The sequence below is a fragment of the Protomyctophum bolini genome, assembly GCF_963924005.1.
Source record: "Protomyctophum bolini genome assembly, chromosome: 20".
NCBI lineage: Eukaryota > Metazoa > Chordata > Actinopteri > Myctophiformes > Myctophidae > Protomyctophum > Protomyctophum bolini.
The window spans coordinates 27,819,005-28,092,723 of NC_137881.1; the positions used below are offsets into that span (position 1 = coordinate 27,819,005).

At 43.4% G+C, this 273,719-nt stretch overlaps 17 protein-coding genes and 3 long non-coding RNA genes across 23 annotated transcripts in view; 9 read left to right on the plus strand and 11 right to left on the minus strand.

The window, feature by feature from the left end:
* Positions 1-8,785, minus strand: part of svep1 (sushi, von Willebrand factor type A, EGF and pentraxin domain containing 1) — a 127,131-nt gene extending 118,346 nt beyond the window's left edge. Inside the window, exon 1 of the mRNA XM_080792310.1 lies at positions 7,310-8,785. Coding sequence (XP_080648436.1) covers positions 7,310-7,903 — 594 coding nt within the window. The 5' untranslated portion in view covers positions 7,904-8,785. The remainder of the gene's footprint in view (positions 1-7,309) is intronic.
* A 10,154-nt stretch (positions 8,786-18,939) lies between these two features.
* Positions 18,940-26,157, minus strand: LOC308335294 (ubiquitin carboxyl-terminal hydrolase 9X-like; the record flags this gene model as incomplete). Its single annotated transcript, XM_080792311.1, has 1 exon — positions 18,940-26,157. One exon carries the CDS (start codon positions 26,155-26,157, stop codon positions 18,940-18,942), a length of 7,218 nt encoding a protein of 2,405 aa, XP_080648437.1.
* A 7,050-nt stretch (positions 26,158-33,207) lies between these two features.
* Positions 33,208-35,708, minus strand: LOC308335071 (dihydrolipoyllysine-residue acetyltransferase component of pyruvate dehydrogenase complex, mitochondrial-like). The gene is made up of 2 exons (XM_080792031.1): positions 35,571-35,708; positions 33,208-35,474 (listed from the first exon to the last, which is right to left on the minus strand). Exon 2 carries the CDS (start codon positions 35,116-35,118, stop codon positions 33,229-33,231), a length of 1,890 nt encoding a protein of 629 aa, XP_080648157.1. The 5' UTR covers positions 35,119-35,474; positions 35,571-35,708; the 3' UTR covers positions 33,208-33,228.
* A 10,244-nt stretch (positions 35,709-45,952) lies between these two features.
* Positions 45,953-82,228, plus strand: slc7a8a (solute carrier family 7 member 8a). Its single transcript, XM_080792855.1, has 11 exons — positions 45,953-46,866; positions 55,934-56,138; positions 60,647-60,798; positions 71,162-71,287; positions 73,662-73,815; positions 74,854-74,977; positions 75,953-76,056; positions 77,155-77,251; positions 78,159-78,308; positions 78,945-79,122; positions 79,392-82,228. The coding sequence occupies exons 1-11, from the start codon at positions 46,722-46,724 to the stop codon at positions 79,544-79,546; spliced, it is 1,590 nt and encodes a 529-aa protein (XP_080648981.1). The 5' UTR covers positions 45,953-46,721; the 3' UTR covers positions 79,547-82,228.
* Positions 82,229-82,302: 74 nt separating this feature from the next.
* On the minus strand, positions 82,303-85,137 carry nedd8 (NEDD8 ubiquitin like modifier). Its single transcript, XM_080791836.1, has 4 exons — positions 84,947-85,137; positions 84,380-84,427; positions 84,207-84,289; positions 82,303-83,617 (listed from the first exon to the last, which is right to left on the minus strand). Exons 1-4 carry the CDS (start codon positions 84,962-84,964, stop codon positions 83,488-83,490), a joined length of 279 nt encoding a protein of 92 aa, XP_080647962.1. The 5' UTR covers positions 84,965-85,137; the 3' UTR covers positions 82,303-83,487.
* A 364-nt stretch (positions 85,138-85,501) lies between these two features.
* On the plus strand, positions 85,502-91,948 carry gmpr2 (guanosine monophosphate reductase 2). The gene is made up of 10 exons (XM_080792112.1): positions 85,502-85,573; positions 86,330-86,449; positions 86,709-86,828; positions 87,245-87,328; positions 87,480-87,653; positions 87,881-87,962; positions 88,072-88,178; positions 89,052-89,094; positions 89,237-89,396; positions 90,019-91,948. The coding sequence occupies exons 2-10, from the start codon at positions 86,363-86,365 to the stop codon at positions 90,209-90,211; spliced, it is 1,050 nt and encodes a 349-aa protein (XP_080648238.1). The 5' UTR covers positions 85,502-85,573; positions 86,330-86,362; the 3' UTR covers positions 90,212-91,948.
* A 4,432-nt stretch (positions 91,949-96,380) lies between these two features.
* cideb (cell death inducing DFFA like effector b) lies at positions 96,381-100,669 on the minus strand (the record flags this gene model as incomplete). The annotated part of the gene is made up of 5 exons (XM_080792555.1): positions 100,610-100,669; positions 99,197-99,311; positions 98,718-98,876; positions 97,322-97,521; positions 96,381-96,522 (listed from the first exon to the last, which is right to left on the minus strand). The coding sequence occupies exons 1-5, from the start codon at positions 100,633-100,635 to the stop codon at positions 96,381-96,383; spliced, it is 642 nt and encodes a 213-aa protein (XP_080648681.1). The 5' UTR covers positions 100,636-100,669.
* A 1,912-nt stretch (positions 100,670-102,581) lies between these two features.
* Positions 102,582-109,140, plus strand: tinf2 (TERF1 (TRF1)-interacting nuclear factor 2). Its single transcript, XM_080792659.1, has 10 exons — positions 102,582-102,806; positions 103,493-103,695; positions 103,929-104,042; positions 104,199-104,294; positions 104,611-104,721; positions 105,204-105,327; positions 106,189-107,071; positions 107,893-107,954; positions 108,857-108,918; positions 109,000-109,140. Exons 1-10 carry the CDS (start codon positions 102,776-102,778, stop codon positions 109,123-109,125), a joined length of 1,812 nt encoding a protein of 603 aa, XP_080648785.1. The 5' UTR covers positions 102,582-102,775; the 3' UTR covers positions 109,126-109,140.
* Positions 109,141-110,834: 1,694 nt separating this feature from the next.
* dhrs4 (dehydrogenase/reductase (SDR family) member 4) lies at positions 110,835-113,377 on the minus strand. Its single transcript, XM_080792660.1, has 9 exons — positions 113,245-113,377; positions 112,674-112,789; positions 112,127-112,304; positions 111,869-111,970; positions 111,649-111,719; positions 111,492-111,543; positions 111,231-111,365; positions 111,080-111,135; positions 110,835-110,972 (listed from the first exon to the last, which is right to left on the minus strand). Exons 2-9 carry the CDS (start codon positions 112,784-112,786, stop codon positions 110,858-110,860), a joined length of 822 nt encoding a protein of 273 aa, XP_080648786.1. The 5' UTR covers positions 112,787-112,789; positions 113,245-113,377; the 3' UTR covers positions 110,835-110,857.
* A 328-nt stretch (positions 113,378-113,705) lies between these two features.
* Positions 113,706-125,715, plus strand: efs (embryonal Fyn-associated substrate). 2 transcript variants are annotated; one of them, XM_080792657.1, is made up of 8 exons: positions 113,706-113,855; positions 114,308-114,572; positions 115,326-116,606; positions 116,990-117,106; positions 119,494-120,486; positions 121,209-121,283; positions 122,627-122,884; positions 123,652-125,715. In XM_080792657.1, exons 2-8 carry the CDS (start codon positions 114,561-114,563, stop codon positions 123,832-123,834), a joined length of 2,919 nt encoding a protein of 972 aa, XP_080648783.1. In that variant the 5' UTR covers positions 113,706-113,855; positions 114,308-114,560; the 3' UTR covers positions 123,835-125,715. The 2 variants fall into 2 exon arrangements, with proteins under 2 accessions (XP_080648783.1, XP_080648784.1); XM_080792658.1 differs by having other exon boundaries at positions 113,732-113,855; positions 114,358-114,572.
* Positions 125,716-126,685: 970 nt separating this feature from the next.
* On the plus strand, positions 126,686-155,252 carry acin1b (apoptotic chromatin condensation inducer 1b). Of its 2 annotated transcripts, none has more exons than XM_080791967.1 (17): positions 126,686-126,836; positions 129,122-129,187; positions 129,917-130,028; positions 132,052-132,107; positions 132,487-134,355; positions 134,668-134,744; positions 140,233-140,356; positions 144,966-145,011; positions 146,137-146,306; positions 147,361-147,519; positions 147,644-147,824; positions 148,409-148,557; positions 148,765-148,872; positions 149,782-149,889; positions 151,014-151,392; positions 151,855-151,952; positions 153,308-155,252. In XM_080791967.1, exons 1-17 carry the CDS (start codon positions 126,702-126,704, stop codon positions 153,740-153,742), a joined length of 4,272 nt encoding a protein of 1,423 aa, XP_080648093.1. In that variant the 5' UTR covers positions 126,686-126,701; the 3' UTR covers positions 153,743-155,252. The 2 variants fall into 2 exon arrangements, with proteins under 2 accessions (XP_080648093.1, XP_080648094.1); XM_080791968.1 differs by having other exon boundaries at positions 146,140-146,306.
* Positions 155,253-156,706: 1,454 nt separating this feature from the next.
* Positions 156,707-169,306, minus strand: ajuba (ajuba LIM protein). The gene is made up of 10 exons (XM_080792675.1): positions 169,234-169,306; positions 168,191-168,883; positions 165,652-167,745; positions 163,141-163,242; positions 162,381-162,448; positions 162,199-162,261; positions 160,860-160,990; positions 160,360-160,411; positions 159,477-159,545; positions 156,707-157,438 (listed from the first exon to the last, which is right to left on the minus strand). Exons 3-10 carry the CDS (start codon positions 167,198-167,200, stop codon positions 157,304-157,306), a joined length of 2,169 nt encoding a protein of 722 aa, XP_080648801.1. The 5' UTR covers positions 167,201-167,745; positions 168,191-168,883; positions 169,234-169,306; the 3' UTR covers positions 156,707-157,303.
* A 1,272-nt stretch (positions 169,307-170,578) lies between these two features.
* Positions 170,579-175,049, plus strand: mrpl52 (mitochondrial ribosomal protein L52). The gene is made up of 5 exons (XM_080792686.1): positions 170,579-170,688; positions 171,779-171,848; positions 171,970-172,037; positions 173,274-173,338; positions 174,746-175,049. Exons 1-5 carry the CDS (start codon positions 170,658-170,660, stop codon positions 174,884-174,886), a joined length of 375 nt encoding a protein of 124 aa, XP_080648812.1. The 5' UTR covers positions 170,579-170,657; the 3' UTR covers positions 174,887-175,049.
* Positions 175,050-180,801: 5,752 nt separating this feature from the next.
* On the minus strand, positions 180,802-206,112 carry mmp14a (matrix metallopeptidase 14a (membrane-inserted)). Its single transcript, XM_080792491.1, has 10 exons — positions 205,626-206,112; positions 189,899-190,047; positions 189,334-189,456; positions 187,736-188,043; positions 186,918-187,079; positions 186,324-186,463; positions 185,916-186,054; positions 185,603-185,753; positions 183,968-184,083; positions 180,802-183,284 (listed from the first exon to the last, which is right to left on the minus strand). The coding sequence occupies exons 1-10, from the start codon at positions 205,725-205,727 to the stop codon at positions 182,962-182,964; spliced, it is 1,713 nt and encodes a 570-aa protein (XP_080648617.1). The 5' UTR covers positions 205,728-206,112; the 3' UTR covers positions 180,802-182,961.
* Positions 206,113-206,993: 881 nt separating this feature from the next.
* lrp10 (low density lipoprotein receptor-related protein 10) lies at positions 206,994-221,678 on the plus strand. Its single transcript, XM_080792884.1, has 10 exons — positions 206,994-207,114; positions 207,693-207,901; positions 208,098-208,133; positions 209,684-209,828; positions 210,540-210,733; positions 211,215-211,843; positions 215,402-215,835; positions 217,788-217,982; positions 218,733-218,862; positions 219,446-221,678. The coding sequence occupies exons 2-10, from the start codon at positions 207,856-207,858 to the stop codon at positions 220,130-220,132; spliced, it is 2,496 nt and encodes an 831-aa protein (XP_080649010.1). The 5' UTR covers positions 206,994-207,114; positions 207,693-207,855; the 3' UTR covers positions 220,133-221,678.
* Positions 221,679-225,719: 4,041 nt separating this feature from the next.
* On the minus strand, positions 225,720-235,670 carry LOC308335569 (uncharacterized protein). 2 transcript variants are annotated; one of them, XM_080792643.1, is made up of 4 exons: positions 235,431-235,670; positions 234,911-235,011; positions 232,664-232,834; positions 225,720-226,206 (listed from the first exon to the last, which is right to left on the minus strand). In XM_080792643.1, exons 1-4 carry the CDS (start codon positions 235,516-235,518, stop codon positions 225,727-225,729), a joined length of 840 nt encoding a protein of 279 aa, XP_080648769.1. In that variant the 5' UTR covers positions 235,519-235,670; the 3' UTR covers positions 225,720-225,726. The 2 variants fall into 2 exon arrangements, with proteins under 2 accessions (XP_080648769.1, XP_080648770.1); XM_080792644.1 differs by lacking the exon at positions 225,720-226,206 and adding an exon at positions 232,016-232,503 and having other exon boundaries at positions 235,431-235,633.
* Positions 235,671-239,710: 4,040 nt separating this feature from the next.
* On the minus strand, positions 239,711-240,740 carry LOC308335168. Its single transcript, XR_013965991.1, has 2 exons — positions 240,358-240,740; positions 239,711-240,179 (listed from the first exon to the last, which is right to left on the minus strand). It is a non-coding gene; the product is annotated as an uncharacterized lncRNA (long non-coding RNA).
* Positions 240,741-245,206: 4,466 nt separating this feature from the next.
* LOC308335572 lies at positions 245,207-246,574 on the plus strand. The gene is made up of 6 exons (XR_013966049.1): positions 245,207-245,283; positions 245,437-245,510; positions 245,605-245,725; positions 246,059-246,168; positions 246,295-246,365; positions 246,473-246,574. It is a non-coding gene; the product is annotated as an uncharacterized lncRNA (long non-coding RNA).
* Positions 246,575-246,622: 48 nt separating this feature from the next.
* On the plus strand, positions 246,623-262,002 carry LOC308335295 (uncharacterized protein; the record flags this gene model as incomplete). Its single annotated transcript, XM_080792312.1, has 30 exons — positions 246,623-246,757; positions 246,945-247,049; positions 247,307-247,432; positions 248,472-248,509; positions 248,630-248,664; positions 248,894-248,962; positions 253,201-253,392; positions 253,483-253,603; positions 253,917-254,026; positions 254,154-254,224; positions 254,330-254,446; positions 254,547-254,642; positions 254,735-254,863; positions 255,135-255,260; positions 256,309-256,346; positions 256,467-256,501; positions 256,731-256,799; positions 256,906-257,103; positions 257,207-257,327; positions 257,643-257,752; positions 257,879-257,949; positions 258,057-258,173; positions 258,273-258,368; positions 258,560-258,664; positions 258,915-259,019; positions 260,070-260,107; positions 260,228-260,262; positions 260,922-261,393; positions 261,436-261,926; positions 261,977-262,002. Exons 1-30 carry the CDS (start codon positions 246,644-246,646, stop codon positions 262,000-262,002), a joined length of 3,576 nt encoding a protein of 1,191 aa, XP_080648438.1. The 5' UTR covers positions 246,623-246,643.
* Positions 262,003-268,067: 6,065 nt separating this feature from the next.
* On the minus strand, positions 268,068-270,465 carry LOC308335633. Its single transcript, XR_013966063.1, has 6 exons — positions 270,409-270,465; positions 270,191-270,307; positions 269,996-270,091; positions 269,670-269,798; positions 269,325-269,450; positions 268,068-268,094 (listed from the first exon to the last, which is right to left on the minus strand). It is a non-coding gene; the product is annotated as an uncharacterized lncRNA (long non-coding RNA).
* Between the last annotated feature and the right edge of the window lie 3,254 nt (positions 270,466-273,719).

Sequence of the window (273,719 nt, forward strand, 5' to 3'; positions counted from 1 at the left end):
AATATGGTGACCAAATAATGTAACCATGGTGATTTCATCTCACATATTCCAAAAAATACAGTCCCCTTAAGACATACGGTGACACAAGGTTGCATATAATCACTTTCCATCCGGGTGACCAACCGTTTCCATCTGTTTGCCTTAACGCTGATTACTAGGGGAATCAGGCAAAAAGGCACACGCTCGGCTCGCACACAACAAAGTCACGTGTGTGTGTGTGTGTGTGTGTGTGTGTGTGTCGGTGCACATACGAATGAGAACATGTCAACAACAGTGGCACACACACACACAACCCACAGGTCATACGTATATGTTGTGACTTAAACAAGCCTCCCCTAGCTATAGCTCCCTGTTCTGTGCCCCGCTAAATGGACAACAGTTTAAAAAAAACAACCTGACATATTTTGACTGGAATACGTCAAGGCCTATGGTGACAGGCCGGGTGTTATATGTGCCCCCCCCATCCATATAAACAGCATTGTGGATGCCATGTGGTTCTGAGAAAAGAACTGGAATTTTCTATCTGGCGGATGGAGTTAACTCATTTTGGGCGAGAACCCTTTTTGGTGCATTATGCTATGATTTAGCTATTGAAAAATAGCAGATCTACAAGCTCATAGCGCGCCACCGAGTGGCGCGCTACGAGCTTGTACTAGGTCTGCTATTTTTGAAAAGTCGAAGAACGACTGACATAGAAACGTGGCTTTTTCAGAAAACTGTCAGGATGTATAGAAGACATTTTTAGAATCTGATCTCAGGTCAGATGGAGTTAACAGGAAGGGCCTCTGTGTGTGTTGTGAATATATACCCCGAGTCCTGACACAAACACATTAAGCATGCGCCGCATGCGAGTGCATGCACTGACAGGCGCACATTCGCACTGCAGATGCGCGCGCGTGCAATTGAAGTGGAAAGTCTGTAACAACACATGATCCATCTGACTTGAGGCCTGACGTGAGCCATGTAAGGACATGCAGCTGGTTTATACAGCAAATGTGTGCATGCGTGCGCGTGCGTGTGTGTGCGTGTGTGTGTATGTGTGTGTGTGTGTGTGTGTGTGTGTGTGTGTGTGCGAGCACGCAAAGAGGTAATCAATGTAGGAATTTTCGGAACATTTAACAGCCGAGGCGAGGGGAAAATGACACACCTGCTAGTCCAATTCATATAGACTTTAAGTCCCATACACACACACACACACATACACATACACACCACCTGGCCGAATATAAGGTTCCCTTTATTGAGTGGGTAACGCCCGTAAATTACTCAAGTGTCTATTTGACCCAGATTCAAAGCAAAGCGGTGCCCCGCTCACCGACCGACCGGCAGGTAGAAACATTACTGTGAATGGAACCGACATTCTTTCTTTACCCTCCGCAACTTGCAGTAAGTACAATTTCTTAATGCTTTTCTCCCGTTTTCAACCCAATTTCACCCCCCCACATTCTCCCTATTTCTTTACTTTATGCTCTCGTTCTGCCTTCCCACGTCTCTCTCCAACTCTCTCTCTCTCTTGTTCACCCCTCTCTTACGCAACGCTCTGAAACAGATCGACACTAGTGGGCCGCCAAGTCAATTTTATTATGATCTTTCTTTTTTTTCCTGCCAGCACAGGGTGACTGCCTGTGTGTGTGTGTGTGTGTGTGTGTGTGTGTGTGTGTGTGTGGGGGGGGGGTTCTAAGTTCTACCTGCCAGCACAAGGAAAAACTTTCTGGATGGAGTCGACGACGACGGCAACAAAACAAACAAAATGTACCGAATAATGGAGGGACGCCAGGGGATTTAATTGGACGTTGCCGTCAATAATGCATTCCGTCGCTCTCTCTCCTTTTATCTGGAGGAAAACACAGGAGTCAAGTCAGGGGGGAGGGGGGGGGGGGGGGGGGGGGGGGCGTTGATGGGTTATACTTTGATGCCACTCGCGAGCCAAATTGAGAACATTGTAGCAAAAGTGTGACGGAACGTTTTGCAGAGTCACATTATTAACGAATGACAATGACACCACGCGCGCAGCGTCCTTTATACTTCTTTAGCCTAATTTGCTAACTTCTTTAGCCTAATTAGCTGACCCACCACAGTTGGGTCAGCTATTTTCGGCGCAACGCCGGCGTGGGCCAAAGAATGAATCATCTATATTAACATCAAACACACAGAGGAGAGAGAGAGAGAGAGAGAGAGAGAGAGAATGGTATAATAAAGGTAGTCATTCCAAAAAAGACAGGGTCTTGGCATGGCTCCCATATGGTTGTTTAGACTGTGTCTGTGTCAGTCATCTTGCATAATTCTAACTCGCCCGTTCGTTCACTACAATTTAAGGAGAAGAAATGGCATGGAGGCACTTCCGTGGCCTAAATGGCAGCATGCACAAGAAATGTGATGCTGATCGATGCAGTGTTCAGTGAGGAGATGTTCTCTACACACACACACACACACAGTCACACACACACACACACACACACACACACACACACACACACACACACACACACACACAGACAGTCAGACTAGTCTTCCAGACGGCTCACCTCCTACAGAGCCACAACATAAAAAAAGCGAAAGAGAGAGAGAGAGAGAGAGGATCGTTAAGAGATAGACTAAATGAAAGACAGACAGACGGACAGACAGACGGACGGACGGACGGACGAGTGCTGGAGCGGAGCCCTGTCTCTACATGCACGGCCGGTGGAAAAATGTCTCTTTTAATGGATCCCAGGCTTTCTACAGCACTTAGAGCAGCAGCCAAAGACCAGGCCAAAGAGAGAGTAAAATATGGCATCACTATTTATCCTAGCAATTATCAATTACTCCCTCTCTCTCTCTCTCTCACTCTCCCTTTGTCTCTCTGCCTCTCTCTATCCATCTTCTCCCTCTTTGTCTCTCTCCCTCTGTCTCTACACGCACACGCACAGTCGCACGCACGCACACACACACACACACACACACACACACACACACACACACACACACACACACACACACACACACACACACACACACACACACACACACACACACACACACACACACACGCTGTCCTGCTGGGACCACGGCTGCTGACATTCAAGCGGATATAGAGGTATAGATCTCCATTAAGAGACCCATTCTTTATGTTCTTAATGGAAGGAAATGTTTTTCTTTTTTTGGCTTTCTTTCCAAAGAGGATTAGCAGACTATATAGAGAGAGAGCAGATAAGGACAGGGAGACGTAAATAATGTGCAGGTGGGCCTGGGGTTTGGATTTATATAGGCCTGACCTCGAAAGTTTATCCTTTTCACCATTTTTCAAAAATAGCAGACCCACAAGCTCGTAGCGCGCCACTCGGTGGCGCGCTACGAGGAGATAATAGCTAATGTTTAAAACACCAAAAGGGGTTCCCGCGCAAAATGGGTTAAAGGGACATGATCACGTTTTGATTACCGCATTTCAGTTAAATTGCAGATATCATAGTCTGATCTATAGGAACAACATTATTTACAATACAGTCCATACGGACAAAGAAATGTCCTCCCTTCTCTGTTTTCCCCGAGTACAGTGCGATGCTTGCCATGATGCATTTCGCAGGCAATTTACGGCTTGCCAGAGATTTATTTCGTGAAATCGAGATGGTTATTTTGCCGCAAAAAAACACAGTGGCCACCTACGAGGGTGGAAGCTAAGTACCAGAAGAGTTGGGAGTTTTCACCTTCATATACAGTAGATGTTATTACCCCAGCTATCTCACTGGGGTAATCCTGGTCTCTAAAACTACCTCCCCCTGGCCAGCCGGGGCGCCTGATTGAGGGGAAAGGAACTGGTCGGATTAACGTGTTCCTTCCACGCGCTACGTCCGGCCAAGGAAATTCCCCCCTGTCAGGTGAAAAGAAGCAGCTTGGACTCCTCATGCATAGAAGGAGGCATGAGGTCAGTCCGCTGCCCCCCCCCCCCCCCCCCCCCCCAGGTTGGCAGAGGAAGTGTAGAGCCCAGGATTACATTAGATAATTGGCACTGGGTGGAAAAAAACTGGGTTGCAAAATCGTGGGATAAAAACAAATATAGAGATAATTCTGAAAATGGTGATAACGTCCATTTAAAACATATGGACAGACACTGCAAATGTGGGGCTGATTCTATTCACGTGTGCATTGCTTCCTGGAGGACAGGTCTACCGGTCCCTACAGGTCTTTATAGGTTCTGTATCTGCTAGCCTCATCCATCTCTCCTGCCGTACAGTTAGGCTGCACGTATCTTTCGCATTACTCACACATGCACGGTTCAAAGGAGCGTGTGAGCACACACACTGGAACACACTATGGAACACATGTAGTGACACTATGGAAAAATATGTACTGTAGTTGATATACTGTATAAAACAGTATAATGTATTGCTATACATCTACACTGTGGATTGAAGATACTATACTAGAAAACCTAATGCAACAGCAGTCTACGCTACAGTATGATAAGCGAATATCTATAGCGAATATCTGTACAGTAGGCTAGAGTATAGTATATTTAACCACTTAAATCCTATATACAGTATATTTCGTTGACTAGGGGACCATACATCGTACCTGCCCTCCTGCAAACTCACAATGCGCTGCGTTGAGAGTAGTATGTCTGCGACCAAGACTACTATGACATTCTCAGAGTAGGGATGCTAGGTTAACAGAGCCTGTAGCCAGGAATTCAATCAAGCCAAATGGGGGGAAAAATCAGACCCGTCTGAAGTGAGTGGGGCTTTACTGTATTGTACTCTTCCCTGGCCTGTGTGTTCTACTACTGGCCACTTTAGGTGTAGACCAACAGACCATGTCCTGCTATGCTTTATAAATCACCCAAAACAACCCCAGTGTTTTGTGAGCAATGATAAAGCACCCAAAGTCCCCCGAAAGCTTTTTCTTGGCGTTGTTGTGGTCTGTAGTAGCCAGCCAGTCGCATTCTTATCAGCATTTAACGGGGGGCGGGCGATGTAGTAAAACTGTCCTGAGGGCAAATCTCTCACTGCTAAACTATATAGGCTACGGTCCAAGGCTGCTCGTGTGAGTAAAAGCGCAGCGCAACGACGCTATGGTATGGCACTGAACACAATGCTAAAGCAATGAGCTTAGCAAGGCTGTCACGATAAGCTCCATTCTAAAGCCTTTGAGTGGAGCTATTACTGAGGTTTTCATGTGATTCCATTTGTGTCAGTGAGATTCCGTGTTGACTTCCAAGTCTCTTGAAAATCCTGAAAATTAGTTTAGGCGTCACTTATGTTATGTATGGAAGAGTGTGGCGTTTGCCATACCCTACAGTTTGTCAGTAATTGGATATTGAATGCAGCTTGCGCCCACCAGAGAGAACTTTAGAGAAGGCATGGACCTGAACAACTAAATATTCACAAAATAAGGCCTATAGCGACATGTACATACTATATACCGTATGAAACAGAAGACTCTCTGCTTTCATAAGAAAAAAACTAATACTGTAATAATAATAAAAAATCACACCCCTGTGAAGTGAGCGGTGCAACAGCCTATGGACTCTCATCTAAATCAAAAGATACTCAGCAGAGCCCGACAGATTTTATGGTTGCAATGTTTGTTACCGTGTCATTTTAGCCATGTTGACTTTTTCATAATTATTATCAACATTAAATGTCAAGAATGGGTACACAGGTAGGTTAACCACTCAAAACCAAGCATTGCGAGTTTGTAGATCTGCCAATTGACCGCTTATTATCACATACACGGAAAAGGTCACCGACTAGTAGAATTACCCCTCAGAGAATGTGTTTAAAAGAGGGTTATACTGAACTGCCCCTGTGGCATATTCATTCACCAGTGTTTGTTTAAACAGGACCACCAACATACCACCAACACAGGCAAGCTTTTAAACAGTGCATGGCTGCCTCTGTTCAAATCAACAAACCATAAACCAACTACTACTTTGACCCCCTCGTGACCAGTCTCTGTCTCTCTCCGTCTCTGGGGCGTCTAATCCAGTTCTACTAGCAGTGCAATGAGTGCATACATAGTACGACAACAAACGTTATGGGCACTCGGTTTAAACGTGGGGGGTTAATAAGGTATACCTGCGCACCTGTCAGCGGAGAGCGTTGAGTGTCCTCATGGGTGGGAGCGGCTCCTCACTGGAAGGTGACCCATTTTGACCCGGCGGGAACGATTCTATGAATTTCTTCTCAATCCTGACAGTTTTCTGAAAAAGCTATGTTTCTATATATGTCAGTCGTTCTTTTTGATTTTTCAAAAGATAGCAGATCTACAAGCTCATAGCGCGCGCTATGAGCTTGTAGATCTGCTCTTTTTCAATAGCTAAAGCATAACACAATGCTTATACACCCAAAAAGGGGTTCCCGAACCCAAAATGGGTTGAGCCAGTAAAGGCAATGCAATGGCAAAGCAGTGGGATATGTTAACTGACATATAATTATATAAACGACTAATAAAACAGGTGCAATGGCATCATGACTGACGTGCCGCATCCGTCTCCGACGACGTGCTTTCATTTACAGTATGAACGTATCATCGCACACTACAAAAACTGCAAATTCTTTTGCCCTTTTGCCTTGTGCATGCGTCTGCGTGCCTGACTGCCTTGTATGTATGCGTGCTCAGCCTTTGCAGTGGGTTTTTTTTTATTACTGGAAAGTCCGACGGTTTTCCTGCTACAATTAGTCTGCAAACAGTTTCCCTCTCGCTGTCTCTGGTGTGTAATTTAGAGGAGGAAGACCCAGCGAGCAGCGGCTTAGTGAGTGAGAGGCCACACACACATGGTCTCATTAACATCAACCTCACCCCGCCACAATCACACCCTGCGTTCACACTCACTACTAGTACACGCCACATACACACTGTGGGGATACACAGGCGCGCGCGCTCACACACGTGCTCACACACACACACACACGCATAAAAGAGTGAGAACACAAAAGCAAGCAGCAAACAAACGTGTGCCAAGTACATGCACATACTGTAGACACAGTATACCTCCGCCAAGAACAAAGGCACGCACGCACGCACGCACGCACACACGCACCATAGACTTCTATGTATTACATCTAACTACGTCCTCGAGGGGTTCCAGGTGGTCCCCATGAGGCTAAATGATTGATTGTTGGGAACCTAATGGACTATACGTATATACGCTGCAGGATCTTACAATGGAGTATTTGGGGCGTGTCAGAGATTAAAAAGAATCTTATCAAACGGACCGGAGGGGGTGGTCCTTGAAATTAAAGCTGAGTACATGTAGTCATACAGATACAGCACACACACACACACACACACACACACACATGCATCCATCCATCCAATCCAATCCACTCACCGCCGCCCTCTGGAAGGCCCCTTTGGTGTAGGTGCCGCCGCCCCGGTAGGTGATGGCCGGGATCTCCTGGTTGAACAGGGAGCACTTGTGCTGGTGGGAGGACCCGGTGGCCGCCGAGCCCGACACGTGGTCCACGCGCGTCACCACGTGCGTCTTGGACGAGAAGGTGACCAGGGCCACGCGCGTGGCCTCCGCCGCCACGGGGAAGTCCGACAGGAGCTTGCGCACGAAGCGGAGCTCCGAGCGGAAGTTGCCGGCGCCCACGCTCGACGACTCGTCCACCAGGAAGACCAGGTCGAGGCGGCGGCTCTTCTCGCGGAGCTCGCGGACGTTCCGCTTGAACGCGAGGCCCAGCCGCTCCACTTTGCTCTCGGCGCTCTCCTCCGACAGGTTGCCGGCCGTCGCCGCCGCCGCCATGAGGGAAGGGGGCGCGGCGTGCCTGTGGGGCCGCGGAGACCGAGGCTTGTGCGTCTGGGGCTGCGTCTGGGGGAGAGCGGGCCAGGCCTCTGATGAGGTCCACGCGTCCAGTAGGCATAGCAACAGGAGGCAAGTCCACGGCGGTGGCACCACCAGGTGCCTTAATAGAAACGTCATTCTAGGTGTGTATATATTTTTAGTCCAGTCAGCAGCAAAACACTGGCTCTATAGCGGCGGCTCTGCAACTCTTCCCCAAAAACTGAACGAGAAGAAGGGTCCGAAAATAGGGGGGCGACCTTTAAAATTGTGACAGTGATGACAACAAGTACCGTTCTACGCTTCTTCCTCCAGCGGTGTCCAGACACATAGCACACAACATGCGCGACCAATCAGATGAGAGTTCCTCAAAAGCATAGCTTTAGGTGAAGATGATGCTCCGTTCTCCCTCTTCTCTAAACGGGTCTCTTGGGGTGTCTTCTCTCGTCTGCTTTGCTCCCGTTCCCGGCCGTCAGGTAAAATATAAACCAAAGAAACGTCCACCGAACCGAGCTCACAGGGTGCACTGTCTGTCTGTCTGTCTGTCTGCCTGTCTGTCTGTCTGTCTGTCTGTCTGTCTGTCTGTCTGTCTGTCTGTCTGTCCGTCCTTGACACTATACACACAAGCCTGGATTAGATCGTTCTATCTATCTATCTGTCGGGTCTTCTACCTTGCCTTCCCTTTTTCAGTCTGTGAAACGGCTTCGTCTGGCGGCTCGGGGGATCCGTCTTCTTAGTCAAGCTGTCGGTCAGTTAAGGGTGTCAGTTTCACAAGCTGAAAAAGCTACATAGCCCTCTAAACGTCTTGTCTCTTCTCTTCTCTTCTAGAGCTCTCTCTCTACCCTTCAGGATCGCGCATGTGCGTGTTTGTGTGTGCGTGTGTGTGTGCGTGTATGTGTGTGCGTGCGTGTGCATGTGCATGTGTGTGTGCGTGCGTGCGTGTGTGGTGTATGCTGTGGTGTGGTGTGGTGTATGTGTGTGTGCGTGTGGCGCTCCTGCCTGCACCATCAGCCAAGCTCCAAATGTCTCTTCCTCTCTTCTCTCCAGATCATTTAAAAAAAAGGGAAAAGAAGGAGGGAGGGAAAAAGTTCTGACAGAGAGAGAGAGAGGAGAGCGAGAGCGAGGGAGAGAGAGAGCGCGCAAGAGAGAGGGGGGAGAGAGAGAGAGAGAGAGAAATGGGCTGGGTGAGGGAGAGTGAGGACGAGTACAAGAGGAGATAATGAGAGAGACCGGGGGAGAGAGAGAGAGAGGGAGAGCAAGGGGGAAAAGGGGGCAGTCACAGTCGTCTTGCCTTTCATTCTCTCTCTCTCTCTCTCCCTCTCTCTCTCTGCTGTCTTGCATGGAGTGAGTTTCTGTGTCAGTATGAGCTCCTCGCCTGTCAGCCTGTCAACATTCCCAAATAAAACATCAGCACCAAACACTGTGATCAACTCCATATGTCGGACGCAACACACACACACACAGACACACACACACACACACACACGCACACAGATGGAAGACAGTGACAGTAGAGTGAGAGAGAGGAGTGTGCATGTTACATAGATGCAGTAAAATTAGGTGACACGAGAGTACGACGACAGACACGATCCAAAACACACTACAGTTACTGTGGGAGGAAGCACTGATTGAAGACACGTCATCGTCAAATCACCACTCTCTTAGTAACTATCACTTTCTCTCTCTCTCTCTCTTCATGCACATTCCCCTCTCTCTGGGTTTTCTCCCCCCCACCCACTCCTCTTTCTCTGTTTCCTCCCCTCTGTCTGGTCTCTCCAGACCCCCCCCCCCCCCCCCCCCCCCCCCACCCCCACTCTCTCCTGGAGTGTTTTCCTTCCCCAGATTTGTATCTGTTACCAAAACAAAGGCAGCCCGCATTACACAGAGGCGCACAGTGTGCCTATAAACTCCGCAATGCTGGGATTTACGGTCGAACGGCGGCGGCTTCACACGCTCAACTAGCATGAGTGCAACTGGAAATGACCGTTAAAAGAAGAAAGAGCTACGATCCCCCCGTGACAGAATGACAGAGAGAGAGTGAGAGAGAGAGAGAGAGAGAGAGAGAGAGAGTGAGAGAGAAATAGAGGTGAGGAGGGGGGCAATAATGAGTAGATGAGAGAAGCAGAACTAGACGACGTGAATCCCTCTGATAAAAGAGACAGACAGACAGACAAAGCCAGTGAGAGAGAGGTAAGAACGACGACCAGATCACAAAGAGTGCAAGAAGGAAAAAGCAAATAGTGCGTGTGCATGTGCATGTGCATGTGCGTGCGTGCGTGTGTGTGTGTGCGTGTGTGTGTGCTAGGGCAAAGCTTTCCACCAGGGTTAGCGGAGAGCAGTGCAGTCAGACTTATACTATTAGCCACAATGACACGCAGCTCAGGCACACATAGTGTTTATTAGGCTATATAAACCCAGGGCCCTCTCTCTCTCTCTCTCTCCCTCCCTCTCTCTCTCTCTCTCCCTCTCTCTCTCCCTCTCTCCCTCCCTCTCTCTCTCTCTCTCCCTCTCTCTCTCTCTCTCCAGCACTGGAAACTTCTGCTCTGAGAGGTGGGAATAGAAAGTAGCGTCACGCCAGCCAGAGAGCTGGACGGGAATGAGACTCAGAAACACAGACGGACGCACGCTAAAAGGGACGCGCACACACAAAGACAAACAAAGAGCCACACACGTGTGGGTCGGTCACCCCCGCCAATCTCAAGCACGCGCAGAAACACACACACACACACACACACACACACACACACACACACACACACACACACAGTCAGGGTGATGAGCACAGCTGTGACTGACTTCCTGCTTTTTGGCACTGCAAACTGCTCACCAGCCCCCTATATATCAGGGGGTTCTCAATGTTTTTGGCTCAGGGGACCCCCGGAAATGCTTTGGCCATGTCTCGTGACCCACTCCCCAGCCCCCCCCCCCCTCCCCACCCCCAATACAAATTGACTGCTACAATACCTTAATAATAGAGAAAATACATCATAAATAAATACTGAAACCAGATATAATCATTAAGGAAAGCTTATGCATGTACTATGAAAACTCTCAATTTCCATTTGCCAGACATTCAGTTAAAAAAATACGTTTTTCTGGGGACCGCCCAAAACCCGAGGGGTTGCGACCCACGGGTTGAGAACCCCATGTGCCCTATATCGCCTACCTTATGGGTCCTCTGGAGGTTACCAGTATGTGAAGCAGAAGCGTAGCGTCCATCGGGCCACTCCGGGCGCAGCAGGCCCAGTCAATTTCCCAGTCTAGCTTCTGAAATACTGGGGTGAAAAAACAAGAAAAACAACAAAAGATTGCCTATAATGAATTGCATTTTCATAGCGCTCAAAGCGCGATGGTTCATTCATTCATAGATTGGGAGGTGAAGCAGCGAACAGTCGACGCCAGCGTCCTCACTTCCCACATTCACACACCAATTGGTGGCAAGCTTACACCGACCGACTCATTGGAGGCAATGTAGGGTTCAGTGTCTTGCCCAAGGACAGGAGGAGGAGCCGGGATTCGAACCGCCGACCCAAGGATAATTGGACGACCTGCTCTACCTCCTGAGCCACAGCCGCCCTTTGCCTACATTGGCAGTAACCAGTAACCGGTAACTGACCACCAGACTTTCTATCTCACCTCGGAGTGACATCGGCAGCCCCTCACCCTGCTATCTGTCGTAGCCAACGTGTCCAAAATCACCCCAACCACAGCGAGCCGATTGATCTGCCATTTTCAAATGGCTGAAATGTATAGGGTTGAAGTGGTTAATGTACAGTACTGTTAATGTTTTCTAATATAAATTAAAATCTCCACTAAAGTTTTCAAATAATTGTAGTGGAGAAAAAGTTATACATTTTGGCTAGTCTGAGGTGTATAGTGGAAGTAGAAGTAAAAAAGTATTGGCAATTGGAAATACTCAAGTAAAGGAAAAATACCTCAACTTAAGTATAGTACTTAAAGTAAATGTACTTTACACCACGGGTTACTGATACGGCCCCTCCGTATACTCATCTAACCATCAGACCTTTTGAGAGCCTCACAGTCTACCGAGGCATATAAGTCATAACCCACGTTATGTACAGTACTACACACACTGGCTCATATACTATGCATGCATTCATTCACACACACACACACACACACACACACACACACTTGTGCAAACATGCAAAGTGTACGCATACAGAGAAACAAGCACACACTCAGTCCCCCAAAGGCCTGGTCCAAGGCAGGGTCCTGAGAATTAGAATTGCTTTTTTTGTGGTTAAGCGCTCCCTAAGGGTGGTCCTTTGCATCTGCACATTGTGCGTGTGCATGTGTGTGCGTGTGTGTGTGTGCATGCGTGTGTGTGCGTGTGTGTGTGTGTGTGCGCTGACATTTTGACTGGCCATAACTGTTTTTAAAACTGTGCTTCTCCAAGAGCATAATACATTTGACATTTTTTATTAGCTAACAAATGACAAGACCGTCAAGAGTCAAGACATCAAGCGTACCCAAGTCAAGCTGCACTTGACATTTCAACATACTGTTAAAAGTTGCATTTGGCTATTTCAGGCAAGCCATGCTCAATGTGGTACCATAGGAGAGATAAATAACAATTCTTCTACATTCTCAAATTGAGTAAACTTCATGTAAATTAAACAATGTAGAGGTTTCATTTTACCCTCTCTGGTTACCAACTCTCCATCATTTAAGTTTAACTGGGGACCACCTGGAACCCTCTCAAGGACCGCTGGTGGTCCCCAGGCCACTGGTTGAGAACCACTGAGGCAAACAGTGGTTAGATATAGTAGTAGGCTATAGACCCAAGCAGGAGTCTGGGTCCTCCCCCAGAAACCTTTTAACAGGTGAATTTTGAGTTTGGGCTTGCTCTACTAGTATTTGGGAAATGATGGATACAGTTTCAGCCATTAAAATGCTAAACATGAGCCTATAGAAACTGATTTCCTGACTGTATGATTGCATGCACTGCCCCGGGGGCCCTCCCCCAGAAACTTTAGTAGAGGTAATAAAGTTCCTGTGTTCTGGTGAATCTTGGGGGTTTTGATATACCACCAAATCCAGGAGAACTGCAGGATAAAATGACAATGCAGGAGTCCTGCAGGACTTGTGGTTGAAATGCAGAAGACACCTGCCAGGTTGACCAGGGGTGTTGGCAGCCCTGACCTATGGCCCTGACACAGTGCACACATGTATGCCACACACGGCCGCCTCACCCGTCTCAGTCATCTTCTCTTGCGGCAGGCCAAGGGCGAGCATCAGCAGGACAGAGGTAGGTAAAGGTAAGACCCAGACGTTTTTATTTCCAGGGATGTCCGCTTCACTGTGCTGTTCAAAGGATGATATTCTGTGTAAAACAAACCTTTTCCACTAGAAATATTCCTGTTGTGTGGCCTGTTTCTTACAACGACCAATACCCTGGGATATTATATAATTTAATTTATGGACACACAATTTACAAACTCTCACCTGTGGCATAGTAGCCCAGTGTCACATCACGGCTTCATGTTCATTGTTTGTGGCCAAAGCAGACTACTGCCATCTAGTGGAGAAAATACATTTTGATTACAATGAAGGAGAATCTTGTTTTTTTTTTTCATATTAATGGAACATTAACCCAATTTGGGTGTTTTTTGCCAACATAGACATGACATGAATGAAAGATTAGACTAAAAGTAAAGTAATACAAATGAGTTAGAAAAATAAGTCTCATAATTAGTCGTAGTCTGCATTAGTGAAGTACATTTTGATGCCAATACTTTTAGACTTTTACTGAAGTACATTTTGAATTCCAGACTACTATAGGCCTACAGAGTATTAGGATATTGCAGTATTGATACTTGTCAGGATACTGACACCAGGATATTATCAGTCTACTGTCCTATCAATAAAGGCATAAAAGCCCCAAGCCCCAAAAATAAATCTCAAAATCACAATAAACATACAGACGTACGTATGTACGTATGTCCCGCACGCACGCACACCTGGCACACACACACACAGACAGACACAGTAGGCCTAGGCATACTGCAAGTTATATTACCTTTATGCAGAATGAAGAATCAATGTCATTTCTTATTTTTCTTCTTTTAGGCCTAGCCTAGCCCCATATGTTGGAACATATGGGGCTAGGCCTAGCCTACTCCCTTTAGTAATTTTGTTTTATAAAACTAACTTAGAACTATACAGTCACTGCGAGCCAGCTGAGGCATTTCCCCATATGCCTTCTGCATCACAACTTTGAAACGGAATATACTGTCTACCGGTACTTTGAAAATCAAAACAACTAGCAAAAACAACAACACAACGTCTTCCTCCTGACGACCTCCCGCGTTGATATCAAAATAGGTGACTCCTCCCAATCCGACCGCGCCGGGCGCACCTGTAACTGGTCGAGAGAGGCCACCACCCGCCCATCCTACTATGCTAGAGCTGTTATTGGGTGAAATAAATGCCCGGTGCCCCGGTCTTTTCTTCAGCGGATACAGAAATAGACTAGTGCATGGGTGTGTGCGTGTGGGTTTTATTTAGACAGGATCCGAGCTCTGAACAGTAGATAGAAACCTAGCCTCAGTCCCAGAATTGAAGGAAACTACTCATACCAGGCTGATAGTGTGATGATGATATAATAATAATAATAATAATAATAATAATAATAATAATAATAATAATAATAATAATAATAAATGTAATAATAATAAGCAAAAGCTATATAAATAATTGTTTGATTAAGAATATTTTAACATATTTTGATAGGTTGAGCATGCTTCTATTTGGACAGATATACAAAGCAAAATGCACCTGGCTCTCACCAACAAGGAGTGGAATACGATATTGACAAAATATTGTATTGTAGACTTTGTGAAACAGCTTGTGATAATAAGCAATGCTTATTACAAAGCAATTTTATTGACATTTATTCAGTATGTTTTGGCATCAATTTCGTTTCATTGTGTTCAACACATCCACTCATTTTCTTAGCAGCCGCTGCTATTATTATGACCAAATATGGAGTGTTGGTATGTCAGAACAGGCCAGATTATGGAGTTCTGTGTCAGGCATGACCAAATATGGAGTGTTGTGAGGTCCAGGCCAGCTCCATATATGGACCCTGGGCAGGGGCCCTGTTCCAGGGCACTGCACCACCCTGTGGTGGTGTGGAACACGTGTGATGAATTTTAAGTCGGTGTGGCTAACGGGTTACGTGGATTACAGACGTACACACGTACACACGTACCCACAGAGACTTGGTGCATTTTTAGATGTGATGTGTCAAACTAGGTCATAAAAAAAGACAGTTAACAAAAATACAATACAAATATAAATATAAAACAATACTGGCATAGCTCCAATGTGGATCTCTAACTTTAAGTGGTCAGTCTATGTATGACATCCGTCATGATGTACAGTATGACTCCAAATCTCTGCAGGATTCCTGGCAGAATGAAGACCCAATTACTTCCATTATAAAGTTCGATATTAAAAAAAAATTAAAACATGGGGTGGAAAAAGAAAATGATCAATCATAAGATTATATCAATGGCCTTCAATGTTTGGAGATAGCTGGACACAGGAGGGCCCTCAAAAATGGTCAAAAGATCTAACCCCAGAGTCTGTAAATGCTATTTTCTTTCTTTCTCACCTTACTCGGAATACAGTTGAGGCCAAGCCACAACATTGTAAATCAGGGTAAATTACAAAGGAACTTTATACAGAACAAACCATCAGTAAAATAAATCAATTGAAGCAGGAGCAATCACGGTGAAAAATATTCTGGAGCATTCCTTTGAACTGACCGAAGGATGGCAGGGAGCTCAGTTTGAAGGAGTTTTGGAGTTCGTTCCATGAAGTCGGGCCATTGACAGAAAAAGCTGTCTTGCCCAACTCTGTCTGGGCCTGAGGAACCAGCTTGAGCCTTAAGAAATCACTAGAGCGGGTCTGATAGGTGCTATTGTTCAGTTCCATCATGGAACAGAAAATAGTCAGGGAGCAACCCAGCAATGGCTTTATATAACAATAGGTGCCAATGCTTATCTCGCCTCTCAGTCAGAGAGTGCACAGTGGTGGGTACCATAACTATCACTAGTAGTCCACCTTAAGGCGGAGTGGTAGACAGTGTCTTTAAAAGTGAAGGAGCAGCTATCGGGGTGGGAATGGAGTAAATCCACATTTCACAACCCAAATGAGTATCTCAGGTATCTCGGGAACAGAGGTGGGCGTATAGGAGAAACAGTTGGTGGGCCGGGTGTGGGAGACATCATGTTATCACGTCCAAAATGCAGCAGCAACACAGGGCTGTCAAACACGCAGTGAGCCAGCCTGTCTTGTGTCTCTTTTCGCCCACCACATACATAGTGGGAGCCCCACTATACATAGAGCCGGGGGGTGGGCCGCCCTGCCAGCCAGACTGTGGTTGATGATGATAGGGGCCCGCCACGGGACTAGCCTGGTACTGGTAGTTAGGGTAGGCTGGCTGTGGCTGTCCCATGTTCACAGGGAAGCCTTGGGGAGACCCCGGCGTTGTAGGGTAACCCTGGGATTGGTAACCCTGGGATGGGTAACCCTGGGCTGGGTAAACTGGAGCGGTTGGTCCTGGCATCGGGAAGGCTGGAGCATTTGGTCCTGGGACCGGATAGGGAGGGGGGTAAGGAGGGGCCTGATCGGAATTCATCGTGTGTTGTTGGCAAGGCACTGGTCAGCTGGTCGGCTGTCTTATAAATCTTTAATTTATACCGCTTTAGTGTGTATTGTTTCACTGCAGAGTGGCCCGTGTCTTTAAAAAGCCCAGTGCTGTATCTGTCTTATGACGTATCTATCTTATGATGTATCAATGATGTGTGACGTATTTATGACATAGTGTATCTATGACGTAAAGTGTATATCTATGATGTATGACTCCAAATTCGGGCGAGGTTTTCAGCTCAATCCGACCAGTGCTCGGGATCCGAAACCCATTGACTTCCATTGTGAGATTAAAGTTCAGTAAAGGAGCAAGCCATGGGCATCATCACCCCTTGGTCACCGTGGCTCCGATCAGACCACATCTCTGTTATCCACATGCATATTATAGACCTCAGATGAAACTTGTATAAACAGATCTGGCCAGAAGGGAGCGCCTCAGCCCTACAGAGAGACATCTACTGTATGGCCACAACCACTAGCCTGGCTACACAACCACTGCATGTACCTACAGGAGTATACATCTAGACTGTAATGGATTATAGGCTACATCAACAGTATTGTACAGATGCGTGCAACAATCAGACACAGCAGGGGAGGTCTCGCTCCCTGTTAGTGTTAACCCATGTAGGCCTGACGTCGAAATAAAAAAAAACGTTCGCTCTGAAAGAATATATATTCAAGGATTTGTGCCGCATTTTTACGATTTTTCAAAAATAGCAGACCTATACAAGCTCGTAGCGCGTGCTATGAGCTTGTAGATCTGCTATTTTTCAATAGCTAAAGTATAACATGATGCTTAGTTAAAACACCAAAAGAGGTTCCCGTTCAGAATGGGTTTTAAAGACTCAAGATGCAGCCAGCCTTCAGGGCAGTTCACCCGACAACTCTGAAGACTACATAGGACCACAATGGAGACAGGCCATCGAGGCCTTTTTTTATGTTATCGTTTTAGCATTGCTTGTAAAATATTGTACTTGCTGTACCGTTAACGTATACCACAAATCAATACAAGGAACGATCAATCATGTCATTGAGCCAAGCATCAAAAGGTTGTGCGAAACTCCCACATTTTGACGAAACGGCCACATTCCAACAGGCATTCTTTGGACTGGGATACTGGCATATATATATATATATATATATATATATATATATATACACACACTTTGTTTTTTTAACAGGTTCTCACGTCTCAATATTTGTCATTTACAATGAACGGAGAACCTACGTCAGAATTCCTCTAAATGTGACGTCGTAAATTAGACATCAAAACATTAAACGCCATTGACATTGAAGGGAAATTTTTACGTCATATGCAAACGAGCAAATCAGCTAAACCAGTCACAGCTGGCAACAGGCATTCTGATTGGCCAGTATGAGATGATCCATGATGATGATAAGAGCTGATAATTCGGCTAAATATGACGTAAATTAAACATCGAAACATTAAACGCCATTGACATTGAAGGGAAAACTTACATCATATGTAAACGAGCAAATCAGCTAACCAATCACATGTTGGTGGGAGTGCAGCTTGGCCAATAAGGGAACACTTTATGTAGACTTATGTAGCAATGTCAAATGTCCACTAACATAAATTGATGTACAATGACAAGAGCGCCCCTCATTCCACACGGGTGTGATACGATTTCTCTTTTTTTTAAATAATTATTATGGTATTAATTTTGTGTTGTTTTTCATCAGATCTCGCAGCAGCAAACGAGACAGTAATGGACCAGAGAATTTTGAACAGTTATAGTAGAGACATTAACATACTATGTACACATTTCCATCATGTAAATAAAGGCATCAGCATCATCAGATCTGGTTACGATTTTAACAGTGTGTTTAATTGTCAAATGGGCATGTCCACATAGGTGTTTCTTGTTTTTGTGTGTTTGTGTGAATAATAGCAATGATGTGATTGGCTGAGCTCGGAATTGAGCCGATTTTATTGGCCGAAAAGTGAAGACGCAAATTGTGATTGGCCGGCGTGATGCATGATGATAAAGAGCGCCTCTCACTTCACACGGGTGTGATTTTTTTCTTCTTTTTTGAGCGGTGCTAACGGCTCCAACTTGTGGCTTTGTGTGTTTGTGTGTCTATATGCAATATTATTCCGTCCCCAATTCCCAAATAAATTACTATGACTTCACGTTGGCATCATCATCAGACATCATCATCATAATAAAAGGCACCACTCACTTCACACAAGTGTGATTTTTTTTAACTTTAATTTTGTAATGGGAGGGCTGAAATCTTGCCCAAATATGGAGGCATACGTTATACATACATCATAGATGACTGATGGCATAGACTAGCCACATGCCATCCAAGTGGGAGCCACAGCGTTATTAGACCACGTCTTGTTCTCATTGGTTCTCTTGTGCTCGTAAGCCTGATTATCAGACTGAAGCTGCGTCCTGCGTGAAGCAAGCGACGGGCTGGATCCAGGCTACCGTGGAATAGGAGTGGGGCCAGGGCCTGGTGTCTGATTACAGCCTGGCACTTGAACAGAGGCATAAGGCCCAGGAATGTTCACATGGGCATAAGGTATGTAGAGGGGGGTGTCCTTCCGTGATCCCATCCTGATGGTGGTTATTATTGGTTATCATCTCAGGACAGAGCTTGCGAGCCACGTCCAATGTCCATGTCCAATTCTCCTGGAAGTAAGTGGAGGAGAGGTAAAGCAGGTTGTTTTGCCTCTTATCCTCTAGGTGCTTCACCACTGCAATCCACCTGTCTTTCAGGTCGCTGTTACTCTGTAGGAGCTGGAGGGCCACAGGAAGGTCTTGGAAGAGATACACCATACACCTGATGCACCGTAAAGCCCGTTTTAGGTCTAGGCTGTGCAGCTCGATGATTTCTAAAAGCCCTTTTTTGTCATCATTGATCACATACTCAACCCTGAATGTCTGCAGGGAGTCCTTTATGAGCAGGATCCGTTCCAGCAGTTTCCGGTAATTTGGAGTGGTGCAGTCTGCAACCCGCAAGAGCAGCTCGCTGAGAAGGGTGCGGGAGAACTGTGTGTTCTCCCAGCAGCAGAAGCACAGCAGACTAACTGTCTCAGGGTTTAACTCAGGGTCATTGCAGTCCTCAATGATCTTCTTGACATAGCTGGTATTTGCAAACAGTTCCTCTTCCACCGGCTGCTGAATAGTCATCAACACGACATCGACGTATGGATTAGGAAGAGGGCAGTTCCCGCTGTTGGAGGACTGCATGGATGAAACATCACAGCAGCGCACCAGCAGGGAGACCACAGTGTAGAGATTGTCCAGCTTGGCATCCTGGTTCTTAATGGGAGGATAATGTCCCTTGCCTAAAGCCACCCACATGAACGTGGTGGGAACCTTCAGCTTTAAAAGCTGCTTCTTTTCTTCCGGGCCCAGATTGGCATAAGAAAGAAAGAAACCAAAGTACTGCTGCAGGCGATGGCAGTGCTCTGACACGTCTTCCCTGAGCAGGTTGAGCACAGCTGTCAACAGGTGGTCACTCATGCTTAGCTTATCGCAGGCCTGAGCCAAGGGTCCGGGGGAGGCAGTGAGGGATGGACAGGGGCCATCGTTCGGGAAGGAGTGCGCGATGAAGACGATGAGGTCCGCAAATACTTCCCGGACCTCAGCATTAGGGCATTCCAGCAGGTACTCGGAAAAGCGGTTGCTGTGGTTTAACAGGACGTTGCGTGCAAACCAATCGCGTGCTTTTTTACTGTGTTTCAGCAGGTTGGAGAGGGCTTCATACCATTCACTGGCAGGACCACGCACTACTTTACTGGTGTGAAAGCCTGTGTTGAAGAGGAACCTATCAGCCAGCTGAACACTTGTCATGGCTATCTCCTCTGCTATAAGACAGTCCTCCTGTCCTTGTCCAGGTTTTAAATAGACATTGTTACAGATCAGGAGATTCTTAATGAACTGGAAATATTCCAGGCTATATTGCAATCGGTTCTGCATGAACTTTATGTTCTGCGTGCGCACGCTGCACTCGAGGGAGCTGGGCATCTTCACTTGTTGCAACTTGCTGGAGATGGTCAGCTTCTTAATGTGCTTGATCATCTCGATGTCCAGCGAGTCAATGCGCTCATAGAATAGGATGTAAGCATTCCACAAGGGCTTCATCATGTGGTCGAACATGTCACTGTACTGGTTGTCAAATAAATCGTACTGGCTGCCAAAAATCTCATCCATGTACTGGCCACCAAAGCACTGATTCTTCATCTCCTCATTATCCATATTGCACTCCGTCACGTCACCATCATCAAACTTATACCAGCGGTTGCGTTCACCATCACCACCACTGTTGCGCTGGATGATGTATGAGTAGTAGTGGCCACCACTGGCTTGACCCGAATGCACCAGCACACCCACCAGTCGGTATTTGGTACTACTGGGCGACGTAAGCTCTGATGGCTCATTCTGCTGAATCACATGATTCTCTGGATGTATGTTGTCACCCTCCAACCTGGCCACACCGGCCACTGTGTATGGTGCCATGTCAAGCTCACGTGGGAACTCAAAGTAGTCATTGAACTTGATGGCGCACTCATGCTCCCAGTCGTAGTCGAATCGCTTGAGCTGAATGACTAGCAACGGTGGAAGCTTCTTGATCAGCAGACGCTTCACTGTGTCCACCTTCTTGTTGCACTTCTCACAGTAGTAGGCGTTGGCTCCCTCCAGCAAGTCTCCTTTAACATATTGCTCCATAGAGTCCAGCAGGTTCCGATGGTTTCTGATGTCTACGTTCAGAGTCGTGAATGACTCCTCACACTCGTACCTGTGGGGGCAACCTTGACAGATCTTCTGGTCAGCAAAGGAGCCGCCCAGCACCTTCCTGAGCATAGTGGGGTGGCCAAGGGCTTTCAGAGCCTCGTCCAGACTGTCCACCAGAGAGTTGAAGAACTCCAGGGCATCGTGCTGCTCCCTCAGGTTCATTGGCTCACCCCATAACTTGAACTGATTCCAGAATCCTTTCGGGGTGTAGTACTGCATCCTAGAGGCAGCCAGGTGGCCAAAGATTACCTGCAGTTCGCGCAGCACGCCAATGTTGTACTCCATTCTTTCCCCCGACTTGCCAGAGGGCGTGATCTCGACGGACAGGATGCCATTACGAATGGCAGGGATCATGTACAGCTGCTGGATGACCGAGTTCATGTAGCATGTAGCTCCCGCGTTCTTCAGACCTACGAAGCCCTTGCTGGGCCGCAGCCCCACTGCGGGCAAGTACTCCCAACCAATGCGAATTGGTTCGGCAGCTTTCGTTGGGCAGCTTTTGTAGTACATGTCTGTGAGGGTGTCAACGATCTGCTTGAGGTTAGGGATGCAGCGTACGGCCAGGGACACAAGCAGTTCGAATCCGGCATTGATAGAGGACGGGCTGCTGCACACCGGTATCACCTCCTGCTCAGTAGGGAACTCCCCACTACTCTTCATGCTAGATGCCGGGAAAATGAAGTCATCTATCAGCTTCTTGATAAGGTCAATTCCTCCCTTCTCACAGCCGATGTAATACTTCTTCTCTGGGGTCTGGAAGGCCAGCAGCTCAGTGGTGACACCGATATGGCCCTCCACAATGGTGTCCTTAACACCCGTCTCCCCTGTCCTCTTCACTTCATCCCGGAGTCCTTTCAGCCAGTTGATCTCGTCGTTGAGCCGAACGTCTACGTTAGGCAAGTTGATTTTGTTGTCGAAGGCGTACTTCAGCAGGCGTCGGAGCAAGGTGAAGTGGTCCTCTGCATACTTGGTATGCTCCTTGGTCATGGTGAAGAGGAGATCAATGAAGAACGGGAGAGATTGAGGGTCCATACAACACGTGACCATGAGGTAGAACTGTTCTTGGGCCGTCTGACGCACAGATTTGCTGTGGCAGTACATCAGCAGGTCTATGATGAAGGTCTGCCAGACCTCTTCTTTGATAAGTCTGTCCAGAGCTGTGGGTATGAGGGCGAAACACAAAGTCATCACCTCCAGAGCTTCACGGCACACCTGCTCATCCTCCTCATCTGGATGCTTAGCTGCATTCATCTTATAGATCTGGCAGATTTCTTCATTAGAGCTGAAAACAAGTTTTAATATACCACAACCTGATGCCCACACAATCTTCTGTAGAGCCCACATAGCGCTGTCTGGGAGGTAACTAGGTGCATGGAAGAAGTTCTCGTCAGAGATCTGCTGGGCTAGGCGGATGGATACATTTTGCAGCATGTGTATCAAGGCAGGGCTGGCGATTTTCCGCAGGACCTGCAGGACCTGCACAGCCTGGTTATAAGTGCCCATGTTAATCTGTGGGACAGGGAAGTTGCCGTTGCCCTCACGACTGCGTCGACAGGCCTCCTCCACGGCATATCCACGACCTGAGCCAACGGCGATGAGAAGCAGCTTGGTGATCTTCAGCACGTTGAGGTAGGCCTTGCGCCTGGTCTCCATGTCTGCAGATGGCAGGAAGTTGTTCCTGGTGAGCATGCTCAGCACCAGGGGTAAGCCACCACTCTTCAGGAAATTATACTGCAAGTCACTGGTCTCCTTGCCCATTGTGTAGCTACTGGCTGGCATCAGCAAGCCATACAGAATCTCAATACGGTAGAGCACCTGTGAGGGTGAGGGACCAAAGAAGTAGGAGTCAAGCGTGGAGCTGTTCTTACCCAGGTTGGAATGGTCCATACACACTGAACGCAGTTCCTCCACTGTATTATTATTGGGGGGCATAAGCTTCATCAGTACGCGAGCTCCGTCTCTGAGCGGAGTCATGTTGAGTTTACAGCCCAAGTCAGCCAACTGCCACAAGAAATAGATGTAGTGCCGGTGCCGGGACATGATCACACCGGGAAGGCGGTTCTCAGCCTCAGGGTTGGGTCCATCACTGTAGTGTAGTGGACTGGAAGGCATGTTGGCACTGCTCTCCGGGGTCACCTTGACTGTGATCGTTTTATCCTCCACAACTTGTTTTAACTCTCCAATCAGCTTCCTGTCATCCTCTGGACTGACCACCTCCCCTTGAATGGAGAGCTCTATCTCAGAGTTGGCTTTGATCCGCGCGATCTGCGTGATGCGGCGGCGCAACGAGCCCACGGTGTCGTTGGTGTGAGAAGCGAGCTCGTGACGTGCGCTCAGGAAATTAATGAACAGCCCGATGGGTTTCCCCCGGAAAGCCATGGACAAGGGCAGTATAGCCCTCTCCTCGTGGTAGTTGCTGTCACACTTCTCAATGTACTCCTTCAGCACGGTGAGAATTCGGACCATGCGGATGGCCTGATGGCATATGCAGCTGATTCTGTCCTTGTCCCCATCCAGGGTGATACAGTCGTAGGATTCATTCAGACGATCAAAACATGACTGGATGAAATCCTTGTGGATTTTAACCTGATTGACTTGTAGTTTTGGTCCAAGGTTGGTGTAGATCTCTTTCATCAAATCTATGGCTTGGCTGGCTATTTCATCACATCCTTGAATTACCACCTTCCAGAGGTAGTCGAAACCTATTAACTCCAGGTCATTCATCATGTATTTGGACACCAGCTTGCCCTCCCTGCAGTTGACAGCTTTGAAGAACATTTCAAAGCACTTCATTCCATTCTCTGTCAGCAAAGACGGGTCTAACTGCAGAATGTTGTTCTCAAAGAAGTCCTTGTTGATGACTGGATCAAGGTCCAGCTTATCACCCATCAGCTCAGAGAACCATTTAAAGCAGGTCTCACGGTCACAGAGATACACTGCATTCTCAGCCAGACACTTCCAAACCTTTTTGGCCTGTTGGGCACATAGACACAGCTGGCCATCCTTCAGTAGAAACCTCAGGAAGTTTAGGCGTTCCTGTACTTCCTGCACGTGGCTGTAGCGGCTCCCAGCCCGCACAGTCTGAGGGTCAAACCCCACCTGTATCCCTTTGGAGAACTGCCTCATGGTTTCCATGTAGTCAGAGAGGTTTGTAGCCACCAAGGTTACCAGAGAGTGGTTATGCTGAATTTGGTTAATCAGGTCATGACGGTAGAAGAGACTTCTTCTTTGGGCAAAGTTCAGTGGCGTTTTTCCAAACAGGCTGCAGAGCTGTCTGATCTGCTTGAGAGCAGGGATCGCCCACTTGGCATTTGTACGCAACTCCTGTATGAAACAATCTATCCAGTGGATCTTTTGAATGTCTCTGTCCTGTGAGAAGCTGCTCTCCAGAATCTTGATGTGTGCACTAAGAGCCTGGTCCATGATGTCTACAGACACATGGTCACTTTGTGCCAGGTCCCAGAGCAGGTTGAGGACCTTGTGGGCCATCGTGCCAACCTTATCGTCCTCAGCTAGAAGCCGTATTAGCTCCAGTAGTTTTTCACGCTGTTTTTTACTGGCGTTGGTCCAGCTTGCCTTGAAGCAGTCAAAGAGGTGGTCAAGTTGCTGAGGAGCAAAGTCCCAAGCCACCTTTGCCAAGAGGTTATGGACATTCTTCACAATTGCCTCATGTTTGCCATCCTGTGCAGCCCAGATGTTGTTAAGGTCCTGCATTTCAAGAGCTTTCTCTTTGATGACAAAGCGAAGAATGTTCTCCAGTTTCTCAACATACTGTGGCTGGTGCAGGCTGTCCCTCAGCACGATGGACAATATGTGCTTCTGTTGGATCCATTCCACCATGCGTTGTCTTGGGTTATGGTGAAGAGGGTTGGTTATACTAGCAATCTCCTTGTTTACTTCATTTAGTGCATTCATTTTGCTGTTAAAAGAGGACATTTTCAATAACCTGAGAATAATTTGTAACCTGCAATTCTTCACCTCCTGTGCCCCCTGGACTTGTGAAGCAATTCTTTCCAGAGACTCGAGTATTATGGACAGTGTGTTGTTTTTGCCTTCATTCCTGGACTCTTTCTTCAGTTGCTCATCTGTGAGGTTCTCCAGAAACTGGGGGACCATCTTAATGACCGGGAGGAAGTACGTCTGTACCGTGTGCAACGTGAGGAACAGGTAACACTGGCCAAAAGGCTTGATGAGTGCGGCAATGATCTGGACGCTCAGTGCTTGTCCACTCATGAAGCGATCATGCAGCATTTGAAACCCTTTAGACTGGCCAAACTTGTTTATTATGTCGACCAAGCAGCCATATCCTAGATTGTAACCGTGTTCTTGCATGGAGGGGCGGCGGGCGAAGAGCTCATCGGCAGGCAGCTGCAGGCCCCCGGTGAGGATGTGCCGATGTTCGCGAAATCTGTTATTGACGTGGAAATTGCAGTAGGGGTTGGTGGCCATGGCTAAAAGCTCCAGCAGAGGTAGACAGTCATGAGAGAGCTGGGCCACACATAGCTCCACCAGCCGGTAAATGTTGCTGATACAGTCGATGCCACTGCCTTTGGCCCTAGAACCCTCCTCTGTCAGCATCTTAGTGAAGGAGACGGTCAGACCGTCGCGGAAAAACCTCTGGCACGCCTCGCTTTTGACGTCCAGCTGTTTATTGGTAAGATCTATAGCGGCTTCCAGGAGGACTTCCAGCTCTCCGTTTCTTTTAATTATATTCCTCCAGCCGGGACTGTTGATCGTGTCGTCGAGCGTGGCCAGGGCATTATGGGGGAAGTGTGGACCATGAGCATGAGGCACATCCAACCAGGCCCCATCCTCATCTGGGCTGCCTGGAGACTTGATGGACAAGTTGGGAACTGAGGTCTGGTGGTTCTGTGGCAGTAGTAGAGGCTGCGTCTGGACATTGGGCTGGCCCTGGCAGTCGTCGGACCCCACCGGAGTCATGTTCGCCACAGGGCCGATCTTATCAATAATACTGGCCATGAGAGAAATCACTGCTGCCTCAACCACGGAGCATGGGAAAGAGTGTCCGGACAGGAGAGCGAGGAACAAGAGGGCGAGGAACAAAATCAATTGGGGATCTAGGCCTTCAATGAATTTGAAAGGACTTCCCCGCTCTCTTAAAGGCCTACGGTCCAGCCTTGAGCAATTGTGGTTGTCGTAAGCAAGACAAAATTATTCCCTTCGGGTGTCGTTCCTGTGTCGCCTGTACACTATACCATGGAAGGTCCCGAAAACCGTATCCTGTGAGATCTCCGGGTTGAGAGTGAGTCACAATCGCAAACTGCGTGACCTGTCACAGTATATATATCTACATCATGATGTATGAGCATATGTCACTAGAGCTTTTGGGCGATGTCATGAATTTGCCACTTGATCGTGGGGGAATTTAGGGTTGAATTTGGATGTTTCCACTCCTGCCTAGCATCTAGATTGAATGATGTTTGGGCACCGCTGACATCAATAGAGATGCTAGAGGTCTTGTATCATTCTGACTTCCTCTTATTACGGTAATAGGAGACTATTGAAATATGGACATCAAAGGGGCAACAGGGGCTCTGATCGGGTGAAACCTTATACAGGTTTGGGGACATATAGGCTACATCATAGATGTATGTAGATTGTGTTGTAGATGGCTGACTTCATAGATGATTCACTGGCTGGCCACATGAAATCCGAGATCCACATAGATTCAAGTCCAAGATCTGCATTGAAGGCATTTTTGAGGCCCCCTCCTATATGCCCAGCTCTGTGTTTGTGTAAATCATAGCAATGATTTGATTGGCTGATCACCCCATAGCGATGATTTGATTGCCTGAGCAAAGTACGTACGTTGAAGATAAAAATCACACCCGTGTGAAGTGAGGGGCGCTAATATATTAAAGTCTACTCATGTTGATTAGGTGATGTAATGGTGATGTAAAACAAATGGTGTCAAAACAAACATTAAATTATCTTTATTGCGAACGCAGTGATTGCGAACGCAGTGAGCACTTACTATGAGACCTAGCAGATCATGTCTGTCTGTGTGTCTGTGTGTCTGTCTGTCTGTCTGTCTGTCTGTCTGTCCCGCTTTTGTGCCCATATATGGAGCTGAGTGAGTGTCCGGCTGTTACGTCACCATGACTCAGCCATAACCATATAAGGAGTCCCCAAAGCAGCTATACGTCCAAAACCCAAATATGTACGAGCTGCGTTCGCTTCCCGCGTTTGCGCGTCTTACTCGTTGTTAATGACATTTAATGTCATTAACGGGACAAGATGACGTAAATTTTCCCTTCATTGACAATGGCGTTTAAACTGAGTGGTTTACTGAGTGGTGCCCCTCGTGTCTTTGTGGGCCTTATAAGTCATTAATTAAAACAAAACGAATGCAACTGTTAACACAGTTGACCATCCTTGAACTAATTCAAATAGCAACCTGTAAACCTCTATAGTTTGGAATTAGTAGAGGCACCAGGAGGGGTCCATGGTCCATGCGCACCCCTCTTATTACTTTTTCTTTTTAGTTTGAATTTTTGGCATCCATAGGACCTCTAATATAGGCTAACAGATTTTGATGTTTGTTATTTTGTTTTTTCAATGTTTCATTACACCTGTGAGAACTGCGGAATTGCTGTCTGGAACACTGGAGAGACTGTCTTTCAGAGACTGTGGCACACGCACGCTCAAATGTATGTGTAGACCAATCTAGTTCATCAGTAGACCACTGTCTACTATATCTATAGACAACTATCATCTGTAGACCACACTGCCTCTGCCTCTACTGAGCCTTCGCAGTGATTGCCTCCCACTGGGGCAAGCTGTTCCAGAGCCTTAATTGGCCCCCCAGGCTGTGAAACAACTTGCCCCTATAGCCATCACATCAGAGCTGCCCAGTCAATGGATATTTGTCATTCTGTATTAAAGACTAATTAATTACTTCTGCCTGGTCTTCTGTAGAGGTCCCTCCCATGGATGCCAAAAATCACACCTGTGTGATGGCTGTGGGAAGTGAGGGGCGCTAATATATTAAAGTCTATGTCGATTAAGGTGATGTAATGGTGATGTAAAACAAACGGTGCCAACACAAACATTAAATTCTCTTTATTGTTAATGGCATTTAATGTTTGTGTTAGGGACAAGATGACGTAAATGTTCCCTTCATTGTCCATGGCGTTTTTAAAACAAACATTGAACTAAAAACAAACATTAACCCATTCTGACCGGGCACCCATTTTGGTGTTGGCATCATGTTATGCTTTAGCTATTGAAAAATAGCAGATCTACAAGCTCATAGCGCGCCACCGAGTGGCGCGATACGAGCTTGTAGGTCTGCTATTTTTGAAAAATTCGAAGAACGACTGACATTTTTAGAATCTGATCTCAGGTCAGAATGGGTTCATCAGACCAGTGTGTGTCCAGTGGAAACCTCGTATGAATCTGATCTCAGGTCAGAATGGGTTAAACCTGTATAGCGCCCCTCAAAAAACTAGGGTGGGTCCAGAACTTCTAGACCCACAGGAACGCGTCCAGAATTCTAAATGTACTTGAGTAAAAGAATAAAAAGTATTGGCATCAAAATGTACTTAAAGTACCAAAAGTAGAAAGTACTAAAATAGCAGATCTACAACATCACAATGCGTCACAGTGTGACACATTGTGATCTTGTAGATCTGCTATTGGCCGAAATGAAGTGTTTGTTCTGTAATAATAATTCAAATCTACAAAGTAATTAGTAACTACATTTTTCAAATACATGTATAGTGAAGTAAAAGTACCATATTTGGATCTGAGATGTAGTGGAGTAGAACTTAGAAGTACAAGTATTGGAAATTTGAATTACTCTGCACCACTGCCCAGTGCCCATAGGTGTCAGTGTATTCAACGGTATTTGATATGTTCTGTTTAATAGCACTTTCACTGGTGGTGCAAGACGAAACGGTAACATCCATAACACTGTGTGTGTGTGTGTGTGTGTGTGTGTGTGTGTGTGTGTGTGTGTGTGTGTGTGTGTGTGTGTGTGCGTGTGTGCGTGTGTGCGTGTGTGTGCGTGTGCGCGCGTGTGTGTGTGTGTCAAGCTGTGCTTAATGGTACACCTCAGCTATGGTTGTCTATAAGGGAAGTAAGACAGAGTGCAGCTGTTAAACCCTTGTTTAGTAAGATTAGTTGTCTCTCGATCTGCATGCCTGTGACCTTTTGTCTGTGGAGACTGTGGCCCTCTGTAGGTATTTGGCATTAAAACAGAAACAGACTTTTGTGGAAGCGAGGGAGAGAGAGAGAGAGAGAGAGAGAGAGAGAGATACTGAGACTGTGTGTGACTTGTTTTATGTTTAGCTGTGTGCCTGTGTCTATATATAACCCAGGGCTCCAGTCGCACGTACTGTATATGGATCATCAATATTGCATGAGCCCCACCAGCTTATAAGAAAGCAGTCATGTCCTTGAAGTATAGAACACTGACGGTGTGGCCTGTTATAGAGCCAGCAGGCAGATTTTGCTAAACATATTTTTTCTATTACCCTTCAATGGTACCCCACAGATTTTGTACAAACATCACGCCAATTGGTACACATGATCGTTTTGGTCTTATGATCAAGACTCTTAATCTGTCCAATGTTTATATTCCATCTTGATTGGCTAAGATTGGCTTCCAAAGTTTGCAGGAGTGGCCCGTTTTGAACAAAATACCTCAAATTATGATTGCCATGAAACATTACTGGCCCGGTAATCTTTTGAGTTCCTCACAGCCATATAGCTTCTTGAGTGGTGCAGGCAGCCACTCCAAGAAACAGCAATGTTCTGCCTGTGTCCCTGTATGTGTACTATGTATGTTTAGGGTACCAACAGGGGGTGCTGTTGCGCCACTCACTTCAGACAGGACTGATTTTACTTATCTTATATAAGAAATACATATAGTATATATATATATATATACGTGTACACACACACACATCTCTTGAAAATCTAGAGCGTTTGAATCATAGATTGTTCGAATGCTAAAGGCCTGCAGGCCAATGTATAGTTTGATATGTAAAGATTAGTCTATATAGGTATAGGCCTACTCGTAACTTTCCTTACAAAATGTCAAAGACATCTCCATGTTACCTGCAGTATCACATGCTATTTACAAGGTTCCGCTACCACCTGAAATTGCCCTGTGGCAAGTAATCTATCATTCAAACTTCAAACAAATCCATTATAATATGCTAATGTTAAATTAATTGCATTGCCGTGTAGGCAAAAATAAATGGGGGTTAGGATAATGTGTATAGTCTATGAATAAATATGTACAGCCTATCAAATATTTACCACTTATCAATACATTATACTGTGTATACTGTATATATGTACAGTTATTATATTTACAATCTATCAATAATTATATGTACAGTCTATCAACACACAGTATAAATGCATCAATGGATATATATGCCTGTGTGCATACGAACATATACAAGCATGGGTGGACATACAGTACAAGCACACACAGATTGAAAGGGGATTCAAAGGGGAATTGTGGGAAGGCATCATCGTGGGAAATGTTCACAATGGAGAGCAGTGTCACATTCTACACCTTCACTAGAGTTATAGATCATAGTGCACGCACGCATGCACACACACACACACACACACACACACACACACACACACACACACATGTGTCACACACACACACACACATGCACACACACACATGCATGCATATGAAGATGCACTTAAAATCAAAAACATATGTTCATGCTGGCAGTCAATATTGCTAGAACATGTAATAAATTAATTTGCTTTCAATGAATGCCTACACTACACTGACTGTGTGAAGTACTTGTGTCATTCTCATTGTGTAAGTATCACACAGAGACACACACATGCACACGCACGCACAAACTCATCAAAATCTCAGGCAGAGTGCTAAAGTCACTTGATGACCGTCCATTACAAGTTCCAAGTGTTGCGTACACATATATACAGCGCGTTGTGAGCTTGCAGATCGTCGGTGCCCCACTCACCATATAGTGTGACATGCTGACAGACAATGAAAGAAACATATACTTCCACTCACAATTTAGGTGGCTTTTAAAAGTACTTATTCCTTACTTATGTACTCCTTCATAAGTGCTTCATTAAAAAAATATGATTGGCCTCTAGTCTAGATTAGAACAAAAGCCAAATTAATCAAATAGCCTATGCCCTATGATGTAAAATCTTAAGTAAAAACAAACTTAATCATTAAGTATGTATCATTCAGTTGTGAAAACAGACACTGAAATGTCTGAAATGAATATAGGCTATTTCTTGAATACTTTATTAACAGGTGTCGGGGCCAGGTGTCCATTGTGGTCCTCTGTAAAATATCGGAATCGGTCAGAATTGGCCGATATGACCCTGCAAATAATGGAAGATCGGATATCGGTCATAATTTCAAAATCGTGCACCCCTAGGAGCAAGTATAGACCTCTGGGGGGACCCTAGGGTCAACTGAATTCTCGAATTATGTGGCTCGTGTGGTTAAGAAATCTGTCTGTGAGGAGGTGAGTGGAAAGGGGAAGAGGGGGGGGGGGGGGGGTGCTGGTATAGAGGCGGACGGGGAGGCCCTGAGTTGAGGCAGTGTGAACTGGATTCAGCCAGACTTGAGAAAAAAAAAAACAGCATTGAAAACCACCAGCCCCACAACCATGTGGGGGAGGACATAAATGAGGAAACTGCATTGCATTGCATTTTACGTGCACAGGCTCTCAATCCCCACCCCGCCCACTCGCCCAGCCGCATGCAGTTTTCTCATATATCTATGATCTATGACGTAGGCCTACAGTATATAGGCTACATTTCAACCACAGACAGATTTCAACCTACAGTATACTGTATACTCCTCCTGTGATACAGTACATGAGACATTCCTCGTCTCAAAACGGATTCTGGTCCTCTCAGCAGATACATATATGTTGGCCCTATCATATAAAGTGGTGGGCAGCAACAAAGTACATCTACTTTGTGTTAAGTATCTGTACTTGAGTATTTTGTATTTTTATGATCATTATCATTTCACTCCACTACTCCATTTGATTTGAAAGACACATATTGTAACTCCACTACAGTTCTATATAGGAATGGATCCCCTGGACACAAACGATTTTTCTTTTCTTTAAGAGAAATTAATGTTTAATAAAGAATCTAAATAATCCTATACAGTCCATCACCAGGTTTACTTTTATTCATCAAATGACAATGATACATCCAGCACCACCTCTCGGTGCATCCCAGTTTATGGTTAAAAAGTAAAAAAAATCTAAAGTTCTGAAAATACACATAGACGCATCTACCCACGGAGGAGAGAACATATGAACCATGATTGGGGAGTGACATTTGGTAAAGTATGTGTGCGTCTTGAATTCTGGGCTTTATAGTACACCAGTGCACGCAAAACCTTCAGCTACTGAAAAGCAAACCAAAAAAAGAGCTTTTCCTGTAGCTTTTATCGCATTCATACGAAACTCATACAGAAACTGTGGTACACTGTGTTTGTATGATGCGCGCACACACACAGTCACACACACAAACAACACCGATGCACAATGAACATACTTCTGAATACAGTACAGTTTGCCCACTGCTTGGACCTTCAAACAAACAAAAACAAATAAAAACATTAACAATGTTTTCCTGCCATTATGGCCAGCCTCTGCCTGGGGTAATCATGGCCACCTCATTCTCATCTCACTGTGTGAAACATGAGGCCTTAAAAAGAAATACATACAATAAGGGAGAGAGAAAGAAATTGTAGAGCAACACAGAGCAGGCATGTAGAGATGTGCTGTGTGTGTGTGTGTGTGTGTGTGTGTGTGTGTGTGTGTGTGTGTGTGTGTGTGTGTGTGTGTGTGTGTGTGTGTGTGTGTGGACATGGTGGAGGTTAGAGTGCTGCCATTTCCCCTTTTAGGGAGAGTCTTTGTAATAGGCCAGCCTGCCAATATCACATGTGGATCAAGAGAGGTCCCGGCCTATCACAATATATATATATTATTTGACAGTACTGTCCCATCAGAGCAGCATGGCGACTGGTTTCTCTAGGACCTTGCGGAACTCTGCGAGCCACTGGGCGCCGACTGCCCCGTCAACCACCCGGTGGTCACAGCTCAGAGTGACGGACATGACGCTAGCGACGTCAAACCCTCTCCCGTTGTCGGCGGGAACCAGTCGCTTCTCTGAACCTCCGACAGCGAGGACGCAAGCCTGGGGGGGGTTGATGATCGCCGAGAAGTTCCTGATGCCGAACATCCCCAGGTTTGAAATCGTGAACGTGCCGCCCTGGAACTCGTGCGGCCGCAGTGACCCCTCTCTGGCCTTGGCTGCGAGCGAGGCCACGTCGGAGCAGATGGCGGCCAGTCCTTTGGCGTGAGCGTTGAACACTATGGGCGTAATCAGACCATTGGCCGTGCTCACCGCTACGCTCACGTCCACCACGTGGTTCTGGCGTATGACCGTGTCCAGCCAGGATGAGTTGGCCTCGGGGACCTTGAGGCAGGACAGTGCACTGGCTTTGATGATGAAGTCATTCACGCTCAGCTTGATGTTCTGGGCCTTGACCTCGTTGTTCAGTTCCCTCCTGAGTTCCATGACTCGGTCCATGTTGACGTCTACGGACAGGTAGTATAGTGGGACGGTCTGTTTCGACTGCGTCAATCTCTGAGCGATAACCCTGCGGACGTTGCTGATGGGGACGTCCGTGAAGGTGCCAGCTCCCACGGGGGCAGCCTTGGGTGGGACAAAACTCTCAATGTCTTTCCTGGTCACTCGCCCGTCGGGGCCAGTGGCGCTAACCTGAGCCAGGTCGATGCCTCTCTCGGCAGCCAGTTTCTTGGCAAGGGGGCTGGCAAACACACGCCCTTTCTTAGGAGCTGCTGGGGCTCCTGCAGCCGGAGCAGGGGTCGGCGGCGTTGCTACAGGCGGAGCTGGTGCAGCAGCCGGTGCCGGGGCCGGTGTGGGGCTGACGTCGGCCACTCCTCCGGTCTCCACGTAGTCTTTAAATGCCGCGATGTCGCTCTCCCTCTCTACGATAATGCACAGCGGGGTCCCCAGGGGAACGTCTCGGGTACCCTCCTCTATCATGATCTTTGCCAAGTATCCTTCCTCCTGCACCTCGAGGCCAACGGTTGCCTTGTCCGTCTCGATCTCAGCCAGCAGATCTCCCTCGCTCAACTTCTCCCCGACCTTCTTCTCCCAGCGGTGCACTGTGCCCGTCGTCATGGTGGGAGACAGGGCGGGCAGGTTGATCTTCAGGTGCGAGGGGTAGGAGCTGCCCGGGGCCGCGGCGGCAGGAGCAGCACTGGCCGCGGGAGGAGGAGGTGGAGGAGCGGCGGAGGCCGCCGACGAAGGCTCAGCGCCGGCGGCTTTCAGTGAGTCCAACGTGACATCCTTGAAGGCCGCCACGAGGTCAGGACTGTCGACGGTAATGCAGATCACTGATCCTATGGCGACGTCCCTGGTGCCCTCTGGAACCAAGATCTTGGCCAGATAACACTCCTCCATCGTCTCGAAGCCTACCGTGGCCTTGTCCGTCTCCACCTCCGCTATCAGTTCTCCCTCGCCGATTCTCTCGCCCTCCTTCTTCTCCCAGCGAGCGATGGTTCCCGTCTGCATGGTGGGAGATAGAGCAGGAAGCGTCACCCTCTGGTGAGGCGGGAGGCCGTAGAAGCGCTGGCCGAGGCCGCCGCGACTGGCGGGGTGATCGCCGCACCCCAGCAGAGGCACTCTGTAGGGGCTGAGGACATTGCACACAACAACGCCCCTGGATGTGGAACCACCGTGGAACCTCGGAGGAGGACCGGAGTAGGAGCGGACAAGCCCATAGCGCCCCGTAGAGGCGGAGAGGACACGGGAGCACGAGGGGCCGCCGCGGGTCGGTCTGAGCCGCAGGATTAAACGGAGCATCTCGTGGCGGTTGGCGGCGGGCTCTTTTAGACGAATCTCTTAAATGATGTAGGAGTTTAGACCGGCGTTAAAGCTTGAGGCGGCACTGTGTCTCCCCCCAGAACCTCTCTGTGTTCCTCACAAGCCCGACACAAACGTATTTAAGAACATTATGAATGAACCACTTAAGCCCTATTTATAAAACTAGAGGTTCAGGCCGATGCGTAGCCCTCACGTAGCCCTATACTGACTGATATACCCATATATGGGGATCTCTGTATCCGTCAGTCCTTGTCACATACGGAAGTCTCGCCATCAGTATATTCCCATATATGGACATGCTGATATGCTCATACATGGAGATCTCTGCGTCTGCCCTTGTCTATTTCAAGCTTGGAGATATCTGGGCCTGGTGTTATCACATTATGTGCACGTCCTTTTCTGCCCATATATGGAGCTGACAATGACGACACATTGACATTAGACAACCACCCGATGTACTATGAATCTCCCCCATATTTGGGCGTACAGTAGCTGCATGGGGAACTCTTTATATGGTTATGGCTAAGTCATGGTGATATGAGTGTGACGTCAGAGGTCGGCCAACCAGCCCGGTTAACTCCATTTTAATATAGGATAGCAGAGCTGCTACTGTATTTTTTTATTTATTACATTTTTCAGCAATGCATTGACATTAATAAAAAAAATGTATGTTATGTTGTAATTTGTACTCAAGTATTTTTAAAAGCATGTATTCTTTTCAGAATTTATAGCATCTATACTTTGACTCAAGTAGTAAATGGTGCATTTATATATATAGAGCCTTTATCCAAGGCACTTTACATATTGTGCATTACATTCACCCATGGACAGTACACACATTCATACACCGATGCTGGGGGAAACCATGCAAGGTACCAACCTGCACATCGAGAGCAATTAGGGGTTCAGTGTCTTGCTCAAGGACACTTCGACACTAACTTTGTGGGAGCCCGGGTTCGAACTGGGAACCTTTCGGTTTCCATCCGGTCACTCTACCCCTGAGCCACTGCCGCCCCCGTAGTGGGGTTGAGTGCTTAAATTGTCTGGTCCACCACAGATCATACATGTGCTTCGCTCAATCATAGATTAAACATACATGTGAGTGAGTGTACTAAACACTTGGGCAGGGCTGCTCAGCAGTGTTATATACAGTGTGCACATTTTAGGCAAAGCTAAAGATGAAGTGACCTGGAAAACAACGCCTCTAGTTTTAAGTCCACCTAACTCTAATTTATCTTTACTATTTAACTTGTAGTTTCTGTGTACTGTACATCATCATGTATGTGTTGAGTTTGAGTTCCATGGCTCATTCCCAAACTGTAGTAGGCCTATAAATAAATGATAATCTGAAAACCTCATGTGTGTATCTTTGTTATTTTCCTTGATAACATGATATCTAATGATAATGCTTGCGCAAGTAGGCGGATACAGGGTGTCACCTTTCAGCAACAGCATGGAATCCTGTATTGTTCTACACATGAGAGGTGTATCTGACTCTTGTAATAGCTGTGTTTCAGAAAAGGTCAACAGTGCTATGGTTCTAGGTAAACAATAAGACGGATGAGAAACGCGTGCCAACTGCCGACACCCGGGACAGCTCGGAAGCACAGCTCCTCTATAAGGCGAGTGATGAAAGGGAGGGAAGACAAGCACAGAGTGCAGACAAGCAGGACGTCCCGCAGACAGACGGACGCACAGAAATCAAAAGATCCTGAACATGGTAGCCTAACACCAAGGTTGACTCAGAGCACGTTCTCACGTAATCTCAGCAATGATAGCAAACGTTGGTGAATGAACATAATATTGACACACCCATAAACACATTAATGTCACAATCAAGTCACTTGACTTGATCTCACATGAGCTTAGGTTATGGAAGCAAGAGATGATGTGGCTTCAGCTGTAGGCCTAGATGTAAGTTACAGAATCGTCAGCATTATCAATGTAGGTGCAGAGGAGCAGTGTGTAGACACACAGACCTGTGTGTCCCATATCACCTTCACCTATACTCCTCCATGATAGACTCCAGACAGGCACAGGCAATGACCCACATCTGCACCAGGTAACAAGATGTGCATCCATAGTTCACAGCAGAAAGACATCCAAAGAAAGACGGTCATCTTCCATTGAATTGTCTCACTGTGGCAAGTCATATAGCCTATACCAGCAAATTGGTGTATGGACGAGGGCTGACCATTGTTTATCGATTGACACACAATTAAATCCCATTATGGGACTTTTAAAGTATTTTAAAAAAAATAAAGATTTATGACAACTTTTGCTCAGATCCTGAAGTAAAAAAGTACAGGTGGGTGATTTGTTTGCTTGTTTGTGACTTAACGGCTGTGGACTTTTGCTGGCATTGGTGATGGGCTTGTTTGGGCTGCGAACATTTTGAACACGTTGTCCCCGGAACACATGTTTCTGGAGGCATGGTAAACACGGGGGTCAAATTACCATCTACACTCCCACATACTGTACACGCCCCCCTCTCCCACCCACCATGCCCCCCCCCTATCCCTCCACCCCTTCTGTCCTCCTCCTATCCCACCTTCCCTCATTCTTCTTTTCAGTTTTCTCTCTCTTTCTTTCTCCCATTCCTCTTTAAACATTTCTTCGCCCACCTTAATTCACTTGTTACTCCCCATATCTCACCGTTTAGGCTGTGAGACACACACACGCACACACACACACACACACACACACACACAAGTGTAATGCTTAATCGGGTCGTCCACTCACAGTTAACAGTCTTTGTATTGAGTTTGTGCTTGAAATGTCCTGTAAGTCTGCAAACTGTTAATAAATATTTCAATCAATCAAAAAGCAAACCCCTTGCATCTGCTCCTCAGTGTACGTGTCAATAATAACTCAGAGTGTAAAAATGGATCAGTGTGCGTACACTACTCAGATGTCTCATAAACGACTCATGCAACATGCTGTCCAAGCTACCCCTCTTGTGTTTCTGTAAGTATTTATACATGCAGCGTTAATATCTAACTGCACATCACACAAACACCACACGGGGTTAATGTGTTGTCCAGCTGGGCTTCTGCAAGATTTCTAGGAAAATTGCCGGCGATATCTCACTCACACATCAACATCCTTTCTCCTGTTTCCTGTGTGGTTGTTGTTTAGATAAAAACATACAATGCAATAAAAACACAAAACCAGACATCCATTATATGATGCTAAAAAAAACACACAAAAACTTATTTCTGTTTAGCAACTTTATTTGATTCAATCAGGACCACTGATTGATTGCTCCCATGCATTCATGGGCTGTATTTTGCGTGTCTTAAGTACCAGGTCTTATTCCCTAACTTGAGTAAACTAAAGACCTGGAGGCGTACTGATCAATGCTCTTTGGCCACTCAGAATAGCCAAATGGCATTGATCACGCCTCCAGGTCTTTAGTTTACTCAAGTTAGGGAATAAGACCTGGTACTTAAGACACGCAAAATACAGCCCAGTTCTGTCCATTTTCAGAAAGAGTTCATTGTGTTCCATCCATGGAAAAGAATCTGTGCATGTGACATAACTACAGATACGCCTCCTCTTCCTCCTCCCTGCCTCCTCTCCTCCTCCTCCTCTCGACCCCATGTCGGGGTGTTGAGTCCTGTTTGGAATCGACTCCTATAGTCACGGTTAGTCAGCAAATACCTATAGGCCTATGCTTTACTGAGGAAGGACCATAAGCCGGCATGCCTTTGCTTGCAGTCTCTCAACCATTATGTTGAAAATTGCCGATCTTCAAGCTACGCGAGCTTGTAGATTGGCAGTTTTCAGCAAAGATTTTAGAGTGCAGGAGGGGACCTAGTATAGAGCCCTTTACTGCTTACTTATACTGCTTACTTTACTGGTAAGCTAATAGGGATTAAGACTTTTTAATTTAAGTGATCACATCTAACCTAATAGAACTGTGAATGAGACAATATGTGTTTTTGCCTTTTTGGGCCTTCCAATCTTTTAGTTTTCTTCCCTTATTGAGAATAATGGAAAGCAAAGGGGGGAAATGGGGGGTGGACGTTAATGACAATTGTCTCACGGTCTCTCACCAGGTCACCATATTATAGTCGTTCCAAATGACCCCTTGTACTTGTCCTTGTCACAGCCAGCCATCTATGCATGCCATGTGGTTGTCTACCAATTTTCTCCTCACATTGAAGAGTTTCACCGCCAGGACAGGACAAGGCCAGATCCCCTCCATGCTAAACAGGCACTGAAAACAAACAGCAGGGGTCGCTAGTGCAGCAACATGGATATGCCACCATATCGGCTTCACATGCTCAAACACTGCAATCGGATATTCGGCTATGCTGCCAACTTCCACAGGTGGTGTTCCCATTTCTGCTTCAGTTTCTTGGATTACTTGATTTTTATAGCTGATTAATGATTATGCATCCACATAATAGACCGAGACCATGATCAAAGACATGCAGGAGGTTCGATCTATAAATGACTTGAAAAAACTTGATTATGCCCCCCCCCCCCACCCCCGCCCCCCATGCCAGTAGAACAGGGTGCTCCTCCATCCATCCATAACAGATCCAGCCCTGTGATCCCATTAAAAAGGACAACAGTCTAACAATAGACCTGACCTTTTCATCAGCCACAATGACAGTGATGACATGAACTTCCTTTATGATGATGGTGATGATCATGATGATGATGATGATGATGATGATGAAAGACGGAAGTAATTAGCAATTGGGATATCCTGCTCATCAAGATCAAACAAAGGAATTGCAGCTACTGATCTCATTTATTTTAATGGTCACGTCGTTCATCCAACATGACCGTTAGATCGGGACCACGTGACATACGGTTGAAACATTCACACTCAAGCCTATAATTCATAATTCTGTAATACGATGGTGTCGCCTTTACTGTTCTTGTCAGCAAGCGACAATGACAAATAGACATATAAATGATGACACTGCCACTGGCGATGTGATCCAACCAGTAAGATGAGAGGCAGTACAGTTTAGGTGTGGATCAGTTCTTCCTATAGGTCCTGTCATGGCGGTTCTGGACCAACTTCAGCTCCCTGAGTCTTTGTGCTTTCGTTTGAAATGGTCCCATTCTACATATTGTGAATGACATTTTTCAATCAATCGATCAAAGTTCCGATGGCATGCAGAACATGTAGTTCAGTGGTGCATTTTGACCTCCGTCAATATGGCCTGGATGGGGGTTGCTCATCCATTCGTCCTTTCCGATCCGATCCGTCCGCCTGTCTGACTTGTAACAAATTAACTTGAGAACAGCAAGACAGATGTTTGTGAATGGTCAGTATATAGGCTGCCCCACAGAGCGGATGAAATTTGGCGTCGAAAAGGTCAAAGGTCAAGGTCCTAATAATCATCTAAATTGAGAACAGATGGGTTGGATTTTCATTCAACTTTGTGGGAATAATAATTAGTAGCGTGTTCCCGGAATATGTGCGTAGGAAATCATCAGGCTCTGAGTTTCTAAGTTGTAAGATGATTCTTGATTCTTTGCAAGACCTTGGAGCAAGCGGAATACTCTGCCTCCTACAGTAAATCATCTGAGAACATTTTTTAAATCATGCCTCTTAGCTGATAATCGATTTTTATCAATTCTTGTTTCATTGTTTGTAAAGCACTTTAGTATACGACACTCAAAAGCACTATCCGAACGAAGGCTGTTGCATAAAGCCATCTGTAATACAGTCTGTATAATTAAGGTTGTTAAACCACCCATTAAGGCCTACTGGCAGGCCCTGGGTTGAAGACCTCTCAATGTCTATGGTCCGACTGGCTGGCCCGGCCCATGAGCCATTACCTCTGTGTTTGCATGTTATTGTTCCAATTTTCCAACCACTGAGCAGCAAACCAACCTCAAACACCATGTTATTCATTAACAGAACTAAGAGAATCACTGCATGTATACCCACTCTGTCACTCGCCAAGGAGGCGGAGGATGAGTGAGAGTATGTGTGGTTGTGTACAGTACTATGCACATGTCGTGTGTTCAATTATTCCACCTGTCCGTACTGCATGTGTCTTGCGTGTGTGCATGTGACAGTACAGGGCAGGCCAGGACAGGTTTACACAAGCGATAAGGTCCCAATAACAGCTGACTCAGGTTCACACTCATATCAGTACCTTGTTCAATCACAGTGCAGACACTTCTCTCTCTTTTCCTTTTCCAACAATTCTCTCCTTTTATTCACAGCTTTTGTTGTTTGTTTTGCTCTGTTTGACTTGTTAGAATCTCCTAGTTCTTCTTTTGGACCTTTGAAAATATCCTAAAGTTCATGCATGCTAAATAAATCACTTTGTCACACTTGACATTTGTGTTCCCTTTCCTCTATGATCCATCCATCCATCCATCCATCCATCCACCCCCCCCCCCCCCCCCACACACACACACACACACACACACACACACACACACACACACACACACACACACACACACACACACACACACACCTAAACCTAACCTTAACCCATGTAGTATGCATCCCATTTTACCATGTCCTAAGTCATGTGTAAGAACCAAGAACTTAAGAAGCGCATGCTTCAATTACGCTTTGGAACAGTCTAATCAACGAAACAGTGACAGACAATAGCTATTCAGATTCAATCAGTGAATCTGAATAGCTATAAGCCATCGCTTTCCTGAAATGCCTGAAATTCTGGTTTCTCATCAACATCACCTAAATTAATGAATAGTTGTTCACTTCAGTAGTTCGAGAAAACAAATATATACTTTTGTACGATCATAACTGATGCTGCAGACAGGCAAGACAGAACTAGGAATACGTACAAAAAACATGATGTAAAATGCAGTATGAACTAGAACACAAAGTACAGAGAAAGCTTAAGAGCGATTAAGTATAGTTGTGTAGAATGTGTTCATTTCATTGACTAAAACTATAACGAAAAATGTTTTTCACTGACGAAATCGAAGTAAAAGCCCACAAAGTGTGAGCTTGTAGATCTGCTACTTCCGTATAAATCAGGCATTTCAATGCCATCACGGCACCGACAAAATACATTTTAGTAGAATAAATCAACTGTGATTTAGTTGATTTAGTTTAGTGCCTCCCTGCTTGTCAGTATCCATCAAGGGTTGGATTGGGGTACATCCCTGCTACATAATAGGGTCATGTCCACGGGGTGTACTTGTACAGTATATCATGTCCAGGGGGGGTTAACTTGTATACATCAAGCTGCCTCACGCTACAGAAACAGGAGATAGGCCTGCCCTATGAGCCTCATGGCTCGGCAAGGCTTACTTTTTACTTTTTTCAAAATTAGCTGTCAAAGTCAACACTGTTGTAGATCATGTTATGCACAGATACTGGGATGCGAGTCAAGCCTTGGGCATATTACAACAACAAGGTCTATTAACACAAATAATCAGTGTAATGGCCGGGCCACTGGCATATTGAAGACATCTCATCTGTATAGTATTCAGATAAGAGTTGTGAGATGTAAATGGCGACACTATGCTTGGGTGGCCAGTGGCCAGACCAGTGTATAATTACTCCTTACCAAAACGTCAGAGTTTGATGTCAGGGTCATTTTTCCCATGCCCGAACCATACTGAACTACGTAACCAGGACTGTTTCAATAGGAATAATGTGGGTCAACGCAGTAACGTAAGGGTAATGATGGGTAGTGTGAACACTACCAGTTATAGCTGTTAAAAAAGGAACATACTGGTGGTCTGGCACATTTAGAGCATTAACATTTAGCTCATTAACTGTGATCAACTGTGGTACGGTACGATACGAATTTCCATACCGTACCGTACCGTACAAATTAAAATCAACTTGTTAGACATAATGTAGGAAATCCAACACGTTTCACTGCATCATAATTTTTGTAAATGTTTCATTGTCCCATATTAAAGCATTTTAAAGTGCATGTTGATTTGTCTATAGCCGAAAATAGACCCTGGAGAAAATATGTATGAAAATTTAAATCTCAATAGATATTTTCCTCCATATATATAATGAATATGTTTTTTTATATATTATACAAAAACACTGACAGGGCAGGATATAACTCATCAGAAGCCATTAGAAAAAGTCTGTTAAAGTATATGGCCAAAGCTGTGATTGATTGATTGATTGATTGATTGATTGAACACTTTATTAAAAATTCAAAAGGATACAGACACAAGAAAGCCTCCATTATTGTGTTCTTTTAATAGACAAAGAAAGATGTTGGGATGGTGGTAACCATTTTAGCCCTATACTTTGACCTATGACGAATAGCAAAAATAGCCAATCTACATTAAGCTCACAACGTATCACATAATGAACATTTTGAAAAACGTTTTCTTTTAAACAAATATAATAATCTTCGCATGCCCAAAACAGGGACGCCAAGTTGAACGTGGTTAAGGTGACTTTGTGATTCTGTTCACTCAACACAGTGCTGGTGCTGAGTAGCACTGTTTGTAGATCAACAGGAGAGATTATTATTAGAAGGAAAAAAAGGTTATATAACTCTTGCTTTTTGTTCTGGACAGATTATCAGTTGTTCAGGAAAGGCCAGCCTCCGCTGGACAAATCTGCATTTCTTTTTTTTTACCTGTATGTTTATGATTTTATAGAAGAATGTATGACTATAATATAAACCTTATTCATATAATGACAGACAGCAAACCACAATGAATCTATGAATCCAAAACATTTTAAACAATGTCCCATTAGAAAAACTACAGCAGACGTGCATGTGCTCCTTGACCAGTTTTGAACAGAGAAAGCCTTGAGGCTCTGAAGCAAGTTGCAGGCACCTGTTCCCAAATATTACACAGGATTTTAGGATTGTTTTGGCCACAAAAACCTTTTAGCTTTGTTATACCATGTCATTTGTCATGTCATGTTTCAACTAATTTGCATCTATGATACGGCAACAAGTCTAATATTTCACTGATTGTACGCTAGCATAAAATCCTACCACTCGTCGCTCTATTTCCACCCTGAATCAGACACACTTTTGAATTTGGTGACACATGATCTGTCTGTAAGCTAATGCCATGTTAAGCTGTGTTGTGAACAAACAATAAAGTTAGTACCGGTAAGTGACCCACCCTTATATCTTGTTACAGCATCAACAATGCAGAGCAGTTTGCCCCATAGGGCAAAACAGTCAGAGGGTAATTATGTCCTGGGTCAAATGTCTCTTTATTGTCTTATATTTTCTTATATTATTTTTACTTTTACTTACTTGTTAATTGTAATATGTATGATTATTGCAGAGTTGTAAATGTGTGCCAGACCTTCAAATAAAGGTCATGATTTGTAAAGATGGAGCATAAATAGTGATTGTCATGAATTATGACCTTTATCTGCTTGACCTATGCAGTACACACGTGTGGTTAAGCACTCATCCCTCCATCTACGTATAGTCTAAGCAATTATTGATAGCGGTGATACGATGCCCATCAACACTGCTTTATCAGAGAGACTGACGTCTGTGCACAATGATACGAGATGCACACACGAACGCACACATGCACACACACACACGCACACGTGCACGCACACACACACACACACACACACACACACACACACACACACACGCACACACACACACACACACACACACACACACACACACACACACACACACACACAATGATGGATGAGGGATCATCAATGATTCAGGTATAGTAGCCATAGCCCAGAGTGTTGATCAGCAGTGTGTGAAGACATTGGTATTCAGATGGGGCCTCAGAACAACAAGGTCATCACAGTGTATATATGGTATCTCTCACAAACCTACGTGGCATCTTAACTTTCTTAAGTGATGATAAAAGCAGGGCTTTCATGCCTGTGTAAAGGCTAGTTTATCACACAACTGTTTTATGATAAATATTACAATTTGTTTTACTGGGGTGCATACCCGGTACTTACTTTAGACTAGTCATTGGTTAGACATGGGTTAAGGTTAGGTTTAGGTGTGCTGCCCCGTGGGAGGTTAGGTTTAGGGTGAGGGTTTGAGATAGGTTATAGTTGTAGGACTAATGACTGGTCTAACCAATGACTAGTCTAAACCAAAAACTGTCTAAAGTACTGCACTCGTTTTACTGAGAAATAATCCAATGGATTAAAAACAAATAAATACAGTGAAATACTGGTACACACACTAAAAAAACTAAGTGAATTCATTCATGAATTAATTAATGAGCCAAATACTTTTCCACGTGCGTTAAGATAAGGGTTAGTTTTGCCCTCGTTTACATAAATGTGTGATAGGAGGAGGAATGTGGCCGGACAAGAAGACGCCATGCAGCAGCTGGACAGACAGTTAACTTTATGGCCTGTCACTAGTGTCACTGTGCAGGATATTACAGCCACAGTGTAGTAGCGCACTCACTTGCACTTTGTAGTTAAAAGGGCTACATTTAGAATGAGGCTGCCACATAGAATAAATTAATGAGAGAGAGAGAGAGAGCTCTCTCTAGAGAGAGAGAGAGAGAGAGAGAGAGAGAGAGACACACACACACACACACAGACAGACAGACAGACAAGGAGAAGGTGAAAAAAGGTAGTCATGTGGGTTTTTTCCTTAGAAGCACATAAGTGGATATATTTCAGTGGGAGGGAGGGGAAAAACTGCTGGTTTTGAATAACAGCTGAGAAGATATATTATAGATGGCAAGAATGGGAGGGTCGTTCTGAAGGAGATAAACAAGCCTTGAGTTGAAGAAGGCATGGAAAGGGGCGTGGTAGACGGCATAAAGGGGGCGGCACTATACTGTATTCATACTTTATATTTAGGCTACTCAAATACTTTTCCTCTCCAAGTAGTATAGGCTACAACAACACTGCTGGATGTTTACAACTCTGTTCTGAGCGACCCTAAAGAGCATTTTTTTTGTTTTCTTTTCGTCATTTGCCATTTGAGGCTATAACTTCATTCGGAAGCAGCTTTTTGTTTTGAGCTAGGATGCTCTTTTTTCTCGAACTCATACCTGGAACAAGGAACCAGCTGTGAAAGCGTTTTGGCTCATGTTAGCCTATATCCGAAGAAAAAAGGAAATAATTTCTGACTATAATAGCCCTACCATTGCAGAATATCATTGGACTATATGTGATTTTGACGAAAGGTTTGGCCACCTGTGAGTGTGTGAGAATTATCATCTGGTTATTTATATCGCCTGCACTTTCTGTACCACATCCAATATACAGTCGGGTCTTGTTCACTTTTTACTGACTGATATCCTTTTGTGAATAACAAACCAGCGTGGAACGTTTTTACAATACACTCGCACTGCGTATTTTTTTTTGTTTCGTTTTGTTTTCATAGCAGCCTACATGTTTTCGTCGATTTCTATCATTTTTTTTATTGATTGGCGACCTTTTGAAGGCTATTTTTAGACGGGTGCGAAAACCTATATATAGGCAAAGACACTATAAAGACCAAAAAAAAGACAATTGATCAGCGAGTCGCGTTTGAACACGCGTGTACGCGCGCTTTGCTGTGGCAGCACATTGAGACTATCGTGATCAGTTGACTGACTTCAAGACAGACAGCATCAAGTGCTGAAGTGAACGCAGCTGCAGCCGCTCTTGCTGAAGCAGCAACATGACGGACGGTCCGAGGCAACGAGGGAGCGCGTCGGGCTCTGCTGCCGGCGGGGACACCGGCAAGGAGTCCGGGGGAGATGATGGAGGTGGAGTGGCCCTGAAAAAAGAAATTGGTCTTGTGAGCGCCTGTGGCATTATTGTTGGTAAGTAGCCTACACGTGTCTCTACAACATTTCTGGCATAGCCTTATAGGCTACTATACCGTCTTGCATTATTTATTAAGATACAGTGTGTGTGTGTGTGTGTGTGTGTGTGTGTGTGTGTGTGTGTGTGTGTGTGTGGAGAGATGCACAATCTTTTGGTTTTGTGAGCTATATGGTTTTAAACTTAGGCTACATATGTGATGTGATAGCTCTGTTTACACATTTATTTATTCTATTTCATTACAAACATGTGTTAGTTTTAGTTGTTTTAGTTTATTTATTTATAAATTGTCACACTTATTGCGTGCGTGAGAGAGAGAGAGAGAGAGAGAGAGAGAGACAGACAGACAGACAGACAGACAGACAGACAGACAGAGCACAGGTTCATGCAGTTGAGTTGTCCATTGTGTTGTGAACTTGTGATGGTGCCATTTGCAAGGCATTCAATTTCAGGGGAACTGTTGGGAACTTGGGAATTGTGGTCACATTTCAAAGGGTCTGGTTCAGGTGCAACACAACTGATAAGATACAGTGCAGACATCTATTGAGATTGAACAAGTTTGTAATGAGAGGGTGACAAAACTCTGGGTCTGTGTTAAAATATACCTGTTGCACCTTCATCAAACTGCAGTTGAACTGGAAATAGTTGATAACTGTGCTTTGCATGGTGAATAAATAAAATACAGTAGATTCTTTTTTTTACAGTTGATTTCCTGTGAGCTCTCTTAAAAAAAAAAGAATGGGTTAGGCCCTTTCTTTCTCCTCTCCCTGTAGTCATTAATCAGTAAACCTTTGATCACGTCTTTGTATCTGCATGAGCCAAAATGCCACCATAGACAGTCATCCTGCTAACAGGATTAGCTTGGTCTCAATGACATTATTAAACCTGGTTTGATGTAGAGCACTGGTTCTCAAAGTAGGGTCCGGGGACCGCAAGGGATCCTTTGGGGGTTCCAGGGGGTCCCCTATATATGCGGCAGAATGAGAACACTTGAGCCCAATCTAAACGTTTGGCTATATTTGCACATATAGTTTTGACAAATGTTGACATTTGACAACTCTCCTCTTAGGTATATATATATATATAGAGAGAGAGAGAGAGAGAGAGAGAGACAGTTCTTGATCGTTCAGTTGCCAATGACAGTATATACAGCAGTAACAAACACAAGGCAAGATATACAGGTATAGCAACAAAATACTAATAACTGGTTATCATACTTGGACTACTGTGTACACAGTAAGAACAGTATATCAATACAGTATAAGTATAGTACAAATCCAGTATCCATACAGTAATACATGGACATTAGGACAACAATGAATTGAGAGACAACTCCTTTTGGTCCCTGCCTGGCACAAAATCCTTTCAAATGGGGCCTGTGGCAAAATACATTTGGTTTTGGGGGTCCTTGATGTGAAAATGCAAACCACTGATGAAGGGGACATTGATATGGGAAACTGGCACTGGCAGCACAGTCAGTTCACTATCAGTGTAATCATCCCGCCCATTTTTACACCCTCCCAGTTAAATTGTTACTCAGACTCATATAGTGTATATAGGCAGACAAAACCCTACCTACCTATTGTTCTGGTACAGACAAATTACAACCTCTTTGCATATTAAATTCCTCATAAACACGGGGAAGAACTACTTGGATTAGTGATGGCTGTATAGTGTTATAGTAGAAGTTATATAATTCAATGTACTTGGACAACTTTATGGTATAGTGGCTGGCTATACTGGCTATAGACCGGGCATTCTCCACGACCAATTACAAGCTATTAGCTGCGGAAATTAAAACCTCATGTTCCACTTCCCATTAGTTTATATAGGAAACGGTGTCTGCAATGCAATCAGAATGGAGGTTCAGTCATGGACAGCAAAAGCCTTTGAATAGATCAACACTCAACAGCCTATTCATATCGTCTTTAAAGTCACACTGTGTAGCCTTTTCAATTAAACAAAACTTATTTGTGATATAATCTTTCACCTGTAAATTCTTCCACAATATTCATTCCACATACATAGTTTAATGTAACAACTTCTCTAAACACAATTTGAGTATCTTCCCCTTGACAGATGTGACACACACGCCGAAATATAATGATCAATTACAGTTTCAGAGAAGCCGTTGCATTCCAAAATAACATTGGCGCTATAAAAGACCCTGTTGCAGCATTCGTTGTGGAACGGCACTGTACTGTCCATGGGGTTGTTTCCAACTTAATCCTGGGAACAGCGCCGTAAAACAGATAACAGAGCTACCAGAGGTGTTAAAAACACATCAGAATGGATGTTACACACAGTGGGCTTTTAAGATGGTAAATATGATGCGAAGCATATTGATCACACACGCGCACGCACGCATGTACGCACGCACACAAACACACACACACACACACACACACACACACACACACACACACACACACACACACACACACACACACACACACACACACACAGATGAGGTACTGTATAGTGTAGGTGGGTTGTCCAGGTAGGTCCCTCAACTGTGTGGTCTCATTGTTTGACCTTGGCCGCATGGAATCGGGTGCGGTGACTCACTCTTGTGTTTCCACGGTAACAGGCGCGAGGGGAAGATCGAGGTGTTTCCCAAGGGTTTTGGTGTAAGAGGGTAAGAGTGAGAGAGGGAGAGAGAGAGACAGAGAGGCACAGAGAGAGAGAGAGAGCAGGACAAGTGAGAGTGTGTGAGAGAGGAAGTAGAATGAGAAAGAGAGAGTGAACAGGAATAGTGTTACCTCCATGACATGTTAAGGTTATAGAAAAAGTCCATACTACGTAGGCTATAGGAACCCTATAGTCTACTTCAGGTGTCTTACCAGTAAGGCGCCTGAGGGCGTGTGCATTGGCCATATATGGAGTGTACAGGGTTTGATGAGGTCAGATCAAATTATGGAATGTCAGAACAGGCTCTGACTTTCCATAATGCATAACATATAGAAACATAGGAATGTTCTGACATTCCATATGCAATTCCCTCTGCAGCGGTGGCAGTGTCTTGAGTGTACAGGGTTTGATGAGGGCCAAGGTAGGGCCGGGGCCTTAATTTTCGGGCCCGTTGAGAACTCTAGTTTTCCCGTCTAGAGTTTAAATCAGTCGAAAGCTAGACATCGAAGAGGAAGGATGGATGGGGAAGGATCAACATATGGATTGTCAGAACCGGTTCTGATACATATACTAATATTGATGACATCAGGGATCTCCATACAGTATATGGGCTTAATTGCAACAGCAGGTCGCATTTACTATGATATGATCACTGATTTACTATGATGATGTCATAGTGATGTCACGAGACCTGGGCACAATATATAGGGCTTTCCCCCATATATTGTATGGGGATGTGTATGGGGATTTTGAGTGACAAGCTTTCCCCATGTATGGGGATTCTGAGTGACAAAAAACGCAAGGTTTCATAAATGCGACTTTTGGTCGCAATTAAAAGTGAATTTCACTTTTCAAAGTCTAAATTGAGTGCAAAAGTATCTATGTTAGCAACACTGGTGTAAAAAAACACAAAATATCATCCTTTATCAACTGCAGTTCAACACATGTAATATACATGCTCAAATGTCCATGTGGACTAGCATATATAGGCCAAACTAAAAGACAATTAAAATTGCGAATTGGAGAACATAAAACCGCCATTCGAACCCAAAACCTTGAATATGCTATGGCCAGGCATTATAAACCTGCTAATCATGGGTCCCCAGCCACCCTCACCTTTGGGGAGGTGATATAATTAACAAATTGCTCCGCAGAGAAGCACTGTGGATACATACACTTGACACTTTAGAGAACTATAAGCCTTTCATGTGTTCTATAGTCATGCCCCTTTTTAGACGGTCGGTCCCTGAGGTCTTCATTTCTTGCTCTGAGAGTGTTTTATTGCAATGTTCTTGTTGTGCCCCTACATTTTCCTTTTTCTATATATTTGGCCACAAATTAAGGCCCTTAATTATGTATGTGCACTGTTGTTCCTAAATGTTTTCATGGCTTTTTATGTTTTGATGGCTTTTATATGGTCGAATCACTGTTTCACTTTATTTATTTGACTGTTCAACAGCGTTTTCTTCCCATAGCCACACTCTTAACTGTTAACAGACTGCTGGTAGTAACTGGTTATTGCATGTTACATGGCCAAGACATGCCCAAATGCTGCCGTGCACTCTGCTATGACTCTGATGAAGACCGCGAGGTCGAAGCGTTAGTCGTTCTGTATACTTAGCACCTAATAAAAGGCTCTAAATGTCCGTGCTGCTCCAGTGCAGTCCTCTCCTCCTTCTGCAACCTAAGTCACTACTGTACCCGTGAAGCACGTTGGTAGACTCCCTTTGTAGTTTGTATCTATGTTAGTATAACAATTTAGCAAACAATGAATCGCTTAATTGATGTACTGATGTTAATTCGAAAAATTAGAAGCTCTCTCCTTCATAAGGCTGTGTGTGTGTCTGACTCTGTATGGCTTTCATTGGATTCTTGGCCATGCATCCTGAGTCTTTGAGGACTTGATTCCTTCGGCCACATTCAGCTCACGTTGAATGCACGAGAAGCGATGGGGGATCATGTGACTTGTCTCAATCACTCAACGGAGGCTTTGTTCTGTGAGCGGCCCCGCTGGAGTTCCTTGAAGTGGGCTAACAAGTACAATATTGTAAAAAAATTGTTTTATGGGGCTATGGTACAGCACAGGCAGTCACGTATCCACAATCGACATACACAGGGACATGCACACACACACACACACACACGCCCACGTGCGCACACGCACGCGCACCACACACACGTACAGTAAGTGAACTTTTGACCACTTGGAATAGATTCCCTGATAATGCCGTTTTATTAGCCGCTCCGGCTTTAGCCATGCGGCTGAACTAAGCTCTGTTCCTTTTCACAGACGTCATTTTGAATTAACTTGATTCAGAGAGCTCCAAATCATCTATTTGACGGACCGATTTTCTTTTTCACAAATTAAAGCTTGTAGATAGCCAGGCTATATGCTTTGGTGCAACACAATTGTACGATGAAGTATGAAATAGGGCTCAAGTATAGTCATTCAGACTAATCGAATTGGGTTGATTCTAAACAATCCATTCAGGTTTATTTTGGTAGATTTTGTCGATCTAAAAAAAAGTGTGCTTCTCGAATCACTCGATCGATCCAAAGAGAGGATCAATAACATTTATATTAATATAAAAGAAAAATAATCGACAGTCGCTGCAGCCCCTAAATCTGCACTGACATTTAAACGGTATAACATTGTGGGATTTTTGGACGGCCATGAAAGAGAAGAGAAAAGAGAAGGTCATTCAGCTCACGAAGCAATCTCATCAGATCAACAAACCCAATCTCCTTGGGTGAGATTATGTCATTTTCTATGTCTGCTGCTTGTTTGAACCCATTACGGCCCAGCCTGTCTCCGTACAGTACTCTGTACTGTACACGTACACTGCCGGGCTGCTTGAGGTGACGCACCAGAGGGTTCTGGCTGCAGGCCCAGATCGCGCAGGTCATCCCATGGCTTTAGGAATTTGGAAGGGGAGCGTATCACGCTGATTAGGGTATTAACCCATTCTGACCTGAGATCAGATTCATACGAGGTTTCCACTGGACACACACTGGTCTGATTAACCCATTCTGACCTGAGATCAGATTGTAAAAAATGTCAGTCGTTCTTCGATTTTTCAAAAATAGCAGACCTACAAGCTCGTAGCGCGCCACTCGGTGGCGCGCTATGAGCTTGTAGATCTGCTATTTTTCAATAGCTAAAGCATAACATGATGCCAACACCAAAACGGGTTCCCGTTCAGAATGGGTTAACATGTAATTATAAGTCCACGGCTGTTAATGGAATATCTTTGTTCAGTTCAGGAGGGCTGATCCAAAGCATTTTAAACCCATTTTGTCTAATGTGGCATCAGTCTCGGTATAAGCTTCAGCTAAAACCTCTTTGCCATAGTGTGTGTGCAGTCAGTGCACTGCTAATAAACCGCAAGGTGAAGGGGAACAGAAATCTGCTCCGAACGCCGTTTTTAAAACCAGTGTCACATGAGGTCCCGTGTTAAAAATGGCTATGCAATAACATTCACTATACAACATACATGTCGGGACAACTGGCGGCCCACCTTCACTTAATGTGGCCCGCGGGTTAATGTTACAATATTGATATATTGTTGATTTCGGCGGGTTACAATTCCAAACATGCATGACATAACCCGCTTTAATTACTTCAGTCTATATACAGTATGTAGCTTAAAAAGGACCACTTCACCACTTTTCAACCGCACTGCGACACGTTTTGAGCTCGTATAGATCAGCTATTTTTGCCACAACAGAAATTTTCAACGTGGAAATATAGTTTCCCACCCCTGCACTATATAAGATATACAAATATCCTATACTGTAGTTTTCTGCAGAGGCCTTACAGTAGTGAGAACAGGAGAAGAAAGAGTTCCTCTCAGGTGACAGAGGTGACAACGAAAAGACATGGAAAAGTACGACACTTTTTTCCATGGCCTCAAACGAAAGTTTCTGTGCATTTATTAAGGTCAGCATTGGGGAGGGGGGGAGAAAAAGAGAGGCCTCTGCTCAGTGACAATAAAGGTCGCATGGATCCCTCGTTGAGGGGGACAGTTTGGCAGAAGTGAGTTTCAGAAAGGGGTCACGTTCACTCCTCGTCTGGTCCCAGCTAGGGAAGTAAAGGGACGAACAGGAAACATGGGAGTTCCACTGTAGTCAGCATGTGAAACACACAAACCATGCACACACACTTGTACGCATATACGCGGACACACTTAAGAGGCACACTTACACAAACAAAAGGATGCAGACACACGCATGTTCGTGTACATACAGACACACGCGCACACACACGCGCGAGCACACACACACAAGCAAAAATGCATTCATTACACAAACACCCGACTGCAGACACACAAGTCTAAATACAGCAGACTGATTCAAACCAGCCCAAACCAGTGCCTTTGCTGTAGTCGTACAACTTTTTTTTTTCCTGTTGCTTAAGCACAGGGAATCAGACGCAGCAGAGGAAAAGTGCTGAGTCCAAAGCACAACCATGCATCTTTTTCATAGACGTCAAAGGTCACACACCAAGGACCACCACTGCCACAATAAAGATGTCGACGCAAGTTAGAAAATTGTCCAGTTTTGTTTATCACCCCGTCACCTTTTACCTACAAACGGAGTTACATAAGTGAAAGCATGCTATAACCTCACACACACTGGAAACGTCATCATGTGCATATGGAACTTTTTAAGATTGGGTGATTTTGCAATGTCCTGTTCTTTCTAGGAACTGCTGGCTGCGTGCCATGTAAGGAAAGATGTTGCAGCGTGTTTTGTTTTGTCCTTCAAATTAACAGGAGGACCTTTTTTTAGGATTCTTTGATGTTTGCTTTGAGGCAATTGTCTGTTGTTAATATGGCACACAGTAAAATCCAGAGTGTTAATTAAACCCTGAAATTGCTAAACTCGACTCAATTTATAAAATGTCAGAGTTGAGAGTTAATAGTATAGTTAAATTAGAGTTAATAGTAGTTAATAGTAGAGTTAAATTATCAATACAGATTTTGCTGTGTATATTATTATGCACATCTCAATCGAGGAACGATGAAGTCGGTATAGGGAAGTATGCTTTAGTCAGGTGGCATAATGTTGATTAGTACCCCCCACTGCTATATACAATTAACAGCATATGCGCACGCACGCACGCACACACACACACACACACACACGCCTCATGACGTGACATTATCATCGTTAACCTTTGTACAGTGCGAAGTGCGAGAGCCCTGCATGCATTCGGTGCCCTATCATCTAATCACGCCGTTATACGATACAAAGACACGCAGACCTTTGACCCCGACACCTTATTGTTGTCGCTTTTATGCACACGCAGTCACCTCACTTACACGCATGCATCTGATTGGATCGGCTTCTGACCTCTGACTCTCTGTGTGCTGTCCTTGTTTGGTTTAGAATGAATGAACCTGTCATTTGAATCCGTCTTGAGCCCGTAGTACTATAGGCGGCATCTTTCATGTCAGACCTGAATCCATCTCGCTCGTGCACTCTCACCCTCTCTCACGCACGCACGCACGTGCACACACACACTTTTGGATCCTATGTAAACTGCCTTACACTCTGATGATTATTGAGCTTGTCGGGGCATAATTTGCCTCCCTCCCCTCTCCTCTTATCCCAACATCCTTGCACTCTGTCACCTCGCTCTCTCTCCCCCTCGATCTCCCTCTCTCTCTCTCTCTCTCTCTCTTAATCTCCCTCTCCCCGTTTCTCAATTCAAGTCAATTCAATTCAAAGGAGCTTTATTGGCATGAGAAAACATACCTTTATACATTGCCAAAGCAATGGTGGATTTCTCCATCGTAAGACTGTGTTCACTGAGTCTATATAGGGTTTGTAATCCATTTTGGAATTATATTACAGTAAAGCTCACTGAGCTGAGCATGTTTCTTTCTCTCTCTCTCTTTCTCCCTCCCTCCGTATTCTCGTACTCTGTGCTGAGTCAGCAAATTCGCATCCACTTTATCCACTTATCCGTTTGTTTTCATGCTGTACATTATTTACCAGTTTATGCTCACACACACACACACACACACACACACACACACACACACACACACACACACACACACACACACACACACACACACACACACACACACACACACACACACACACACACACACACACACACACACACACACACACACACACACACACACGCACGTACACGCACACGCACACACCAACTGTAGCCAATCACTGCCCATCTCCATCAAACTCACTCCCCCTACCCCTTTCCGATGTTCTGGTAATTTTCGTTTAACCATTTTGTTAATCTTTGCTTCATTTACTCAAATGGTCAGATCATAACATATATCTTTCTCATTCTGAGCCAGTAAAACTGTTTACTGCTGGTGGTGACTATACAACAGTCAGCGGTGACTGTAACGTTGTCACGTTAATAACGGCCCTCCTCAAACATGTCCCTTCTCCCAGGCAACATCATTGGTTCCGGCATCTTCGTCAGCCCAAAGGGAGTGTTGGAGAACGCCAGCTCGGTGGGCCTGGCGCTCATCGTGTGGATCGTCACCGGCATCATCACCGCCATCGGCGCGCTGTGCTACGCCGAGTTGGGCGTCACCATCCCAAAGTCCGGCGGCGACTACTCCTACGTCAAGGACATCTTCGGAGGATTGGCTGGGTAAGAGGACTGCACTAGACTAGAGCACACTAGGGAATTCACTTCTATAGTCATTTTTACTAGTTGCCTAGTTTACTAGTCGACTACAGTAGTTGTTTAACTACCTATTATATTATTATTTAAAAACGGTGTACATTGGTGACTATAGCTATACTCTACCCGTTCTCGAGGCCTACAAAATCGGGGAAAAAAATAAAAATACAAACCTTCTTTTTCCTTCTTTCCAACAAGGTCGACTAGTGGATTTACTAGTCGACTGGTAAACTATAGTAAACGACTAGTTGCTTAATGCCCTAGACTAGAGCACACACTGTAGGGGTTAAAAAGGGAATGAATGAACCGTGTTTCTGGTGACTCTCGAGTTTTCCGTTTTGCGATCCGATTCTAACCACTTAATCCAATATACTTTATACTGCCCGGGGTCTCCTCCCAGGGATCTATACTATAGGCCCCCCTCCTTTATCCCCTTCTTCGAACATATATAGTGGTGCACATATAAAAGCCTAGATGGCGCAAGGCGGAGTCTCCGGCAATCATTCCTGTTTATATGATACTGTTTATCTCATTGGCCTGTCAAGGGTTCAGCCTCCAGGAAGAAACCCTAAATACAATGTCACTATACACCATTGCACATGAAAACGAGGGTGTCTAATGAAGTACCGTCACCTCATAGACAAAAACTGGAGAAATACAAAAATTGTGGCACTCTTTAACTCGCTGAAATATGACAGATTTACAAACGGTTTGGTTTATTACAAACGTTATCAAGGTGGCTATGATTCAGGATGCTTATCTGCTTAATGTTTTTTTTATATATATGAAACCGCTACGTGACTCTGACGACGTCGCTCTCCATTGGCCCACAGCGTGGGCGAGCCATCCTAGCCTTCCTTATCTATTGTGGTGCATGTCTCTAGGTTACAGTTAGCCAGGAATATTTGCAGTTTGGGAGTCGACAGGGGTTGTGTGTGTATATCAGTCTTGGCTCTCAGGTATACATGAGGACTGCAGGGTGAACCCTCTCAACAAACTTTTTTTCATATAACTACTGTCTGAAAACAACGCCCAACCATTATGACCCAGTTTTGAAAAACGAGGGCCTCTCTCACAATTAGATTTAAAACGACAGGGATTTAGGCGAACATACCAACATGTCTCCTTTCATCCCCATGAATGAGAAAGCCTCACGATCTAGGTCAGACTGCAGCTAATCCCGAGCAGGGCGGTCCGCTGTATCTCCTGGTCGAGTACAGTAGTGCTGATTTTTTAACCCATTTAGGCCTGACGTCGAAAAAAGAGAAAATGTCTTCTAAATCCTGACAGTTTTATGAAAAACCCCATGTTTCTATGTCAGTGGTTCTCAAACATTTTCATGGACCCCAAATATACATTGGCCGCCGACCCCCATCTGAAAATAAGTTGTTCCAGGGACCCTCCCTGCAGTAGCAAAGATTTGAGTTAAAAACTCGCTCTGTAACCATATATATATATTCAAAGATTTCAGGCACATATTTACACATTTTCAAAAATAGCAGACCTACAAGCTCATAGCGCGCCACTCGGTGGCGTGCTACGAGCTTGTAGATCTGCTATTTTTCAATAGCTCAAAAAGGGGTTCCCACCCAGAATGGCTTAACGAAGCCCCAGGAAGGCTATATCCAACGTTGAAGCTGCCACTACCTATTGGCCAAAAGTGGAACTGCAGCACGTTCATGGAGGTGGACGGGCATTCAGTGACGTCATGTGCGTAACGTTCCATACGTGTCGTCCCTGCTCTTCCGCTCGCTCGAGCCATTGAGTTATAATGGTACTTCCGGCAGTCTTCCGGGTGCTTCAAAATGCCCACCTTTATTCGTTCATTTAGTCGGGGAACATATATATGTATATTGATGAACATTACATTAAAAATCACACCTCTCTCTCATTAGCAGGCAACAGTGCAGCACTAATACGATCTCTCTCTCTCTGGCACAACAGCGCCCCTCCTTTATAAGGACTCTATCATTATAAAGGATAGATATTAGAGTCCTTCCTCTATCCTTTATAACTCATATGATTTTAACATCCAAAATTAAGGAGGAAGTAAGTGTCATGCTTTAATATGGCTCAATGCCATGTACAACTTTTTTCACTCTTACATAATTTAGGCTCCCCGCAAAGTCTACTGCAACTACATTTGCTTTGGCACATGATGTACAGATCTGGAAATGCTGTATCTCTCAGTCAAGACACAAACCTTTCCTCTAGAGATATACTAAATCCAAAGTAGCACTCGTAGTGCGCCACCGAGTGGCGCGCTACGAGCTTGTAGGTCTGCTATTTTTTGAAAAATAGAAGAACGACTGACATAGAAACATAGCTTTTTTTCAGAAAACTGTCAGGATGTAGAAGACATTTTTAGAATCTGATCTCAGGTGCTCTATATATACTGAATAAGGCCTGGGAACCATCCTTGACCATGAGGAATGCCTCCAGCGAAACATTGTCTTTTGTTCGATTGGATTTCATACAAGCTGTGCTGTTTTTTTGTGTTTTGCCTGGACTATAAACATAGATTAGACGATTGTTTTCACAACTACAGCCATCCACTAGCTATCGGGGGTATTTTGGGAAGGGAATTCAAGCAGACAAAACAGCCAATGATTGTTTTGTGTCCCTTTGTACTACCAGAAATTCTTTGTAGTAGAGAGTCGTTTCAAATGCTCGGTTTGAAGTGTTGAGGCCGTACAGTCTCCATGTATGTGCCCTCTCTGTAAGATAAATAAGCTTGGTTCAACACAAAGGCTTTTTTTTTCTTGAAGGGGGGGGGGGGGGTCAATCCGCCTTCGCCGCTTCCGTTGTGCTTACAGTCTTATGGCGCTCATACAACACATTCCTATTAGACACAAATCCCATTAACGGAGGAGAGAACTCGGCGAAGTGTAACGAGCATATTCTGCTTGTATGTAAGCTTATGGACTCGCTACAGTCTGCCAAACGTCGGGCTCTCTGGGGTCACCACCACCATTGTTTTGGCACGAACACAATTGCATTAAAAAATTAACCGTAAGCACTCAAACCCTCAGTTGACCGGATTTAACCCATTTTGGGGCGGGAACCCCTTTTGGTGTTTTAAACATTATGTTATAGAAAAATAGCTCATAGGTCTTGTAGGTCTGCTATTTTTGAAAAATCGTGAAAATGTGGCGCAAATTTGGAATATATATTTTTTCAGAACGAACGTTTTTAACTCAAATCTTTGCTTCTGGGGGGGGTCCCTGGAACAACATATTTTTACATGGGGTTCAGCAGCCTCTTGCATAAATGTTTTGGGTTCCTTGACATGAAATATTGAGCACCACTGATATAGAAACATAGGTATTTCAGAAAACTGTCAGGATTTAGAAGTCCTTTTTTTCATTTCGACGTCAGGCCTAAATGGCTCCCTCCTGTCATGTCCCCCCCAGGACAGGGACACTAGGGTTCATGCGGCTAAAAACTCAGCTGACCTTAATGTCCTCCATCTCACTCAAGTCACAATTAATCTTTTAGTGGAGGCAGCTGTGAGCCCTCATGCCACCGTTGCCGTGTGCTCGAAGGGATACTCTGGCATCTACGAGTAGTATACGACACTATTACGACAGCCAGCCGGTCACCTCCGTAAACAATGACGTTATACTTTAATGAACGGCCCCGATTGAATGTTGGGGCTTGCTCATGTCCGTCCACGATGCCAAATAATTAAACATCATAACATAGTATATGGGGAGAGACAAGAGAAATGGTTATATTATACGTATTAAGTGAGCAATTATTCTTGCAATTATAAAGTCAGCGAAGTGGATTTCGCTAGTGGTTAAAACACCAAAACAAATGTTAAGATTCGGCGTATGGACAATGAAAATGAGTGGATTGTATGGGGGATCCACAAGAGTATGGGAAGAGCATGCATGCCAGTATCCTGAACCCGCCCCCCCCATGTGTACGTATAGTTCATCGAGGTGCATACTTAGTTTAGACTAGTCATTGGTTAGACATGGGTTAAGGTTAGGTTTAGGTGTGCTGCCCCCGTGGGAGGTTAGCGTTATAATAATAATCTTTATTGTCCCGAAGGATATTTGTCTTCACAATGTGTTCAACACCCACATCAAAAACAACACAGAGCACATTACACCAAGACAATACAACAAAAAACATGAGGTCCCCACTCCACTGTGTACAGAACCATCCTATCGGCGGGGCAGTTTGTTTAATGCCGCGATGGCTGAGGGGACAAAGCTCCTACTGAAACGGACCTTTTTCCATGGCAAGGTTCTGTATCTTTGTCCAGATGGAATAGGATTATAGGGTGAGGGTTTGGAGATAGGTTGTAGTTGTATAGGACTAATGACTAGTCTAAACTAAGTACTGTCTAAACTAAGTTCTGCACGCAGTTCATCACCATACCAGACGCCATATACATCTATGTGTAACTAAACAACTTCTTCTCCCCTCCTTCCTTCCTTCCGTACGTTTTGTCTCCCCAAAAGGTTCCTGCGTCTGTGGATCGCCGTGCTGGTCATCTACCCCACCAACCAGGCCGTGATCGCTCTGACCTTCTCCAACTACGTGCTGCAGCCGCTGTTCCCCACCTGCTTTCCCCCGGAGAACGGCCTGCGCCTGCTGGCCGCCATCTGCCTGTGTGAGTACTATAGTGACAACTATACTAGACGTGAAAGTTACAGAATATTTTGGTATAGGAGAGATAACAACAGGCTCAAAATAACAAACAAAGAAACAAACAACAAACCCAAATGGACCGGGTCCATTTGGGTTTCATTTTACGCTCTCAAGAGTTAAAGATCTATAACGCTCCATCATTTAGCCGGGGGACCACCTGGAAGTTGGAACCCTCTCAAGGACCACTGGTTGGTCCCCGGACCACTGGTTTGAAAACCACTACTGTAAAGTGAAGACAGTGTGCGCGACTCTCCTACTCTTCCAGTTAATTTATCCGACGCACCTAGTTGTCATTTTCACCTTCTGGTCCTTGATATGAAAACGTTTTGAGAACCACTGATATACTGTATATAGCAACATACATTTTTCAAAAAACATTTGACATATTTGGCCTCAGGTCTTAAACCCCCAAGCTGCACCGATGCAACTTGTCGCAACTCCTTGCAACAAAACATTTTTAAAGGTCAACCGCACCAATGCAACTCCTTGCAAAGTGCCATTGGGGGAGAACGGTTACAAGTAGTCGCATGTTGCAAGGAGTCATTGGTGCGTTACGGACTTTACTACAGTAGCCTACTTGGAGTAAAAGTACAGTGTCACTTACACCCACGTGGCAGTCACTGCTTCGGTGTGTACAGGCCAAAACATTAGAGTGAAACACATTCGTGGAATTCAGCCGGCCCCGTGCAAACCTATATGCCTGTCAAAGAAATGTCACCTTCCTGCTTCTCTTTTTACATGTTTCTGTTAAGTCAGCAGAGGTCTTTCACAAAACCTGTCACCCTGGTGGGGAACCGGTTGATCTCTGCAGGCTTTTTCTTCTTCTGCCGCCGCGTAGCAGCAAACGCAATGTGCTTTCACAACATCTAGCTCGGGGGTGCCCTTTTTTGACTCCTTCCTTAAAATGACCAGCTCTTGACAAGATCTACCCACCATTGCTGAAAATAGTTGTATAAATATGTACCCGAGGGTGCTTTGGTATAGTGGCGCTGGCATTACATATTATAAGACAAAATGCACTTGGAATGGGAAATAGAGGGAGAGAAATAGAATAGGTAGGGTTTTTTTATTTTTTTATTTATAATGGTACCGCGCTGTTTGTGCACAGCAACACTTTTGAAAACTAAACATTGCATTGTGGATTTGAGCTGACAACAGGCCCTTTTTGATGTCACTCAATCAGGCCACCTTTAATTCAAGTGGCAGATGCCAAAAATGTTTTTTTTATATATTTAATTGAAATATTCTTTTCACTGACTAAAACTAAATGGAAACTAACTACAAATAAACAAATAAAAACTACACTAAAATGAGAGTATCCAGTATCAGTTTTACATTTGGTTGCACGCTGAAACGCGCTGTGAGCTTGTAGATCGGCTATTTTCAGCAAGTGTAAAATCAACCATCACGACGGCATCAAGGCCAGCCAAAATTTTTAAAAAATCACTAAATTAACTATAGATGTAGTCGACTAAAATCTTATATTTAGTCTACTAAAACTAGACTAACGCCAAGGCTCCACCGGGCGCGTTTGGGTGGCTCCACTGCCCGCATTGCGTCGCATCTCCGTCACCATTAAAATTTAACCGGTTCGTTTGGGCGCAACGCGGGCAGTGGAGCCACCCTTCATTGATTAAAAAGGGAACATTCTGTGACGCTGACGCGCCCAGTGGAGCCCTGGCGTAACACTACAACATTCCAGGTGACTAAGATGTGAAAAAAACAAAATTTTCAATTTTCAAACTAAAATCAATATTTGCTGTCAAAATCAACACTGCGGGCAAGAGAGGAAAAAGTGTGTGTGTGTGTGTGTGTGTGTGTGTGTGTGTGTGTGTGTGTGTGTGTGTGTGTGTGTGTGTGTGTGTGTGTGTGTGTGTGTGTGTGTGTGTGTGTGCGCGCGCGTGTGTGTGTGCGTGAGAAAGATAGGAGGGGATATTTAGGCAAAATAAAGGTACACACATACAGGCCATACAGTGCACAGCAGTGTAGCAAACAATGCCCTGCAGTCAACAGGTCAGATGCAAGAAAGGTTTAGGTCCCAGGTTCCACTCAAATGGAAGACGTGTGACACGTTCTAGAAGGAAATTCATAACAATGTATTGAAGCTTTTCAACTTGTGAGCAGCTGGTAGATATACATTGTATGTATGTACCAGCTATTGTTCCTGAATGTTTGCCCCAGCAGAGACGCTATAGGGTTCATGTGGTTAAAAAGACGTTATACATCGCTATAAGATAAACACATCCCCACAACTTGTCTTTGTTTGTTTGTCTTACAAACAAGCCTCGCCTACTGCAGTTTTCTCTCACACAAATTCAAACCATTTGGGAGCTAAGAGTTCATAGCACCACAGTGCACACCTGAACTCACTTCAACTAATGAACTAAAATGTTTATAAGAATTGGCACGGCGGCCAAACAGTTCCAATCACTATATTTAAGGGCATGATATAAGCAGGCTGAAGTGAACTTCAATTTAATAACATCACATTCTTGCAGGTATAGTGACAATAACAGTACTGTACTGTAGCCTACCTGTTAATATTTTTTGGGCAGCTGTTGTTGATGATGACTTCACCAGCGTGAGCCAGCATGATACTTACTCACCTAATGACACAGATAGGTTCCATGTTTCACAATACTTCCAAAGTGTGTACTTGTGAGAGTGTCGAGCGGCCAAGGCAACAAATTAGTAGATGACCAGTCCAGGGCACCTTCAATAAGGCTTTATTTCTTCCATTTTTTTCTCAATCACTTTGACAGTCAAAGTCAAGACAACCTGTCATCACTCGGGTTAAATACAACTGACTGCCTTTTATAGGGCAGTCCATTACCTGGTTAGCCCATACCATTCCCCAGGTAACAATATTCCCCCCTCTTAGAATCACACACTGCCATTTTATATAAACCTACTCCATGTATATGCACCCTCAATACCTATTCACAGTTAGCAGTTAGCATAGAAATATATACACAACCCATACAGGATTACATTCATTATAGTCCATCCCAATCCCCCCTGCTATCCATTTCCCACTTGGTCCCTCCCGGAACTATAAAAGGGGTGCCTATATCCGGAGGGAACTCATTTGCCCGAACACCACTCTGTAGAATTGTGTTAGCATCTGCATTAGGTATTGTAACGGCGTCCGCCGTTACAGTGTACATTGTTTAAGTCACAGATGCATGGTTTTCATATCGTAAATACATACAATATATATGAACGTTTGGCTAAAAGCTTGTGTTTAATCACATCATAACAACTGTCATGGCAGTTTGGCTATAGAACCGAAACAGACTTCCTCTTGCTCTTCAAAATAAGAGGCATTTGGTCAACACTAGTTTTATTTCTAAGTCTACATACAGGACGTAGATAGATATTTGTAGGAGATTATGGTTTGAATGGGCCCGCTGCCTGCTGTTCGCACCAAGAGGCATATGGCTTGCAAAGTGCAACCAAGTAAAGGTCTGTGACATCTGGTCATCTGACAGCTGGAAGGCTGGAATTCTGGGCTGGGGATCGAAAGGCCGTACCCCGAACTCCAGCCCCTGACGGATCGCCCCTGTCAGTTCTCTTTACTACAGTAGAGATGCAGATACATAGGGGAGGGCAGCTTGTTTGGAAGTGCTTAGTGTTTCTGGTTTACAAATGGCCGCTCTTTGGAAGGGGATCAAATAACGACAGTGACACTATGGGACTGTTGTTGCCAATACTGTCTGTAGTACTACTCACAAAGTCACACACTTGATAACGACATGAACCCCTGCAGTGTCCCTATTCCGCGGTAAACATTTTTTGCGCAAATTGCAGATCTACATGCACAACACGTCGCATTCTGACATGTCGATATGCTGTCTAAATCTAACGTGTGGAGAGAGCTCAAGATCCAAAAGAGAACGTTTGCCTGCATGGACCCAAACTAGAGAAAAGAGCAGATCAGGATTTCCACTAAACTTTCTATTTAATATAATGGAAATTACTAGATTTTTTCATCATTTTTTTCATGAAATACTTTTGAAATAATATATAATTGCTTTTCGTGGAGGAACCACCAGTAACTTCATTTTGATTTTTTTTTTATAATTGTTTTTGCTATTGAACACCCTTTTCTGTGTGTTGGTTAAAAAAATATTGAATCAATGAAAAGTATTAAAAGGTGCTTCAGACAAAACTTCTTAACGCCAAAGCAGCTGTAACTCCACCGCCTGATCCCTCTCATGCAAGTAATACTATAATATTATGTATAGTATATAAAGTCACAATACCAACTTTGATGAGGCGGTATTGTTTTGTTTTAAAAATGTAATGTTTTCTTAATTTCCTGAAAAAAATATATTTTTTTTTCATTTCCTGAAAAATGAAGATTTTGGAGTTAGGTGGTTTCTTAGCGACAGCAGAGATATATATATTTTTTTTAAATGTAGGAAACAGGGAAAAAAAGATAAATCAGTTAGAACTTTCTCTTCTATCTATACCTCTGTCTTTCTTTCTGATGCTCTTCTGTGACTTAACCTTTGGCCCCGGTGTCATCTAAGGTACGGAGAGAGAGAGAGAGAACGACGTATAAGTGGCCCCTAGTGGAGGAGTGTAGCGGCGCATGAGAATGCGTCAAAACAAACAGATGACTTTGTTTCCGCCGCCGGGAATTTAGCACACACTGCTCAAATACCACGGGTTGTCATCAGGCAGTCAAAGCAGGCTAGGCAGGGACACAAAGTGCGTGTGTGTGTGTGCGTGCGTGCGTGTCCACGTGACGCGTGTGTGTATATATGCGAGTGTTTATTCAATTCTGCATCACAGAAGAGAACATGCTAACGATAATGAGTCCACAGCGGTGGTCTTTCCATTGGTTTAACCGATAGTAACCTAAAACCCCAGGCCGTCGAAGAAATCACCTTTAAAAAAAAAAAAAGTCTGGTACTGTAGTAGACTTCTATGATCCCTACCAATGAATAAACACAGCCTGGAGGAATTTGTGGTGTGTGCCACAATGTCTAAATACCATTTCCGTGGCCTTATCCGCCCCACAAATAATTAAAACTCTGGGGGGAACAGCTGAGGCACTTGTTGTTTTGAGGGACTACCTTCAAACTACCAACAAAGTTGTTACGATTTCAAAAAAAAAAAAAAAAAAGTCTTGCTAAAACACGGAAAGAAACGGTTTCTTTGAAGATGGAAGTGTTTATTTCCAATCCGTGCCATTGTTTGAATTGATCCACGGGGGTTAGAATGCACCTGCAGCCACAGTATCTGGTGACCAAGTGGTGGAAAGTAACTAAGTACATTTACTTAGGTACTGTACTCAAGTACAATTTTGGGATATTGGTACTTTACTTGAGTATTTATAATCTCCAATACTTTCACTTCTACTTCACTGTATTTTGGATCCAAATATTGTACTTTTACTCCACTACATTTATTTAAAAACTTTAGTTCCTTAGTTACTTTGTAGATTTAGATTATCGTTCCAAAACATACATTAAACCTCCACCCTATATATATCTATATATATATAATATACATTTCTGCTATTTTAATTTTCAAAAGATTTTTAATATACAACATTTGAGCACTTTTTCCACCACTGCTTGTGACGTGGTGTTATTGGTCTTTGGTTGGCATGGCAGGCCTTCAGCCGTTTGCACACATATATGCACGCACGCACACGCACGCACGCAGACAAATTATTCATGTACTGTACCTGTCTTTTCCAAGTACTGTCGACTCTTTCCCACATAAACCCTACATACTTCAGTGGCAGGAGTCCCCCAGGTGTCAATACTACTGTAGTACTACACTAAATCTCTGTGGCAGACATAGCAGATCTACGAGCTCACACTGTGCCGGGGTTGCGTCACATTGTGAGCTTGTAGATCGGCTATTGAGCTTGTAACCTTGCTAGGTTGGCTGCTATATTTCCCCCTGAATAGGGGCATTATGGGATTACAGTGAAAACATTTGTTATGTTGACTTCTGTCAAGAACTGCCACTCTCATTGGTCAACTGTTGTTCAGGTATTCTGATTCAAGTATATGGAAGTGCCTGCAATGTAAGACATTTTTGGGTTCCTTTCTGGTGAACGGGACAGATGTTGTTTTCTGAGGTTACTCAGAAAGGAGGTGTTTTTGTAGGACTCCACCTGTTTGTTGTTGATGGCGACAAGTGGGTGAGAGGTTATATTCCGGCTCCCTTCCAGCCTCATATTTGTTATCCATACGTGTTGTGTTGTGTTGTGTTGTGTTGTGTTGTGTTGTGTTGTGTAACTTGTGTTGTGTAACTTGTGTTGTGGTCGTGGCGCGGCGTGTGTGTGGTCGTGTGTGTGTGCACGGCACGCGTGTGTGTGTATGTTCGCGTGTGTGCTTGTACAGGATATCTGTTATTTCATAAGCCTTCCAATAACCTGAGGCTATAGTGTATGTCTCATAATTGCCATATACTTTTCTATGACCCAGCCACCACCTCCTGCACTACCAGATTCAGTGACAGCCAGCTGACACCAGTTGTCCCACCAGTTAACAGAGACTGCAGGGTTATATAAAAGTATATGGTTTCACCAACGCGTGAGATCGCCCTGAGAGGTCTATACCTCTTCCTGCAGATGGTTGAAAGGGAGGGAGGTCAGGCTGGATACATACTGTACATACACAAGCAAAGAACATAGAACACTCTAGAGTGCTCTCAGCTTACAGACAGACAGCCGGGGCAGCAGCAGCAGCCAGTTCCTGGCTTTCTCGGAACATGTCCCCAGGCATTTATGACGGATCTGATTCAGCCTGTTCCACTTAAGATCAAGTGGGAGGCAGCAATGTTGTTTGTGACAGATCATATACTGTAGTGTGTGTGTGTGTGTGTGTGTGTGTGTGTGTGTGTGTGTGTGTGTGTGTGTGTGTGTGTGTGTGTGTGTGTGTGTGTGTGTGTGACTTGTGTGTGTGTGTGTGTGTGTGTGTGTGTGTGTGTGTGTGTGTGTGTGTGTGTGTGTGTGTGTGTGTGTGTGTGTGTGTGTGTGTGTGTGTGTGTGAGAGAGAGAGAGAGAGAGAGAGCGTGTGTGTGCGCAAAACAAATGAGAGGAATTCGGATTTCAAGGAATTCAACGATTGCACACCACTGAACACCAATGGAATGAGAGTTGCGTTATAAGAGGTTGAACCACATGGGGCCAAATTTTCCCCCAAAATTGGAAGTATAGCTAAAAATAGCGAATCTGGAAGCTCAAAATGAACTGTGAGATATATTGTAGATCGGCTACATTTGATGTACAGTACAACGACGAAAGAGTTTTAAGACATGTTCACTCATGGCTGATCTGAGGATTAACCTGTTGAATTTGACTGGCTGACTGACTGACTGACTGCGGGCATGCGTGTGTGAGCATGTGCGTATATGTGGCCGCCGTGTGCGTGACTGACTGTGTGTGTGTGTGTGTGTGTGTGTGTGTGTGTGTGTGTGTGTGTGTATATATATATCCTATTTAGGCCTGACGTCAAAATTAAAAAAAACGTTCGCTCTGAAAGAATATATATTCAAAGACTACAAGCTCGTATAGTCGTAGCGCGCCGCGCTATGAGCTTGTATATCTTCTATTAAGTATAACATAATGCTTTTATAGTTAAAACACCAAAAGGGTTTCCCGTCCAGAATGGGTTAAATATAACACACGTACCCATATATACAGTACACAATGTAACTTAAGTTTTAATTTCTTGCTATCGAGAGGGATATTGGTACAGCAGTACTGTAACCCCCCCTAAAGACACTGTTTTGTCTGCAGCAGACATGTGTGTACTGTTCCTGTTCCAGACTAGAGTCCCACAATGTCGTAAACCTTTCCACAGCGGCCGTAAACAAGCACACCACACATGTCTTTCCTTCTGAGTGTTGTGTGTTTCTATTTGTTTTAGTATCCAATGCAGTTCTACATCCAGTAAACAAGTAGAATGATGGTTCCCGACTTCCCGTGCAGACATTTTTACAGCTCTAGCAGTGACTCTCAACTATTTTCATTTCAAGGACCCCCCAGTTTGATATGCAACAGCTGGCTACGGGACTCCCATTTCTATCTCTGAGACCCCAATTCATATTGTGTAATTTAACTCTGAGAGTGTACACACATGGAACCAAATGGACCCGTTACGCTCTACTCCATGTGCAGGCAGCCGTGCAGGTCTGTTCATGTGTCATCTAAAAGAAACAGGCTCTGGCTGTGCTATCTGCCTTTGTTCCTTGGCTGTGAAAGCAGCTCAGCACATCTGCATTTGATGTAAAGACTTGTGTTCCCATGGAGTCAAACAAGAGTAGCGTCTTTCATCTGGGCTATACTTTGCCTTATTATTATTTTTATTTATTTTTTACTATTAAAAAAAAACATTTTTGAATAGTTAAATTAGCCAAATATACAAGCTCACAATGTGTCGATGTAGATTGGCTATTTTAACTATTCGAAGTTGTTTTTCTAAATAGTAAACAAGAATGACACATCATTAAAGGGACACTTCACCCTTTTTGCAAAAAGATATATGTTAATGACGTTTAGGAGCTTTAGAACACTTTCCTGGGGTTATTTATGTATGTAATATGTGGTTTTAGATATTTTAGATTGTAGCAGTGAGCCTGTTGTCTCTGATGTCATGGATAGTGGGCTCACTTCCTTCCTGGACTACATGTTGTCTCAGTAAGACAGCTCTCCCCCCTATCCACAAGGAGGAGCAGTGCACCAAAGAATTATGGGAATTGTAGTCCAGGAAGGTAGTGAGACCAGTGTCCATGACATCAGAGACAACAGGCCCACTGCTACAATCTAAAATATCTAAAACCACATATTACACACATAAAGACCCCCAGGAAAGTGATCTAAAGCTTCTAAACGTCATTAACATATATCTTTTTGCAAAAAGGGTGAAGTGTCCCTTTAACTGTCAGGTGAAACAATAGCGCTGTCTGTCTCCGCTGTGCTTTGCTTCTCTGTGACAACCTCGCGGCCGTTGTTTGCGTTCGTTTCCGACGTGCTTTGGTTGGTTCAATCACTGTGTTTTGTTGTGAAGCTCCAGTTAGCTCATATCATTAAACGCTACTATAAGGTTTGCGAGGCGCTCTGACACTTCCGCGTTGCGGCCTTTCAGGGCTTAGGAAGGCACTCCCATTGGCTATAGGCGGCGTTTCAGAGTATGGGTTCAGACTTGGAGCAAGCCAATCACGACTAGGTCGTCAAAGCCAAACCGATCGAATGTCGGTCAGGTTTCACCTGACAGGCTGACAAAAAGGTAGTTTAGGAATAAGGGATTTAGCATGGGACGGAAATAGAGCCCTAGATGTCTGTGTTGAACTGAAAACATTTGACACAAAGAGAAATGTATGTACAGCTGCATGCAAGTTGGTGTGTGTAAATGTTTAAAGAAATCATGAGCTTTAATTACCATACCATTGGTCCGATATCTCAAACCCTCACCCTAACCTTAACCTCCAACGGGGCAGCACACCTAAACCTATGACCTTAACCCTCTCCCAACCCTTAACGCACACCCCTCACCAACCTTAATCCAGTCGGACCAATGCTATGTCTAACCCAATGCTATATGTCTATAACCAAAGTATGCCTCCCATTGTGCAGTGCGAGAAAATTACTGATCTACAAGCTGTGTCGCGGTTATGAATTAGGCTTTAGCTAAAGAACATACAGTACGGTATAATGTAAGGCATATAAAAGATTAGGGGTGAAGTTCATTGTCATGACGCGATGGAACCAAAGGTCGCTGGCTTTTATGACATGTCACATTTGCCACCTGTGGACTTCAAAAGCTCCCGTCGCTTCACAGTTGCTGGATCAGTCATTTTCTGGTCGTAGTGAGAACGCCACCACAGCAATAAATTCACATTGCCATTTTGTACATGATGTACAAAATGGCTCCAGTCATTCATTCATTCGTTCACTCACTCACTCACTCACTCACTCACTCACTCACTCACTCACTCACTCACTCACTCACACACTCACTCACTCAGCTAAAGAAAGAGAAAAAAAAGAAAGAAAAGAAAAGAATAATAATATTAATAATAATATTAATAATAATACCGGTAGGCCTAATAATAATAATAATATGTTTAAGTTGTACGAAGAAGAGACCAAGAAGTCAATGAATATAAAAATACTTCAAATAACAACAATAGGATAGCCTACTTCCAATTAACACAACGATGAATAGAAATGAAATATGGTGTATGCTAACTGTGTTCTTTTGTTCTTTTCTCTCCCTGTGTGTGTGTGTGTGTGTGTGCGTGTGTGTGTGTGTGTGTGTGTGTGTTTGCGTGCGTGCGTGTTTGCGTGTGTGTAGTGCTGCTGACGTGGGTGAACTGTGCCAGCGTGCGATGGGCCACCCGGGTTCAGGACTTGTTCACCGCTGGGAAGCTGCTGGCCCTGGCTCTCATCATCGTCATGGGTATCGTGCAGATCTGCAAGGGTAGGCTGGCTATGTGCGTGTGTGCGTGTGAGAGCCTGTGTGTGCTCGCATGAGTGTGTGTGTGCGTGCGTGCGTGCGTGCGTACGTACGTACATGTGTGCTTGGTACAGTACAGTCCTGCGTATACGTGACGTGTGTCCGATGTTATATAATTAATTCCACTCCATCTGTGTCTGGTGGACTCACTGTGGTCTCACTTTCCGCAACGGTGAGAACCGTTAAACTGATTTGATTGTATCTGTATTACATTTGCTGTAGGGGGTGAAACGCCACCAACATTGCGTGGTCAAATCTGTGAATGTAAAAAGAAATAGCCTACTTGATTCTTTAATCACTACCCTCTCATGTGGCTGTCGCGTTGTCCTTGTTAGCTGTTGTTATGGCAAAATAATATACTTGAATAATGAATCAGGTTCATGTATAGGCGGTCATATAGATAGCATGCTTTCCCATGAAATGCATCTCAGGAATTAAAGGAACACAGAGATTGATTGATTGATTGATTGATTGATAATTGTTTTAACAGTGTGTAAATGGTGCATTTATATAGCGCCTTTGTCCAAGGCGCTTTACAGAGATTTGCATAAAATTCACTCATTCACACACCGATGCCCGGAGGAAACCATGCAAGGCACCAACCTGCACATCGGGAGCAATTAGGGGTTCAGAGTCTTGCTCAGGGACACTTTGACACTAACTCTGGGGGAGCCCACAGGGTTTCGAACTGGGAACCTTGCGGTTGCCATCCGGTCACTCTACCCCTGAGCCACTGCCACCCAGTTTGTAGAATGGGTACAGTTCAATGAAAGTACAGGTCAATCTACCAAGAAGATGAAACCAGAAAAAAGCACTAAGACTTGTTTACATAAGGGTCCTCCATTTTAAAGACATTATACAGATATACAGTATCAAATTGCAGCCACCCGTAATTAAGTGCTCTTTGAGAGCGGTGTTGAAGGAGTCAAATATGGTAAATATTGTAAATATTGCTACAATAGCAATAGACTGTTCTAGACTGTGACAACCATGACATGCACTTTCAATGGACTGCAAATCATAATATGTTATGCAGTCCCTACCCATTTTTGGCGGGAACCCCTTTTGGCGTAGAAGACATTTTTTTATCTCAGGTCAAAAAGGACAAAAAAGGACAGCACAGTAACTGCACACAGACACAGGCAGACATGCACACGCATAACGCACACGCATAACGCACGTGCACACACGGTCACCGGGGACACATTCTCCACCTATACGGAGTCTCGCTGCGAATGACCGGCGCCGGGGTCAGTGAGTTCCCTGGTCCGACGATGGGCCCCTCTCTAGGTTAAAACTCACATCACTAATGTCGTTTTCATATCAGCACGTCTCTGCGGGTTAGGGCATTCACAACACGGCAGGGGGCCAGCTTTCACAGCAGAGCCGTGGTGACTATGGGGCTATACAGCTTGGGCTAATACTCTATGTACACAGGGGAGGATTTCTGTCTGAGCCCTTTGACGACAATGCAGAATGCACAATGGGGCGATTTGCTCCCTCTGGGAGCAACGGGAGAATTCGGTTGTGAAAGAGTCATATAGCCGGCGACCCATTTTCACGCAGAGAGGTGTCATTTCAGGGGAACTAGAAAACGGACCATTAAAGGACCACTTCACCACTTTTAAACCTATCTTCATATAATAGGTCCTCACTAATAATCGTGATAAAATGGCACGATTTTTTTCTACTCAGTCTGTGTCTCATATAGGAGAGCTGTGGGGCAGTTCAGAAACCGTCTTCCAGTGACATCATCATTAGGCAGATTATTTTTTTAAACAAGATTTTTTTTTACAAAAATGTTTAGATTTTCATTATTAACGATGGCTTCCATTTTCGCATTGCAACTTTTCAGGACTATAGAAAGCCTGCAGTTTTTTCATGATTATTAGTGAGGACCTATTATAATATGATAGTGGCGAAAACAGACGATTTGACGGCGTAGCGTGTTGTGAGCTTGTTGTGAGCTGTAGAAATCTAGCACAGGTCTCCTAATTTTGACCCCAAGCTTGATGACCACAGGCCCGTCCATTGCCTTTATTTGATTGATCGTGAAGTACAGACCAATACGTATAGTGATCCAATATCTGTTTCTTTTTTTTTTAAACCAAAACTATGCCATATATAATGCAAAAAAAACAAAATCTGTGTATCGCTTTCTCTCTCTCCCACCTTTTTCTGTCCCCTCATGCGCTCCTCGTTTATATGCCATCGTGCCAATCTCTTCTCCTCTATTATTACATTTAAAGAAATGCACTAGATTTCTTTAATATGCAGCAAACCTCATGCCGTTGATATCGACGTATATTGACCTTGTCCCTTAACCCCTTCTATACAGGAGAGTATTACTGGTTGGAACCGGCCAACGCCTTTGAGCCGTTCCAGGAGTACGACGTGGGTCTGATCGCCTTGGCGTTCCTACAAGGCTCCTTCGCCTACGGAGGATGGAACTTCCTCAACTACGTCACGGAGGAGCTGGTCGACCCCTATGTGTAAGAACGAACAACTCTCTTTGTGGTCGCTGCTGGAAATGCCACCAGATTATATGCGTGATTTTAGGCCACAGACCCCCATTACTCTTGAGAGTGTTCCATTTGAACACTCTCTGAGTTACGGACCTAGTGTAAGGGTCCATTTGGTTCCTATCAATCATTTTCTTGGTGCCCCCCCCCCCCCCCTGGAACGACTCCAAGGACCCCTAGGGGTCCCCAGACCTCACTTTGAGAACCTCTGGTTCAAACAACACTGAAGAAATGTTAAGTAAAATATACATGGTGGCCACTTTTTAGGTCATTGTTGTTCCACATTGGGGACAAACTCTTGTCATTGTCTAGCCAGCGGTATAGTTAGTGGAGTTATCATGCACTTCCAAACAGACCCGGTCCACTTTCTTCGGTCATTCTGGGTTTTAACTTCATTGAATTTCACTTAAGCATGGGAGAAATTCTTACTCGGAAAATAGTAATGCAATTTTGACATTTTCATTTTTTTGTATAGATCATTGATTTATTTCCTCATTTCCTTTTGTTAATATATTTTTCTCCTGCCCCCTTCTTAATAATATGATTGTCATGTCCTTTTGTTAACCTTAATATCCAATAATACCCCTCATCAAACCTTCCTCTCTTAATATCCTCTTTCAAAACATCTCTCTGTTCTTCGGTCACACACACGCACACACAAACACGCACGCGCACGCACACGCTCTATCTTCTATCTTCCTTTCTTTTCTCATCCTTTCAAATCATCTCTCCTCCATTTCCTTCCTTCTCTCTTCCTTCCACTTTGTTTCTCCACTAATATCTCTAATGTTTGCTGTAGTGTCCAGCCACTTGTATCGCATAGGGTACCAGGATGTTATACACAGGTGTGGGTCATATATGTGATTAAGTGGTGGTGATTTACATGCAATGTGACTGTGATTTGATTCAGTATACCGAACGAGTAAAGACTACAAGGCAGGCAGCCCTGTGTCCGGTGTGTTTCAATACTTATATGTGAATCTACAACACTACGTTTGCCTTCTCCAGGAACCTTCCTCGGGCCATATTCATCTCCATACCCCTGGTGACGTTCGTCTACGTCTTCGCCAACATCGCCTACGTCACGGCCATGAGCCCGGCGGAGCTGCTCGCCTCCAACGCTGTTGCCGTGGTGAGTAGCATGTTGCAGCGGGTGGAGAAAGTATACTCAGGTTTTCTTTTACTTAAGTAAAAGTACCAATACTGCAATATGGAAGTATACTCCGTTACGAGTACAAAGTCTGGATTTCAAAATGTACTTGACTGAAGTATCGACATCAAGGTGTACTTAACGTACAAATAGTAAACGTCCCATTTCAAGATTTCAAATGTATAATAATCATTTGAAAATAGCTCTTTTCAAATGACCAAAATGTGTACACAGGGCTGTAGTGGTTAATGTAGGTTTTGTAATAATAATAATCAAAATCTACAAAGTAACTATAGTAACCAACGTTGTCAAATAATTGTAGTGGAGTAAAAGTAAAAATATTTGTCTCTGAAATGTAATAGGGTAGAAGTAAAAAGACTGAAAATGTGACATACTCAAGTACAAATACCTCAAGATTTTACTTAAGTAGGCTACAGTACTAAATGTACTTAGTTACTTTCCACCACTGGCGAGTAGCCCCGCCCAGGGCGGCTTTGGTGCAGAGTGGTCCTGTGATCTCTCAACCAAACATGACTGTGGAAGGCCTCTCACGCCCTCTAGTGGCCTCACTGTGTCAAAGGCTCTGACTTTGCTGCATGCCATGAAATGTGGTTATGCCCTACTATACCTTTTCTGGATCAGGGCCCCAAATATCTGACCGCTTAACGCAGGGGTTTTGGACCATGTACAAGTCTCATTTTTCAAGATTTTAAAGAAAGAAACACAGCGTTTCTTTCTTCTTTTTAAATTAATGTTATATTATCATTCACATCTTTGTGTTTTGCCAGCTCAGCCCACACACAACGTGGAATTTCTCGAAGCCAATGCAGTGCAGTGTGCCATTAATATGTCAATATATTATTAAACCATCACCGTGTCTGTCCCTTATACTCCCTCGCTCCCTCTCTCTCTCTCTCTCTCTCTCTCTCTCCTATAAACTCCACCTGTCCATCCCAGACGTTTGGTGAGAAGCTGCTCGGCGTCATGTCCTGGATCATGCCCATCTCCGTGGCTTTCTCCACCTTCGGAGGAGTCAACGGCTCCCTCTTCACCTCCTCACGGTTAGTTAGCTCATACTGTACACATGGGCAACTGGCCCACTTTCACTTTACTCCAGTCTATATTATGTATAGCTTTAATGACTACTGTTAAAATGTTATTTTCTTTTTTATGTCCAATGTATTTGTATTTAGTTCATAAAGTTAACATACTGTGACTGTAACTAAATGCATTTGAAAAAAGAAAAAAGAGGTTACTTTTCAGGATTCCAATAAAAAAATGTATTCAGGATTTCAATTCAAATATTAAATATAGCTGATCTACGATCTCAAAACGCGTCGCACTGCAACGCGTTTTGAGCTCGTAGATCAGCTATTTTTTCTACGACAGAAATATGCAATGTGGAAATATATAGTGGCCCTCTCCATCGTCAAAGTTTCCCACCCCTGCACTGTAAGATATACAAATATCCTATACTGTAGTTTTCTGCAGAGGCCTACAGTAGTGAGAGGTACAGGAGAAGAAAGAGTTCCTCTCAGGTGACAGAGGTGACAACAAAACCACCATGGCCTCAAACGAGAGTTTCTGTGCATTTATTTGTCAAGGTCAGCATTGGGGGGGGGGGGGGGGTGAGCAAAAGAGAGGCCTCTGCTCTGACAATAAAGGTAGCATGGATCCCTCAGTTTGGGACAGTTTGGCAGAAGTGAGTTTTAGAAAGGGGTCACTATAACTAAATGGAGTAAATGCAATTGAAATGAAATAAAAAGGTTACTGAAAAAAAGAAAAAACATCATTCAGGATTTCAATTAAAATATAGCAAATATAGCTGATCTACAATTGAAAAATTATTCAAATCTATTCTGGCTTTCATGGTATATCCTCGATTCCTCGGTGGTGGGGAACGCAGCACCGTCTGCCATCTACAGTATGTAGGCGGAATTGAGTGGCCGAGTGGCGCGCTACGAGCTTGTAGGTCTGCTATTTTTGAAAAATCGAAGAGCGACTGACTGATAGAAAACATTTTTAGAATCTGGTCTCAGGTCAGAATGGAAAACTGTCAGGTTGGGTGTAGAAGACATTTTTAGAATCTGATCTCAGGTCAGAATGTCAAGTCTGTTTGACGATATAACCCCCGAACCCCCCCTCTTTCTCTCTAACAGCTTGTTCTTTGCTGGCGCCCGGGAAGGCCACCTCCCAAGTCTGCTCGCTATGATTCATGTGAAGCGCTGCACTCCCATCCCTGCCTTGCTCTTCACTGTGAGTATACCTTCTCTAAATCAATGCTTTTCAACCTTTTTTCATATCTCAAGGCCCCATTATTTATTCTGCATTTGAGCCACGCACGGGCCACAATTTGATGACATTTTAGCCTCTCAGACCCCCAAAACTATAAGGAATATGTTGTTATCGTCGGATAATTTCCATGCTGTATGGCTGTTGGTATACCATTAGGAGGGATAACAGGCGTTTAACAATAATTTAACTCTTGAGAGCGTAGAATGAAACCAAATGGAGCCGGAAGGGTCCATCATTTAGCCACTGGTTTAGCCACTGGTTTGAAAACCACTGTTCTAAAATGAACTCTAACTCAAATGGGGCCACCAATGCAAAGTGTCTATGTGGCTATAATAAGTTCAAACCACTGTCCTAAAATGAACTCTAACTTGTACTAATGGGGCCACCAATGCAAAGTGTCTATGTGGCTATAATAAGTTCAAACCACTGTCCTAAAATTAACTCTAACTTGTACTAATGGGGCCACCAATGCAAAGTGTCTATGTGGCTATAATAAGTTCAAACCACTGTCCTAAAATGAACTCTAACTTGTACTAATGGGGCCACCAATGCAAAGTGTCTATGTGGCTATAATAAGTTCAAACCACTGTCCTAAAATTAACTCTAACTTGTACTAATGGGGCCACCAATGCAAAGTGTCTATGTGGCTATAATAAGTTCAAACCACTGTTCTAAAATGAACTCTAACTCAAATGGGGCCACCAATGCAAAGTGTCTATGTGGCTATAATAAGTTCAAACTGCTGTCCTAAATGAACTCTAACTTGTACAAATGGGGCCACCAATGCAAAGTGTCTATGTGGCTATAATAAGTTGGGTCCCTTTATGCTGTCACCCACCACTGACTACTATCCTTGGTCTTCCTCCAGTGCCTGTCCACCCTGCTGATGCTGTGCACCAGTGACATGTACACCCTCATCAACTACGTGGGCTTCATCAACTACCTCTTCTACGGAGTCACTGTCGCCGGGCAGATTGTCCTGCGCATTAGGCAGCCCAATATGGTCCGACCAATTAAAGTGAGTGCTCATGGAGATGCATGGCACTGTGCCCCAGTAGTGCTCTCTATATATAATACGCTGCCGCCACTTTGTCTTCTTGACTCGACTAATGACGACATTAATCTCATTAGCCAAAAGTATCGTGTTAGCAATGCTCTGCTGTTTAAGTATAATGGCTCTGCTGTTAATGGAAAGGCAATCAGCTCTGCTCGATAAGGTGAACCTACTAGCAAGGCAGCATGTCAGTCAGGTGGAGATGACAGAATATGCCATTCTTATTTTTAGTTTGTTTGCTATAATTTGCTTGGCGTGTGTGTTTTTTTTGCCACACAGAGCTATACGAGGCAAGCCAAACATTTATGCCTAAAGAATCACAATCTGAATAAACTTCACATCACAGGTGTGCAGGTGTAAATTGGGTGAAATATAGTTTTTTGTGCAAGTTCCATCGTTCGTAGAGAGAGGAAGAGCAAGCAGAAAAAACACAGAAAGAAACTGGCCAAGAGAAATACATACTGTATAGAATAACCAATTAGCAGGTATACAGCCTCCAAACAGTTTAAAGATATACTGTCTAACCCTCGGCCTGATCAACATGGCTGTACAAATGAATGTTCTCTTCTCTCACTCCCTCTTTCCATTTCTCATCTACAGATCAGCCTAATCTGGCCGGTTATCTACCTGTTGTTCTGGGCCTTCCTGCTCATCTTCTCACTCTACTCCGAGCCCGTGGTGTGCGGCATCGGCCTGGCCATCATGCTGACCGGTGTTCCCGTTTACTTCCTGGGAGTCTACTGGGACAACAAGCCACAGTGCTTCGATGCCTTCGTCGGTAAGGTCGACTTAACGGCATTGAATTTCACTGTACCAAAGCCCGCCCATATTGCATACCGTGTCCCGATTGACCACACCAGTTCTCTGGTGTAGGAAATGGGCGTACAATTGAGCCTCTCCAGACCGTAATCCGCCGGCAGGCCATTTTCTTTTGCCAACGGCTGATTCGGTCTGGCTTATTAGCCAGGCTATCTTTCTTTAGCTTCCCGATTGTGACAAGTCCTAAAACTCCCTATTTTGTCCGTCTGTCTCTCTGTCCTCCTCCAGACAAGATGACGTACCTGGGCCAGAAGCTGTGCGTGGTGGTGTACCCAGCGGAAACCAGAGCGGTCAACGCAGATGAGGGCGAGGAGATGAAGGAGGCCCGTTCTCCTCTGTCCCGGGAGGAGGACAGAGAAACGCAAAAGTGTGGGGACTGTTAAAAACACACACCGTTTTGTCTTTTGCCAGCAACCTGCCCCCCCCCCCAAAGAACCACACGTCATGCTGTCAAATGCGTGCGCAACCGTGCATACATGCACAAAGACACACGTGCACATCACTCTGGTGACTTAGTAGCTATGTCGATTCTCTGGTAAACACTTGTGCCTCATAGCGTTTGCGTTTGTTTTTTCAGCATTCTCTCGAACCGCGACGCACTGTGCCAAATATCATGAGATATTTTGGAGGACGGTGGACTCCCAACCAACTTCTCTTGCTATAATTTGGGGTGTTTTAATGGAAGCTTCATGGAAGCTAGTCATTCTTTTATAACATGGCCCCTCCTCCACCCCACCTGCCGCTGGCACATCCCCACTGCCATTATCAATCATGCTCTCCCCTTCACTTTTACTCCCCCACACACCTCCTGTACACTCCTACTGTAAGAGCGTTTTTTTTTTCTTTTTTCCCCCCGTTTTTTAAAGACTCTTACTCTAACGTGGTGGATACGCCTTTTGTGTTTATTCATTCATGTTTTGTCTGTCACATTTTCTTTGTCATGCATTCAAAATGTCAAAGCTGTATTTTCGATTGTCGAAACATCCGATTCAGATCAAGTTATTTCACGTTGTCAAGTACACTAAATGCTGTATGTTATTTTTTTAAACGACTGTGATTCCAAAATGTTTTTGTAATTGTCATAATTGTTTATATCATTTGTTTTTATTATTATTGTAGTTTTAATATGTTATAGTTTTGTTTTTTCCAATAACATTTGGGATCTTTTTTTTTACTCTCACAACTGCAGAGGTATTAACCTAAAAACTGATGTTTGATCTGGTTTGTACCTGTCAATTAGTGGTGGATTCTGCAAAATCAGTTATTTTTAATTGCCTTAATTATGATATATATTCTGTACGTACTGTAGGTATGAGTGCAGTATTGCTGTCATTGGTGTAGAGAGATGATTTATACTGATTTGTTTTTGTTTTAATAGATCTTTATGTCAAAAGGAAACAAAAATAGAAAGTATCCGTTTTTGAAATCTCACGTTGACTCAGCGGGTTTCTTTTTAAACTGGACACTACTGAATTAATCTACCCATAGAAACAGACAATCAAACATGGGCAAGGACTGCAAAGAAGATTGCATTAAAGCACAGAACGGACACGTTCTGCTTCACAAATGGTGTTAGCCTTCTCAAGACAAACCATAGTCTATAGACTAGCAGGCAGAATATATTAGTGGTATTGTTAATGTTGTGCACCCCACTGCAGCAAATACCACCACCGACACATGAATGCTTGTGACGAAAATAGTTGTAGGGGCTCATTGTCTTTCATGTGGAAGTCAAGTCTGTGGAGTTTAAGCCTATTTTCTTATGAATTAGGCTTTAGTGTTGTTAATGAAGATGTCTTTGTGAATCAGTACATGTGTTTTGTAACTTATATTATCTGATCTGTGTTTAAATATCAGAGGACGCTGGTAGGGCTTTATTTAGGGGTCCAGTCAACTATTTTTATTGTACATTATCACTAGAAATGTGAGTGCAATATTAGCAAACTGCCTTGGCAATGGTTGAAATGTCACCCCTAAATAAATCTGTTCCATCTATATTGTCTAATGAGTTACATATACAGTATATAAGTATAGGTATAGGTTGTTGAATAGAATCACAATGGACCTACATACCGCGTACATGCAAGTGTATGTAGTGAGAGAGAGAGAGACATATTCCTGTATATACCGACTGGAATTCTCAGAGCATTCAAACTGCCTTTTTAAACACCCACACTGCCAATTTGTTTTAAGCTTTGACGGATTGCCACTCTGTCAGTCTTAAAATCTTTAACCTGTGGCATCAGAAATTAATTGCTCAGGGGACAACTTTAATCCCATACATGTTATAAAACATTTATAAATCACCACCTCTAGATAACAGTAGGCAATGTCATCATCTTGGTCAGAGATGCACATATAACATGATGGAGAATAAAGAATCAATTTGGGCCATTATTGCTTAGCTTGATGGAAGGATAGCAGGGTTTCTTCATCTTTGATGTGATTTGTGTATGTACTACTGTATGGTTCATATTTCCATAAAACAGATATCATTATGATCAGGTCAGGACATTATGTCTCTCTAAATAACCAGTACAGAGTAGACACAAGTTATTTTCACCTCAGAATGTGGTGGCATCCATTTCAACTTTTGCAAAGAGTTATGACTTACCCCCCATTCAATAGCTTAGCTAGCTCTAACTAGTGACAATAGCTGCTAGTTTGTCCAGTATATTTCCATTGTGCTGCTGCCCAGTTCTAAGCTGCAAGTCAGGTTGCCAGTTCTTGCTTTAATACAGACCAAAACAAGCCTCTGGTGTCTGTAAGAAGGAAGCTCTTTTATTGTCTCCTCAAGGCCGGAAAGTAATTTCTATCAATACCGATTATATTTTCAAGTCCCAGCAATATGTCATCAGATACAAGTGCTACTTTGTGAACGTATTATATGCTGGTTGATGTCAGATGATTTATTCTATTGTAGGTTGTCTTTTGCTCTCTGCAGCCTACCACTGTATAGGCACATTCCACTTAACATTATGTCAACATTAATACTATTTTTGTTTAAAAGTAAATGTACATAATGGTGACGAGAATAAATATATACTTACTGTAAGTGAGTTACATACATTTTTGCATTATTGTGTTGAAAACTGTTGCCTTTATGCAAAGAGTGGTTAGAAAAACATCATGGCACATATTTAATTTGAATAGCTCCATATGTTTATTACAGAGGACAAAAATATTCACTTATTCATCATTGACATTGGAAAAGAACAGTAAACTTAATCTCAAAATCCCCTTCAGTTTGTTGTTCTGGGAGTGGGAGAAATATGAAGTCACATAACAATTGTGTCCTGATGATGGGAACACATAGGTTGTATTCCTAGCCAACTTGTTACACCATTGGCAATACCTCTTGCAAGTGTATTCATAATTTCATATCATTTGAGCCGGTAACATTCATCTTTCATGCTCAGTACCAACACAGTCATGGTTGACAAGCAGGGGCCTGTATTTAAATGAAAAGCAGACCATCCATTCTAAACACAGTCATGGTTGACAAGCAGGGGTCTGTATTTAAATGAAAAGCATGGGGCTGTATGTAAATGAAAAGCAGGGGCCTGTATTTAAATGAAAAGCAGACCATCCATTCTACTTGAGAAGACACTCTAAAGAAAACATCATGAAATTCCAAAATGATGTGTACGAACAACTATAGCTAAATACCGGTATACAACTTCAGACAAATTGGTTGTTAGTTAGTTACCGGTACTTACATACTTTGTTATCTTCCTATATCTCCTTATTAATCATTCACAGATCCGATGAAACTATGTGGAATGACTTGTGTGCTGATATATCCAATAGTCTGAAGATATGTAAAAGAGAGAGCAAGGAAGATGCTCCAGTGGGAAGTATTGTTTCAATGGTGGACTTTTACAAGAACCGTAACGCTGCTGTTTTTTCCAGGATACCTCTTCAAAAAGAGTTATAGAGAGAAAAAAAACAAAAAACATGGGAGAATCTTTCTTTTAATTTGATTCAATAGGACAAGACTAACCCAACTAAGACCCAGGCCTGGAGCCATGGATGAACAAGAGTTTGGGCATTTAAGGCAGCCACTTAAACCTTGCTCAATGGCCATTAAGTTTGGATTTCCTGTCTGGTTTTCATTAAAATTGACTGTCGGCTGTCATGTACAGGCAGAAACATTTTGGCCATTAGCACAGCATAGCAAAACTCTTTATCAGTGGCACTGTTTGACCTCCAATGCATCAACGGTCAACACAGTAGGTGCTACTCAGCAACCCATAACAATACCATCCTCAATGCCTCCAACCGCTACTAAGACAAGAGGCTAAGACAGGTTTGGTAGCGATAGCTACAACGCAGGCATGGAGTAGAAACTTCTGACAGAGTGGAGGACCTCCTCTCCTCCTCTGAGTGCAAGGACCAGATGGAGAACAGAGCCACCTTGGATCTTGTAGTCTGCTGCTGTTTTCTCGTCGTTCCTGAGAAGAAGAGGTGACAAGACAGGATGAGGTCCTTCCGAATGTACAGTATGTGGGGTGTGGTGGTGGACTTTGCATGTTCGCCGACCTTAATGCATGTTCGGACTAACGGGACTTCGGAACTATGGGCAGTCCCCTTAAGGCTCATACATAGTCTGGATTTTCGGTGGTGGGGTGACCACCGAACTACAACATGACGTCACGAGCCGCGGTGAAGAGCAAACCACCGCCACCGCTCCAGCCCTTCTCTCTGTTTTTACTCACCACCGCTCAACGTTATTTCAGCTCCGGTGGTCAGCTCACCACCGGAGCGGTGGTCACCTCACCATCGAAAATCCAGACTATGAATAGGCCTTTAGCTTACAATGCAAATGATGTAGCCTATATGTATCAGGTCTAGATCGCATCTTGGTGAACTCTTGTAGTGTGTGATGCCTAGTCGGCGACCAAACGAATCGTTTAGTGTTTAGTGTGAAAAGACTCCTGTAGTGTGAAATACATAACGATCTGATGACTCGCCGACAACTTTAAAACTCCTACAGTCTGTAGGGGCCATAGCTCATCTACAACAATGGAATCTCAGCCTTACATCTGTTTGCCACTGTAAATCAGCCTCTGCTGCTGAGGAGGGATGCCTTCTTTTTCCTCGACCCGCTCTTTGATCCGCTCCACCTTAATAGAAATGAGAACAAAAAGTCGTCAGAAACAAAGACAGATTGTTGATGAGTCTGGTTCCATTTTGGAAAAGAAACAATAGCATACCTTATCTGTGGGCTCAATGTCAATCTCGATTTCCTTGCCAGTAAGTGTCTGGAAGTGGAAAGAAAATAAAAAACACAGGGTCCTGATTAGCCCTAGAACGGCTCTGTTGTTATGATGTCGCTCCGACATCATAACCGTGGTGTCAGAGGTGACGTCACCTCTGACATCTCAACACTATAAATATAGGTGCCTATAAGCGAGTAAAGACGGATTTAAGCTAAGAACCAAGATCGTGACATCGACCTAAGGACTTTATACCAGCTCGCCTCAAGAGATATCCATCCCTCACGACTAAGCTAAGGTTGGCCTCTCGGCATTATCCCAGACCAGATCAGCCCTTGACTTAGGGCTCGGTTACATTTGTTACAAAGTATTTGAACTGTAGTGTATATATAACTGTATGAAACAACAGTTACAAGAGCCATTCTAGGGCTAGGTCCTGATTTATTTAGGCTATACCCGAATCGTACATTATAATGAATGTAGCCTACCCCCTTCGCCTGGCACGCATTAAAAAACAAATGTTATTTGCGATGACACAGCGATGATCACAGCATGTAGAATTACCTTCACTTTGATCAACATGACTTCTTTGTTCTCCAAAAATCGATTATATTGCTATTGCTATTAGTATGTGTCTGTGCGGTAGATTTGGGTCTATTTTGTATTCGTTTTCAAAGTTATAAATTGGTGTTGGTGAAGAAATTGTATTTCATGTCTTTCCTAAAATTGAAAATGTCACCAGCGTTTACGTCTTGTGTCCCACTCCTCAGGAATCCCACCAGATACTTGTGTGAAGCTCAAGGGTTCCGAACTCCCGCAGTTTGATTTCGGGTTTATTATAATGGTTTTCCTGCTGAACTATTATTTAAACATACATTTTAAATATATTCAAACGTACATTTAAATGTTATCTATATTATATGGTCCCACGGTAAGCAAATTAAGTGCCGTTTTAATGGTTAGCTCAGAGGCTTAAACCGGCTTTACGACACTAATATTACACCGTCAGACAGGGCAGTAAAACGACACGATTGTAGTTCTCGCTGACTCTCCGTCTACGGGTGTATGGCCTACGGGAACTACAATATGTGTCAGTCAAGAGGTCCGCTCCCGTAAACATTCCCGCTTGGACATTGGTAGAGGAAGCATTGCGTGCAGACTTTTGCCTCATAACCGATAACCTTTATAAAGGTAAGTTGTTCCTCTTGCGGCCGTTATCAGACATTATATATACATATGTTTGACAGATTCCTGCTCTTAGTATTACATACAGCGTGATAATACTGTTTTCCGGTATTTGATTTGGACCATATTGAGTGGTATATGATCTTGATGTTTGACGGGCCGACTAAACTCGTTCGTGCTGTCAGATGAGCAGCGCTCAGATGTGCTGCTATACTGCAGCATATTTGATTTGTTGTTAAGAAACAACTGGCATTTGTCATTTAAAAAACGACAATGGCATTGTTTTATCATGTACGCTTAACGCTACAGAGAAACATATCGTCATTAAACTTATTCTATGCTCGTATACATTTTATTTACACGTGACGTGAGAGAAAATCTAGAGTAGCCTATAGGCCAAATACTGACTGTCTTGTTTCTTGTCATTATATAAAACAATGATATAGATTTTTGAGTGACTGAATACTTTATTTACAGTCTGCAAATAGTGGTACGATAATCTACGATTAGATAATGGTGCTAAGGATAGCAAAACAAAAAAAGCCCTGAGGTCTTGTTACCATTGTGGTCCTGAGTCGTATTGTGTATTCAATTCATCGAGAGAATGGTGGTGCTGTTGGTGGTGGAGGAGCAGGCGGACAGGGAAGAAATCATTTGTCTGCGTTTATGCTTTCACTATGCTGCTAGGAGATTTGACTTAAAAAGTACATGTTGTACTCGGGAGGCAAAGAGATGACCGGACATTTTTAATTCCTCCAACAGATCTACATTCCATTGTATCCTTTACACCGAAGAATGCCTCGCATTGAAAATGACATCAAACTGGACTTCAAGGATGTGCTCCTTCGGCCTAAGAGGAGCACACTCAAGTCTCGCAGTGAGGTACAGTATATGTCCGTCACAAATGTTGTGTTTCTATAGTGCTATCCATTAATGACCGATTTGAAGTATTCATACAGTGTTTATTAATATATTATCCTCATGGACTGAGGTTTCAGCCAGGCTTGCCTTGTAGTGATAGCCTACATGGTCAGAAGACCTTTGTCCTGCAAATGGTGTCGGTCACGTTAATTAGTGTCAGCCAGGTTAACCCAAGTTCATATTGTCCTACAGTTCACATGGCTGTTTCTCCTCTTCCTAGGTTGATCTCCTGAGGAGCTACACCTTCAGGAACTCAAAGGGCAGCTACAGAGGTATCCCCATCATCGCTGCCAACATGGACACTGTGGGAACATTTGAGATGGCTCTAGCTTTGCACAAGGTAGTACCTAGCATCTACATGCAGTATAAAAACCTTTTTTTTTACAGAATGTATAGTCTTAATTAAAGGCAGCCATATTTCTAGAAAAGAACGTGTTAAAGACACCCCTTCAGGGCTCTCAAAAAGGAAGCCCAAATTTATTTTATAGATCTGTGTACATAATATTCGCTTATTTGCTCAAATAGAGCAAAAAACCCCATATCACTTTTGTAACACAGTTGTAGAATATGATAACATTTTACGTGAAACAAATGAGCAGATTAGAGTTCAGATGAGTACGGTAGATTAGAAGTTCCTCACGACACAACATAGGGACACAAAACTGTGACCTTTTCAATTACAGTATCCCAACTCTTGTTATCTCTCTCTCTCTCTCTCTCTCTCTCTCTCTCTCTCTCTCTCTCTCTCTCTACTAGTTCACTCTCTTCACCGCCATCCACAAGCATTACTCTGTGGACGACTGGAAGGAGTTTGCAAAAAATCATCCAGAGTGTGTCCAGGTAACTACCGTAATATGACATGTATTGGATGGAAATTCTCCCAGTATTTTCTCAATTCAATATCGTATAGTACTAGTGACATCTCTCATTATCCTTCTATCTTTCTTTCTCCTTTAACCTGCCTCACCTTATATCTCTCTTTGGCTGTCAGAGCGTAGCAGTCAGCACAGGAACCGGCGCTGGAGACTTTGAGAACATCTCGGCCATCATCGTGGCCGTGCCTCAGCTACAGTATATCTGCGTGGACGTGGCCAACGGCTACTCTGAGCACTTTGTGCAGTTTGTCAAAGACGTCAGGCAAAAGTTCCCAACGCACACTATAATGGTCAGTGGCTGCACTGCACGCTGTAATAATAATAGTATGGTTGCGGTTCTGTTTGCCTATGAAGACACGGATACAAACACTCGCGAACAATCGTATTGGCTTTTTTACTCACTCAAACACTGACTCACTCTCCCGTTAACACCCAGTCACTCACACTAATCGCATACCGTTTCATCGTATCATATCACATCACATGATCGTTTTGATATTTCTTTCCTCCCTTATAGGCGGGGAATGTGGTGACCGGAGAAATGGTGGAAGAGTTGATCCTGGCCGGTGCTGACATCATCAAAGTAGGCATCGGGCCAGGTGATCATAGCATGTCACTCACCAACACTTGTTGCTGCTCTCAGACCCTGGACCCCTGATCTGTAGATGAACCTCATGGGCCTTCTGCTCCTTGTCTGTTTCTGTGCAGGCTCAGTGTGTACCACACGCAAGAAGACAGGGGTAGGGTACCCTCAGCTCAGCGCTGTGATCGAGTGTGCAGATGCCGCCCACGGCCTGAGCGGACACATCATCTCTGTGAGCATCTAAATCCCGATTTAATTCTTTGTCGTAGGACTGAAATAGACAATCTACAAGCTGTCACATATGCATTCTAGGGTAAATGTGTGTTTCTCCGCCTCCTGAACATCTGTTGTTCCAACTCCATAAAGTTTTAATTTAGTGTCATTGCCATACCTTAGGCTGTTGGACACTGCGCTAGTCACCAACCAAATCAAACACTTATAAAGCTTGCAGGTGGTTAAATGTAAGTATGGTATTGGTAATGACTTGATAAGTAATGCATTAATTGTAGTTAAGGTTATCCAGACTGTTCATCGGCTGAACTAGCTAATAAGGTCTTCTAATATGCTGTATTGTTTTCTACATGAACTTACCTGAATTATTGCGTCAATGATGGCTAAACATGAATGTTTTCAAATTAAAATGCACCTATAGCGTGATCTTGAGTTTGAAATGAATAGAATGCAATGCTGGCTTCGAAAACTGAACACACCACGGTATTCATTGGAAAATGGTCGGCATAATGTGAAGTATACCACGAGTCATATTCAATGGTCTAAACATGCCTAGACCACTTTAAGCATAATCTTCTGTTACTCTAATTGCATAACAGTATCCTTTTTATAAAAAACTCTGTCAGGTGTTGTTTGTTATACCGGGGTGGTCTGGTCTGTTGGCGCTCTGTCAGTGGGACTGTATCATGCAGACACTATTTATGTTACAAATTAGCAATGACCCCAAGAATGTTCAACATTATGTTGTTCTTTGAGCTGCACATTCTATATTTGGATGGTTTTAAATATACTAAAGCAAATGCATACTAATACTGAAAGAGTACACTTGTTCTCTCTCTCTCTCTCTCTCTCTCTCTCTCTCTCTTTCATGTAGGATGGAGGATGTACTTGTCCAGGAGATGTCTCAAAGGCTTTTGGTAGGATTAACACTTTCAAAATGACACTCCTAATGGAAAACACAATCATCCTTCCATACATAATAAAACACAGCATATCATTAAAACATCCACATCGTTTCACCATTAAATTGGCTTCACTGCCTTACCTTTTGACTCACAGGTGCGGGAGCGGACTTTGTGATGCTGGGGGGGATGCTGGCCGGCCACGAAGAAAGCGGGGGGGAAGTCGTCGAGAAGAATGGCAAGAAGTTCAAGCAGTTCTACGGCATGAGTTCTGACACGGCCATGAAGAAACACGCCGGAGGCGTGGCCGAGTACAGGTCAGACAAATACAGTTTTTCTTTATGGCTTTCGCCTTTTATTTTATATTTTTTATGGAGGGACAGACAGTAGGCTGACAGGAAATGAGGAGAGAGTTGGGGGGGGGAAGACATGCAGTAAAGGCTGTTGGGATCGGGAGTCGAACCCACGGCACACTGCCTGACTGGATTACCAGCCAAGGTGCCTGGACCATTGAGCCATGGCCCAGGCTAGACAAATACAGTTTTTATGGTGGATTTAGTATTTATTCCTGCGAATGGGGTTTTGCATAATGAGTTTTCATTAGATGAGTGGCCACCCTAGAAAGCATAATGTTTAGGCATGGCCTTGAATAATAAGTGTAGTTACGTTTGGAACACTGTTTGTATAATTAGGTCTGGCCTCCTTTAGCTATGGTTAAGGTTAGGGTAAGGATCTGGGATTCTAGAGTGCCATTGATCTATAGCGAGACGTGGAATCAATAATTAACAGGTGCAAACAGGCTGGCTAAAAGCCAGCGAAAGGTATTCTTATGTAGAATAAGAAGCACATGCTTTTTTACTAAGAAAGGCAAACACTAGTTGTGTTAAACTTATGACACTGTTATTAGTTCTCATCCAGTTCTCCTTTTGTACCCACAAGAGCGTCTGAGGGGAAGACAGTGGAAGTTGTGTACAAGGGCCCAGTGGGGGACACGATAAGAGACATCCTGGGTGGAGTGCGCTCCACCTGCACCTACGTGGGAGCTGGCAAGCTCAAGGAGCTGAGTCGTAGGACCACCTTCATCAGGGTCACCCAGCAGCTCAACACTGTGTTCGGTAACAATAGCAGCTAAACCACTCCTCAGGGGATGTGTTTGCTTTTCTGCCTGGTCAGCGTCTGACACGCAGAAATACTGTATTATTCACGCACGTGCACGCACGCACACACACACACACACACACACACAGTCACACACACAATTTCTTACCTAAATATAGCTTCTTGATCATCCACAACTGCCTTGGTTTTCAAGCGACTTCGTTTAAGTATAGACTAGAAAGACTAGAAAATATTTTTGCTCCACTCCCAAGTCTTAAGTTATTCCATAAATTGATACAGTATATGATTGATATATTATTTTACAATGGGTTCTACAGGGTTCTACAGTTCAAGTATGTTTCCATCTCATTTTTACATTTTTATCATTCCATGTGAGATTTTAATCTTCCCTCAAATTATAATGCAAAATCTTTTGTGTTTTTATTTTTGCATCTCACTGCCAAGATATAAAACCATATGCCATAAACGGTTAACAGTACATACTGTCGGTGATTATGTGTGTGTACGTCATCCAGCATACATACACAGATGGTATGCCTACCTCGGTATGCAATATGTAACAACGTGGCCAAAAATCATGTCTTAAATGACTTTAGGTTAAATATGTATTCAGTATAGTACCCAGGGAGAGAGTGAAATGTGTTTATATTCCCAATTGTTCCCTTGAAAGTGTTGCACTTTATTGATTTGGAGTATGAAATGGTTTATTATAGTTACTCTCCCTTATTCTTTCATGAACATGCTGGAGCAATTAAAACGGCATATCCATGAGAAAATATCATTACTTACAATTATGCAGTGATACAGTCATCAATCATTCCAATCAACGTACTGTATGCATCCAGTGAAAATTAAACTGCCTTGACCATAAAGGTCCTTTCAAACGGGCAGTGATTTAACGCGCCTATAGTTCATTTTAAATGAGACCCGCATTTTTTTTTCTGTACGCGCGGAGAAGTCGAGGGGCAACAACGCAAGCGTATTTATGTGGCCGCGGTCCCGTGAAATTGTCGCCCGCGTGCTCGTTTCGTGCACACGCCCGCGACTCACCAGACCTGAATTCTGTTTAGCAATTATTTTTTTACACTTGTGTTGTTGCACCCCTCATGAGCAGACCTGTAGCAGACCTGTCGCTGATCCAGGCGACAATGTCTGCGTTCATCGCTGCCCGTTTGAAAGAACCTTAACAGCAATGACTGAACGTAGAGATGCTGAGCACATCTCTGTTCTGTTGATGTTTCTGCTGCTGTATCCATGTGACAGTGGATATTCTAGATTGTAGCCTACTTCTGACCTAAATGTTTCAGTCACTGAAGGTATTTTAGAATAGGCTACCAGTATTTGACATAGTGCCATTTTACTTACTATGGTCCAGTTTTGTTTCATTTGTAAAATGTAAAATGTGGTTATTTGGCTCCATTTATGTAACTATTGCTTTATTGCATGTGAAATGTTACATCTGCTGTTTGGCAGAAACCTTGTATCTCCATATTTTTCTTTTGCCTGACCTTTTTCTTTTCTTCCTAAGGTTTTGAATTCTGAGTTTTATAAATATTGAACCAATGAAAAGTTTTAACAGGATCTTTTGACTAAATAATAAATACAGTGGGTCCATCGGAACATTCCATTTATAACAGTACAGTTAGTAACAGTTTTTACAAGGTTTCAACCCAAAAGCGATGACATGCAATTCGGATGTCACATTTTGTCATTCAAAAAAATTCACTCAATAAAAAATAATACCATCCAACATCTTAGTTTTGTTATTTATGAATAAGTCACCCACGAAATCTGTACAACAGACACAAATAAAATATGTTACATTCAAGTGTATAGACTAGAGCGTATGTGCATACATAAAGTGAGTGGCAAAGTGTGTTAAATGTCGTTTAATGCAATCAGATAGGACTTTTCTGTTTGGGTGTATGGGCTGTTAACTGTCAAGGCCAGAAAGGAGTTTTGTTATGCCACTCAAAACCTTTTTACTAAACACGGTTACGAAAACAAGGAATGTGTCTCCACATTCAGGAAAAATGATAGTAGCATCCACGGTAGATTAAAAAAGAATCTAAAGGAAGCTATGGGCCTTGCTGTTTGACCTTTAGTAATTCACAAAGAACCTCTGATGGGTGGCTCACCAACAATTCAACCACATGAACCACAACTGCCAGATTGAGTCTGAATGACCAGAGTATAGCACTCAAACTTGTAACTGTTGTAATGGTTTTATTTTTCCACATTTAGCCTACTACTGTAAACACTTCCACACAGACGCTACCATTGCTGTTGGGACTGTTCTAGTCTGCTCTAGTCTGCATTGCAACCTGGCTGAACCCGATATATTATAGCTATGATTGGGATTGCAACACCTGTTGAAAAATGATATGGACGGAGGAGGCATGTTCCAGAGCACTTCTACTTCTTGGGGTCGGGATGTTACATCACCTCCCTTTTCACTCAGACCTTTAATTAACAGATGAAACCTTTCCCATTCCCCCCCCCCAGGTCTGGCTTCTGAGTTCTGCAGGCGCCAGCAGTCATCTTCATTATTGCGACCGAAGCTCACAGTTAACTATGGAATCGTGCGTTTTTGAGGGTATCAGATGGGAATGCCCATAAATGGAACTCCCCCCCCCCCCCCCCCCCCCTTCACATTTTGTTATATTTTGTTTGTTCATGTTTTCGGGCAAGTTTTAGGGCGTAAAATGTGTTCCAGGCTGGGCCTCGGGCCACCCCATTTAGGGTCCAGGTGGAGCCAGACCTTAATTTCCGGCCCTGTTGAGATCTCTATTCTCTGGTTGGATTTCCATTACTATGGTCCCCAGTTGATCGTTACTGTTGTCAAACTTGAGTTTGTTTATGAAGACATGCTTGGTAGAGATTACTTTTTGAAAGACATTTTCGAATGCAGTCCCATTAGTGTCAGTTCTGCCAGTGACTGTAGTGTACATTGTGACCCGGCAGGACCTCCTCGGTTTCCTGGAAGCATGTCACCCATAGTTCGTCCGTAGAGTCTTCTATTTTGATCTTCAGTAGAAGTCTGTAAAGGTCTTTTTTTGCATTTGGAACAGAAGTATTTTCTACTCTCCAGTTTGAACTTTCTTCACTGTTACAGTCTGCACTGGGAGTCTGGGACACGCCTTGTATAATGCAGTTGTTTATTTGAATGCTAGTTATTTGTGCAGCCGGCGAAAACTGTTCTCAACAATGAAGTCCCCGGCCCTACCTGGGCCCTCTTCAAACCCTGTACATTCAATATACTGCCCCCGCTTATGGAGCTGACCTGTTCTGACATTCCATAACTTGATCTGACCTCATCACACCCTGGCTGTAGGCCTACACTCAACATACGCTCCATATATGGCCAGTGCTTCTCTTACTGGTGTGGTGTGTTAGTGATCTGTTGTGACTGAAGGACAGAACTGAGGCTGAGCTATGACGTTTTTGCATAGTGGCTATACTGTATATTTGTATGTCAGTAAATGTTTCAATGAATTCAGATATGATATGAAGGACCCAAACATGAAAACAAGCCATAGGCTTTTCTTGGGTTTAAATCCTCTTAACTTGTATCGAACTGTAGGCTACACTACTTTCCTCTGCTTTTTAATGCAAACTGTAAAGTATTCAATCAATGAATCAACCGATCAGCTGGTAGTGTTCAAGATGACTCGCTGGCAACAGTGCAGCAGCGACACCCCCTGACGACGGCCCGGCTGTGGAAAGTGGAAACTCAGCAGAACTAGAAAGTTAACGCACTTTGCGGTAAGTTAAGGATATTTAATACCAATTTTAACCATTCATTGTATTATCGCCAGTCATTATCATTGAAACAACAGCGGTGCAGTGGGTGAACTGTACACTATCGAAATATTGAACGTTCAGCAGCTTTCTCAGAAGATGGTAGACGTAGACCGACGATGACAAATATAAATTCAGGTGAACAACTCCGGTTACCGTCAAAATTGGTTAAAAACAAGAAAAGAAAGACCTAATTCTGCACTTCGCCTACCGGTACTTGAGTCTTTAGGTAGGTGAAAATAACACCAATTTCGGTTTCAGGCTCAGGCTCAGCCAATCCATATTTAACTTAATAACCGCGTGGATGCCCTGGACAGTAGACAATAACAGACACACACAACCAGACCGACTTCTAGTTTTCCTCTTACAGAGCCACACCATACAATTCATGTACTTCCCTGTGATTTAAGACACAATTATTTTGAAAATGTTCAGCACAGCCCAAACAGAGAGAAGGTGGTTACCGTTAAGGCCTATTTCCTGCTGCTAAAATATGCACTCATGGCGATTGATTGATTCATTGATAGATAGTTTTTGGTTGATTGAATACTTTATTAAATGTTTGTAGAAAAAGCTCAGGAAACTACAGTTCAATATTAAAGGTCTGGTCTGCTAAGGGGATTTAAAACCCAAGATGGCTTGTTTCCAATATTAAATCAGAACAGATCAGAACAGTTAATGACACAAATATAGCCTACCTAGATTAGGCTACTATGCAAAAACATCATATAAACAGTGTCATAAGTGTTTAGGGGGGGGCATTTATTCATATTATTTTATGTATGCTTCCCTCACAGTGGGGTGACTCAGAAAGGAGACTGAAATATCGACTTCCACTATCAGAGATGCGGGTCTTACGGACTGCAGCTTCAGCGCCACCGGGAACACATCCCCAGTCAACCCCCCTCCTCCAGCGACCTCACGCTCCCGCCCCAGCAGCAGCCTCCTTGATCCTCAACCAGGGCAACATGCTGTCACTTCCCGTGCTCACCGGCGACAGCCTGAGGGCGCTGTGGGTGCGTTCGGACCAGGCGTGTCGGCAGCTGGCGGAGCTGGACGCCGTGGCGGAGCTGGTCGAGGCCCTCGACGCGTTCCCGTACCCGACCCGGGGGGAGATGGCCGCTCTGGCCCTCCGCTGCTCGCTGCACCCGGACCAAGTCAGGGTGTGGTTCATGGTCCAGAGGCTCCGCCACGGCCTCAGCTGGGACAGCGAGGACATCCGCGAGTTCAGGGAGAGACGACTCCTGCCCGGGTCGGCGGCGTCCCGCTCGGGTCGGACTCGGGGGGACGACGAGGTCGAGGAGGGCGGGCGGGACAAGAGAGGAGAAAAGGCAAGCGAGGGGCAAGGGGAGGAGGACCGTATGAGCGTGGCGGAGAAAAGGCGGGAGGGAGGGAACGGCGAAGGAAAGACAATGGCACAGGAGCGAGGTGGCACATCGAGGAAGAAGCTGGACACTTTGGAAAGATTGATGGAAGAGGCGGAGAAGAGCAGAAAGGCAAGGTACAGACATGAGAAGAAAACGGAGACGGCTGCGAAAAGGAAACGGAAGCCACCATGGGTAAAAGACATGGATCAGTTGAAGCTGCTGAGAGATATGTTTATGGCCCGCTCGTACCCCACCAGCGACGACTACGACCGCCTCGTTTCGCAAATGGGAGTCAAGCGTAGCTGCGTCGCTAATTGGTTTGCAGATCTACGCTTCCGGATCAAGCACGGCTGCAACCCGGTCTGGCTGACGAAGCACGCGTGTCACCTTGTCCGTCGAAGAATCAAGTACAGGCACAAGATGAAGGCACTGGCTAAGGAAAAGGCGATGAAGGGAAACCAACACTGATAGGTGAACCTGGAAACGGAGCGACGTGTCATTTTCATTTGTGTTTATTTTAATTTGAAAGATGTACACAGTTACACATTCACATAAGCACATAGTATACTGTGGGAGAGCAGCTCATAAGATCTTAAAAGAAAGTACTGTTCTGTTATGTTTCTGTATCTGTACTGTTTGTGCACATACAACGTACATGTATGTTTCTTGTGAGAAAAACATTTAGTTTTTTTGTTTTTCATTTCCTGTTCAACTGAAATTAGACTAGATTTATTTTCAAAATAACGCCACAGTATATGAGGGTTATATCTGATACAGTAGGTTACATTATGCAATACAATCCATCCCAGAAATTATTCCAGATTAGCAATGCTATGATAACAATCTGCCATATAAAGCATGCTATGTAGCCTGTCACTAAATGTTAGATTCACTTTTTTGGGCCTTTTTTCTTCTTTTCTGTATTTCTTTAACTGCTTACGATAGGTTGTAATACCAGCGTTGTTGACAAAAGAAATGTGTTGTTAATATCCAAATAAATGGATGATTCCAAGCTTAGTTCCAGGTAGCTACGTATTCATCTCTCTGTGGCTGCCAGAACTCGGCTCCTTCAATGATGCGACGCATCATGGAAGCGGATTTGATCAGCAGGTGTCCGGCTGCATGGAGCAAAGTGGAGGCTACACGCAGAACTTCTCTGAGGAAAGGACAGAGAAAGAGAGAGTCATCTAAAAATAGCCCCCGCTTGCAGACTAAATTAAACTATGGTTAGACGGTGTTGCTTGCTGACAAGAACTGATCCTGTTTTAGGCCTTAATTTAGAAAGTAATCAACAAATTGTATAATCATCATGTTTGTTACACTACACTACTTTAACAAAGTAATTCATTTCACTAATTGCAATCTAAGAAGCTAATCAGGAATCAAAGGATTACATTTTCAAACCTTCTAAACCGGCATGCTGTATGTTGGTGTGAGTCTTTCCGTATTACTCTACTTAGTCCAGGGGCCGAGCCAGATTTTGGTACTACCTAAGGTACCAAAATCTAAGTACCGGTAGGTACTAGTAAGTATTCAGTAGCTTAATGCAAGTTCTTGCCGGTTATGTGACCAAATTTCATTATGCTTTAAGTAGCATGTGACAAACTGGGGTTTTTCATGATTCTGAATCCATTCCAAGCATTAGTTTTGCATGGAAAACACGTTTTCAGCCCAAGGAATGTTTTTCGTGCAAAACTAATGCTTGCAATAGATTCAGAATCATGAAAATCTGACACGTCACATGCTACTTAAAGAATAATGAAATTTGGAAAATGTTGCCTTATGGGCCTATAGGTTGTTATATGGTCACATATAACTGGCATTAAGCTACTGAATTGGAAGATGTATCATACCAAAATATGTTACGGCCACCTTAGGTGAGAGCTACACTCCGTGCAGGTATGTATTTTCAACTAGGCTACAGGTGTACTTGCATCTGTTCATCTTTAACTAACCGTAGTATTTTCTTGGGGCCCAGACATTGGAACTCAGCACCAACAGAATAGAGGCCCTTAAAGGTCGCGTTGACATTCAGAGAACCAAACACATCCGTGGGATTCATCTTGTACAGGTCAAAGGTCACACGGGCTATGTCTTTTCCAGTCCGCTGAGTCCCGGGCCTGTAATATTCCTGAGACTTGGTGACAACTGCGCCCTGGTGGTAAGAGACAAAATGTGAAACAGAAGTTACATTTTCATGAATAGCACCTGAGAGCAAATAGATTCAATCTCAGAATATTGTTGCACAAGTCTAGTACAGTAGTTCTCAAACGTTTTCATATCAAGGACCCCTAAATTTACACTTATTAGCCTGCGAACCCCCATTTGAAAAGATATGCCAGGGGCCCCCATAAAAGAATATTTTTATGCAGTGATTCTCAACGATTTTATTTCCAAGGACCCTCAGTTTGACATGCATTAGGCTACGAAATGCGTAGGGCGTTATTTTTAATGTTCTTTGCCGCTTAAATTAAGGCTTTTTTACTTTACTGTAGCAGAGTGCCTTGGACCTCTTTTTGTATTCTCATTATCGAACCCTCGCCAACGAGCACCTGTTTACAGTTTGCACAACCGCACGGACCACGGCAGGCAGCACTTCTTCTTTCTATTCAACGTAGGGGAGGAGTATTTATGTGATCAAACAGACAGAGATAAGATGACATTTCATTCAATCCAGAGGGGTAATAATACACAATACAATCTACAGTGTTTATTTATTTGACACTTTGGGGTAGACTTTTTTTAGTTTGATGATGTGTAGGACATGCATGGGCAACTGGCGGCCCGGGGGCCCACCTTCATTTAATGTGTTCCCCAGGTTAATATCGGAATACTGATATATTATTGATTTGCAAACATGACCCGCTTTAATTACTAAATTAGTAGCTTAATGAGTAGTATTAAAATGTTGTTGTCTTTTTTATGTCCAATGTATTTGTATTTTTACTTTCATTTTACTTTTCAAGATTCCAATTGAAAAATAGTAAAACATTATTCAGGATTTAAATTCAAATAATAGCAAAAATAGCTTGCGACGTGTTTTGAGTTTACAGGTCGGCTATTTTTTGCTACAACAGTACTATGCAATGTGGCCTTCTGGAGTGAATGTGGGAATATGGTGGCCCTCTCCATCGTCAAAGTTGCCCACCCCTGATGTAGGACGTGTATCAACCATAGACTGTAAAAGGTATTGTGAGAGGGAGGGTGACTGATTTAACCTGTTGTGCCTTGATCAAGTCCATGCACAACAGGTGCGCAGCCACACCCAGCTCTGAGTCCAGTTCTAGTTTGACTCAGGCCAGGTGTGACTGCTTAAATCAGTCACCCTCCATCTCACAGGTATCAACGTACTGTCTGAGGTGTCCATGTCTGTCCGGGCTCTAGGGCCATGAGAATGGTGTTGTCGGGCAGGACCATGAGGAACTCCTCTGAATCCACCTCGGTACCATCCTCCTCACACACCAGAGAAACACATAAAGCAGACAGGGACAGCAGGAATGCCTGGCATACCTGCAATATAAAAAGAAAACATAAAAATACCTTTTTTTGTACATCCAAAATCCTGCACATACATGTTTATTTATCATAATGGAAATATAGCAGCAATTAAAGGGGGTGAAACCTAGCCTGGGGACCAGAGACGAATCTGCCGGTGCAAAATATATAGTGCTATATCTTGCAAACTATGTTCCCGGGCTGTACGGCTGCCAGGACCCTGTGGTGGTGGCCGAGTGTTTTATCTTTATATGCCACCCGGATGCTCAAACTCTGCTGTTTTAGCTCTCATTCTCACTCCCTTTGTGCCCAGTTGTGATGTTGTCAACGCTCACCCTTTCTCTCAGTTCTTCTAAAGTCCCTGCTGTGATGCCCTTCCGGGTCGCCCTGTTGTGGGTACACACTCTGAAGGGTCGTTGTGGAGGGTACCATACCCGCTTGGTCACTGATCTGTGACGAGAGAAGATGGATGAATAATAATGATGAATGAATGAATGAAGGCATATATATCTCAATCAGAATGACCAAAAGTTTGCCTTGAAGTCACTGTGACAAAGCGTGAAAGTGAATTGTATGCCATCTCATAATAACACGATTGTAAAAATGAAAAACATGAAAAAGAATTCAAACTTAACAGATCAGGTTTATCTATCTCGGTGAAAAGTGATACACATTCACACATGCACGTTGCATAAATGCACTAGTAGATTGCACTAGCTCTGTGATACTATAGTATGGAGGAGCGGCTGATATTTAATTACTTTAGTCATAAAAGCTTCCTCTAAGTCTAAGCTAGAGTCAAAGGTGCAGTCCACTTCACTTGCCAGAAGTGTACCTCCCAGCCCTGGCAGAGTAGTTCTAACGGATTGTGTGCCCCTGGTTTTTCCCTAGTGGGACTGATTGAGGGTATAGCTACTGGGACGTAAGTCGGGACTTGATCACTCCCGGCTGGGTCGCCTGAGTGAGGGGTATGATGTTGAGAGACCCGAAACCCCGTTGACATCAGGATACATCACTGAGGATACGCCAGGTGCATTCATGCAATGTTTTTTTTAGTGACCACGGGCCACCGCACCGACAGTCAAGAATCAGGTTGTCCCCAATAAGCAAGGACCTGCAGTGTCAATGTCCAGCCAAGTGGAGGCATCATAGCTTGATATGGGGCCACTTTGAGGCCAGCACACATCACACCATATAACTGCATGGTCACCAAATGGTGTCATCAGTATTGCACTGAAGCTTTGCTATTACACATAGTTACTAGTACCACTCCTGCCCAACGAACGGATGGCCGCACCTGGGTGTGGCGGGAGGCAGGGTCGTCCCTGTCCATCATGGTATAGTATAATGTGATATCAGATATCCGGTCATTTCCACTCATGAATTTTGATCCGTATCGGATAATGTAAACCGAAATGGAAATGGAAATCTGTTTAAAATCTACGTTAATTTACTAAATTGTCTAATGAGTTTCATACAGTAGATAAGTATAGGTATAGGTTGTTGAATAGAATCACGATGGCCCTACATACAGCATGCATGTGCGCACGCACACACACACACACACACACACACACACACACACACACACACACACACACACACACACACACACACACACACACACACACACACACACACACAGTAACACACACACACACACACACACACACACACGCCACAGTGTTTTGAGTATAGTTACACCATTTATCACCGCATGTAAATAATTATCTGTAGACTACACTTACTTTAACAATGAAGATGTCACATCCATTCTTCTTTTTGTCTCCTCCTGAAAGGTTTATATTGCTCAGTGACTGTATAGTTCTTTGTGTTCCCCACCGATTGCACTTGAGTTACTGTATTGTAATTACCCTGCATGTACCTATTTGACCCAGCAATCCCTCTGTGGACTTATGACCCAGTGATTCAGATGGACAACAGCAGAACCTCCTCCTGTGTTAAGCGCATGCTCTCTCTCTCTCTCTCTCTCTGCATACACAAATAGTAAAGGTTACACTTACAAAATCATAGCATGTGTTTTCATGATACAATAGACATGTCACTCAGCGTCTCCGCCATGTGTGGCGGTTGCCAATTATATAGCAGAGACACTACAATACTTTGCCAGCCTTTTTGCCTCCTTTTTGGGCATCCCAAGTTGGAACCCTCTAACAACCAGTCCGTGGGTATATGCCCTAGGTTGCCGAATATAAAAACAAATAGTCTGCACCTATAGCCCAGCTCTGAGATGGTATTTAGAAGTGGTTGGTATTTAATGACTGGTCATAAAGGCTTCCTGTAGTCAAAGGTGCAGTTCCTCTCTAATATACAAACACTTCCCTGGACTAGTCTTCATCAACCACAACAACATCATGGTGTATTAGCTGCCAAAGATGTAAATATGTCTGGGTTATCACAGAGTTGAAACATGGGTGGAATGACACAGGAATGTTTGTACATTCTCACTGAGAATGCATGATATTTTGATATTATATAATATAATGAAGTAATTGTTAATGTTAATTGTATTAACTGTCCTATGTCAAACTGTGAATATATATATCAGTGGTCAAAGGACAGCAGTTGAAGCAAGACTTTTATTGCAGTCAATGGAATGAAGTTGGCACGGACGATCATCTTTTATGGAACTGTGTTGCTGTCGGACAGATTATTATATACTGCATAAACAATATAAAAGCATAATTATCAAAAGGCCAAAGGACACTGTACTTTAATCATCTGCAATAAAAGTCCTTTGACTGCTGATATTCACCATTTGACGTGGACAGTCAATAACAATGAACAATTGATTACAGTATTCCATAATAACTTTGTTTTGGCCTTGCATGAAATTTATGCACCTCACTGAGGCGTTGGACGGACTCACAATTCATACACAGTATCTTTCCTTTATATTCTTATTTTTGTCTCCATTCATTTATGATTTCTTACTTTTAATCAATGCTAAACATCATAGAAATTGCCATAGCGTGTTTATTTCAGTAGCAGGGGTCTCCCACTCTCCCCAGCCTATATACCCAAACGTGCGTCCTGCCCACCCAATCAAACGTTATGGAGAATATTTATTTTTAGCCAATATAAAAAATACCACAAAATATCAGTACCATTTATCATTTCTGATTGGGTGGGCATTTTAGAGAAATGTAAACCCATCTGAACACTGTTTGCCATCAGTGCTGTTAACCAACAGGCTATAGTATAGAGCATCTGCCCTTTTGCCCTCTCGACAGCAATGTGCTATTTTGTTACTTTTATTTTAATTTTGTACAGTATACAGTGGCCCATGGTGACATCGATCAATTCTTGATTACAAGCTTCTAATATATTATTTATGCCCCAAAATCTATAAATCTCACACACTATACTGTGTGTGTGTGTGTGTGTGTGTGTGTGTGTGCGTGCGTGCGTGTGCGTGTGCGTGTGCGTGTGCGTGTGCGTGTGTTTACTTTCAGCATAGGGAGGGGAGGGACTATGAACGATGGTAAAAACAGCTGAGCGCCACAAAGGACACGTCATATCCAGAATAACATTGGTTGTACTCGTTTCAAAACACAATGTTGCCTGCGTGGACGGAGTTTAGAGTTTAAGCACACACATTTATACTAGACATGAATTAAGCACCTCCCGCTCGGAGTGCTCGGTGTGCTACAGCTAGCATACTGCGAAATAGGTTCGTTGAAGGCGGGAGCCCGGGTAGAAACAGCAGCTTCAGCTATAGTAGGATACTAGGATTCAGATGTCAGACACAATCTGCGACAATAACTTGGGTGAATACGAGACGTCAGCGATTAAACGCTCTTTTTTAATCTTTATATGCTGAGTTGCGGTTAAGTGTATAAACTCGATCTCCGGGACCGGGGCAACTAAACGTTCACGCAACTGTTGTGAAAATGTCAGAGGAACGCGACACTACAGAAAACGGTATGTAAATATGGTTGAATGTCTAGGCCGATCTGTGTTATTAAAAACTTAATATAATATTAGTTCACTTAAAGTCTGTAGACCTAGTGTACTGTAACTAGATCCACCAAACTAACAATACCGTTAATTACGGATGTGATTCATCCTCGGCCCCAAAAGGTAACCAACTTCAGCACTTAGCCTATTTCGGGAGTCTAGTCGGGATGCACTTGTGGACCACTGGTGTCCACAACTTGTGGTGCGTGAGTTTCTGTCTATGTACCAGCAACTCAACCACCCTGGATTCGAACCCTCCCGTGTGGGAAACCAAATAGACCGCCTATCAAGCAAATCCCCCTGGAGGTTGTTCCAGGGGGAACTTCCATCATTCTGGCACACAGACACCACCATTATGTTACCTTCTTCAGCCAGGTGTGTTATGTCAACTTATGTGTACTGTTCATGTCTACTGTGGGTCTGTTAAAACCCTGCTGTCTGACTTGTCTGTTTGGGTGGCAAACAATTTCGGTCCTGATGAGACTGCAGTGAGTCCCTGGCCCAAAGCCTACACACCCTTTTGTTTGGTGTAGTTAGTAGGTGTAACTAACTACTGTATGAATCTGCAAGTCTCGTCTAGTCTAGTATCTACACTGAGTTCAGGGACATGATGATGTCACGTCATCTTGATTTCTTGATTGTTTCACCAGATGCAACCCTTCCTTTCTCCTCGCTGCGGCTCCTGGCTCCTCCTATCCGTCTGCTGTCTGCTGCCATGTGGAAAGTGGTGAAGCAGAGGGACGTCATGCAGTATGGGACTGTGGAGGAGATGGTGACGTCTGCCTGTGAGACGGTCCCCGGGTTGCTCACCTACAGACATCAGGGGAAGCTTACACTGGGCCTGAGAGCGCGGGTGAGTGTTGGGGGAAGAAGTGAGGAATTGGGTACCTTTTTTTTTATATTCTACTAACGGCTACAGACCTTGACTAGCCGATATATCCCAGTACACACATGACAATGTAGTGACAAAACAAATGGATGATTTTCAGGGACTGAATTTGAAACCTGTTTCAACCGAATTTCAATGATCAGAATTCCTTGTACAGTATGCGCTAGTTTAAGTTCTCATTCTTCTCATTCTGACAGTTAATCTTGGAGCTTTGTCGTGGTGGTGACGATCCAGAACCAAAGGTGATAATCCCACACCTCGAACGGATCCGTGCTCCTGCAGCCTTAACTTCATCGTCAGCGTATCAAAAGGTAGTTCCGTTTGGTGGCCCCAAAACCACATTCCATTTGTCTGTGTAATGCCAGACAATTTCAAGTTTATTGAGATTAATTATAATGTTTATGTCATTGTATTTGTAAATACAATGACTATGACTAAAGTAAAATAAAGATTTCCTGTGTCTTTAGAAGAGGGATGTGAAAATTGAGAAGACGGTCGGTACGTTCCATGAGTTTGTTCAGACGCTTCTAAGGAACCCAGCTGAGAGAGAACACTTCTTCAAGGTCAGCCTTCTTCAAAATATGAATACAAACGTACTGTACATAGTGCACTTATTTCCCACCAATAATTGTATTAATTACTAATACCAAATATGTCTTTATGGAGTATTGGTATTACGATTTATGCATCTCAATATTGTCGTGTTTTCTTTATCCATAACACAAATAAAATAACATTTTGAATTGTACTGTATTACTTAAAGCTATGTTTTCAATGTAACGATAAATAATGTTTGCCTATAGGACAAATCCATATATTGTTCATAACTACTTCCATAACCATATGTCATCAAAAGTGTTATTTTCTTGTCATTACTAGGATATTTTTCCTGTGGATTATGGCCCCCATTTTGATCAGGCACTGGAGAAGTTACTGTGGGAGTTTCTAATCCGCATGGACCAGCTGCTTCCAGTCCCAAACCTAGCTCAGGTCTAATCAGCCTATTATTGCCATATTCATTCCAGTTTTTAGGCAGGTGCTTCTATGATGTACATTATTACATAATGCAACAACACGTCTAGTCTAATACCTATGTTAACCCATTTTGGGGCGGGAACCCCTTTTGGTGTTTTAAACATTATGTTAATTTAGCTATTGAAAAATAGCAGATCTACAAGCTCATACGAGCTTGTAGGTCTGCTATTTTTGAAAAATCATGAACATGTGGTGCAAAGCTTTGAATATATAAAGCGAACGTTTTTAACTAAAGTCTTTGCTTCTGGGAGGTGGTCCCTGAAACAACACATTTTCAGATGGGGGGGGTCAGCGGCCAATTTCATATATTTTTGGGGGTCCTTGACATGAAATATTGAGAACCACTGACATGAGGTTTTTCCAGAATTTTTTTTAAATTTCGACGTCAGGCCTAAATGGGTTCATTCCTTTTCAGTAATTGAACTCTGTGATTTCAGACTGTGTCATGGCTCAGTGCCGCCCCACCTGTCCTGGAAGAGTGTGCACGTGCAGCCACCCAGCCTCAGCTACTCAGTCTTTTGCTCCAGCACCAGGCCTGTCTGGGCCACTTGGAGACAGCAGGTACAATGTAATAGTTTGTATGCCTCATAGGATATAAGACATCTAGGTGCAGGTCAGTGTATATATATATAGGGACGAGAGACTAAGGAGTCAGGACAGAGATGTAAGAAAGCTGCGAGACAACATAGTTCCTCTATCTATGGTCTGTGCACCTAACCTGGCTGAGCACACACAGACGCATACCTTTTTAAGTACACATTAATACATATTTTCAGTGTGTGTGTGTGTTTTTAAAAATCCATTCAAGATCAATTAGTTATTCACAACAAAGAGACTAGTATACATGTACAGTATTCCACAGTAGTACATGACAGTAAGACCACCGTATGTGTCGTTTTAACTTTTAATATCCCGTTAAGCTATTTTCATGTCATTTTTAGAGTTTATTTGGACGGGACCATGAAGAGTGACAGGAAAGTCAGGGTGGAGAGATGGCATGACATGCAATGCAGGTCCATTGCCAGAATCTAAAAGGGTGGGACACTGGATAACTTCCAATCCCGATTTAGCAATCTGATGCTGTCACAATACTACACAGGGTAGTCGCTCTGTATAGACACTGTAAAGCCAGGTCCACATTGCCCCGACGATCGGCTGTGGACATGTGTATTATCCAATGTTGCTTGCCACCGCGCAATCTAATTGATATCAAAACAAGCGGCGGTTTTCTTTGCCTATTCTATGAAATCCACGAAAGTTTAATTTCCATTTATGAACAAAAGGCTTTTATCTGAAACCGTTGTCTATACAGAGACATTCTAGAAAACCACAGACGGCAGTAGAAAACATTTAGAGGAAGAAAGCACCACTGGGCATTACCCATTATTTGTTTTTTTTTAATCTTCTCCGTAATCTTTGCAGCTTCTCTTCCTCAAAACATGGGAGACTGTATCCTGACCTCACTTTCCCTTCCGCCTTCTGGGAGAGTGTCTTCAAATCAAAAAACGCAACACACGGCGTCATCGACGTCCATCACCTCCGGTCCTGTGTCGGAGACTCATCGCAAGACGCCCTTTATAACGCCTGTAATAGGACTGATATGCAACGAAGATGTGCCAGCCATGATGGCATCCAAATCCAATAAAACGAAAGCCAGAGATGATATATTGGCAAGGAATGTAAAACAAAAGGGCTCCAAATTCACCGTGGTCAGACAGATGGAAACGTCTGGGGACAGTAGAGTAGGAGGGGATGATGATGAAGAAGAGACAGAGAGGGGAGCACCAAAAGGAAGCAATGGTGCAAAACGCAAACAACCCCATATAAGTGAATCTGACTCGGAGGAGGAGGTGGGGAGGGCCACAAGAAGTCAGAGGAAATGGAAGAAAAGGAGTGCAAGAAATGGTGTGCCGAGCGATAGAGAAAAAGAGTCCAGCAGAGAGCAGAGACTAAGGAACCACATGGTCAAGCGGGGTCTGGAAACACTGAAGCTACCTGAACATCCATCCCTCTACCGCATTGTGACCTCTTGTCTGTTGGCTTCACCCAAAGTTCTCCTCAAACGGTCTTCGGTCACAATAGACAGTCAGAATAGTGAAGCAAAGAAGACCGCTGTCACAATTGACAGTCAGAATAGTGAAGCAAAGAAGACCGCTGTCACAATTGACAGTCAGAATAGTGAAGCAAAGAAGGCCGCTGTCAGGCAACCACAAGGTGGAAGCAGGAAGTCGACTCGTACGCAGGCGAACCAGGATAGCAACACCAGAATGCCCGAGTTGGAGCTTGCTGACTTCGGTGATAAAGAGTAAGACATAAGAGTGTAACACGTGGTCCTGCTGACAATGTTGACATAATGATTCATAATGTGTGATGTTTATGCCTGGTTGTGTGCTGTGTGACACACTGAAATAGTATAATCAAACAAGTTCTTGATCGTCTATTTTCGGTGTGAAACACCAGCACGAACCCCAAGCAAAACAAAATCCTACATTGGAGGTAGAGTAAGTGATATTGTTTGGTTAAAACAAAGGTTTTTGTTAAGGTTAAAGCTCTATATTCTGATACTATATACTCTATAGTGAACGAACACTCTATGCTAGAGTGTTTGTTCAGTAACAAAGGTCTAAAATAGAAAACATATCTTTTCAGCCAATCAGGAAGAGAGTGCACATTCATCAGCTTAAAATGTATAGTGTTCTAGATCATTTCTTTGTGTCATCACTTCCAATTTCTCTTGTTTAATCTGTATCCTATGTCAGACTGTGAGTTATCGCTACTGATTGGATTGGTATCCTGACATGAAGATGCATTTTCTGTTTACTAAAGAGCTGGCGAGACGGGGAGACTCCTGTTACTGAACAAACATGATGTAGCAAATTAGCAATGATTAACAGAATATAGTAGCCTGTTTTCCAGCCTGATTCGCTGCGTTCTGTGATTTGTTTTGTCACTTTGCTACGTCTGAACAAATCACGGAACGCCGTGAATCAGGCTGGAAACCAGGCTAAGAACATAGAGCTATTTAACTTATTTTTAACTAAACAAATCAACTTAACCTACCTTAAACCTATTTACAATTGAAATTATCTCATTTTATTGTAATAATGATTGAATGTGTCACTATAGGAATCGTCCAGTATCACCAGTGATGAGCAGCCCCCCCTCTCTCCATCACAGAAACCACACGGGTGAGTTTTAAGAAATAAAACCGGTTCACTTGCAATTCTTAACGGGAGCCAATAGGGTGTAGCAGCTGATTATTTAACACATTTGCAACTGTTCAGCTTCAGTAATGCAAGGAGGGAGCCAGACACTCGTTTAATATCAAACCAAGCCACCTTGAAGACCCGACATCCTCCTGAAATGTAGTGTTCCTTTAACATCTATAGTGCAGATGTGTGGAGGAGCGCTATAGTAAGTAGGGAATGTGATCGTATCTGAGAGGCCTCATTTAAAATACACTTAAATCCAGCCTTTGCTGCATTTCCATAATTTGTCACAAAATGTTTGGTCGTGGACAATCTTTGTAAAGTTCTTGAAGTCGTGGATGCTGTATTCAGGTCACAGGAGTATTGTTATAATAATATTTTCAGTGTAACATCAGTATACACCAGTGACACATACAGCTGTTTAAAAAAGAAAAAAGGTCAGCAGTTTGTGTCTACCACTTTCATGCGGTTTTAATATTCAGCACTATGTTGTTTCAAGTTTCAGCCCTTTTGCTCATTTTATTGAAGTCAGTATGGCCCTCCAAGTAAATGCTGCCCACCTGTGGTCTAGTTAGTAGAAGGATTATTACTAAGGCAGCGCGGAGTCCTAGAAGCACCATTTCTGTGTCGTGGGATGGCTTGAATTGGTTGGGAATCAAAAGGTTATTCAGTGCTGGTTAGAAATATTTTGTTAAAGAGTTTTAAGAAAGCAAAGGAGTGATAAAGGTCTGTAGTTGGGGGTAAAGAGTTTCTTAAAGAGTGGAGTAACTGGCTGACTTGGAAGGCGGATGAGACGCAGCCTGAGGTTGTGGATGTGTTGGTGGTGGTGGTAATGAATGGGAGTAGGCAACTTGTCTTATTATAGACATTCTCTCCAACAGATGCTGAGGACGACGTCATAGTAGATTCTGAAGACGAGGCCACAAAGAACTTCAAAGACAGGGTATGTAAGGCACATCTTAATCCAGTTCATTGTACGCCATTCTTTCCCGTGCTGTGTGCTTAATGATTCTCCATCTCTCAGCTTTTTGTGAAGCGCTACTTCAAAACCAAACATGATACCTACGTGCCGACTTTGAGGGAGTTTTGGATGCCTGGGCTAACTAGGAGGAACTGGTCCTCTCCAACTCACAGACGCAGCCATCGTTGAGTCTTAAAGTGTTTCTTCACCAGACTGTTTGGGCGGTCATGATTTTTAAGACTTTACCAGGTGGTATTGGTTTTTTTTTATGTATTAGTTTCTGCCCTGGATTTCAGTGAGTTTGACCTGAGATTTTGTATGATGTTGATTACATGTCACCAAATGTAATTTGCTTCATATTAGCCTATTCTCAAGAAGTAAAACCTGCTTCATATTAGCCTATTCTGAAGAAGTGAAACCTGTCAAATGCATTGAACTTTGAACTTGTGCAATAGGGCCGTCACAATTATTACACGATCATCTAATTGTAATTATTTGAAATCATCACTATTTTGTCATTTGAATGTTGAAAATGTTTCACACATAAAAAAAAAAGCTGAAATAACAGATCAGCCATTTCCACTATTTATCTTTTTTGCCATTTTTAAGTATTATAACCTTGAATATCAGTTATTTGTCATATCTGCCTCGTGCATTATTTTTTGTAGTATAGTATTCTTTATTCATATTTTCCACAATGTTCAATACCAAAAACAATGAAATTGTTAATCACAATCGTCAGCTTAAATCTGTAATCATGACAGCCCTATGCAGCTATATTTACTAGGGATGTCCCGATACACTTTTTTTGCTTAATCCGATCCGATACCTCAATTTCTGTGTTGGCCGATACCGAATACCAGTGTTGCGATCTCATGTTGTGTTTATAGCTATATATGTCGTGTTGCGTTTAGAGCAAATGTGCACTTGTGCAAATGTGCAGTTTGGGCAACTCCAAAGCATGTCCCAACATTGTATTTACCTGCCATAGTGTCAACCCCTTACCCCTGTGTCGGATTGGTGGTTAGACTGGCATATTCACCGATACAGTATCGAGACATCTCTAATATTTACAATTGGCAAAATGTGTGTTTGTGGATATCAGTGCTGTGATTGGCTACAGAATGTCATTGCTTCGTGTGACAGTGAGCAGGCCTACCGTATATTACTATGAGTGAACCTCTAGTAATATACAAGTTGGGAATAGTATGCAATCCCATGTTTTGTGTGGTCTTTTTTTTATACAATAAAATATTTTATATCATTGGCTGAAATCTAATTATGCTTATGCTCTGTACAATATATCAATCATTGATGGATCACAGTACTTGACCAATATTACTATTTCCTGAACGGTCAGACTTTAGTAACTGATAAAGAAAAGTTCCATGTAGGTCCTTTATAAAACGTTCATTTGAAAAAGCCTAACATTTTATCAGACAATGGCAGTATTTACATCCAAGATATTTATCCATTTTTCACTGGAAGCTTTAGATAAGAAAAATGTCAATTACAGTCTGCATGGACAGCTCAAACAGCTCGTGACCCTACCTAAAGCCTAAATTGTATTTCATTTTTTTTTTGTGTTTAAGTATAAATTAGGCTCAAGACAGTGAGCCATCTTTTTTTAATATAGGCCTATATACACACACAGTATATCACCACTTTCACTTTTTTAAACAAGACAAGAATAGTGAGCCCTCCACCTTAATTCCTCCAAGCTCACTCTGTAGTGTAGCGCATTATAGATGTGATTAGTAGGCAGAGTTTGTCATCTTTTTCGCTTTGATCCAAACACCGGATGAGATTTCCCCCAACATTGTAAATGGGATGAGAGCCATTTCTTAAAGGAAATGCTCATGTATGCTGAACACTAGAAATAATATAAATGTACTAATTGCAGTACAAATATTGTTTTGATTCAGAGTCTACAGCTCATCCCTCCTGTAACTGTGATGGTCTCCCCTGTGATGTAAGAAGCATCCTTCGAGCACAAAAAAGCAATCACTCCACCAATTTCCTCTGGTTCTCCTATTCTGAATGGAAGAAAAAATGAGAAAGAATTAGTCATCATACACCACTAACCAAATGCGGACAGTGCAGGCAGCAGGATTGTGTGAAAGATCCCAAAATGTAGAAATACCTTTTGATGCAAAGCTGCTTCTTGAACTCGTCCGCAACATCTTCATCTTGCCATAACTGAGAGAAAAGACGAATGAATTGATAAAACGTTTTAAATGAAACATTGAAGCTCTTGACTAGAGTGTAAGATAAAGGTGTGTGTTTGTATGTACCGCAGCGCTGAAGCGGGTCTTGATGACTCCGGGGGCTACACAGTTGACTCTTATATTACTATGAGCCAACTCTGGGGCCAGTGCCTTGGTCAACCCCAGCAATGCCGTCTTACTCACACTGTAAGGGCCCAACGCCTAAGAAACCAGGATGTACAAGTGCTCGTTTAAAAACAAATGGAGAGCATACAAAGAAACAATGTTTTACATAGATCTTTTCTAAATTTGCAGCACATTTTAGCTATGTGTATGCCACATACTAACCTGCATGGGTTGGTACCCAGCTACAGATGACACAAACACCACACTCCCCCCTCTGAAAGAAAATGTAAAGTTCAATTGGAAGATATACAAAACTTGTAGTGGTTTCAGAAAACCCTCTTTTAGATGGTCTCCTCAAAGACATGTTTCTTTCTCTCACCCTCTTTTCTCCATGTGAGGAACCACCAGTTTGGTCATAAGGAAGGCTGATTTTACATTTACATCCAGGATCTAGAATGTACAGGGAGGAATGGAGCTCAACTACTATTTAACCTCAGTACATTCTACCGGCATGGCAGCATTAACCATTTCACACATCAATGCAGGGAAGAATGGGGGATGCATTTCCAAAGTAAGAGAGAAGTTCACAATAATTGTACCTTGTCCCAAACCTCCTCTGTGGAATCCAAGATGTTTCCAAAGAAAGGGTTGACTGCGGCATTGTTGACCAGGATATCCACACCTCCACACTGGTCCAGAGTCTGTAAGGAAACACAGCAATATAGGCTTAAATTATACTTTTTAAAAACAGAGCAAAAGACTAGGTCCAGTAATACAAGCGGCAAGCAACCACTGAACACACCTAGATAGTGGTCTTTGTGGTTTAAATTTCAGGACCACTTGAGTATGCGCCTCACCATTTGAACCAGTTTTTCTCGGTCCTCACTCTTGCCAACATTACAGGTGGTCCCGGTCACTTGTATGCTCTGGCTCTGCAGGAGTTCTACGGCCTTATCCACGTTGGCCTGGCGCCGGCTGCTCACCACCACGTGGGCCCCTCTGTGGCCCAGGGCCTGGGCTGCAGCCAGGCCGATTCTGAGGTGAAAATATGCCGTAATTGGTGAATCATATAGTATAGTTTTCTGTAAAGGTTAGTGAAGTTGTGCTATGTTTGTTAGGTCCAGCCTGACAAAAGGTGCAGGTATGTAGGCTGCATATGCACGTGGCAGCGGTGGCCGAACGGTTTGCGGAGCGTGGTCTTGATAGCGGAAGGTCGCTAGTTCGTATCCCCGGACCGGCACGTTAAAATTATCCCCGCTGAAGTGCCCTTGAGCAAGGCATTGAACCCCTACCATGAAATGTTCTATGAGCAGGGTCTGGCTGTAAACAAGTTATTGAGCTTAGTCCAGTTACCCTGGGTAAACATGGTAACTTTGCTTTGCACCATACCACTTTATTTCTTACCCATCTGTAGAAGCAGTAACTATGGCAACCTTTCCGGCAAGATTAGTTTGAGACATGTTCCTACGCCCAGTGACAGGATTGGTCAAAAGGCCCCTAAAGACACTCCTCAACATCACCTGAACAGAAAACAAACAGTGATATTATATTATGGATCTGATTTGACACTCCTCAACATCACCCCGAGATCAGAAACAGTGATGATCAGATAGTAACTTATTATATAGGGCAGAGGTTGCTGCATGGGCACGTTTCTGGACTGTACTCATTGTCCTCCAAGTGGAGCAGTTTTGATTGCCTCAAGGCCGATCGGTAAAATCATTATTTCTATTCATGCTCGGCAGTATGTTGTTCTGTTGTCATATACAGTGTCAGTATGCCACTGTACGCGATAATTAATATATCCCACATTACTGCAAAGCATGAAGCAACATCACAATCATGTCAGGATGAAGCATTGAAGCAATGTCACACAATAACAATGGTCCTATGAATGGGTAATACAGGATTTTAATGTTAAAACGGCAGAATTTACGGCTAAGGGCTAACTAATATGCGTACGGTTACAGCTTACCCTTATAATGCAAAACTGGAACTGAGGTTCTTTACTTATTACTTGTGATCACAGAAGTTAATTTACAACCTAGAACGGTCATGTGTTGTGATTGGATGCAGTCTGATTTCCGGGTACACCGCTTGTTGCTATTATATCAAAATAAGAGTTTAAATCGAATAGTTATCCGCTTATTTAAAGCAATTTCTTCAAACCATCGCATCAATAACCACTCCGCTCGTCCAGGAACAATCCACTGCATTTATTTGGTTTTGTGCAGCTTTTAAATTAATTGCACACGCCAGTAGTGAACGTATCCCAAGATGACGTCTCAATCCAAACCACTGACCATCGGCTGCGCTCTTGTCTGAGCTGCGCATACTTCACTACGCGATCTCAACACCCATGTGAGCTTCACGGGGAGTCGTGCGACACCCATCCATGTGCTATCAAATCAGCGAGAGGGCGCACGACTCCAAGGAGGCGTGATTACGTTTTTGTTGCCACCGTTTTAGGAATATTATTGACCACCTATTATTGGCCTTGAATTCAGTCGACTGAAACAAAGTGGCTTGTGCAACGGCCACCACACACACATCATTGACCAATGTGAGGTTTGAAGTCTGGTGACGGTAAGAAAAACACTTTGGTATTGTGGTTATTAGCAATCTTGTCCAGGCAATGCTGTTGCGGTTAGCATAGCTCGGCGTTGTTTTTAAATGTCTATGCATGGTATGACGGGTTAATAACCGGGTAGCGAACAGGCCTCGGCTGCTTAGCGGCACGTTTAGCTCTCATTTGAACCCGCATCGACGCTGCCTTTCAACGGCCGCATCGTTCGCTAATAGACGCCACGTAGTAGTGGACTGGTATCACTGCTGCTAACGATGCTAACGGTTAGCATTCTGCAACAACCACTGACTGGGCGTGGAAAGGAAAGGGCAGACAGCTGCCGCTCCACCAGCCAGCCCTGCGCTAGTTCATGTGTGTCTTTTAACTTAACCACAGTGTCTTTGAGTTTGGAACGGGAGTCAAGACTGAAGTGTTGCTTTTTTACTTTTCTTTTAATGAACATTGGCGACAGGTCTCGGGACGTATTGATCCAGGCGTGTGTGTGACTGTCTGTGTGTCCAGAGATGTGTCCCACCACCACGCAGACCCAGCGGTGTATCCCCGAGCAAGTTAGTCCACCGGCCGATGCGTTGGTCCGAGCTGTCTACCAGATCCACGGCTGATCTAGATGGATGAACCAGGGCCATGTCGACTCGTATGGCCTCTTATAGCGTGTGAATATTACAGAGGAATTACATTACAGTGTAGTCTTGACAGACGGCAAAATGTCCCTCTCGGTGAGTACAGTAACGTGAAAGGTGTTTCTTTGTGTGTGGTTCACATGTACTTTCCCCCCTTCTTGACATGATAGTATTAGTATGATGTACCGTATAACACTGTAAACTAAGAAGACTTTGTTAAACCAAAATATGGTCTTTTTTGGGAGGGATTGGATCTGTCCCATGGTGAATGGGATTTTGATATTTTATTTTGTCTGCGTCCTCCTGAGACTGTTGTCTTTGCTCTCCCTCCATTACCATCCCAAACGGGCCCACATGGCTCAATGAAGCCCCAGGGGGGTTAATGAAAGGGGGCTTGACTCTCTGGCTTTGAGATGGCAATTAAACCCCAAACAACAAGGGACAGATGTGCCCCCTCTCCCTTCCCCCCCTCACTCTCTTCTCTCATTACCATTAGTCCCCCTCTTGTCCATTTCGACCATTGATCTCCCCCGCCCCCCTCTCCTTTACCAGAAGTGCAGTGAATTAACATTTACATTTTTACCCTTCGTGCCTCCCTCTCATGTATTTGCTTGACGGGATGGTCCCTATTCTCTCTCCATTCAACAGCCGTAAACAATCAGCCATTTTCCCCATGTGACTTTGTGTCACCAATGTCAATGTACTGTTTGTTTGTCGTACGCAGATGCAAGACACAAACTTCTCTGAAGTTACTAATACCCGTTTATTTCAGCTTCTTCATGGACATTTGCTGCTGGGTGTGTTTTGTATCCCTCCATTCCTCTCATTTTGTCATCTCTGCTCTTTTAGACGGTCCTGGCAAAGGCACTGTTTGACAATGCAGCAGAGAGCCCGGAGGAGCTGGCCTTCCGCAAGGGCGACATCTTAATGGTGCTGGAACAGGAGCAGGGCGGCGGCCCAGGATGGTGGCTCTGCTCGCTACACGGCAGGCAGGGCATCGCTCCCGCCAACCGCCTCCGCCTCCTCCAGACGGCAGTGGCGGGTTCGGACCTCCGCCGGGGCGTCAGCGAGGACTCCGTCTACCTGTCTCCCGGCCCCTCGCTGCTGGTGGAGGACGTCGACGGGGTCTACAACTCCCCGACCGGCGCGAGCGACGGGCTATACCAGAGCCCCGGATCGGTGTCGACTCGGCCCGGCGAGCTCCGCAGGGTCGACGGAGGCCGGCCGCGCTCCCACTCGAGCTCGGGTACGCGACCCCGGCCCGACTGGGACGTCGGGGTGGCGGGGCCAGGGCGTCCCCGCTCCCCGTCTCTCAGAGGACGAGCCGCGGAGTCTGGAATGCTCTACCAGACGCCCACGACTCCTGGTCCTGCTGCAGCAGCACAGTATCACGGTCATTTGCTGGCTCCCGAGTCTGTTTACCTCGCCCCTGCTGGAGTTCCCAGATCGATTGAGGAGCCGGATGACTCTACCTACCTGGTCCCCAGGGAAACGATAGTGACCGGACAACCTGACGGCTGTTACTTGGTGCCCCGCTTGGGCACGCCGCTGGTCGGTGACGAGGTCTACCAGACCCCGACAGGAGGCGTGGCTGCGGTTGCCTCTAGCCAGACTGCTGCCGTTTGCAGCCTCACCTTGGCCAATGGAATCACACCCCAGCCCAAACTGGCTCAGGAGACTCCGGACGTGTACCAGACTCCGACCCCCGTGGGAGCCGGGCTTCACAGGATTCCAGCCACGGCTTCCCCTGCCCAAGCGTCCCCCAGACCTCACTTGAAAGGTGTCGCCATTGCTCGGGGAAAGCCTGGCCTGGCCACTCACCGGGGGTCCCCGTTGCTGGTCAGAGCAGGGCAGGGCAGGGTTCCCGGGTCGCCTAACTTTGCCCGAAAGCCCCCTCCGCCAGCACCGCCAGTGAGGGGAGTCACTAGGAAAGACACCACTGTACCGTCTTCTCAAATCGCCCTCGGAACCAACCCTCAGGCTGCCCCTGCTAGTTTGCTGGAAGGAAACCAACAGAAGGGAGTTTCTCAGGGTAACGAGGACGGGGTGAATGGAGGCCTGGAGAGAAAGAACAATTTACACAACAAAAGTGGAGAGAATCAAGACTATGAGGATCCCACAGATGACCAGGTAAAAGAAAACAGTCACACAATGCCATAGTCACATCTGTAAACGAGTCATGCTCACCGGCATGTTCCATATTAAATACAGGAGGTGTTCTCAAACTCTGAAAGTTTGGTGTCCTGCCAGACTCTCAAATTGATAAATAGATTGCCCATGGTCCATCAGCTGAGTAAGGAAGGTCACATTCAGCCAAGAAGTTTGTCTTGTGGAGTGGAAAAACAGATTGATGTGAAAACCTACAATGGGTGAAATCTAACTGTGGTCAAATTGGCAAATTAAATGGAGTGATATTAAGACATTTTGTTTCCCTTATAGAACCTATATTTTGAAAGATTATATATTTTTTTCCCCCCTGAATTGGCTAACTTTGTTTTGTTCTTCTGGTATAGGTATATGACACTCCTCCCAGTGGTAGATGGAAGCGTTCAGCCCTCGGTGACGGTGACGATGACGGCATCTATGATACCCCCCGCACGGTGCCACCACAAGCTGACCCCGAGTCAGAGGTAAAAACTCCAAAGACCCTTTCTCATTTCTCAACTTGTGACATTGTCCAATGTCCGGTGTTGGTCTTTCACACATGTAAATGGCCTGTTTGATAAGCGAGGGGTGGTGTCTGTGTAGGAGACGCACACATTTGCTACTCGCACTTAAATGTAACAATCAATTATCCATTCACATATCGAGCCATTGTGGGGCTCAATGGGACATTACCACAACTTAACTCAAGGGAGCTGGCAGTGTGAAAGTCTGTTGCATGTCAAATCCTACTGTTTTGGACAGTTAGTTCATACATACAGCCCTGTTTAGGTCTGGAAAACACAATACAGTTAAGTGCAAGTGTGAAAGGAGCTCAAGTCTTTCAGTGTCACCTCACTACTGTCTGTTAATTTGTCATGTTGTATGTTATCTACTACTGTTCTCATTTACTCTAAGGCACATGCAAGGAATTTGTATATGAATCTGTAACCATATTCATACACATACATATTTGTAGTAGATTGAGGGGGGGGGGGGGGGGGGGGATTCACTTTCTTCTCATGCCTATAGAAGCGAAGTAGGCCACAACAAGGGATGACTATCAAATGTCCTTGCACCATTTCTTTACTCACACATTCCATCATTGGTCTGCAGTCTGCACCCCCCCCCCCCCATTTCTTTAGAGCAAGGCCACACCTGTCTCTGTCTGCTGTGGAAGCCGGTCTGTCCGGTTAGAAAGCTGCTGCTACTGCTATTTTCTCCTAGTCACACCCACCTGTCATGCGCCACTCTCCAATAGCATGGCTGGGTTCCTGCTAAGCACTGCCACTCTACTCTCGAGTAGCTACGTCATTACTTATTGTTGTTCTTGTGCGTTTGACTTACATTTCCGTAGTCTGTTCTTTTCTTGGTACTGAAGCCCCATGATATACTAACCCTGGCAGTTAATTTGTATTTGTATGTCTGCAGTGCACAGCAATATTAGTAGATGTAATGGCAGTGATACAATTTGACGAATGTGTAAAATTTAACTGCCCACTGTTCAATATATAGTTAACTAGAAAAGTGCTCCTATAAAAAACAATATTCAGCAAAAATCTGCCTCCTTGTGGCGCTATAATATGGCAATGTTAAAAAGGTGACATTGGTTCCCCAACGTAGTGAGTGAGTGCATTCAAAGTTGCACTGCAACCGGACGTTATTTGACAATTAACAGAGCACTCCTGCAAACTTTGGAAGCCAATCTGCTGAATCTGAATGTAATATGAAAAATCTGAATGACCTGTACCGATTTGTTGATTTGATGTTAGGACAAAATTGAGTACTGTCAAATATCTTATTATTTAGTATTATGTAAGGTTTTGCCCACTCAAATGGTACCTCGTCAGATAATCCCCACATATCTTACAACAACTTCTGTGAACAGACTTCACTGTAGTAGCTTTTCATAACTTATATTTGTACTTAGGCTGTCTGCTGTCATGAAAGTTTATAGTTAGAGAAATTCAAAGTCCAGCTGTCTGCTGTCCAGCCTCTCCCACCCCTCACTGGGGAGAATTCTGGGAGGAAAACAGAAACGGGGTGAGTTGTCTTGTTACCCCAGGGAGTGCCTGTGCACAGCCCACAAAGGACACACGGATGGACTGGGTGCAAAATTCTCTAGAGATAAAAAAAAGACTCTTGGAAGATTAATAATGGAAAAAATATTGAATACTGGTAAACTAAAACAGTCAGAGAAAAGGAAAGAATGTACACTATAGCTGCACAATCGTAGCTGCCAAATGCCAAGAGTTTATTGTGGACACAGAGAAAACAAAACAACGTTTCGGACAGAAATACTGCCTTCTTCAGGGAATGGAAACTATAAAACAGTCAACATGTATTCAAGACATTATGATCCACTGATTTTTAAAAGAACAATGTTAGGGTGACCCCAAGTTGGTTCATTGACGACGTAAGTCAAAACGGTGGCTTTAACAAACCTCTTTGCATTGTGGGCTGTGTGACTGTTTTATTGTTCATTTAGTGTATGGTTGGATTCCCCACAGCTGTTGGGTTTGCATTCCTCTAAATCTTTTTTGTGCGTGCAAAAATAGAACTAGTACTCAACGCCGCGGGAACCCCTTTTGGTGTTAGCATTATGTTATGCTTTAGCTATTTTGGGGCGGGAACCCCTTTTGGTGTTAGCATAATGTTATGCTTTAGCTATTGAAAAATCTACTGTACAAGCTCATAGCCGCCACTGATTGGCACGCTACGAGCTTGTAGGTCTGCTATTTTTGAAAAATCGAAGAACGACTGACATAGAACCATGGCTTTTTCAGAAAACTGTCAGGATGTAGAAGACATTTTTAGAATCTGATCTCAGGTCAAAATGGGTTAAATGTCTAAGCAGCATCCCCCTCTTTTGCAGGTCTACGACGTTCCCACCCTCGTGCTGAACGTGTCGACATCAGACCTGCAGCACAGCGGCGGCTCAGTGGCCGACGACGCGGACGACGTCTACAGCGTCCCGACCCTCCCGGGTCTGCCTCTTCTCCCGGGGGAACACGTCGCTGGCCTGTCCGGCGCCGACGACGCCACGCGGAAGGGCCAGGGTTACGCCGTCTCCGAGAAACGCGCCAGTGGCAGCGACCAACGTCCAACAGGGGGCATCTCGGTTGAGTCCGACTGCGGCATCTACGACATGCCGGCGCTCGCCCTCGACGTCGTCCTGACTCACTCGTCTTCCTCCTCCTCCTCCTCCACCACCCGCCGCCTCTCGGTGTCGAGCAACGGCTCGGGCGGCGACGTCCACTGGCGCGTCTCCCTCTCCGGCCTGGTGCAGGCGGTGCTGAACGTGGCCGCCTGCCCTCCGTCCACGCTGTCGTCGCGGGAGCTGGCCGCCTCGTTGGCCGAGATCCTGGCCGCGTGGAAGGCCAGCCACGCCGCCGCCGCCGCCGATCCTCCTCCTCCGCCGCAGCTCCAGCAGACGTGGACGCGTCTCTCGGACCTCCTGCCCGCGCTGACGGCCGCGGGGAACGCCCCTCCGTCGGACGGAATCCTGTCGCTGGTCCAGCGGGCTCTGGAGGAGAGCGCTCTGCTCTTACATCAGGGACGACCCCGTCTGCCCTCCCAGGACTCCCTGTCCCGCAGGCCGCTGCCCGCGCTCCCGGTGACCGGCGACGGGAAGGCGCCCGCGGGAGGGATGGGCTCGCGCAAAGGCAGCTGGATCCAGGAGAGGCCCTTGCCCCCGACGCCCCAGCCGGCTTTCCCGTTGCCTCCCGCGCCGTCGTCTGTGACCCTCACGGTGGGCCTCGGCGAGGAAGAGGATGACCCGGACACTAATGAGTACGCAGGCATCGGCCTGACCCCCACTCCAGCCCCCTTACCTGTTGGAGACAGTGTGGGATACGTCAAGCTACAGGTCAGTCTTCTGTGTGTTCAGCTTGAGCTACGTGATAAATGGTGATGGGGTACATTTTGTGAATATACTGCTCTTATACGGTTCCTTCCTGATGTTTCTTTTGTATTTTATTTACTTTTTGTCTTTCTTGGCGAGGGTGTTTTCCCTTGCCTGTTTGAGGGTGTTTTTTCCCTTTTTGTTAAAGGGACACTTCACCCCTTTTCTTCCAGGAAGTAAGTGAGCCAAGTACTGGTTCATGACATCATGGACACTTGGAAATACTAAAATAATTAAAAACACATTATTGCCCACATAAAAGCCCCCAGGGAAGTGTTTCTTGTCTCCCAAACATCGACCAGGTCAGGTTGAGGCCTCCTGGTGGTGCTATAATAGTGCAAAATTTGGCATCGACCAGGTTAACGGTGCTGGAGATTAGCTGGTAACAGACGGACACACACACACACACACACACACACACACACACACACACACACACACACACACACGGACGGAGTGAGGGAGGGACACACAGACGGAGTGCAAAACATACTCTCTCCCCATGCCTTCGGCCTGGTGGAGACAATAAGATCTGGTTGCAAAAGGGGTGAAGTATCCCTTTAAATGTGCGCCTGCAGGGATTTACAAATAAACTTGAACCTTTGTCACATTTATTTGGGTCACTATCTTTTCTTCTTCTTAATTGCAGTCATGTCTTAACATACATCCTCTCTCTCTCCTCGCAGGGAAAACCAGAGCCGCCTCCCCCTGACGCTCCAGTTGAGAACGGACAAACACAAACCATCACCACAGAGCCCAGAGTACGTCTTTTATTATTTTTTTACACACAAGACATACAATCTCTCACACATGCATTTTCACAATACACAGAGAGAAACGGAAAGTCTTAAACAAACACGTCACACACACACACACACACACACACACACACACACACACACACACACACAGCACACACAGAACACACAGCAAGTGCACATAGACAAGTCATTGATTCACTCCGTGAGAGAATGTGTACTGTTTACTAATGGGCAGTGTGACTCATCGACCCTGTAACGTTGATGGATAATCTGCTCTTTGGATCTGGTCTGAGCCTGTCTGTGTTTGCTCACATTGTTGATGCAACATCAACTGACTCTAAAGACTAAGGTTTCATTCACACCAGGATGTTTTACTGCGATTTTAAAATGACTCCCGCTACATGTTATCGGAAAGTTGCGCTTCGTTTGGCAGGTGTGAAGATTCATTCGAATTCTGGTGCAGATCTAACAAACGTCCCTTGGACCGATGTGATCCAATGAGCGATCACATTTATTAAATGCTGATGGTTGCACACAAAACGCTGCAGATATTCAGCGAGAGGCGATTGGGGTTCCATCGCACATATGCACAATGTTGCATATCGCATTAAAGTAAAGAGCAATACAGACCTGGACTGGGAATCCTGATGACTCCGCTGATCTGGAGTCAAATAAAAGTGATAGGTTTGTGGCCCGGACAGTTAGCTCAACCGGTCTAGGCACCAAGGCCTTTGACACGTGTCAAACACACAAAAATGATAGGTTTGTTTGTGTAGAGACAGTAGACACTGACTAGACAGACTACTCCCATTAACCTACCGGTATGTCGAGGTTTATTTATGTATGTAGGTTAGAGGGTAGCACGGATCCATAACATTGCACCCGTTCTGAAATGGAACCGAGGATATTTGGACCGAATCGAACGGCCCCGAGAAACATTCTAATTTACTTTACCCTGCCCCGAAACGGCCCTGAAAAGCATTGGACCCGTTCCGAAAACAGAGCCGATTACAATAGGATCCGATTCTAAATCAACCCAGGTATAATAGACCCGTAGTGTGTCCGACATTATGCTTATTTTCACCACGACTTGAGAGACTGCTCGTATCGGGAGCGTCGGCGTCACCCCCGCCTATCCGACGCACCGGAGGGTTACATAATGCAACCAGTGTTTCTTCAGTGAAGATGTTCCCCCAGTCTTCACCGTGTCATAGGAAAGCACTGTGTTACACTTTGTGCATTTAGCAGCACTGTCTTTCTAATACCTGAGCTGTCGACAATCGCAACAAAACTCTTGAACATGACCCTCAAACTCTCTCTCTCTCTATGCTCCCTCTCTCTAGCTGAGCCCGTCCCCTCCCATGCCTGTCTCTCTCTCCCTGGAGGACTCGGAGCTGCTGTCCTTCTACTCCTCTCAGAGTCTGGCCCACCTTTCCTGTCTGGCGGACTCCATCGATGTGCTGTACAGCAGCGTGCAAGGGAACCAGCCTCCTCGCATCTTTGTTGCCAGGGGAAAGAGTCTCATTGTGACTGCCCACAAGCTGGTGTTCATAGGGGACACTCTGTCCCGCCTCCTCACCTCTCCTGACCTCAGGGCCAAGGTTATTATTGCTTTTATTGACAAATGCATATACACATGGATATATATTTGTGCAAACGTGTACAGGATATACAAACACAAAAGCTCAAGGGGTATTGTTGTGGACCCCTGAGGGAAAATGTGTGTGTGTGTGTAAACTGGAACAGCATTGCAGTTTCCACATGTAAAAAAAAAAGTATAATGCCTCTCTGAGGGAAGCACCATAGCTCTCAATTAGGTCAGTTTGAAAATAGCCACTGCTCAATGCTAGCTTGGTTGATTAGCAATAGAGCGTCGCAGTCCCACCCCCTTTCATGACGACGCCAGGCCCAGGAAATGATTCCCAATGCATTTTTCCCATTGACATTTCAAAAGGTATTTATTTAAAGACGGTTGCGCCGCGTACAAAGCCAACTCGAGTCGTGACAACTCATGACAACAAACACAATATTTTGGACCAACCAAATAATTACTAAGAAGAAAAACAACAAAAAAAAGTGTTGTAAGCTGCCATTGTTTTCTTCTTTCTAATTATTTGTTCGGCCCAATTTTTTTGGTTTGTTGTCATGATTTGTCACGACAAGAGTTGGCTTTGTCCACGGCGTAACCGTCTTTAAATAAATACTTTCTGAAATGTCTATGAGGAAAATGAACGGAGAATAATTTCCTGGGCCCTGGTAGGGGGCGGGACTGTGACGCTCTATACAGCAGTGAGGACAGTTGACAACTGTCAACTCTTTATTTTTATTTTTTACAGCTGTCTAATTATTTCCCTCCACCCCTCCCCAGGTCACAACCTCGGGTGGACGGCTGTGCCAGGCTTTGAAAACAGTTGTCGTGGCAACCAAGGGAGCAGCCCAGAACTACCCATCGGTCTCGGCCACCCAAGAAATGGTCGACCGTGTCGCGGAGCTCTCGCAGCAAGCGGCGGGGTTCTCAGGCCTGCTGCAGCGGCTGGCTGAAATATCTTGATGATGCTGATATATAAATCTCACATTTTCGTGAAACTTTGTTTACACTACAATGTGCATTTTCCCTCTCTGAAATGCCTTATTTGTTGTTCCATTTTTAGTTTATGTTGCATTTCAGTGGAATGGGATTTGAAGAACAATGACAATTATGGAAGAAGTGGTTAGCTGTCACCCGGCTGGATTTTTGAGTATGTTAAGATGCTGTTCTTTTCAGATCGGTGTGCTGTTTTGTCTTTGTTTCGCTTACCACTGTGCTTTGGTGCCAAGCACACTTGTCTTTTTGTGTTAATAACTTATTGATACGTTTTCTGAAGCCTTGTTGTGACATTTAAGTGTCCTTATGGACCACTTATCTTGGGAGCTTTGCTTTGTTATATTTGCTATATTGTTTGCCTCTCACCAGTAGACATTTCCTTCCTGTCTATTTATTTAACCACCCCCTCCCTTTCCCAAAAATAGCTCGGTAAATAGCACAAGCTGTACACAACGGTATTAGCTTACTTGTTAGTGTGGTTTTTGAAAGGAATGCTTGATGTCGTTAAGAGTGACGTGGTTCCAGGATTAGTGTTCCGGGCTTTCCAGAAATTGTGATGTGGCACATTTTCTTTTCAACAACTTCCACCGTTTTAGCTGTTTTCACTTCAGGGGTGTTTTTGTTTCTATAAATCCCCTATAATTCCCATTGGAAAATAGAGATGAATGTAGCCACCATACACCCTCGTTTAGTACTATGGAATGAAACGGCTATATCCATGTCAGTACATTTCTAAAGAGTCTTAACACTTCTCATGAAGGAGAACAACCACAGTCCTGTCTGCAGAGATTGAGAGTGATGGTAGGGTGAGAAAAGGACGAATTCTTTCCCACGGCTACGGGTTGGTAACGGATAAGAAACCTGTTGGCCAAGTGTGCGTGTCTCTACCTGTCTTGTTTTGGTGAGCATGTGTGAATTTTGCATCGCTTCCTTTGCTTTAACTCTTTTTGCCTTTTAAAAGACGCTAAAGTATTTTACCAGTTAACAATTCTTATTATCCAACTACAAAAAATGTACAGATTCTCCAGGTTTACTACCTATAATTTAAGGGATTGTGAGTGATAGTAGGAACGGAAAGCTTCCTACAGTGTGCGGAATGGAATTATGGACATTGGAACAGGCCATGTCTTGCTGGAGAGATGTTGGAGGTATTTTATAATGAGCTGTATAAACTCAGATATAATTCACCTATTTGGTTTGCCAAGTTGGTGACATTTCAGTGTTCTTTCAAGTATCTGAAATAGACATTTTTCATTTTTGATACAGCTGTTTTCCATTTTCATTATCGAGTCACAATACATAATTTCCATTACGCTGTGCCAAAATAATGCGGAGTGGCATTGTGCAAACAATATTTAAAATAATTGATATCTTGTAGTTCCAATTTGCGTCTTGCTCAACATTGGCCCTACTGGTTTTGCCCTGTTCTGCCACCTACTGGACGGTCACAGTATTGCTGAAATAAATGCCTGCCTGCACTCTGGCAAAAACGGTAACAAATAACAAACAATAATATATTTTGCTTTCGGATATGCATGGCTTTAAGTTTCTTTAAATTTATATATGCACATATAACCAGGGACGTTTTCACTCAGTGAATTAAACAATATTGTTTCTGGAAAAAAGTTCCTATGATTGAAGCTATGATTGCTTTTTTGTTATATTTTTGTATAAGAATGTTTTTTTTTCTCCACACACTAGAAACTCATTTGAGTGAGTTATTTGCTGAGGTCAGATGTGTCATCGAAGTAGAACACTAATTTGGTGTCTGTCCTGTATTTCCCTTAAAAAATGCACAAATACATTTTTTTGTTTGTTTTTCAAAGATAAAAAAACGTGTCTCATTTATTGCCATGTCCTTTTTTTTTCTCCACAAAGTAATTAGCATAAATATGTCCATGATTGCTTCTTGCATTCTTTTTTACACTACAGTCAAATAATGTTTATTTAATTCTGAGTGTTGAAATGCAAATCACACTTTTACAAGACAGTCAAATGCTGTGTTAATTAAAATGTAAGGGTGTACAAATTGAACCAAATGGATCATCGTGTGTATTTGGTTCAATTTTTACACAACAAGATTTTAGTCTGATTATTAGGTTTTAAGTATTTTTAGTTGTAAAAATCACACCCGTGTGAAGTGAGGGGCGCTCTCATGCTATGATTAGGTGATGATGATGTAAAACAAACGGTATCAAAAACAAATTATCTTTTAACGAACATTGAACTAAAAACAAACATTAAACCTGTATATTAGGGGCTATGGGTGTGCATGCTGGCCAGTGACAACCTAACTCATGCATGGTCGTAATGCCCCCTGCATTCCCAAACTTTTTCATGTCAAGGACTCCAAAATTGACACGAATTAGCCCCACGGACCCCCATTTGAAGAGATGCCAGGGAGAGAGAGATGATGTTTACAGCTCTATAGCATTGATTCTCAACCGGTCTAATTTCAAGGACCCTCTGTTTAACATGCATTACTCTATGGACCCCCATTTCATGGCATTTCTATCTCTGGGACTCCCATTTATATTGCAAAATCAATGTTAATGTGAGAGTGTACAAACCGTTTGTACACTCAGAGTTACAGACCCATCAGGGTCAATTTGGTTCCAAACCTATCATTTAGCTGGGGACCTGCTGGAACTCCCTCAAGGACCCCTGGGGGTTCCCGGACCCCACTTTGAGAACCGCTCTCGTAACGTACACATTGTGCTTCGGCGAGAAGCCGAGCTCTTCCGGAGATTGCCGAACTGTGACGTCGGAGAAGCCGTAGCGACGCTTGTTGGGGAGTTTAGACCAGGGTTTAGACAGCGAAGAGGGGAGGCAAAATGGCGGATGAAGATATTACGCTGGATGGAAAACCTTTACAATCTCTCCGGGTCGCGGACCTGAAGGCCGCTTTGGAGCAAAGAAACCTTTCGAAGAGCGGGCAGAAAAATGCGCTCATAAAGCGACTGAAAGGGGTAAGTTTTTGCGCGTGTTTTGCGCGTCAAATTCCGAGTCTGGCCAAGTTGAGCAGCAGCAGCAGCAGGCGGACAGATATGGGGTTAATGTTAGAGGCCGTAACGTTATAACGGTGTTATGCATTCAGAAGCGGGAACAAAATAACTAAAAAATATAAATAAATACACTTGCACGCGTTGCGCGTACAATACAAACGTACACTTTGTCCGCCAGACTACGCAATTATTACATTAATAAAAAAATAAAAACCCCGTCTAATTACAACTTAACTGGAAACTACTACTCCCGCACGCACCATGTTGTTGCACACAGTTGGAAGTGTGTGTGTGTGTGTACTGTGCACCTGTCAAGTCTAGGCCTTTAGTGGAGTGAGTGCACACGGATGAGAGCGAGCCAGTACGCACGCACTCTGTACTGTACTCACTGTACTGTACGTTTCGCCGGGCCCGCGCTTCATGTGTGATAGTCTACACAGTGGAGAGAACGACACAGGGCGCCGGGGACGCGCCATCTAATGTAAACACAGCCTTTACGAGAGCGGGAGACTGTTTTTTTTTGGCACATTGTGTTGTTTTCTATCCCTGGATTTTTATTTTCATATTTTTGTATATATATAATATTTAGTTTTGTTTATTATATACAGCAGTTTCAGTTCGTAACATACGTGCTAAATAATACAAAGTTATTGAAGATAAGGATAACATATTTAATATTTTTTTGTTGTTTTACAGATTTGATTTGGCAATTTTTTATTTTAAAGTAGGCTAGAGGTATAACAGAGAGACAGGAAACTGAGCTCAGAGTTGCAAACTCTGTTGCACCAACTTGCACTAACTGGCTGAGCTACCAACCAACCACTAGCCTATACGTAACGTAATATTTGTATCCAGGAATTCACAATCAATATCTCATACAATTATTATTCATATTATTCATCCAACACCGAATGCTTCGTTGCAAGTACAGAATTTCCTTTTATTGCATGCGTTTAAAACACATGGCCCGTGTTACACCTGCTATTCTTTTTCTTTTCGTTTGAAAAATATATTTTGGTAATTGTTCACAAACAGCTTTGTCATAATACTAACATTTATGATGTGATTTTTGATGTTCAACACATATGGAATCACATGATAGCCTATAATAGCCTACATATAAATGCAAACACACATATTGTCCGTTTCCTTATCAACAGTAGGCCTACTTTTTGGATTAGTACTATGAATGAACCCTATAACTCTATGGTGGTATGAACTCTGTGTATGACCAACATTTATTCTAACCAGCTATTCCATTTGGTCCAAACTCCCTGGGTTAAATCCCTATTACCTCCATTAATAGCTACATTGATTAACTATATTTTTTCTTTTAAGCTTTATATCTGTTTTTAAGGGCCTATATACAGGTTTAATGTTTGTCTTTAGTTCAATGTTTGTTTTGTACGTCATAATGTGCCTCATTACGTCATATTGTCTCTTTATTGTTAATGGCGTTTAATGTTTGTGTTGGCACCGTTTGTTCTACATCACCATTACATCACCTAATCAACATGAGTTAGACTTTAATATATTAGCGCCCCTCACTTCACACGGGTGTGATAATTTTTTTGCTTCATTCAGATTATTAGTCATTAGCAGAGTATAGAGGCACAGGGAACCAAGGGACAGGGGGTAGACATGTGACACGCGACTGTTCATATGAATCATGTGAAAAACTGCTATAACCACTTGCCCAAATGTGCCCAAAATGTGCTGACCTCATCACATTTGTGACGACGGCTATGGCCGTTTTCAGCAAAACTGCAAAACTGTTTGTGCAAAAAGGTTTGTGCAAAACTAATGCTTGGAATGGATTCCGATTTCAGAATCATGAAAACCTCCTAGTTTGACACGTCACACATGCTACTTAAAGCTATACTATACTATAAGCAATAATGGCAACATTTGAATTACCTTTTTATTTTTATAATATTTTTGGTATAGCCAGCAATGGGAATAACCCTCCCCCAAAAAATAGTCTCTGTGACACATCTAGAGGCCGCAATCTGCAATCAAAGATTTTCCTAGAAGCTTTGCCATTGGTCGATTTGCCTGTCTACTTACTATGTGATTGGTTAGTCATTTCGACCGTGTTTTTTCCACCAATGACAAAGCTTCTGGGTTGAAATAATAAGGACGGGGAGCAGAATTATACTGTGTGCGGACATTCCACACAGAAACTGGGATGTGCATTAGTATCGTTTTCCTTCCTTGCAAGTGAATTAAACTAATAGTTTTCCTTGCAGGCTCTGATGTTGGAGAGCCTACAGAAATCCTCCTCCTCCCAAATTGGGCTGCAGCCCAACTCACAGGTAAGAAAATAATATTATGGTCAAAATTATGTTATAAGTCAACCTCCTCTGTGTGTGTGTGTGTGTGTGTGTGTGTGTGTGTGTGTGTGTGTGTGTGTGTGTGTGTGTGTGTGTGTGTGTGTGTGTGTGTGTGTGTGTGTGTGTGTGTGTGTGTGTGTGTGTGTGTGTGTGTGTGTGTGTGTGTGTGTGTGTGTGTGTGTGTGTGTGTGTGTGTGTGTATATCTCTTGGCAAGATGTATTCAGAATTTTGAATGTAGTCATGTATAAATATATACACGTTTTCTGAGTGAAAGACTACACCAGCATTTATAAACGAATAATTTGCGTTGTTTTGGGGGCTTTTCGGGTTCTGCAGCATTGTCGAATTTACACACTATACAAGTAAAATGTGCAGAGGAAGGAGCAAGGGACTAGGGTAGTTAACTGCTTTAATTAAGGATGATATTATGGGCAGGTGTTGACTCAGGGGTAGAGTGGCCGGATGGTATACCACAAGGTTCCCAGTTTGAACCCGGGCTCCCCCAGAGTTAGCATCAAAGTGTCCTTGAGCAAGACTCTGAACCCCTTTCCGATGAGCAGGTTGGTGCCTTGCATGGTTTCCTCCGCCATCGGTGTGTGACTGGGCGAATGTAAAGCGCCTTGGTTAAAAAGCGCTTTTTTTATGTTTTCTTATTTTAGCATGTTGTTTAAATTAACAATGATCAATGATGTTGTGTTTCTGTGTTTTAGATAGGGGAGGAGATGAGTCAGAACAGCTTTATAAAGCAGTACCTGGCCAAGCAGCAGGAGCTGCTCTGTCAACGAATGGAAAGAGAAGCGCAGCAGTCCTCTGAGGCCGATGGTATGCATGCTCACATACCAACTGAAGTAACAAAGAATGAACATACTATAAGCCATGTGAACAATGGTCTTTCTCTGTGTCACGCACGAGCGAACGAACATGCACACACACACACACACACACACACACACACACACACACACACACACACACACACACACACACACACACACACACACACACACACTGTTTTTATGAGAGAACAATACAATGTACCGGTATGTACAATGACATATAAATGGGAATATATAAAATGACTGTGTAAAACAGAGCTGTGTTGCATTGCAAGTTAGAGGGATGACTATCTTACATTTTCAACTATTCACCTTTTCAGTCTTCTTCTTCTTCTAATGGGGTTTATTGGCGGTTGGCAAACAAAATTGTACATTGCCGCCACCTACTGGTATCTTTCACAGTACACTTATCTGTGGCTTAAAATCAAACCCAGTGTCCACCCAGTGATCCCATTCCCTTATAGTCCATTCAGTCCATTCAGTTACTCAGACCCTCGAGTCTGCAGTCACCGTGAATTCCTCCCTCTGCACACTATCCAGATCTAACCCCAGTGACGTCATCGACATTTAAAAATCTTTTTGCTGCTTCCGGTACCATTTTGATCCTCTCCGACTTCCTCTTTATTTCCACCGCACAGTTTATTACCATCGCTATAAAGGCTAGGAATTTTGTTTTGTCCATACAGATGTCATTTGCGTGTACATAACCCCTTTTCCACCTGCTCCCTTCTTTCGGCCCCACTCTCTTTACTGCTTAGTTAACTAACTAACTAACTAACTAACTAATCTTTACTGCATCCTTCCACTTTCTTGACAGCTTCCGCATATGACATCCCCCATTCTGCTCTCGGCCCATAAGTCTTTGCGTTTGTGTGTGCATAACTTCCTCTTTCTCTTGCTGTGTTGCCATTTTTGCAAGAGAAACAAGTGGCCACAGGTCTATGAAAACAAGCACAAATAAAAATAGCTGATCTACAAGCTCACAGCAACACATTGTGAGGTTGTGTACATCTGTTATTTAAAAAAACACATTGAGAATAAATCGAAATATTTTGAATATCTTTTAAACATTTTAATAAAAAAGGCACAACATATTTTTAGATTGATGTCTGTGGACAATGACATATTAATCTGCCCCAGACCAGTACAGTAGGTTGGTAAATCGTAAATTTATATAGCGCCTTTATCCAAGGCGCTTTACATAGATTTTGTGCATTACATTCACCCATTCACACACCGATTGCAGCGCAAACCATGCAAGGTACCAACCAGCACATCGGGAGCAATTTGGGGTTCAGTGTCTTGCCCAAGGACACTTTGACATGTAGACAGGAGGAGCCGGGATTTGAACCGCCGACCCATGGATCATTGGACGACCTGCTCTACGTCTTGCGTCTGCTCTACCCTAACCCAGATACAAAGATCAGTCTTTCATGATTAGTTTCTCTCTCCCCCACAATGGACTTGTGTGATTCACATTGGTCACATGTTTGTATGTAAATGAAGGGCTATTAGCATGTTGTGCTGCATCACAAAAGGACATGGGTCCTGTCTGATGCATAGTTTATGCATACAATGAAGACTGGTGTGATGAGAACATAGGTCATCAGGGTGGCTCAACCAGTAAGAGCACTGATCACCTATACCAAGTTACTGACATACCCGGTTCGATCCCTGCTTGGGGGACTTGTGTGTTCTCCCATGATGATGAAACCATGCTAATTCTGATGCACCAGATTGGGTGCAAATGAGTGCAAACACTGTGCTGAGGAGAACATCAGTCTTAAAACAATATATATATATTTATTATATTCGCAATATTGATATAATTTATAAAAAAATATATTTGATTGATTGATTCTTTCCATATTTCTCAATTCAGTCCTACTGCAACATCTTTGTTCAGTTGTAAAGCAGCCTTTGTTTGGATGCCACAGTTGCACGACTGACCTTGCTGTGCGTCCAACCTTTGAACTTTGAACCTATTCCCCTGTTCCTCTCCCCGACAGAGAGCCCTGGAGCGGCAGAGGAGGACAGCGACCACACAGAAGACAACAGTGACAAGGTCAGACACACACACGTCCTCACAGGAAACAATGATAGGAAGTACTACTCAAGCTCCATGTACTGTGGGTGCATTGTAGTACAATACATCGCGGAAAAAGCCGATCTACAACTTGCTTCTAAGTTGAAAAAGAAAAATCTTGAGATTTGAAAACAGTTTTCCAGGTGGCATGTCCAAATCACATAATACACATAATACTTAAAATATGACGCATCTGATGATGACGGATTCCTTTTCGTTCACAAATGTTTTAATAAATAATAACAATTCACACAATGGATAATGGCGATAAAATGTAAAAAGATTAGCGTAAGCCGGGATCCTGTGTGGAACATTTTCTCTTTCAAACTAACTCCGCCTTCGTTTGCCCACTCTGCAGCTGCATCGTCCTGTGTCCGCCGCCCAGCCACCGGCGCTGGCCAGGGCGGAGGTCGAAGGAGGAGGAGGCCTGCTGATGGGGCATCAGGGCATGATGGGGCGAAGGCCTGACATGGGCCCCGTGGGCTCCGTCCTGCACCACCACCAGGAGGCCCCCAATGTCCCCGGAGCCTGGCTGCAGCGGCCCTCCCTCCGCCTGGGGCACGAGGACAAGTCCACGCCCTCGCCGCCCCGGGCCATCGCGTCGCTGTCCGTGCGCGTCGTGGGCCAGATGGAGCGACAGGGGCTGCCTCCCTTCGCGCCCCGGGCGGCCCAGGAGAAGGAAGGCACCGCGCCGGCCGAGCCGCCCAGCTCCGCCCACTCCGTCCTCCACCTCAGCAGGTCGGCGGGGGGGCCGGGACTCGGAGGCCGTGCCGCCGCGCAGGAGGACAGCGACGACGACGACGAAGACGACGAGGACGACAGCGACGAAGACGAGGAATGGGGGGTGTCGCGGAGGGGCGGCAAGGCCCTCCCGCGGCCCTTCCCGCAGCAGCAGCCGTCCCCCAGCGTCCCGCCGGCGGCCGCGGCGGCGTCCCGCTCCCGTCGCAAGCTCCAGCTGCCGCAGCACATCCCGCCACCGCCGCAGGTCCACCAGCCCCCCATGCAGCTGCGCCACCCCACCCCTCCGCCGTCCCCGCCTCCCGAGCTCTCCTTCCCGCTCCCCGACACCCCCAAGCAGAGTCCCCCGGACGTGGGCGAGCCCGAGGCGGAAGGCGGCGCCGCGTCCCGGCCTCGTCCTTCCGCCGCGCAGAGACAGCAGGACTCCTCGTCCTCCGACGACTCCAGCTCCCGCTCCAGCAGCCCGGAGCCACAGCAGGAGCGCAGGCCGGGGCCCCTCACCCTGCTCGTCCGCAAGATGGAGTCCGAGGGGTCGTTCTCCTCCGCGACGACGGCGGAGCACACCGGGGGGGCCGTGGACATGTCGTCACACTCCGGACAGGCCGCTTCCGGCTCCGCCAGGAGCGCCGATTCCAGCGACACCCCGCTGCAAAGGATGGAGAGAGAGCGCCAGCAGCAGAAGAGAGCGAGGGAGGAGAGAGAGAAGCAGCTGAGGGAAGTGAGGGAGGAAGAACGAAGGCAGAAGCAGCAGCAGGAGGAGGAGGAGGAGAGAGAAAGAGAGAAGAAACGACAGGAGGAGAGGGAGAGGCAGCGGTTGGAAGAGGAGGCGGAAAAGGAGAAGAAACACCTGGAGGCGGAGAGAGAAAAGGAGAAGAAACGCCTGGAAGAGAATCAGAGAGAGATGGAGAGAAACCGCCTGGAAGAGGAGAGAGAGATGGAGAGAAGACGGGCGGAGGAGAAGAGAGAGAGGGAGAGAAAACGCCTGGAAGAGGAGAGGGAGATGGAGAACAAACGCCTGGAAGATGAGCGTAAGAGAGAGCAGAAAAGGCTAGAGGAAGACCGGGAAAAAGAGCAGAAAAGACAGGAGGCGGAGGACAAGGAGAGCCGACTGCCTCCGTGGAAGAGGGGGCGGTCTGGTTCCGAAGACTCCGTTCCCTTCCCCCAGCCCCCCAAGAGGCTGACGATGCTTCAGGTCGGGGGGGAACATCCTCTTTCATCTCCTCCACCCCCCAGCTTGACCTCCACCGCTGAGCCTCCCGCAGCCAAGAAGTCACGCGTGTTCTCCGACACCGCAGCACAGTCCATGGTTTCTCTCCCCAGGACGGAGCAAGCGCCAGTGGCAGTGGCGGTGGCGGTGACCAAGACCAAGACCAAGACGCAGGATTCAGGCTCCGAGTCCGATTCTGGTTCCGAGTCTGACTCTTCGTCACACTCATCACGCTCATCTTCCTCGTCCCGGGATAACTCCCGCGCTGCCAAGCAACAGAAGGTTAGTGATTTGGGCTACGGTAGATATCAGTCATTCACACACACTGGTGTTACATACAGCATACTTGCAAGATTCCACTAACTTACCGGCTAAAGCTACCTGGATGTTGTTATTCATTTTGCTGCTTTACAATAAATTTCACAGTGAACTCAATCCATTTTACAACTAAAGTACAACCCCCTCTGTTGCCGTGTCCCTCCTCAATAACCCAACATTGCCTGTCATGTCGAAATCATATCATCTTTTTTTAACTGCAGCTCTTTGTTAATTTGTGTTGTTGGTTTTCATTATGTTCAACTTCTGATCTTGCAGATGGCCCACCAAGGAAAGGAGGCGGAGGATGAAAAGCGGAAGAAACCAGATAAGAAGAGCAGTCACCCCACCAAAAGGTCAGTGACAAGCACTGAAATATCCTTAATTACAAACCTGCCTTTCGGCGTTCTTCTCTCAAACACCTTTCACACATGAAATGCTCGCATCTTTCGGCAGTAAGACCGCACATTACCTATTAAGACGCCTGCATTGTTTTCAGAGCATGGAACTGTGAACACATCGCTATACTAGGGCTGTGCCCGACTCTGGTTGAATCAGATTCAGGATTGGAATGTGAATATTCGACAATTCGTTTATTAAAAACAATTGGTCTCTATGACCACTGACCAGATAGGAGGCTAAAAAACGCAAACATTTCAGTGCTGATTCAGAGGCTAGGAGCACATTACATAGTGAAGTGCAACAGAGGAATCTTTTTGAGCATTTAAAAGCAATGAATCCATTAATGAATTGAATACACACCTTTGGGCTCTTTGTGTTATCGTTACTGCTGTACTATTTGCAATCAATCAATCAATCAATCAATCAATCAAGAGAACTACATATGACGGCTGTACTCATTTTAATTGACGACAAAGCGACAATCCATCACACTGCAGACTGTGTGTAGGACTACAGTTATGAGCACAACGGCGCTACTGTATCAAAGAGCTATGTCGTGAATCCAGTAGTAGAGAGCAAGATAAAATAAATAACAGTAAAGAGAAGAGACGTCGGCCATGGCTGGAACGTTGTCTGCCTGATTATTGTACAGTAAAGTTGTTATTGGAGCTACAGCTGTGTGCTAACGTATTTTCTCTTTACCACAGTGCTACTTTAGCCAGCATGAGATCATTAATAAGTGTATACTGTACGTTGTTAAATCACAAGAGCATGGTTTTCATATTGTAAATATGAACTTTGTCTGAAGTTGACATTAAATCATGACAGTGCGTCATGATGGTGCTTACATAAGAGATGTTAGTTCTATTAACTAACTGTTCATCTATCAAATATGCTTCATAAAAGCTATGTTTGCATTATTAACTGTTTAATATGAGGTGCATCGCTCTGGTCTCGGCTCTGAGCCTGCCCAGTCACTGCTGGAATGGTGTTTTTTAACACAGAGCCTTGCTGTTTGTTTGCATCAACCTCAGAAGAGTTTTGACAAGATTTGTCTGCGAGATTTGTCTGTTTCTGGTGACAGACACAGTGGACAAAGTGTGTACTAACTCTCTCCATTAATTAATTGACATATGGTTGTTTGTTTAGTCGCACAGAGACACTCTGTCAACCTTTATTCCAACTGTACCTGGTATGTTTGTGCGTGTGTGCGTGCTTGCGTATGTGCCTGCCTGCCTTCCTGCATGTGTGCCTCCATGCGTGCGTGTGTGTGAGACACACAACCCGATGTAACTGCTGTGTTAAATGTATTTATTTCATGAATGGAGAAGCGTCCAACTACAATGCAAGTTATGCAACCTGCAGATGGATATTTGCTTCTGGTTTGTTCCTGCATACACATTATTTTATAGTGTCCTCTCACGCTAGTATTACGTACTGTACCCACCGTGAGAACGACTCTTCCCCTGTTCCTCCCTGCAATTTATGTTACATTTCTAGCTGTGTACGTGGTATAAATACACCATGTTTACAGCTTGTTTTACGAGCTTACACGTTCGGAACCACAGGCTCCCAATATGTAAATATAAACATAATATGTGCTCCAGTCTACACCCCGTCATAGATGAGCTGTTTGTTTTTAAATGGTGCATTTTATACAGTGCCTTTCAATCCAAAGCGCTTTTACAATGTGCATTACGTTGACACACCGTGATGGCGGATGAAACCATGCAAGGCACCAATCCGGTCATCAGGACCAGTTAGGGTCACAGTGCGTTTTAACAGCAGGAGACAGCCACATTTTCTGGAAGTGCGTTATTTGTCTATGGGACCCTGCAACTACTGGCGAAGTGGCGATAGCAGGCGAAGAGGCGATAGTCAAAAGGTGGGCAGAGGAACGTCGCCCCTAGAGTTGCAATACCCTCCATTGGCTCCCCATTCATCCACTGCGTTTGCGATCTGCTTGTATTAAACAATGTTAAACTCACCAACATTGCAGCTCTAGGCCAAGCTTGAATTATCCTCTTTCAATCTGCCGAGCTTTTGTTTCATAAATATCCACCGTAGACATGTTATGAGCTACTTTCTGTCAAGAAATTCTGTGCAGGTGATTCTTTTTCTAAGTGTTGGGAGTTTGGAAGCACTCGTCGAAGTCACTGACCCTGTGTACCACCTTTACCACCAAATTTGCATCTATAATGCAAGAGGCAGCAGTGTGACACGTTAATAAAAACGAGTGCTTCCAAACTCCAACACTTGGATGAATGGGGAGTCAATGAAGGGTATTGCAACTCTAGATTCGTCCCATTCTTTAAAAAAAATCTAGAGTTGCAAATTGCATCTAAACCCTGGCGGTTTTCATCGTATATTTTGAAGCATTGTTTTGTTGATTTTTCTGAAATACAAGGGAGCACAAAGAGTTTCAAATAAAGCATTTAAAAGGACCTTTGCCCGAGTTGTAGAGAAAGCTGGATGATCTGATGCATGTCATTGTTATATCACATGAACTGTGGAGTTAAATAACATGCTTTTTCAGTTAATTGAATTGGCTACTGATTATCATTGCTCACATATTATTACAATGTACAAAGTTGATTTAGTTAGGAATAACAAGAAAGTAATGAAAGAAAACTATTCTGAAATGCAAACACTTAAGTTATTACATTACAGTTATGAGTTATTAGTCTGAGTGTGTGTGTGTTTGTTTTGTCAATTACTCTAGTCCTAATATTATAGGAAGCCTTATCATTTCTTGTCAGGCGTTCAATACGACAGCCCAACCGGTGTGGCCTGCTCTCTCTCTCTCCTTTCTCTCTCTACAGTGGAGAATGAACTGGGTCCTTGCCCTCCCTCACTTGCTCACGCTCCTGTCCTTTTCGTATTAATTTCCCCACTCATTCACTCGCTAGCTCGCTAGCCAACATGGCCGTCATGCATGCATTGCATCTCTGATAAACGACGCAGTGCTCAAGCCCCCAGAAGCCGCAGCCGGATTTTTTTCTCTCGCGTCCCCGATTTCACCCCGCGTCTGGCCGGAATAGAATATAACGACAGGGCGTTATTTGCCTGGGAATCTAGCCCGGCATTATGCTGTCTGAAGGCAACAAAAACGGGTAAGATAGTGAGCTAAAACGTTAGCGAGAGCGGCGTCGGGGTTGTTGCTAGTGCTGCTATACTTTATCGGTAGAGAGAAAGCACCCATGCTAGCTCGCCTCCTCCCTCATTCATTCGGTGTATATAAATGACCGGCGCTTCATGAGATCACCGTAGTCTGATTGCAAACCCATGGCATGCTTGCCCATGTGGACACCGGGTGTGCCACCGCGGTGTCCTTTGTTGGGAGGGACGGGGAAGGATTAGGGGGAAAAAAATGCAGGGGTCTCCCTTCCTTAAACCCATTTGGATCTGCACTTGGGGCAGTTTTCATAAATAAATAATGGGCTTAGATTTCATGGCATGACGACGATGAGCATTTATCAATGAATTAAACAAACGTATTTCCCCTCTCATGAATCCCCAAATATATTTTTTTATTTGCCACAATGCGGTCTATGAACAGAATGCCTTTTCTTATTGAATATTAAATGAAGGTGTAATTCCGCAGTTGTAAAACAGTCTTTTTTTGCGGGGGGGGGGGTCAATGATCTGGCTGATGTTTAAAGCTGACATCTGGTAGTGCTCCAGACACTGAATACGGTTGGTCCTTAATGCTGTCATTGCTGTGACATAATCTCCCAAAGGACACCGGCATTCATACTTCTCCTCGTCCACTGTACCTTGGCAATATTCAACATTTCATTTCTGATTAGTAATAATGAGCTTTTGGTTCATCTTCTTTACATTATAGCCTAAATAGCCTCAGGCTCACCGTTTAAAAACAATGTACGATTGGAAAAAGCTGACCAATGAGCGTTAACTTCTGACACTTCCATTTTACACGTCACTATGGATTTTAGAGGAACGTCGAGCAGCGGGGATGATGGTAGTAGACGGTCATAATGGATAGTGTGGCCCCGTTTATTTCACCTGCCTTGAGTGCGTGGTGTTACATAATTTTGTGACTGTATAGAAATTTGAGAAGATGTATAGAATCTGATAAAGATTGAAACTGAAGCATCTACCGGTGTATATAGAATCTATTGAATCTGTAAGTGAAGCAAAAAAAGGTGAAACGGAAGCAGGTTTCTGTCTTTGAAATGCCAAACGGCCGTACAGGCTTAACAAATTGATCAATGATCGGCTGGGCCTGGGTGTTGCTATGGTTCTTTTCATTCAACTTTTTTCCCCCCTTTTTGTTTGTTAAGCATAAGCAGATACAGGCTTTGAGAAAAATACATTCAAAGAGCCTATCAGACAGTGATGTGCAGCTGCTCAGTCAGGGGTAAATAGAAACTGAATGTTGGATGAATAAACATCCGTCTCCTCCAGCAGTCACTGCAGGTTGCAATCTGAGAACCCATTAGTAAAAACTTACCTTTTCGCTTTGAATTTGCCGCGAGTCAACAGCCTATCTCGAGAGAATGCTGCAGGTGTGACCATAGACTTTAACCCCCCAACCCCCCCCCCGCCCACCCACACACACACACACACACACACACACACACACACACACACACACACACACACACACACACAGATACGGTAACCTGGTACAAAAGAATGAAGATTATAATATGCCACGTGGATTATTATGTGCCACGAGTCTTCAGAGAAACCCATTGAACTGCAGGTTTTTCCCCCCAGTGTACAGTTCTTGAGTCATGGTTGGACTTGTGTTACAACTCGTCCTCTACGTGAAGTCACAACAAACATTACCAGAGGCTGTGTGTGTTGTGTCAGAGGAATGCAGTTGATGACCTATACAGAACAGGTGAGGGTTTTATGTAGTTTCTGTTACGAACATAATAAAAAAGAGGATCATCTCAGGTAGGGTTGGTTTTTACAGACTTCACGATAGCAGCCACCAGTCATATACTTGTTAAGTTGTAAGTGACTTATTTTACGAGCATTATGTTTCGTATGTGGTTCTTGCGAGAGTCGGCAGCCCAGTCTGTGTGTTTGAAGTCTCTATGAATTAGTTTGAGGAGTATTTGTGACCCCATCGGTGTCAGTTGACTGGTGAGTTATTTATAGCTGCCGTTGACCCAGATCATTGGCCTCTCAAGCACCCATAGTCTGCCACCCTCTCACTACGTTTCCTGTGTCTTCTGTACCCGCGTGTGCTTTGTCTCCGTCTACTACTGTAACCCCCACCCTGACTGTGTGTGTATGTGTGTGTGTGTTACCTCGGTGAAGATCCCAGGGGCAGTGTTCTACCATAACGGTGTCTTTCAGAATGTGATTAGCTTTTGGAAGCAGGGTATATATATATATACACAACGGCTCTTTAAAGGTCATAATTTATTTTATTTTATTTTTTTGTCTTGGTGTCTTGTCCTCCAGGGAGGTGACGGAGCCCAGTGCAGCGGCGGTGACCGAGGCGGCGGACCCCGATTCGGAGGGATCCATGATCCAGCAACCGGCCTCCGAGGCGGAGCCAGAGAACAGTGAGGGTCGTCTGGAGGAGGTACGGCTGTTGAGGGGGGTGGGTGCACACTGGGGGGGGGGGGGGGGGGGGGGGGCTTCTAACTGCATGGGGGCAAGTTAACTTTCGGTTGCACTCTGTGTCGCTAACAGTCACTTCTAGCTAACCTGCACATAAAAACCGTCCATAGTTAAAGCAGCATGATGCAGAGAGAACTGTTCCAATACCAACACAACCTCGAACTGCTGCATCTGGCACTTTGTACAGATTCGTGGCACACTTCTAATAATGTTAGACAGAAGTGAAAATTTTATTTTTACATTGAAAAAGGCTAATCATGCTATTCCATTTGAACATGGTTAGTTCCGAGTAGAAAGGGGTTGAGACGGATTGGGGTCCTGTGGGCAAAGAGTGAACTAACCTATCATGTGACTAACACTGATAACTGTCTGGTGCACATCTTATTTGTCTGGTGTCTCAAGCAGCTTGCTTAGAACGTGTGTGTGTGTGTGTGTGTGTGTGTGTGTGTGTGTGCGTGCGCGAGAATCTTAAGATTAGGCTCAAATATATTTCAAGTTATCACAAAGATACTTAACCTTGGTTTAGATCAGATTACAAATCTTGAATGTCCTCAATGAGTCAATTGGGTTGACGGCAATTAATTGAACCCGTACGTACGCACAGCGAGCATTGGAATATCTTCGCCTAAACTGATTTGTATTCATGGCTTCACTAATACAGCAGAGATGACATTGCCGCAAGCTCCGTAATGATTTAATGTGTCATTACTTTTGAATTGAGCCAAACGAGTCTTAATTCAATTTAAAAGCAACATCACAGGATCCTCCAAATCACATTATATACCAGCTTATCGGACGTACATTTTTCGGTTATTGATGTTATTCCAGTCGCGACTATTCTAGACTATTGATGCCGTCCTAAAGGCAAGCGTGCATCCAAATAATGTCACTGCAAAATTGTGTGTCTGGTCTTGTGTCTTTCGGCCCTGCATGAGTAATGGCCACTTAACAGTATGCGTGTAGAGAGATGCATCAGGGCTCGTTTCTCCTCCTTCTTTTCACCGTGTTCATTCTTCTTTCTTTACTCCCTGGCTCAGTCCCCCTCTCTCTCTGTCTCTCGTGCTCCCTTTCTCTCTCTTGCTGTCTCCCCAACCCCGCTTTGTCCTTCACTTTATCTCTGTCCATTTGTGCATCGCCATCATGATCGCTCTCTTATTTATGGTGTGACTGCTGTTTAACCCATTCTGAACGGGAACACATTTTGGTGTTCGCATCATGTTATGCTTTAGCCATTTTTTGAAAAATCGAAGAACGACTGACATTTTTTTTAAATCTGATCTCAGGTCAGAATGGGTTAATCAGACCAGTGTGTGTCCAGTGGAAACCTCGTATGAATCTGATCTCAGGTCAGAAAGTGTTAAACCCCCCATTGATTGCTTTGTTATGAAGGTGCCCATGCCTCTTCCATTGTCCCTAATGGTACCCGATGAGTACTACTGCTACTGCCAACACCACCTCCACTCCTCCTCCTCCTCTTCCTCCTGCCCCGCTATGCCCAAGCGCCTTGGTGGTACCTGATCTTAGGCCCAGAGTTCTACAGCCAACATGGCACTGAGTAAACCCAACCAGCCTGAGCCTGCCGAGGCCGCCCCCCCTCCCCCGCCCCCCTGTAGTCCTCCTGGTGACACGCTGAGCCAGCACGAACTGCAGCTTGCCATCACACCACACACCACTGCCGACAGCATCCGCACGCAGCCATGGTAACTGCAGCAGCTCGGTTGTTGCCACAGTAACCAGCCCCCCCCCCATGGGCGTGGAAGCCCCACTCGCAGAACTGGACTGGACTGTACAATGTTGTGTTGTCGCACTACATGGTGGTTTTGGTTGGTGGGACGGGGGGGGTGGGTGCGTCTGCCAGTAACCGACCGCCCTGCTCCCCATCTGCTGGATGAGTTCCTGGTCTCCAGAGAGAGAGAGAGAGAGACGGAGAGTGAGAGAGCTGCTTACTGCTGTCTGCGACAGTTCAACCCCAGCCACACACAGGAGTCGAGCTCGTTCTAGCTAACGAGCTCCCAGACCGGAATCCTGCAGTTTTTTTTTTGCCCTCTGGAGAAACATACGAGTCTTCTGGAGAAATGATAACAACTCCAGAGCTTCAAAGAGAGAGAGAGAGACACTGGAGGGAGCTGGTTGTTACCCCCATCTTGTAAAGCTCCCTGGGGGGGAAATAACCGAAGGACAGAGGCGGTTCCTGCTGTACTTGTGTGCCTTTTAATCCTAGACTGCCCCCTGCACGTGGGAAGGATTATGGCACTCTGCCCAGGACCGTGAACGTCTTCTTCGACTAAGCCCAAATATAGGCTACTTTCACCCAGAACATTAGTATGGATGGACACTATTTGTTTTTCACGGCTGAATGGGCTCCAATGGAAGACTGTCTTCCCCCCCCCCCCCCCTTTTTTTTGTTGCAAAAGCCAATTCTAAAAAAAAATTCTGTTCTGAGCTGAGTGAGCAGTAATGGAGTGGATTTTAACACTCAAAAGAGACTTGTATTAGTCAGCTGATTTGTACCCTGGAACATTATCTCGACACCTACCGATTCATTCAACAAGAATGCACAATCTCTTCCCCCCCCACCACACCGTTAATAAAGTGCTAGTCTGTATCACTGGATGTTTCAGAGTGGATTATAATTTCCATTTTCCACTCTGGAGCTGGACACTCCCCGCCACATCCCATGGCTACAGTGAGAGCTTTCCTCATACTCTGCAAAAGGAGCACCCACCAAACCCATATTTTGTCATGACAAGGGAGTGTAAAATTGGTTCAATAAATACGAACTGTCTGGATTATTTTTTTAACAATTTCAGCCAGACGTTTTCGCTGCAGGACATTAATGCGGAAGACAAAGACGTGTGGAGAAAGTCTCGCCACACACTGACGAATGAACTGCCAACGTTGTGACATTCTCAAATGAACATTGGAAAGTTCCATCATAAACATTTAGCGGGTAACATCACAGACGACTCATAACCGTCACGGCCAAGATTGAACATTTTCCTGGACTGGGATCAGAGACATTATATATTTTGTTTTGTTTTAAGACTTCACCCCTTTACCCTCATGAACACTAACCCCCTCTCCATCAGAATTCATCGCAAGACAAATTCAACTGGTTTGGCTTTGCCTAAAGAGACTGTGATATGTCACCCCTGGTCAGCAAATCAATCAAGAAAAGTCCTCCCCTGGCCCCATCAAGAAAAAAATCCAAATCTATGATCAGTTCCTGTCTACCCACCGGCAAATCGGCACACTCAAATCAAGCCCTGCCCTCACTCCTCTGCCTTCTCTGATTGGATCCTTGTTGCCTAGATACAGTGCACACTGCCGTGCGGTTGGGCCATAGCCAAGCCAGTAAGGAATCAGGTGTCAATGGTACCAGGAAATGACCTGTCATTTTCTTTCCTCTATTTGAGATGTAAATCATTTCGTAGGTGTAACTGTTAAAAAAAAGTATTTTTTTGTTTGTCCAGACATTTTGGCTATAACTGAGGACTAAATTATTTCTTACTTTTGTGTTAACTTAGTCCAACTTTTACTTTTACTGGCACCCATACTGCAGTTGTAATAAACAACCTTGTATCAGGTGACTTTAGTCATCTTTTAGCCTCAGGCAAAAAATAGCACTGTTGATATAATGTCAAGAACTCCCAGTGAATTTCAACTGCAGTAGCGATAGAACATCTGAGGTGTCTTTTGGTCACGAGTGACGGGGTCTCCCAACATAACGGCCCCTCCACCTCTGCTCTACAGATCTTTGGTTAACACTGACAGCATTCACTTGGTAGTGGTCCATCGCACAAATTCGATTTCTAATTTAATTTACCTTTAAAAATAGTCATTATATTAGATTTTGTTCGTCATGGCAAGTGTTTGTCTTCACTGACAGTATAGCAGCTTCACATGATTTCAGTGATTCTGCATGGTTGTGACGGTACACTGCTAAATCCAGTGTGTCACCCCTTTTGGTGTTAGCATTGTGTTATGCTTTAGCTATTGAAAAATAGCAGATCTACAAGCTCATAGCACGCCACCGAGTGGCGCGCTACGAGCTTGTAGGTCTACTATTTTTTTTTTAATTGAAGAACGACTGACATAGAACCATAGCTTTTTCAGAAGACTGTCAGGACGTAGAAGACATTTTTAGAATCTGATCTCGGGTCAGAATGCACACCAGCACCTCCCGCCACAAGACTGCACAAACCAAGACCAGGGGCTAGTCTACCCCCCCACCCCCCCCCACCCACACACACACACACACACACACACACTATTCTGTACATTATCAGTGTAGCAGTATCTTTGAGCAGAGCAGAGGTGGAGAAGGACCTGCGTGTGCGAGTCTCCCGTCTCGACGATCAAGCACCACACTCCCTTCCATTTATTAATGTGGTTAAATTGGAGCCTCCAGATCTCTTTTTATTTTTTTTGTTTTATCGTCCACCCCTCCTCCTCCCCACTCTTTCTCTATCTCCTCCTATCTCTGTTTAGTTGTTCCGAGTGTGGTCTCAATCTCATCTCACCCCACACCCCTGGGGTTTCTGTATGTCCTCTCGTCTCTCTTTTTGCAGAGTACCACTCCTAAGGCTTTTGCAGCTCGCAAGATCTCCTTGCCCTGTGAGTAAACTAGACACACACGCGCGCGCACACACACACACACACACATTCCTGAATGTCACACATTGCACCTTATAGTCAGAGAGTGAGAAGTCAAGTCACCTTTATTTGTATAGCATGCTTAAAAACAACAGTTGATCCAAGGTGCTTTCCAGTCAGGAGAAAACAATCAATGACACAGTAACACAAGAGTTCACAGAGAGCTCAATTGAATGCGCTATAATGGGCATGGTGCAGTGCTAGAGACAGAGACGACACTTTAATCTTCCACAGTGCATTTGGCTTTGACCGGGGGGCACTCGACAAATACGCTTACGTGTTTGTGGGAGGGAAGCTGGGCAGGCGGTCTCTTATCACTGCACCACCAATCTCCTGCAGGTTTAGGTTGATCAGGGGCGCCTGTTCAGCGCCGGGGTGCGGAGTCGAGAGAAGTAGCATGTTTTCTTTGCATGCCTCCCAGCGAACTCTACTGTCAGGGGGGAAAGAATTGGCTAGTATGGTGACATTGTGGATCGTTGGAGACATATGGTTTCCAGCCAGCAGGGGTCAGCATTGACAAGGGACTACAGTACAAAGGGTAATGGGTAATGGAGAATTGGCATAATGACTAAATTGTGAGAAAATGAAAAGAATAATGGGTGCTACTAGGAGGACTGCTTATAGCATGTACAGACCGCATGACCTTCCCTGAGAGTTTGGTCATAGCTGTCATGTAAAAAAATCAAATCAAAAATCAAGCTCCTTCAAGTCAGTGCTGTTTTCGTCGACTAAAACTAAGACGAAAAAGGTTCGTCGACTACCTATTTTCACTGACAAAAACAAATGGAAACTAAATTAAAACTAAGCTACGATGACTAAAACTAAGACTAAATATACTGACAATTTCGTTGACAAATAAAAACTAGACTAAAATGTTAGGAAGGGACTAGAGATCCAGTAAAAGTAATTTTACACTTGGTTGCATGCTGAAAATAGCTGATTATGAAGTTTCAGTCCAAAGACTATGACTAAACTAGAATTGAAATTTGCTGCCAAAAACAACACTGCTTTCAAGTGTCATTTGTTCAGTTTTCAATCTTTCTTGACTGGTGGTGGTGAGTGACCCGGCTCCCTGATGTCTCTCAGCAGGCAGTAAGACGTCTCCAGTCAGCACAGAAGGAGGTGCAGGAGGAGGAGGAGGACCGGGGGGGGATTGCGACACGGCAGGCGCCGCAGGGAGGAAGAGGAGATGGGGCTCCAGCACAGCGGTGACGGTCAAGAAGCCGTCCATCACCATCACCACAGACTCACTGAAGGTAACTGACACACGATTTACTGGCATAGAGCAGATCCATCAGCATCACACCACTAGCCTGGAACTCACCTATGCATTTTATGGCATAGCCAAACTATGCGCAGCTGCGCGACATGAGACTAATTACTTAGAGCGATAGAGAGAGAGTGTGTGTGTGTGTGTACGTGTGTGTGTGTGTGTGTGTGTGTGTGTGTGTGTCAATTTAACAAATTATGCAGACGATCAGAAATCAGCAGAGAGTGAGAAATGTTTGCGCTAATCTATGCCGAATTGAAGTAGACTCAGACCCAGACTTTTTTTCTCTCTCTGGAAATAAAAACGTCTCGGTTTCCGAGGCTACATCACCACTGACTCCGTTCACACTAGTGGGCGACAATGAAACGAGCTACAAATAATGTCCAATGGAAGCAGTGTCATGAAGCTACAAACTGATGTCCTAACACATTTTAGCGCTCGCTCCAATGACACGGTGAAGTGCCGGTGAAACATATGACTGATTGACACTTCTCCATTTGCGGTCACCTCTCTCCACAATTCCTGCTCCGTTTTAATAAATGGAAGGAAAAAGTCATTCTCGCTCTGAACCAGTTCCCTGAGCTATTTAAACCTGCACAATGCGATGTGTTGTGAGCTTGTAGGTCGGCTATTTCCGCCGAATATTCGCCTTATGTCAGAATAGGTTCATGTTGTTAAATTCATACGGGCTACACGCCAACAAAAATGGTAACGTGATCAAAGTCGTACGATTTGTCTCGCACGTTACCGCAGTGAAATGTGTTCTCCGCATTTGACCCATCTCTCGGAGCGGTGAGCTGCAGCCGTGCCGCACTCGGGAATTATTTGATCAGTTGATTTGATGGCGTTTCATGGCGTTTCTTTCTAAACTAACGTGCCGCTCTTAAGGCAGCGGATCTCAACCTTTTTGGTCGTAGTAGATACTAGATGAGCTAACTTTATGTTGCACCCTTTCCTTCCCCCCCCCCCCCTCTCTGGTTTTCACCACCCTCCCATGATTCTCTTTCTTCCACCTCCCCTCTTCGCTCACTCCTGTCCAGTCTTTGATCCCGGACATCAAGGTGAGCCAGGAGGCGGTGGTGGAGTTGCACCCAGAGGAGCTGCAGCTCTCCGGGGACGAGGACAGTCAAGGCCCCGACAACAACAACAGCAGGACCGACCAGGACAAAGGCCTGAAGATTAGACGCACCGTCACACAGGTCAGCATGGGAGGTCAAGCACTGGCTACTGTGAAAACGCATTGTTGTTTTTGGGGGGCAGAAGAGGGTTTGCTTTTTGCTCTTTTTCCGAATAACCAGTCCCTGCCGTTCGTTGGTCTCCTAGGTGGTGTCCATTGACAACCAGGAGAACGGACAGAGGAACGAGGAGGAGGATGAAGAGGTGGTGGTGAAGCCGGAGAGAGAGAAACAGCGCAGGACCTCCAAAGACAAGAGGAAGAACAGTCAGTGTGAGGAACCCAGGGACGCCCAGTCTCCTGTCAAACACGAAGCCGAGGCAAAGAAAGGTGAATAGAAAATCAGTTGCCAGTTGTGTATGTATGTGTGTGTGTATACTGCCACGTTTGTTGTTTTTATTCAGCTCTCGTGTCGTCAAACAGCGACATGTGAGGCGTCATGGTGAGAGGATTGGTAAGCCACGCAATTAAGCAATATTGCACGAGAGGGTGTGGGTTAACGTGATTATTGCCACGACAGGGATGCGGTAAGGAAAGCCACGAAGTCGAAAGTCGTGATTATTGCCACTGAAGTGGCAATAATCACGTTAAACCACACCCTCAAGTGTAATATTGCAATTCTACAACAGTTACCCTTAAAACTAAGGGTGACTACATTAATGACAGATGTAGTCACTACGACCACAAATGTCCCATGAAACTAGCTAGCCTAGCCACCGAGTTTCCCAGCGCTCTGGGAAAACAGAGCAGCTGAATTCTTTGTTTTGATTAGGTGGTGAACGGTGCTGGTTTAACCCACGGCTAGAAGCCGTTTCAACCAATCGGATTTGCTTCCTCGAAACGACCTGTTGTAGAATAATGATTCTCTCTCTCTCACCGCCCCATCTTGTCCTCCGTTCCCTTCCATCACACAGTCACCCCCAGCGACAGCTTGGTGCGTCGCTCCATCAGTCAACAGAAATCCGGCGTGTCCGTCACCATCGACGACCCCGTGCGTACGGCGGCCAGGCAGCCCTCGCCGCCGCGCTCCGAAGTCTCCAACATCGTCCACATCACCAACCTGGTCAGTCTGTTTTCCTTCGTGTTGTTGTTTGTTGTGCACAACATTCCCTTCGGTTCTGTCGGCATTAGTGTATGAACAAGACGTCTCACGTCTTGCTCCGCCCTTATCGCCACCTTTCCGTCACCACGCCCCCATTCGCGCTGACCCAGAAAGCCCTTTGACCCTAAGTGATCCCACGGTATATCCCTTTGATGCCCTTCCCTATAGGTACGACCTTTCACCCTGGGCCAGCTTAAGGAGCTGCTGAACCGGACCGGCAGCATGGTGGAGGAGGGCTTCTGGATCGACAAGATCAAATCCCACTGCTATGTCACGGTGAGTAACGCACTCCCCTCGTGGTGTTCGCAAAATGCAAACGTTTTCTAAAAGTGGGAGCGACCTTCAGCGTCGGTGCTATCTGTGCTACTGAGGCATTCCCACTGGTTGTAATTGTAAATGGGTTTCGTTATCAACGTTCTTGTGTGGGAACAAAGCGGAGAGTCTATAATGTGAAACAAATTGCAAGGTAGTATACTGGTAGGCATTTGAGATCCCTGAAGTGTACAGTTGAGCACTGTCACCTTGGAGGAGGGATATGCAGACATATCTGACTGTATCGCAGCTTTAGCAAAGTACATAGCAAATTGCACTCATTAGGTGGCCACGCCTTAAGGCTGCCACCTCATCGTTTGCATTGTAATTGCAACATACATTCCTTACTAATAACTCACATATTGACCTACTATCGACATGAATTCAGTATATGATTCAGTATTTGGTTCTAATGCCTGATGGAGAGTGGCATGTTTTCCACTTTTCTTTTATTATTTTATTTAAAAAATATATATATTTTCAGACATATCTATTGGATATATATAGTGAAAGATCTTCCCGTTTCCCCTGTTGTTAGTTGTGTTTCATGGCAATAATATATTTTCTGATTTCTTTGTCCTTAGTATAGATATTATATATATTATAGATATTTATCCTGTCTTGGTACCATAAATAGAGACTTCTTATTGATACTGTGTAAGATGACAATGGTTGACACCTGTGTTCAATTACTCTTGATTGTATCTCTTACTCATGCATAAATACCACACTTCCTGTTACCTTGTCACAAACGCTGAGGAAGGCCAGACAGGCCGAAGCGCGTACGTTTTCAGTCTCGGAGGTAAATAAAGTCATGTTAAAAGGACATATAATGAGTGCTGGCATCTTCTTCATTTCAATTTTGTCCTTTAGTATACCACATCAGAAGAGGCCGTAGCCACCAGGACAGCCCTCCACGGGGTGAAATGGCCACAGAGCAATCCCAAAGTCCTCCACGTGGACTTCTGTCACCAGGATGAGGTATCCCACCATGTCAGAACATTAACCTTAGGATGTTTTTATGTTTTTATTTTTTGTTACAGAACCGGTTTCACTCTCCTTTATTTAGGTGTTTACTTATTATTATTATTGTCTGTCTCCAAGTCTTCCTTTACTAATACTGTAGTTTTCAATTTATCATGACCCAATTAGCCCTTCGCTAAACCCCACCCCAAAAGTGATTGTCCAATGTCAATCAATTTGGCAACCGTTGTTAAGGATGGCAAACTTTCGACACCTCAGGCTCATAGATGTCAATGTTATTTTGCATGGCTTCATTGTTGAACACATACACGGCTTAAATTACACGACTGACACACCCAGGTGATGGCAATAATACTAATCACTGTAGTCTTACCGTATAGTCTGTTGGTTGTTAAAGTTGACTTAGTTGGATACCGTTTCTCCCTCTAACATTTCCTCGTATTTCTAGTTCATAGCCAGTGCATAGCCTACTGCAGGCCTTGTTGACTACATTTAGAATACGTTTTGAAGCTCTTGTTACTGAAATGACCGATTATTTACATGGAGAAATCCTGTCATTTAACATGCATCTCAATGGATGAGAAGGACAGCTTGCCATCGCGGAGTGGGTCGGGCTTAGCGAAGGGCTATTTGCAGCTGTCCGTGGTCATGCATACATACATACATAGGACTGCCACCCCAATAGCAGCTTTTCAGTGCCTTCTACCAGCTCTATTCATATTTTTAATTCATAATTTTAATGGCAATAGAAAGATCCGTGATATACACACTATCTCATTTTCACACGGCAATCCTATAATATTAGAGACCCAGTCCTGATGATGGCGGTAACTAGACTAGAGCGAATCTGGCGATGTCAACGGAACATCAACATCCGCTAGCTTTCTGCACTGTGTTACACAGTCGTCTGTCCGGGATGCTATGCGATCGTTTATTTGAATATCTAAGTCAAATTAAGCTCGTGCACGTGAGGATTTCGGACAGTTTAAGGGACAGACAGACACACACACACACACACAGAGCTGCGTAATGGAGCAGAGGCACCGCTCCAAAAATGGAACATGTGTGGTTGAGAAAACTACAAATCTTTACTCTTGCCTCTTGTTTCCATGTCCTTGCAGCTGGACTTCCACAAGGGTCTCCTGAAGCCAAACCGAGCGGAGGAGGACCCACGCGGGGTCCAGCTGGGCGGAGGAGGCCCCCTCCTCCCACGACTCCCCCCGCTGATGATGCCGGAGCGCGACCGGGACCGCGAGAACCGGGGCGACCGCGAGGGGCCCGGGGCGATGTTCGCGAACGTGCGCGACCAGTGGGCCGAGCGGGAGCGGGAGATGCAGAGGCGCGAGAGGACCCGCGGCGAGCGCGAGTGGGACCGCGACAAGATCCGCGAGTTCGGGAGGCCCGGCGAGGAGGACGGGCAGCGGCGCTCTCGCTCCAGAGACCGAGAGAGGAAGAGGAGGGAGCGAGCGAAGAGCAAGGAGAGAAAGACGGACAAAAAGGGTGAGACGGGGGGGTTCGTCCTGTAAGGTCACTGTTTCTGTAGAGGGGTGAGACGGGGGTTCGTCCTGTAAGGTCACTGTTTCTGTAGAGGGGTGAGACGGGGGTTCGTCCTGTAAGGTCACTGTTTCTGTAGAGGGGTGAGACGGGGGTTCGTCCTGTAAGGTCACTGTTTCTGTAGAGGGGTGAGACGGGGGTTCGACTCACTGTTTCTGTAGAGGGTGAGACGGGTGGTTCGTCCTGTGAGGTCACTGTTTCTGTAGAGGGGTGAGACTGTAATTTGCAGTGAGTCAGTGGTGGTATAAATCACCCCTATGAACAATAATCAGTGTCTAGCAACGACGTCTTAAGGAGGTTGCCTCTCTATTGTGCTAGTTGTGATGTTCTCTGGCATTACCTAATAGTTTAGATTTTATGTATTTACTCATTTTATATAATATTATTATCCCCCGATTAATGTTTCAGAGAAAGCAGACGAGCCTCCCGCCAAACTGCTAGACGACTTGTTCCTGAAGACCAAAGCAGCTCCGTGCATATACTGGCTTCCCCTCACCGAGGAGCAGGTTAGTCAACTCACACACAAAGTAGCCTGGAACTCACCTATGCTTTCTATGGCATAGGCAGCTGGGAGAAACTGTGCGCAGCTGCTGGACATGAGACTAATTAATTAGAGCGACACACAGAGAGAGAGAGAGAGGAGAGAGTGTGTGTGTGTGTGTGTGTGTGTGTGTGTGTGTGTGTGTGTGTGTGTGTGTGTGTGTGTGTGTGTGTGTGTGTGTGCGTGTGTGTGTCAATTTAACAAAGGTGCAGACGATCAGAAATCAGCAGAGAGTGAGCGACGTTTGCGCTACTGTATGCCGAATTGAATTTTCCTCCCTGGAAATAAAAACGTCTGGGTTTCCGAGGCTACACACAAAGCTACCCTTACACGACTGAATTAGTGAAAAGCTTCTGGCGAGAAATCTAGCTACTTTTTCTGGTGAATTGGGGACAAATCGTGTTGACAGGCGCCAGAGATAAAAACCCTCATTTTTCTTAATTTTCCTTCTCAGCCTCAAATCCTTCTAAGTTGGCAAAACTAAAAGTGGTCGGCACGTCTGGCTCAGTGGCTTCCTCGGCTCGGTTATGTGCACAGACTGCCACAGTGCTTCCTCCTTTCTTGCTCTGTGTGACAGAGCAAGAAAGGAGGAAGCACTGGCAGCTCACTTTAGTCTGCTAGTAAAAATAAAATACACACTCAAATGCATAAAGTATTAACCTTCTAATTCCTGTATGGATCGGAACAACATGGCGTTTTAAACGTTAGTTGAATTGAGGTATGTTTTTTTATTTTATTTCAATGTGTTTAAACGAGCGGCGGATTTTACGGGTTCAGACCACAGCACAGAGAGTGCCTCAGTGTCGAAATTTTTTTTTTCTGGGCTGGCTACATATTTTCGTTAAAAGTCGCTAGGGACGCTAAAAAGTCGCTAGTCGCTGACTACAATTGTCTCACCAGGTTTATCAACCGGTTTTGGTCACTCTGGCAGTTTGCATATTACTTGCTGTTCCCCTGTGCGGTCCAGAAACCAAAGGTTTATCCAAATTACTCTCCGTAACGGGTTCAGGATTGGTGATGTTTCTGGCAATGCGATTTGACTCGTTAACCTTTGCTTGACTCATTGAGTACCGAGTACAACTACAGTCCTCTGTTTTCTCCATTTCCAAGATGACTCTACTTTTTGAAACTATGGTTTGAAATTAATTTTGAAATCCAAATATGTGTCAGCCATACCTCATACACACTCACTCGTGTCTCTTAATTTAACACACACACACACACACACACACACACACACACACACACACACACACACAGCTACAAGAGTAACTAAGATGCTGCTTTTCTTATATTTGTTCTCTCTCTCTCTCTTCCAAGTCGGCACAGAGGGTCCTAGACCGCGTGGAGCGGCAGAAGGAGCGAGAGCGGCGGCGCGAGGAGGCGGACAAGAAGCGCGGCGAGGAGGCGGACAAGAAGCGCGAAGAGGAAAAGAAAGAGCGTCTCAAGGTCCGGGTGAAGGAGGAGCCGCGCGAAGGAGGAGGAGGAGGAGGAGGAGGAGCCGCCGCCGCACCCTCAGCGAGCGCCAGTGTCGCCGCCGGCCGGGGAGGTGACAGGGACAGAGAGAAGGAGAGGGAGAGGGAGCCGAGAGGCCGAGACCGGGAGGGAGGAGACAACAAGCGGAAGGAAGGATACAGAGCCAGAGGACCATCGGACCAGAGGACCACCACCACCACCACCGCCGCCGCCACCGCCGGCAGTGGGCAGCGGCGATCCCGTAGCCGTAGCACCAACGCCAGAGACAGACGTCGCTGACGAGCCCCCAACGATGGGACAGAGGGGTGCTGTGGGAGGGAGATAACAGATTTAGGGATGGGTTGGAGGGGGGGACAGCACATAGCAGCTGGATGGATGGGTCGTGTCGTTGCTCTCGCTGTGTTTCGGTTGACCGTTCCACTCGTCTCTCCCCTCTGCGCTTGGATTTCCTTTCATCACAACACCGTTAACTGTTAATCGTTAACACCTGTCCCGACACTCAACATACATTTACCACAGCTTGTAGTTTTGATCTGAGGGTTTTTAATTATTATTTTTTAAGAAACATTTAAGGTTAGTCTAGCTCCCCTAGCTAGCTTCAAACCTTGTCTTCCAAGGGGCACTGATTTAATATACTGTAGTTCCTTTTACTAGGTCCAATAATGGGTTTACTTGATACTAGTAAGAGGTATTTTGAATGCAAAGAGTCCAGTACGATGATGGGCAGTGTGTCCTCCATTATCTCTATGATATGTAGTACTGTAGTACTGCTGAGTTGCCCCCAGTCCAGCAGAACAGATGTATGGAGGGCGTTGGTTACGCTGGCTCCCTTTAGTCTTGGCCTCGCTGAGGTTTTGGAGGGGCCCCGCCTCTTTATTTTAGTTCTGCGGGCGCACAGTTCCTTCCTCCTTTTGGTGCCCTGTAATAATCCTCTTCTCAAAATAGAATCTGACCCCTCAAAAATGTTTTCCACAATCAATGTTTAGTAGACTTATTTTTTCAATGCTAAGTTGTGTGTGTGTGTGTGTGTCCTACCAATTTTGACAGACCTCTTGTTGTAGAATGATGTGAAGGTTTTGTTTTCTCCAGATTTTTGTACATTATTTTAGTTAATTTTTCTTTTCTTTTTTTTTCTCCATGGACGGTTGTGTTCGAAGCACATTAACCCATTCTGAACGGGAACCCATTTTGGTGTTGGCATCATGTTATGCTTTAGCTATTTTTGAAAAATCGAAGAACGACTGACATTTTTAGAATCTGATCTCAGGTCAGAAATGGGTTAATCAGACCAGTGTGTGTCCAGTGGAAACCTCGTATGAATCTGATCTCGGGTCAGAATGGGTTAAGCATGTGTGTGTGTGAATTGAAGTCCCTCCACTAAAACTGCTACAGTCAGAACACTGTTAAGACAAAGTCTTGTCGATAATGAAGGACATAGTGTTGTGTGTGTGTTGATTATAGAAGTGGACATATTGTCTGTCTATAGTGGGTTCATGTTTTGGGGAGGGGATGACATTCTGCACCATGGACATATGGATCTGTAGAATGACAGGAAGCAAGTCTTCCCTGCACTGATTCCCTTTTCAGAAATGCCTACCCTGACCTTGCTCTCCTTTGAGGTCTGGGGGAAAATTCAAAGAGTTTATCCTTTAAAAGAAAAAAAAAATATTGTTACATTTTTATTAGTGCAAAGTTTGATTTAAGTTGACGTTTCTTTTTTATTTTACTTTTATTCTCCTGTAATTTGCTGGATGTAAAGCATAAAAATAAATTTAAACTTGAATGATCAGATGCATCTGCTTTGCCTTTCTTGGCTCATGAGATTGTGGTGTACGACAGAGCAGCTCATGAAGTAATGCAGTGATACTCAACCTCAGGCCCGCGGGCCACATCAGGCCCGCGGGACCATTATGACTGGCCCACCAATGAAAATCTAAAAAAAAAATCTGGAAAATGAAATAAAAATAAATAAATCTGAATGAAGTTATCTTTAATTACATTATTATAAGTGATACTATTAGAGTTGTACTATTACTCGAACGAAAATAAAAGCTTGGGGGGGGGGGGGGGAGATGCAATGCAAATGAAAGACATATACTGTGTATCCCTATTTCCTGACATAATTTTATAGCTAAACAGACAGAATTCTATTTTATTTGAATGATGAAACCCAGCTGCCATTAATAGTTGAAAATGGAAATTGCGGAAATTGTAATTGCGGAAATTGCGGAAATGGTGGAAATGGAAATTGCGGAAATTGCGGACATGCGGAAAAGGAAATTCCGGAAATGGTAATTGCGGAAATTGCGGAAATGGAAATTGCGGAAATGGTAATTGCGGAAATTGCTCTTCACTTATAGCGATCTATTTTCAGGTAGATTGTTTTATTTTACTCAGTCAGCCATATCACTACACATTTATTTATTTACATATTGTGTGCATGCACATTGTACTTTGATACATTTTGCGAAAATAAAGCAATTGAAAGAGAGAAGTTATCAAGTATCATTAATGTCGTAATTTTATCTACTGGCCCCTGGCCCCTTGCCATTTTTGTGGCCCACAGGTAAATCTATTTGAGTATCCCTGAAGTAATGGATACATTTAATCAAAGGTAGTGCAAGTGGTATGTTTCAAAGTATTTTGTTAAAAGCCTGCGGCTATTTTCTGAGTAATCGCTATAGTGTTTTGTTTTAAAGTTAATGAGTTTCTCCTGCTCTTAGTGAACATAATACACATTTTCAGTTGGGTTGCCATTGCTAAATTCATCAAACGAGGGAACTGCCTGCCTAGATATGTCCCAGCTGGCCTGCTTGATGTGCTTAAAAAAGGCAACTAAAAACATGGTGAAGCAGCGTTCTGCTTCTGTGGACCGATGGCATGGAACAAACTCCCACTAATACCTTCAACAGGCAGCCTCTGCAGACATTTAAAAACACAGCTCAAGACCACCTTCGACACTCATACTTTTAAAATTGTTATTCTTGTCCACGGTATTGCATTACTGCTACTCTTTTAATGTTGCCTTTGCTTTTCTGTTCTCTATTGCTTTTCATGTCGAAGTGCAAAACAAATAGTTCATCAGCTTCAATTTTAACCATAAGACTTGAGTGCAGTCAATACCATAGTGGGGTTGAATGGTTATCTATATCTAGTTAGTTAAGTTTGGCTGGAGTTAAGTTGACTGCCACCTACAGGTCCATACTTGCATCTACAATGTAGGCAATACATTTTGAACACGCAAAAAAAGAAATATTTAATTACACCAGAGTGAAATACAGGAATGTTTTTCTCATTGTACTTGTTCACTTGACAAATCTCATACAATAAACAAAAGTAAATTAAGTGCAAATTGTTTGCTAGCAATATTAAATATACAAAAACTGTTAAGCAAATTCCCTTGTTCTTCTACAGCAAACAGTAGCCATGGGGGTAAAAGCAGTAGTTTGTTTTCTTTCCCGTTCCCTCATAACTATGGTACAGTGATAGTACAAAAAAACAACTAAGATACAGCAGGAAATACATCTGATTAAGGAACTGATCCAAGGTGAGTCACGTCATACATACTGTACAAAAATAAATGTCAACAAAGTCATGTATCAAGTTCATGTAGTTCAAAATAAAACTGGAGAAATTAGAACCGTTCACAATGACCTTGAAACAAAGAATATGTGTAACTGAAGTGTGAGTGATTCAAAGAATGTCGGAAGAGAGATAAGGGTGACGAGTTTGCACTTTGCACACACGGCTCTGCATCCAGTTCCTCAATGCGTTGCGAGGGGGGTGGGGGGGGAACGTTATGATCGGCGCACACGATTCGTGTGACATGGAATGAGTTCCTCAGTGTGTGTTGTGAGCGGGAACGCTGTGAGGGGTGCACACTACTCTGTTCATGTGACAGGAATGGCAGAGGAGATGAGTGTCCAGGGGGAAGCACTGGGAGCCGGGCTTATCTGACAGCTGTTTCCCACACTCCTGTTGGATGATGGGGTGAGAGAAAAGAAAGAGATAGTAAGACATCCATTATTATTATTATAACACACTACCTGGCAATGGTCTAGGAGGAGGATAACACCTCAACTGCCCATTTTGGAAACATCTTTTGCACATGTCACAGGTTGATGTATGTGCTACCCGTTTTTCTAAATGGCCACAACATGATTTTTCAAAAGGAGTTCAAGTGTGTTAATGGTTGACAATGCTTGTTGTTACAATGCTTTAAAACTGACATGTCACACTACATCCTTGGGAGGCACCTATTCGGCAACGGTTCCGTTAGTAATCAAATACACAAATCCATGGAGCAGTACCCTCCAGGTGTAGCTAATCAGTGTAAAGCTTAGCCCCGCAAGCAGAACCCGAATGTAGTAAAGTTTCTGACACTTTTATGACTTTACTGCATTGGGTCCTGCTTCACGCTGGGCTGTCGCCAGTTACGCACAAACAAATACAATGTAAACACGCCATGAGACGGACTTCTGTGCGCTTTTACCATGTTTATTCATGTATTGACTTACGAATGTGCGAACTATAAGTACCTTACATACCATACCGACACATCTCCTGTGTCGCGGAAGCCGTTAAGTATTTTTAATCCATGATTGATTAAAAATGTCGCTTCTTCCTACCTTGTTTATTGACACCTCATTGTACCGCCTATCTGGCTAGCTAGTGGTGCTACAGCTATGACGGAGCAGATCAGAGGCAGGGACATAGCCCGCAAAGCCAACCGCACATCGGGAGGCGGTACAATAAACGGTAAATAAACAAGAAGAAATCAAAGCGACATTTTTAATCAAACATGGATTAAAAATACTTAACGGCTTCCGCGACACAGGAGATTTTATCAGAGGTATGTAAGGTACTTATAGTTCGCACATCCGTAAACAAACACAATAAAAAGCGTCCTAATACCGCGCCGATCGACTAAACGATGAGTTTGTGTATATCCGCGTCCCAACAATCGCATTGAAAAATCTTAGCGTGACCAGGAACCCTACGTTAAAGCGCCCATCAAATTTCATAAAAGCTTTATGTAGGGTTCCGAGAGGGGCTATGTAAAGCTGTGCTTAACCCATTTTGACCTGAGATCAGATTTAAAAAAAAAAAGTCTTCTACATCCTGACAGTTTTCTGAAAAAGCTATGTTTCTATGTCAGTGGTTCTTCGATGTTACATCATCACTGACATTTATTTAAAGGATATCTCCTTGAGATCCATCATCCTCGGGCACAACACACAGACAAAACATCAAGCATGTCAACAAACAGTAAGCATAACAATCAAGGACATACACAGAGGCTCTCCCAACCTCTTCAAAAACACTACATCTGAGACCAGTAACGTCTGCAATGAAACACCTTTCAAACAATAATACTAATAGTAATGACAATAATAATGGGAATAATAATCATAATAACAGTCAAATAATCTGAATATTCAAGCCCTATCCCCACCAAAAATACACAAATCAAATATAAATCTGAAACAACTACAGATGGGTTTCTGGTTGGCAGCCTAATGAAGCCTTGACAATATTAAATGAGGAAACTGACAAGTTGTTCCAGTCGGACGGAGCTTTAAACTGAAAAGCACGTCTCCCAATGTCATTAAATGTTTTGGGCAGAGTAAACTAAAGTTGCTGAGTATGTCTAAGACTCAGAGGGTATCTAGAGTTATATGGAAGTAATGGCTCGTTTTAAATATGATGGATAGTTTAAGTAAAATATACTGACGAAGGACCTCTTGACCATTGTATTTCAAAGTAAATACACTTAAAAATAAAAAGCAGCCAGTGTAAATGTCTCCACGCTTGGAGGAGTCAACCAATTTTGAAGTGTCATACATGACACGATGTGTCCCCGGGTACGCCGGACACCTCAAAACAAATCCACAGTGTTTTCCGATAAATTATATAAACCATAATCAATAATAGGAAATGACAGTTGTTGAACAATGCGTTTTTTTTCTTATTGTAAAAAGTAAAACATGACGAGTCAAAAGGCCATACTGACCTCACAGTGGTAGCACTCAAAGTGATAGTCTTTGTTCATCGACACCACCCGGAGGATCTCCTCGCTGCCCTGTGATGTAAAATGAAGAAGGAAAAAAAAGATCAGAAGTCTAACAGACACTGGAGGTACAAACTGCAGGGGTCAGAAATACTACGGACACTTGATTATGTGAATTTGTTCATCGTTCACGGAGTACCACTTGGGTGGGGTTAATCACAGAATGTAGATTATACAACACTGACTTACTTGCAACTTACTAGCTAGTCATTGCATTGCCCCACTTGGCAAACCCCACCCAGCTGGCTCTTAGGTAGGCTAACAAACCATGAGCAGTATTGGCAAACACTATTTGACAAAAGGTCTCAAGAGAGAGCACAAGCCAAACGCCACAGCCAACAAAACAAAACACATTGTTGGTTCATTTGGTCAGCCCTCACCTCAACGTGCATCCACTGAATCTGTATGCATGCATGTAGTAACTGTACAGAGTTCTCCAAAGTATTCACCGGTTTTCAAGTCAGATTGATAGCAAAAATAAATAATTCTGGTTTCTTGAGTTGTTTCAACAGCTAGGTAAAGTAATCCATAATATTCGTAGTCTAATATTCGTCTAAAGGGCCGTCAAAAAATGCGATTAAAAAAACAAATTAGATGTCTATTCTTAGATTAGACGTCTATATATATATAGATGTTTAAACAACCGCTAATCAACGTCTAAAAAAAACTACACTTTTAGCCGTTTTCGCATTTAATAGCCGGCTATTGCTCAGTGGGGTGGTAAACTGTTGTAATGTATAATTGACTGTTTTATTAAACATTTCACCCACCACAGAGAAGAAGTGACTACACACACAAAAACACACAAAGAACTTGGCACACCTACCTCAGCAGGTAAGATAGGTTGTAAACATGCAGCGCACTTTGGAGCAAAAGTCCTGTGAAAACAATAAAAGAAAGCAAGAGTACTAATTTAGTTATAGCAAATTTGTGTAAGAGAACAGTGCTGAGGAAAAGGACATTACTGTGACATTCCTGCAGGAAATAAAATTACACGTGGCATTTCCCCTCCTTGTCATCATTAACCATCATTTAAACCACTTAAACCCTATATACTTTATTGACAGGAGTCGCGCAGGGGTCTGTAGTACTTCTATGCCCGCCTCCTTTATTCCCCATTCTTGCTGCCGAAAACAGCCGTATATAATAGTCTACAATTGTACGAATAGTACACGTTCCGAGCATTTCCGATTTTTCACCCCAGAATTTTGACTCGAGGGTTCATGTGGTTAAACACCTATAAAAATGGGATAGATATGCGTTAGCAGTCACATGAAGCATAGCGTTCCTGGGTAACATCAGAATGACAGTTTAAAAAAAACTCACTTGTTGTAGTCGGCCACGCAGTAGATGTTGCTGTGTTGGTCCACGGTGAAGGGCACGCCGTCTAGAGCCTTGGAACAGACCACGCAGCGGAAGCAGCCAGGGTGATACGAGTTCCCCATAGCCTGAAGGATCTGACCACCACACACAGCCCAATGCACTCCGTTAACAACGAGGTACCAAAACACATACATATCTAAAAAAAAAACAAGTGTACCCCACAACACATCATTGTGAGCTTGTAGATCTGCTATTTTCCCAAAAATGTTCGCCTATTATCACATGCCCAGAATAGACTATATGATTCATGTGGTTAACATGGATGAGTGTGTGATGTACACACAGACACCCTTCCCTTACATAGACCAGAGATGGCGACTCTAGTTAGTCTTCGACTCGAGTCGCCACAAATGGGACTCGACTCGGACTCCCCCCCTCAAAGACTCCAGACTCGACTCAGACTCAATGACTCGTGGAGTATCGACGAGTCATTACCGTTCCCCTCCTGCAGCGCAATTGCCCCCAGGTGCACGGAGCTCAGCTGATTTCATTCATACCCACAGTGGCGAGGCCTTTCATCATAACATTTAAATATGAAACGAGACGAAAGTAAACAAATATGTTTGGCTCCGCATCGGCCATCCAACGTCATTTAACTCGGCAGTCGTTTAATGTTGATGAGACGATAGGATTGTCCGTGAAGGAACGTTTTTGAAACCTTGGGCGGTTCTGGTTGTGTAACTCGTTTCATGTGCAGCTGTGGTTGCTGACCTCGTTAAACACCAGGTAATTAATGTTCACTGCATTCATGTCAAGTTCCATATGTTGCCCACCAGGCAAGTAATGTTACAGTTATTTGGTTACAAAAATGCTTAGTTGTAGTCTATGCTCCACGCGTCGTGCATCATTGATTGTGACCAAAATAACAAATCTGCAAGCTGTCAACACGCATTGAAACGGCGTGTGGACAGCTTGTATCCGTTTTCTTGGTGGATAACAGATGACGCACGTTGCGCATTGGGACAAGCCATGGGTTTGAGAGGCTGAATGATGAAAACCGTAAACTTAGAGATATTAAATAGCCTATAAAACAAGTTGTCACTTATAGCTGTAGCTCTGTAAACATTTCACAACGGACAGTTGGACATAACTCCCTTACTCAGTGGAAAGTAGAGACGTTTAGGAGGCTAATGATTTGAGACTCGGACTCGTACTCGACCCCCCAAAGACTCTAAACTCGACTCGGGCTCAACCCCAAAGACTCCAGTCTCAACTCTGACTCGAGCTCCGAGACTCGTGGGCATCTCTGCCATAGACACACACACACACACACACACCTCACCTGTTCTAAAATAAGGTGGCCACACACATTACACTTCTCGGCAGCTGCCTGGAATCCCGAGAACTGCAACGGGAAGTTAGAACCGTTACCAAACAAGTCGATTTATTTTCAAATGTTTTGGAAAAACTCTCGATTATGACATGATGTTGTGCATCTGCAACGGAGACAAATCATCATCTTACCATGTAATCCTCTTTACAGTACACAGAGCCATTGACATTGTAGAAGTCCTTGTTCCTCAGGGTGCGACCTGGCGTGGGGGGGGGGAAGCAAACGGGAGACATTGAGCGTTTGCAGAAAAATCCCTGAAACGGCTGCCCACCGAGTCAGACCGACCCGTGAGGGGCCATTTTTACACCAGTCGAGATAACAAAAAAAAAGGGAGTGCATTTTAATCATAAACAGTCATGACAGCTGACAGCGGCATGAATTTCCGCGACAGAAGGCAGACTGTTCAAGGGCACTTCAGGTCTGGGTGTGCAACAGTTAAACCCTAGCTAGTGTCCTTATTCAGGGGTGACCGTTAAAAGGTGAAAATAGCAGATCAATGCGTTGCAAGTGCAACACGATGCATTGTGAGCTTGTAGATCTCTTATGTAGATTAGCAGACAATTTAGTTGGTTAAAAAAATCTATTCTACTTTGTAACGTTGCTATAGAACATTGGAGAAGAAGAAAAAAAAGGGGGTGGGAAAGCGCTTCAAGATTCTAATAATACACATTTGTCATTGTTTAACAGTTTTTTTGTGTTTATCACATATTTTTTGTATTTGGAACATTTACATTATTTTTTCCATTTTATATCACTGAATAGCTGTCACATACAAAATGCCCAATAAAAACAGTATTAAAAAAAAAAGATTCTAATAATAATAAATAGAATATAGCTGCAGCTCTATTCGGGTCACATAGGGCATAGCTTTCCAAGAGAGACAGGACTCACCGCAGGACACGCAGGTGAAGCAGCGTGTGTGATAGAGGCTGTCCAGGGCCTGACAGGCGTTATCTGCCCCGTACACGCCTTTGCCGCACTTCACACAGGTTCCTGTCAGCACAGCGGGGACACAAACACATGGCGGGGTGGTTTAGTCGAGGCCCATATCACTCACCGGCTCCTTAACGCTTCACTTAACGAGGCATTCCTACAAGATGTGTCTGAAATTCAACTCCTAAGTGTCAACACTTGTAAAATCCTCCGCTTCGCACAAACCCAGGGGATTTTCACACTGTTAAACCCCTGGTTACTCACACTGCCGTGTTTACTTTACGTCCACCCTGGGTAAAAAAAAAGGGGGAATTCCCACCTAAATTGACCTGGAATTGTTATTCTGTTTTTATTTATATAGGTTTGTGCATGGGACTTAACAATCAAATTACCTTTGTGTGCATCTTTTCAAAATTCACGCATGGAAAAAATAATCTTGAGGGCCTTTAAGCTAAAAAGTCACACTTTAAATGAAGGAAACATGAACATTGGACATTAAACAGGCTAAAACAGGCATGTCCTTCTCCCAAGATGTCACCAAAACAAATCACTGCAGTCAATGAAGTAAAAGTGTCCCTGTGTTCTATTAATGAATACCTGTATGTGTGGTTCAGGTTGTCTAATCCTTCTCAGAGAAGGTGTAATATTAAGTTCAACCATTCCATTTATTTACTTTTTAGTCTTTAGTTAGGTGTATTGTTATTTAGGATATGTTTAAGTCATACAAACTATTATGACTTATCTATTATCCTTATAGAAAAAGAAAATCAAGTGTGTGGCTGTTCAGTGGTTTGAGCAAATACCTAATGACTTCACAAGAGTGAGTCAGTGCTTCAGGAGCTTATGGCTACATGTTCAAACACTGGGCTGTCCTTCCTTACCAAATGAAATAACAACACAAACGGACTACTTTGCCATCTCTGCTCAGTGCTACAGCTCGAGGTGAGCGCATGCAAGTGTGTAGACTTCCTTCTCAGAGCTTCCCAAGCCCGTCTAAATGTGTGATTTATGATAGCATGAAACACAGAAAACAACTACAAAATAACAAACCTACAAGCTCACAACACGTCACCAACACAACACATTGTGAGCTTGAAGATCTGTTATTATTATGCACGTGACAACGGCGCGCAACTAAGTATAAAATGAGGCTTAATGGCACCGAGGAGACGAGAGTACAGTATTGTATATCTCCCAGGGGCACACATACCTGAGCAGACAAACAGGCTATAGCACACCGCCCCTGCACACGCCAAGGCAACATTACACACACACACACACACACACACACACACACACAGCAGCACACGCATGACTCACACCCACACACATAGTGCGTTATTATGGCCTAAAGTCAAGGGAGTGTGTGTGTGTGTGTGTGTGTGTGTGTGGTGTGGGCGGGGGGTTCTTACACACCCTGCCACAGAAAAAACAACATGGCAAACCATGGCCACACTAGTTGACTGGATGTCTTCTGACACACACACACACACACACACACACACACACACACACACACACACACACACACACACACCCCCTGATGCCCTCTGTGACTCACACTAATGGCTGGAGTCAAGTTTATATGGAACATGCAATTTGTGTGACAGACTGCACTCTGCTGTGTGTGTGTGTGTGTGTGTGTGTGTGTGTGTGTGTGTGTGTGTGTGTGTGTGTGTGTGTATATATATATATAGAGTATAGACTTGCTAGATTAGCCCTCTCAGACATTAGCCTGTTCTTTGCGTGTATATGATATATGCTTCAGGTGTATGCATGCATGTGCCAACATGTACAATTGCATTGCTGGTGCTTTTCTTCCAATTCTTTTTGTCTATTACGCGTGTACTTTACTCTGAATGTCAGCGGTGGCAAATTAAACTTGTTCACCCTTTCCTGGCTTCCATTTGCGTCCTCTGTTGTCGAGGCTTTTATGTTATGGATGGCCAAACACATGGTCTTGTCTGGAGTGATCTCTGAGGGCCAATGGTTTCCCTCTTTTCATGCACATATCCTGCACATCTCTGTAGGCTCATATTAGGCACCCACCTTCCTCCCATTCACTCACTTTCAACAACAACCATCAATCTATCCATGCACCCATCCAACCATTTCCTTTAAGATAAACCTGTAATCTGACAAGTGGGCAAGTGGGGAAGACGATTATCAAAGTTAGATTGAGACGAGCTGGGGGTAAACTAGGAAATGAATGGACCCATAATAAGCATATGGCCATATGCACTTATTAAATCAGGAATGTAATTTGCTAAATTTTGATTTACTTTGGACCTACAACTCCCATTCACTAGCACTAAACAGCAGATCAGAGTTCTTTCTTTTAGCACCCCATCAAAGTCAGTTCTGTGCTAAGGTCACAGGTGTAATCTTTCTTCCCCACTCTCCTGACTCGTTTACCTTTTTACAGTGTGAGAATATCGTTTCAAAACTAAAGGATTCTAGTGATCTCACCAAAGAACTCCTGTCGATTCTCCGTGGTCTCTCTGCCCGTGCAGACTCCCGGTTCCTCCTTGGCTTTGGCCACTCCTCCCGCCGAAGCGGTGATGAGTGTTGTCGTGGTAGTGGGTTTAGAGAGAGTGGAGGCCATGATCTGAGCAGATTGCTCCTTCAGCATCAGGCCCCCTAGCAGCCCCTCCCCTTCCAGCGCTGCATCTCTCAGCAAGAGCCGGGTCAGCTCCTCCTGGTACCGAGTCCCCGGGAGGTCAGAGTAGCGGGCCCGCTCTCCCGCCTGGCCCGACTCCCCCCCCATGGCTCCCCCCGCCCCCTGCTGCTCCCACCAATCGGGGCCAGCCCGGTAGCACGCGGACGCCGGACTTCCCACCGCGGGCGGATACGAGTGCCGGCTGTCGTGAGCGCCCGGCGGCGCCCCTCCCTCCAGGTAATGAGTCCAGGCCTCGGTGGAGGAGTGCGCCCCGGCCCTTCCTCCCGGCCCTCCGTACCCCGTAGCAGAGCCCCCTGCCTGCAGGGAGGGGAACGGCTGTTCCCGCGGGAGGCACCCCGAGGCCGAGTACCGGCTATCGTAGCCCAAGCTAATGCCGCTGGTTCGGTTGCTGCTGCAGCGGCTCCCCATGGGGCTTCCTCCTCCGCCGCCGCTGGCCGTGCTGGAGGCGAAGCTGGACCGGGGACTGACCAGCACGGACTCCTGGAGGCTGAAGGAGGAGCAGGGGCTCAGGGTCGGCCCCGGGGGGTAGAAGAAGCCTCCTCCTCCTCCTCCTCCCGCGGTCACATCTGAAGGCCTGTGTGGCGGGTGGGACAGCGACGCCGGCCTGGGGGTCTCCCACAGCTCGCTGCCCGTGCTCAGACGCTTGTAAAACAGCGCCTCCTGGAGGGACAGGCGCTTGTGCCTCTCCGGCTCGGGGAGGTACACGGCCTCGCCCATGCCGGCCCTCGGCGCCGAGCCGTAGCCCGGGTTGGTGGCGTACGCCGGCGGGGGTCCCGGAGGCTGGGAGAGGAGCTGCTGCCGCCGAACCAGCTGCTGGAGCTCCAGGGAGTAGCGCCGCTGGTTCAGAGAGGCCTTGGACCCGAAGGCCCCCGACGGGTCACAGTCCCCCTCCCCCAGGTAACAGGACGCCCGCTGCTGAGGGGAGCGGCGTCTCAGCGGGGCCAACGTGGAGGAGGGGTGGAGGGGCTGCTCGGCGTCCGAAGGCACGGCGCCCACCGTGGAGGAAACTGGAGGTGGAGGAGGAAGAAGCTGGGTGGAGGACACTCCCATCCCTCCTCCTCCTCCTCCTCCTCCTCCTCCTCTCCCACTAGGTTGAACACATGCCTCGGTTGTGGTCGTGGAGGCAAGCGAGAACTGGCCAGATCTTGAGGGTGAGGCAGTTGCGGAGCTGGGTGCCAGCGACAGACCACCGCTGCCCCCGGAGACACCGACGTTACCGTTGCTGTTGTTGGCGTTGTTGGTCACGTCATTTTTCTTCTTCGAGCTGTTGAATTTCACACTACCTGAGTCGGTTAACTTCAACTTCTCCAACAACTTGCTTATTGCTTGCTTATCCATGGCAACGCTGGTTTGGGTTTCTGTCCGTCTAAACGAAGTCAAGTTTTAGCTTTGGAGGATTCTGAGAACTAAACCCATTACGTTAAGACATTAATTACTCTATTAAATGTCATCTGAGCAGGTGTACAGTAGGACAGTAATGTTCACTACAGCAGTTGAAATGCCCAGCAATCAGACTTGTGTGGATATAGCCTGCCCTGTATCTCTCAAATGTTGAAATGAACAGGGAGAGCTACACAGACCTCCATGTACACAATAAATACAGAACCGATAAATAAAATGTTTAAGACATTTTAGGGTGGTAGCATGACTTAAAGGTTCTCAGAGCCATCTTCTGTGTCCAACTGTGGCAAATCCATAGGGGCAGGTACTACAGGTAGGCATTAGAAACCCCATTGATTGGACGACTGCACTAATAGTTCAGCAATCCAACAAAGCAATGACGACAATAAATACAAGGACATATCCAGGGCACTTTAAGTGACCTACTATGGTCGTAGATGGTCTCCATTTGCGTCCCTCGTGTCTCTCCGCACCTGCGTTGTCTGTGTTGGGGAAGTGTTCATAATAGTTAGAAACCTCAGGCGGCAGCCCTAACTTATCACATTCAACAGTAGTCTTTCAATTAAAAGGGCTATTTTCAAATCCTAGTTTCGCAAAGCTTTCCCTTCTCTCTCTCTCTCTTTTTTTTTTTTTTTACAATGGCTGAGAGTGGTGTGGCAGTGTACACCTTATAGAATGTCTTCTTATCGGACTGAGGGGCTCGCAATGGAGGCAGCAGATCATCGAACTGGTGAATAGGTTTGGTTTGAACGTCCGATAAATAAAATTGACTTATCACGAACAATACTGTGACCTGGCTCCCAACAGACGAATGCTATGTCAAAATATAACATCAAATTGTAGTTTTAAGCCTGCTAAAGTAAATCCCACCAAATATGGTTTGAGACACAATGTGTAACTCCGAAATAACATGTTCCACGATTTTACCTTTGTGGTAAAAGTAGGCAAAAAGTCCCGTCCTTGTGCAGTAGTTTGTGCGGTTCTTTAATGGGCTTCTTCTTATCAAGTGCGATAGAAGGAGGAATCTCTCAACACACTGTGGACAGGGGCTTATTGGTACAATGCATCGTGGATTCAGTAGAGATAAGGAAAAGAATCCGTTTCTGCAGGGGATATTCGACTCGTCCGAGTTATGCCATTCATCTCTCGATGAAAGACGCTCAGAAAGGGGGAAAATGGTCCACGGGGCTTTTATCTCACGTCCACAATGAAGAAAACACATCCGTCCTCCGCTCTTCTTTTCATTGCCGTGTTCAGAAAATAAATAATTCTCTCTTCAGCCCCGAAAATAAGCGGAAAAGTTAGTTGGGCGCATGAATGGAAGCAGATCGCAGTTACATCGTATCGACCCAGACCGGCGCCAGGCTTCAAATGGACACGGATTTAAAAAAATAAATAAATAAAAACCCGTCCAGGAGCGGAACACGGTCGACAACTAGGTTTCTTTCTTCTTCCCCTAAATTACTTACCTCCCCCTCTCTTCTCTTTATCAGTCAGCGGTGGCTTGTTTCCCCCACCAGGCCGCCGGGACACCTTTCCACCAGCAAATCACTTGATTTCGTCATTCATACGCAAAACTCCTCTGATGGATGGATGTCCGCTCCACTGAGAGAGCCCTGGCTGGAAACCATGATGCACAATTAGAATAATAAGAGATAAGAGAAATAAGACGAGGTGGATGTGGTCATGTGGATCATCATGCTGTTTCCATTGTTGTACTACCGAACATGTGCTACCAGATCTACCTCATTAACAAGGCCTTAAATAACCACTGTATAGTAAAAATAAAATAAAAAACATGTTATGCTAAAGTGCACAAAGAAAACAATGTCAAAAGAAGTAAGTCAAATGAGAATTATTGTAAGTCCACTTATTTATTCCCCCTTTCTTGATTGACAATCATTTAAAAGTATTCGCCCCAGGAGTTTTGAAAACTGTATCTTTCACAATGCGTGTATTTATTTATTTACCTTCAATAATAGGGACTCTCCAACAGGATAGAGTCTTGGATAACTTGTTACACAACTGCGTTGTTTAGACAACAGCACTACTTTGTTGTACCACCAGCCTGTGGAATGTGCGGAGGGACACCGCTGGGTGGTTCGTCGGCGGCCGGGGTGAATTTTTTCGGCGTGTATGCGTTCTCCAAGGACGATACAAAGTAAACATTCCGCTACTATTTCAGGCCCTGGTCGGGCCTTTTTTTTTTTTTACTCGGCCCCCGATTCCACTCATTTTCCGGCAGTTAACGGGGGGCCATGCGGGGCGCTGATAAAGTAGCCCCATAATGTTGTTTAGCATGACTTGTTTGGATAGGCTTGTCGTTTTTGTCTGCCCCGGAGCGCAGCAGCAGCAGCCATGGAGCAGAGCCCCCCCTCCCTCCTTTGGCCCTTGCGGTTGACTGGAGTTCCTGCCTCGCAGACTCGCGCGTTCATCTCGGCTTCTGAGCTGAGCCTGCGAGTGAGAACTTGTCTGAAAAGCCAACAGAGGAATTCTTCGCGGCTTAGTGGCGGGGCACACATGATGATATACAAAACACACACACACACACACACACTCGTCTCTGTAGTGTAGAATAGAGAGAGAGCAAGAAACAGAGTCATATCGTCTATCGATTATAATTAGAGATAATTGAGATTCTCTCTTGAGCTCGCGCGCACGCCCGCGGGAGAGAGAATTCCCAAGCTTCAGTGGCGCGGACGTTTACTAAATAAACAATAGGCTATTCTACCATGTACGCTACAAAAGTTACAAAACAAACAGATCATTTTGTTCAACAATATAATCTAATTGACCTTGGGGGTGGCGGTGGGCTGAATTAAGTGGCATGTGTGCGCGTGGCATCCGCGTGCGCGTGATCGTTTGTGTCATAAATAATGATTTCTCAAGTCAATCGTTACATTGGTTAGAAATTAGAAAGTGATACCCATCATACCTATGATATATACCCACACGAAACAAGTTAGTTAAGTGAGTGGACAGAGACCCCAAGTGTTTTCCAAAGAAAACTACAGGTTTATGAAACTGCATGGCTGTTATCTCGCCACGGCGTTCACGTTATAGCTCCTAAACTTTAAAAGCAATGGACCAGACAGAGCTACACGGGTTGCATGCTGCTCACATCGATTCGTGGGATCTGGGATGCAGGATGAAACAGACTACCGAGAGTAAAATATGAAGATAATATCAAACTTAAAAATTTAGAAAAGTAGCAACTCATTTATAACGCATCAAAGTAGCTAAAATGATATGAACCGTGACATTTAATTTGACATATTGCTGTAACGGCAATAACAGTTAATCTATCTTAAAACGTTTGGTTAACGTAGAACCGGATGATGTATCTTGCGCACCATCTAGCGGCGCGGGTGAATAAACGTAAGATAAATACAACATGGCGGCGCCCATGAAGATGTGCTCTTCAGGTGAGACCGTGAGAGGTTATTTACCATTTCATTTGTATGTGGCCTTAGTACAACTACATCATGTTCTGCGTTGCTGGGTTTTAAGTTCAACCACTGACAGATTTAATCAGCTGTATGTCTTTACTATTGTCAGTGAATGCGGTAGGTAGCAATGCGTAGTGCTGACTACTAGCTTTATGCTAACATTCTAAAGCTACAGCTCTAAATATTGTTGACAAGGGTAACCCACACACTATTCTGACATCGTTGCAAATGTTTTATTTGTTTTATATCCTTATAAACCAGGGGTTTTCAACTGATTGTGAACCAGGGACCACCACCTTGACTAAGGATCAACCTGGGGACCACTGTTGTGTTGTAATGGGATATGCCTGGGCTAAGATTAGTGCTTTCGTAATATTTGCTATGGAATGCATCCCATGTCTTATACTGTTTCTCAATCGATAGTCCACGGACTTAACTGATGACTGACACATGTGGCCCTATATCTTGGGCGTGCCTTTATCCCTAAACTTTTTTTCTTCCATATTTTACTATCTTGAAAAATAATTTTAAATAGTTCAACTTATCCATACATTATGGCTATTATAACAATTTTAACAATAGTAATATATATATATACACCGGTATATATATATAGTAAAAAATGGCAAATACGTGAAAGATATAGCACATGATGACATTATATGGGCACATTAACATTTCCTAATAATGATGACTCAATCAGGCAAGCTGGTACACTTCACCCTTCTTGAGATTCTAACTGCCTTTTCTGTGGAATTTCTTAACCTCAGACTTCCCAGTAATTCTGATAACATTGATGCACTAAACGTCTGTGCACTGTTCCGTGGAAGAAATGAAAAAATCTTCACTTTGCTACATTACTAAATGCATGGTCAGGGACCACATGCAATACCTCCACGGACCACCAGTGGTCCACGGACCACCAGTTGAAAACCCCTGTTATAAACAATAAACAAAAGCTGTCAGGGAATTATACTTTTAAACTATCAAAATAGTAATGTACGTGCGTGTGAAGAGCACATTTTGAATAAAAATGCGTGCTAATTAAATCTCTTCCTATTTTCAGCTTTGAGGCTCTGTAGCAGGTCCATCAGCACAACATGTGCAGCACAGGCTGGAAAGAAATGGAGAAAGGAGTAAGTTCACACAAACAATATTGCTCAAACGTATTTGCATGTACAGTAGTTGGCTACAGGATTTCATTTGATTTTGATATTTCCGACCGAAACAGTTAACTGGCTTGTTTATTATTTACAGACATGGACTTGCTGTAAATGGATCCAGTTATGGACCCCTGACAGATCTTCCTGATTGGTCATTTGCAGGTATTTTCCCTCACAGGCATGTTGGGCTTCTAAGTACGGTGTTACATTAACACTTAACAACCTTTGCAAGCCTTGCCTTTTTTGTTCTGGTGGCATCCATTGAACCGCTGGACCAGTGTACCACAGTGCCAATATTTTATTATTATTTTCAAACAAAAATGGAAAAGCGAATTTGGCCTTGGTTGGCTTTCAATTTTCCTTTAATCATATTCAAGAAAGAAGAGAGGTGATGCGGGAACAAAAGTTCCTTTGTGGATGTAGTAGAAGTAGAGGGTGTTAACACACACACACACACACACACACACACACACACACAAGTAATTGGCAGGTAATGAGTAAAGAGTGGGTGAGCAGGGACACAGTGTACAGCTCACCACCTTCACCCTAAAATCTTCACCCAGAGGCGGACCCAGAGCCCGTCGACCCATGCACCGCTAAAGAGAAATTGCACAGGCATTACACAGGGTGCTGTACTGACTGCTGAGGGGAATCTCCGGCCCAGAGCAACTGACCCTTTGCTGGGTTTAGTCCTTCAGGCAGACTGTGTGGACTCCACGCTGTTGAACTATCTATTCAAAGTTCTTTTCAACTTGACTTCATGGTACTTGTCCGCTATCTGTCCCATTAAATTAATCATATTCTGTGCACACGTTCATGGCTTTTATTTTGATATCAGAACTTTTACTTCTGCATTACCTCTCTTCCTTCCAAAGAAACCAAAGCCAAATCTCCCCCCCCCCCCCCCCTATTGAATGTTAAAAATCACACCGAGTGAAGTGAGGGGTGCTCTTATCGATGTACACCGATTATTATCAAGTCCGTTGCTCTCCCCATGTCCCTCATATATGGGGACTAGGTTGGCGGAGGGTGTGTACTGTGTAGAGCCCAGGATCACATTAGATAATTGAGACAGGGGGGGAAATGGGTTACAAAATTGTGTGAAAAAAACAAAAAAAGATACACTGACTAGCAACATTAGACCGGTTACTGACGTAAGAAGAAACATAGGGGGCGGGGGGGTGCATGCCTTCGCATGGATTTGATGTGAAATAGGGACTTGTGATAATTAGTTTGTAGTTTGTAGTCAAATTTAAGATCTTACAAATGGTACAATTTGTAATACAATCTTTCAGATTTCAAAATGACAAAAAACATCTTCAAAATAAAGTTAATTTACAAAAATTAATAAATCATGTCATGATGGTGCATTTTCTGCTTGTTTCTCTAAACATACAGATGGGAGACCAGCACCTCCAATGAAGGGACAACAGAGAAGGAGACAAGAGAATGAGGAGTTATCAGTGAGTTGTGGCCTTTTGTCTTTTAACCACATGAACCCTAGAGTGGGGCAAACCTCTATAATGACTTTGTGTAGATGAATACGTCTATTTTCGGCCAAGAGATTTGGTGTAGAGCAGGGGTGCCCAAAAGGTAGATCACAAAGGTAGACCACCACATGACGACATGCCCTTAAAAATATATAATTTCAATTTAAAATGAACTATTTTTGGTATAACTATGACAAAGAATGTTTGTCAAATGTGACTAAAACTAAATAAACTATTCAAGAGACTGAGACTGACTAAAACTAAAATCAAAATTTGCTGTCAAAATCAACACCGTTTCCTATTACTTATAGGTAACGCCAGCGCTGCTATTCCAAAGCCCCCTCATTTTCACAATATTTTCATCAATGGGATAATAGGCAACTTTTGTTTGGTGGGTAGATCTTGAGCTGATCATTTTGAAATTGGCCCTCAAGTCAAAATAGTGTGGGCACTCTTGGTGTAGACTAGGGACAAAGGTTAGAGCCAGAGTAAATCCATTCAGGGCGGGAACCGCTTTTAGGGCTATCTACAGCAAAAATCGGCCTCAGTCCTGTCCTGGTACTGTCTGGGTGTCATGTAATTGTTTCGACAACCCATTGGTCCGACTGGCCCCATTACTAACCATATCCCTAACCGCACAAGGAAGCCACGTAGTTGGAGTAATGGGATGTCAAAGTTATGGGCAGTCCCCTGATGTCTGCCCCCATAGCCCACATGGGTACCTAGCTACACATCTGTGTATTGGCGCTCTGAGCGATTGGTGAAACCAATCAACTGCTGATTGATGTGTAGGCAACAGAACAATAGCAGAGAAGACGGCGATCCGTTTTGCATACAGACACTTTCATCAACTCTTGTATCTTACACATATACAGAGATAACAGAGAAGACGAAGAGTAGTCGAAAAATGAATGATCCAAAGCAACGTAAAATCAGAGATTTAAAGAACATTATTGGGATTTGACACCCTTAGCAAGGTGACCACATCTCTTAAAATGTGTAAAGGTTAGCATATTGAAATGTTCAATTTTGAACCGTTCAAATTTCTCTCTGTGACACTACTATGTGCACATTGATTTAAGGGTCCTGTTTAGAGGGGCTAAATATATGGTCACCCTACTTAAATAGACAGTCTGAAAATGACGTTTTCAATCAAGGCATTCTTGGGCTTCATCAGAGCAACTTATAGCTCTGGCGGCTCTCAGGGCTTAAAGTTCTTAGTCCTGGGGACTGATTCCAGTCCTGAGGATTTCATAGGGGTCATTTAATGGCATCAGTGCAGATTTGCAAAACATCATTTTCAGTCTTGGGATTTTTCTTTGGCTTTAAACCCTGGGGCTCTGTGTGGCATTCACTCATTCTGTCTTGTCTGTCTTTCAGAGACGTATAGTGATGCTGAGCACAGAAATGGATAGAGGGATTGAGGCATGTGCCGAAAGACAAGACGAGGCCAAGCGAATGGAGGAGAGCAAGAAGTCTCTTCTACTCAAACCTAAAGGAAGTCTATTGCTGAAAAAGTAGTCTGAACATTAGGTTTATTATGAACATATTGTGATGGTTCGTATGAACGGAATGTCTCGCTAGTATACTTTCCCAGGGTCTGTGTTTTTGGTGTGTGTGTGTCTGGCTGTCTGCATATACCGTGTATATGCAATATTCCTGAAATAATTAAAATAACCAAGTATGATCATTAATGGTTGGTCTTTCATTTAAGACTTTACTTAATGTCTGTGTTCTGCCACTAGAATGCAGCATTTCACCATTTCAAAGGAATGTAAGTTTTCAGACGCCATTTTGTCAAGTGGTGGACTCAGAGGGGTGTATTGTGGGGGCTGGCAGAGGAAGGGAGAGGTTGACAAAAAATGAATCAAGCAGTTTTGTGTGAGAGTAGGAGCCTGGAGGGCGAGTGCACACCTTTGTGTAATACTTAACTAGGATTTTAGTATGACTGACCACAGCTCAGTCAAGTACCTTTTTAAAAATGGATCGTGTCGAGAAGGCAAAAACGGTGGATACATCTTGGTGATGTTTTCCTGTAGCATAGAACACATCTAGGAGTAGCAATTAACTTTTAGTAGGGGTTGTTTTAGTTAGAAAAACAATTTGAGACTGAGCAGGACCTGCAAATTGCAGAAAAGCTCCACTTGATGTTACTGGTAAAACTGGCATTAAAAACCCCAGGGGGTCCATGAAAATCTAAAATATCGGAGTTGGAACCTGAGACCTTTACCAGCTGAGAGCTGTTCATGAGGTGGACAGCCACTGCCCCCCGCCGGCGGGGGATAGGGGCTTAAGAGGTTTTTAAGAGCTACATCTTTGGAGGGTATGCACTGAAAATAGTGGAATAACTAGTTTATAGAATAATGTGTCCTGCCTGGAAAGATGATTAAGTGAATGTTGCCATGATGGTGAGGGGAGGATTAATATCTGAAGTGATCCCACAGGCATGTCCCTGTGACTGTCGGCTTGTGGTAGACTACTGCATTCTATACTCATCTAGGATTGTGGACCGCCATCTACTGTCAGGCAGAGACAGGTCCAAAGTCACCAGGTATTTCAAGTAGTGTGGACTCCTGTGGAGTTGTGGTTTGTTGTTTAGTGGCTGAACACTGAAGATTTTTTTTTTTACAGTGTACAGAATTTCTTCTGGTCCCAGGTGGAGGGGAAATTGTTTTTTCTGCTACACCCAGAAGATGACTGCTCAGATTATCACACGTGTGTGTTTGTGTGTGTGTGGGTGGGGTGGGGGGGGGGGGGGAGGAGTTAAGTGGCGTGCTCAGGGCCACTGACACACACTGGGTGTACACTGTCAGAGGGTCAAACCTGCAACTTTACTATTATCACACAACCTATCCCACTCAGCTACGGCCTCCCCCAGTAGCGTGTATAGGGCTAAAATCACTGACCAGGTCCCCCTATAGTCACTGAAATCACAGTATTTTACTGTGTGTTAGTTTTAGCCGTGAAGCAGCTGTACCTTTTTGTTAAGTCAGCATTAATTAAAGTGTGCTACAGACTATTTACAAAGTGAGGTAAGCGGCTCTGTGCAGTTCCCCCTTTCTCTGTACCTTTTCTGCTATTGCCCCATTTCTCTCCCCATCCGTCCCCGTCTTCCTCCATCCATCCATCCCTCCCTCTCACTGTTCTTGCAGACTTCAGCAAATCCCCACTGTAATTACAACAGCTAGCCGCTGAGTTGCACATTTCTTTTTCTTTTTTCGATGTAAATGGTGAGCTTTTTTCCCCCCCTGTTTAAAAAATTCACAGGACTGGAGTTGACCAAACTAGCTGACTGTAGTGTTACAAGATGTGTGGGTGGACACACAGGTCACCAAATGAAATAAAATGCATAGGAAAAAAGTAAAATGGGTCATATTGTATCCTAATTCAGGAGCCCGGGTCCCTTGTGGGCTGCAACCTTCTGCCTAATTTTACTGCCTCCATCGTATTCGTACGTGTTAAAACAAATCTGCAAGCTCACAACGAATCACATACGACGCAGTGTAAATCAGGCTTTAGTTTAGAAGTTACTGGCCGGAGTGGCCATTGAATTGGGGACACAGCTGTGTTATGTTCTGACATCACAGACACACTTTGGCCAAACCTCGTTTTCGCACTTATGTTGTTTTGCTCACTCTATTCCCTGTCTCACACACACACACACACACACGCACACACACACACACACACACACACACACACCCACACAGAGCACCTGGACTATCAACGCACTCAATGAGCGGCCTTAGTTTAATGTAACACCAGCCCACCACCCTCTCCTCCGCCATGCACGTCCTGCTGGCTGTGAGTTTTTCTTCTCAACAGCCCACCCTCCAATGCTCCTCCCGATCACCCCCCCCTCCCCCATGTTGTTTTGGTCTGGGGAAATGAGAACCAGATGTTGCTTATTGTGCAGAAGTCAATGAAGGGGTGGGTGGGGGTCAGCGAGCTGTGCTCGTGTGCACAGAGAGGCAGGATGAGGACTATAGGCGGAGCGAGGAAGAAAGGAAGAGGAGAGGAGTGGGTGAGCAACGCAGCTCTATAGCGCACTCGCTCTTCAGATGTGGCGAGGGTTGTTTTTTGAGGATTAGTTGACGGGGCCAATGCAGCTTCACCCGCAGGCCCCGTAGATGAAACGGGGGAGGTTTCCTGGCAGATATGACTGTGGGTCAGTGGGTGGGGAGGCCTGGCAGAGACCTGGGGGGCCCTGGGGGTGAGGGGTGGACCTGGAAGGTCTGATTCAGCAACTCCTTCCTGAGGACCTGAAACCGGGTGTTCCAAAGAGCAGGCTTGGGTGGACTGCATCTGTGTGTGCGTGCGCGCGTGCGTGCGTGTGTGTGTGTGTGTGTGTGTATGTGTCACAGGCGGTACTGCTGGCAAGCCTTAATTACACTTGCTTGTTGGATTGTAAATGATGTGGCCCTCTGGTATTTTGTAAGATACATTCTTTGTACAGCTAACCCATGGACATAAACACGTTTGTTTTTCAGTGGTGGAGATTATTTATTTCTTGCTTCATCCTCTCTGTTTGCCACTGCATTATTGTATATGTATATTGCACTGTGTGGGCGGTACATTACTGTAGTTATGTGCACACTGAAGAGGAGCTCTTGTGAGTATGTAGAACGCACATGTATAAAAGTGGGCTCAAGTGGGTCTGAAGTAAAAACCGAAGAGAGGCGAAAAGTCCAGAGTCAGTAGTACCCTTACAGTAGAAGGCCATTTGCGCCACAATGTAGGTTACCCAAACAAAGTCTCAGGTTGAATTGCAAGCAGCTGTCCATGGCCACTTCCTGCCTGGCATAACGAAGGCGTGCTGAGCCATGTGGTTGAGTTACCCAGACAGACACAACGAGTTCCTCACTAACTGTAATATGGCTGACAGAGAGAGAGAGAGAGAGAGAGAGAGAAAGAAAGAAAGGGAAGCCACGAAACTAACATGGCTGCCCAACCCTGCTATAGAGAGTTATTGTACTGTTTCTTTGTTAGCCATTTGTAAGAGATCAATGGCCTGCACTGCTGCATGTATGCCTGAGATATATATAATTAAAATTGGCTTCATTTAGGGAGGACTGTCTGGTGGGTGGGTTGGCGGGCAGACCTTTGATGTCACCATGGCTCAGCCATAACCATATAAGGAGTTCCCAATGCAGCTTGCCCTGAGTGTGTTGTCTAACCTCAATGTGTCGTCATGGCATCAGGCCAAACAAATCAGTCAGCTCCACATGGGCACAATATGGATATATGGGCTTATAATCTGATGACTTCAGAGATCTCCATATATGGGCCAAAGAAAAGGGACAAGGACTGACGGATACAGAGATCGCCATATATGGACATAAAGCTTACAACACGCATACAGTCATTCATCGTGAGCTTTTAGATTGGCTATTTCTGGCAGGCCACACTGGCACACAACTAAATTATAGATCAGGCTTAAGCGACTATAATTTCAATGAAACCAGTCGTAGCCATCAATATTTTGTCCAGTAGTTCAACCTCAACATATCTCTCTAAAAGGGAGATGCACACACTCTCAGCAACCTTGTTTATCTGACATCAGATTCTGGAGACAATCTGGGTTACTGTAATGGAAATTTGAGTTGGAATGTGACTAGGTATTTTGGTATGGGACAGATCCACAGAAACAAATGGATATACCAGGAGAGAGAGAGAGAGAGAGAGAGAGAGAGAGCCACAGCCACAAGGGAAGAGCGAATGAGCAGATGTGAGAAGAGAAAAAGTAGACGGGATGATGTACAGTGCCAAACTTATCCATAACAGAAAAAAGATGATCTTGAGAATCATACGAAACAGCAAAGCAAAATTAACAAAAGCGTGTACATGTCTTGGTACTTTTCTCTTCATCTTTTGTCAGGTGGTGCAACGTAAATTGCGAGGGCCCTCTAGTAATTAGAAAATAGCTGATCTAAAAGATCACAACACACAATACAAGTAATGCTTTGTGAGCTTTTAGATCGGCTGCTTTTGGCGGACCACAATGGCACACAACTAACTAAATGTAGATCAGGCTTCAGCGGCCAGTTGCAAAATTAACAAAATATTTATGTATTTGTATTTGTGTGTACTTTCTTTTTCATTTATAGAACGGTTTGCTCAATCCATGTACAACTTAAGTTATATCCAAAAGAACCAAAATATTGCAAAATGACCAGTGACCCGGATTGAAGTCGGTCTTTCCGTATACCGAGATGGCATGTGAAAAGTTAAAGGAAGTTGGGAGAAAATACAGACTATGGGGAGGAGGAGACCAGAAAGAAAGAGAGAAAACAGACCATAGATACTTGCGGTTGGAGGAGGAGTGGTTTGAATCAGAAGGCCTCATAAAAAAGAACAGTTTTGCAGCAGGCGAGGAAATAGGAGAGGGAGGGAAGCGTTTTGCAAAAGAGTGGGGGGGGGGGGGAAAGAAAGATTTCTGGTTAGAAATGTCGAGAAGGAAAAAATCCCTGCATTTCTTTTTATGTCCCCTCTCATTTCTCTTAATTCTCTCATAGTTCATTCTTCATCTCTTTCCCTGTTAAACACACACATACACACACACACAAACACACTCCCAGGCTCCCAGAGCGTAGACGCTTCAAGAATTCCAGATGTAGTTAACAGAGCTCAGTTGGAGCACAATTCACAGGAACCAACGTGACCATTTCATCAGTTTTTCCACCTCTCTGCTGGACACATGGCTGCTGGCAGCTGGGTCCAAAATGGCTACAGTCTAACTGTACCCAGTACTACCCACACGGCTCCATCTGTGCCCTCCCCAAACACCATCAAAATCAAGATTTATACTTACTTGTATAAAAAAAGTGTATAAATATACTGCTTGTAGCTTGATATGCGTATATTCAGTATACTACAGTATTCTGTATACAAAATAAGTGTTAACCCAGTTAGACATGAGGCCGATAAAAAAGAAAGAAAGAAAGAAAGGCTTCTAAATCCTGACCTACGTTTTCTGAAAAACTGAAAAAAGATAATGTATAGCAGGTTGTATAGCAACTACACACAGAGGTGTTCCCGGCTTGAAAGATACAGTATAACAACATATACAGGTGTTCCAGAATAGCTCTATTTTCCATAGAAATTAATGCTCATTTCTCCCATTTCTCTCCACCTATTTAGTAAATAGAAAATAAATGTTCAGGTCACGATACTAACTTTATTTTTACAGATTAAACAAGTGAAATTTGAAGTGATTCAACAAATAAAGGAGCTAACAAAATTGGAAATTGAACACTATAAAAAATGTAATTGATAGCCTAAATGGGGAACTCTCCTCTAGTAGACAGGATCAAATATGTTACAGAATAAACTATAAAGCAACATAAAACTGATATGTTTTACTAAAACATATCAACTTACACCAACTTTTAAGTTCAGATGCTGTGGAAATCCAAATTCAAAAGCAGTGGAGCGAGTGCGTGGCACATTGTAGAAAATACCTTTTATTCCATTTTATCTGATGAAATACAAAAGTGAAAACAGAGAAAATATCTCATTCCCATTTATTGATATCATCATTATAAATATCATTACCATTATCATTGTTATTAAGTAAATCAATTCAGCTATGTTGTGATTTATTCCTGTAAGACAAAATGAACATTAAGCACCATCAGAATCAATAGTTCATATAAATAGCATTGTTTGTCATTCTGCGCCAACCAATGGGGGGGGGGGAAAACATCAAGGTGTTTCAGAACAAAGGGAAATGTCTCAAACTCGTCAGACCGTCTCTTAACGGCAATGCCAATCCAACACACACACACACACACACCCTGATTTAGACTTTGCGTCTCGCAAAGGAAAACAGCCAATCTACAAGCTCATCTGCTATTTTGCGTGTGAGACATGATGCGCTACCAGGCATAAATCATGGCTTATAAATCAGGTAAACTGCGTTTCATTTCCGTCATTGTCACAGCATGCCTCTGTCCAGCAGGACTCCAAATGACAATGTACAACAACACATAAAGGTCAATATAACTTTACCAAGAGAACAACAATAACAATAACCATAGTTATAATAACAATAATAATTATTCATAGCATTGATAATAACAAAACGAAAAGAAACAGTTGGACATTATTGTTTGAGACTGTACCGCAGGCAATAAAACATTTGTATAAGCAGCCCTGTCTTTCTTGGTTGATTGATAATGAATGCAACGGAGTTGTGTAAACAAAAAATAACAAAAGAAATCTTCGATTTGTGAGCGCTTTATTCCCCTATCAACTGACTGTTTACACTGACTGAAAAACTGCTCTCCCTCCAAGACTGAAATGTCTAAGATGCAGTTATGTAGTTGCACAGATATCAGGGTGGAAAAATACCGTTTAGAAAATATACCATATTTGGTACCACAGAGGTCATCTTCATTATTTATTTGACACGTCCTAAGCTGAGGTGGAGGGTTTTTGGAGGTGCATTTTCGATCACCGTTGACTGCTGACTGTGGACAAATTCACTCTGCCCTAGCCTGAAAAGTACTCGCCATGGGAAGTTCCACCATCAATACTTTAAACAAGAGGCATTTGGTGAATGTACCCCCTGTCTGTGCCTGTGTGCCAACACTGTATGTAAGCGGCGTGTATTGTATTTCAACCCCATCCAGTACTCCACAAAGGTCAGGAATATTGCTTGAACGCAGGACCACTGTCCAAGTACCTGTGAGAATTAAGTGAACACTTATAAGGAAACAGGGGATGGGGAAACCTCTTAGTGGTAAAAGGGAGAAGGAGATATTGGAGATTTCCATAGCTAAGGTACAAAGCCAATCTCCTATTGAGACAATGGGGTTTCAGAGCAAAAAGCCCATCTGGGAACAATCAATTTCAGCAAGAAAGTTACATTGAGACAGTGGACTTTATAGCGAAAAACCCCTCGTAGGACATAATAATGTACAGAGCAAATCTGTTACTCATGGCGGAGAAAACAACAAAAATGAAACTTTATGGGAATGAAAAATACATGTCAGGCAGCAGTTCAGCTGGAGTCGTCAAGTTAAGATAAGATTTTTTAGTTTATTTTTAAATCTAGTGGGGGGGGGGGGGGGGGGGGGGGGGGAAGAGCAGAGGAGGGACGGACCAAAAGACAAGATTCCTAACAGATGGGGTGTCAAGTCGTCTCGTCAACGACGCTGACAACTCTTTCCTGTCTGCACGCGAGCGGGGTCTGTCTCTGATCTCAGAAAACAACGGAGCAATTACATGTAACATGTTAACATACAAAATACACATTTCCTGATTCCGCTTTTTTTTTTTAGTCCAACTTTCCCTTCTGTGGCATAATATAAAACCACACCACCATGCCCTTTGATTCGTCGACATCCTCCTTCCATTCCCCCCCGGGTTGCTTCTTCTCTCGCTTTTTTCACTGTTTTTCCCCCAAACCAAACCACACCCTCCTCCTTCCACCTTCATTCCATCCCCTCCCCTCCCCTCCCCAGGCCTTCCCATCCACTTCATCCAGTTAGGCCTTTCTTGGGCTGTCTTGTGTCTCTTTCTTGCTTTCTTTCTGTCTGTCCGTCTATTTGGCAAGTTCTGTCAGTCCCCCTGTGCCCATTTTTGTACTACACCTACACCTTGTCCAGCAGAGATCTCTGGCAGTAGAGCAGGCGCCGAGGCGTGCCGTACTTTCGGAAGAACAACAGGGCTCCCAGGGTGACCACCACGAGCACCAGCAGCAGCAGGGGGATCACCACGGCCGCCGGGCCCGCGCCGCCGCCCTCCGACTCGTCCACCTCGATGATGATCACCTCCTCCTCGCGGCCCTTCTTGGGCTCCTCGCTGTCGCAGCCCATCCAGTCGCTGAGCACCGACTTGGGGTAGCCGGCCTCCACCTTCATGTACTGGTTGTTGAACTTCCAGTACTTGTTGGCTTTGTAGAAGTAGGTGTAGGCTGGGAGGAGGGAACGACGGGAGACGGAGTTGATTATGTCATTTTTTAAAAGCCCATTTTGACCTGAGATCAGATTCTAAAAATGTCTTCTACGCCCTGACAGTTTTCTGAAAAAGCTATGTTTCTATGTCAGTCGTTCTTCGATTTTTCAAAAATAGCAGAGCTACAAGCCTGAGCTTGTAGATCTGCTATTTTTCAATAGCTAAAGCCTAACATAATGCTAACACCAAAGAAAACGTAAACATCTTTGAATATATATTCTTTCAGAGCGAACGTTTTGTTTTTTTTTCGACGTCAGGCCTAAATGGGTTCATTTCTGCAACCACATAAGTATAACGGCTTCACGATTGACATTGATTTTAAACCCTAAGCAGTGGAAATCTGTTGGGAACTCACTGCTGGGTTTAAAGCCCAAACCACACCAATGGGTTGCCATGAGTGTACTCATGCATGCAGACGCATGTAGACGCACGCAACCATTGAATTTAACCAATTGAATCACTTAGCGTCGACACGCGCCACCATGCGCTGGCGGTGCACCAGGACACAGATAGCACACCGCTGGGACGAACACTAAAACTGTGTCGTTGCGTCTGGACTCTGGACCCATTGGTGTGTTTTTGGGCTTTAGACAAACAACAGGCATATTAATTATCTGTTGGAAGACGGAGAAGAACACTCACATCCATCTTCACTCATGATGGCCGCTTTGATGTTGTCCGGTGCACCGTTCCACATGCTGATGGGCTTGGGATAGTCTTTGTCCACCGTACGAGTCTTCTCGTTGAAACGGAAGTACCTGCAAGTACCAAAAAGAAGGAGCTTTATCGACAAAAGCAAAGCATTTGAGGGGAAATACGGGAGAGTACCTTCTATGTTCCCCAGGTTCTATGTTCCCCACCATGCAAAAAAGGTTCTTTGTTCCCCACTTAGAATAAACCTAAACCTAAGCTCAGTCTTTGAACAATCCATTGAACGTTAGGCCTGCCTAGGCTACTTAAACTATCTAAAATTAACACTGGCATAAAATAAACTAAAACATAATTGCTCAGACTCAAACATTCTTTGTTCAGTACTTATATATTGTATAGTACAAAACACTGAAGTCCTTAAACCAGAAACCTAACCTGGGGAACATACTGTAGAACCTGGGGAACATAGGGATGACCCCGGAAATACATTATTCAGGTGTGTTGTCACGAAAAGAATGTGCGTGGGCAGTGTGTGGGCATAATGTTCCAGGGCGGATTAAGTTGTTCAATTTGAGATGGACTAAAGGATACAAAGTAAGGAATGTGACTCTTAAGACATTGGACGGGGGACTATATTTACAGTAGATAAGCATGGCAGTAGATAAGCATGGAAAGAAATACAACAAGCTGAGGCTAGGATAACTACAGTCGCCAATAAACAAAAGAGAGATACCATCAGCATGCATTGCAACAGGAATGCAAACCTCTCATGAGCCATCTGAACATCTAATCAACCATCTGCTACCTTTCTTTGAGACAAACATACGAATACGGGTAACTGGGGCATGGCCAACTCCACCATTGTCTTGGAGGTGCACACAACTGCATGGTATCAGCATTTGCGCTCATATACGGTTCTAGCCCATGATTATGGTATTAAGTATTGTAGTTCAGGGACCTGCAACAACCACTATGTAATAGAAAATGAAGGCGAGACCTAGAGATCTGAATATTTATTTTCAAGCTCTGAAAAGGAGCCAAATCCATGTTGTACTCTCCACTGCACCTCCAACCAACTCACATGCATTTGATTTCCTTGCCCTATTTGCACATAGGGGTGCCCACACTTTTCAACAATCTACACACTCAAACAAATTATTATCTCATTGCTTTACCTGAGGGGGCTTTGGAATAGCGGTGCCAGCGTTAGACAAACAGACTTGGAATGCGAAATAGTGGGGTGGGGTGCGGGGGTGCGAGACATGGCCAAAGCATTTCCGGGGGTCCCCAGCCAAAAACGTTAAGAAACCCTAGTATCTGCCCAGCCTTTGTGGTCTTACTGGTAGATCACGGTCTACCTTTTTGGGCACCCCTACACAGATATTTACGAAAAATGTATCACCTGTAAATCTTATTATTAGCAAGAATCAACCTAAACCGCACGAAACAGGATCAGACAGGTGAATACAATACAAGAGGGGGGGGGGGACGACGACACACACTTTGTTCCAAGTCTAGTTTACCTGGACCAAGTTTGGCCATAGCTTTGTATAAAGGTTTGTGAACTCAAGTTTTGGTTAAATTAGTGCCAGAGCCTGAATATAAAGGATTTGACGATGGACTCACTTGTTGCCTCTGAAGAAGTAGGTCTGTCCTGTAGGGGTATAGAAGAGAGCGGCGTCCATCTTGTCCTTTGGCACACCTGTGCCCAGCTCCCTCAGGGTCTTGGGAGAATCCTTCTCTATGCTTGACTCGGTGAATGCCCAATACTTGTCACCTGGAGAGGGGAGAACGAGGGCAGCGTTCGACAGAGACGGAGAGGAGAAGAAATCAGAGAGAGAGAGGACCAGATGTTAATAGTAACATGCTACAGTACTTCCATCTCTTGCCAGCAATGATGTAATGATCCTATAAGTCTGGTTCCAATAGCACTCCCTACCCTTGAAGAAGATAAACTTTCCATCGTCCCTCTCATAGGCTGCATTGATGTTGGAAGGCAGGCCTCTCCAGAAGTGACCAATGGGCATGGGGTATCCTGGGAGAACCTTGTTGTTGCGTACACGCCATAGCCACTTGTCCTGTTAAAAACCAGCACGTACGTACGGACGCACACACACACACACACACACACACACACACACACACACACACACACACACACACACACACACACACACACACACACAGTGATAATCTGTCAGTTTTCAATAAGTCAGCTTTTGAAATAATTCCTAACATACTATATTTGCAAAAACCTCATCACAATTTATTCCAGAATGTAAAAGTGTTATTTACTGTAACTTGTTGTTACAGTGGACCATGTGTGTGGAGATCATATCGCTTATACCTTGAAGACAAACATCTCCCCTCTGAGGATAGCGATGGTATCGAAGTGTCCCTCGCAGATGTCTGGGCCATGGTCAGGCCTGTCTGGGACCGAGGGCTTGGTGGGCCGCGGGGGAGGTGGAGGGGCTCCCGACTTTGTGCCTGAGGGAGACATTAATAACTTTATTTACATAGCATTATATAGCAATTATATAACATTGAGGGAAGGGATAGAACGAGACACATGAGACACATTTCTCATAACTCAAGAACCACGAGGCGTATTTCAAAATGCGTCGCTGCTATGCTGAGTTTTGTCAGTGTCATGTTTGTTTGGGATGATAAAACAACAACACTGTGTATTCAGTACAACGAAAGTAACGTGGAGAAAAAAAATACGCATGTGAGATTCTGCGTGCGGTTTAGCTGTTGGGGGAGTTTGTTGTTACGGCTTCAATATCCGAATGGCATTCCAGAGGCTTTATAGCCACGACGGGACACACCACTGTTTTGCCGTGGTGGTGAAGGGACGCGCCCGCCCGCCAGACATTCAGAGTTTGTTGTTCGACCATATAATAACATTCTATATACAATCATCTCGGGGAGAATGACCCACCGTAGATGGCCTGGATGCCTCTACGGTCGTCCTCTGGGAGCTGGAAGTTCTCGGTGTCCATCCACTGGTAAAAAGGAGCCATGATGGCCGAGGGGTTGTTGGAGTGCTCCAGACCCAAGGCATGGCCCAGTTCGTGCACAGCGACGAGGAACACGTCATTGCCTGAAAAAAGAAAGAGAGCCAGAAAAGAAATACAGATAGACATGGAGACTAAGTCAGAGACGTGCAGGAGGAAATTGCAGCGCATTAGAGGCAACGTGAACCTGCAAACCAATGTCTAGACACATCGCACGGCTAGGCTAACGGTATGATTACAACAATTACAGACTTCAAACCAACGCAGTGAAAACTCACACACGCCTTTGCCTCCTCTTTGTACCGGTCATCTGAGAGCCACTTAACCCATTCTGAACTCCCGGGAACCCCTTTTGGTGTTATCATGTTATGCTTTAAGCTATTGAAAAATAGCAGATCTACAAGCTCATAGCACCGAGTGCCGCACTATGAACTTGTAGGTCTGCCATTTTAGAAAAATCGTGAAAATGTGCCTCAAATCTTTTCAGTTTCAGTTTTTAACTCAAATCTTTGCTTCTGGAGAGGTCCCCTGGAACAACATATTTTCAGATGGGGGTCGGCGGCATATTAAATATAATTTTTGGGGTCCTTGACATGAAATATTGAGAACCACTGATATAGAAACATGAGGTTTCTTTAATTAAAAATATTTTTTTTAAATTTCGACGTCAGGTCTAAATGGGTTAATACTTTCATACCCCTTCCCCCGACACTCCCCCGTCTGTCCCCCCTTTTCTTCTTACCCCCCTGGTCGACCGCTCCGGTGGTCCAGGGCTCGGCCAGGTCAAAGTGGGTGTCGCCCCCTATGCCGTTGCCGGGGAAGTACGCGTGGGCCAGGAAGCCGCCCTCGCCGTCGAACGGCGTGCTGTCCCCGTGGAAGCCCTCGGCGAAGGAGAGCATGATGTCGGCGAACTTGTCCACGTCGTCCCGGATGTGGCCGTAGGGGATCTCCCTGAAGGTGAGGGGGACCATCACCTCCCACGCCTTGAAGGCCTTGCGGATGGCCTCGAACGTGCCGCGCTCGCCGACCTTGGGCGTGTAGTTCTGTATGCTGTGTGTATGCAGAGAGCGGAGAGAATTAGAATCATGTAGAGCACGGGGTGGGCAACTTTGACGATGGTGAGGGCCAATATATTTCCACACTCACTCCAGAGGGGGCCACAGTGCATATTATAGATCGGCTATTTTTGCTATATTTGAATTGAAAAAATAATTATTTTGGAATTTTGAAAAGTTACCTTTTTTATTTAATTTCAAATACATTTAGTTATGTTAACTTTATGAACTGTTAATATAACTACATTGGACACAAAAAGACAATAATATTTTAATACTAGTCATTTATTCGTGAAGTAATTAAAGCGGGTTTGGAATTGTAACAGCTGCAATCAATACTATATCAGTATTCTGATATTAACCTGCGGGGGCCGCATTAAGTGAAGGTGGGGGCCGCATGTGGCCCCCGGGCCGCCAGTTGCCCACCACTGATGTAGAGCCAAGTAGGCAAGGATATAACGTTTTGACCAGATAGTGTGTCGACCACATAATTGCAACGTTCCTAAAGTTCGATTGCGGCTGGTTTGCATGTCTTTCCCCCCTCCCTCCCTTCCCTTCCCTTCCTCTCCTCCTGCAGACCCATTTATACTTTTGTCTTATGATGACAGTGTCGTGGACCCAAGAATAGCCGACAAGCTCACACAGCTTATAGCTTTGACGGCGTGGCACACCATCATACGACACAGCGTAAATTAGGCATATCTTCCCTCTAAATAAAGCGTGTGCTGCTTAAAAAAGGGGAGAAAGAAATGGTATTCAAGTAGTGTCGTTATCTAAACTAAAGCTTGGAATCCATGTACTGTATATTCAAGGGGTTTTACGGTGTGGCACCTTAGGGGAAGAACCATCTAGAAGAGCATTTGTCCGCGTGCTGTGTAGGCTATATGTACAGTACCGTGTACATGTCCACCCGATGTTTATGCCTGGACGCTGGCCGAGGAAGTCATTCCCTGACATTTTTCCAAATCCGTCAACATCAAGCACGAGTTGTTTTGTGAACCGGGACCCACGGTCCCTCCAGGCTATAAGGCCCTCTGGCTAGTATGTACTGTATGTATGTATGTCCACAGCCCCCTATTTGGGCAAGACTGACATAACTTCATGATGTTGTTCATTAACAGCCCACATAGTGACTTTCTATCCATCCATACTATAGCTACTAGATTGCACAGGAAAGGTTTGCTGTTATTGGACCGCGTCTTGTTTTGCATGTTCAGATAAAAGGGATGATTTACTTGCAAATCATAATGGCGTTGATGTACTGAGGCGGGGTGTGTGTTCTGACCTGAAGGTGACCTCGCTCTTGTCCCACTTCAGACCCTGGATGGCGTAACGTTTCCTCCTCAGATTGCTCTTGAACTCTGCGCCAAACTTATCTGGCACGCCACACCGCGGCCGACTCATCGCCCTGGAAGCAGCAACAAAAAAAGACACTTTAGTTATAATGCCTGAAGCTTTTGAAAAACAAATATCCCATCTACAAGCTCACAACGTGTCGATGTAGATCGTCAATTTTCATATTTTTAAACGTTCGTTTTTTTGAGTGGTGCAACCACTCCCAAGGAACAGCAATGTCCGTGTCTCTGTGTCGTCCGGCCTATGTATGTGACGTTAATGAGCACGAGTATGACTATTAGTACCAGTAGGGGCGCTGTTTTTTAATAGTAGAACAAAAAAGACCTAAAAAGGAAGCGGTGTGTGTTGTTCACTCAATGGTCCAAAATGTAGGGTTATTGTCTTTGGCTGGTCTTTATTTTAACTTCACTCAGTCAAAGCTTTACATTCCTCACTAGTGAGATTTGTTTTGCTTTACCCACTGGACAAAGAAGAAGCATGGGCTTTATACTCACTCTATTGTGTTGGCGTCTACGGAACCTGTGACTGTAAGGCCATAAAACCTCTGCATAGCTGATATCGCCGCCGTAATGGACTGGGGAGAGCGGATGGCCTGGGCACGAACATCGCCAGGAGACAGGTAGCCAAATTTCTGTAGCCATGTCTGGATAAAGGAGAGACAGAGAGAGAAGGATAGAAAGATCAGACCTTTTCATGTAGAGAATGGTGGTGGGGGGGGGGGGGGGGGGGGGAGTTAGAAAAGCCATTTGATGCCATGATCATCCAGTCTGTGCTACTTTATTTGTTTATTTGGACAGGGCAATGCATATTAATGGCCGTAAATACACCGCAGTTGCTAATTTTCATCTGCAGTGCTCACAGGAAACACAAAAACGGATAAACAGACAGTCAAACAGTGGAATACATTTACATGACATTACATAGGGAACACGGCATAAAAAAGAAATACACCTAAAATAATCATAGATTGGTTGCAGCTTTGGTTTTCAAGCAACCATTTTTTTCAGGTCCTGGGCATGCAGGCCCGGCCGGGCCGGCACACCTATATTTCTTCTGCAACCAGAAATAATAATCTAACTACAGACTACAGATTACATTATGTAAACAAAAACACTTCCACAGCAGTGCAGCGTTTCCTGCTATCGTTTGACCGGGGCTGGTTTTTGTTTACGCTCCCAAGAGGTTCACTGACACTGAATCAAAACATGTTGGTTTCAGGCGAGTGTGTTTTCCCTGTGACATATCCCTGTTTCCCAAACAATGGGTTGGGACCCATGTTTGTGTCGTGAACCAATTTTTATTGGGTCACGAGTAAATGCACCCCTTTTTTTGTTTCCTACGTACATAAAAATTTCATGAAGTTTAACCCATTGACGCCTGAACTCAAAATTTAAAAGAAAATCTTCTACATCCTCCAGTTTTCTGAAATAAATATTTTCACAAATTTTCAAAAATAGCAGACCTACAAGCTCATAGCGTGCCACCGAGTGGCGCGCTATGAGCTTGTATATCTGCTATTTTTCAATAGCTAAATTATAACATAATTTGTTTAAAACACTAAAAGGGGTTCCCGCCCAAAATGGGTTCAACAAAAAAATGTTTCGTCAATTCAAAAACAATTACAACATTTCACGTATTTCATAAATACAATCGACACGTTGTGATCTTGTAGATCTGCTATTTTCACTAGTTCCAAGTAGTTTGGCTTCCGGGCAAATGCAATTTCTCTTTTGGGTCTTTCTTGAGCTAGTAAAGATGTTTGGGAACCACTGATATAAATGCTGCTCATACCCAAACTTATCTTCACACGGCAGTTGAGACCGATATGACACTCACACTTCCACGTTGAACAGTGGGCCATAATATTATCTAAAGATAATCACAGGGTAAAAATCACACACGTGTGAACTGAGTGGTGCAACTCCCCTCTCCCCCTGCCTCTCTCTCTCTCTCTCTCTCTCTCTCTGTAATTAGCAGACAACAGTGCAACACTATCTCTCTCTCTCTCTGTTTCTGGCACAACAGCGCCACCTTTGCCCCTACTGGTACTCTAAACATTGGGACATAGTCCCATAGTCCCATAGGGACATTGCTGTTCCTTGGAGTGGTTGTTGCACCACTCAAAAATATACTGCTCATACATGTAAACATTGCTGCAAATTACACTGTATACCTGTAGTATAATTATGAATTGCACAAGCATGTAGGCTACATGACATGAACTATTTGTCATGGCCACCCGTCGCGGTTGAACTTGGAGTTCGCCCCTTCTGACTATTTGATTTTCCAAAGTAACCTCCTCCAAATCAACAGAGGTATAATAGCGGCATTTTCTACCATCAAAAATGAAACTACTACCACGACACAGTAGTCCAAGCATTTACGCAAGTCAACAACCAGGCAATTCGATATTTTAATCACCCTACTGCAAATAATGTAAGCAATTATTGCATATTGGATCTGTAGCATCACACCTTTTGTCATAATGACCTCAGACCAAATAATGTACATAAAAGATATGCAAACAATTCCCAACAATACAACTAAAATAACAAAAACCATATTGGTGGAACCTGCTACAATGCTACATCTAATTATGATTAGGTCCAGCTGCTATTCAGACAGCTCTTTATGGAGGACTTGCAGTTAATATTAGAGCTAATCACAATCTAAGATTTGTCCCAAAAGAAGTTGCAATAGTAAAAATTGTGAATTACATACATTTTGGATCAAGTTGGGTACCATTAACATCCCATATAAGGCAAAGATTTCTCAATTATGCTTTAAGTAGCATTTGACGTGTCAAACTAGGGGTTATTCATGATTCTGAATTCATTGCGAGCATTGGTTTTGCACGAAAAACACTCATTGGGTCCTCCTTGGGTCAGCACATTTGGGCACATTAAGGGGAAGTGGCTATGGCCGATTAAAAACAAAACCTTGAATTATTACTATTGCAATTTTCTTTTGCGTCACGCCCCTTTTTAGTTTAGATTGACTGGCCTATAAGGCACTGTTCTAGGCAACTAAACAGACACACCCATTTTTTTGTCAGGTGAAACCTGACTAATGAAAGCTCATGAAATGTAGACGACCTAGTCATAGTCACCATCTAGTCATACTGAATGCCTGATCCTGTCCTGATTGGCCGCCACACACACTGCCTAAGCCAATGGGAGTGTAGTATGATTGCCTGCTTCCTAAGCTATGCCACACCCATACTCTAAGTGCCACACGCACCGCAAAAGCGCTGCATATCATTTCCGCCCCACAGCGAGCAAGCTTTAACACCGCAGCCTCGAAGCGAAAAGAGCTGCTAATGTTATGAGCTGGACAGCAGGAAAGCCACAACAAAACACAGAACCACGCACAGAATGTCGGAAAACAAACGCAAACAACGGTGCGAGGTTGTTGTGAGACACACAAACATACACGTTACTAACGGTCATATTCACACCAGAAAGCTTTACTGCGATTAAAACAAATCCTGCTGCACATTGTCGGAAAGCGCGCTTCGTTTGGCAGGTGTGAAGCCTCATTCGAGTCCTATCAAAGAATCACAGTCTACTTCGCCAAAAGACCGGGGGTTTCGCTTCGCTTCCAATCGCACCTGACTCACTGATTCACTGCAGGTGTGAACACACAAACACACACACACATACAGTACGAGAGAAAGAGACCCAAAAGACTGCATCCACATTAGTGACGTTACTGTAATTTTACGTCCTAAACTATTACTCAAAGTATAATTTTAACACCATAGATTTCACTGTGTAGTTTATGAATTTAACACATTGATAAAGTTCCATGCTGCGTTTCCAATTGCTGCGGATGACAGCGCAGTGTGAAGGCAAACGCAGCAAATTAAATATGTGGGAATGATGCAAGTTCTCCGCCCATTCGCATCGAGTCTATCGATCTAGTCTATCGAATTAGAGGTGAGAATGCGACCTAAAATAATAATCATACTAAAATGGGGGGAGAACACAACTGAGACAGCGCTTCTTTCACCTGACAAATATCACTATGTGATCATTTCTTGTTATACACTGACTGACCTTGTAGTCTTTGAACTCAGGCAGAAGTTAAAAGAGAAAGATGTTGGACGATGATGCACCATAAAAGCTTTGCCGTGATTTAGTACCAATTAAAGGGATATTTCAATTTAAAAGAAAAACTTTTGGTCATTTTATCGTCTACTCAGGCTTATGTAACACCCCAGACATCTCGATTCAGTATCTATAGTCTGTACAAACCCATTGTAACTTCAAACTCCATTTTAACCATAATAGATTCATCAAAAACACTGGTCTTTTTTTCTGGTGACTGATACAGCCCTCCTAATACGTGAGGGGCCGTGCCTTTTTTACTGTTTTCATTTCTTTATTATAATTGTTTTGGAAAATGTGGAGGACTGCTGCTGACTGAGGAGACTAAAGAATAAAAAAAAGATATAAAAAATAAATGAAAACAGTAAATGAAAAAACACGGCCCCCTCACATTTTAGAAAGACAATATCAGTCACCAGAAAACAGGTCAGGTGTTTTGGATGAATGGTTAAAATAGAGTTTGAAGTTACAATGGGTTTGTATAGGAAGTGGGCAGGGCAGCTAAAATGAATGTAAAATATTTAAATACTGAATCGATAATATCGACGATGAAATGACCAAAAGTTTTTTTTTTGTGAAATATCCCTTTAAGTCTAATCATCCCTGGATACTCACAGGAATTTATAACATAGCCTACAGTGCATTCATCCATCCATCAATAAAACATGATGATACAGTGTCCAAAGCTATCATGGTAGAGGTTTTATGGACATCATTGTCTTTCTCTTTTACCCTCTGCCCTTATCTTTTACGTTCTGCTCATTACATGTCCGTACCGTGATACATTGCGAGCTTGTAGTTTGCCTATGTCAGGCAAGTGTTTCCCCCCTCTTCTCTGGAAGCAACAACTTAGTGACCAACTGAGAAGTGTTAGTTAATGGTTCACCATACTGTTGAGTCAACAGAAGGAGGGGCTAGGCTACTTGTGTGAACCTGTGTGTTTGTCAGGAATCAGGATGCGAGAATGTGGGTGGGAGCATGACAGTTTACTGACAGTACAGTGCTTGTTTAAACATGTCTCTGACTCGGCGCGTGCGACGGAGAGAGAATATGGTCAAAAGAAACAAAGACAAATATGTTTGTGTGCGTGCATTTGTGGGAGCTCAGCAATTTTGTGCTTGCACAACCAATGCCAAATTTGACTGAACAACGAAACCGAAATAATTTGGATACGCAGAAGCATATTAATTCCCGAGCTGGATCCCTGAATGGGCATGTCAGGCCTTGGCCCTGGGGGCCCAACAAAAGTCCCTCTAGAATATTGGGCTAAACCGATACTCACTGTTCCCCCAGAGCCCATTTTATGAAGTAGGCAAGTAACTGGAGACCCCCCCCCCCAGAGCAATAAAAGACTACAAAGGCTCATTCAAATCGAGATAGTCAGAAGTGACTTCTTGTTTCCCCAACAACACCCTCAACAATTGCCTCTGCACACAAAAGGCAAAATATTTGCTGTAGTTTCTGCTTGCCCAGAGTTGTTCCGCCCAGGGCCCCTGGTCAATACTGTATAACGATTGGTTGTTGTGGCATATGGCCAACTCATTCTCACATGGAGCACCCGTTTGATGTGATGGGACTTGATGAGGATGTGATGATTTACGGTATGCAATATGCAACTTATCGCTTCAACGGTGCGAGTCGGCAGAAGCATACTTCTCACCGCTTGGCATGTCCACTTGTTCCGTTGTTGGTTTTTAAATGTTTCATAGCTTGACACATCAACCTATTGGGCTATACTGAAAGGGGAACCCGTGGTCAGATGTTGCACCAACTCGTCACGTATATTACGACCTGAGTCGCGAGAATATGTTGTGGATGGCAGCAGGTCCCTACAGGTCACTCAGGCTACCTTTGCATCATCATTATCTAATGTTAAGATCCTGTAGTACCTGATAGTTGAAGACCCACTGTCCCTTTTGTACGGTACAGGGTGAGAAGGTCCTTTATGTGTTTTGTGTTATTCCATAAGCCGGTAACTATTGGCAGCTTTAACAACTTTCTCCATGCCAATGTCTACCACCATGCTAAGCGCTATACAGCCTAAAAATACTCTATCTCATTAATGGACATATATCTCATTTATTTTAAAATGCGTGGATTAAGTTTAGGTGGTTGGGTTTCATCCTTTGATGAATGAGAACCCTTTTAGGGGTTTCTGGAACTTGAAAATGGGCTATACTGTATTTTTTGTCACAAACCTTTTTTCAGCCATGGCACACTTTTCATAGCCAAAATATCCAGTATATATACAGTGTATACTATAGGACTTCTTAATAAGTTGATACATTTAAATTGATATGTTATTGTAATAATGCATATGAATTCAATACCCCGAGCAAACATTAATGCATACATTACATACAGTACATGCCTATTGCTGTACACCGGTGAGAATATTGAGAGTCAAAGGAAATAGAGCATGCATCTCCACTCTAGCCCAGGTGCTGGACAAAAGGCAGTACAAGAGGTCAAAATAGAGTCTGCAACACTGGTATGAAAAACTCAGCTCCACTGGTTTATTTGACTCAGAGAGTCAAATAAACCAGTGGAGTCTATTGAATTATCACAATTTGAGGGAACTGTGGCAACGTTAATTTCACAATAAGCACCACAAAATCATATGGGCTTCCTGTAGCTTGAGGCAAAGAACATGTTAAGGTTCCTCTTTGCTCGGCCGCTGGTGATGAGCGCGCACGGAACATTTGTGGTCAGTCTTCATTTGTACAGAGACATAGGTGGGAAAAGGGGGAACTGGTTGTGTACATCCAATCCAAATGGGTTCAGGTGAAGTGAATAATGAATATGATGGGATTATTTTATTCCTGTGATAATATGAGGGGGGGGGGGGCTCACCGCACGTTGTCAGTCACGGGACCCAGAACTCTGTCTATATATATTGCTGTCATCTTAGTCCTATACAACTACAACCTATCTCAAACCCTCACCCTAAACCCAACCTCCCACGGGGCAGCGCACCTAAACCTAACCTTAACCCATGTCTAACCAATGACTAGTCTAAACTAAGTATGCACCCCCTGCCATCTCAATAGACAACTGTACAACTTTAAACAACATCAAGCCTTACTGATTACTTGAATGTTCAATTTTGATCTCAATCTCTCGCTCGCACTTTGTAATACTAGAGGAGTCAAGCAGGGAACCTCGAGTTCAAACCTGCGGTCTTCCATGTCGACCAAAGCCATCCGAAGCTGATCTTTCCTTTTGAAATGGGAGAACTAGCCCCGGATTCTCCACTGCCTCGTGCTGGTTGACCTTAAGATGGACTGTCGGAAAAGAGACGCATCAATTTACTTTTGCTTGGAGAGCTGCCCTTACATCTGCATTCAAGGTGGAAACACATCTTTTTCCCCCCACTATCCGCCTGATGGAGTTATGCTTTCTGTGCAGACGCAAGCCCCACATGAATGTGTTTCCATATTTGTGTATGCAGAGTATCCGCGAACCATACTCAGACACTGGGTGTCTCCATTTCCCCTCTTTTATTTAAACCACAAATTAAGTCAGTGGAATTACCCAGAATTCCTGCGTACATTACAATCCTTTAAACCTCAGAGATGTCAGTCTTTTTCCTGGGTTTTCATTCTCCTTTTTTGAAGGAATGGAGCGTATGAAAGAGAAAAGGGGGAGATGGAACGCTAGTAACTGTGTACAGTAATATCAGGTGATATGATATAGTACCTGGGAGGCTGGGAGCACACATACACTGTACAGTAATGCACACTACACACAGCCCCATTTTCATAGTACTAATACTATACCTGAGTACACACTACATGCAGCCAGTAACACAAGGTCATAGTACCTGTCCTGGGTACACACAGCCACTGTAGAACAATGGCCAGACTCAGAGTATCCCTGGGTGCAGGCGTTTAGTTCCGACATACTATTGATCCGAAACCTCAATCCTAACCTAACCCTAACCGCTAGCACGGGAGCAGCGCATGTCGGACCATCGCTTTTTCGCATCGCATCGCATGTTCCCCCCGCTTCGGATCTTCGGTGTGTCGGAAAAGCGTGCGCACCCCAGTATCCCTGGGGGTAACACAAGACAACTCATCCCGTTTCTGTTTTCCTCCCAGAAACAGCAGACGGCTGGACTTTGAATATACTATAAACTTTCATGACAGCAGACACGGTACAAATATAATGTATGAAAAGCTACTACAGTGAAGTCTGTTCACAGAAGTTGTTGTAGGATATGTGGGGATTATCTGACGAGGTACCATTTGAGTGGGCAAAACCTTACATAATACTAAATTGTTTATAGGGTCAATATAAGTAAAATAATATAGCCTTTCCACAGGAGTATCTTTTCATATTTTTCTAAAAAGAATACAAACAGCCAATAGCATATTACAAAGTTATCCCCCTCACTGGGGAAAATTCCGGGAGGACAAACGGGCACGCACCGGGGTGAGTTGTCCAGTATTCGGTACACACAGTCACTGTACAGTAATGGCCATCGTACCTGGGGGTACACAGAGCCCGCCCGCTGCACACATGAGCTGTGTAGAGGGCGGAGAAAGAGGCTCATTTATGCAGAGAGTTGACCTGTAACTCAATCCTGCTTTCTCCTTCGCTACTATAACACTTCACTGGCCACATTTAGCTCATCTACTTCATTTTTACTGGTCTCCTGGCTGCCTCTGTCTTGCACAGTTAAATCAGCCATGTCAATATAACTGAGAATGTAAAAATGTACCTCCTACAAACTTACAAATGTATCTACAAACTCAAAGTAGATTTGTATTACATTTACTCTACGTCTCTCTGTGTCTACCTGTCTCTCTCCTTCTCTCCCTCCTCTGCCTGTTCTTGTTCCCACCACCCCTCCTTCCCTTCCCTTCCCATCCATTCCCCCCCGTCTGACTGCAGCCTTGTGTGCGCTCTCGCTGTGGCTCCGCTGCGGTGACGCGTCTGCCTCTATAAAAACACTCTCCGCTCCGCTGGATGAAAAGTTTCCCCTCCTCTGCCGTCAGGCCCCCCTCGCTTTTCCCTACCAAGTTATCCCTCCCCCCCGGCGCCACCGTTCGTAAACGCCAGGTATCCCGACATGCACTGCTCCCCCCTGGCTGGAACCCCCCCCCGGCAGGCAGCTCACAGTCAAAGGTTTCTATTTATCCTGTCTTGTACATGGCCGGTATTGTTGGCCTCGGTTGTAGCTAGGTAGCTTAGCTGCAGCAGAGCTCTGTGTGGTCAACGCCGGACTGGCTGGACCCACGAGACGGCTGCTGTTTTTAGTAAACAGACCCCTGGGTCTGTGCAGTGTGTGTGGACCGACGTGCGGTCCCATGGTATAATGCACAGACGTACAGACGGGGCCAGCATCATGCAAATGAAGTTGAGTGAAGTTGTGCAATCTGCACGTGGGTACTCTGTATGTATGTGTATGTTGCAGAGGATCAGGATGATCACTTATTCAAATTCACTCATTTCAAAGTGACACATCACTTTGCAGCAAGACACGCCCTGTAAATTAGGCTTATACTACTGTACCTTCCTCTAGTCTAAAGTTTACATTAGACTCTGAACTTTAGAGGGCTACAATCGTTGTTATCGTATTTCAGGGACTAACAACTATGCTCCCTCAAAGGGTTGGGATCGGGGTTGAGGAGGTTAGGGGTTGGGGTTAGTGTCAAGGTTGAGGTAAAAATGGGCTGAGGGAATATAATATATGCCTGATGAACCAGGTAGGTAGGCTATATACGCTGAAGCTCCCCTATTAAACTGGGAAGGGACTAAGGGAGAACAATTTAATACATAATAAAATAGCTGTGTGCAGTGCACTGTAAAAGAGCTTGCCAATTCCAATATGCTACTGAATATGATGTCTCCATTGTCAACAGAAGCATACATCTATAAACGTCAGGACAGCGGAGAGGGATGCACATTGTTTCTCAATACTGATTAATTTTACAACAGCTACCAGTAGATTAAAGGTTTGTTAACAGCAATCGGGAGCGTCCATACAGAGACATTATTTGAACTAGTCCCTGCTGTCAAAGGACATGTTGGTTCCTCCTGTACGCTATAAACACATAATTCTATTGCAGTTTCAGCTACAGTATGAATAAACAAAATAAGAATGTTGTACTGATGATTCAATTTGTGGAACAGAGGGACTATCCATGCAGGTGACGAATATTGTAAAACCGGTGCCTCTCAGAAATGGGATGAGTCAATAGGAAATATTTCAGCCCTCTAATTGGCTGTCGGTCGACTCTGACTGTCACTGCTCATTTCATTTGCATGAAATTGAACTTTTCTTAACTTTTTGTTGCCTAGTTAAGGAAAGGAAAGGAAAGGTACTATGTTTACCCAGCGTAACTGGACTAAGCTCAAGCACTTGTTTACAGCCAGGCCCTGCTCATAGAACATTTCATGGTAGGGGTTCAATGCCTTGTCCAAGGGCACTTCAGCGGTGGTAATTTTAACATGCCGGTCCGGGGATACGAACTAGCGACCTTGCGATATCAAGACCGCTCCGCAAACCGTTCGGCCACCGCTGGCCACCGCTTGCTGTCCTGTCACCAAGCAACCTGCCACGCCATGGCAGATTGTCTGTCGCTGTAGCCCACGCGACCATTGGAAATTCCAGCTGTTTGTCGCTTGTTGTCCTTTGTCAGTCACTTTGTGTGAACACAGGCCATGGTTATACAAAGATGTTACATTGTACCGTGCCATGTCAAAGGGAAAACCAGATGCTGTCATTGTTTACATGTGTACTGTCTGGTCAGTCTCTCGTGACAATGAGCTAGACACAAATATACTATAAAAAAAAAACCACAATCCGCTGGTTCCTGTTACTGTTACGCACAATAAAAACTTCCCAGTCCAATAATACCCACTGTGGTGAGAAGAGAAGGATGACATTATTTTCCAGAGTAAATAACTCAGTGGAACAGCATGCTGTTTAAGGTGACTAGTGTGTCTATAGTGTTTTCTGATGGTAGTTTTGAGCATCTATTCACAAATAAATTAAGCGTATAATAATCGTATAATAGAACGGACCAGTCATTCCCATCGAGTGGCGCGGTTGTACGGAAATTCAGCAAATTATAAATGAGGCCTTAGTAAACAAAATATCACATTTGTGTGGAGTGAGAGGCACTCTCATCATCATACATCATCACATTCCGGCCAATCACAATTGCCGTCCTCACTTTTTATCCTCAATTCCGGAACACAGACCCAGAAAGCTGGCTATAGATTTCTGTGGCTTTCTGAGCACATTCCGTGCTCAGCCAATCAAATCATCGCTATGGGGTACACACATTGCTCAGCCAGTCAAATCATTGCTATGGGGTACACACAAACAGAGCCATAGAGTAAGACGACATTGAGGGGGCAGGAAACAGCCCGGTCACGTGGTTCACTGTCACTCTAAAGCCTATACTCTAATGCATTCCGTAAACTTCAGTTCAGTTCAGGCCTTTGTCACTATTCGCCAATAGAAGTCTATGTAGAAGAGCCACCATTGGACTGGCCCCATGAAGTGAACGGAGTTGTCGTAACTCTGTCTTACTCTCTGGCTCTGCACACAAACACACAAAGCTGGGCATAGGAGCGGCTAGCACCCCTAAAAGAATACTGTTTTCAGAATGACCATTTCCAGCAATGTTGCCAAGTGTCAAACAAAGGAGAGGATGGACATATTGTATATGCTTTCAAGCAGGCTGCTGGAACAATCCACAGCATTCTAATAGTGAATCTGGATTTCTTTATGCAAAGAAATAAACTGGATGTTTTTTTTTCCCGCATCTTAAAACACTAGAGACTCTGGGAAGAAAAAGAGCAGATAGGAACTCAAGAAGTCAAGGACAGGAGAATGGATAAAGGATTCCAAGCATGGAGAGCAAAGAGAGGTAAAGCCATTAGAAGGTGGAGAAGTGGTAAACGAGAGGGGATAGAACTTTAGAAGCATGACTGAATTTAAATTTGAGAGAGAGACAGACCGACTCAGTTTTTCCCTTTGGCTTGTGCCAACGGAAAAAACAGAGAATCCTGGTCATGAGTGACTGAATCTCACATTTTGCCTTCGTTTCTTTGACCCAGTTAGACTTCAGACCCATGCACAATAACTTCGATCAACACAGGCACGACAACGATCGATCAACAGGTTCAGCGACTATGCAATCGCTGCACAGTATTTTTTTTACTGGCCTTGCTAGGTAAAAGAATACCCAAAATATTTGCAGCTTGATATTTTCAGGGTCTCGCAGTAATGTATTTAGAGTGGCAATTGGCCCCTGCAGCAGACAGTGAAAAAGATCCTGTGTGGTGTCACTGCCACTGGTGTGACATGCAGTGTACTGTACTTGAGGTGCACACTAACTACTGTAAGTAAACATGTATTTCGCTGCAGCATTACAGGGCCACGCATGTAGAGATGTGTGTCACGCACGCCATTAAATATATGTTATTAATCATTTCTGCATATTTGAAATTGGTGGCCATAATCAATGAGGGCTGTAGTTACAGACAGTATGACTTGGCTGCATTTACACTTTAAATAATACACAATAGGCACTTCACAATCCATCATTGTCATTCCACCACAGTCAAAACAAATGTGTTTGTGACCGTGGTGATATTTTCAGTATGCATGGTCAGGGTCTTAAGCACAGATTTGGGATCAGTTTAGTTCTATTGGCTTTCTTTCTTTCATTTCTTAATTCAAATTCAAACTAAAAAAGGGCGACTTAGAGGTCTGCATAGTCGAGCCATGTGGCTCAATGCCTTGACGTTTGAGCACCACATTGCACCATATGTCAAATACTTAGCTAGAAATCTAATACATTAAGTTTCATGGCCTTGTGGTTTGATGATGATACGGACAGTCACATACTGTACATACACAGTACACACATTGATTAACCAGCCCTATGTAGTTTGTCAAACCAAAGTCAATATACGTATCCCATGTCATGGTGTGACATGCATGCTATAAATGATGACCAAAATAAGGCTGCCAGGTTGAAACTTTGAAAGTGGTTCCAATTACAAATCGCTTTGCGGCTCAACTAATACGGCGTGAGACCAGACATACTGAGCTTGTTGGTCAGAGTGGCCTTAAGAATGCAAACAACCCCTCTATAGTCCAGACGCTAGGCGGAAACATTTTCTCTTTGTTGACCTCTCTGTGGAGTATAGATAAGCAATGCATGCTATCTGTGGTGTCTGTCCTCTGAAGTCCACCGGTTTCCCATTAAGGTTGAGTCCAGCTGATTGCTTCAAAGTGACAGCTTGTAATCAACAGAGCAGCGTGCGCCGGAGCTGAACAAAGATGTTCAGCACACTTTGATGCTTCAACCACAACCATTCCTGTCGAGATATGCTGAAGTGAATCCATATGGGGTTTGCCTCAATGTGTGACCCTACCCTGCACTGTGATCACGAGACTCCAGATGTGCAACTCTTTCTAGGGAAAAATATTAACTTTTGAAGCCTGATTTATACCTTTGTCATAAGCTCACAACAACGCACTCACATCACAAATGTAACTCGTCGTTAGCTTATAGATCTCCCCGTCGCCGTCACACGACAAAGTTTAAATTAGGCATTAGCCAGATCCTGTACTCTCAGACCCACTTGTTTTCATTGTTGCCCACTTCCTTCACAACCAGCCATTTTGTAGACTATGCAAAAAATTGTGAGTCAAAACAGATGTTGGACATTGGAAATGTAGACTGTTGCAGTTACTAAGTTTGTCTTAAAAGGCATAGTGACTTTTTTGTATAATTTGAAAAGTATTTATGCCCCCTTTAGTGGGGCTTGTCTACTGAATTACCAACAGCTTAATTGGTCTTATGCTGTCAACGTGACGTTTTTAGATTTTATTTTATTTTACTTTTATGCTTTCACAAACCAATTTAAACCAGAGAGAGGAGAGATTATGCAAGACAAGATGGGGATTAGGACAAGAAGCATATGATCTGTCTGAGCCACCACTGGCACCTGACATTTTGTAACACCGTGGATACAATATAAACCACGTAATTTCTTAATTTCAGTTCTTAATTTCAGTTCTTAATTTCAGTTCTTAATTTCAGTTCCTCATTCTGGATACCGCTTCCTCATTTCTCAAAACGGAACACTACGTCTCGAGTCTTTACTGCTGGAGGATCTGAGCCCTAATAATAATACATTTACATCACTCAGTTACACAGATTCTATCTGTCTCCCTCTCTCTCTTTCATTCCTCCCTCCCATCCACTCCCATGTCTGCAGTGCTGAGACTGCTCGCTCACACACTTTCCCCGGGAAGCCGCCATTCTTTTACAGTTTAGTCTACTTTTCCCACAGACACACAAGCAAACCATGGCGTTGATCATAGGTTTCACATACAACGCTACAGGTGATGTAATCCAGAACCTGTAATTATTGGTAATGCCCTCACTGCGTCGTGGCTGGCTGCTACGTCTGCGGCCTGTTATGTCAGCACTGTTTAGCATGGGCTCACTTGTCCACAAGTGTGTACATACAGTAATGACATGAGCCCTCGACTTTACAATCTGATCACCTGCAGGGCAGGTACTGTATGTCATACTCTGCTTCAGCATGTGAACAAACAGCCTTTTTGCAGTTGCGTTCTATTATAGCTGCATACACTGTTATAACATAGTAGTGAAAATGATGCTGTACATTTTTTCGCCACGGCATCAACACAGCTGCATATTTTCTTTTTTTGCATTTTGTTTACAGCCATCCATCACCCTGCAAGTCTTTTCCTCAGAGAGGCCTGCCTCTGTGGCCTCTAAAGTTGTCTACCTCCCCCCTCCCCTCCTCTTTCTCTCTCTCTCTATCTCTCTCTCTCGGTTCTGAGTTGAGTGATAGACCATGTCTGGCCTGACTCAGGCGCCAGCTGTTTGTGGTCACTGACTAAGGTCCCTCATGCATCCTGTCTAACATGCACTATGCAGTGCTTCCCAAACTTTTTAGCTCGAGACCCAAAAGAGAAATCAGATGTTTGCCCGGGGACCCCCAAAACGAGTGAAAATAGCCGATCTACAAGCTCACAGTCACAACATGTTTCTTCAGTGAACACAGAGGACTTTTTTTCCACAGAGGACAATAAGCTCCCTTGGTCAATTCTGTAGCAACTAGTTATCAGAGACACATCCTGGAAAACACCTTTCAACTGGAGTCAACACAGTCAGTGCAACTGAACGTGCCCTGGCCTATAACACTGCCTTAAGAGTATAGATTAACATCGGACACCCATCATTTGTCCACGCCACGGTCATTATGACCATCAGTTAAATCTGATGTTATCGACTGGAATGTATGGATTTTTTTTTATCACCTACCTACAGAACAATGGTGAACATTAAAATAGGGTATGCAGACTGGCTGACACACCTAATCATTTTGCATGGACACTAATGGTAAACATGTTGTTTAGGTAGAGGCTAGACGGTAGTAGGTAGTTTAGTGTCTCCAAGCCTGAGCTTCACAGCCTGTGTCTGTTGCTGTGGCCCACTAGTCTACCAGATGGGGCCTTCATGTCCAGTTTGCTGCGTGCAGCTTCGTCCCTCCTCTACCCAGTTTACTGTCTGCAGCAGATGAAAACCATTAGCTATTCCCTCTAAACCCCACCACCCCCCATTTTCTCAGAACAAAGCAGCTCAGCTGAGTTTTCAAAACTTTGCGCTGCCCCCACTCCCTCTTTGCTCCCCAGGCCAAAAGGTTTACAATCATTGCATTTCTCTGTGGCTTCAGAAGGCTACCATCTCATGTTACAGGCAGTTTGTGGTCTTGTTTCATTTCTTGATGCTGTTGAAAAACAGAAGGTTATGACAGACGTATGGCCTATAACATAACACAATATTAACAATAACACCAGTCCAGTTAGCAGATCATGAGACTCAGACTTCCTGTAAAGGAATATAAGTTTTATAATCCTTCAAGAAGAAAATAATGCATATTATCTAAAACAGTTCATCATCATCACACATGTCTTTGCTTATCCAACATTCCGTAGGCTATATTTCTAGACGTCGATTGTATACATCACCTAGTCCTATAGCTACCACAAACAGTTATAACATTTGACTAATCAGTGATCACATTCCGTTTTAGAGATACATACCTCGGCTTTTAATACGTCTTCGGTTATTGCAGAAGTAATCCCAAAGTAGAGACTGCACGCCAGCGTGAGCAACTGGGCCACCTTCTCAAGCCGGGGCAGCATTGTGATGATATATCTGCAATTTATCCAAAACTAATACTCTGTGGTCCTAAGGTCCTTATGGGGACACCATCGGTTGAAAACCAGATGTTTGGCCTTATTCCGTGTATAGTTAGTATTTACGAAATATATGCCAAAAACCTGTGCTGCTCATGGACACCTTTTGCGCACAGGTCACTTTATTTGGTCGCAAAAAAAAATCCTTTGGAGAAGTTACTTCAATCAGTAGGCACCAACGTCGCAAAATCCAAATAAACGTCCCCGATGTCAAAACGTCATAGTTGTGTTTCCTTTGTCTCCGTTCAAGTACTTGTCTTCAACTTCTTTACTCTGTTGATAGAGAAATCTGAATCTGGAGCATGTGGACGTGGTCAGAGAGAGAGAGAGAGAGGGAGAGGGAGAGGGAGAGGGAGAGGGAGGGAGAGAGAGAGAGAGAGAGAGAGAGAGAGAGAGAGAGAGAGAGAGATCAGAGATTTGCTCGTCCCCTCCAGATGTGACGCCATAACGTATATCAAAGTCTTGGTCGTATTTTTTACTATAATTTGTAAATTTAAAATGTCCTTGGTTTGGATGAAAGTAGCTGGAAATAATAAAATTATAACATTATTATTGTTGTTTTTGTCTTTGCTGTTGTTGTTTTTGTTACGCATTAGCACATTCGTGCTGAGTGATTTTCTTTGGTTAAAAAAAGGGTTAAAAAAAACGTCTATTGTGATATTGTGTTTGTTCAGTAGGAGTATCCATGTCGCTCCAGCTATTTATTAAACAGAACATGTATTTTGAGGTCGGGATACCAATTTTATCCAATCAGGATAGAGAACTCATAATATTGACACAAATAAATGATCGAGCAGACAAAATTGGAACTGGAACGCACGCTATAAAAATTAAGCTGATAAATTGACTTTCTCCTGATTGGCTGAGATGTTATCACCTGGACCCATGGGTCAGCTCTCACTGTAGTGACCCAGCACACCCAGTTATTGAACAAATAAATAAATCACTTAGGTCTACCCTACCTTTTATTACTGGGCTATTTGATAGACATTTGAGCTGTATTCGTAGAGGGTCGAGTGATACTGACATCTAGTGGTCATTTTCAATTTCAACTCATTCCCCAGTCCCCACTCCTCCGAGGTGGAAAGCCTGGTGAGTGACGCGAGGTTAATTCCCACTCACACAAAATGTAATCCACACATATTCCGTATTTATTATAAAACCGAGCTAAACCTGTCACTAAAGCACTTATCTAGAAAAAAGTGTGTGATTGATTTATGACAATGAATAGGTAAATACTAGTCTTATGTTGGCCCCGCCCCCAGTGCTAAACAACACGGAAGTTGCACTGAACTCTTGTCAACAAAAAAAAAAAGAGGCCGAGATTGACATGGTAAGTGTCGTACCTCTTTTATGGCGTTTGATCTCGTCTGATTTTTTAACCGCGCCGTGTCTAATGTATGTATACGCTATACTCATATTTGAACTCGGCTGGAAAGCCTTTCGCCGACTGTCACGGTTTAGACAACGTGACTAAATGAAGATATGGAAGTTAGCGTTAGCATGTAGCTTAGCTAGCCTCCTGTTACCGAGGCGAACAGCTGCTGCCTTTCCTGTTCCAATCCACACACAGGACGGGACAACTTTAAGACAAGGGCCGACGATTGGAATGCCCTGGTGTTATAATATCATGCCAACACGGTTGCATTTATTTTAATCTGAAAAAAAAAAAAACCCGGAAAGTTTCGTGTTTTTTTGTTGTTTAATACAAAAAGTACAGTACTAGTGTTGCTACATTTGGCAACTGACGTCATTGCTGGGAGTGGACGCAGGAAATACTGTAGCTGTGTGTATGTAAACACTGTGTTCCATCCAGACCACAATGACCTCAACCTTCAACATCGACGTGGATATAATATATATTCAATTCGTATTTATGGTTGATTCTAAGTTCTTGCTTTCACTTTGCAGGTGAAGTCTTCCGGAGCCAAACCATAATACAGAAATGGCGCCTGTTTAAAGGGCAGCCTGGACACATATTTTCACCTTTGTTTTAAACCTTTTTATTGTATTTTTTATATATGTTTTACATTTTTCATGATTTCTGCCATTTCAAAAGAGAAGCATTAGGAAAATGACAGTCTTTCACAACATTTGTGCCCTTTTGTTCGGCATAATAGGTGAGTAAATTCTGACTGAATGAAACATGCACATACTGAAGTTTTAATTGATTTATTCAATCTGTAATTTGTCTTATGTCCTACAACAATGCACGCGTCACTAGATTTGTATAAGTATAATTCCCCAACGTGAACGTATTCATTATGTGAATATATTCAGACATGTCTAACCTGTTTTTTTCCTATGTATTTGCAGCATTCAATAATTTTAAACCTGCATCATGTAAGGAAGGTAAGGAGGAATGCAAGTCAGCGCTATCTCGCATTACCCTGGCCTGTGCATGTCATGTCTTTACAGGTCTTGTCCATGTCACGTTCTACTTAGTACTTACATACTATACCTCTTTGTATCTGTGTTATAACTGATTTGTACAGTACTTGGTTGCGCCTCGTGTCTCACACTGACAATAACCGACATACAAGCTCACACCATGCCACAGTGCAAAGCGATGTGAGCTTGTAGATCTTCTATTTTTGGTGCGTGACACTGGCACACAGGTTTGGCTATATGTAACAGGGTGTGTGTCTGCAATCATTACATTTAGTAGCACCTCCATTTGGGCCCTTGGCTTGCAATGTTCAAAATAGACCTAAGACCAGATTCTACCAGATTCTACAAATGTCTTCTAAATCATGACAGTTTTCTGGAAAAAACTATGTTTCTATGTCAGTGGTGCTCAAACTATTTCATGTCAAGGATCCCAAAAATGATATGCAATTGGGCGGCGACCCCCATCTGAAAATATGTAGTTCCATGGACCCCCCCAGAAGCAAAGATGAGTTAAAAACGTTCGCTGTGAACGAATATATATTCAAAGATTTTCACTTATTTTCAAAAATTAGCAGATCTACAAGCTCCCAGCGCGGTACTCGCTATTTTTCAACAGCGAAAGTTTAAAATAATTCAAACATAAAAGTTCAAACATATTTATACAACTGAATATATATTTTTTCCCGGAAACAATCCGGGAAAAAAACGGAGAAATATTTTGCTAGCTTACCTTGCTCTCGATTTCATTTACACGATAAATGATCCAAAAAGCGTTCATATTTTGAACGAGAGGCGGTGAGGAGCAGAAATGAAGCGCTTAGTATATCCATCAGGTCAAAACCACGGAGAGCGCCCTAGATTAGCACATACGAGGCATTCTTTCTGCAGTGCCAACAGGCTAGTGAACGGGCTGCTAATATGAAGGAAGAGCGATTCGTACGGTGGCCTTGGAGGCTCAAAAAGAATATTCTCTGGCTTGATATCATTGAGGATGCGCTAGGACGTGTACACGCGTCCTTGCAACCCATCGATTGGGTTGCTTATGTCGTTTCCACGTGTCCTACGGACTGAATGTGTTAACCCGTTCTGTGCGAGAACCCCTTTTTGTGTTTCTAGCATTATGTTATACTTTAACTATTGGAAAAATAGCAGATCTACAAGCTCATAGCACGGCACTGAGTGAGCTTGTAGATCTGCTATAACTTGTAGGTCTGTGGTTTTTGAAAAATCGTGAAAATGTGCCTGAAATCTTTGAATATATATTCTTTCAGAGTTTCAGTTTTTAACTCAAATCTTTGCTTCTGGGGGGGGGGTCCCTGGAACATCATATTTTCAGATGGGGGTCGGCGGCCAATTACATATTATTTTTGGGGTCCTTGTCATGAAATATTGAGAACCACTGAGAAACAGGAGTTTTTTCAGAAAAAATGACATTTTAAAAAGATTTTTTTTTTATTTCGACGTCAGGCCTAAATGGGTTAAGTGCAAAAAAAAAACATCTGTCTCCCCAGCTCATTGTGGACATTCCCTTCAAGTCCTGGACAGCATACATGGAGAGATCAGAAGCTCTGCGTACCACAGCTGGTCCTATCGTTTCGGTTATACGTACGACTGCTGGGTCATCACAGGCTCAGAGGGAGAGCCCGTTGTGCTCAGGTACCGGCTCTGAGGGGATTCATAAACCTTCTATTAATAAGACTAATAATGACTAATAATAATAAATAATAATAATAATAATAATGACTAATACCTAATTATAATAACTAATAATGATGGTCTGGAATTGACATATACACTAAAGCCTAAGATAATGTGTTGTTAAACTTACTATCCAATTGTACAATTTCTTTCATTCATATTGTTTTTAGAATTTTAAAATAATTATAATTCATATCATATCAAATATCATATTTGCTTTATTGAAAGTGACACTGCCCGAAGACTAATCTCACAGAAACATTTCAATATCCATGTGACAGTTACAACTCTGTGCATATACCACATAATTGTATCATACTACATCCCGCGTTATATTTGTAATTTATTAGTAAACTGTTATAACTTAAAAATAGACAGAAAAAAACATCCTCTGTTCAGATCTGTCTCAATACCTTTGTTGTCATGTACCCTCTCTAATGTCTCCCTTGATAACTCAATGTATGTGTTTAGCCTAGCCACTGTACTCTAACAAAGCATCAAGCATGTGTCAAATCATTATCTTCTTTTATACACAAGTTAATTGAAGTTAAAGTTATAAGATATGAGTATTTTTTTTCTTTCTCCATCCAATTGATTTGATATTTTCTGTTCATTTGCTCCCATGCCAACGATTTAATTCCCTCACCCCTTCTCTCATTCTTTCCTCAGCTTTTCCCAGTTTTCCGTGCGGTGCAAGAAGGAATGGGTTTCTGTGAAGTCCTCTTCAGGCGGCGAGCCAGTTGTGCTTTGTGGCACCAAGTTACCTCCGCCCATAGAGTTCCCGGGAGGAAACATCACAGTGATGCACCACTTCCTCCCTCACCTGTTCCCCGTGTCATCGTTCAGACTGAGCTATGCCAGAGGTGTGAGGCCGATGATTTTCTTCCGTAAAACACATTTGTAGTTATGTTGTGAGTGACCAATCAAATAAGTTATCCCAGTGTATATGAGGCCAGTGTTCCCCATCTCCATGTTCTACTAAGAAGTACAAACTCAGCATTCAGGCAGACCAAAACAGTTCTTGTCTGTTGGCTGAGTGCTCTCGACCCTCTGTCCCTGCCACTGAATGTGTGTTAACGGCTGCGCTGGGCCGCCGCCCACCAGAAATTGTTGTCTACTTAGATAACCATAGACGGCCACCACCCACACACTTTGCATGAATAGAATGACCACTACCACTAGATTTTCAACTACAGCACGTGTGACCATTCTGGACACACCCACCTCTACTACTTCATAATGGTCTAATCTGACTGCTCTCAATCTGTCTCGCGCTACTTTCCTTTTTTTCCCCGCGCTCCGCTTTTATCTCCACTTCACCTGTTATCTCGATCACCTCTCCAGATACTCAAGAATGCCCGGCGACATCTTTTGAATGTCGAGGGGGGCGATGCCTGCCTCTGTCCTGGCGCTGCAATGGTCAGGTGGAGTGCCTCGCCGAAGGCGAGGGTCCCGGCACAGACGAACAGGGCTGCGACGGAGAGCCGGGGTCCCCAGACGACGTACCCAGGGACCACCCGACGCCGCACAGCAGCAGAACTCAAGCCGAGGGGACCACGGCGGAGAGGAACCGTGCCAGGGACCCGGAAAGAAGTGAGCCTCTGCTGGTGGGGAACCGGGACGCGGAGCGGAACACGGAGGACGACCTGTGGGAGCTGCTGCGGGAGAGGGAGGAGGAGGCCGAGGCGGAGTTGGCCCAGGTGGACCAGGGGCAGAGCCAGCCCCAGCTTCACAGGGAGCTCGTGGTGGCGACTCCGACGCCCGTCGAGTGGCCCTGCGGGGGGCTGCTCCAGACCTTTTACGGGACCTTCTCCCCTCCGGCCATTCGAGGGCCCCCGCTTTCGTGCATGTGGACCCTCGACCCCCAGGACTCCAGGCCCCTGAGGCTGGACTTGCAGCAGCTGGTGCTGGGCCCCGGAGACACACTGACTATCCGCAACAGGCAGCAAGGCACCGGGGAAGTCATCAAGATTGTGAGTGTTCTGTTGATTTGATGTTGTGTGTCTTGTTTTGGATGTGTCTGAACTTCTGAAGTGCATGATATACTGCATTTAAGCTACCCATGACAGGCCATGGTATGTTGTTTCTATCACAGCTAAGTTGCGTTGCTTGGCCCTATACAAAGATGGAGGACAACCCCATAGCTTTCTAAAACAGTCACCAAATATGATTATGAAAATTAGGCCCTTTAACACATTCTGGGCAGGAACCCCTTTTGGTGTTAGAACCCTTCTGGACGGGAACCCCTCTTGGGGTTCTGTACAGTATTTAAAATGTTTGATGCTGGTATATAAATATTTGAAGTTTTTCAGAAAACTTAGGTCAGGTTTTCAAGGCATTTTTAGAATCGGCCTCAGTCCAAAATAGAAACATTAAGATTTAATTTTCAGTTTTGCCAGTCTCATCATTCTGCAGCTTTGCATGTCGTTTCTTTTAACTGCTCTATCCACTCCTCTTACAGCTAGGCCTCAATGAATGTCAACGTTCTAATTGTTTCTGCTTTCTTGTAGCCGAGCAATGTTTTTAGAGCGACGACTGTAGCTCTGCAGGTGTTTATCCATTGTTGTCACTTGTCAGTTACTGGGAAGTAAGTTATAATCTCATGGAAAAGTGTACCGGATTGCCTGGTTGAGTCACCATTATTAGGAAATGTGCCTAATATAATCAATAGCATTTGTCTGCTCTCTCATACATAAGTTGCAATTAACCCATTCTGACCTGAGATCAGATTCATACGAGGTTTCCACTGGACACACAACTGGTCTGATGAACCCATTCTGACCTGAGATCAGATTCTAAAAATGTCAGTCGCTCTTCGATTTTTCAAAAATAGCAGACCTACAAGCTCGTAGCGCGCCACTCGGTGGCGCGCTATGAGCTTGTAGATCTGCTATTTTTCAATAGCTAAAGCATAACATGGTGCTAACACCAAAATGGGTGCCCGCCCAGAATGGGTTAATCAGTTAATATGGAAGGTCAAGAGAACGGTATAAGGGCAACCATGGGAAAGGAATAGATCAATCTAGAGCAATCTTCTTTGAAGGGCACTAGCCCTACCCATGCCCAGCTTTGTCTGTGTGTGTGTGCACACAGTACACACACACACACACAATGATTTGTTCGGCTGATCATCACCCCATAGCGATGATTTGATTGGCTGAGCAAAGTACATATTGAGGATAAAAAGAGAGGGCAGAAAAGTGAAGACGCCAAAAGTGATTGGCCGGAATGACATTTGTGATGTATGATGATAAGAGCGCCACTCACTTCACACAAGTGTGATTTTTATTTTATTTTGTCTCTGGACCACTAGCATATATCTCGTTTAAATAATGACTTTAATATGGGCTTGACTTAATTCACCTCAAATTAACATTAAGTTAAGCCCCTAACAGTCATTATTTCCCCCCCCACACCATGCCCATATCCCCCTCCCAACACAACCATGGTCCCCACTCCCATGTTGATTCTTCATCAGAGGCGTCTAAGATAGATTATTACTTGCGCAAGCAGAGCGCGCAAGTAATCATTTCGCTTGGTCTCTTCGAAGTGAAGCCAAGTTTTCTTCAACCGTAAGTCTGTGCCTGGTTTGCTGGGACCAGTTACAACATTACGTCATCCTTGAGAGAGTACATGGTGTGTATATGACGTAATGTTACAAGTTACAAGTTACAAGTTACAACATTACGTCATATACACACCATGTACTCTCTCAAGGATGACGTAATGTTGTAACTGGTCCCAGCAAACCAGGCACAGACTTACGGTTGAAAAAAACTTGGCTTCACTTTTTGGAACCAAGTAACCACAGTATACTGCTAATCAAATTACAACTACATACTCTGTATGTAGTTGTAATGTGATTTGTAATTTGTAAATCTGTGCCTGGTCTGCTGGGACCAGACTACACAGATGACCATATCTCTTACGTCATCACTGAGAGCTAGTCATACATATACACACCATGTACTCTGGTCCCAGTTCTCAACGATGACGTAATGTTGTAACTGGTCCCAGCAAACCAGGCACAGACTTACGGTTGAAAAAAACTTGGCTTCACTTTTTGGAACCAAGTAACCACGGTATACTGCTAATCAAATTACAACTACATACTCTGTATGTATAAACTGAATTAAACACATTTCTCAAGAAAATGGTAAAGTATCTATCATCTCCGACTTCCACAATTATGATAATAGGAGATTTCAATGAAGACCATTATACTGAAAAAGATATAAATATAAAGACCTTCATGTCAAGATTAGGCTTTAAACAATTAAATACAAATCCAACTACAGATTTCGGAAGTATTTTAGATCATGTATATTTCAACAAATTTGAAAGTATTATTACAGAAATTGAAGTTAGAGACACATATTACTCTGATCATGATTTAGTATTAATATCACTATAGTACAAAATGAAATACATTTAAAACAATTGACAATTTACAATAAGTAATAAAATAATTATACTGTATAATATATTTTAATTCAGTTTATATACTTTTTTTTCATCACATATCAATGATTCATTTTTCTGTAAAAAAGTAGTTAGGTAGCAAATAGTTACACGTAATGATTATACATTTCAAACGTTCCTTCACAGAGATACTGAGATGTGATACTTTCCAGCGGTCGAAAGTACTTGCGCGCTCTGCTTGCGCACTAGTAGGCCATTTATGGCCTACTAGTGTGCAACAAGCAAGTATGCACTCGGCAGAGTGCAGTTCTAGTTCAACCTAACTTACCCTTACATATCACATATAACAAGTTCCACATATGGCTTATTTAGGCTCGCGATGGATGTAGTTTTTGGGAGCAGTCAAAACGTTTTCCCTGAAGGACTCCATTTGACCAGCCATGCTTCCCTCTGGCATTCTAAAACGCACCACTTCCTTTCATGTGATTCATCTGACCGCCTGTACGCTCATACATCTCGCACATCTACAAGCTTGCAACAGGTGTTCACTAAGTGGAAAATGCGGCTCCAACATAAAAGATGCAAGACTGGCTCAGATGCAATTTCCATGTTTATTTGAGAATGCTGATTCAGCAAACGGCCTTCTTCAGAGCAGACTAAACGGGTGTTGCAAGCTTAGATGAGCTGTTTTCGCTATATTATTATTTTTGGAAAGTATACAATTGTTATTAATGTGAATGTGTGTAGTAATTTCTTTGTGTTTAAGTTATTTATCATATCTGCCCTGTGCAAATGTGTGTGATTTATGAAGCCTAAAAACCAAATTTTGTATTCATACATGTTCCAATGTTGAATGCCAAAAACACAATTCAACCGTTAACACATTCTAGACGGGAACCCCTTTTGGTGTTTTAACTAAGCATTATGTTATACTTTAGCTATTTTTTTTTAATCGTGAAAATGCGGCACACATCTTTGAATAAGTATTCTTTCAGAAGACCTTCAGGCCTAAATGGGTTAATCGCATGTCAGACAATTGACCAACTTATATAATATTTGTAATCGTGATAGCCCTTTTTGTATGCCGTGCCCCTCCTGTTTTTTCACAGATCACCAGCGCCTCCAATTACAAGGCGGTCCAGGTGGAGTCGCGGACCGGCCTGCTGTCACTGTCCTATCAGACTCTGCCCGGCTCCGAGGGGAGCGGCTTCAACGCCACGTTCCGCGTGGGAGGCTACTGCCCGCCCTGGGAGGGGCGGTGCGGGGGCCCCGTGGGCGGCTGCTACGCCCAGGAGCAGCGCTGCGACGGCAAGTGGGACTGTCCCGAGACGGGGAAGGACGAGGAGGGCTGCAGGGGCTGCAGCCGTGACCAGTTTGCCTGCGGCGGGGCGGGCCAGAGGGCCATGGCGCCCCACTTCGTGGGCAGGCCGGTGTGCTACCCTGCGAAGGAGAGATGCAACTACCAGCTGTACTGTGCCGACGGCAGCGACGAGAGGGACTGTGTCGTGTGCCAGCCGGGGACCTTCCATTGTGACAGTGACAGGTGGGAGTGTGTGAACAACTTGAATTCATAAATGCAGAGGAATTACTATTGCTGTGTGCGTTTAAAACATTATGGACCTCAATTTAGTTGTAGCTGCTGTAGTGGGAAGTGTTGACTAATAGTGTGCCAAAAAAAGGAAGTTGGCCCATATAACCCTACCCACCATTGTCTACAAAAGTGTCATGTGACAGGTGTGTTGTGCAGATAAAAGGTTCAGATGCCACTACAGTATACAGTCATTTCTATTTAATTATTTTGCCTTCTAAGTTAAATAATTTCTTGTCTCCTCCGTGGAATGTGTCCAATTCTTTTCCCTCTTTCTGTAGACGTCGGTATTTATTATGTATCTCTGTAATGTCTGTCCCCTCAAAAGTAGACCAGTGTCAAGACTTGCCTCTATGTGCATAAAGACCACATCCGTCTTTGAAAGTCTGATGGTGGAGTGAGAAGTGAAACTCATGCGGGTGGAAGTTGGGTTGTAGTCGAGATTCTGTAATGATTATTTCCTCTGGGGAATCGCTTGATTACACCAACAGTGTTCTTGTGAAACACACATACTACTACTATCAGTGTTGTGTTTTCGTCGACTGAAACTAAGACTACCTTTTTTCACTGACGAAAACTAAATGGAAACTAAATGAAAACTAAGCTATGATGTCTAAGACTAAATATACTGACAATTTGAGCTTGTAGATCTGCTATTTTCAGCAAGTGTAAAAACAGTCATTACGACGGCGTCGAGGCAAAAATACATTTTAGTCGACTAAATCAGCTGTAGATTCAGTCGACTAAAATCTCATGACATTTAGTCAACTACAACTAGACTAACACTAAAACACTCTAGGTGACTAAAATGTGACTAAAACTAAATGAAAACTATTCAAGAGACTGACTAAAACTAAATTTGCTGCCAAAAACAACACAGTACCGCACGACTACGTGCACACTGCACACAAGTAGCCAGTCTGAATAGCACGGCTTTGCCACCCATGTGCAGCTTCATTCAGAAATGAACTTGGCAACGATTGCTAAAGATTAGACTGGGAGGCCTCAACAAACAGTGAAACACATGGACATGGAGATAAGAGATAATTGATTGGCAAATGTTTGGCAACTGGATTTGGGACCAATGGCTGGGCATTGGGCCTGATTGGGTTTGTGCTTTGTTTTGCCTTGTGAGTCTTCTAAATAATTTTTCAGTTTTCTCTAATACCTATGTTTCTATATCAGCGCTTCTCAAAATATTTCATGTCAAGGACCCCAAAAGATATATGAATTGGCTGCCCACCACCATCTGAAAATATGTTGTTCCAAGGACCCCCAGAAGCAAAGATATGAGGGTTTTTTTTAAGGCGTTTGCTGTGAAAGAATATATATTTCATAGATTTGCACACCTTTTCTACAAGCTCAGCTTGTAGAGCTTGTATATCTGCTATTTTTCAATAGCTAAAGTTTTAAAATAATGGTTGTATGCTAAGCTGACACAGATGATTTCTTTTTATTTTTTATTTTATTATTTACCCAGGGAAGTAGCTGAGCACAGGTGATCATTTTCAGCAACGCCCTGCACATAGAAACACACAGACAGCCACACACACACACACACACACACACACACACACACACACACACACACACACACACACACACACACACACACACACACACACACACACACACACACATTAAAACCTGGGAGCTGACCAGTACAACCACAATCTTATACTGTAAGCAGCTCCAGGGGGAGCAGTTGGTGGTTCAGTGCCTTGCTCAAGGGCACTTCAGCGGTGTTGGGTTGAGTGATGACAATCACTTCCCCACCCAGATATTTCCTGCCCGTCCGGGGAAACGAACCGGCAGCAACAAGGGCGTTCCTCTAACCCTTTAGGCCACCGCTGCCCCAAGTCTTGATGGGGTAATTACAGACGCGTGCTCCGTTCTTCCCTCTGCAGGTGTGTGTTTGAGAGCTGGCGCTGTGACGGCCAAGTGGACTGTAAGGACGGGACGGATGAGCTCAACTGCACCGTGATCCTGCCCCGGAAGGTCATCACCGCGGCAACGGTCGGCAGCCTGGTGTGCGGACTCCTCCTGGTCATCGCCATGGGCTGTACCTGTAAACTCTACTCGCTCAGAACCAGGGAATACAGGTACCCGTTATTGAGAACTTGACGCCGATATCTGGGGAGTGCTTTCCTGCATTGTTATGTTTTTTTTTAATTGAGATCATTTTAGACATGTCTGCACAGCTACAGTATACACAGCACGATATAGAGTGAGTCACAGGAACGAACCATATGTACCAAATGAGTCAGCCACCAGGGCACGACTTCCTCAGTATGCTGATATTTGAACTCGTCTGTCATCTTAATCATACAAATGCTGACTCTTTTGCATTGCGATTGCATCGACTAGAACAACAAAGCGCCCTTCAGGCGCATGTCGATGACAAATGCCTATAAATGGCAAATTCATAAGGGTAGGTGACTATGGAAATGAGGTAGCATTTGCTAGTAGAACATGAGTAGAACATTTATTCTATCCTACGGCATTTAAGGAAAGCAATGTACACAGTATGCTTTATTTGAAAATATGCGTGATTGCAACTTTGTGGTTGCTGGTATAAAATGGAGAGTACTCACAGATGTTTTAGTTCAGAAGCTGAGGGGAAGAGTGTCACGCACCCGCGCACACACACATACACACACACACACACACACACACACACACACACACACACACACACAAACAAACACAGTTCCTCAGTAGCTGCCTGGCACAACGGAGGTATGGAGGATTGGAGGGGGGTCGGCTACTGACATAACTCTTACACGTTACTCTGGATGAAGACATAAGAGAGGTGGGTAGGGTGACCAAATCTATACCTTGTTGTCTTGCAGTATGTTTGCCCCCATCAGTCGGCAGGAGGCGGAGCTAATCCAGCAGCAGGCCCCTCCCTCTTATGGTCAGCTGATTGCACAAGGCATCATCCCTCCAGTAGAAGACTTTCCCACGGAGAACCCCAATGAGGTGAGACTGGACAGGAGAACATGGAGAGTAAGGGCCTTTTTGCAGGTCTTGTGCTCTGATAATCCTTCACAAATCAGAGAAACCAAGACCAATAAAAATCAAGAATAACTCGTATACATTAACATGGGTGTCCATCACTGCATGGACACCAATGCCTACAGAAGCACCTCCTCTGTGCTGTGTCTGTTAGTTGGGAGCTACCAGAGGTTGTGGGCTAAACCAGGGGAGTATGTTTTGTCAGTCACATAGATTCACTGTAGTAATCTGCTTTATTGTGGACAGCTGAGGTGGAGGGGCCAGACAGGATTATCTATCTCAGACAAAGCCTGCTCTGTCTCGCTAGGTTTTTGCAATAGCACCAACTGGTGCTATGGCTATATTTGACTCCAGAAGTTTGTGTCAGTGTCCTGTGAATACTAAACTCGGATTAATAAAATGACATTGCTTCTACAGCATACTAAACTCATATTGAGATTAAGATGAGATTGATTGAATGCCATTTTGGATGTTTTTTTTTGTTGTTTTAGTTGATTCTTTTTTTTCATCGCCTCCCTATCTCTTCATCTCTCTCCATCGATCTCAGAGCTCCTCTCTGTCTCTGAGAGGAATCCTTCAGCTCCTCCGACAGGACCCTGGAACCTCCCCGCGCCGCAGACGCAGGCCGCGATTTGTCCGCCGGGCCGTTCGCCGCATGCGGAGGTGGGGTTTAATTCCCAGGGCTCCCTCCAGACCTGCCCAGACGCCTGGCTCCGCCCCTCAGAATACGGACGCCACTCCCACCGGTCAGGAACCTGCCCAGTCCACTCCTGCCAGCTCTTCATTGGCCGTGGAGGCCGTCAATCAGCCGGTGCCTCACAAACTAGGCCTGTTGGCTCAGACGGAGCAACAACAACAGGGAGGTGGTGGCGGGGGGGCACCGCCTCCTTCGCTGTCGTCACTAGACCCGCAGACACCGACGCCTTCCCCGCCTCCGTATGCTCCCCCTTCCCCACCTCCGCCTCCATACGCTCCCCCAGTGCCAATGTCCCAGACGCCCCCTGTCGCCGTGCCGCCCCCTAGCAGCCCCTCTCTGGCCTCCATCTTCCACACCCTTGGCCTCAGCATCTCTCTCTTCAGGGCCTCTCCCTCCTCCTCGTTGTCTGCCAACTCCATGCCCCTCTCCGCCTCCCCCTCCTTCTCCTCCTCCTCGTCCTCCTCAGACGATGATGTGCTGCTCATCCCGTTGTCCGAAGACACCACCTCAGAGGACGACGTTCCCATGCTCACCTGAGCGAGCTGACAAAACCCCCTGAAACCACCTGGTTCCTCCAGCACCGGGCCCCCTATATCCCACTGCACCGGTCTTCCCTGCCCCGCTGGTAGTCTTAGTCAGTCAATATTTCCAGTCTTTCCACATTTTTTTTCTTTTTACTTGAGCACAGGACAAGGGCCACCTGGAGGCTTTCTGCCGATGTGCTGGTCTGCAGGTCTGGTGCCTTTTGAAATTGCTTTTGCGTTGGATTTGCTGACTTATGGCATATAGTGTTCTACAATTGATTTTTTTAATGTTATTGAGACCTCCTGGATAAAATACATGTGTGAGAGAGGGTGTGTGTGTGTGTGTGTGTGTCTGTGTGTCTGTGTGTCTGTGTGTGTGTGTGTGTGTGTGTGTGTGTGTGTGAGAATGCTTGTGTGCGCGCATGTGTGTATAGGTGTGTATTGGATGTGCACTTATTATAGGCTACAGTTTGAAGGAGGTGAACTTTGCACAGAAGAATCTTCCCTTTCCCATTTAACTAAGGCTACTGTCAAATTGAATGATTAGAGTTTTTAGATAAAATTGTGAAAATTAATGTATTTGTATGACTGCATATGTGTGAATGCATGTGCATTTTAGTATTTTGGAAGTTGTATGTAGACAGTGGAGTACGTGTGTAGATGTTTCGGTCTCCCACTTACTTCTGCCACTAGCATACTGTCTCGTAGTATTTCACAGATGATACTAAATTAATTATTCTATTCCTCTATTTAAGTGCCTTTTTGAGGAGCTCCCTGTTGATCGATTGCTCAAGGACATTTTAACCAATTCTTCAGACACGTTGCACACTGACACACAGAAAGGCACACGTTTTATCCTCTCGCAGGCGCACGTACACAGCCTGCGTTATGGTTTTACTCTTAACATGAAAATGCATGTCAATTCTGCAAGCTGGCAATAATGTTTGGGGACCCCTGTCTTAAGTGTTTGCGCGCAAGAGTGGATGTGTGTTCACATGCACTCACTTCCCAATGCGTGTAGTAGGACTGTACAGTACACGATGTATGTCTCATACACAAATGTGTCACCAGACAATCTCTTTTGTGCCTGAGGTTAAATTTGTGTGTAGTGTGCACATGAGGGCCGTATATAAATACATGCATACATACTGTATATGCGCGCAGGTCTAGCTGACAAATGAGGGGCCACATTCACAAAATGACCTCAACTTGAATCTTTACCCCCACCCCTCCCCTGCTCTGGGGATTTTATTTCATTCTGCCACTCTTGACACAGCAGATGACAACAAATGGAGTGACATGGAGTGCCATTTGTATTATGTTATCTTTAATTTTGCTCTTATTTTTTATAAAGTTACTTATCATTTCTTCTTAAATTGGTATGTTTACGTTGCTTTGTTGAATGTATTAGGACCGGTATGGAGTAGGCCTAGTTGGAGGTTTTAATATTCTTATTGCGTTGTAATGAGATCAGAGAGAAGGTGATTTTAAGAGTTATTACGGTCAAATTCACTGTAAATAGTAAAGATGTGGCTGAGATTAAACAATTTGCACTTTTACTTGTGTGTGTGTGTGTTTGTATTTAGGTGAGGTGGGTGGTTGAGTGTCTACGTCGTCGTCGATAGGTGACACTTCAATATCCTACCATAGCATTGTTCACTTCACTCTATTCCCTACCATAGATGAATGCCTGTTGCATTGTTAACTGTATTCCATACCGTAGATTAATTAATGACATTGTTCACTGTATTCAGGAGCAGTCCTGAGCCTCACAGGTGGTGTAAGTGCTGTTATTAAAAAGCTTACTTTAAAAATACTAAAATTGCTAAAATACAACAACTCATGGTCATAAGTTCATAAAGCATCATTCATAATGTCATGATGTACAATAAATGTGGTTCATAATTGATTTCATATGAGGTTAAAAAAATGTAAAACATTATGTGATGATAACTTTCTGAGACAGAACCAAGTTCCCTGTCTGTCAGTAGCAACACTGGACCATGATTGATTGACTGATTGATGCATGATTGCCTAGCGTTGCACACAGGTGGTACAAACTTTGTCTCACTCATTCAGACTGGTCTGCACAAGGATTCGGAAGCAGTACACTTGCAGCAGTGTAGTGTGTTTGCACTGCTAAAGTTATAAAGAACATTAAGTCAACTTAAGGATAAATAGTCAAAGAGACATTCTAAAGACTCTTAGCAACGCAACAATCAAGAACCTCTTTACACAACAAGCGGTATGGTCAGGGTGAGTTTCTCCCAGGTCGTAGCAGGTCTTCGGTCTTGTAGCTGCACCTACACAGTGGATTCACATGATGAATATGTTTTACATGAAACGTCACGTTTGACCCTCCATCTTTTGAGTGTAAACAAATGGATAGATAGACCGAGTATTGTACCGTCAGCTACGCGGAACAACACCCCTCCAGGTAATGTGTCTGACTGCATGGCGCGCCATCTTTAAGCATTTGAGCGTTTAGTATGAATGTGAACAGAAGTTGCCGATGGACACAATCCGTAATTGCGGAGGGATAGTCATGAAAGATGGATATTAAACCTAAATATAGGCTATATCTATTAATTATGAATGATTATCTTATCTTATACATAACATATAGCCTATACATTATTTAATTAAAAGTGACGCTATTATGGCATGTATGCTACTTTGATGAAATCTTAAACGTCCATGCAATAACGGATGCCGCTGTGAAACTACTGTGTGTACATACTGTAGTCTAGCAGTATAGCTCCGAATATTATGAATTAATCACCCGTTCTGCTCTGACTTTCAGATGAGTTCCAGATGGTTCAGCCTTAATTATGGCTTCATCTCTCTCCCAGAAACTATGGGTGGGGATCATGATGGTGGAGCTCCCTGGGACCCAGGAGAAGCGCGTCTTTGATGAGGTTCAGTCTCAAGTCGGGGTGGTCAAAAATACACCCAGGCACCACTACGGCCCACCCAGTGAGACCATGCCCAGTTCTCATACAAGGCAAGAATACACAGACAACAGTTATGAATCATTTCTTAATGTACTCGTATCAGTACACACCCTTCCCAATACAGAGGAAAATTATATAATTGTATATTAAAATGTTGCTATTGTACCTTTGATGTGGCCTGCTGCTCGTTGCCTATACACACCTGCTTTTTAACCCTTTTAATCTAGAAAATACAATTTTAAACACGTATCACAATGCCACAGCATGTCGAAACAGCTATTTTTGCTATGAATACAGGTGTGCCTTGTTACAAAAGGTTTGAAAAGCGTCCACTGTGTTTGGTGTATACTGTAGGCCTACTGTGTTTCGGTTTACCCACATTTCTACTTCCTAATCAGTCATGTCTTAAGGCCTATTCATACTCCAGTTTTAGGTGATAGTAAAAACAGAGAAGTGCTGGAGTGAGCGGTGAGTGGCTTATCACCGCATTTAACTTAAAAGGTAACACTGGGGATTTTACCGTGTGGTGTTCGTTTGTCTACTGCATGTCTATTAGTTAAAACAATTCTGACTACACCTTTTTCAAAAACAGTACTCTAGTCTTTCGCCCTCGTCTTGCAGGACGTTGGTCGGACAGGTTTGTCTTCCCACTGGGAGTCCCAGTCTTTAGTGTAGCAGTAATAGCAAGGCCATTGTTTATTATTGCTTTTGTACAGTTATCAAGGCATATATCTCCTGACTGAAGATGTGTTTTGTGTAGAGCATTCACAAACTAGAAACGGGAATAATAACAAGACATTTTTACTTGCCACATGGAAAAGTGAGAAGCTAATACATCGGGTTGTGTATTTTGTGTAACTAGCATAGCTGTAACATGCACTTCCTTGACCAATATGATTGCTTGGCTAAAGCCGTCATGCCAGGGATGGAAATGAATAACGCCAATGTCCTGTAATGATTAAGTTATATATCATATGTAGGGGAGGGAGCCAAGTTTGGATATCCATCAACCTGTCAGGACAACTCTTCATCCTTTTTCTGCATGGGCAGGTAGTTTAATAACACACACACATGCGTGCACACATGCATGCATGCACACACTTTTTTTCAGACATATATAAAGATATCTATCTTGTGACTCTTTACATCTCGTTTTCCTTGTCAGTGGACATGGGTGTCATTACCTTCACCTCCACAAGGGGGAGTGCCAGACTGATGAATACCTGGAAGGATATCATGAACCAGGTGAGTTGTCTTCATTCTCCAATAGTCATCATAAGCATCTGAGCCAGTCTTTGTGATAAAAAATATGTCAAATCCTCACTCCTGCATCGGTGCAGTGTCATTGTCACTCCTCTCCTGACTTCACCACTATCTCACTGACTCACTCTGTCTTTCATGTCATGTCTATACTTCCTTAATGTCAGAGTGAATGCTGGAAAGAGGAGAGCAAGATGCAGTCGGTGGAGGAGGAATCGAGAGGAGACATCTATCCGACTGGATGAACTGCCCTGCAGGAAGCGCCATCCAGGTAGGCTTATGAGTTGTTGTCGTGAAATTCCTCAAGGACACGTGATCACACAGACGCACACTACTGAGCTCCTCTCTTCCTTCGTGAATCTTTTAAACTATGGTATACAGTATATATATATATTCTCCTGTGTGCATAATTTGCAGTTAAAATATATAAAGTTGCAAAATCCCTAACCCTCACTCACATTAGGCTAGCACAAACAGCCATGAGAAAGATCTTTTGGTGAATTTGGGGTTTTTTCATAATTCTTTCTTATCTCAATGAATAAAATGGAAAATTGATGTATAACAACCATGGATTTTGCCATTATGAGCGAACAGACTATGAAGGACTAAAACCAATTATATGGGACCCTTATTCTCTTAGGACTGTATGACCGGTAACATAATGAGTTTAAATACTTGAAATGTAACAATTGAAGTGTAACAATTATGTAATGAACTGTGATGCCCAACACGACCTACCTATTCACCAAGTATATACAATATATATATATCTCCCGGGTCAGAGTTCATGTTATGACAGCAGATCCATAAAACTCTGGTAAACTTACATGAGACTTAAGAAAAAAGCATCCATCCGTCTATCTAACGCTCTTGTATCTCCATATTTGAAATTGCAGCTATTCAAGCAAAACTAAAAATATAAAGTGAAAGTGCTTAAATGTATCTGTTGGTTCTCATAAATATTGTGCTTGTGCATGACCACTAAACAGTAACTAGTGTAACAGTTTTAGTTTGGACATACAAGGCTTCCACCCTACAGGGTAAATGTGTTCCTGTGCCCATGTTTAGTTGCATCTACAGTGCCTCAGAATTGTTTCCCCTACTATCTGCAGAAAAGAAAAACAACAACAGTCGTCAGACATGAGTTGAAAAATTAAACACTAAGTATTTGGGCAGAAATCCGGTGGCAAATGTAATTGACATTGCAGAACAAAAATGCCAGAAACCACCAGAGAGGGTACAAATACAGTGCGACCCACTATTTATTTATTTTAGACAGAGTTACACACTGTGACACTCAATGGACACCAAAGCACATGAATGACTCTTTTGCTATTGTTGTTTCTACACAGTAAACTCCTCGATAGCAATTGAACTCTGAAAATATACATAGTTAAGCTGACCCAAATGGACCCTGGGCCCACTCTTTAGATGTTACAGTGCACACGGGTATAGACGTTTGTCTTGGGGCTACACCACTGGAGCAGGCAGAGAAGCTGCTGTCGCAATCGCCTTTCAGACACACAAAGCAGAACTCCCCCTTACAGCGGGGGCAGAGGATGATATTGCAACCTGTTGTGTCATGCTCCACTCTGAGGCCACATGTAGGACAGGCCCGCAGGGAGGGGCAACCCGTGACGACACCCCTGACGTTAGCAAAGTTGATGTCAGCGCAGGTCCTCAGTATCTCCAGCTCAAGGTTGACGCAGCCGTCATTGTCGCAGCGGTCCGATCTCGGCATTGGGCCTTTCCATTCCTTCAGGCACTGCCAGCAGAAATCGAAGCCCCTCTGTCGGTCAGCTGTACACATGGTACAACGTGCACTGAGATTAGAGAAGTCATTCCTCATCACAGTAGAGCCGCAGCCAGGGCACTGTAAACATGATGTGGAGAGACAAATGAAGCACAATTTATATTTAAATGAACCACTGAGAGAGTGCTTGGACAAGAGATATAACTGAATTGTTTCCTTGCGCATGTTAAAGTGATTGCATTTCTTTGGCACTCACTTGTTTGACACAGTATTCACCCGCAGCAAGGCGGGCCAATTCTTCTTCAAATTCCACCTTTTCTTCAGGGGTAAGAAGGGCCATATGACGAACCTCTGCATACAGCCACTTGGCACCACACTTTTTCTTATTGTCTTGCCTTTCTACAGGACAGGTGAATTTGCAGATACCCTTTAATTAGGAAAAAGAAAGGAAATTAGTTTAGCCTTTATTAGGGTTAGCTTTATTAACCCTAGTAGTATACACTTGGCAGGAAATGGGGAGAAAGAGACATAGAGTGCACGCAGCAACGGTCGTCGTGAATGGGATTTGAACTTGCAACATGCTGTCAGGCATTGCAGCCTGTAGGTGCCCGGACCTCTGTCTAGGGCCTAGCCCTAGAGCAGGGGTGCCCAAAAGGTAGATTGTGATCTACCAGTAGATCACAAAGGCTGTGCAGGTAAATCACATGACATGGCCCTAAAAATATAATTTAAAAAGAAAAAAGGCTTTTGCCACTTGAATTAAAGTGACTTCATTGATTGACATCAAACAAGCTGTAGTAGTTATACAAAACAAAACCGTACCAATTCCATTTCCCCCTCTATTTCCCATTCAGAGTGGGTTTGTTTTATATGCAAGTGCCGCTATTCCAAAGCCCCTTCAGGTACATTTTTGAGGGGCGCCTCCTATATTCAGCTATAGTGTAGATTCTTGTCCTAACGCAAACATTAAATGTCATTAACAATGAATGGAGAATTTACGTCATATGTGTTTGAGCAAATCGGCTATTTTTGTGTTAACACGAACATTAAATGCCATTCACAATGAATGGAGAACTTACGTGATATGTAGAAGAGCAAATCGGCTATTTTGTCCTAGATTAAATTCCCATTGACAATAGCGTCATACATCATGAACATGTATGATGATATGAGCGCCCCTCACTTCACACGGGTGTGATTTTTAAACTATTTTCAGCAATCGGATAATAATGTTTTGGGTGGGTAGACCTTGTTGCGCTGGTCATTTTTAAAGTAGCTCTCAAGTCCAAAAAGGGTACGGACCGCTCAGCGTTTGTTTAGTAATGTTGAATTTTAGCCAACTTTTGATTTGTATATAAAACATCATATATATATATATAATATTTATCATCAGTATTTTAAAAGTCCCATCAATTATTCCTTTCCATGTATTGCTAGTTTGTTTCATAGTTTGTATTATTCTAATTAGCAGCCATATAACTTTAAAGGTTATATAATAGTGTGGGCTGGGCATGGATGAAGGCGCATCACATCACATTCCCTATGGGACTTCTAGACTGGTTGTTGCATATTCCCCTGCCCCTCCTGACACCTGGGTTAGGACGAGCCCGTAAAATAACATGTGTAATTAGTGTGTGGAAAGTTCTGACTAGGCTATTGTCGTTAGTTACAGTAAACTCATAGAACATCTACCGTATCGATCACGATACGCACGCATGTTCACAGATGTCATGTTCAAACAGCGTACAGTACTACTAGTCCCGTAAAGTCAGTAGCCTATGGAAAACAAATGCATCTTGGAAGATAAATGATCAAATAAATGATGCATACCTCTGATAACAAATGGCGACACCAAGCTGTGAGAGACATCGGCGTGACGGCATGGCCACATGACATCGCTGCCCTTGCAGACTCGTATTCATTCCACGCGACTGACACATGTGAAGGGAAACGTTAATTAGAAAAAATGGTTCAATTTGATTGATTGAAATATTTATTAACAGTTTGTAGAATTACAGTACATTTCAAGCACAAACTCAATACAAAGACTGTTAACTGTGAGTGGACGACCCAATTAAGCATTACACTTGTTTTACAATCTCTGCCATAAAAGTCAGGCAGATTTTTGTGCAGACCAGTGACCACAGTCACTTTCAATATGGTTTAGTGTTGCGCAAGAGCGGGGATTGAACCCCAGTCTCCCACTCGACAGACAGACACACAACCTGTTGTGCCAAAAATGCCAAAAATAGGACCCGGAAGTATCTCTCACGGATATATATCTATGCTCACGGCCATACTTACAATCTAATTCATCTGGTCCATTGACAAATATGAGAGAGGAGTCACTGCGGTCATACATCTTCTCCTGTACTCCAGTAAGGCGAATGCAACAGAAAATGATGGCTAGATGCTGGATCCCATAGAATGACAGTGTGCGCGATTCATCGTCGAGGCGGACGTTGCCGAACACCAGGCCCATGTCAACTGTCAGATAAAATTAAAATAAATAAATAGGTCTACATAAAGTCTACATAAAACATATTCTCTCGTGCGTACACACATTTAGTTCTTTATTTGAATCCTCAAATTACAATTAATTTTACAAGGAACCAATTCAAACTAACGGGGTTGACGGACAGTTCATGTTCACTTAATAAGGAATAAGGATACATATGGCACCTCCTCCTCCACACAGATAGGCTGCCTATAACAGCCGAAACAGTATTTGGCAAGTTGTTTGGCTCTGCTCTGTCATGCCAGCTATTGTTAGGCCACTCATGGTCAGTTACTTTATGCACATGCACATGGCCCAGGCTTCCGAATATCAGTATGGCAAATCTACATATCGATAGTAGTAGTGCCTAATGGTTGATTAATGCACACACACACACACACACAAACACACTTTCTTCCAGATTCCAGAATCAAGACTTGTCGCCGGACGGTGTTTGACAGCTTACCTTTGCCCCCTGGCAGCCTCTCGATAATTTTCTTCTTCATATCCAGGACTGTCATGTTTCTCATATGCTCTTCGGATTCACACAAATCAATTACTAACTTTTCCCTTCTCAACCCAATCACCATAACTTGGTATGTCCTTCCCATCTTTGTTCTTGACTCAAGAATCTTGAGCCGTCGGTGAGACGAGACCTCTGATCTCCACTAGCTTCGCGTAGCCAGCCTTATTCTGCCTTTGCAATGCATATTGCCCAAGGTACCCAGTGAACTCCAGGCTAGATTTCCACAGCACCTACTTGCCTACTTGCATGGCACTTCCTACTGGACAGTTCATCCAATCAGAACTGGTTGTTATCATGTTTCAACGTTTCACTTTCACTCTCTCACTTGCCATTTACAAGAAGCCACCTGACTTCTAGGGGGAGCACCATGCCATAACCTTTATGGGCTTCGATCAATCATTTATCTGAATCTTTGGGTGGAATTTTCTGTAGGCTGTTTCATGAATATTCCAGTCCCTATTTTCTATTCTACTATTCCCACAAATGAACAGTGCAGCATGTACAAATAGAATATTGTCGTGATCTTCATATATGGAGACGGCCGTGGAGCGTGTCATGACGAGGCGTGATGGACTGACGGCCATATATGGTGACTGACGGAGCGACAGGTTTTGCCGGTTTTCATACTAATCTGCAACCTGGGGGTCGCAATAATAACTAGAAATGCTCTCTGTCAAGCTGCCAACTTGCGCTTTGCACACAGGTAGGCCATGTATGGCCTACCTGTGTGCATGCCATGAGGTGCGCTCACCACTGCACACCCCCTACTGGGAGTGATGGATAATTTGATCTTGCCCAAATGCCCACCAACAATGTCAAGGTTTCTCCTTGTCATGTCATGTTTGTCCTAGATAGGTCCATGCCCCTACTCATTTTTACTCTGGCCTAGCCCCTGTTTGCGACTATGTTTGTCCCCGGTCCGCGTCCTGTTGTTCATGTCATGGCCCTATCATCATTTATAATATCTTTCTGACACCATATTCATCTCCACTGATCTCCACTAGCTTTGCGTAGCCAGCCTTATTCTGCCTTTGCAATGCATATTGCCCAAGGCACCCAGTGAACTCGAGGCTAGATTTCCACAGCACCACTAGTCTACTTGCATGGCACTTCCTACTGGACAGTTCATCCAATCAGAACTGGTTGTTTGTTATCATTGTGAGAGGGAGGATGACTGATTTAAGCAGTTACACCTGGCCTGAGTCAAACTAGAACTGGACTCAGAGTTGGGTGTGGCTGCGCACCTGTTGTGCATGGACTTGATCAAGGCACAACAGGATAAATCAGTCATCTCCCTCTCACAATCATGTTTCAACATTTCACTTTCACTCTCTCTCCTGCCATTTACAAGAAGCCACCATGCCATAACCCTTATGCGCTTCAATCAATTATTTATCTGAATCTTTGGTTATGGTTTATAGTGGAATTTTCTGTAGGCTGTTAAATAAATAAATATTCCAGTCCCTATTGTCATTTATTGCCTTTTTCCACTATTTCCACAAATGAACAGTGTTCCCATTGAAAGAACCAACAACAACAATGTGACTCATCTTAAAAACCATGGACGATGCTTCAGAAGGCTATTCGGAACCATATGGATTATTTCTGTAAATTTGTATTATGTAATTGTACCTCCGAATCTGCATCACATTCTTTGACAATTGATTTATCTTCACAAAAAGTACCCTATATTATAACCACCAATTTATGTGGTTGGTTGTCATATTTGACATAATTTGGCATGGCCATGTCAATGGCAAATATTGAGACGTGTGGGGACAAAATATTTATATAGTAGGGGCTAGCGCCCCTCAATAAAAAAAACATTCTCATCATAATGGTTAAATTAGAACTATCAGGGGGTACCCCTACTACCCCCACATACCCCCTACTGATCTTATACCACCCAACGGAAGTCACCATAGCAACAGTCCTGGGCATCATGGCTGCTGTCTGCCTGTTGGCTGTTCAATTCAATTCAATTATTTATTTGCCATGTCAACAAGTTGATAGGAATTTGTCTTGGTTCATACTCAACATATACAGACAACCATAGATACACAAACAAGAAGGACAATACAATACAAAAACCAGCAGCATAGGAAATTACATTCAGTTATATGCATATTTCTATGAGTTCAGATGTCTAATGGCTACGGGGTAAGTGCTATCTCTGAAGCGAGATGTTGAGCTCTTGATACTTCTATATCTCCTGCCTGATGGGAGGAGATTGAAGAGGTGATGTGCAGGATGGGAGTTGTCTGCAATGATTTTATTTGCCTTCCTAATTATTCTGGTGGAATAGAGTGAGGAAAGTGTAGGGAGGCTACATCCAATGTTTTTTGATGCGCGACGTACTACTCTTTCCAGCTTTGTTTAGTCTTGAGAGGTTGTGTGACCAAACCAGACAAGCATGGAGAAGGTAAGAACACTGATATGGCAATGCACAGGAAGTGTCACTCCTCCAGGCTCAGAGTTCATGTCATGTCAGCAGATCCAAAAACTCTGGTAAACTTAACGTATGTATTAACGTATATATTACTGAGACTGCAAAGTGGTTAAGTGTAATTGTGGGTTTTTATAAAAATGTTGTACTTGTGCATGACCATTAAACACCTTGCGACACAGAAAATAACTGTTTTAATTTAGACATACAATGTTAGCTAATCCCGTGTCCATCTTTAGTTGCATCTACGGTGCCTCAGAGTTTATTGTTTATAGCCTACTATCTGCAGGCAATAAAATAAAGAAAAACATTTCCTTGACAATTTAGTCTATTAGATTAAAAACAAATTAGACACATGACACATGAGTTGACAAATGACCATTCATTTCATGATTCATTTATTTCCCCAGAAACAATCAATGGACACCAAAGCATATAAATGACTCTTTTGTCGTCTTTCAGTTAAATTAACATTGATGATTTTACAGTGTACTATCTCTTCCACACAGGTATAGAGGTCTGTCTTGGTGCGACACCACTGGCGCAGGCAGAGTAATAACTAGTATCTTTGTTGCTGCAATCAGTGGTGCGTTTCAGACACACAAAACAGAACTCCACCTTACAGCGGGTGCAGAAGATGTTCTTGCAAGCTGTTGTGTCATGCTGCACACTGATGCCACATGTAGGACAGGCCCGCAGGGAGGGGCAACCTGTGACACCCTTGACCTTGGCAAAGTCGATGTCAGCGCAGGTCCTCAGTATCTCCAAATCTTGGTCGAGGCAGCCGTCATTGTCACAGCGGTCCGATCTCGGCATTGGGCCTTTCCATTCCTTCAGGCACTGCCAGCAGAAATCAAAGCCTCTTCTTTTGTCAGCTGTACACATGGTACAACGTACACTGAGATTAGATAAGACATCCCTAATCACAGTAGAGCTGCAGCCGGGGCACTGTAAACATGATGTGGAGAGAAAAATAAGCACAGAAAGGGAATTTGTATTTAAATGGACCACTGCTGAGTGCTTGGAAAAGAGGAGACAGGAAACATAACTGAACTGTTTGCTTGCTTGCAAGCTCATGTTAAAAGTGATTTCATTTTCTGGCACTCACTTCTTTGTACTCATAGTAGTCGCTCGCAGCAAAGCGTGCCAATTTCTCTTCAAATTCCTTCTTTTCTTCAGTGGTAAGAAGGGCCATCCGCCGAACCTCTGTGTACGGCCACTCGGCACCACACTTTTTCTTATCCTGCCTTTCTACAGGACAGGTGAATTTGCAGTTGCCCTTTAATTATGGAAAGGATAGGAAATTAATGTTTGGCTTTTTCTGCCTTCATTGATAGTATACACTACTAGATTGACAGGAGATGGGGAGAGGGGCAAGTTGAACAATACATAAAAGGTGACAGACATTTGTATATCCTATATATTATTTTTCTCCAATCTTTTCTAAGATCATTTTATAGCTCTCTCTCTAGTATATGCGCGCATACCGGCATAAGAACCCTGCCTCTCATAAGATGCAATGGAAAAGTTCTAACTGCATGCACTCGTGTAAAAAATGCACCATCAAACCTTTTTCCGATGCTGTTTTTCTCCCAGTGTGTAGGAAGAATGATTAGGATTGGATAGGAATTATTTTTTTATTGTGATCTCTCGCCCTTGAAATATATCCTTATTTGGTTTCTGTTGTGTTTGAACAATAATAGCAATTCAAATCAGTCATCCTCAAAACCACACCTCCAGTCACTGTCATAAAATAGGGAGGTGCGCCCAAGGGGCCAGCTATGCACTCCAATGTTGAAGCGCTGGGCCCTAGTGGTAAGAGGAAAGACTGCAGGCGGACCCGTGGATTCTTGACGAGGAAACCCCGTGCAACCGAGCGCCCAATGTAAAGCCCAGGTGCACTCTGGGTGCACTTCCGCATTTGGACACCAAATTTTGGTGTCCAAATGCGGAAGTGCACCCAGAGTGCACCTCGGTGAAATGCTGAATCAGCGAAAAGACGGTACTTCCGGCAGCCTTCCGGGTGCTTCAAAACGCCACTGAGCAACTTCCACTGACATGAATAGCAGAGGGGGCGGAGCTTCGCGTTAGTTTAGTCTCTATCCTTTTAATACTCTATGAGGTGCGCTCATGATCACAAGTTCAGCAAGCCTGTTTGTGCACGGCTGCACACACAGCTGCAGCCCATCAAGTATAATTTATGCTTCGTCCCGCGATGGTGTTGCGCACGCAGACCTACGATCACAACAGTCGCATCCACGATGCGATGTGAGCTTGTATATCAGATCTGTTGGGAATTGATTACATGAAACAGTCACCCAATGTTTGTAAACAAATAATTGGTCTATTGGAAAATAGAATAAATCATATAAGTTATAAACTCAACGGACACGTTTGGGTCCGGGAGATCAGTTTGTGTTTGTAGGCCTACTGAGCACACAGCCAGTGCATTGTGCTATCAATTATTACTTTCCATGTAGGCCTATTGTTTGCATAACACGTGATGTAGGCTACTCAGTCAGAATGTATCTTGCTGTTGATATTTCATATAGGCTACAATTGCAGCCGGAGCCGATACAATAGCATATAGACCAATTATTTGTTTAAAAGGATACTTTTACTACATGTCTCAGTAAGACAGCCCTCCCCCTATCCACAAGGAAGAGCAGTGCACCAAAGCATTATGGGAATTGTATTCCAGGAAAGACGTGAGCCCAGTGTCCATGACATCAGAGACACTGGGCTCAATGCTAAAAATCTAAAATATCTAAAAACCATATATTACACGCATAAAGACTCCCAGGAAAGTGTTCAAAATGTTCTAAACGTCATTAACATGTATTCTTTTGCAAAAAGGGTGAAGTGTCCCTTTAATATGGCGCAGCCTCGCGTGAACGCGCATATCGAGGGCGAGTGGCGAGGAGCTGTCGTTATCATGCACCTCCCGTTCTTATGACAGCGACTGGAGCCTGGAGGTGTGGTTTTGAGGACAACTGATTTAAATTGCTATTATTGTTCACACACACACAACAGAAACCAATGGATTATATATTTCAAGAGTGAGAAAAGAAATTATTCCTCCACACTGGGAGAAAAACAGCATCTGAAAGTTTGATGGGGCATTTATTTTACACGTGAGTGCATTTACAACTTTTCCATTGCATTTTATGAGAGAGAGAGAGAGAGAGAGAGAGAGAGAGCGTGTGTGTGTGTGTGTGTGTGTGTGCGCGATGGGTCAGAGTCCCGGGCTATACTATAGTCCCGTAAAGTCAGTATAACGAAATACTCTCTTCAATGAGCCTATGGAAATTGGAAAACAAATGCAATCTGACATTGGAAGATGTCAAATACGTACCTCAGATAACAAATGATGACACCAAGCTGTGAGAGACATCGGCGTGACGGCATGGCCACATGACATCGCTGCCCTTTGAGACTTGTAATCTTCTGGAATGACTGACACATGTGAAAGGAAACGTTAATTATCTATCCCTTTCCATCTCGTCCCACTACTCTACTTAGCTGTAAATAACAAACATAATTCATGTTGGTGATGATATAAAAGGTATTCTTCTCATATTTATTTATTTATCATTGTTAAGTTCACTCTGTATATCCACGGGCATAATAGCATGATGATGCCATTACAAAACATGGGCTACATGGAAGAAATGTGTTTAATAAAACGAAATTAACTCATAGAAGGTCCTAAATAACTTAATTAAGCAGTCACCGTCTCTGTGACGTGATCTTTCTATAGAGATCGACTACTATACAATCAAATAAATCTGTATACAAGATCATTTCAAATTGAAGAGAGGGAGGGAAATGCTAAATTAACTGTTAACTATACATTATAATTTATAGCTACTTACAATCTAATTCATCCTTTCCATTGACAAATTTGAGAGAGGGGTCACGGCCGCGGTCATACATCTTCTCTTGTACACTGGTCTTGGACATTTTGGATTATTCTCTCCTTCCAAGTTCCTGCTGAATGCACAGTAAAGTGAGTGCAAGTCTGTATATATATGGCTAGCCGCTAGTAAAGTTGTTTCAGGGTGCGGCTGGCAGAATGGTTTTCACTTTCATTCTCTGCCCTTCCCGTAAGTTATATCGTTTTCACTCAAGTGAAAGTTTGCAGAGAAAATCAAGTTGGTTAAAACTGCCTCCCCCTGGCCAGCCTGATGGAGGGGAAAGGAACTGGTTGGAATAACGTGTTCCTTACACGCGCTACGTCCAACCAGGGAAATCCTGTCAGCTGTAAAGGAGCAACTTGGACACTCAGGCATGAAGGAAGCATGAGTTCAAGTCCGTTGCTCTCCCCTTGTCCCCCATATATGGGGACTAGGTTGGTGGAGGGTGTGTAGAGCCCAGGATCACATTAGATGATTGACACAGGGGTGAAAAATGGGTTACAAAATCGTGGGATAAAAAAAATATATTAAAAAGAAAACAAGTTGGCAATTATTATTAATATTATGAATAATACAAAAATATATAATAATAATAATAATAACTAGAAAAGAAGTCGCTGCAAGCAGCGGTAACCAAGCAGGAAGGCATTGAGGCAATAAGCAATAAGAATAAAAGTGAAAACCAATGAAATGAGTCGGAAACAGGGATTAAAGGTTAACTGAAAAAATATCATTAAACTTCACACATCTTTGAAAAACAACAAACAGTCACCCCTTTAAATTGGTGACTTGAAAAGTCACAGTTCAGTTGATATGATATTGTTCTATTAACAGCAGAATCATTCAGTGTTTTTGCAAAACCTTAATACAAATATTAAATACATAAATAACAGACCTGCAGTAATCCACCAGGACATGACCAAAACATATGAGTCCAATCTGTTGATGCTGATGGTATATTCTCCATAGTCTAGGGCATTGGTTTGATGGTATATTCTCCATAGTCTCGCTGTACTATAGGGCAGTGGTTTATGGTATATTCTCCATAGTCTCGCTGTACTAATAGCGCAGTGGTTTTCAACCTTTTTCATGTCGAGGCCCATTACTTTTCGGCAATTGAGCCACCACAATTTTATGAGATTGAGCCTCTCGGAACCACAATGTAAGATTTTGTCCACAATTCCATGCTGTATTTGATGTTGGTACCATTAGGAGAGAACAGGAAAGACAATTCTTCTACATTCTCTAATTGTGTAGACTTCTTGTACATTTAGTAATGCAGATGTTTAACAATAATGTAACTCTTGAGAGCTTAAACCAAATTTAGTTTAATTTTATGCTCTCAAGAGTTAAAGATCTATAAGGGTCCAATTGGTTATACTCTCTCTATCACTAATATCCCTAATATGTATGGCATGGTGTAGTACAGTTGAGTTTGGGTTTTACACCCCAGCCATACTGACAGGAGGTCTTTTTTCCGACAGCATATTGATCCGAAACCTCAATCCTAACCTAACCCTAACCGCAAGCACGGGAGCAGCGCATGTCGGACCATCGCTTTTTCGCATCGCAGTGACGGTCCCCCCGCTGCGGAGCGGACCGTTGCCCCGTCGGCTAGAATGCTGTCGGAAAATAGTCCGCCCACATTTCTTATCTCTTTACACAACTAACAGTAATAAAACAGGGGAGTATATTATGCCAGACTCCCCTGCCAGACAGACTCATACCAACCATATTTATTTTGCTATTACATTTATTTAATAATAAATGCATTTTACTAATTTATATTTATAATCGGGATCCTCTATTCCAATGTTTTATATTTATTGATTACCTTAGTTTTGAACATTGTTTTGAATTTGGTGCGACTGAAGTACATATTTTTTGTTCTTTGTCCAAGCTGGTCCATAAACGTACCGAGCTCTTACAGATAAACATCTGTCCTTTGTGTTGGTCCTTGCGTTGGCTCTTGTAAACAACCCGTCCCTCTGAGTTCTCACAAGCTTTGAACAGCTCCTGCATGCAGGGTGGAAGTAAATGACGGTGTGCCTTGTACATTATGACCGCAGTGTTCATATCAGCTAGATCTTCTAATTTTAGGGTGTTATTATTAATAATGAGTGGATTGGTTGGTGCTAGGTATTCTGATTTATTAGCAATTCTTATGGCTTTATTTTGTAACTGGAAGATGGGGTTGATGTTGGTTTTATATGCATTCCCCCATACTTCCACACAGTATGTTAAGTATGGGAGTATGAGGGAGCAGTAGGCTACAGCAGATAAAGTGAGTTATTGTTGACAAAGGGTTTTAGTTTATATAGTATTGCAATTGTTTTGGTTATCTTTGACTTTATGCTTGCTATGTGCGGCTTCCAACAGAGTTTGTTATCGTTGGTAACACCCAATAATTTATGTTCGTTTACTTGTTCGATTTCTACATTTTGAATTTTTAGTTTGACTGGTTTGTCCATTTTCCTGTTACAAAAGAGAATATACTTAGTTTTACTAAGATTTAATGATAATTAAATTAAATTATCATTTGTTATCATTACTACAGTGTGTTCACTGTTCATGTTCGCTGTTCATGTTTTTTTAAGGCTGGTTTCAGTGCTATTTGGCATGACCCTCTACCATACTGTAAAGTTGCAAAAGCATATGACACTGCATGTATGTATTAGGGACAAAAGAAGAATTTTCACAAAACAGCAATTTTCATTGGCTCATAAAACCTTCATTTTTTCACTTAAAAAAACGTACTATACTTTCCCATGTCCGTATAGGTCCAAAGTTCATGTGTCAAACTTTTTTGCATTTTTTGCATTTTGATCAAATATCCTGGGAGGAGATGCATTTTAATTGATTTTCATATAATTCAAAATGGCAGGTGATCTAGACAGGTCAGAGGTCAAAAGTAAGAGCACGATACTTGTTCGGCATGAGGCCAATGAATTAATTGGCCATTGGCTTGTTAATGTCAAGGCAATTATGTTGAATTGTTTATGCACTGTCAAATAGGTCTACATCTATTTTAAGGTAGCACATACTTGTATAGACAGGCAGAACATGTGGACACATGGAAGTGAACAAAACAACCAACATGTTAAATAAATATGTTTATTCTACTGTGTAGAGCCTAAATGTGCAGGTGCAGTACTATTTCAACACATTTTTGGTGTTTTGTTTGGCTGGATCAGTCACAAAAAACACACCTGACTGCAATTCATCTCATTAAAAAGTAACAGTTGCCACCTAGTGGCACAACTGCTGTTTGTTTTAAACAACAGTTCAATATAAAACCTGTCCATGCCCTCTTTGAACTCTTAAATGGTGATTCATACTTTAAACTAGACCATTTACATTGTAGATGAGTCACCACTTTTATGAGTTTATAGTAAATCAGCTTTCATTTATCCTTAGTAGCCTACTGTTTGAGAAATCACTGTTCCTTTTTAGCCTTTTCTGTTCAGGTTAAATCTTTAATGGTAATTAAAGGTACATTCAGTGACTTCTTTTTTGTTTTGTTGTGATAATCCTCCCTACTATAGAGTACAGAATTACAGTACATTTCAAGCACAAACTCAATACAAAGACTGTTAACTGTGAGTGGACGACCCAATTAAGCATTACACTTGTTTAAAACAGGGTCCACCATGTTCAATTCATCAAAACATTTAGAGACGTACAAATAGACACTTCTATATAGTTAAAGAACAGAACACCCCTCTGTAGTGTGTGCATGTGCGTGCGTGCATTTGCACATCTTGTTACCGGGCGGACCTGGGGGTTTTCCAAATCTATAGTCATTAGTATCTTGTTTACTTATCTTGTTTTTATTGTTGGTTTAAATTTACAATTGGTGCTAGGCCTAATCAATCAAGCAATCAATTTCTTTCTACATGTTTCTTGAGGTAGAAGTCAAAGATGAGTGACAGTGATGAATCAGATGGCCCATCTTTCTTTGGTAATCTATAAGTTACCATTCCTTTGTGGGTCCTGTTTGATACAGTTGCACATTGATTTGCTTAAAATATAAAGTGTATCATTCTTAATAATCTTCAATGTATTAGACATTCTGACAGGTCATTCATAAAAAAATTGGCAATCAATTATGAATTTACTTATTATATACATTTTCATAAAAATGTATTTTCATGTATATTCAAAATACAAAATACGTATTTGTATCTCAAATACATTTCTCAGACCAGTATTTATATTTTGTATTTTGATAAAAAAAATTACCCAGTATCTGTATTTTCAATGTATTTTGCCCATCTCTGCTCATACTGTGCACAAATCTATTACATCAATCTTTGTGTTTGAACACAAAAGCCATTTTGAGAACCCACAATTTTGTGTTATTCTGAACCTTGTTTGCCAATTATTTGATCACTGTTGAAATTAAACGCACATGTCTGCTGCAGGAAAATCATAACAAATTATATTTTTTATTTATTTGACCATAAATAAATTTGGTGTATATAGGCTACACACATGCAGGTATAAATCATAATGTGACAGGCGTGTCATGCGAATCAAACATAAATGTTTAATCCGCATTTTGCATGAAGTCCATCATGTTAGTAGGCTGCAGTCCTCCAGGAAGTTGAATGAAACAAAAAATGCTGGATAGATTCTCGATCCCATAGAAAGACAGTCTGCGCGAATCATCATTGAGCTTGACTGAGTTGAACAACATCTGCAAACCTGTCAGAAGCAGAATACAATGAAAATAAATAAATAGGCCTAAAGTCTACATAAAAAACATATTCTCGCTTACATATTCTCTCACACACACACACACACACACACACACACACACACATACACACTTCCAGATTCCAGAATCAAGATTTGAAGCCGGACGATGTGTTTGTCAGCTTACCGTTGGAATCTGGCAACCTCTCGCAAATTTTCTTCTTCATATCCAGGACTGTCATGTTTTTCATATGCTCTTCGGATTCGCACAAATCAATGAGTAACTTTTCTTTTCTCACCCCAGTCACCCAAATGCTGAAAGTCTTTGTTCTTTGTGCCATCTTTGTTCTTGAGGCTGAGCTGTCGTGAGACGATGCACTGTAGTCAAGTTCTGTGGCAAGTTTGACTGAAATGCTTTCACTTTATGCATGCGCCAGACCCCACCCCTCTCTGTATCACTCTGAACTGATGGATGGGTGAAACCATTTTAATCACATGAATGAAAAGCAGTTTTATTAGTTTCATTTTACACAGTAAATATAAGGTAATTAAGGTCAAAGTTGATCCCAATGTCCCGTAAGTTATCTAGAGTGATAAGCTCTCTCTCTGTGTGTGTGTGTGTGTGTGTGTGTGTGTGTGTGTGTGTGTCACCTGCTTTCACCCACAGTCAAAAAGGAGGAAGCTCAAATTCTAGACATTAAAGTGCATGACAGTGAATTACACCTTTAATGAGCCTAACGATATGCTGTTGGAGGACAAGCATAAAAAGCATTTTTTTTGTACACTACTGACTACAGTATGTGGACCATGGTGATTCTTGATAAAATAGCTTCTAATATATTATTTAGGCCCCAAAATCTATACATCTCAGTCACACTATTAAGGCAACCGGCCGGTTCCACGTGCTGCACAAGGTGCCCTTTTTTCACTTGAGCACCTGCCCCTCAAAATGTCTGTGAACGCCACTGCATCCAGTCCTAGTATTTCAGAAATAACAGACCTCACTCTTGGTTATCTGAACTGACTTGTATATTACACATGGAGAAAATGTGTTATATTATGATGGATAATTCAAACAAGTTCCATGCTATTTGGCAGCAATTCTTAGAACACATTGCTCAAATGTCTCACTGATCCCACTTAGCATTTAGTCTGCATGCAGCATCTGTGTGTCCTCCACTTTCCATTATGATATATTCTAGTCTCTAGCAGTGTAACTCATTGATTTGAAATCATGCCCTGTTCTCTCTTTTTTTATATATATATATGCTTTTTTTCTCGTTTCTTTTTTTCTCTCTCTTTTTCTTTTCAATTCCTTTGTCTGTTCTTTTTCTTTTTTTTTGCAAAACCTTAATACAAATATTAAATACATAAATAACAGACCTGCAGTAATCCACCAGGGGCCTGTTTCACGAAACTTGGATTAACTAATCCAGGATTTAGGCCAAAACCAGGCTTTTTCAATCCTGGTCTTTACAGCCTGGTTTATTCTGTTCCACTAAAGCCAAGCCTTTTCTGAGGCTCAGAATTGGCGGATTTGGCGAGCCGGGGTCAGCAAGCATGGCTGAATAGACAGCCTAGCCTGGCTTTTTGTCTCTAGACCCATTCTGTAGAACACAGATTTACTGATCCTTCTTCTTCATGGGGTATTATGGCAGTTTGCATCCTTAATAGTTGCATTACTGCCCCCTTCTGTATATCTCAGTATCTTTACTAATCTATTGAAGACTTACTGATACAAGGATTTAAGCTTCTAAAATAAATACTGCTGTTGTAATTAAAGAGAGAACATACTCTCAATAGTGGATAGACTGAATGATTAACTACCCCAAAAATATAGTTTACATTCTATCACTACTATTAACTTAAAACAGAATTCTTAATATTGTAAGCATAATGATATTGTCGCATTGTGATATTTGGCCATAACTCCCTCCTCTGAGGGAACTACCTTTGGGGAAGGGCGTTGTTGTCCAGACAGGGGCCATACTGGTGAACCATGGGTCATGGCTTCAATAGTGGGTGAAACGTTACAATGGTAATATGTTGTAAAACAATGAGTAATGGTAATATTTAGTGGTTTTTACTTAAAAAAATATATAATATAATATAATAATTCTTCTTAACCGTGCACTTGCACGACAGCAAACCTAAACATTCACCAAAAGCTGCTGATCTACAAGCTCACAAGCTGTCATGATGTTGTACAGCCTATATATTTTGGTTATTTGATTTTATATAGTGCTTAAATTTATCCTTTAATGCAGACAAATAAGGCAACATAAACCCATACTAATTGAATAAGTCTGGGAAACATCATTGGTTTGTGATCAGTTTGACTGCTTAATGAACAGTAAAGACATCAGGATTAGGTTAAACCTGGCTGTTAGCCTGGTCCGGAGCAGGCTAAATCCAAAGTATTAGTTTCCATGGTAACTAATGTAGCATCACTTTCATGAAACCGAATCAAGCCTCAACATATCCAGGTTAACTGGTTAAATTAATCTGGCAAGATTAACCAGCTTTCATGAAACCGGTTAATCGTTGATCCAGGATATATTAAACCAGGATATGTGTTAAATCCCGGCTTAATCTCTAATCCAAGTTTCGTGAAACAGGCCCCAGGTTTGGACATGTGAGTCAAATCTGTTGATGCTGATGGTATATTCTCCATAGTCTCGCTGTACTATAGGGCAGTGGTTTATGGTATATTCTCCATAGTCTCGCTGTACTATAGGGCAGTGGTTTATGGTATATTCTCCATAGTCTCGCTGTACTATAGGGCAGTGGTTTATGGTATATTCTCCATAGTCTCGCTGTACTATAGGGCAGTGGTTTATGGTATATTCTCCATAGTCTCGTGTACTAATAGCGCAGTGGTTTTCAACCTTTTTCATGTCGAGGCCCATTATTTTTTGGCAATTGAGCCACCACAATTTGATGAGATTGAGCCTCTCGGAACCACAATGTAAGATTTTGTCCACAATTCCATGCTGTATTTGATGTTGGTACCATTAGGAGAGAACAGGAAAGACAATTCTTCTACATTCTCTAATTGTGTAGACTTCTTGTACATTTAGTAATGCAGCTGTTTAACAATAATGTAACTCTTGAGAGCTTATAAAATGACCAAATTTCGTTTCATTTTATGCTCTCAAGAGTTAAAGATCTATAAGGGTTCATTTGGTTACTCTATCATTTAGCTGGGGACCACCTGGAAACCTCAAGGACTACCGGTATCACTAATATCCCTAATATGTATGGCATGGTGTAGTACAGTTGAGTTTGGGTTTTGCACCCCAGCCTACTGACAGGAAATATGCTGAGCTGTGTATCGGACGGTTATTCTCTTGAAACCACATGGTTTCATGGAAATCATCCACCCACATTTCTTATCTCTTTACACAACTAACAGTAATCAAACAGGGGAGTAAATTGTGCAGTGCTTTCCCCTAAGTCATGTGGCTTCTTGTAAATGGCAGGAGATCAACAAAACAATCCAACCATTACATATGCAGGCCTACAACGTTCCGTGAGTTGAGTGTTCCCATTGTTCTGAAATGCCTCGAAGGACACGTGATAAATTTGAGCTACTACCTGCCACGGTTCTCTTATTGTCAAATCACCCCTGTGATCATGTGTAAGTAATTTGAAGGGGTTTTAACCCCCAAAAAGCATGTTTTTTGCAACAAACGTTGCACGGCTTGTTTTCATCAAACAACATTAACTAGCCGACCTATGCAGTAGGCTAGGTGGAATAGTGTAGCCATAGGCTATCGGTATATATGTGTATGACTGGCAAGTGGTACATTTTCATTTAGTGTTTCTATTCTCTTAAAATGTTGTCTTCAAGTGCAATAATATGTCCTTTATAAGTATGCTAACAATAATTAAACTTAATTAAACTAATCATTATCGCTATTTATGCTTTTACGGATCTTATCTTTCTCAGCTCTCATAGAGTACATGTGTGTCATAACCTGGCCTTTGGATGGGTACAGGCAGTCTCCAATAGAGGATGTCTGGGCTTACTGCCACAGTGCCAAGGGACATGATGGATGGGAGGTGTGGGTTACTATACTGAGCTAAGATGAAAGGTTGATGTGTGTTCAGATAACTTTCTTTCTTTCTTTCTTTTTTAACAAGGTTCAAGGTTCTGCTTTATTGCTACATTTTGTGTACAGCCGCAGGTAAGCTTACTGTACATAAGAGTATAGGCCTAAAACCTATTTTGGTTGTGCAAAAAAAAAAGAACAAGGAGAGAATAAAATAGATTCAATAGCATCATCAAATGTACATGCATATAATCTTGGTATATTGTATACACCATCATCATTATTATTATTTTCAGTAGCTGCTATACCTAACTATATACCCTGTTTTTTTCTCGTTCTTGACCGTTTGTTTAATAATTATGCTAATGTTGTAATAAAATACTATTTTTAACAACACATGCTGCTCAAGACCCAAGTGCTGCATGGAAGCCTTCACCTTCTGTGTTAACTTGCACTCAATGGCCAAAATTGTCTCTTTACTCTCTCCTGCATCCTATCAGATTTGAACCATCTTGTTGTTTGTAACAGTATATGTGTTGCCATCAGCTGTCTGTTATTAATTTAACTTAAACATACCAAGACCCTTATGATTTATTTTATTGTGTTATGTACAGATGTATATATTCTATTTGCGCATGCTTCCATGGGAAAAAGTGGAAAAAGGCAGTAATCCACATTTTCTTGTAATTTTCAATATGAAACATAGCTCATTTGTGTCCCCGGATAACAGACCAATATTATGTTCTCTTGATTTCAGATCTTATCTTTTTTATGGCATGGTTAGAGTTCATGGGCGATAACACTCAAGTGAAATTGATTCTGATCATGAAATGAAAGTAAAAGTTACAACCATGGTAAACTATAGGCCAGCCCTTAAAAAGACAAAAGGTTCTGTGAGTGCTGGTGTTTTCTGTTTTAGAGATTACCTCTTTCAAAGTGACCTACCTGACCGCGCAGTCGGGTAAGTCTTCAAGAGAGTTGGAGTTGTGCGAGCTACTACCTGATAGCCAGGCCTGAGTCTGGCAACGGTGTGAAAGTGTTTTCAAGATGGGTGGAGTGTAAGATTCACATTTCTTTTTACATTTTAGGGTTGTGTTAAATCAATTAAAATTCTGACAGCAAAACATTTCTCAATGTAGATTTGTTATACAGAAACGGAAATAATTTGGTATGATATGATCTGTGGTCTTTCTTTCTTCCCCTACACACAGCAACAAGAAGACACGTTCCAAACCCACAATGAATGGACCAAACTCAACTAAAGAGACAACTTCTGACAAAGAAGGTATGAGCCAACAAACTGCACCAACTGTACAACCTTAATTGTCTTCATATCTATGCTACGGAGTGGTCCTGTAATGTGTCTTGTATTCACTTAGAATCTCCGTCAAAGGGACAGAGTCAGGCCACTGTTTTCCATGGCTTGCATAATGAGGGTGCCAACAGTTACCTGAACTCTGTTCTACAAATCCTCTTCATGACAACCGAGTTCAAAGAAAGGTTTGATATGGATATCTGCTTACGAACATAACACAAAATTACCAATTAATATTTAATTATACAGTATATCGATCATTAGGCTATTTGACTATTTTCTGAAAATGTTCAAAATATCTTTTTGTTTATTGAAACTACATTGTTTCAATAAAATCTATTCTACTTAAATGTTCTCAAATAGAAACTTGAATCAAATCTTTTTTTTTCTTTTTTTCAAATTGATTAGAAAGTGTTGTAGGCCTACGTTTTGACAAAATGTCAGTCAAAATCAGAACAACAAGTATTTTCTTTGCAGCATGGTCAATGTTTCAATGAGACGGTTCTTTTCCCACACAGGTTAGATGCAAAAAATAATTATGACCTTCAACTGATAAACTTTTTTAAAAAATTGGAAAAAGGAAGCTGCAGAACAAATGACATCACTGCAACATTTGGGATTCAAAACGGTATGTTGATAAATCAGTGATAACAGCAAAAGAGCAGAGAGCCAGAGACCATCACTTATCGAAGACTAGTCTGGTTGAATAATTCAACTTTCATTGTGTTGACTTCTCTCATGTGTTATTATACAGTTATTGTGCAATGTGATGCTGCTGAATGCTTAGTGAAGATTTTAAGTATGGTCAGCTCCAAGGCATCTGAGGTGAGAAACTGTAAATCACTGCCTGCATGCAAAAAGAAGAAGAACAAAGTAAATATTGTAAATAAATATACATTTACAGCATGGTTATAATTTATTATTTTATTTAGGTCTTCCAAGGACAGTTGAAACACAGAACTCGGTGTTCTGCCGGACACATTGTGAATGAGCAAAAAGCCTCAATTTGGACCCTGCCACTGGTATAGGAGAACGTTAATGTTCATTATTTAACCATCTTTTGTGTGCTGTGAGATATGCATGTCATTTTGGAATTAATTACAATGTTGATGCATTTCCAGGAAGAGGGCATTGCAATGTCTTTTGAGCCTACATCAGCCAGTGCAGACAATTGGATGTATTGTGACGACTGTGAGGGAGAGGCAAAGGCAATCCTTGTGAGTTTTGGAAATTCTAATCTTTTTATTTTGCTTTTTCCCACCACAATTTAATTGTCTTAGATGGATGTATGTATGTATGTACGTACGGTATATAATATATATATCAATTTATTTTCATTTATTTTTTGTATAAATTTATGATTTATGTACTGATTCATTCCAGTGTTGTTTAATGTTTACTTAGGAGTGCGAAATGGAGAAATGTCCCCAGATTCTGACTGTACTCAACACCATGTCAAACTTCAAAATTGACTGCTCTGTAGAAGTGCCACATACTTTACAGATAAAGGTACGAAGAAGCCACCATTGGTTGAATGGCGTTTCTACTATTCTATTTTTGATGCACAGCTTTGTGTGTTTGTGTGTATGAGCACGGAATGCGTTTGTACTTTGTAGCGCAGAATGTGATGGATCTGATTAGCTGAGCACGGAATGTGATGTATGATGATGTATGATGATAAGAGCGCCCCTCACTGCACACAAGTGTGATTTTTATTTAATAATTGTATCTCATTACTTTTTACATGTTTTCATTTGTATGAATAGAACGTCAAGTATCAACTGTATGGAATGGTAAATCACTTTGGTACTCTGAGTGGTGGATATTACACCGCCACCATCCAGTCTCTCAATAACACCTGGCATGACTTTAATGACTTGAGGGTCCGTGAGGTGAGTAGAAACATTAGTGCAAACTACAAATACATTTTTCCCATTGATATTTCAGAAATATCTATTATTTTAAGCCTAGAATCCCTAGAACAGTGGTTCCCAAAGTGGGGTTTGGGGACGCTTATAGAGTTCCAGGGGGTCCCCATCTAAATGATAATTAGGAACCAAATGGACCTTTATGGGTCTGTAACTCAGAGAGTGTACAATTTGGTTCCATTTGTACACTCTCAGAGTTAACTTAACATTGATTTTACAATATAAATTGGTGTCCCAGAGATAGAAATGGCATTAAATGGGGGTCCGTAGTCAAAGGCATGTCAAATAAAAGAGCTATAAGCTTCCACCTGTGCCTTTCGATCACCTTAAAATAATGTTTAATTTGAAATTTGAAAAAAAAAAAAAGATTGAAATAAACAATTCATTCAAACTGGGGGTCCTTGAAATGAAAATGGTTGAAAATCACTGTTAGAGCCGTAAATAATCTTCTCTTTTGGGGGTCCTTGGCATACATTTTCTAATGGGTTCCGTAGGATAATGAGTGTCGATTTGGGGGTCCTTGACATGGAATAGTTTGGGAACCACAGCCCTAGAAAGCAGGGCTTTGTGGTCATTATTCACCAGGATCCTGGATGACTTGATTCTATAGGCTTAATTAATTTATGTAGCCTAAATATTTTTTGGGAAATATGAATGGGGTCGGGAACGATGGAACCAGAAAATGGCCGGCACTGCTATGCCCCATACTTGATCCTACTCAGTCACAAGCAACGCGTTTTGAGAAAGGTAACAGTGACAAAATTACAAAGTGTCATTTTGCTTTAGGTTTATTCAGAGAATGAATCATGTCATTTTGAGTATCCAACATCTATCACGATGAATGGATCGGTACAATAACGTTTCCAACCATGGGGAGACTACATGCGGTTATCAAGTGACCTACTCTATGAGGTTTTCTACCCGACAGACGATATATGAAATGTTAAATATATGTTAAATAGCTTGCCTTAAGTAACTGAATGTCAAATGCTACATCTTGCAGGCTCAAGATAAACGTTTTACACAAAACGACACACACAAGTAAGCTATGTCACATATGCTCTTTATTCATCTATGCTCTTTTATCTCTTAGAATGTGGTCTCTTTGGTATTGTATCCAAAAGATAACTATGCTGTCAAATGTATCTTTTACTTCTTCAGATCCACTAGTGCATACCTGATCATGTACAGGAGAGGTAAGGGATACTATTACATAATCAATGTCTTCAGATCCATTTTACCATCATGAAAACTCCCTAGTTTGACATTTCACATGCTACATAAAGCATGATGAAATTTTGAAATTTTCGCCTTCTATAGGTTGTTAATGGAATGGTCACATATTATGCCAATTATGAAAATTGCTCAACATATGCAAGTTAGCATCCGTTGTTTTAACTTATAGGTTTTTCTTTAAATTTTCAGAACATATTCCTGATCAAGACAGTGGTCAGAGAGCTCATGAAAAAGCTGGAGAAGTCCAACCTGAATCAGGTTGGTTCAGGAAAATAGTTTATCAAGTTTATTGATCCTCATAAGCAGATCAACCGTTTACTTTCATGCAACTGATCCTTATTTCTGTTTTGCTTGACATTTCTAGGAGATACTACCGGTACTAGTCTTCAAGGCCATGAGGTCAGCCGAGAACCTGTTTCTGCTTCTCATTATGGTGAGAAGAATGACTGCAAACTCAGGAAAATGGAGAAAAATGAGAAAGTCAACAACCCCAAGAAGAGACGTTCCACACCCACAATGAATGGACCAAACTCAACCAAAGAGACAACTTCTGACAAAGAAGGTGCCAACAAACTGCACCAACTGTACAACCTTGGCATATCTATGCTACGGAGTGGTCCTGTAATGTATGGCCTGTCTTTTATTCACTTAGCATCTCCGTCAAAGGGACAGAGTCAGGCCGCTGTTTTCCATGGCTTGCATAATCAGGGAGCCACCTGTTACCTGAACTCTGTTCTACAAATCCTCTTCATGACAACTGAGTTCAAAGAAAGGTTTGATATGGATATCTGCTTACGAACATAACACAAAATTAACAATTCATATAATTGATCATTTGGCATTTTCTGAAAATGTTCAAAAGATCTTTTTATTTATTGAAACTACATTGTTTCATTGTGTTCTCAAATAGAAACTTGAATCAAATCCTTTTTTTATTTTTTCAAATTGATTAGAAAGTGTTGTAGGCCTGCATTTTGACAAAATGTCAGTCAGAATCAGACCAAAAAGTATTTTCTTTGCAGCATGGTCAATGTTTCAATGAGACGGTTCTTTTCCCACACAGGTTAGATGCAAAAAATCATTATGACCTTCAACTGCTAAACTTATTTAAAAAATTGGAAAAAGGAAGCTGCAGAACAAATGCCATCACTGCAACATTTGGGATTAAAAACGGTATGTTGATAAATCAGTGATAAAAGCAAAAGAGCAGAGAGCCAGAGATCATCACTAATCGAAGACTAGTCTGGTTGAATAATTCAACTTTCATTGTGTTGACTTCTCCCATGTGTTATTATACAGTTTTGGATGCTGCTGAATGCTTAGAGAAGATTTTAAGTATGGTCAGCTCCAAGGCATCTGAGGTGAGACACTGTAAATCACTGCCTGCATGCAAAAAGAAGAAGAACAAAATATATATTGTAAATATATACATTTACAGCATGGTAATAATTATATTTTTTATTTAGGTCTTCCAAGGACAGTTGAAACACAGAACTCGGTGTTCTGACGGACACATTGTGAATGAGCAAAAAACCTCAATTTGGACCCTGCCACTACGAATGGAAAATCAAGACTACAGCTTGGTATAGGAGAACGTTAATGTTCATTATTTAACCATCTTTTGTGTGCTGTGAGATATGGATGTCATTTTGGAATTAATTACAATGTTGATGCATTTCCAGGAAGAGGGCATTGCGATGTTTTTTGCAGCCAGTGCAGACAATTTGATGTATTGTGACGACTGTGAGGGAAAGGCAAAGGCAATCCTTGTGAGTTTTGGAAATTCTAATCTTTTTATTTTGCTTTTTCCCACCACAATTTAATTGTCTTAGATGTATGTATGTATGTATGTACGTACGGTATATAATATATATATCAATTTATTTTCATTTATTTTTTGTATCAATTTATGATTTATGTACTGATTCATTCTAGTGTTGTTTAATGTTTACTTAGGAGTGCGAAATGGAGAAATGTCCCCAGATTCTGACTGTACTCAAAACCATGTCAAACTTCAAAATTGACTGCTCTGTAGAAGTGCCACATACTTTACAGATAAAGGTACGAAGAAGCCACCATTGGTTGAATGGCGTTTCTACTATTCTATTTTTGATGCACAGCTTTGTGTGTTTGTGTGTATGAGCACGGAATGCGTTTGTAGCGCAGAATGTGATGGATCTGATTAGCTGAGCACGGAATGTGATGTATGATGATAAGAGCGCCCCTCACTGCACACAAGTGTGCTTTTTATTTAATAATTGTATCTCATTACTTTTTACATGTTTTCATTTGTATGAATAGAACGTCAAGTATCAACTGTATGGAATGGTAAATCACTTTGGTACTCTGAGTGGTGGATATTACACCGCCACCATCCAGTCTCTCAATAACACCTGGCATGACTTTAATGACTTGAGGGTCTGTGAGGTGAGTAGAAACATTAGTGCAAACTACAAATACATTTTTCCCATTGATATTTCAGAAATATCTATTATTTTAAGCCTAGAATCCCTAGAACAGTGGTTCCCAAAGTGGAGTGTGAGGACCCCTAGGGGTCCTTGACAGAGTTCCAGGGGGTCCCCAGCTAAATGATAATTAGGAACCAAATGGACCTTTATGGGTCTGTAACTCAGAGAGTGTACAATTTGGTTCCATTTGTACACTCTCAGAGTTAACTTAACATTGATTTTACAATATAAATTGGTGTCCCAGAGATAGAAATGGCATTAAATGGGGGTCCGTAGTCAAAGGCATGTCAAATAAAAGAGCTATAAGCTTCCACCTATGCCTTTCGATCACCTTAAAATAATGTTTAATTTGAAATTTGAAAAAAATAAAGATGGAAATAAACAATTATTCATTATTCATTCAAACTGGGGGTCCTTGAAATGAAAATGGTTGAAAATCACTGTTAGAGCCGTAAAAAATCTTCTCTTTTGCGCGTCCTTGGCATACATTTTCGAATGGGTTCCGTAGGATAATGAGTGTCGATTTGGGGGTCCTTGACATGAAATAGTTTGGGAACCACAGCCCTAGAAAGCAGGGTTTTGTGGTCATTATTCACCAGGATCCTGGATGACTTAAATGGTAAATGGTGCATTTAAATAGCGCCTTTATCCAAGGAGCTTTACGTAGATTGTGCATTACATTCACCCATTCACACACACATTCATACACCGATTGCGGTAGAAGCCATGCAAGGTACCAAACAGCACATTGGGAGCAATTTGGGGTTCAGTGTCTTGCCCAAGGACACTTCGACATGTAGACAGGAGGAGCCGGGATTCGAACCGCCGACCCATGGATTATTGGACGACCTGCTCTACCTCTTGAGCCACAGTCACTTAATTAATTTATGTAGCCTAAATATTTTTTGGGAAATATGAATTGGGTCGGGAATGATGGAACCAGAAAATGTCCGGCACTGCTATGCCCCATACTTGATCATACTCGGTCACAAGCAACGCGTTTTGAGCTTGTCGATTTTAATCTTGAAAAAGTAAAATGACAAAGTGTCATTTTGCTTTAGGTTTATTCAGAGAATGAATCATGTCATTTTGAGTATCCAACATCTATCACGATGAATGGATCGGTACAATAACGTTTCCAACCATGGGGAGACTACATGCGGTTATCAAGTGACCTACTCTATGAGGGTTTTCTACCCGACAGACGATATATGAAATGTTAAATATAATGTTAAATAGCTTGCCTTAAGTAACTGAATGTCAAATGCTACATCTTGCAGGCTCAAGATGAACGTTTTACACAAAACGACACACACAAGTAAGCTATGTCACATATGCTCTTTATTCATCTATGCTCTTTTATCTCTTAGAATGTGGTCTCTTTGGTATTGTATCCAAAAGATAACTATGCTGTCAAATGTATCTTTTACTTCTTCAGATCCACTAGTGCATACCTGTTCATGTATAGGAGAGGTAAGGGATACTATTACATAATCAATGTCTTCAGATCTACTTTAGCATCATGAAAACTCCCTAGTTTGACATTTCACATGCTACATAAAGCATGATGAAAGTTTGAATTTTTTTCCTTCTATAGGTTGTTAATGGAATGGTCACATATTATGCCAATTATGAAAATTGCTCAACATAATTATGCAAGTTAGCATCCGTTGTTTTAACTTATAGGTTTTTCTTTAAAATTTCAGAACATATTCCTGATCAAGACAGTGGTCAGAGAGCATATGGCAGTCAGAAACGGGGAGAACAGGAGACACCATTTGACAGGCAGACCCATGGAAGAGTGAAGGGTATTGTCCAAAAGGAAGCATGTGACGGAAAGAAGGATGGTTCCAGGTTATCAAGACCAAAGAGCACAGGCTACTTTAGTCCATGTAATCTGGACCAACCTGAATCAGGTTGGTTCAGGAAAATAGTTTATCAAGTTTATTGATCCTCATAAGCAGATCAACCGTTTTACTTTTAAGCCATGCAACTGATCCTTATTTCTGTTTTGCTTGACATTTCTAGGAGATACTCCTAGTCTTCAAGGCCATGAGGTCAGCCGAGAGCCTTTTTCTGCTTCTCATTATGGTGAGAAGAATGACTGCAAACTCAGGAAAATGGAGAAAAATGAGAAAGTCAACAACCCCAAGAAGAGACGTTCCAAACCCACAATGAATGGACCAAACTCAACCAAAGAGACAACTTCTGACAAAGAAGGTGCCAACAAACTGCACCAACTGTACAACCTTGGCATATCTATGCTACGGAGTCGTCCTGTAATGTATGGCCTGTCTTTTATTCACTTAGCATCTCCGTCAAAGGGACAGAGTCAGGCCGCTGTTTTCCATGGCTTGCATAATCAGGGAGCCACCTGTTACCTGAACTCTGTTCTACAAATCCTCTTCATGACAACCGAGTTCAAAGAAAGGTTTGATATGGATATCTGCTTACGAACATAACACAAAATTACCAATTCATATAGAATTATACAGTATATCGATCATTAGGCTATTTGACTATTTTCAGAAAATGTTCAAAAGATCTTTTTATTTATTGAAACTACATTGTTTCATTGTGTTCTCAAATAGAAACTTGAATCAAATCTTTTTTTTCTTTTTTCAAATTGATTAGAAAGTGTTGTAGGCCTACGTTTTGACAAAATGTCAGTCAAAATCAGACCAAAAAGTATTTTCTTTGCAGCATGGTCAATGTTTCAATGAGACGGTTCTTTTCCCACACAGGTTAGATGCAAAAAATCATTATGACCTTCAACTGCTAAACTTATTTAAAAAATTGGAAAAAGGAAGCTGCAGAACAAATGCCATCACTGCAACATTTGGGATTAAAAACGGTATGTTGATAAATCAGTGATAACAGCAAAAGAGCAGAGAGCCAGAGACCATCACTTATCGAAGACTAGTCTAGTTGAATAATTCAACTTTCATTGTGTTGACTTCTCTCATGTGTTAATTATACAGTTTTTGTTCAATGTGATGCTGCTGAATGCTTAGAGAAGATTTTAAGTATGGTCAGCTCCAAGGCATCTGAGGTGAGAAACTGTAAATCACTGCCTGCATGCAAAAAGAAGAAGAACAAAATATATATTGTAAATATATACATTTACAGCATGGTAATAATTATATTTTTTATTTAGGTCTTCCAAGGACAGTTGAAACACAGAACTCAGTGTTCTGACGGACACATTGTGAATGAGCAAAAAGCCTCAATTTGGACCCTGCCACTACGAATGGAAAACCAAGACTACAGCTTGGTATAGGAGAACGTTAATGTTCATTATTTAACCATCTTTTTGTGTGCTGTGAGATATGGATGTCATTTTGGAATTAATTACAATGTTGATGCATTTCCAGGAAGAGGGCATTGCAATGTTTTTTGAGCCTACATCAGCCAGTGCAGACAATTGGATGTATTGTGACGACTGTGAGGGAAAGGCAAAGGCAATCCTTGTGAGTTTTGGAAATTGTATTTTCATTTATTTTTTGTATTTTTTTATGATTGATGTACTGATTAATTCCAGTGTTGTTTCATGTTTACTTAGGAGTGTGAAATGGAGGAGTGTCCCCAGATTCTGACTGTACACCTCAATGTATTTGACTTTGATTACAACACCATGTCAAACTTCAAAATGGACTGCTCTGTAGATGTGCCACGCACTTTAGAGATAAAGGTATGAAGAAGCCACCATTGGTTGAATGGTGTTTCTTTTTTTAAGGGGCGCTAGCCTCTCCTATGCACAGCTTTGTGTGTATAAGCACGGAATGTGTTTGTAGCACAGAATGTGATGATCTGATTGGTTGAGCACAGAATGTGACGTATGACGATGTATAGTATGATTGATGATGTATGATGATAAGAGCGCCCCTCACTGCACACAAGTGTGATTTTTATTTAATAATTGTATCTCATTACTTTTTACATGTTTTCATTTGTATGAATAGAACGTCAAGTATCAACTGTATGGAATGGTAAATCACTTTGGTACTCTGAGTGGTGGACATTACACCGCCACCATCCAGTCTCTCAATAACACCTGGCATGACTTTAATGACTTGAGGGTCCGTGAGGTGAGTAGATACATTAGTGCATACTACAAATACATTTTTCCCATATTTCAGAAATATCTATTATTTTAAGCCTAGAATCCCTAGAACAGTGGTTCCCAAAGTGGAGTGTGGGGTCCTTGACAGAGTTCCAGGGGGTCCCCAGCTAAATGATAATTAGGAATCAAATGGACCTTTATGGGTCTGTAACTCAGAGAGTGTACAATTTGGTTCCATTTGTACACTCTCAGAGTTAACTTAACATTGATTTTACAATATAAATTGGTGTCCCAGAGATAGAAATGGCATTAAATGGGGGTCCGTAGTCAAATGCATGTCAAATAAAAAAGTTATAAGCTTCCACCTGTGCCTTTCGATCACCTTAAAATAATGTTTCATTTGAAATTTGAGAAGAAACAAAAAGATCGAAATAAACAATTATTCATTATTCTTTCAAATTGGGGGTCCTTGAAATGAAAATGGTTGAAAATCACTGTTAGAGCCGTAAAAAATCTTCTCTTTTGGGGGTCCTTGGCATACATTTTCTAATGGGTTCTGTAGGATAATGAGTGTCGATTTGGGGGTCCTTGACATGAAATAGTTTGGGAACCACAGCCCTAGAAAGCAGGGCTTTGTGGTCATTATTCACCAGGATCCTGGATGACTTGATTCTATAGGTTTAATTAATTTATGTAGCCTAAATATTTTTTGGGAAATATGAATGGGGTCGGGAACGATGGAACCAGAAAATGGCCGGCACTGCTATGCCCCATACTTGATCCTACTCAGTCACAAGCAACGCGTTTTGAGAAAGGTAACAGTGACAAAATTACAAAGTGTCATTTTGCTTTAGGTTTTTTCAGAGAATGAATCATGTCATTTTGAGTATCCAACATCTATCACGATGAATGGATCGGTACAATAACGTTTCCAACCATGGGGAGACTACATGCGGTTATCAAGTGACCTACTCTATGAGGGTTTTCTACCCGACAGACGATATATGAAATGTTAAATATAATGTTAAATAGCTTGCCTTAAGTAACTGAATGTCAAATGCTACATCTTGCAGGCTCAAGATGAACGTCTTACACAAAACGACACACACAAGTAAGCTATGTCACATATGCTCTTTATTCATCTATGCTCTTTTATCTCTTAGAATGTGGTCTCTTTGGTATTGTATCCAAAAGATAACTATGCTGTCAAATGTATCTTTTACTTCTTCAGATCCACTAGTGCATACCTGATCATGTACAGGAGAGGTAAGGGATACTATTACATAATCAATGTCTTCAGATCTACTTTAGCATCATGAAAACTCCCTAGTTTGACATTTCACATGCTACATAAAGCATGATGAAAGTTTGAATTTTTCGCCTTCTATAGGTTGTTAATGGAATGGTCACATATTATGCCAATTATGAATATTGCTCAACATATGCAAGTTAGCATCCGTTGTTTTAACTTATAGGTTTTTCTTAAAATTTTCAGAACATATTCCTGATCAAGACAGTGGTCAGAGAGCTCATGAAAAAGCTGGAGAAGTCCAACCTGAATCAGGTTGGTTCAGGAAAATAGTTTATCAAGTTTATTGATCCTCATAAGCAGATCAACCGTTTACTTTTATGCAACTGATCCTTATTTCTGTTTTGCTTGACATTTCTAGGAGATACTACCGGTACTAGTCTTCAAGGCCATGAGGTCAGCCGAGAACCTGTTTCTGCTTCTCATTATTGTGAGAAGAATGACTGCAAACTCAGGAAAATGGAGAAAAATAAGAAAGTCAACAACCCCAAGAAGAGTCGTTCCAAACCCACAATGAATGGACCAAACTCAACCAAAGAGACAACTTCTGACAAAGAAGGTATGAGCCAACAAACTGCACCAACTGTACAACCTTGTCTTCATATCTATAATACGGAGTGGTCCTGTAGCTGTAATGTATGGCCTGTCTTGTATTCACTTAGAATCTCCGTCAAAGGGACAGAGTCAGGCCGCTGTTTTCCATGGCTTGCATTATCAGGGAGCCACTGGTTACCTGAACTCTGTTCTACAAATCCTCTTCATGACAACTGAGTTCAAAGAAAGGTTTGATATGGATATCTGCTTACGAACATAACACAAAATTAACAATTCATATTTAATTATACAGTAAATCGATCATTATAGGCAATTTGACTATTTTCTGAAAATGTTCAAAAGATCTTTTTATTTATTGAAACTAAATTGTTTCATTGTGTTCTCAAATAGAAACTTGAATCAAATCTTTTTTTTCTTTTTTCAAATTGATTAGAAAGGGTTGTAGGCCTACGTTTTGACAAAATGTCAGTCAAAATCAGACCAAAAAGTATTTTCTTTGCAGCATGGTCAATGTTTCAATGAGACGGTTCTTTTCCCACACAGGTTAGATGCAAAAAATCATTATGACCTTCAACTGCTAAACTTATTTAAAGAATTGGAAAAAGGAAGCTGCAGAACAAATGACATCACTGCAACATTCGGGATTCAAAACGGTATGTTGATAAATCAGTGATAACAGCAAAAGAGCAGAGAGCCAGAGACCATCACTTATCGAAGACTAGTCTAGTTGAATAATTAAACTTTCATTGTGTTGACTTCTCTCATGTGTTATTATACAGTTTTTGTGCAATGTGATGCTGCTGAATGGTTAGAGAAGATTTTAAGTATGGTCAGCTCCAAGGCATCTGAGGTGAGAAACTGTAAATCACTGCCTGCATGCAAAAAGAAGAAGAACAAAATATATATTGTAAATAAATATACATTTACAGCATGGTAATAATTATATTTTTTATTTAGGTCTTCCAAGGACAGTTGAAACACAGAACTCGGTGTTCTGACGGACACATTGTGAATGAGCAAAAAGCCTCAATTTGGACCCTGCCACTACGAATGGAAAATCAAGACTACAGCTTGGTATAGGAGAACGTTAATGTTCATTATTTAACCATCTTTTGTGTGCTGTGAGATATGGATGTCATTTTGGAATTAATTACAATGTTGATGCATTTCCAGGAAGAGGGCATTGCAATGTTTTTTGAGCCTACATCAGCCAGTGCAGACAATTTGATGTATTGTGACGACTGTGAGGGAGAGGCAAAGGCAATCCTTGTGAGTTTTGGAAATTCTAATCTTTTCATTTTGCTTTTCCCCACCACAATTTAATTGTCTTAGATGTATGTATGTATGTATGTATGTACGTACGGTATATAATATATATATCAATTTATTTTCATTTATTTTTTGTATAAATTTATGATTTATGTACTGATTCATTCTAGTGTTGTTTAATGTTTACTTAGGAGTGCGAAATGGAGAAATGTCCCCAGATTCTGACTGTACTCAACACCATGTCAAACTTCAAAATTGACTGCTCTGTAGATGTGCCACATACTTTACAGATAAAGGTACGAAGAAGCCACCATTGGTTGAATGGCGTTTCTACTATTCTATTTTTGATGCACAGCTTTGTGTGTTTGTGTGTATGAGCACGGAATGCGTTTGTAGCGCAGAATGTGATGGATCTGATTAGCTGAGCACGGAATGTGATGTATGATGAAGTATGATGATAAGAGTGCCCCTCACTGCACACAAGTGTGATTTTTATTTAATAATTGTATCTCATTACTTTTTACATGTTTTCATTTGTATGAATAGAACGTCAAGTATCAACTGTATGGAATGGTAAATCACTTTCACACCGCCACCATCCAGTCTCTCAATAACACCTGGCATGACTTTAATGACTTGAGGGTCCGTGAGGTGAGTAGAAACATTAGTGCATACTACAAATACATTTTTCCCATTGATATTTCAGAAATATCTATTATTTTAAGCCTAGAATCCCTAGAACAGTGGTTTCCAAAGTGGGGTTTGGGGACGCTTAGGGGTCCTTGACAGAGTTCCAGGGGGTCCCCAGCTAAATGATAATTAGGAACCAAATGGACCTTTATGGGTCTGTAACTCAGAGAGTGTACAATTTGGTTCCATTTGTACACTCTCAGAGTTAACTTAACATTGATTTTACAATATAAATTGGTGTCCCAGAGATAGAAATGCCATTAAATGGGGGTCCGTAGTCAAAGGCATGTCAAATAAAAGAGCTATAAGCTTCCACCTATGCCTTTCGATCACCTTAAAATAATGTTTAATTAAAAAAAAAAAAAAAGATAAAAATAAACAATTATTTATTCATTATTCATTCAAACTGGGGGTCCTTGAAATGAAAATCGCTGTTAGAACCGTAAAAATCTTATCTTTTTGGGGTCCTTGGCATACATTTTCTAATGGGTTCCGTAGGATAATGAGTGTCGATTTGGGGGTCCTTGACATGGAATAGTTTGGGAACCACAGCCCTAGAAAGCAGGGCTTTGTGGTCATTATTCACCAGGATCCTGGATGACTTGATTCTATAGACTTAATTAATTTATGTAGCCTAAATATTTTTTGGGAAATATGAATGAACCACAAAATGGCCGGCACTGCTATGCCCCATACTTGATCCTTCTCAGTCACAAGCAACGCGTTTTGAGATTGTCGATTTGAATCCTGAAAAGTAACAGTGACAAAATTACAAAGTGTCATTTTGCTTTAGGTTTATTCAGAGAATTAATCATGTCATTTTGAGTATCCAACATCTATCACGATGAATGGATCGGTACAATAACGTTTCCAACCATGGGGAGACTACATGCGGTTATCAAGTGACCTACTCTATGAGGGTTTTCTACCCGACAGACGATATATGAAATGTTAAATATATGTTAAATAGCTTGCCTTAAGTAACTGAATGTCAAATGCTACATCTTGCAGGCTCAAGATGAACGTTTTACACAAAACGACACACACAAGTAAGCTATGTCACATATGCTCTTTATTCATCTATGCTCTTTTATCTCTTATAATGTGGTCTCTTTGGTATTGTATCCAAAAGATAACTATGCTGTCAAATGTATCTTTTACTTCTTCAGATCCACTAGTGCATACCTGATCATGTACAGGAGAGGTAAGGGATACTATTACTCAATGTCTTCAGATCTACTTTAGCATCATGAAAACTCCCTAGTTTGACATTTCACATGCTACATAAAGCATGATGAAATTTTGAATTTTTTGCCTTCTATAGGTTGTTAATGGAATGGTCACATATTATGCCAATTATGAAAATTGCTCAATTATGCAAGTTAGCATCCGGCAATTTCTACATGCTACAATACTCAACATATCTAACATAAAACTTTGGTGTAGGCCTACTCAACATGCCTGGGTTCATAGGCTATCGTTTGTTATTTTTCCTGTCCATGAACGGGTTCGGCCCGCTTTCTAAAAACCTGCAGACCGGGTGTCCCAGGAGTGCCCTCTAATAACTGAGATATATAGGCACATAAATACCTATCTGAAGACATAGGGCTGTATTTTGCTTGTCTTAAGTACCAGGTCTTATTACTTAACTTAAGACCTGGAGGCGTGGTCAATGCTCTTTGGCCACTCAGAATAGCCAAATGGCATTTATCACGCCTCCAGGTCTTAAGTTAAGTCCACAGAGAAGGCCCTGTCACCCCTGATATATTTGTTGACCGCATTTTGCACTTTATATTTGGTTTATTCACGTTTGGTTTGCTCACTGTTGAAATTAGCTTCTTTGCACATATTTATTTACAACAGTATCTAGTATCCTGCCGTCCAGGTCACTGGCTACCCTCAGCCATGGCCCCCAGTCCCCCCTCAGCAGCAGCCATGGCCCCCAGCCCTCCCTCAGCAGCAGCCATGGCCCCCAGCCCTCCCTCAACAGCAACCATGGCCCCCAGCCCTCGCTCAGCAGCAACCATGGCCCCCAGCCCTCGCTCAGCAGCAACCATGGCCCCCAGCCCTCCCTCAGCAGCAACCATGGCCCCCAGCCCTCGCTCAGCAGCAACCATGGCCCCCAGCCCTCGCTCAGCAGCAACCATGGCCCCCAGCCCTCCCTCAGCAGCAACCATGGCCCCCAGCCCTCCCCCAACAGCAACCATGGCCCCCAGCCCTCGCTCAGCAGCAACCATGGCCCCCAGCCCTCCCTCAGCAGCAACCATGGCCCCCAGCCCTCCCTCAACAGCAACCATGGCCCCCAGCCCTCGCTCAGCAGCAACCATGGCCCCCAGTCCCCCCTCAGCAGCAGCCATGGCCCCCAGCCCTCCCTCAGCAGCAGCCATGGCCCCCAGCCCTTCCTCAGCAGCAACCATGGCCCCCAGCCCTCCCTCAGCAGCAACCATGGCCCCCAGCCCTCCCTCAGCAGCAACCATGGCCCCCAGCCCTCCCTCAGCAGCAACCATGGCCCCCAGCCCTCCCTCAGCAGCAACCATGGCCCCCAGCCCTCGCTCAGCAGCAACCATGGCCCCCAGCCCTCCCTCAGCAGCAACCATGGCCCCCAGCCCTCCCTCAGCAGCAACCATGGCCCCCAGCCCTCCCTCAGCAGCAACCATGGCCCCCAGGCCTCCCTCAGCAGCAACCATGGCCCCCAGCCCTCGCTCAGCAGCAACCATGACCCCCAGCCCTCCCTCAGCAGCAACCATGGCCCCCAGCCCTCGCTCAGCAGCAACCATGACCCCCAGTCCCCCCTCAGCAGCAGCAACCATGGCCTCCAGCCCTCCCTCAGCAGCAACAACCATGACCCCCAGTCCCCCCTCAGCAGCAGCAACCATGACCCCCAGTCCCCCCTCAGCAGCAACAACCATGACCCCCAGTCCCCCCTCAGCAGCAGCAACCATGACCCCCAGTCCCCCCTCAGCAGCAGCAACCATGGCCTCCAGCCCTCCCTCATCAGCAACAATGGCCCCCAGTCCCCCCTCAGCAGCAGCAACCATGGCCCCCAGCCCTCCCTCAGCAGCAACAATGGCCCCCAGTCCCCCCTCAGCAGCAAACATGGCCCGAAGTATGCCCTCCATCAGATGTACATGGCCCGTCAGGACGCCTCCTCCACGCTGCAGGCCAAGCCCTATGCCTCCTTCTTTGATCCCACGCAGCAGCCGGCCTACGCCTCCTTCCAGCTGCCGGCCTCCTCCCAGCTGCCGGCCTCCTCCCAGCAGCCGGCCTCCTACCAGTACAGCAACCATGGCCTCCAGCCCTCCCTCAGCAGCAGCAACCATGGCCCCCGGCGGCACCCCCAGCAGTATGCCCACCATCAGCCGGCCCACCAGCAGTATATGCCCCTCCATCAGCCGGCCCACCAGCAGTATATGCCCCTCCATCAGCCGGCCCACCAGCAGTATATGCCCCTCCATCAGCCGGCCCACCAGCAGTATATGCCCCTCCATCAGCCGGCCCACCAGCAGTATATGCCCCTCCATCGGCCGGCCCACCAGCAGTATATGCCCCTCCATCGCCAGCCTCCTTCCAGTGCAACTCTTTTCAGTCGCCGGCCTCCTTCCAGTGCAACCTTAGCTCGAGCAAGCGCTTGGCCGTTTGACTATAATTGCGCACGTTCATGTTATTGGGGGAAATGACACGTAAAAGCTGTTTCATAGGCCTACGTGAACGCGTGCAATGATAGTCAACGGCCAGCGCATTTACGATTAGGCCCAATCCAAAGAAACATACGCAGTTGAGACCAGACTTCCTGGTCTCAACTGTGCATGTTTCTTTCCTTTCATGGAGCAACATCTCGTCGCCCGTATGGTCTTCGCGTCTCGTCCTCTTTAGACAGTCCTTGCCAGCAGCCCACCTCCTCCCAGCGGCACACCTCCTCCCAGCAGCCTCCTCCCAGCAGCCTCCTCCCAGCAGCCCGCCTCCTCCCAGCAGCCAGCTTCTGGCCCCCCAGCACGTACCAGCAGCCCCAGGTCCCCCTCCAGTACCAGCCCTTCCACAGATGCCCCCTGCAACCCCTCCAGCGGTGCATCCAGCTCCCATTCTGGTTCCCACTGCCACCAGGTCATCTTTCCCAACCCAGGTTCCACCAGCCCCCCTCCAGGTGCCCCACCAGCATTGGCCCCCCCACTGGCTTGGTCATTCTCCAGAACCCGTCTCCACCCTGTTTGGGGTTGTATGCTGATCATGGGGCGGCTGAACAGAGACACTGCCCTCCCTGCCTCCCTGCAGGGTATAGCCGGCTCCAACTGATACTAAGGACAATAATAAAATTTTATATTTGGTGGGGCGGCTGTAGAAAGAGGAGCCAGACTGAGTACCTCCAACACACCTGAGTAGAGTGAGTGAGTCACACCTGCAACGATTGCAGGAGGCCTCATTTGTTTATGTATGATTCGTTGCCTGTAAGTTGCCTTTAGTTGGTAATTATGTGCTTTGTTTGAATGTGTTTTTCCTTTGTTTCTGTTGAGCTTTAAAATCATGAACATGATCAGCTCAATTCCACACCATTCCCTGACTGCCAACCCTGACTGCTAAATAAATGAGAACCTTTTAAATTATCCATCCTGGTCATAATACTTTTACTGGTATTCCAATGCCCGTGTGCTAAAGATAATAACCCACAACCTACAATTCATTTCAATTACATATATTTATTGGAAATAGTATACTGTGATATTTGGTGCACTGAACTAGTAAACATTTTAAACTTATGAACTTGTTTGGACATGAATCATTACTGTTTGTCCGGTGCTCCGATGCGTATGCTGTGGCTGCATGATTTGATAGTGACGTAATAAAGGATAGGTTTCAGATTGAATACATGTATACATAGAGGCATTACCTTTAATACACTGAAACATATTTGTATTACATCACCATCGAAAGCCAGTTATACCCTAGCATTGGTAGATATCTTCATTACGTCACTCTCAGAATCATGCGTCCACGGCATACGCATAAAACAACCCAAGTAACCACAGTATACTACTCCTCAACTTACAAATTATAAAACTTACATAAACATACATGTATATGTAAGTTGTACTGTTTATATGAAGATATGTACCTTTATGTTTCAGTGTCGGGTGGATTAAAGGTAATGCCTTTATGTATACATGTATGTAATCTGAAACATAGATCATTATAATAATAAATAAATAAAAATTGGGGGGGCCGCAGCCCACCCTAGCCCAACGGTAAGTGCCCCTGAGTGCAGATGCAAGATAATTTGTGCCCGATAACAAGCCAATAGGTGGCAAGCCCAACTCATCTTCACATTAGGCACAAGACCTGAAAGGGAAAATGGAGTTAATCAGCAAAGCATTCAGCCAGCCACAAGGAATCAGCCCACAACAAGCAGCAGTGATCAGCTCATAACAGTTTTGGAGCAACACAATCAAATTACAGCTTTGCTTGTTCAACGACAATCTCTGGCATTCCTGCCTAAACGAGAAATTGGGGTTTTTGATGGGGACTGTTTACACTATCACACATTCATAGTAAGCTTTTGAGCACAGCATTGAAGCAAGGACTGACAACCCTACACTGTACTACCTCGAACAGTACACTAGGGGGCACCCTAGGGAGCTTGTCAGAAGCTGTCAACATCTGGCTCACGACAGAGGATATGCCATGGCAATGCCATAGGCTTTGCTGTTGGAGCATTTTGGAAATGAACAGAAAGGTGAGCTAGGTACCCCCTGGAACTCCCTCAAGTACCCCTAGGGGTCCCCGGACCCCACTTTGGGAACCCATGACGTAAGGTATATCACTTTAATGGCGCTGCACAGGTTGTGGGCGTGTTCACTGGGTCTGGGGCGCTCGCTGCCACACTGATATCATATGGCGTTTACCTGTCACCTAGCCTAGCTGTCACTATAGAGGAATGGGAGTTTGACAGAGAGAGGGGGTGAGCGTGGGAGAAGACAATTTCTGTTGACCGCAGGGACGAATAGTTTTCATAATCCGCCTGGGATCAGTTGTATCTTACGTGTGGTGAGTCTGAATAAATGGTCAAATGTACAGCTGGAGTGGACCTGATATCATATGCGTGCGCGTCATACAAAGCGTCTCTTTACTCTCATGCTTAGCTCCTCGCGGCGCCGCAATAAAAGGCTTGGGTTGGGCACAATATGAACCCTTAAATGAACACTGTTGATTTAACCGTTTTGTTTTATTGTGTGATAGGCCTACTGATTTACACTTGAGTTGATACACATCCCAAATTTGTGATGCTTCCAAGTTCCAATGTTCATGTATGCTCTCAACTTATAGGCTCTGCAGCGAATCCAGTTAGCATAGTGACACAACAACATAGTCCAGTTCTTTTTTTGATGCTTCCAAATAATGTTAATTATTTATTTTTGTGAACAATTGAGTAAATAAAGGCAGTGCATGAATGTAAATTATGTAATGAGTGTAGGCTACTATTCATGGAACAGTAGGCATTCCACAATGGATAAACTAAGAGATTTATGTAGCCTATATGCAATGGACATTAAGTTATTCAAGTTCAACAATTATTTTTATTTCTTATATAAAGCTTAAGATTAGTAGTAAAATCTATTGCTTCACTGGCAGCAGTACTGTAAGACATCTTAACTTTGAACATTTAGCAAAATGAACGCACTTCACACAAAGCTCAATTTTAAACATATATCATTCAATTTATTTGGCCATTAAAACATTTGCTTCATCACGTTTCAATACAGTTTGGTTAATTAATATTGTTACACTTTTGAACTCTGTGCTTACAAACTGTGGATACAATTAAATGTGTGTCCCCTCTGGTACTAGCCGCAATTTGCAACTCTAGATTTTTTTTACAATTGGTTGAAATCTAGAGTTGCAATAACCTCCATCGACTTCCTATGCATTGTTTTGGTTTTGCATTGGTTTGTGACCTCCTGGTCTTAAATTACGTTAAACTCACCAACATTGCAGCTGTAGTCCAAGCTTGAATTATCCTCTTTCGATCTGGTGTCGCTTGTTTATCATAAAAGTCCCCCGTAAAGATGTTATGAGCTACTTTCTGTCCAAAATATTCCAAGAGTGACAATATCGAGCTGCCATTTTGATTTTTGCAACGTGCCATAAAACAAGATGTGAGGGGGAGTGCTTGTTTAATAGCGTCCCTCCCTCCCTAGGGCGTCGGCCTCTTCTTTGGGTGTCTTACCTGCGCAGGTAAGATTCTATTAAACAAGCGCTCCCCCTCACATCTTGTTTTATGGCACGTTGCAAAAATCAAAATGGCGGCTCGATATTGTCACTCTTGGAATATTTTGGACAGAAAGTAGCTCATAACATCTTTACGGGGGACTTTTATGATAAACAAGCGACACCAGATCGAAAGAGGATAATTCAAGCTTGGACTACAGCTGCAATGTTGGTGAGTTTAACGTAATTTAAGACCAGGAGGTCACAAACCAATGCAAAACCAAAACAATGCATAGGAAGTCGATGGAGGTTATTGCAACTCTAGATTCAGCCAATTGTAAAAAAATCTAGAGTTGCAAATTGCGGCTACTCTGGTACTTGAGCTCTCAAAAGTTAGTTCCAGGTGGTGCCTTTGCCAACACATGTGAACCCATGTTTTATTTTATCATGTTGACATGGTGCCATATGTCCTTCCGTGTTCCGTAACAGGAAGGCTATAGATCACTTTATTTCTCTAGGGCAGGCCTATTAGGACTATATGTCAGTATCACAGGTGTGGTCTGCCATTAATCTGGTATCCACACTTTTCCTGGGCTGTGTGTGCTCCAGTTCCTGTCGATTTGATCCAATGAAACTGGTCAGATGACCAATGCAATCAACAGGAACCTGAGCACACATAGCCCAGGGAAAGTGTGGATAGGTCACAAGAAGAATATGGTATTATACTGGCACCAACAAGCAAGAGGTATCATGTACATATACTATGTGTATACTATGTAGATATCATGAGCGTTTCGTGTTCTCTTTGACATGCACATTTCATGTTTTTCTTCTCCCTGCCCCCTCCGCCCACCTTTTTCTTCTCCCTATCTGGAATACAGCAAAAATGAATTTCACCCACTTACACCTGTAAACCAATGATGTTGCAATGCAGTCTAAAGTAAGACACAATTGCATTTGCAAGTCCTACGAGATTTATTTTTCGCTTTTCCTTCCATCTTGATGCTCCTCTCGTTGTTGTGGTGTGGACTATCCCCATGTGTTGAGACCCTTGTTCTGCCCTCTGCCTTTGGCTCTATAGTCTCTTTCTCACACGCCTCCTTACTGTTTCGCGGCATTTTCTTTGCATGCTGCCTCTGTTTTATCAAAGGAGGCTCCTTCTCAAGCCCAGCCTCGTTGAAACTGGTATTTTCACTTTCTTTAGGTAGTGCTATGCCTTTGCTGATTACATCTTCCACATGGTCTTCTGTCTGTTCGTCTCTGTTGAGATCTTCGCCTGTGTTTCCATTGTGTTCCATCACGTTCTCCCTCGGTTCATCCTCCTGTTTATCGTCTGGCTTGTCTCTCTGTTCAGAACTCTCACTGGTCAACGGTGACTCTGGCATTTTGAAATAGAGGCATTGTAATTGTATCACCACCATGAGTTAAACTTATGATCAGTTGGTTATCGAAATCAGACCTGTGTGAAGTAAGTGGTGCAACAGCGCCACCTGTTGGTACCCTAAACGTAGGGACACAGCCAGGGATGGACATAGCTGTTTCTTGATGTGGTTGCACCACTTAAAAAAACGTATTAACAGCTTTGATTGTTTGCACAAGTAGATCTGAAGACATTGATTATGTAATAGTATCCCTTACCTTTCCTGTACATGATCAGGTATGCACTAGTGGATCTAAAGAAGTAAAAGATGCATTTGACAGCATAGTTATCTTTTGGATACAATACCAAAGAGACCACATTCTAAGAGATAAAAGAGCATAGATGAAAAAGAAGCATAATTATGTGACACTAGCTTACTTGTGTGTGCTGCTGTTTGGTGTAAAACGTTCATCTTGAGCCTGCAAGATGTAACAAAAGCATTTGAAATTCAGCTACTTAAGGCAAGCTATTTAACATATATTTAACATTTCCATATATCGTCTGTCGGGTAGAAAACCTCATAGAGTAGGTCACTTGATAACCGCATGTAGTCTCCCCATGGCTGGAAACGTTATTGTACCGATCCATTCATCGTGATAGATGTTGGATACTCAAAATGACATGATTCATTCTCTGAATAAACCTAAAGCAACATGACACTTTGTAATTTTGTCACTGTTACTTTTCAGGATTCAAATAGGCTACAAAAATAGTAAAAGTAGCAGATCGGCAAGCTCAAAACGCGTTGCTTGTGACTGAGTAGGATCAAGTATGGGGCATAGCAGTGCCGGCCATTTTCTGGTTCCATCGTTCCCGACCCCATTCATATTTCCCAAAACATATTTAGGCTACATAGATTAATTAAGCCTATAGAATCAAGTCATCCAGGATCCTGGTGAATAATGACCACAAAACATTTGATTCTGTGAAATGTGTTTCTTGTGTTTTTTCTTTCTCAGGCTTTCTATAGGGCAGTGGTTCCCAAACTATTTCATGTCAAGGTCCCCCAAATCGACACTCATTATCCTACGGAACGAGCATTAGAAAATGACCCCCAAAAGAGAAGGTTTTTACGGCTCTAACATTTTCATTTCAAGGACCCCCAGTTTGAATGAATAATGAATAATTGTTTATTTCAATCTTTTATTTATTTATTTCAGAGACATTTCAAATTAAACGATCGAAAAGGCATAGGCGGAAGCTTATAGCTTATTTATATTTGACATGCATTTGGCTACGGACCCCCATTTAATGGCATTCCTATCTCTGTGACACCAATTTATATTGTAAAATCAATGTTAAGTGGTGGTTCCATTTGTACACTCTCTGAGTTACAGACCCATAAAGGTCCATTTGGTTCCTAATTATCATTTAGCTGGGGACCCCCTGGAACTCTGTCAAGGACCCCTATGGGTCCCCAAACCCCACTTTGGGAACCACTGTTCTAGTGATTCTAGGCTTAAAAATAATAGATATTTTGGAAATATCAATGGGAAAAATGTATGGGGAAGCATACAATGGAAGCAGAAAATGGCTACACTACCCTATAGGGCATAGTAGTGATCACAAAAGTTAAAATATGGAGATAAGAGGTGTCTGCCTGACAGCAACAATATAATGTACAAGTATGCACTAATGTTTCTACTCACCTCACAGACCCTCAAGTCATTAAAGTCATGCCAGGTGTTATTGAGAGACTGGATGGTGGCGGTGTAATGTCCACCACTCAGAGTACCAAAGTGATTTACCATTCCATACAGTTGATACTTGACATTCTATTCGTACAAATGAAAACATGTAACAAGTAATAAGATCAAATTATTAAATAAAAATCACACTTCATCATCATACATCACATTCCGTGCTCAGCTAATCAGATCCATCACATTCTGCACTACAAACACATTCCGTGCTCATACACACAAACACACAAAGCTGTGCATCAAAAATAGAATAGTAGAAACGCCATTCAACCAATGGTGGCTTCTTCGTACCTTTATCTGTAAAGTACGTGGCACATCTACAGAGCAGTCAATTTTGAAGTTTGACATGGTGTTGTAATCAAAGTCAAATATATTGAGGAGTACAGTCAGAATCTGGGGACACTTCTCCATTTCGCACTCCTAAGTAAACATTAAACACTGGAATTAATCAGTACATCAATCATAAATAAATACAAAAAATAAATGTGTATATATATATATATATATATATATATATATATATATATATATATATATATATATATACCCTGTACGTATACATACTGTACATACATACATACAGCAAAATAAAAAAGATTAGAATTTCCAAAACTCACAAGGATTGCCTTTGCCTTTCCATCACAGTCGTCACAATACATCCAATTGTCTGCACTGGCTGATGTAGGCTCAAAAAACATTGCAATGCCCTCTTCCTGGAAATGCATCAACATTGTAATTAATTCCAAAATGACATCCATATCTCACAGCACACGAAAGATGGTTAAATAATGAACATTAACGTTCTCCTATACCAAGCTGTAGTCTTGATTTTCTATTCGTAGTGGCAGGGTCCAAATTGAGGCTTTTTGCTCATTCACAATGTGTCCGTCAGAACACCGAGTTCTGTGTTTCAACTGTCCTTGGAAGACCTAAATAAAAAATAGAATTATTACCATGCTGTAAATGTATATCTATTTACAATATATATTTTGTTATTTTTGCATGCAGGCAGTGATTTACAGTGTCTCACCTCAGATGCCTTGGAGCTGACCATACTTAAAATCTTCTCTAAGCATTCAGCAGCATCCAAAACTGTATAATAACACATGGGAGAAGTCAACACAATGAAAGTTGAATTATTCAACCAGACTAGTCTTCGATTAGTGATGGTCTCTGGCTCTCTGCTCTTTTGCTGTTGTCACTGATTCATCAACATACCGCTTTGAATCCCAAATGTTGCAGTGATGGCATTTGTTCTGCAGCTTCCTTTTTCCAATTCTTTAAATAAGTGTAGCAGTTGAAGGTCATAATCATTTTCTGCATCTAACCTGTGTGGGAAAAGAACCGTCTCATTGAAACATTGACCATGCTGCAAAGCAAAGACTTTTTGGTCTGATTTTGACTGACATTTTGTCAACACACTTTCTAATCAATTTGAAAAAAGAAAAACATTATTAAACTAGTTTCTATTTGAGAACATTTAAGTAGAATAGATTTTATTGAAACAATGTAGTTTCAATAAATAAAAAGATCTTTTGAACATTTTCAGAAAATAGTCAAATAGCCTAATGATCGATATACTGTATAATTAAATATGAATTGGTAATTTTGTGTTATGTTCGTAAGCAGATATCCATATCAAACCTTTCTTTGAACTCAGTTGTCATGAATAGGATTTGTAGAACAGAGTTCAGGTAACAGGTGGCTCCCTGATTATGCAAGCCATGGAAAACAGCGGCCTGACTCTGTCCCTTTGACGGAGATGCTAAGTGAATACAAGACACATTACAGGACCACTCCGTAGCATAGATATGAAGACAATTAAGGTTGTACAGTTGGTGCAGTTTGTTGGCTCATACCTTTGTCAGAAGTTGTCTCTTTGGTTGAGTTTGGTCCATTCATTGTGGGTTTGGAACGTGTCTTCTTGGGGTTGTTGACTTTCTGATCATACGGCTTCTTGTGCCTGACGTTGCCTTTCTTATTACGTGCCTTATTCTTGCTGTGTGTAGGGGAAGGAAGAAAGACCACAGATCATATCACATCAAATGCTTTCCGTTTCTGTATAACAAATCTACATTGAGAAATGTGTTGCTGTCAGAATTTGCTGTCAGAATCATTTTAATTGATTTAACACAACCCTAAAATGTAAAAAGAAATGTGAATCTTACCGTCCACCCATCTTGAAAATACTTTCACACTGTTGCCAGACTCAGCAGCACTAGCCTAGTTTACCATGGTTGTAACTTTTACTTTAATTTCATGATCAGAATCAATTTCACTTGAGTGTTATCGCCCATGAACTCTAACGATGCCATAAAAAAAAGAAAAGATCTGAAATCAAGAGAACATATTGGTCTGTTATCCGGGGACACAAATTATCTATGTTGAATATTGAAAATTACAAGAAAATGTAATACTAATTCAAAACTTAAGCCTCAAATTAAAGGGATATTGTGAAAACGTTTTTAAATTGATACAAATATGTACATTCATTCAGCTTAACTGTGACACAAATATGAAAGGAAAGTTAGAATTATATCTCATCTAACATATGATTGAGGGAATGTCTGTCTGAATGAATGTCTGTCACACTGTCGCTGCTCCTCACTCGCTGCACTAATCGCTCTGAATTTCCACACGGGCATTGACCATTATATTATGGAGGTCTTAACGAGGCCCTTTTTTCAATTTAACAATAACCTTTTGCCGTTTAACTCTTGAACCGTAAGTCGTAAAATCGAAATGTCCTTTCCCCTGGATTCCTTGGGTCATGACTCATGACGCATAGGCCACACATATAGGCCAATTTTATTCAAAACACCTTCAAAATCACCTACAGATTTTGTCCAAATCTCACAAAAATCCGTACACTATCCGATTAAAATTATCACAGGCAGAGTATCAATTCACTTATTTATTAGTATTTATTTTATTCTTATCATTAATAATTTACAGGAGGACTTGCACACCTAAAATCCGTGTTCATCTTCTAAATTTCAATTCCATTTAAAAAATGAACCGGCTGATTTCACTAATCAGTTACCCCCTCTCTGATCTCCACAGCACCACTACCTGCATGGTTCATGCAATCACATCCAGACTCCAGGACCTTGTACCTGTTGGGTGGAAGATAATGTGTCACTGCAACTGGATTTGTGCCATGTTTTTCAACATTTCACTTTCACTCTCTCTCCTGCCATTTACAAGAAGCCACATGACTTAGTGGAAAGCACCATGCCGTAATCTTTATGGGCTTTGATCAATCATTTATCTGAATCTTTGGTTATGGGTTATAGTGGAATCTTCTGTAGGCTGTTACATAAATATTCCAGTCTGTAATGTCATTTACTGCCCTTTTCCACTTGGAAGCATGTACAAATAGAATATGTATTAGTACATACCACAATAAAATAAGGGTCTTGGTATGTCTAAGTGTCTAAATTAATAACAGACAGCTGATGGCAACACACATATACTGTTACAAACAACAAGATGGTTAAAATCTGATAGGATGCAGGAGAGAGTAAAGAGACAATTTTGGCCATTGAGTGCAAGTTAACACAGAAGATGAAAGGCTTCCAAGCAGCACTAGGACTTGAGCATCATGTGTTGTTAAAAATAGTATTTGATTAGCACTGTGAAGTTGAACATAAATCTGTTGTACATATAAATATAGTTAGGTTAAGTTAGGTAGCTGCTACTGAAAATAATAATAATGCTGATGGTATATAGCCTACAATATACCATGATTATATGCATGTACATGTGATGATGCTATATTGAATCTATTTTATTCTCTTATCTTTTTGCACTTTTTGTATCATATCATTATTCTATTTTTTTTATTATCTATGCTGTTTGTCTTAAGGAAGCCAAACCAAAATAGGTTTTAGGCCTATACTCTTATGTACAGTAAGCTACAATGTAGTAATAAAGTAGAACCTTGAACCAAGTGTTAAAAAAGAAAGAAAGAAAAAAAGTTATCTGAACACACATCGACCTTTCATCTTAGTTCTATCAGTATAATAACACACACCTCCCATCCATGTCCCTTGGAGTTGGCAGTAAGCCCAGACCTTAGAGTATATATTAACTGTTTGATGAAAACAAGCCCTTAATTGTACCTCTCCCAGACTACTCTTCAAAACTGCATTGATTTGGATTGTCACTTAGGTTTTGGTTAACTGAAAATGAAACTGGACTAGGCCACGTGCTTTCATGTGGCAACAACAAATCACAAGCAAAGAAAGACCGATAGGCCTACAACAATTATTTTTTTCTTCACTTGCTGTCGCTGATACAGCTCACCTGACGCAGCGGCATATAGCTGGCTGAAACATT

Bases quoted from the DNA above. Each gene is read 5' to 3' on its own strand.
- tinf2 (XM_080792659.1), top strand. From the start codon at position 102,776: ATGTCAGAGGAACGCGACACTACAGAAAACG. The intron at 104,043-104,198 runs GTAGTTCCGTTT...CTGTGTCTTTAG, and splicing joins CATCGTCAGCGTATCAAAAG to AAGAGGGATGTGAAAATTGA. The intron at 104,295-104,610 runs GTCAGCCTTCTT...TGTCATTACTAG, and splicing joins AGAGAGAACACTTCTTCAAG to GATATTTTTCCTGTGGATTA.
- acin1b (XM_080791967.1), top strand. From the start codon at position 126,702: ATGGCGGATGAAGATATTACGCTGGATGGAAAACCTTTACAATCTCTC. The intron at 129,188-129,916 runs GTAAGAAAATAA...TCTGTGTTTTAG, and splicing joins GGCTGCAGCCCAACTCACAG to ATAGGGGAGGAGATGAGTCA. The intron at 134,745-140,232 runs GTCAGTGACAAG...CTTGTCCTCCAG, and splicing joins AGCAGTCACCCCACCAAAAG to GGAGGTGACGGAGCCCAGTG.
- mmp14a (XM_080792491.1), bottom strand. From the start codon at position 205,727: ATGCTGCCCCGGCTTGAGAAGGTGGCCCAGTTGCTCACGCTGGCGTGC. The intron at 186,055-186,323 runs GTATAAGCGATA...GGTTTTTAACAG, and splicing joins GGGAGATGTTTGTCTTCAAG to GACAAGTGGCTATGGCGTGT. The intron at 183,285-183,967 runs GTGAGTGTTCTT...CCCTCCTCCCAG, and splicing joins CATCATGAGTGAAGATGGAT to CCTACACCTACTTCTACAAA.
- LOC308335569 (XM_080792643.1), bottom strand. From the start codon at position 235,518: ATGTCCAAGACCAGTGTACAAGAGAAGATGTATGACCGCGGCCGTGAC. The intron at 235,012-235,430 runs GTAAGTAGCTAT...CACATGTGTCAG, and splicing joins TGGAAAGGATGAATTAGATT to TCATTCCAGAAGATTACAAG. The intron at 226,207-232,663 runs GTGAGTGCCAGA...TCATGTTTACAG, and splicing joins ACTACTATGAGTACAAAGAA to TGCCCTGGCTGCGGCTCTAC.
- LOC308335071 (XM_080792031.1), bottom strand. From the start codon at position 35,118: ATGCTCCGTTTAATCCTGCGGCTCAGACCGACCCGCGGCGGCCCCTCG.
- dhrs4 (XM_080792660.1), bottom strand. From the start codon at position 112,786: ATGTTGAGGAGTGTCTTTAGGGGCCTTTTGACCAATCCTGTCACTGGG. The intron at 112,305-112,673 runs GTAAGAAATAAA...TTTTCACCTCAG, and splicing joins GTTACTGCTTCTACAGATGG to AATCGGCCTGGCTGCAGCCC. The intron at 111,366-111,491 runs GTTAGTATGTGG...CTGGTTTCTTAG, and splicing joins CTGGGTACCAACCCATGCAG to GCGTTGGGCCCTTACAGTGT.
- mrpl52 (XM_080792686.1), top strand. From the start codon at position 170,658: ATGGCGGCGCCCATGAAGATGTGCTCTTCAG. The intron at 170,689-171,778 runs GTGAGACCGTGA...TCCTATTTTCAG, and splicing joins CATGAAGATGTGCTCTTCAG to CTTTGAGGCTCTGTAGCAGG. The intron at 173,339-174,745 runs GTGAGTTGTGGC...TCTGTCTTTCAG, and splicing joins AAGAGAATGAGGAGTTATCA to AGACGTATAGTGATGCTGAG.
- efs (XM_080792657.1), top strand. The intron at 121,284-122,626 runs GTACGTCTTTTA...CCCTCTCTCTAG, and splicing joins CCATCACCACAGAGCCCAGA to CTGAGCCCGTCCCCTCCCAT. The intron at 122,885-123,651 runs GTTATTATTGCT...ACCCCTCCCCAG, and splicing joins CTCCTGACCTCAGGGCCAAG to GTCACAACCTCGGGTGGACG.
- lrp10 (XM_080792884.1), top strand. From the start codon at position 207,856: ATGACAGTCTTTCACAACATTTGTGCCCTTTTGTTCGGCATAATAG. The intron at 208,134-209,683 runs GTAAGGAGGAAT...CTGTCTCCCCAG, and splicing joins ACCTGCATCATGTAAGGAAG to CTCATTGTGGACATTCCCTT. The intron at 209,829-210,539 runs GTACCGGCTCTG...TTCTTTCCTCAG, and splicing joins GGAGAGCCCGTTGTGCTCAG to CTTTTCCCAGTTTTCCGTGC.
- slc7a8a (XM_080792855.1), top strand. From the start codon at position 46,722: ATGACGGACGGTCCGAGGCAACGAGGGAGCGCGTCGGGCTCTGCTGCC. The intron at 73,816-74,853 runs GTAAGAACGAAC...TGCCTTCTCCAG, and splicing joins GAGCTGGTCGACCCCTATGT to GAACCTTCCTCGGGCCATAT. The intron at 77,252-78,158 runs GTGAGTATACCT...GTCTTCCTCCAG, and splicing joins TCCCTGCCTTGCTCTTCACT to TGCCTGTCCACCCTGCTGAT.
- nedd8 (XM_080791836.1), bottom strand. The intron at 84,290-84,379 runs GTATGCTATTGT...ATTTCTATTAAG, and splicing joins ACATTGAGCCCACAGATAAG to GTGGAGCGGATCAAAGAGCG. The intron at 83,618-84,206 runs GTAAGGCTGAGA...TCTTCTTCTCAG, and splicing joins ATTTACAGTGGCAAACAGAT to GAACGACGAGAAAACAGCAG.
- gmpr2 (XM_080792112.1), top strand. From the start codon at position 86,363: ATGCCTCGCATTGAAAATGACATCAAACTGGACTTCAAGGATGTGCTC. The intron at 87,654-87,880 runs GTCAGTGGCTGC...CCTCCCTTATAG, and splicing joins TCCCAACGCACACTATAATG to GCGGGGAATGTGGTGACCGG. The intron at 89,397-90,018 runs GTCAGACAAATA...TGTACCCACAAG, and splicing joins GGAGGCGTGGCCGAGTACAG to AGCGTCTGAGGGGAAGACAG.
- ajuba (XM_080792675.1), bottom strand. From the start codon at position 167,200: ATGGATAAGCAAGCAATAAGCAAGTTGTTGGAGAAGTTGAAGTTAACC. The intron at 162,449-163,140 runs GTGAGTCCTGTC...CCCCCACGCCAG, and splicing joins CTTCACCTGCGTGTCCTGCG to GTCGCACCCTGAGGAACAAG. The intron at 159,546-160,359 runs GTAGGTGTGCCA...TTTACATCACAG, and splicing joins AACCTATCTTACCTGCTGAG to GGCAGCGAGGAGATCCTCCG.